Source organism: Acanthopagrus latus, chromosome 19 (genome assembly GCF_904848185.1).
Source record: "Acanthopagrus latus isolate v.2019 chromosome 19, fAcaLat1.1, whole genome shotgun sequence".
In the NCBI taxonomy this organism is placed as follows: Eukaryota; Metazoa; Chordata; class Actinopteri; order Spariformes; family Sparidae; genus Acanthopagrus; species Acanthopagrus latus.
In genome coordinates, this window is record NC_051057.1 from 5,997,312 (window position 1) to 6,229,772 (window position 232,461).

The 232,461-nt window shown below is 42.8% G+C and overlaps 3 protein-coding genes across 13 annotated transcripts; 1 reads left to right on the top strand and 2 right to left on the bottom strand.

Annotated features, from left to right (window-relative positions):
* Nucleotides 1–44,541: 44,541 nt before the first annotated feature.
* Nucleotides 44,542–50,607, bottom strand: bambia (BMP and activin membrane-bound inhibitor (Xenopus laevis) homolog a). Of its 2 annotated transcripts, none has more exons than XM_037079867.1 (3): nucleotides 50,490–50,607; nucleotides 46,453–46,746; nucleotides 44,542–45,658 (listed from the first exon to the last, which is right to left on the bottom strand). In XM_037079867.1, exons 2-3 carry the CDS (start codon nucleotides 46,694–46,696, stop codon nucleotides 45,240–45,242), a joined length of 663 nt encoding a protein of 220 aa, XP_036935762.1. In that variant the 5' UTR covers nucleotides 46,697–46,746; nucleotides 50,490–50,607; the 3' UTR covers nucleotides 44,542–45,239. The 2 variants fall into 2 exon arrangements, with proteins under 2 accessions (XP_036935762.1, XP_036935761.1); XM_037079866.1 differs by lacking the exon at nucleotides 50,490–50,607 and adding an exon at nucleotides 48,605–49,267.
* A 6,185-nt stretch (nucleotides 50,608–56,792) lies between these two features.
* On the bottom strand, nucleotides 56,793–81,668 carry waca (WW domain containing adaptor with coiled-coil a). Of its 2 annotated transcripts, none has more exons than XM_037079282.1 (13): nucleotides 81,409–81,668; nucleotides 81,178–81,208; nucleotides 80,128–80,320; nucleotides 71,514–71,605; nucleotides 70,366–70,481; nucleotides 70,134–70,249; nucleotides 66,505–66,753; nucleotides 63,436–63,558; nucleotides 63,010–63,161; nucleotides 62,638–62,762; nucleotides 58,865–59,060; nucleotides 58,635–58,762; nucleotides 56,793–58,538 (listed from the first exon to the last, which is right to left on the bottom strand). In XM_037079282.1, the coding sequence occupies exons 1-13, from the start codon at nucleotides 81,447–81,449 to the stop codon at nucleotides 58,469–58,471; spliced, it is 1,632 nt and encodes a 543-aa protein (XP_036935177.1). In that variant the 5' UTR covers nucleotides 81,450–81,668; the 3' UTR covers nucleotides 56,793–58,468. The 2 variants fall into 2 exon arrangements, with proteins under 2 accessions (XP_036935177.1, XP_036935179.1); XM_037079284.1 differs by having other exon boundaries at nucleotides 63,010–63,158; nucleotides 81,409–81,667.
* Nucleotides 81,669–83,800: 2,132 nt separating this feature from the next.
* mpp7a (membrane protein, palmitoylated 7a (MAGUK p55 subfamily member 7)) lies at nucleotides 83,801–218,225 on the top strand. Of its 9 annotated transcripts, none has more exons than XM_037078459.1 (17): nucleotides 83,801–84,084; nucleotides 114,631–114,790; nucleotides 129,586–129,704; nucleotides 140,046–140,123; nucleotides 148,629–148,709; nucleotides 156,597–156,728; nucleotides 172,437–172,518; nucleotides 173,045–173,130; nucleotides 173,743–173,817; nucleotides 177,523–177,719; nucleotides 178,391–178,455; nucleotides 194,658–194,828; nucleotides 200,734–200,814; nucleotides 203,784–203,877; nucleotides 206,527–206,635; nucleotides 208,267–208,410; nucleotides 215,282–218,225. In XM_037078459.1, the coding sequence occupies exons 2-17, from the start codon at nucleotides 114,754–114,756 to the stop codon at nucleotides 215,459–215,461; spliced, it is 1,731 nt and encodes a 576-aa protein (XP_036934354.1). In that variant the 5' UTR covers nucleotides 83,801–84,084; nucleotides 114,631–114,753; the 3' UTR covers nucleotides 215,462–218,225. The 9 variants fall into 9 exon arrangements, with proteins under 9 accessions (XP_036934354.1, XP_036934356.1, XP_036934355.1 ...); XM_037078461.1 differs by lacking the exon at nucleotides 83,801–84,084 and adding an exon at nucleotides 106,869–107,048; XM_037078460.1 differs by lacking the exon at nucleotides 83,801–84,084 and adding an exon at nucleotides 107,502–107,682.
* The last annotated feature ends 14,236 nt before the right edge of the window (nucleotides 218,226–232,461 follow it).

Below are 232,461 nucleotides of genomic sequence, written 5' to 3' on the forward strand. Positions count from 1 at the left end.
AAAACAATGACAGAAAGGAACAGACTTGCTGTTTGGGAGATTCAGGTTTGCAAATCGCCCTCCAGTCGTGACGACAAAGATTAATGCGACAACTGTGACACTTTTCTCTTTTTCCTGAATCGGTTCAGTTTAGCGGTGCGTGCAAGTGTGATTTGGCAGCTGTTGTTTAACAAAAATAATCACTTAGTCTGACATCACCATGCTATGGACGCAGCCAGCAAACCAATTGTAACATTTTTTTCCTTTGCAAATGAAGTTACTTCGCATTCATTATTCACATTTCAACACACAGACACACAATCAATTAATTCATTTGACCATTTTAAAAAACAATAAAGCATAGAAGGGATGAGGCCACAGTTGATGGGGATTTGGAGGCCCCAGGCACCAGCCCAGTTGTGGTTAATCTGTGCTTGCCCCTCGCCCGTCCCCTCAAACCTTTCAAACGACTCAAAACCCTCAAACCCCCTTCTCTCAGTGCCAAAACAGTGACACTGAAAAAACACAGACATCACAGGAAAAACCTGTCACTGAAAAAAGACAGACAAGCCAGAAGATTGTAATAATGCATTAAAATACCCCCCAAAAATCAAAATATAATGAAATCACTTTTAATGTCTGCATTTTATTTTTCCATGTAATTCTGTTAGGACCAAATATTTGTTTCACTGCTAACATAACCTTTTCAAAAACAAATGTTTGAGTGCCAGTGTTTCTTTCATCAGTTCAGGTTCTGTTTTTAATGAATTTGATGCACATAAATGTGTGAGCATCCACGTGGGAGTGTGTGAGTGTGAATCCGTCACCGCTTTTCTGACGTACAACACTGAGCAGGGTGGCAGCAGGTCCACAGCCGAGGGCCTTTTGACAACAGCCGCCTTTGTTGGCTCCTCTCTTGACTTTCGAGCTTTTCTCCTTCAGTAACCTGAACAGTGTATTATCCACAGCGGCCATTCAGCTGTACAATGCGGGCGTGAGAGGTGGAGGAGGGCTCTGCGAGTTTGTGTTTGTTTGCTGCTGACATTAAAACAGCTTGACCTCCCGTGAAAAGTACCGTGCTCAAGTTACCCAGAGTGAGCCTCGTCGTTTATGGTCAACAGGGTGTGCGCATATATGTGTGTGTGCGTGTGTGTGTGTGTGGTTAAGTGATCTCTAATCTCACTACAGTAATGCAGGCCCATTAATTACAAGATGGAAACTGCATTATCACCGGGGTAAATCCTATTGTTGCATTTTGCCTGCATTTCGTAGGCTTACACACATATTGTTAAAATTTTCAGCTATGATATTTTGTATTAGTCTCTTGATGAAAGTCCATATGAGTTGCAGTCAACTTATTTTGTAGACATTGGAGCATATTTGTAGTTATTTCAGTGCATTTTTTATTCGATGCAAACTCTTACAGGCTGGCAACACTGGCTGCATGAGCAGCCCCTGTGCAAGGGGTTACGTACTGCTTTTCATTCATGTGAACAGGTCAGAATAGCCACACTGGCTGCATGAGTCGGCCTCTCGTATGCGTGTCAAACAGGGGTGCAGCTACGCTTCATCTAGGGACTGATGTAGGGAGTTTTTGCCCCATTTTTTACCCCGCACGCGGAATTCTCGGCAAAGATAGACGTGTAAATGACCTGAAGGCAGTCATATTGTCATGTCATGTCATTGTCCGAACCGCTTATCCCTTTCCATGGGGTTGCAGGGTGTTGCTGCTGGAGCCAATCCCAGCCTTGTCTCAGGGCGAGGCAGGGTACTCCCTGGATAAGTCGCCAGCTCATCACAGGGCCCTCACTAGTGAGCAACGTGGGGTTCTGTATCTCGCTCAAGGACACTTCGACATGCAGCTCAGCACCACCCGGAGCTGGGATTTGAACCAGATCACTAGTCGACCTGCTCTACCCGCTGAACTACAGCCACCCGACAGTCATATTGTAGGAGTTAAATGTTGCTTAGTGATACTGGATTATGATGATCATGGACTGTGTGTAGTGTTTTTTCGCCTCTGTGTGGTTGAAGTGTGTTTTCAGGCTGGGCGCGGCTTTCCTGCCGACTGGAGCTGACACGCCTGCAGCTCATCCACTCATCAGCTCCACCTTAAGAACACCAGTCCCCCCCCCCACTCGCTGCCAGATTGATTGCACTCGTTCCTGTGTTCCAAGTACCTGTGGTACTTGCCGCAAGTACCACAGGTTAAACCGTTTCTCTTACACCTGAACTCTCCCCATTGTTTCCGGAGGCACCTTCAGCTCAACTGCTGCCCAGCCCCCTCCACTTCAGCCTCAAGACGTACACCTCTGTGGATCCACCTGCGTCGCACTCCCCTGTGCCTTTACTTCAGGCCCAGCTGGATCACTAGACTTGCACCAGCTACCTATTCTCCTGAGCAATTAAATAAATTCCTTTATATCCATTCCCCCTGTCTCAGTGTCCACTTTTGGGTTGTAAATCAACCCCCTAACCGCAGCAACAACAACACAACAGTTAACTGTTTTCCAGTTTGAACATTTTAAAGCAGATGATTGGATTTTGGGGAAAAGGGGACGTTGGTTATACAGGAGATGACCCGGAAACTATGAAAAACACTGAAATAGTCCTTTAAGTGCTAAAATCATGAAAAACAATGTTTTTTATGGTTTGTAAAAATATGGCAGTAAGACCATCTGACTTGGTGGACCAAAATTCCAAATCATGTCACAGTGAAATTTTTCAAACACAAATACACTTTGATCAAATAAATATTAAAATCCTTTTTCATAATCGGCAGCAAAAAAATAGCCGATCCGCTACACGAGCACCTGACTGTCAATGACACGGCGCTAAAGGATGACACATCCTGTATCATTTCTAGGTGATTCGCCTTCCGCTTCCGTCTTCTTTTTTCCAGCGTAACATTATCATGAAGGGATCAACTGAGTCATCTAACCACAAACGCTACCAGAAACTACCACCCACCAAATGATAGGCTCCTGGAGCTCAATAGCAGTGACAGCAGCAGGCTGGAGGGAAACATTAACTGCCATTGTGTTCGCGGAGACGCTGATTTGGAGGGAAACAATGTGAGCGCTGTTTTCATAGACAAACAGGCGTCAAGCTGTCACTCGGACCTGGTGTCACCCAGCCGCCTACTGATCTGCTGCTGGGTGATGCAACGTCTGTGTGTGTGTGCGTGTGTGTGTGTGTGTGTGTGTGTGTGTGTGTGTGTGTTTGTGCTAGTGTGGGTTGTTTGCACTGAGCTTGCCTCACCTTTATCCAATTCTTCCGCGGTCGGCGCTCACCTTGATGTGCTTTGACGACACAGCTCAACAGGTCAAAGGTCTGACATGGCTTCATTAGCGGAGATGCACTATACTGTTTGACAACAGTGAACGTGGTGGCAGCAGAGGGGTTGTGATGATGTACCTGTGCGTGTCTGGGATGTCCACAAAAGCGGCGACAGCGATCGGTAGATGACGGTAGCCATTGAAGACATCACAACTAGTGCACTCTCTCTATTAGCAATTAAAGGGATTAATGAAGATCCAGAATTTTCAGAAGTCTGCTATTGATCAGACTATTGGCTACACTGCCCCCAGCAATGTCCAATGATACTGTTCCATTTTGGTCACATTCATAGGCTTGTAGGAATATGTGGATATTTCCGAAAAGAAAATTACGACCTGACTGTAATAATGGGCATGGACAAATGTTATTTTAATAGTGCACTTTCTGCTGCCACCATCTGCTGGCAAAGTCAAAAAGTAGGACCTCAATTAAAAAAAAACCTCTAAATTGTAGCTATATGTAGTAGTGTAGCTGTATGTTCATGTTATGAGGCGAAAAGCAGTTGTGAACTTGAAAGAAAAGCTTTTTTGTGTCTTTTTTTTAAGTGAAATAATGATGATGTAAATGATGTAACTGAAATACAATAAGAATGTTTAAAGTCATCACGTACCAAAAAGCAGATCAATGCTGTTACTGTATGCTAATAGATAAACCAGTGGTGATAACACAGGGCATGCTTTAAATTCCTTAGATACGCTGTGTTCCAAGCGGACCAGTTGGCGTACAGCAAACAACACAATGCTCACTACAGACTTGACTTAGACTTGAGACTTCGACTTCATCTCTGACATACGTGAGCTCAGTTTCTTGGCATGAGGCAGTACTGAATCACTGTCCTCCAGGTTAGCAGCTCGGTTATAGAAGTAAATCGTCCTCCAGGTCTACTGCCTCCCAATCATCTTACTGGTCCGCCATGACAGCTGAAGTTGGTCTCTGTCACTGATAGAAATGAAATGAAAGTCTTTTGCATAACTTAATTCATGCATTTCGTGCGGACTGTGGACCAGATCTATCCGAGGACAATCTTCTCCAACAGTCTCTGAAAGTCTCCATCGGAGTCAAGTGGCTTCATCGGGCTTTCATCAAAGTCGCTAAGGAACCTCCCCCCTTTTCCTTCTTGTCGCAAAAGACTCCAGTAAGTCGGGGAAATTTACAGACTTTCATGAATCATGTTTGGCCTCCTCAAAAGGGAGGGTTCGATGTGTGTGTGTGTGTGTGTGTGTGTGTGTGTGTGTGTGTGTGTGTGTGTGTGTGTGTGTGTGTGCCATATTCAGCTTCACCAAAAAGGCCCACTCTTCACCTGACCAATCACAACATGACCCTGGAGAGAACTGGTTTTAATCAGCGCGTGTGTGTGTGTGCACAGGTTTTACTTGGAGTATTTATAGTGTGTCCTTGTGTGGGTGCTGTGCGCTCTCTTTCTCTTGCATTCATTCATTAAACATAACTCTGTTTAATTGACATAACATAGCTGTGAGCGACTGAACATAATTTAAGGAATGTGCAGACGGAGAGGTAAAGTGCCCTCAGAAAAAACAGCTAACATCCCTCCAACATTCCCTGACATCTTTGGCTTGGCACGGCAGGCTAAAGGCTACCATTTCATTTCGGTCCAATATGGAGAAATCATTTGCGCGGGGAGCCGTTCTCCCGCCGCAGCCTGATGTGCTGCCTGTTACAAGCTATTTCGGACTGTATTCAAAGACGAGGGGGGGAATGTTCCCTCCCTGCCTCTGTGCCTGGTTCTGGATGTGTGGTGGCATCTTGATGGATGTCCTCAGACTGAATTCAGAAGGAAGGCAGAGGCGCAAATTCTTACAATATGCTCGCCTATGAGAGAAGGTATGGGAGGAATCAGAAAGCGGGTTTAATATCAATCTTTAAGTTATTTTCCTTCTCTCTTCTTATGCTTTTATTACCCAGATGCTTATTAAGTTTGCTGCTGCTCAGTTCTTGCTAACACTCTTGCTGGGAGTGTAACATTAGCTTGTTCCTTCCTGACATCCTCTAGCTAACATAGAGAGTATTAGCCCGTTTATGCTAATACTGTAGTGCAGTGTAGTGAGCTTGTTTATCGCAAACAAAGTGAGTGTTTCTGGGCAATACCTTTCTGCTGACAAAGAGTGTGAGCTAGTTTTTTGCAAATACTTTCTTGCTAACAGCATGAATGTTTCTTGGTAATACCTTATTGCTAGCAGAAAGTGTTAGTTTGTTTATGCTAAGACTTTATTGCTAACAAAGTGAATGTTTCTTGGTAAACCTGTGAATGTTTTGTGACCCACTTGCTGGTCATTTTGTGGAACTGTTACTTTTGGTTTGCTTCTCACAACACTTTTGTTTCTTGCTAACAGAGTGCCAGCTCACCCTTTTTATGTTCACTTTTTCCTTCTGCGTAACTCCCTCCTTCCTCTTATTCTTTTGTGAAACCTCGTCTTAATCAAGGCTTTTGTTTCCCCTCTATCTGTCGGTCCCTCAGCCCCATTCTTGCTCACCCTGCCACGCTCTGTCTCTCTTTACAGAACAGACTGTAATCTTTGCCACGGCTCCGGCATCTCCTCCTACCCTTCAATCTCGCACAGCCATAATTATGGCTGCACCAAAAGAGAGGCTTCTAAATCATTCAGCGATGGTTTGGCTTCCTGACTCCTTTATTTGATTTTTTTTTTTTTCCTCCCCTCCTCTCCCCTCTTCAATAACTCGGGCTCGTGCTGAGGGCTAGATTATAACTGTGCGGACATTTCTCTTCGCCTTTTTATATCATATCTTGCACTTTTTCGAGCAACTTGTAAAAAAAAAAAAAAGATAGGTTGACCAGTATAGGATGGGTTCCAGCTCTCAAGCAGACTTTTTTTTTTAGCTCAGTTTGGAGTCAGTTGGTCGCTGGTTGTGAGCTTGCCTTCTCTAGCCTGTGAAGTGTTTTTTTTTTTTTTTTTTTTAAAGAAAACAAAAAAAAACAAAAAACTTTGCTTTTTAGCCTTGACTTGTAAGACTTTAAGACATCAAACCCACAAACATTCCTTGACTCACAGACAACTCCTTGCCACAAAAGTGTACCAGCTTGTGTGCCCAATCCAGCTCATGAAATCCCGTAAACCCCTTGAGTGCGAATCTGTTTTTGCTTCGCGTTCATTCCCTTCACAGTCCTCACGCCTGGTCACTCCTTGACTTGTCATGTTACAGAATGGTGTTTTTAATGGCAATGTTTTAAAAAAGTAAATTAATTAGGATTCATTTTTTTAACTAATAGGGTTTGTTTTGCCTAAAAGTGCAGGAGATCTGACTGATAGAGGAGTTTGTTTTTTGGGAAATATTCCGTACAATCATGATGCACTGAACAGTGCAGTTGCTCTCAGTTGTACTTTCATTTGTAATGAATAGATTTTGAGATTTCACCACAGGGGATCTCATCAAGCAACAAGAAGTGTGATGAAACATATACATATCGCTGGGTATTTCAAAAGCACTGTAATTACATTTCTGGGCTGTGTGATTGTTGGGAAATGTGTAACTTTTAAGCTTTGAAAGTGAATCATTATGTTAACTAAATTATATATATTAAAAAAACTCAAAAAGTAGAGTATTACAGTAACATGTGTTACTGTGAAAGAGGTACAAAGAGAAGGAGCTAAAGCAGTAAGGCCTCTCGCCTTCCCTTTCTTTTTCTCTGGAGGAACTGTCTGTCCTGTCTCCCAGGGAAAGGCCAGCGCACTCAGTGGCATGCACTTCACTTTGACCTGATAACCTGCAGAGAGGACAGACTGAGAGGGAAAGGGGGGGTGGGGGGGCTGCAAAGCGAGGAAAGATAGAAGACAGGGGGATAGGAGTGTGGTGGTGCTGGTGCTCGAGGGAGGAGAAGAGTTAAAAAAACCAACATGAAAGAGGGGAAGGAAAAGACAAAGGAGGCCGGTGGCGGGTGGGTGACATGAAACAAATCCTCCCCCATTGTCTGTCTGCTGTCCATCAGTTTGGGATCTTCTGAAAATACATTTTCCTTATAAGTTTATTTATCCGGAGGGAATCCATGCGAGGGGAAGAAAAACAAAGTTCAAACGGCACTAATGCGATTAGGGCGAGATCAGAGCGCAGATCCTATCGCTCCCCTCGCTTCGGAAAACACAAGTCGCACCACCAACTCCACAAGCCACCGCTCACATATGACAGCAGTGTATGGAATCCTCAAAGCGAAGAACAAGGGAATCAGTGTGTGTCTGATTCCATCGGAAAAAGATGAAATAAGAGGAGAACAGAGGAATATGGACAGTTGGCTTGAATGATTTTTTTTTTTTTTTTTTTTTTTTTACCCTTTAGTGTTCAGCCCTTTTTAGACATGCAGTCTGCAACATTACTGGCTTGATCAAATTAATGACTTCAGGACAGAGACAAAGGTCCCTCCTACTAATACGCTTCACAATGGCCCTGTTCAAACAGGAAACAGACAGTTCTCAGACTGCATTAGTGATGGATTTTAAAACGTATTTCTGCAGTTGAAGGTTAATCAATGACCACTGTATGAGCAAGTGACCACCAACCCCACTTCCGTATTTTCTTCTAAATGTAATTATGGGGTAGATAATGTGTACTGTAGAGTTTGTGCTACACATTCTGTAACAGCACCCCAAGCAAAAAAAAAAAAGTGACACCACTCGAGGTCGTGACTCCGATTCAGAGGAACAGGAAACTTGATTCAGAATTGCACTTCATCCACACCTGTATGTGTACATGTGATGGTAAGCTGGTAATGATCACATGTTTATTTTAAACTGAATGGATACGGACGTCAGGATGGTACGGACATTTGTAACAGATGCAAACAAAGTCCCCTGCACCGCCACGCACATGCATCCAGTGGAATTCTAGAGTAATGCAGACAACAACCTATTTAACTGGGATATGTCGGTAAGATATCAATTATGACTGTAACATATTTGTGGGTCAAAGTTAATGTTACACATGTCTGTGTTAAAACGCCGGTTCCCTTCTTCACAGGGTTCGTCACAGTGGAAACACTGGCCTCATGCCGAACCAGCTCAGGAGCAGCCGAGGCTGCGTTCATAAAAGCACCGCCATCTGACCAATCGATTCTTTGGAAAATAGGAAATCCCATCTAACAGTCTGCATTAATTCAAGTTGAAAAGTTAAGGGAGGGAGACTGAAGTGAAGCTTCATATTATGCCAGGCAGTACACATGTTGAAGTCAGGCCACCCGTCCACACAGTACTCCCATCATCTTTCCTCATGTTTCTCACGTGTGCCACCCACGGAGTATATATATATGTTTAGAATTTGCCAGCCGATGGTGGATGATAGTAAATTCTCTCGCATGTTAACCGCAGGGACATGCCGCTGATCACACACCTCCTTCCTGCATTACACAACACACACACACACACACACACAGCCACAGTATCCCTGCACAGAGACCCCCATTTACAGTGCCTTCCTGCTCGCTGCGCTTTGAGCCGAGGGGGCATTAACGTCAAAAACGCCGTCAAAGCTTCGAGAAGGGGGGGAGCCAAGAAACGCAGCGTGAAGAAAAGATGGCGGGTGACTGGGAGGGGTGTGTTACGCGGTCTTTATATTATATTAGTGTTCATTCATGAGTTTCGATGGAGGAATGTGCCAAGAGTTTGGGCAGGAAAGTGTTTGACTGGCTTCCATTCACTCCCCTCGCTCCCTCCAGACTGGAGGCGGGCTGTGGCCTCTGTTAGTGATTTAACAGGGTACATAACCTTGGGGAAACTACAGTTTGGAAACAATGCGGGGCAATATGGGAAAAATCAAAACTCCGGTAGAGCAACACCGTAGGTTATGTCAACACATCCTGCTCACACTGTTACTGTAATTTATTGAAGGTCGTGTAATGGCTGTGTGTTGTGTAGGTCGTAGTCTCAGTTGTAAAATAGCTATTGCATGAAATTTGAGCATTAGTGGACTTTATTGTGATTTTTTTTTTTTGTCAAAATGTAGAATAAAAGCAGTTCAAGACACTTTATCTCGTATCCAGACAAACAAATATCACAAAAAAACACTTAGCAAACCTGGTGCACCCGGAGCTGTCCCCCTTTTTTTCAGTCACATCTGGATCCATTCACCAAAACATTTTCAATGCTCGCACTGTTCACGCTGCACACTGCACCCTCCTTTAGGGAGACAGACCGGGGCTTTAATGAATGAACAAATAAAAGCAAGGCCGTGCCAACCTCCGGGTGTATCCTCAGCAGCACACCAGGATAAAGGCTGAGGGGCAGGAGATACCGTTTGGATCTGGCCAAGGCTAGTGATGATGGAACAGTTAGTGAGGGAGTGTTAGTGTGTGTGTGTGTGTGTGTGTGTGTGGACAAAGAGAGTGTGTGCAGCCGGCGCACCACCTGCAGCCGGCAGCTACTTATCGTCTCCCATCTGGCCCCCTGGACAACAGACGGAGGAGGCACCTGACTTGCCCAGATAGCCCAGCGAGGAGCCTGTCAGTGTGACTGGAGAGGGGGGTCACAGGGATGGAGGCTGGAGGCTGGAGGGAGGAGACAGTGGGACTGACTCTAGACACATGGAGCCAGTTTGGCTCACTAAAAGCTGGTGTCATGTCTACAGCATCTCTGCCTTGTCATTATCTGTCCCTGCATGCCCTGATTTCAGCCCCCACGGGTCCCGGGGACACCTATAATGATGGCAGTGCAAAGAGGAGGCCTGGTGCCAGTGGAAGAAGTCCCGGGGCCATAGGCGGCAGTGAGTCACGCCATAACAAGGGCGGACGAGCACACAGCCTAGCCGGACTCTCAGATGCAAGGCACGCTGCGAAAACAGAGGTTGCGTGTGGTGTAAACACGCAAACCACTTCAGGTCCCTTCAGCCCCAGGGACCTGCAGGCCACTCGAGGCCTCTCTGGGGTTACGGAGGTAGGTGTAGAAGAAACGCTTGTGTCTGTGTGCAGTACGAGGTGAAGCCTGTGCAACCGCTGTGTCCACAACTAATTCAAAGCTCCGCAGAGCCCAGCGCCCCGCCAGGCACTGCACTTTAATGTCAATGGGGCAGGGGCGGGGCCTACGGTGCGGCATGCAATTATCAAGCGTGATGGGACACGGAGAGAGGAGAACATCTGGCACTGTCGGACGGGGTTGGGGGGGGGCGGGGCACACCTCCAGCCTCCCTCCCTCCCTGCCCTCCTCTCCTCCTGCACATGACAGGCCACGCTTTGATCTCCACGCCGAAGCCGTCCGCCGTGCCTCTCCAGATCAATCACGCCGGTGTGAGATTAGCTTAGCCGTCAGTACCGTAACGTCGCGCCGCAGTCGGCCGTCCTGTAGCCCAAACTGCACATCAAAGGGTTAACCTTCAGGGGTAGAGGGGGAAGAAAAAAAAATGAGTTGTGTGTGTTCACCTATTAACCTCACTCCTGCTGCTAACAGCCCAGTGTGTCCCCCTCCAGTCGTACCTGTTTTACCCCACTGCAGCGTACAGTCGGCAGCCCGGTCCAGTCTGTCTGTACTTCCCTGCCATCTGCATGACAGACGGGCAGACAGACAGACAGACAGACAGACAGACAGGCAGGCAGGCAGGCAGGCAGACTCCCAGATACTGAGAACACGGTTACTGTTTAACTTCAGAGTGCCCTGCTCTTGTAGCTTCTATTCAACATTTATTACAGGGGGACAATTCACTGTCCAAACGAAAACAAAATGCTCTGTCATTATAACCAGGGGTGCAGTGCAAGGGGGCAATTTTAAAAGGAAGGAGCAGCATTGAAAATGAATTAAAAAATCTTATGCAACCCCCTTACCCTAACCCAGAAGAGACTTTCTCTTCTCTTGACTTTTGCATTGGCCCTGATATGATCCTTCCATGGAAGCCCATTTCTGCCACGTAAAGACAAAGAATTGATTAAAAAAAAAAAACAGCCTTGTCATTTCGTGAAAAGAGAGGTGGTACCGTGGCGCTCTGGCAGCACCACACCTGTGACTATAACAAAGAGCTTCACCAGCTCTTACTGTAATTAATTCAGACCTAATAACAGCACGCGATGCGAGGCGAGTCCGAGAGCATAACATTTACTCAGCATCGCCGTCTGTTTACACGGCTGATCTCTCGTGTCTTCTAGCAATTAGAGCCGTGAAAACAGGCCGAAAGACATACTGTAACAGGCGGGGCACGTCCTCAGCGGACATGTGTTCGCCAGTAGAGAACACCATCTTGTCATGTTTAGGATGTTATAGAGCCATGTGACATCATATTCCTGACTCGCGGGCACACTGTCCTTTCGTCCAATTAGGGATGTTGTGGAGCAAGGTAATGGAAAACTGATGCGTCCTCCAAACAAAACGACAACAAAAAGGAATGGCTTAATTGGAAAGTTCAACAGAATAGTTCAGTGACTCTCTGCGGTCGCTTAGAAAAAAGGGAGGTTTTCGATTGAGACCAGAGGCACTATCAAATTATCAAATGAAACAAAAGTGCACATGAACCGATGGGACAATGCTCAGTTGTCCTTCAAAAGGCAGGAAAGATATATATACAAAGCACATTACCGACGTCATCCTCATGGAAACAAATCCCACAACGTCGAGAGCTGAGGATTTATGTCCTCTTGCCTGGTTGTGTGCAAATTGTATGCATGCATGTCTTCCTTTTCCTCCTCTTGGTTGCCCGGTGCCCACAACTGGAAGGCATTACAAAACAGAAGTTTGCATGAAAGCTGTGTGGAGCACTTTTGTCAAAATAATTGAATCATACGATACATATCTCTTTTTCATTTTATTCAGCGGAGGGGGAAATGATAGGCCTGTGAAATACCAACCGACATTACAGCAGTTATGAAGGTGACACAAACATCTTGATCATTTTTCCTCCATTTCGGTTGCGATTCGGTGTTTTGAGTCCGACTCTTCTTGCACACATGGATTTCCAATAAAGAAGCCGAATGTCCCTCTTTTGATACTTTGGCACTGGTGACTGTGATGAAACGCTGAACTTTTGATTTAAATCCCCCCTTTAAAAACTCAACACTATGGTTACTGGCTCCCAACGTCCACAAATAGCGTCTTCCACTTCTCCCTCTTTCTTCTCTAAATATGGGTTTGGGAGATTCTCAGCTTTCAACGACTAGCTCAAGGCACACTGAAAGGCCGCTCTCTCGCTGCCACTCCCCGCATGGAAATTCACCTCCAAATAACATGCGCAGCAGCTTACGTCATCCTTTTTCGCTGGTGATAGGGACTTGAAAGACTCGCAGGAGAATGCCTCGTAGCCTCGTCCCATCACGACATGGCAGAGAAAAAAAACTATTTAGCCTACTTGTAGCCTACGTGGCTGAAGAGGCCAAAAAGTGATCAATATCAGATGGCATAAAATGAATAAATAATGCAGTAAAAGTCATTGTGTAAAGCACAAAGCAAAGAAGTTTTGAAATCATTCAAGAAATCATTAAGCCTCAAGCTCATTATTTCATCGCTCATAATTGAATTTTCTGTAGTGTAGCTCTTTGTAAAAATGTTTTTCATCATTGCCTTTTTCATTTAATGCCACTTTTCATGGCAGTGGTGTTGTTGTGGTCCAAATTTATCGGATGCTACCCAATTTAGCCATTTAGCGCTAACTAGCTATACCAGCATACATGTTAAAGTAAGTCTCTGTCAACTAGTTGTGTTGTAGGCTTGATAAACAACCTTTTTTCATGATCCATGATGCAACCTCACCAACTGCTAGCAGCTTTAGTCTGTTAGCTCCCGTTAGCTACAACTATAGAACAACAAAGTGATGTAAAGGCTTCTGCTGTTGAAAATATAGGCCAACTCAGCCACAGCGACTAACCCCTCGTTCAGCATCACAATGCTGCACATGCTAATTAGCCAGCTAAGTAGGTAGGCTGGGTTGGGAGATGATATTATTACGCTACAGAGTAAAGAGCCAACATTAGCTGTGTTAGCTACTCCCTCTCTGTATGGCAACAAAGAACAAGGAGAAAGACTCATTGTTTATTTGGCTATTCACACAGAGACTTGTCTGAGGAAACTGTCAAGGAAACTCAGAATGCTAACCTCGGCGTCTGCTGTTAACACTGGGTCTACACTTTTATGCTAAGTAGGCTAATAACCCAAGACCACTACCAGGCCTAACAAGTTAGGAAGTAGGATGACATTTTATTTTTGAACAAGTAAGAGACTGACTTTATATTTTTCACAATTTATTCTTGTAATAATAATAATAATAATGATAATAATAATAATAATAAAAATAATGATCAGATGTTCTCATCAAGATTATGGAAAACTACTGGAAGGATTTCCACAAAACTTGGATGGGGATGCGTAACTTTTGGTGAGGATCCAGATAAAGGGACAATTTTACTTGACATTTAGAATTAGAATTAAATTAAGAATCATAGGGGATTGTTGAGCTGTGTCAGAGGTATACGCTCCACTGAGTGCCGTTGAAGTTTTTCTAACTATGTAGGCCTATATATTTAGGCTCTTCAAGTATGTATAAATATGGCATCCGCACGTGACATTTGCTGAATCTTGAATCTCACACCCCTCCCGAAAATACACCACCCACATTGTTGTGACGCCGCAGCATTCTCGAGGCCTTCTGCCATACATGTAAATTATGTCATTACGCTGCTTTGAACAGGAAGATGTAAGGGCCTAATTACACGCCTGTGGGGCAGCTTGAGGTGAAGAGGCGCCAAGGTGAGCTCCAAGTCTGTTTACGTAACGGAGGAGAATGTGAGGAATGACAGAAGACCTGCGACAGGGACTCGCTGACAGCAGCTTTCACAGCGGTTGAGAGGCAGGTAGGAGGAATCCTCGTCATTCCCTGCATTGCAGTCCGTCAGGCCACGGGGACAGGCTGTGCAAAATTACAGACGCTCTTCTGCGGCATTGTTTGTGCCTGTCACCCAGTCACCAATCAAACAGTGTGGATCCTCCCTCAGGTCAACTGTTCTGCATTCCCTTATCCCCAGCATATTTTTACAGACGCGTGTTCCATGAGTGGAACAACAGAAAGGGGCCATGCATGAGCGTTATGAGTTGTAACATACCTCAACCCTTTAATCTAAGGCCTGTGTAAATAAAGTCTAGGAGCCTGGACCACTGCAAACAGACTTGTATGGTCTTTGAACAAAATTTCACCATTTTTTTCCGATAATAAAGAACAGTTTCATCACTGAAATATCCATGTTTTTCCCTTTTAGTTTCTGGAGATTAGCTCTGAAGGCCTCTCTCAGGACAGATGGTGTCCTTTCAAGGTCCGCTCGAGGTCACACAGAGACAGTCTAAACGATAAGGGGGAAGTGGCACCAGACCAGGAGATATCCTCGGCATACTTGTCTGGAGGCTTCGTTCCTCTCCCAAGGTTCTCTCGGTGAGCAGCAGATAATGAATGAGAGCCTCCAACCACGGATGATTTGTCCCCCCATGTGTTATCATGCAGACAGATAGGGAGAATGGAAAATGATTTGGCTGTTTTTTTTTTGTTTTTTTTTTGCTCTAAGAGTGCTATAGAGTCTGGAGAGGAATATTATCACACTGGAAGTATGTATTTTAGCTGGGGAATATCAAGTGTTAGATATGCACAGACTGCACAGGGTTCTGCTAAAAGTGAAATAAGAGCTAAGCTGCCTATTTGTCTGGTTTAAGACATTTCAAAAACAGAAAGCGTTGAAAATCTGCATCAAAAATAAAAAGTGATATATAGTGATATGGACGATATGGAGGACTTGCACAAAAATGAATTGTCAAGAGTGCAAGAGTTACAACCGCCGAGTCAAATCTATGTCGTTTAATTGCTTTCAAAGCCAGTGAAACTAAAACTATAAGACCACAAGACGTCACCACAGCGCGCATATGACACGGTAAAAAAAGCGGTGATGCAACTGCAGATCAGTTACAGTCATGGCTTCATGGGACTTTCAAATAAAACTCTGTTAACACTGTTATCATCAACACCTGTGCTTTTCCTACTGTGACAAAAAAGTCAAAATGTCTGCTCCCATTCAAATATGTCACATAGCAGGTTATGATGATGGAGATTCGATTTGACCTCATAAATGAAGCAGCAAAAATGTATTGGTGAGATGTGTACCCTAAAACTAATCCCTCAAGTTCCTGGAATAATTTTTGGACATATTGTATTTAATCCTTCAAATGTTTAATTGGAGTTTTAACCCTGTTTTGGTAGATTTTGCACCCAGACAGTAATGAAACTAAGGTGCAATCGCTGCATACTTGTTCCGCTTACTGTCAAGAGTCAGCAACTAAATGTGACCCAACAATGCAGTCATAAAAAACTAATACAGTGCTTCAATTGATTTGACTAAACATCGCGTCTGCAGTTTGTGGCTACCCCTCTGCTCTTTCTCACCGTCCCCACGCTCACCCAAGCCTCTGTCCATCCGAGCACAGCCTGGCCCGGCACAGCTCTGTCCCTCTGAACCCGAGAGAACAGCCTTGGACCCCGGTGCGCAAACAAAGAATTCATTGAAAGGCAAAAAGCGAGGGAAGACAGTTTCTCAGGAGAAGGACAATGGGCGTTCTCCTCCATTTGGCTCACCCTTTCATCCTCGGGCATCCACAAGGGACGCAATTGTTTAGACACTGCGATATGGGGCAAAGCTTCAGAAGACGCATCGCTTTTAATTAACTGTTGGTAATGATCTCATTATTGGGGCCGAGTGGGTTCCCGGGTCCAGTGTTGTGCACAGAGGTGAGTCTGGGGTCAGCGTTCTGAAGGCCCCATGCCGGCCCGACAAAACATGGAGGAATTTGTCATGGTGCATCAACTCAGACACTGTCAGATTTCATTCAGAATAAGGGGAAACTATTTTGTCATATCAGCTAAACAAACAGTTGGAGGTTTCATTCACCACAATGAGCTCTTACGCTGGTCTTTGTGTTTGGAATCCTCAACGCTTGTCGCCATTTTATGCCAAGACGGAGAATTTGAAAAGAAAAAAAAAAAAAGTAGTTAGGAGAAAGCATTTTTGCAATTACTCCAACCCCAATTCCAAAGTCAGGATGCTGTGACAAAAATAAATACAACAGAATAATGTACAGAATAATAAGGCGTCAAAACATTTAAGGTTCTTTTACATTTTTCACAGCATCCCAACATATTTGGAATCTTTTATTTGTTGTTGTTTGACCCCGACAGACCCCCTATAAGGTTTGCATGTGTTATATTGCAAATACATTAAAGATTCGGCACTATTATAAGCTGTAAATTAATGTTACGATGACATTACATAAAGCCTATTGAAAGTAAATTATTGGTGAACACAAGTATTCATCAGAGATTTAAGATACTTGTATATTTTGTACAAGTCAATTAACATGTATATCTGCCTGTGTCTCAGATGACTTCATAATAGATACAATATTAATGCATTTCATTTATAAAGTGATTTTCATGGAGGACACTTTATTTTTCCTGTGGTCAGGTTGGTGCAGTGTCTGATAATTTTGAGGAGGGGGTTCCAGAGGGAGGGGGCAGCTCTGGACAACGTTGCCCCAGGTTCGGTGCTTGGTCCTGAGTGGTGGGGACAGGAGGGTGACATCAGAGAAGCAGAGGCCGTGGTTGGTTGGTGGGGTAGGTGAGGAGAGGGACCTTGAACAGGAGCCAAGCCAGCGGACGTTCTGGAGGACGGGGCGAAGTGGTGTTTGGGTGCAGGGGTGGGCGACCAGCGAGCAGCAGAGTTCTAGATGTACTGGAGTTTAGGACTTTAGATGATGCGCTGAATAGAAAGCTGCTCCGGTAGTCAATTCTCGATGTGATGAAAGCATGGATCACAGTTTCAGCAGCGGAGGAGGAGAGTGATGATATGAGGGGATGCCTGGAGACAGAGGAGCAGTAGTGGAGGTGCAGCTGCTGATAATGATGAACTGATGTCTGTTTGAGAGATATGACCTTAAGCAGGAGAGGGTCGCGCCAGCGATGCTGAGGAAGGGATTCCAGATGGGAAGGGGAGAATGTCGTGGTTGATGGTGGCAGCGGGGTCGAGGATAACGAGAATACTGAGGCGGTGTGAGGAGAGAACTTTGATGATGCATGTGTCTGTGCTGTGTTGTGGGTGGAATCCAAATATTTAAATGGTTCAAACAAGTCAGTGGAGGTGAGGTGGGATTGGTGATTTAAGTGATGAGGGAGGGGACAGCTGGGAGACAGACCTCAACAACAGTGGATGGAATGGTATCAAGAACACAGGTGGAGCTTCTCATCCTCGCTAACCTCTGACAGCTCCATCAGGTTGCTGCAGATGGTGTTGGAGTTGTGTGGAGCTTGTTTATTGTGTAGTCTTGGGGTTGTTGGACCAGGTGAAGTAGGTGGACCGTGCTGCAAAATGCACTCATACCCAAAGTTACATCTCCATCCCCACTGACTGAGTCGCAACTGAAATCTCACTTTCTGCTCCGTTACCTGCCTTTCAGTGTCTGGACAGTGGCATGTGGGTCCCTTTTTGATTAATCCGTGACACAGTTACTAGAAGGGAGAAACAAAACTGGATCGAACCTTCACCTTCAACCTCAGTGGATGAGTAACAGACCGTGTTTGTGTTTACTAAAGTCTTTACTAATCAGTTCCTGCAGAGGTCAGGTAGTTTCCTCAGAGAGAAACAGGCTGCCACTGAGTCTCGTTTTCTTGACCCGTAAAATCTGGCTGTGATGGTCACTGACATCATCTGAGTGAATTAATGAATACATCCCGTCTACAACATTAAAATTAAAGTTCCTACTAGTCATTCCTTACATGTACTCTGGGATTAACTAAAAACATTCAAAACACTACAGTGTTTACACTGTTTAATAAACAGTCCTGACACAATGTGTCTGAGCTAAACCAATTGCTCTGTCACACTTTTGTCATATATACATACTGCTATAGTGTAATATTATATGCTATGGTATTTGTTTTAGTACTCTCATATATTTTTATTGTTATTCTATATTTATGATCTTGACTGTTACATTAATTAGCTTTCATTTTTCATGAACAAACACCAAGGCAAAAAAGGAGTGGCATTGTAATGTTTTGGGTTTTTTCAACATTTGTGTTGACAGTAACAGAAACCAAACGGGTTTTGTGCTTCACTCCAAATGTTCGTTTTCATTTTAACAACTTGCAACAATGAATTTGCCCCCTTTTCGTTTGAAGCAGATGGCTGGGAATTACAAAAAGGGCCTTTAAATGTCAAATATTTCTACGGATATTTACATTTTTATACGAGCATCCTACTTTTGAGACTGTTTTTACTTTTGGTTATTGGTCCCTTTGTGTTTACTACTATTAGTAATGTTCATTTTCAAACACTAAACCTGTCCAATGTACTAACACATTTAATGTCACACATAGAGTCTGGGGATATTGTCATGGAGCACATGCAGGCCATCTGTTATGTGGTCATAGTGATCAGATCTTAAATACATCCTCAATGCGTCTCGAAGGAATTCACAGATCAGATCACTCAGGACCAGGTCTGAGTAGCTTCTAAGATGGCGTAGTCACTTATATTCTTTGTCTAGATGTTTTAAGACAGTAGTGTTAAAGTAGGTTAACTTTCAGTGAATTCCCTGGGTGTGATTCTGAGAGGCGTGACGATTATGTGTTCTGGATTACTGGTAATACTGAGCAGAGGAGGTAATAGAGGGAGACCGAGGGAGGACAGTGTTCAGGGTTCTTATCTCCAGACAGGCCCGAGGAATAGCTGGCTCCCACCGGGACGATCCTCAACCACTCCTTTCTGTCTGCCTCAGTGGCGTGTGTGTGTGTGTGTGTGTGTGTGTGTGTGTGTGTGTGTGTGTGTGTGGAGGACTGAGTGGGTTTGTGTGTGCTCACATGATCCATGCACCGTGAAGAGAGAAAAACAGGGGGATTTTTGCTTTTTTGTTTATGTGTTTTGTGCTTATCTGATGTCGCACAATGTTTATTTCTGTGTCTTCCTCCACGGTCTGTCCTCTTCTCATTGCTCCCTGCAGGAGGCCTTATCTGCCATCGGAGGTTACACTGGTGGGTCTGTGTGCACTCACACACACATAATGTAACCAATGCTCGTTTGCACATAAGTAGCACATCGTCTTTATTCATCATATTGCCAACTGGGGGGGAAAGTCCCTGTATACGACTGCTGCACTGAGAGAGACTCTTTCTTCTGACACTGCATTTCGTTGCAGTGTCAGAAGAGGAGCCACGCATAGAGACAAAGACTTAATTATACCATATGTCATAAAGACCCAGCAACACACCTGAAGGTTTTGATGGGTGTGGTGAAAACACTGAACACCGGCGTGGCTACTCTATACCAGCTCTAATTATGGGATAATAGTGTGCCACATTTGCTAGTCTTTGAGGTTTTGTTCTTGACTGCACGCCCAAATAAACATCCAACAACAATGACAACTTTTTTTTCTTTATGTTGGGGTAGGGAACCTTTAAAATAAAATGGACAGGTTGGAGACATCACAAAAGAGACCTGACTCTATAAAAATAATATATATAATATAATTCAGATTTAATCCTGTGTCTTAGAAATCGCACACATAAACAATGAATATGCTTCAGCAAATTATAGTTATAAAAAAACACAATGCCTCGAGAATTATATTCTTTATCAACATAACATGCACTTAAAAAAATCAAAATAAAAAAATACATCTTCTCCATTGCTAACATAATATTCCTTTCATTTTTGTACACATGAATGTCCAAATTTTGTTCTTTTTTGATACAATAGATTCAGAAACTCTCTGCCTCAGGAACCTAAAGGCATCACTTCCTGTTTCCTTTTCCATGGCAGCTCAAGAACCATGAAAATTAAGTGAATGCACTGATGAACTAACAAAAACAGCTATGTTTGAGTCCTTGAACAACTGAGAGTACTGTTCCTTATAGATTACTGATGTCTGAAAGGGACTTTTGTACCCAGCTGCCAAGGGCGCCAATGGAGGCCAGGATTAATCATGGTCATCCTAAACACAAGCGATGATAACTAGATTTTATGTTGAACAAAAATACTCAGCATTACTTGTTAAACACAAATAAACAATTTATCTGTCAAATTTAGCCTGTTTCATGATGAAAACAGGCTCTAAAATAAATAAATATATCTGGCTGCAGCGTCAAGTCTCACTGTGCCACATGACCTGAGAAGTTCTCATCTAAATCAGCTATTAGCTAATGCTGGAGGTAAATTCACTGACGTTGCCAGTAGGTAAATCAAAATGCCAAAAAAGAAAGATGGAAACAATGGAGCTAGCTGGAGCTTAGGCCAGTGGAACGACTACATTTTTTTCAGTCGGCTCAGATAGCTGCTCCCAGTGAGGATCAAGTGATTAACCACAACCAGGAGGCTAACGTCACGGCTAACGTTACTAGCCAGTGGGTAGTGTCCGTGAAGGTGCCACGGCTACCTGAGAGAAAGAGGATTATGTCGATAAAAGGAGTAAAGCAGATTTGGGGAGGACTTTTTCACTGGACAGTTTGCAACGTGTCATCCTGAATGTTAATATTTTAAAAAAAACCATATAAAATCAAAATCTCCGTTTAAGGTTATTTCATCGACCAACAGACAGTGTTGTATCACCTTGATGTCTGGACTGTTAAATAGCCAACTAGTGAGCATTCCTGTAGCTGACGATGCAGAATAAATCTCTCATCCTCACGATCACGTAGCGCTCGAATAAAAAGCACAGAAACACATTGAAAATGGCTTGTTAAAGACAGCATTCTCCCGCAATCCCACGTAGAATTGGCTGAGGGGGCTACACAGTGAATTAAATCAAGACGCCAACTTATTCTTAAAGTGCCTTCATCACTGTGTCTCGGCGTTGCTGTGTTGATCCATTCAGCAGAGCCGCCTGTGACGGGGATGAGCACACACGCTGTTTGTTTCATTCGTTATTTGGAGGTTTGCCAAGGAGCCTATTACTGCTAATAGACCGTTCTGTGGTGCATTATAATATAAACAGAATGTTTTACATGCCCATAAAGACAAAAAAAAAAAAAAAAAAAAAAAAAAAAAAGACACGAAGGTTTCTATAGCGGAGCCTTAACTGGATCCATAAAGGCCACAGCGGCTCTAAACCCGGAGCAGGGGAGACGCTGGAAGGCATGCTCAGGCTTCTTAGGAGCTTCAAAGGAGGGGCGTTTCCTGGACTTTTTAAGACTAAACACAGGGAGAGCACGCAATATGGTGTGTGTGTGTGTGTGTGTGTGTGTGTGTGTGTGTGTGTGTGTGTGAGTACCTGGGCACTTGGACATTGTGTGTTTTGCTGTGTGAGTAAATCAGCCTGTGGCCCGATGAGTCAGTCCCCTCACTTCTAAGACCTTCTTCTCTAAACACAGCGCGGTGGGCATCCTATGTCTTAAGTGGTACACCAGAGGAGCGAGAGAGCTTTCTGATAAGGCCCAGATAAACGCTTCCAGACTGAGCGAGGGGCCGAGACTCCAGAAGTCTCGGGAAGGCTTTGCACAATCCAAGCAAACCGCAAGAGGAGTCGTTAGCGAGCGCTTGATTAGGCTTGTTCCTCTCGCGTGTCATCCCTTCAAACACTCCCCGCTCCCGTAACTTCCAGGATGTTATTTCTCCCACAGGTTCTGTAACTTAGTCAGAGAGCAGATGTTGTCAATGCATGTGAAAAAGCAGCACGTTTGTGATCCAATGCGTTATTGTAGGAACGGCACGCAACCTGCCGCCACACCCGAAAAAACATCCAGGGAGAAGCATCGATAATATCCATCCATACGCTGAGGAGGAGCTGCCCAAAATCATCCAGATCTCCTCTGGAAGGCAAATAAGATGTAATTATCAATGAATCCCTCTCAAAAGACAAAAGTGAGTGTGAGTGCTGTGACATTTAAAAAAAAAAAGATGTAATCTCCACACATATCTCCTCTTTGTGCTACTGTATCTCATATTTTCAGTTTTTACAATTTAACAATAAAAAAGCTCCATCAATTTAACATGAACATCATATCAAATTATATTTTAGTTTAAGTAATAATTAAAAAAAATCGGATTTAAAAAACAAACTGCATATAGAGCACAGAGTTTTTCCTTTCATTTCTTCAACGCATGTCATCTTAATGAAGTAAACTTCAGGAAGTGGGGAAAATGCTGGAGGCTCCACAGATTTGTGAGAAGGCTGCAAGCCACTGACCACTGTTCAAGCCCGTTCACTTTACCGTTACACAACTGAATCTTTTTTTTAAGTTGGCACATTTTTACAGCCATGTTTGTGGCAACGCGATGTTTGACAAGACATTTCGAAACGTGCTTGTGGCAACTGAAAAAGATACATTAAGCCAAACCTTCCATTCCGTTCCTCACTCTAACCAAGCAGTGTCTGTGCCTAAAACCTAAACAGTTCATAAGCTCAGCGCTGCTGTCACAGCATTTGATTAAAATGCCGACGAAATCTAAAATTGCTAAATAAAGAAGTGTAAAGTTTCAGCATGTCTGTGGTTGGCAGATGAGCGAGTTGTCGACTTCTGTTCTGGCAATCGTTGTTCGCCTTACAATAATCAGCGTTTTGTTTATTTTGTTGCAGCCCTGCTTGGTAGGCATTTTTAGTTGGAAACTCACATGGAAACCAACATCCATTTGTGTAAAGCTGAGCTGTCCTCTAGCTAAGAATATTTACATTTTCCTCCCGTGTCAGAAATACAGGTTTCCAAAAATTGTTGCAACCATGCAGTCCGCCAATCAATCATCTTTTTTTTTATTACCTGCTATTTGGTTCCCTGCACTGCAAAGCACTCCATTTTCATTTACTGCAGTTTGCCTGGACTCTTAACAGTTTATTTGCATTCTATTTATTGTATTTAGACTTTTTTTCTCACAATTTACCCTCACAGTACCATAAAAAAAATTAACCTCCAGCCCTTTTTCTTTTACCTCCCTTCACATCACCAGCGTCCGGTCGTATGCTTCCATCAGAGCGACGCTAACTCGGATCCCGTCTACTTGCAACTGCTGCTGGTCTGATGTGACAGGACAGCAGCCGCAGCTACACGTATAGCAGTTACCAAACAAACAGGGGGAACACAAACAGAACAACTGTCTGAAAGCGCCCCGGGGTAATCGTGTGCTCCCTCCAATCTCTTCACTTCCCCAAAACGTTGGCTCGGGCTCGCTCGTTCGCTGCCAGTTCCAATTAGTCGCTTGCACAGCCGCAGCATTCATTTGATTATGAGATCATACGTGCTATATATTTTTTTGTTGTTGTGCTTTGTGTGAGCATGATTAAGACTGCGTTTAAGGAAATGAGAGCTGGATGCAGGGTTCGCTGACAGATAGAGAGAGTTGGTACTGTGCATGGTGGAAAACTCCCAACCGGATGGTTAGTTTTCAGAATGCATGCAGATATGAGGGTCATCTTGAGTGCGTGTGTGTGTCTGTGTGTGTTTGTGTGTGTGTGTGTGCGTGTCCACCGCTAATGGTGTCAGCATTAGTCAATGAAGGCTTCTGTCTAAACATCCCTCTGGGGGTTCTCAGCCGACAACATAAACACTTTTTACATAATGAAGAGCTGGGAAGAACAGTCAAAGAGCCGATTGTTAAGCTTAAACACATGTCACGCACAGCGACGAACCGGCGGCGCACACACACACACACACACACACACTGTGAACGGAGAGGCTGCACAAACACACACTTCAATTATTTACGTCACAAAGGCACTGATTTATTTTCAGGGACGGGGGTCTTCCTGCAAACGTTTTTTTGTTTTTGAATCCAGGGTTAGGGTTAGGGTTAGGAAAAGGCCGAGCGAGATCGGCCTCTGAGGCTTTGAAATAAAATTACAAATCATTACATTTTTAAAAGATGCTCAGTAGAGCGTAAACCTCCGCCAAGGCCCAAGACTTGATTGTCTCATATGGCTCAAAACCTTAAACCACCCTTAACTGCTTAACCATAACTGCCACAAAGCATAGCAGATCTAGGATCTGTATCTAAGTTCTCCCTTGTCATAGATACCAGCCACCTAAACGTGCCCGATTTTTATTTATTTATTTATTTATTTTTTGAGTCAGACATCGTCCACTGTTTACAGATGCCGATTATGTAATTATGTAATTTAGCGCAAAAAACTCAACTTTGTCGCTTTCCAGGCTGCATACTGGGTCAGTGTCACATCATAACTACAAGATACATGTTTAGATAAACAGGTGGGGAGACACGTTTAAAAAATGGAACTCAGATCTCAACGTCATGATGTGTGCTCTCTTTGCTTCTCGCCTGTTTTGGACCTTGGTGTGAGGACTGTGGAATTCTGGGAAGCGGAGTTCGCTTCGGAGTCCATTTTGAAATCCACATCCTTCGTCTGTGGGTCCCTCCAAATATTTACAAAATAATTACGGAGGTCTGGACCTCGGCATGTCAGTCTGTAAAATGTTATTAATGCGGTGGCACAGCATATGCCAGACTGTGACCACGGCTGGGTTAATAGCAAAAGCTAAGGCAGACAGTAGACGGTGTCCCCGTCCCTTTATGTGGAATGGCCCAAAATCCCATAATGATTTCTAATCTCAAGTAATGGCACTTCTTAAATCTTAAACAAGGCCTCAACAGATGTATTGGTTCAGGACATTTATTACTTTGACGTCACAAAGAGCCTGCAGGCTGCTCTCAGTCTGAAAACTCCTTATACCATTTACCCTGCACCACATGCAAATGTTCCCTGTCTGCTGAGACGTCAGGGATCTATGTTTAGTGACACAGCCATTATGAGTTTGCACAGGAACGTGGCCCTGAGGATAAAATGAATGGGGAAAAGGACAGAAAATTAGTGGTTTGTCGAGGTTGGAACAGCTTAAATGACAGGGCGATGGGACTTACAAAAGCTGTGCCACGCTCAGAGAGTCTGCGAGCAGCGGCAGAGGACAGAGGTTTCTTCACAGAGGGGCTTTTTAATGGTTCGAAAATGTCATGTAGTCTATGTGGTAACGCTGGACGCTCGCTGGGAGTTTGAGGTTTCAGCGGAAAAGGAAATCTCTACTCAAGGCTGGTCGTCCTTCATCTCTCTTTATTAAAGTCAAATTAAAGTTTGCTAAATAAAAAAAGAAAAAAGAAAAGGTATGTATACATAGTTGGTGTTTCTTTTTACATTAAACTCATTGTGTTATAATCTTCAGTTTGGAGGACACATGGGCTGACTCAGACAGCAGTTGCTTGGCCCCATCTGTGATTTCAGATTTACTTTTATTCGTGCTCTTGTGTGATACCAGTTGTTGGTCCAGGCAGTGTATCGAATCACCAGCAACACACAGAATGTGGAGGCTACAGGTCAACTCACTGCTGTTTGATGGTGTCTTATTCCTGAAAGGAATGCCTGTGTTTTGGAATAAAACCGCTCAAAACCATGCGTTTCTCTAAGTTCTAGGTAAGTAGCACACTGTTGTAAACATTCGTAGCAGCATTGGTTCAGGTGACTTCCAATTAAACCAATATGACATGTAAAAAGACACTGCAGTTGACGTTCTTATGATAGAGCATCAAGTATTAGTAATTAACGTATTGGCTGGATAGCACAGCCTCCTCATGCTTAATGTTTTCTGAAAACACCTTTTATTGCCTGTTTTCTGAAAATTGTGAACAAGGTCCCGTATGACTCCTTCAGATGGGATTAGTGGTGGGGATTGGCCAGATTTATTGTGATTTCCACCTTTTTTAACACTCTTTTTTAAACACTATGTGCAAATAATCTGTCAGTCTCTTGATTGACTGGGAAAATCATCTCTTAAATTGCCAAACATCCTATGTGTGGTTTGTGGGACAAATCACGCGGGATCTTTCTCCATTCAATACCATGCAAGGATTTTCCGAGACGAGGTCCAATGGGGTCCACCGGTGTTGGCGTGACTTCAGCTCTCTGTCCCCTTGGACAGCTTTTACTGCGGCCCAAATAATGATTCGATAATGCGGCAGTAACTGAAGGGAAAAATGCAGACGGGGCAGACATAATCTCACCGCGCTCCGATGCCTCCCACATAACCTTTACTGAATTACCGCGGCGGACGGCAGACAATGTAAGCCTTTCATTGAATGTCTATACGTCTGTGGGCTTGTGTACTTGCGAGAGAGTGAGTGTTGTGTTTGCAGGATCTCCATACCATACCCACCCCCAGTCACACACACACACACACACATTCATTTTGCCAACTCACCCACTATGTTAAATGGATCTCGTAAACTCATGCAATTACACTTTGGTTTGGCGTCTGTGGTAACGAATCAGGGCATGGAATTTATACGAATTCGCTAAACGCACAGAGCTGCGCGCAAACACACATGGCAAGAGAAGCCAACCTCCATCTACCCTCCGTGCGTCCCTCGGCGTCTACTCGCTGTGTGGCAAAGCTGCGGCTTTGTCGAGAAAAAAAAAAAAAAAACTTGTTAGATTTTCGGGCCTATCAGCACCTCTGCTAATGGCAAACATAAAGTTGCAACTGTTTTCTGGTGGGGGCAGAAGTAGCTGCCAACGGGATTATGAGTTAATGATGGGGAATGGAGCGATGCTTCAGTGCCGGTGAGTCACTGAGGAAAAACAGAAAACTTGAACTTTCAGAATTAGAAGCCGTCAGTGTATCAATATTTGGGTCTGACTCTGTAACAGGATAAATATGTCTGGTGCTTTTTTTTCCCAGCTCCAATCACAGGGTTGATGCTTTTTCAAAGATCCGAGCGAGATGTCATCTGCGCAGTGATGTCGACGATGCTTGTTTTCACAAGGCAATGCGATCGGTCCCTGCACTGACTCCATTCTTTGAACAGCCATTTTGGAGATGCCCATCATGTCTGGATAACATTTCCTTTTATCATTCAGAGCGGGACGGGGGGAAAGTAAACATCCCTCCTGCTTTCCTAAGGCTCTCTTTTCTCAGCAACAGGAAGCCGAGTGGCGTTTGAAACTGCATCCAAAACCAGCGCCCCCCTCCTCCTCCTCCTCCTCCAGTCTCCATCTTTGATGGGTGTAATTTGGAGTTGGTTCCATGGAAATGAAAAGGTAAGGCAGCCTCAATGATGTATAATCACTGTATGCAATGAAAACTGAGAAGCGTCGCTCGTCAGGAATGGGGGGGGGGGGCGCGCTTGAAGCAGAGAAGAGCGGCTTGCAAAAGGATTTTTTTTTTTTTTTAAAAAAGAGACAAAAGTCTCGTAAGTCATAAAGCAAAGAGCGACTTCTCGACCTCTCTCGTCGTAATTTGCGTGACGGCTTGTCGCTGCAACTGTCAAGTGTGAGACGGAGAGAGACAGAGGGAGAGAGGGGAAGAGATTCTGTAACGTCTGCTAAACTGTAGCTGCTAGGCTGCTCCGGGGTGTAACAGGATATCATAATGAGCCGGCCCTCCCACTGGGAATTTCTTCCTGTCTGTGCTCTGCCTGAGACAGTCCACCTGAAGCCAGCACAGCGCTGACCTTTCTCTCACTTTCTTGACATGTCCTTTCTTTTCTTCATTTGTTTGTCGTTCATTTCACTATTTCTGAGCAATCTTTGCTATATGTGTTTCCAGTGGAAATGTTTCATGTTTCCCCTAAAGCAGGTAAATACATCCATGATCTTAAAGTCACATTAGAAAACTGGTGATTCTGAAACCGGTTCAGCATTCCTGAGCAGCATTAACACCACAAAGTGACAAATTGGGCCAGAAGCTCAGCGAGTAGTGAGTACTTGCTGCAGGGCTGTATCATTCACATTTGAGCAGGAGTTTAGGTTAAAAGTCTGCGTGGTGAGCAAAGGAGGAGAAATCGGACGAGGATTTGGCTGTTTATTAGCCTTGTCTTTACTCTCTGCCATCACATGCAGTTAAATGAAGAGCCGTCTCTCAATTCCACCTCCAATTGTAGCATCTCAAGCTGGTTACCAGACTGTAAACAATGGCCAGGAAACAGGAAGAGGACATCCGCGGCCAAAGGTAGTTGGGATTTTTTCCAGGTGTGTGTGTGTGTGTGTGTGTGTGTGTGTGTGTGTGTGTGTGTGTGTGCATAGCTCTTTGCATTTAGTGAATCTGTGCAAATTCCCTGCCCTGATTTGTTACCACAGACGCCAAACCCAGATGATAAGCCAAAACGTGTTTTTAATACCCCCGTGCGTGTGGACCAGGCCTTGGATGGCGTGCTTGGTAATTATTTCTCAAAGCAGTTTTTCTTGTGATCACAAACTAGTCATAGTGATTACATTATGATGCCGACGTAAATTGCTTCAGGCTACAAATGTTTTACTGTGTCATGACATAATAACTTTGATAGCGATCGCCAGAAAATGTTCCAACACGCTGCTATTCATCCAGCGATCATGAGAAAACGGTGTGACAGCGTGCTACATCGAGGGGGTGGAGGGGGGGAAAGAAAGGCTTTCTTGGGATTGCGAATCAAGCATTTTGTGATTTGAAAAGGAATGGAGCACAAAGGAAATGGAACAACTGGCTGTAATGGTTAAATAATCTTCAGCTTCAGCTTTCATCGATTCACAGTGAGAAAATGACAAACAAAACTCTGACACACGTTATCTTCATTTTCTTTCCAACTGGTTTTTAGGAAATGTAAAAACTGCATGTACAACACTGGATCAAACAGCTTGTCAGGACCTATATTTTGTCAGACTGTGTAATGTGACCTTGGACCGGACCTGTGCCATTTTGTCTGCCAGCCTGGCCCTACCCAGTTTCTCAATCCGTCGGTGCTATCGAAGAAGTACCGGAAACATGTTTTCACAAGCAGTAACTAAACATGACTCCTGAAACAGCTGAAAGCGAGACAGTAAAACACAGCAGCTGTTTGAAAGTACAAACAGGAGCTGACTCCGGAGCAGGTCCATCGCCGGCCTGCCTCGAATCAACTCGAAGCAGTAAAACTCGCGATGGAAAAGCAAATGAGCGAGGCTCGGTTTGACTCGGCGCGGCCAAAAGTGCTGGCGGCAAAAGGGCGTCACTCGTCGACACTGACAACAGCCCTCCTCTCCTCCTGCTGGTGCTTTTTCCTGCGTGCTGTGGGAAAAGAATGGGGCCGTGAGTGCTCCTGTGCTTTATGGGAAGCAGGTAGGGGCTCATGGGAACTGTGATGCCTGTTGAAGCTAGCAGACGTGGAGGAGAGCTGCCTTGGGTGGTGGGGAGTAAAGCTACCGTGGAGACAGACGTGCAGGGGAATGAGTTTCATTAGCGGAGCGCTCAGCGGGCTCCTGTCATTCACCCTGCTGCTGGAGCAGAACAACACTCGACTGTTAAACATGAGGGAGTCTGACCAATGACATGCAATGCATGGCTAGAGAATAGTTCATATATATACATGTATAAATCCATCCTCTAATTAAACCTTGACTCAAAGACTAAATGTTGTTGTCTAATAATTTTTGTCTTATTTTTATATAATCCAACGTGAGTAGTGTGCGCACAGGGCCGGCAGTACTGCAGTAAAAAAAATTCCCCTGCGGCCCAAAAAGCATTTTTCCTACAGAGCACCATTATAAAAGAGCATCTGTGAAACTGTTGACAGGACACTTAAAAATTGCAAACTGCAAACATTATCATGGAGGTTTCGTTTCTGCAAAACTTTTTTTTTTAAGCTGTGAAAAGTCTCTGAAGTTATCAGGATCTGAAGTCTAACCCAGGATTTCCACCGGTTGCATTTACATCGCAGAGCGCTTCGGTTTTGCTCGATGCTCCGTCGTCCGTCAACTCCCACCGGCTCCTTTTTGAGTGCAGCACGGCGCAGCACTGCTGGAGGTGCGAGACGGAGGAGTTCCCGCGATACCGGATGATAACAGGATGTTATGATGTTGTTTCGGCGTGTGACTTCCTGTCAGCTCTGTGCTGAATTCGGCCGTGTTGATGCGCTGTGCTCTGGCAGAAGTCTTGCCTATCTGCCACAGAAGGGTCCCGACTGCCGGAGCTGCTGTGGCGGATCAGACACGGACCGAGAACGGATCTGGTGGAATTTAGGAGTAAGAGTGAAGCAGGAACTCGTGAGCAGTGCCAGTGGGAGAAACAGTAGTGCGAATTTTGGGTGGGCCAGAGATAAACCAAGAAGGAAGAACCTTTTATTCTGCTTATGTGTCAGGCAAGTCATTTTGGACTGAATAGACACCAGACACTGGTGACTTGAGACGACTCAACAGTTAGCCTTTCGGCTACTTCTTAGACGTTGGTTCCGTGTGTCTCGGGCTTTAAATTCCAGACCTTCCATCGCCTGTATAACTGCAAGTCAAGATATCCCGGAGCAAGAGCCAAGGAGCTGCTTTCAGTTGCCTGCTGAGCTTCACTGCCAATTCTGTTACACTTGGGAGCGAAAGCTCGCCGCAGCTCAGCGATGCCAATCACGTCCTCTGCTCTCGGTGGGGTAGGAACCTCCCAAATTTGATTATACATCAGTAGACTGTGTCGCAGAGGAGGACCCTGCAGGTCGTGAGAACCTTCTTATCCTGGTCGTGTCCGTGTTTTCCTCTCAAATCCAATTAATTAATGACTAGCTGCGAAGGAGCTCTTGCTGTCGATGCAGCCCGGGGCCCAGTTGTCTTGGATCGCGCTCCAGCTCTCCTCGGTGAATCGCAACCGTTTTCGACACTCAGGAGGGAGAACAGGAACGCCACCAGAGGGAGGCCATGGGAACGGAGAGAAAATGTGGTAATGCATCCAGAATGTGGTCATGAATTCGTGTTTCATGCTCATAGCCAGTGCCAATTAATGCAGCAGCAGCAGGGGAAAAAAAATTAAAAAAAAGTTCTTGGACCAGCTGGGATCATGCAGACACTCACAAATGAGTGACAAATTGTTCCTGAAACCCGTAACCCAGCTTCCAACGGTTTCATTTATTCACGGGGCAACCTTCTGCGCTCTGTCACATCCTGAATAACATTTTTTTTTTATATATAAAGTTGACCTGGTGCAATTTCACCTTATAATCAACCCATTTCACTAAATATGAGCCTCCCTGGTTGGTTTTTACCAGGACGGGATCTGTGGTCGGGCCAAAAACCTGCTCTCCCAGCGGCGCAGAGAGAGGGGAAGCCTGCCTATCTGCTCGTCAGCACAAATCGCACCTCATCTGGTTCCTGTTTGCAGTTTTATGGGGGGCTGCTGCCATGTCCCAGTCAGCTCGCTCATGATCCCCCCCAACCCCCACCCCCTCCCACCACCACCTTATTAATTTACCTGCACAACTTGTCAAATCAGGCTTTGCTCAGTGACACTCCAACAGATCACAGCAGCACCGTTGTGGAGTTTCCACCGTCCTGCTGCCAAAGCAAACACGGAGACGAGACCCCCTGTGACAATGTGGGCTCCATCGAAATTTAGATGGGACTAGATAAAACTTTAACGATCCCTGCGGTGAGGCTGGATAGCTGCAGCGGCACGTCACTGAACCGAGGAAGGATAAAATGAGATATGAACAGAAGCGAAAACGGGCTGTTAGCATGCTAGCAGCGGCAGCTTCGACATCATTAAAGACGGCAAATGGCGGGCTCCAGTCCAGCCCAGTTTAATTGGATTTTTACGGGACGGTCACATGCGAAAAGGCACCAGAGGGGAACTCGGAGGAGCAAAGCGTGCGGTGTTTGAAATTCGTGGCGATGACATCATGCAGCCTCGGTCACGAAAACAGGGAAACGGATGGTGAAAACTTCCTGGACGCTGCAGTGAGAAGGGAAAAGGTCCTGCCAACAGAGGATATTTCTCCCTCACTTACACACACACACACACACACACACACACTAATCCACTCAGTCGGCCACTCTGTTCTCTCATTCACTCACACACAGCAGACCTTCTGTATGAACGACTAAGAGTCCAAAATGCTGAAACACACACACACACACACACACACACACACACACACACACACACTGCTCACTATTCTGAGGTTATGTAAGTACAACAAAGGGACTGGAGGTTGGGAGGGAAGCTTTAATGACTACAGGTGATGTCTGCAAGTTTTTGTACACTTTAACCTTTAATCTTACCTTGATTTGACAAAACTCACTTTAAATCACACACCGCATTTTGGTACTCGATGATTCAGCTCAAGGAGACCTCACATCCCGGCCTTTCATACGCAGGATGAGGAAGTCCAGACAGTTTGACAAGGTTCTGGGGTTTCTCCCTCTTGTAGTACATTTCCTGTATTTGGGTTCCTTTTAACATCCTTTTATTTGAATTAATTAAATTATCCATATGTTTACAACTGTACATTTTCAGACACATATTTGACAGTATAGAAATGTATTTGATGACTAATTTGTAATTCATATTTGCATATATAATTGCTAACATATAACAGATAGCAAATAACTTAAAATCACACATAGAACCCAAAACATTTATAACCTGACACAGTTATCAGGAGCCCAGCTGTATCAACTAATGTAATGGCAGCACTGCTGTAGCAATTAACAGATTTAGATAATAATAATAATAATAATAATAATAATAATAATAATAATGATAATGTATAACAGCATACAGACAGAATCTCTTGCTGAACACACCTCAACACACCAATACATTTTCTACATGGTAAAGTAATAACAATATAGTATAGTATAATGGCTTTGATGCCCATGCATGGGAGATCTATATGAACATCTAACAATGACCAAGCTCTAGCTGTACCCACAAATCTGTTGTTGGTTTTTTTTATCAAGACTGCTGCGTCTCCAAAGCTGCCAGGCCAGACTGTAGATTCCCTCGACTCGACACAGCTCTACTTTAAAATGCGCCATATTGTTTTAATGGGAGCCGATTCTCTCTGCAACAGCATATTAAAAGCAGAGACAGTTAAATAGGCTTCATTTTCTTTTCCACTGTGCCAGACAGAGACTGTAGCACAGCACCAGTCTGTTAGTCAGCCAGCTCGCAGTGTTTATGGACTTATTAACAGGAACATGGGTGACGGTGTCAATCGGCCAGTATTTCAAAAAGTGGGTTTTCTTTTTTTATGTTAGATGGGGTACATCCATTCAGCCATCTACTATGAGAATAAACTATGAGTGTTAGTGCTGTGCAAAGCCATTGTTGATGCTGTGACTCTGACTTATTAAAGGGAAAGTCCAGCAATTTTATACATTAATGTGTGTCAGCTCTTGGCGAGAACTGCTCAGGTTTAGCTAATTCAGGCCAACCCTAACCCCCTTATAGGTTTCTCTGTCATTGCCCACATGAGCATTGAAGTCCCCCAGAAGAACTACGTAGTCCCCAGATGGAACCTCTTCCAGGATACCACCTAAGGACTCCAAGAAGACCTGGTATTTTGAGCTGCCATTTGGTGTGTAAGGAAAAAAATACTAGTATCTACACACCCACCCACCACCTCTCACCATGGGCAACTCCAACAACATGTGCAATGGTACTCCCCATTATCTGTAGACAGATTTTGATGTTTAAAATTAGTGGACTACAACTTGTGGTTTCACAACATTTCTATGTGGAACAAACGAACAAGGGACACATGGGATAATTAGCTGTGTTTTTTAACATTGGAGAGCTAGACTAGCCGGTTCCCCCTGTTTAAAGTCATTGTTCTAAGCACCTTCTGGATTCAGCTCAATATTCATATTATTCTTTCTTTTTTTTTAATTCTTACTACAAAAAGAATTATTTCTACAAAATGTCGAACTACCTTTAAGCCCCAGAAAGAATGAACCCTAGTTCATTCTTTCAAATCCAACTTCAGAAATGTTTATCTAGCCCTGCACATACATACATCGTCTTAAAAAAAACAAATAGGTAAGAATGTCTTGAGTCTTGTTTGGTCTGTAGCTAAGGCTCGCCCAGGTCCCATCAAAGCCATCCCGTCCCGCGACTGGCCAGGCCTCCTTTCATCTAAATGGGACAGGAGTTAAGCCAGTGCTTCCTGTTAGACTGCGGGGCTCTCAGGTTCCACCTCTGGTCTTAATTATGTCTGTCTGTCCCAGACTGCCACCCCGGCCCTCGCCCTCCGCCCCACACGCCGCCATCATCCCCGTGCCCACATCCTCTCTCCCCCTGTCACTACTCCCCCCGACGCATGGCCTGAAAGATTACCAGATACCTTCGCTCGAGCGGAGGCGCGCTGGAACGCTGCAGACAGTTCGGCTCAGTGGGGGAGAAACTGCAGGGTCAGAATACGCTTAAGGGATAGCTTCTGGCTTTTACACGCCTACACTGATACGATGTTGAAGGAGTAATGGGTTACAGTTCTCAGTCCTCCTCTCTATGGATTTGAACAGATAATTTCAGGAATTTTACAATGAAAAACAAGGGCACAAATTAAGAAAAACGTAACCCTTTTGCTGGTTCGTTGTCTTGAAAATATCGTAAAATCACTAATGCTAACGTCTGAAACATCCTCTTGAGTTGACTTCAACCAATCTCCTAATTCAGAAAAGGTGCGCTGATTAAGTGCGTTACTTCTACCAAGTGTCGAGGAGACGGCCTTAAGCCACTTCTCACTCTTAATGCTCCACAGATGAGGGACGCCACCACCACCTCCACCACACAGGACGTTCCCCGGCTCCTGCGTGGAGCCGGGTGAGGAGCAGTGTGGCGCTGCCGGGCTCGTAAGGAGGAGGAGGGGGGGGGGAGTGGCAGGTAACAAAGAGCCGAGCAGAGAGGTAAGGCCACGGTGAGAGCGTTTTCCTGCACGGTCCACAGGGGAATCCAAGGAGCAAAGGGCAGGGTTGAAGACAGGGATTATCGCAAAGATCTCTTTGGGGGGGGACTTTTAATGTTAAAAAGGTTAGAGTGGTCACATCACCTCCCACACCAAGAGAAAAGTGAGCAAATGAAATCCAGAGCTTGTGCTCCAAGCTCGCGGGGCGATGGAATTTTAAGGGCGGCCGCGGAAAATTTAAGCGTTCGCGTTGTGTTTAATTCAACGTGTCTCATGGCAAATCGAAAGGACAAATAAAAATGAGATGGACATTAAAGTGGAGGAATGAACGCGGGCCGAGAAGGGAAATGACCACAGGAGAGAGATAAACAAGCGTGGCGAATGTCTTCTCCCCAAACTCTAAATGGGTCTTAAATGTCCAAACGTGGGTTGATCTTTGGAATCTGGTTAAAATGGGTTTCTTTTGGCCCCGGGGCACAGGGGCCCTGTTTACCCCTTCTCCTCCACTGGTCAAAAATCCCACTTAAACCCCCTAAAATCAGGCTGTTTTTCTGCAATGGGAATGTGTAAACTCTGCATTTACACCCAGGTCGATTGACCCTGCAGTAGACGCGGGTCTAACGTGTTCTCTTCTGTTACAGCTGTTCTCGGCGGTTCATTTGTGGCGTGAAAGGTGACTTTAGTGGCGCGCAACATGACGGGCTGCCTTCCCCGCAGGAAGTGTGAACGGGGTCAATCGGCGATTTTGAGGTGGAAAAGGTGGGAAAGCGCCGTTAGATACAAACCTTTAGCACGGCCTTTGCATGCACAGGGTGCGCTTTAACAACAACGGCTCATCTGAGAGCGCCCGTAAACATGTGCCTGGGCCCTTGACCCCGGCAGTAAACAGCCTCTCCACCTGATGATGAACAGCAGAGGCCCGGAGGAGAGGCCTGGCACTCTCCCTCCCTCCCTCCCTCTCTGCCTGCTGCCTCTCGCAACACACCGACACGTCACATACAGGTAAAATATAAAAGTCTGCGAATATCAAAAAACGTTTTCTGCCTTTGTGTAAAAGAGCCTGGAATATTTAGGCTTTATACGCATTTCACCATGGAATGTCGATGACCTTTCTGTGCTTTTTGAGGCAAATGTTTATGGCAAGGCACTCTTGAAGACTTTAGTGTAAACATGACAAATACTTTGGTGAAAATGTCAATTGGTACAATTAATGATGGCCAGTGCGGTTTGGTTTTGTGCCTCACGGGTTCTGGTCTCTTAAGCTGTGCCTCGTACTTGTCCAAGTAGAGTCAGAGTTTATTAAATTGACTGACCTATCTGCACAGACATTGTTTAACAAATACAGGTTTCTCTGATAATTGAACCACATGCACGCTATTCCATGATTTTTCCAGGTTTTCCACGACCTCACAACCCCTGAATATTGCATTTTATGTCAATATAAAACGACTAATGCAACAATAATTTGACCCTACTAACAATGATATATCTTATTCTTCTGTGCCACAGGCCTCCACTGTTGCCCTCAAACTATTTCAACACAGCAGTCAGTTTGACATGTTATATCATGACTGTGGGTAACCCACATGGTAGTTTATTTTGATTAAATCTTAGATATGTGTATTAACTGATTTTTACTCTTGCTTGAAATATAGAGCTTGCTGACTTTAGGCCTTTTCTAGTTATATAAAGGTGAAATACAAATCTCGGCCACAGTCACTGCATTCATCACAGCAATGTATGTAGAAACCAGCAGAGGTTTCAGTTTAGGAGCTATTTTTCAGATGATCAGATTAATGTTCAAGATTCCTGTAATCATATTTTTGAGTGAGTTACAGGAGATTATCTTGTCCACATGTGTGTTTAGTAGGCAGGAGCTAAAAATGTTTAATCTCCCTCAGGTTAGAGACCAGATGAGGATCCCTTCAGATGTTTCTTTATTTAGGCTGAAATCTAAATCCTAACGTGAGGCAGCAGAGCAGAGGTGTGATTAACCAGAAAACCAGGCTTGTAGGAGCTTGTAAAGGTGTTACTTACTGTCCAGTAGCGGACACTGGGCATTTTCCCACCTAGATTTTATGCTTTTTGTTTATATTTTCATGTAGGTTGGGCTGGCCTGTAAGGCAATTTACTGCCAGTACTGCTACAAATCGATGGAGCCCTTCTGTAATGTCGGTGGGAAACTTGGGTGCTAGAGCAGCCAGGTCAAATTAATCACACAAAAAAACAAAAGACTGGAATAAAATCAAGTCTAATAATAGTCACTTTACTAAAAATAGTGATTTCTGTCTCAAATGTAAGGAATTTTATTGGTGATGAATTAATAAGGTGTGTTAAAAGCTGTTTCGAGTGTTACAGTTGTCTTTAATGTATTTCATTTCCTTTTTTTGCACTGCATTGTGGGAGATAAAAATTATAACAATACACTGCTACAGTACTTTTTTTTTTGTTACTTTCCGGTGTGAGCCCACTACGTAACTTAGAATTAGTTTGTGGTATAGAAATGGGAGGAGCTCAAAGTAATTTATGAATTTATACGTTTCAGCTGTAACACCAGCTCCGGTGTACAAACGTCTGGAGGGATCCATCTCACCCACCGTGTGTTATTTTACGGCCCTTCCTAAAACGGTGATAGTGTTTTTTAGCCTCGCTCACACACAGATGCGAGGAAGACACGAGCTTTTCCGCTTTCAGCCCGGTAATCCTGGGATCTACGCTCACAATGAGCTCCCATCAGTGCCAGCCGGCGAGCGTCGAGTCCCGAGGCTGTGCTGCCAGCTCCAAGGTGCACATCTCTGTGAGGTGGGGAAGGATGGCCTGACGCCAAGCCGTCGTCTGTCCACAGCATGCACGTAACCTTCAGGAGGCCGCCACACCTCTGGTGGCCCTTTCACCTGCACTGCTAATTAAGTATTCATTCAGGTCACCATGGCAGCTACGACAGGTGAGAGTCCGGAAATACTCCACATGGTTTGGGAGAGCACTGACATGACTGGGCCATACGGAAGCACAAGAGACCAAGCAGGTCACTTTAGATGATGAACAGTTTGAATACTATTGTTCCCACGTTAATTACAAATGGCTGACCCACCCACTCGCTCACTGTGAATTCACCTCGGACAATCGTCGGCTCTAATCTCACCAGATTTAGGAGCAGGGAGCTGGCGGGGGCAAAGTCCGGGCCAAATAATGGCAACAGACAGCTCCTCCGGGTAAACTCTGGATAAATTCAGAGTTACACTGCATATGTGAACGGGGCTTGTTACTCTGTGTAGATTCCGGGGTATGGTAACACATTTTACCCCTTCTAGAACTAAAAAATACAAAAGCAAAATCACAAGAAAGGATTCAGCTGTGTTTGACAGAGGCTAGCATGTCTGGCTTACTACATACTACCTAGTAACTCAGCATTACTTCCATGGCCGGCATTATTTTACACCACCTGATAGTTTGGGGGTTACAGGTAACCTTGTTCGAGATAACATATCTGCTGTGCATATGCTCCCTCACCAGAGTTGCTGTCTGGGAGAACAATGCAAAAAACATTTTCTGTTCAAACTGAAGCACACAACACAGCATGAAAACGGATGTAACCTCCAATGGAATTACAGAGAAATTCTAGTATGATCTTATTTGAATATTCCACCTCTACACTGGAATACAAGAACAATGTTTCTTTGTTTCCTTGTCTTCCAAGCTTCAACTAATCCGGACGCCTGACACAAGTTCAGCTTAAACTGGTGACGGTAATTGTTTTAACTGATCAATCCTGAAGCACACGCTGACTGTGCGACGAAATGGCTGCAGAGAAATCACTGAGATCGGTCTCCAGTTAAGCCTTGCTTCTCAGGTCTGCCACCGGGTTGGATTTTTCCAGAGAAAAACAAAGGTAGAATTACAGAACAAAGGAAGGACGTTTGCCATTGCACAACCGTTAAGAAGAAGAAGAGGCATTGTCTGTTGTTTTTTTTTTTTTTTCCTGGTTGCTATCCCCAGGTGAAAGCGGAACAACTGGAATAACTGTGGAAACTCTACACTCCGAGAAGAGAGGACCCCGGCTGACGGAGGAGGAAAAGACATTGGAGAACGACAGAAGCTGAGCGAAAACGAAAGGGAAACGAGGGACACTTGGTTTGGCTTGGTGGAGAGTGCTGGTGTTGTGTTCCACCACTGAAGTGCAGTTTCAAAACCAGGGTCCTTTCTACTGAATCAACAAGTAACAAAACCTGCCAACGTATTCATACAACCAGGTGCTTAACTTTTGTCATAGCACTGAAATTGGGATTTCAGAGTCAAATTGGGATTTTCTTGCTTTGGATACAATCCCAGGCTGACGTTGCTGAACCTAATGTTTGCAACAGCAGCGTCAACAGTCACACCACACGCAAACTTGAGCAGAATTAGAAATGAGAAGCCTTTTTTTGAAATAACAGTAACTGTAACTCCTCTACTGTTACCGGAAACCTCACACAGTATGTGCCGTGTGAGGACAGAGAGCTTGACAGACGTGGAAACATTATCTGAGGGAGGCCGTCAGAGGAGGGAAATTGAATAAAACATTCAACTTAAAGTAAACACAATCGTCATTAAAGCAGTGGTGTTGATGGAGCGACTTCGATAACAGGCAAACAAAAGAGATTTCTTGTGAGGCGAATGATCCCATTTGTGTCATCGGTGATAGGATGAGCGTTCAGAGGGGCCATCTACCTCTCGTGGCAGGGGACATTGTTCTGCCACCTCTGCTCGGGGGCCCCTCGGCCCTCGGCTGACAGATACGGCTGCTCAAGGAGGACGACATACAACACCATGAACGACACCATCCATGAAGCTCCTGAGAAAGTGGACCGGCACCTGACAGTGACATCTCACCACCAATACCATACCTTAAACTGTGTGTGTGTGTGTGTGTGTGTGTGTGTGTGCGTGTTGCCTACAGGCCTGTAGACCTACATACAAGTGTGTCCATGTGAGCCATTTCTGTTTGGACATTCTTGCTGCAGTTTGCTGGAAAGCCCACTTTAAGGAACATAACAAAACTTTTTTTTTTTTTTTTTTTCCTATTTACAGACGGCGACTTTTAGCTTCAAGAAGCCCGGTCGGCCCTGTAAACATTCCCAACATTATTATTTTTCTTTTGGGGCAGATTTATATCTAAATGTTAACAACACACAGGGGTAAATGTTTAGATGGGGTGGGGGGGGGGTGTATGAAGACATGCACTGGAGCCGTCGTTTCATTCAGTGGAAGGAAATGAACTGACTAAATATTTAGATCACGTCTTATTCCAGCGGATGTCTGTCACCGCAGAGGATGATTTGTCCTCGCAGTCAGGCAGACTCGTCGATTAAAAAAAAAAAATCCTAATTTTTTTTTTTGTTTTTTTGTCTCTCGGATGAAAAGTTGTGTTTATTTTCTGGAATGTCTCTATTTGTTTGTGGTTGGGAGCTGGTAAACAGAATTCAAGTATCAGTGATATGATTTAGACCGTGACAGTTTTTACACTGGGGCTATGGCAGCCTCTGTTGAGGTCAATCAGCTTTAGCGTGCGACCGTTTATAACAAATGAGACACTTTGAGATATCGGCCAGAGGCGCTAGGTTTGTGGCACTTAAAGAAAAACTCGACTTGGTTACTCGGCAAAAGTTTAACGCTTCAGGTTCAAAATCAGTACCTTTTTATCTGAACTAAGTTAGGTGATGCTACAGCTCAACCAAATGATACAGTTGGTGTGTGTAGTCTTGAAGGTCATGATTTCTGGACAGAGACATTGGGGTTTTTCTTTATTTTTCATTGTTTATTTATTGATTTATTTTTGGTACTTCTAGTGCAAAGCGAGGGCCATCTAGTTCCATTTTACTCAGCGAGGGCAGACATCTTTGTGGTTGATATCTCCAAACTTGGCAATCTGGATGGACACATAACTCTTCAAGGAAGATGACAAATGTGACGTTTGGATTTTGGTGTGCACTGTCCCTTTTTTAAACAGAGTAAACACACAAAAGTACAAGCAATTTCATGAATTCAAGATGTTTAAAATAAGAATATTCTCACTTTTTTTTCTGAAGGTGAACGTAAGATGATAAATTACAGAATAATGTTGCAGTTGTGTTGCTCCTCACATGGTCCCGTGTCTTGTGTTGGGGAATCGTTCCCCTGATTTGTATTTTATCGCTGAAAAGCATTTAAGTTTGAGTTTGTTTGAAGCTTCATATTAAGAATTGAATGATGTTTTTCTCCTGGTACTTTCCTTAAAACCACTGAAGTATTCAATTGCTTTATAACTTTTCCAACTAATCTCGGTCACTGTGGACAGCAAACACAGAGTTCTGACCTCTATATTACCATATTACAAATAACGCATGGGCAGAAATTTGATAATGCTAAAGTCGTACATCAACATTTTCCGAAGAGTTTCCGAGTTGCTGTCCCTGCTTGTGGGGATCACACGAATGTTTCAGTTGGGAAGTCATTTGTTCCAATTATTTTGACGCCACATGAACGCACTGTAACTTGCGAGGTCATAAATTAGACTAAAGAGTGCCCACAGAACTGAGGGCTTAAAGCACGCCACCACGCTTAAAGGACACATCGGCCGCGAGGGTTGTTGACGCGCTCATGTGGACTACTTGAACTAGTTTGCAGGCTCCATTTCTTGCCGGGTTGTCTACCAGCATCCTGAAACCTCTCTCCGAACGTAGAGAATTTGGGAGAAGCGCTGATGGTAGGCTAGAAAGTAGAGACAAGGCCTCAGCGTGGCTGGAAGTAGTTCGTACAACATGTTATAGGTGGAGCGAGATGTTCAAGCCAATTCAATTTTAACTTTCTTTTTTTTTTTTAAATGTTGCTTTCTACTGTATCAGTGCATAGCAGTATAGATAGGGTTAGGGTTATGGAAACAACTATTCATGGTTTAATGATCACTTTGATTGACTGAGCCATATATAAACCAGTTATTTCACCACTCTATCAAATAAAAAAAGCAACGTGTGTGTTTTCCGCTATGGGAACAGGAGAGCGAATGTGAGGGGGGTACATACAAGAAAAACATACAAGGATTTAGAGAGGCCTATTACCACCCGGGGGGAGGGGGGGCCCTCCATTACTGTGCTCAGGTGTTAACAGATTCCATGTGTGTTTACACTTCATATATTGTTCCACATGCTGCTGCCGCCACAGCGGGCACGAGGCCCTCTGGACTGTTGCTACATTATTCTGAGGGGCAGCAGGGAGCAACTGGGAGGTGGCATCTTGTGGGTCTAAATTGCTGGGCGTCATTTAACCCTGCTCCGACAGGGCACATCGGCTCCTGCTGCCTGGAGGCGGTGGAGCGGGAGCTGGAGGTGAAGCTGTAAAGGAAAAACAGAAAACAAGACATAAATAATAAAAAAAAATCCACCCAACTGTCGCAGGGGGCAACTTGAAGTGGCTTCAAAACAAATTGGGGCCCTTTTGATCGAGGCCGGTCAGACACCTCATTAAATTTGCATGTGAATACGAGCAGCGTGTCCGCCTAGCGCCGCGCAAAATGGCCGATGCTAATGACCGTGCCGTCGCCGCCGCGCTGTGACTGTCGGAGGCCGGTGAGATGCGAGGCCAAAGAGAAAAAAAGCCCCAGCTCCTTTGTGTCCCCTCGCCAACACAGCAAACGCCACTTTTTTTCGGCTGCGATTCCCTCAACTTCCCGTGGCCACCTGACACCCACGGGTGAGCCGGCAAAGTGGAATCAGGCTAAAGCAAACAGCAGTCACATTAGATAGGCCAGGTGGAGGACACTGTTGTTATTACAAGGGTAATAGTCCTGGGGGAGGCCCCGAGCGCGGGCTGAGCCTCGCTAATGCAAGCTGCCGCTAAGTGGTAAGTTACTAATAGTGTTTTCCTGTCCTCCTAATGGAAAGAAACGAGGGTCAGCGCTCAGCACACAGACAGACACTCTTCAGCCTTAAAATACATACAGGATGTCTTAGTTGTGGTTACCATGGTGAGCCGGGGGGGGGGAACCAAGAGTGTGAACTTTTCAACCCGAGCATCTCCACCTTGCTTCGCGCAACGCACGCGGCAATACAACACACGATGACTGTGACATTTAGGACTTGTAGAAATGTAAATACTCAGCGGGAGTTTAGAAAAATGTGACGAACAAGCACGAGAGCAATCTAACCCCGGCCTCCAAACAAACCGCCAGGATCGAGATTTTTGCTGGTTGCCTCGTTGCTGTTTGTGTACACATTTGGAGACGAATCAGCCAGAAAGCAAGTCCCCTGTAATGGCTGACATGGTCTGTCCCGCTAATTGCTGCTGCTGCATGACCCATGAAGCATAAAAACAGCATTATTCTGCCAAAAAACGCCAAGGTCCCTGTGTTTTTCAATACTTTTTCTTTCTGAAAGGGTCAAGTCACTCAAATAACAACAAACACAGTTTCTTATATGTACCTAGTTAGCTGGATAATTGCCTGAACAGAGTCAACCAGTTTGAGTAAAACTACATATTGCCTGAGAAAAAGCTTGTTCAGTGTGTTCTGATTATTATCCACAGTATGTAGGACACTAATGTTTAAACAAAACTGGACAAATACAATCAAGACTACCTACATGGCTAAATACCACTTTATAATTTGAGTACAAGAACAATAGTACAAGAATATGCGTGTGTGTTCATTGTGACTCGGCCAAAAAATGTAGTTCACTGATGTGTTTTTAATAGCTTTAAGACAAGTATAAAGCTCCACGGCACACAGGAAGAAGACATATCACGCTTTGGCAACACACACTTAGTAAGAACGATGCATTGTTGGGGTTATTTCTTTCATGGGATTGAGAATAACAAATACATATAATTTAATAAGTGAAACGTTTGTCGCTATTTTGGATTAGTGCAACAGGGAATCAATTCCAAACCACTGACTTGGGGAGGACAGGAGGAACAGTGTTATTAAGGATACACAAAGGCAGAATAGAGGAGTGCTTACAGGCATTAAAAAAAATAAAATAAAAATAGCACTCCCACTTCAAGGATAAATCCAAGGAAGCTAAAAAAGAAGGTGGTGTCATTACGTCAGTGAATCTTTGCTTTGTGGCCAGACTGCTGTGCCTGTTGTGATGAAGCGAACTGGAGATGCATAGAGACACACACCACAACATACTGTTTCTACTGTATGTCATATGACTTCTGATGAAGAAATGCCTCCAGAGACTGAAAGAGAGTAGGCGGATTTTATTCGAAGCCTTGTTCTTTCCTCGACTTTCTGTGGGAAAGACTCGTCTTTGCAGTCTAATTAGCAGAAGTCCGTCAAATCTGATGCAATCACAATAAAATCAGCCATTTTTTTTAAGTTCCCCACATAAAACCAACTGTTAAGGAGAGGAAAAAAGCTGATCTCTGGAAAGGGTTCAAGAACGACCGACAGATGTGACAGGTCCACCATAACACCAGGCCTCACTGCACGCCAAGACCACACCAGGGCCTGACTTTGACAAATCACACTGCAAAGGCAGGATGCTACTGTGTCTCTCTCTCCCTCTCTCTCTCTCTCTCACACACACACACACACACACACACACACACACACACACACACACACACTCTCTCTCTTCTCACACTCAAACTCTCTCACACACACACCACCATTTTTAAAAAGGAAAAAACACAAGAATGAATGATTATTTAAATAAAAAGACATTTTAATGGAAGTTTTTCTTTCACACTCACAATCAAGCTTATAGTCTGATCACAGAGAGAGATGCTGGCCATTCACCCAGGACGAGACACACACCAGTCAGTTTTATCAGACAAAAAAAATATATATATATTTTAAATCTTTACAATAAGCTTGAATCATGAAACGTACACAGAGGAGTGTGCACACCTACAGTCAAACACTGAATTTTTCTTTTACTCCTCAACAAGTTTTTTTTTTGTACCCTGGCATCAGTGTAAAATTCTTGTTTTAAGCAACGACAACTCTTTTGTTTGCTTTTTTTTCTGTTTTTTTTTGTTTTTTACAAATGTGCAAATAAGACAGATTTGGAATCCTTCAGCACGCAGTGTAAATGTCCAGGATCCTCAGGAGCAGTGACAGAGCTCTCACTCCACGTCAGTCCTGCCCGCTCAAGTTTAAATACAGCCCCTCGTTGCTTTGCCTTTCATTTTCAAGTAAAGTGCTCCTCTAGCAAAAACCACACGGCATCAGATCAGTCTCGCATTTTTTTTGTCACTGGTTTTTCAAAAAAAACAAAAAACAAAAAAAAACAAACCCAAAAGTCCAAAGGACGAAAAAGATGGGAATGTCTTCTAAAGTGGAAAAGCATAAGCCGCAGTCCTGGCTGTTTGTGGGGAGGTGACAGTCCAGCAGGAATCATACAAACTCCAGCTTGCCGTGGCCGCTGTACATTCCCCAGTGCACCAGAGACAGGATCTTGTCATTGCCCAGGTCCGCCTGCCTCATCTTGTCGCAGGTCAGGCAACAGTTCTCATGGCCCGTCACGGGCACCATGCACTCCAGGTCCAGCTTGGCCACGTGGCCCTTCTTGGTGTGGTGGCCGTGGAAGCTGTAGTGGAGCCGGGACAGCATCTGTTGCCTCTGGTCCTGCAGGCGCTTGTTCTCGCTGCGCAGCATTCGCAGCGCCAGCATAATGAGCAGCACCAGGATGAGGCCGCCGGCGATGGGGACGGCAATCACCGCGGCGCGGAACCAAACCTCCTTGGCCGACGCTAGCTCCTGAACCCGGGTCACGAGGTTCCTGTTGTTGCTGTCCGGCTGGTAACGGCTGAGATCTGCACACAGAATGAACCACAAGTTTAACTGCATGCTCCACGGCCATCTTGGAATGGATGTATGGCTGTTTGTAGCTTAATGAGAAGCTTTCACAGTCATGGCTTTAACCACCAAGAAAATGAGACAAACCAACAAGAGCGAGGAAGTGGAAGAGGGCAGCAGGGGCAAAAACAAATGAGTCACCTTGTCCTGACTGAGAGCCAGATATTAATTTGAGCGAATAAACTATGGTCTGCCCTGGTCAGGGCCACAGAGAATCCCCTGAGGACGGCTCCCCTTCCTCTCCATCTCTCTAAGCACCTTTTCATAACTCTATGAGCTAATACTGCGGCCCAACACGCAGACTTGTCAGGGAATATTCATTCTACAAGGCACATTCCTACTCAGTGGGAAAATTACATGGTGCACACATAATAAAAAAAGAGAATATATCTGATCTCTTTCCAAGTGCTTAAGGTAAACTGGCTGCTCCCTGCCTTCCCAGGCACAGAGCTGGAGCCCATTAAAAAGTCAAATGAAGTCCTGTAGAGCTGAGAAGTAGAGAAACAAGTAGGTGGGGGTAAGGGTGGCCTGCACGTCCATAAAGCAAAGTGTTTGAAGAACCCTACAGTTCAACATATTGCCTCTGGAGCCGGAACAGGAAAGAGCAAAATATTGAATATTTACTGAGGAGGAATCGTAAAATCCCCCCACAGAGTCCAATCGTTTTAAAACCCGCTAAAGAGAATGTTATGTTTCAGTTTCAGTAAAAACAAACAGCGAGTGCTTCAGCTCTGGGAGCTTTCTTCTTTACCTGTCGAGTCCCTGGTGTGCGCCATGTCGTGTAGGCCTCTGTAGTTGCACATGTCTTCGTGGCAGCACTCCAACGTCGACACAGCGGCCCCGCTGAGGGCGTCTGCGCCCCTAGAGGTGCTGCTGCTGCTGCAGACATCCGCTGCGTTTGTGATGGGGTCCAAACACCCGTGGGTGAGCGGAGAGTTTGCATTGAGCGGGTCCAGAACCTTGGTGAAGCAGGCGTTCAGTTCTGATTTGCACATGTATCCTGTGGCTACGCAGTGTGGCGCGTCACAGTAACACCGTATTTCTCCTGGAAATGCAAAAGAGGAAGAGTCAGAGAAACGTATGCCAACATTACATGTATTTATAGCTTCAATGCAAAACTTCATACATTCACTTAGGCTTTAATCAAAACACAGCTTGAACTTATATGAGCAGTGTGTCAGGTCCCTCAAGGCTCCATGTTAAGATTCAATGGGTTGCCAAATACAATTCAGCTTCCAGAAAGTAGCACTTTTTTTTTTCTTTGTCTTGTTTGTTTTTCTCCCTACTTTTCACTCATTTCGTATGAATGGATATCCAATGACAAAACAGCTTCTACTACGAAGACCTAATCCTTTTCAAACGCAGTCTGTGGTCTGCTGTGTTGTTAGTTTCAACGTGTTTGCTCACCTATGCCCTGCAATAAATAAATAGCCAGGTTACTATAAAGACCACAAGGGAGTAGTCACTTTTTTTGCATCAATTCAGCAAATATGCCTTCATTTAAGAGCCTCCCATGCAAAGCGGTCCTTTTTGTGTGTAATATAAAACAGGAACCCTGTAGCTTATAATTAGTGGTTTGTTTGCCAAAGCCATTTTTTTTTCGACCCAATAGGAAACTCGTATATGGGGGCTGGGGCAGCCGTGCAGGAGTCTCCTTTCCCCTAGTTTGCACGCAAAGCTTCAACTTCTGGTCGGGAGCAGCGGCGGCGACGGGACGGGGAGGAGGAGGAGGAGGAGGAGGAGGGGGGCGATGAGGTTCCATCTAAAGAGCTCCCAGGAACCTTATCATTACGGCTGCCCTGCTTTTACACGGGCCCACTCATTACCTCAGCCGTGGCTTCTTCTTATTTTAAGACAGAAATCTGAGGCCAGGGACCTGCCCTTGGACAATACATGTTACAGTTAAAGTTGTGTATTTTTAGCCAAATAATATAGGATATTCTGCATGATGGGGGGGGGGGGGGGAATATGAGCAAGTAGCTCCATAAACAAGGCGGTAAAAAGTGAACCAAAAGTTTTTGCCTTGTGTTTTCCCGTCTGCTGAAATCATAAACTGGGCAAAACTAAAACTAGCGAGAGAGTGTGAAACTTTTGAGAGACAAACTCCTGTCCTGTCAGTGCCACGGCCACTGTGAATGCACCAACTGGCAGTGCAGGAGCACGTTCATCAGATCAGTATTTTCCCTGTGAATGATTGGAGCAGCAGGGCCCTGGCAGGTCATTTGGAGAATATTTCATTAGAAAGGAGAGGCCCCTTTGTGGCTTGAGGGGGAGAGAGAGAGAGAAACAGGCCGAGCACTGCGGCTGCTCTCCTCTGTGCACGGCAGCTTCAAAAACTAAGTTCAACATGAGATGATGTTGTTCTTTTTTTTTTTTTTTTTAACTGAAACATGCCAGCCAAAATGAGAAAGGATTTGTACTGAAGAGTTTGGATGTTGAAGTCAGGAGTTTTAAATGGGGGGAAACTACAGGGAAAGCCTTCAAAAAGGAAAAAAAGAAAAGAAAAAGAAAGAAAGCCATCAATTGCGGTTGGGATCATTTTAGTGTGTTTCCACTGAGGTTATTTCAGGATTTGATTTTAAAGAATAAAAGAACTATGCCGAGAGTAAATTGGATTAAGTCGAAACACTGAATCACTCGATTTAATAAGTTTGTCATGGAAAGAAGTGCGGTTCTCTCCACACACGTCAGGTTGCTGGTTTATTCCTGTTAAATGTTACATTTGTGTTGCTAAAGGTAGTATATTTAGACGATCACTGGCTGGTCGGCTTTAAACGCTCTCAGTCTGGGAGCCTTGAGTGAGCCTGAGTAAGTTCGGTCGTGTTTCGCCGCAGCCGAACACTGCTCATCCTGTTTCCGAACAACTTCACAAACATGCCCGGCCAGGAGACCCGAGCCCGTACCTTTAGTCAGAAGAACAGCCATGGCGCAGAGTTCCATTTGTAGCCAAATGGAAATTATACTGGACTGGCGATCCATTTACACCAGATTGCTGCGCAAAAAAAGGGGAAAAAACCCAGAAAAGAAAAGGGTGTCCTCGTATATCCAGAAACAGCGGCGGCACAGTCCGCTGGGCGAAGAGCTGGACGACAAAAAAGACTTACATGGAGCTAAGGCGAAAAATGAGGCATTCCTGCGCTGCGACGACGGCTCCGACAATCCTTACTGGATCCACAGCGGAACAAAACTCAGCCCGAATTGTTTCCTCTCCCGCATGGAGACGGGAAAAGTCCGCAAATGTGTTTTTAAAAGCGGTCCGACATAACTGGGGATGCGAAACAGCGTCTTCCTCTTCTTCTTCTTTTTCTCCTTCAAGCCGAAGTAGGGGGAAAAGGCGAACCAAAGAGGGGGAGAAAGACCGTGAGAATGGATATAAAGTTGTCACCGCCGGTCCTCCTCTGCCTCTGGAAGCAGCCGGTCACGGTAAAGCATCACTTTTGTAAGTCCTGGACGGAGAAATGTTTGCAACAAAAAAAGGGACGAACGGTTCCGCTGGACCGAGAACTGCACGCATACTCCGGACGGACGAGGTTTAACACAAGAAATAGCTGTGGTCTGTCGGAGCTCCGCCCCCTCGGCTCTGATTGGCCAGACCGCGGAGCGAGAGAGAGAGAGAAAGGCAGTTCAGAAGACGTACCGCTACGCACTGGTGCAGCTTTTCAAAATAAGACGAGGCAAGTTTATTTGTACAGCCAAACTCCGTGTCAGCCGCAGAGGCAGTTTAGGTAACAGAAACATCCGTAAACATCATGAAATAAAATAATTAACAGTAAAATCTAATAAGTTGATAGAAAAAATTATATAAGAGTATGACCAAGAACATAAATGTGATTAGTTGGGGTTTAAAAACAAGGTAGCCCACGTTTTGTATAATAAAATTTAAAAAAAATAAAAAATAAAATATTCAGATGGAAAGTTTTGTTGGTCGTGAGTGCAGGAGTGCAAGTCTCACTCTGTTGAGCCAGTACAGTTACATTGGTTCTGTTTAACCCAGATGACAAATGACAAGATAGTATTATTTGATCTGTTAATTTAGTAGACCTCTGTCGCCACTCAGAGTTATCCAGAATTATAGGCTACCTCTGCTTAATGTGCCCAAGAAAACACAAATATTACCTACTCTGTGATTCTCAGCTGTGTGTTGACTTGATGTATTTGCAAGAATGTCTCCCTCGCAACATTAGGTTCATTGCTCTGGACATTTTTAATCATAAATCATTTTTATTGATGATTTATTTATTGATTGATTATTATTTTATTTTTTTTCCTATTATTTTTTTGTACCCGTGTTCCGGTTTCATTCCCTCTGTCACTCTCCAGCTTGATGGTTCAGATCAGGCCGACGTGAACACAAACCTCAACTCACCGATTCACACTGATAGTGTCACCTGAGTGCACAGACATAGTGGTGATAGTTCAGACTTTGAGATCACTATTACCTCACTGTTTTATTACTGGGATATTATATATGTAGATATTTTAACCTGTGCGCGAGCAGATGCACGGTTTAGATACGTGTTTTAATGTGACATCAACTTTAAAAACGTCCCTGTGGTGAGTGTCTCACTTGTGCATTTACACAGAGCGGTGACGCAATCCGTGGCTTCGTGACAAAAAGCAAGAAAAAGCACAACCCCCCGCAATAATAATAATAATAATAATAATAATAATAATAATAATAATAATAATAATACAGCTCTCATGTGTGTAATGTGTGAGTCCACTCATTACATGTTCATATGAGTGTGTCTGCGCTGAGTGAAGCCAGGCCGGCCGGTGAGCAGCTACCTGCAGTGTCATCCTGCGAGCAGCCACGTTGACGCCGCCGCTCGACCGCTTCCCTTCAGGCTACCAGACTGCTGCTGCTGCCGCCGCCGCTGGGAGGAGGAGGAGGAGGAGGAGGAGGAGGAGGAGGAGGAGCGGACAGCCGCCTGGAGAAATTAGCAATCCAAAAAGGCACATGGCGCCACCGAGACGACACAGACGCGCGCACACTCACAGAGAGACACGCGCACACACAATTGCTTTCTAACAAAGTGGTGCGCGATCTGTGTCAGTGCCATCAGCAAAAATGTATACTCTACAAATGCAGCGTCACTGAAGCCACATATGTATTTCATATTTGTATCATTTTATTTTTATTTCGATCTATTGAGCATGTTGGGGAAGAGTAACAGTGTCATTAGGAGAGATGACCCGGCGTGTCTTCAGAGCTCATACCTGTGTGAAAAGAGTGAAACGCACAGGGCTTCACCGTGCCCAGCAGACAACAGGATGAGGAGGATACTGCTCCAGGGAACACAGAGAGAGAGAAAAAAAACCTGCTCACTACAATTACCGTAATTATCTGCAATTCCACAGCGGCGCCAGGCCACGACTGGTCGTGACATCATTCATGCTGAGGGACAGCATGAAAGGCTGGGAGTCCGATGCAAGTACTGGTTTTACGCAGGATTACTGGTCGTGATCGTGAGCGACGGCCTCTGCTAAAAAAGTCTTCCTCGGTTTCTGTGATACTGGGTGGAACTGTCTCCTCTCACCCACAGGTAGACCGAGGGGCCCCTGGGCCCCCACCTGGCTGCATGGCATCAAGTGAGGCTCTCTGTGAGTGTGGCTGCTAAACGATCTGATAGTAACAGCAGCATTTGACATAAAACGTTAAAAGATAATCAGACTTTACTAATCTGAGGGTGGAACCTTCATCTGTGCTCAGCTCTTCATCAGACTTTCAGTGGATAGTTCAACATCACCATCTGGTGGTCAGAGACGGCCTGGTAGGGGCCAGTCCCTCCAGGAAGGTGCAATGTTTCGATCACACTGATCAATAAATGTTTTGCTATTTCAACTTAATTTTTCTTTTTTTTTAAGTACGGCAAACATCATAGTTTCCTGCGAGTTTTACCAATCGTCGCAGTCCCCCGCCATAGTACCAAGCTCATATTGCCTTGTATCTGGTTGTAAATACAGGGACATTTGGCTTTTACAAATGAAAATTACTGCTAAAAGGCTGTGCAATGCATATCCCTGATGTCCCGTTTCACCATCGATTGACAAAAACGTCAAAAAAAAAAAAAAAAAGAAAATGCACGGATGCCTGAGAAGACAGATCACCATCTTGGAGGCTGTCGCTAAAATGTCAGAATACGGTGTGCGAGCTTTGTTCACAATGCCAAGTTGGGTGTGTGATGGGATCAAAAGGTGGAGAGCGCGCGTGTGTCAGGACACAACAGTAAACGTTTCCATGTTATCTCTACACCTTCAGTTAGGGATTGTGGGTTTTGCGTCAAAAAAGACATCATCGGGGGTTAATTTGTCGTAAGCTCCCTCCAGAGTGACAGGAAGCGTCCTACAACAGACCTCCTCAGGCTGGAGCGGCAAATCCCCGAGATAAGTCAACTCAACTTTGTGTGTTAAATAAACGAAGTGCCCCTTTAAACCCTTGTGTCTGCCCACAGAGGGAGAAGAATGTCCCTCCAACACCCCTGACATGAGCTGATGAAGCGTACCTGCGTCCATCCCAGTAAGAAAACAAAACAGTTGTGTCTGCTTTCAGAAAAGGGTGTGTGTGTGTTTGGGGGGGGGGGTTCATGTAAGTGGCCTTTTAGGGAAGGATTACACCCTGTAGGTTGTGTCTGTTTTCACACATTAGGAGACGCTCGTAGGTGTGACCTGGTGCAGACAGTAGAGGGTTTGCATAACAAAGGGCTCCCCCTTACTGCTGGGTCAACGATGGCTAGAGCTGCTGCTGAAAAATGGTGGGAGGGGAGGGGAGGAAGTGGAGGTCAAGTCTACTCAGAACTGAACCATCAGATACAAGAGGAGCTCTGCAGACGGCCTTCAAAGGCGGTCTGAGTGGTCAGAATGACTCAAACGTTCCCAGTTTGAAGATAAAAAAAACAACATGAAACCGGCTGTGTGGATGCCACGTGAGGACAGACAGGCTGACAGACAGGACTTCCTCCGACACCTCTCAGCTTCCTCTCTTTGATGTGAGAGACGAGCAGGCCGTCTCCATCCGTCCTCCCTGATCCATTCCGCCTCGCGCGAGATAAGCGGAGCGAGTGGCGTTCGCAGCAGAGAGCAGTCGTGCAGATGCGTTTACGGGAGGCGTGCGGGGGGGGGGGGACTGTTCCCAGCAGCCTTTGCATCTCAGATCTGGTGTAAGGGCTCTGCAGTCAAACGGAACCGCGCAGACTTTTTATCTCCAGCGCCAAGAGACAGGAAACTGATGGGCATCCACCTCTGTGTTGCGCTTGTTTCATGTGACAGATGAATTCAGGAGCACTCCTCTCTCCTGTCCCCCCCCCCCCCACACACACACACACACACAAACACACACACACACACAGACCCACACACACACACACACACAGATGACTTTGTAGATAATCTGTGTTTGATCTGCAGGAGTGGATCACTGATCAAGCTCTGTATCTGTGTGCTGCTCGTGTTCATCAGTGCCTGACAACATAGAAGCGTGAACTAATGATACAGCATCCTCTTTTTCCTTATTACACAAGTCTAGTTCATTTCATGCAGCTTCTCGAGCTTTTTCAGTCTCGTAGATGAAACAGTTCTGGAGGAAGGAGCCATTTTTTGGTATACAAATGGTGAAATGTGCATCTTCCATCAGTCACTATGCTAAGAAACAAGCTTTGTCTTGAACATGAGACTGGCCTTGGAACACTGGAGTTTGAGAAAATAATGTTAAAGGGTAACTTCGCCAATTTTTTCAACTTCAAGATAGTATTTTTAAAACGGTTATTAATACCACAAGATGTCAAGCAGAGCATAACGTGCACAGAATATGTAGATATGTAATATGTAATATAACGTCTATGCAGCATTATAGAGATGTAAACTATGATGTTCTCGTCGCCCACTTTCACGTGCTGGCAGTGCATCCTGGTACATGTAGGCGAGGCTGTGCAAGCAGGGAAAACTCTCTAAACTATTAACCCAAGTTTTCTCTCTCTGTCAGGACACCACACACTGGGGGTTTAATCACCTCATTTAACTACCACCATCAACACACACAAAAAAATTGTGAATTTCTCCTTTAGTAAACTTTCTTCTGAATCCTATGATTGAGTGTTCACATAGTAAACAAGGTTAAGTGATTAAAAATGGCATGCTAAGAGGAAAGAAAGGAGAGAGAACATAGAAAAAACAACATGAAAAGAAGAGAAAAATGCAATTTGTCATGCTGTATTTATATATGGAATGAAAATTTGAAATGAATAAATAAGACAGCGATACAAAGTTAAATAAGTTGAAGTAGTATATGACTGCACTGATAGTGAAATATAATTTAATATGTGGGAGCAAAGTGCTTGAATGCTCCACCTAAAGACTCATACTGAAAAAGAAACAAACAGTGGGCATCATGTTATAGATCTATTCCGAGCAGACGTTCTACACTGAACTTCCAGTAATCCTCATAAATCTGAATAGCAAGCATCAACCACATCAGTGTGCCAGCTTGTTTTGGTTAATTTTGGGCATCTTTTTTATACATTTCTTTGTCCATATGCATCATTTTACAAGCACAAATTCAGCTAAACTCTGACCTGTTTTGTCAGTATAACAAAGTGTAAAGATTTCAGGATCACAAAATACATGAAAAATGACTCTGGTGTCTGTAGAAACACAAGTCTCTGTGATGATCGCTCAAGTTATTACTGTAGGACTGTTGAATAAAAGGATGGAAAAAAAAACATTGCTCCACTTTTTATTCACATGTATAACAAAGATTTTATTATTAAAATGTGAGAAATGCATTTATAACAGTCTGTTTACAAGTGAAGTGTTTTTATCTTGGTTTTTTGTTTGTTTGTTTGTTTGTTTACACTTAAAAGTTTGAAATGTCTTCCTGGAAAAGATTTACGGTCTAATTATACCACTATTACTTATATACAATCATATACTACTAAAATTATTGTTGTTGCTTTTTAATTTATTTTTCACATGCTGCCTTTAAAATGTCCTTACTTTGTATATTTTTTGTGGTATAGGCCTATATTTCTCTTTACATTGTTGCCATTCCGTGGACAGCAAAAGGAGGAATTTCACTGGACAGGGAAACACGTTTCTTTACTGTGCTCATGACTTTAAACAGCTTGAATCTTCATTTGACAAAAAAACCCCCAAAAACCAAAAAAAAACCAAAAACAATTATGGTGCTGCCCTCTGTTGGTGTAAGGTGTTATGACCATGGACCGAGACAGGAGAGATAAAGCATTAAACAGCCACCATACATTGAGTCATATCGCTGCACTCCAGATGTTAACCTGAAATCTTGTAAAACACAAAAAATAAAACCAGCTGTTTAAAGTTAGGTCAAACATCACATGATGACATGTTATTATGTGTCATGAAATTGAATATGATTACAGCTACAGTTTTTCAAAACAGCATTTCAAAATAAAATTGTCATCGTCAGTTGGACTGCTCGTTCAATTAAACAAACAGCTATGACAAAATGTGCACTTTATGCAATAGTCTGGCATTTAAGTGATGCAGTTGCATTATTTAAGCATATATATATTTTAGAATGGAGGCTGACTTACAATAAAATCTGTCATTCATACAAATGACACTGATGTGATTATATTCCACTGACTTGCTTTACCTAACTGTTCTATGTCATCCACCGTTTGTTCGCATTAAAGACCCCAAAAAGTTTACATATAACTACAGATGATTACTGTAATGCTAAAAAACATAGTTTACACTTATGTGAAACCAGTCATAACATTTGTGTTCTGATGGTTATCATTGAAAGTCTGATTTAAGAGGCGGGGGTACAGGCATGATTTGTGACTGCACAAGTAGTCTGGAAGCCGATCCAGTCCAATGTTCAGCATATGCAAATATGACGTGGAAACTTGAAGCCACGCCTCCAGTGCACATACACTGTTATCATGATGCTGTTGAATATTATTCCTGAGCTATAAGACTCAACTAAGGTTTTCATAAAATGTTTTTTTCCCCCCCAGTCAGTAATTAAAAAAAAACAAAAAAAACAAAAAAAACCTCCATAAACCTCACATCCATATTGCAATGAATCATGGGTAGATATATCAGTGGAGTGTGCCCTGTGGACTGGGTGCATTGTGGGTTTAGGCAGCACTCAGCACCTGCAGACTTCTCTGGAAAGTGTTTGAGTCTGTACAAACAGTGAAGAAATTAAGACTGAGAATGGGAAAAAACAAACAAACCTTACAGTGCGGTAGGAGACATTTTACATCCAGCAGTTCAACTTTTGAACTTGTTTCATATTTTTTAATTCTGCAATTCTTAATGAGAGAGGAGTGGGCGTCATTTTAAAGCTTTTATTGTGTTAAAAAAAAAAAGCCCAGAAAAAACCATGTTAGATCAGTTATTGAGTGCATAAATAAATGCCCGATCTTTGTGGTCCAAGTTTAGAAAGTCAGTTTGTCCAAATTCATTAATAGTTATCTGAATTAGAGGGGACAAAGCCTAGCTCTCCTCTTAAGCTCTTTAAACACATGACGCATCGATATACTAACAGAAAGCTTCTCTCATAACCATGTGAAATTATTTGCATAGTGATCGTCATTTTCAAAATGTCTGAATGTAAATAAAGTGGCTTTGCATGTCTAGACTGGAGGACATACCTGGAGATGCTTGTCTTTGATCTGATAAAACTAATCTTATGAACAGAGGTCAGACTGTCTGCAGTGCAGCTCTCAATCACCAGCAGGGGGCAGCAGAGGTCACACAGTAACCTGTAGGTCAGTATAGGAGAGCTTGCTCCTTTTTCTTTTTCTCTTTTTAATTAACCAAAGATTTATTCAAATCCAGCAAATGTTGCAATTGATTATGAACACATTAAGAAGTTCTTGCTTTATCTATTCCAATCAAATAAAAAACAGAAGCTTCAGAATCAAGTTTTTTCAAATCTTTTTTCTTTTGATCTGAATTGATTCATTTCTACCCAGAATTACTTTCATTGAAACTGATAAAGACAAGCCAGGCATGTTCTACTTTTAAAAAACAAACAAAACAAAAAAAAACACATCCTTTGAGGCAAAGGGACAAGTACTCGAAACTAAAGGGACCATCAAAAACTGAACAACGTAGCCCTGGAGAGGCATATTTTATTTCATTTCTCAATATACTTCAGGAAACAATATACAAAGCAATGATGTGGTCACCTTTACTGAATGTGTGGTGCAGTTCAGCTACAGACTCAATATGGTGGAAATAAAAACAGACCTTTGCAGCCGAGTACCCTGCTCATCAACAGTGAGGAACAAAACCCAGTCAGAGGGATGGGACGTGCTAGAAAAACCAAACCCGTGTGTGGCACGCCTTGTCAAACATCTTATCTTGGCGTCAAAAAGGACTTTTAGAAAACGGGCGGGAGCTCCGCAGGTGGATGAGGCCGTGACACTTAAGACTTTCAACAAGGCACTAGCGTATGAACCAAACCTAGTAAACTCCAATAAAATAACCAGTGCTCGCTTTAGTTGCACATGTTTATTACAATACATACATTTCACATTTGACCTTGTGACCTCCTGTTTTGCCCTGCTCTGACACAAAAGAGGTGATCCACGTACATCTGCCTCCGATCTGCGGCGAGCTGTAATACGCTGCTCCTTTAACCGGGTGCGAGTTAAAAACGTGTCGACGTCACTGTGATTTACTGCTCGTTACTACAACTCTTATAAATAAAACCTTTCTTACTCTGTGTCCTCTTTCTTAAAACTCCACTGTAATGTTAGTGACTGTACAAAGGAATGAACCAGGAGGGAAAAAAGAGGAACAAAAAAAATTGTTGGAACACAAAGGAAAAAAACAAACAAACAAAAAAAAACCTAACTACGAGGAGGGTGTGAAGTGTTGAGAGTGTGGCAGGGCAGGGCTGAGGCCGGGGTGGGGGGGGGTATGAGGGAGTGGGAATGGTCCAAAGCAGCACGGCGTCACATCTCTTCATTTTATATATTTTTTTTGTTTTGTTTTTTTTAAATCACTCACTCCACCACACCACCAGGCACTGTTTTTTTCAGACTGGGACATGCAGGGCCACCAGAAAGCTGCAAATAGATCACTGAACCATTGTGAGCAGCCATGACAGACCTGCAGAGAGGGGATGTTTGTCACGCCTGAGTCGAGGTTACAGGAAGAGAAAACTAGACAGAGTACTCAGATTACCGATATTTGAGAAAAAAAAAGGAACGACATTGACACCAGTGTGTTATGCTTTATGCTAGGCTTCTGTGTAAATAAATGGCTTCAAACATCCTCCTCTGTTTACATGCAGGTCACACTCGCTCGATGATTCAATTATCTATGACAAAATGAAGCTTGAAGACTGCAGATGAGTTAACATGACGGAAAAGGCTAGCTAATGAATGTAGCCGCCTAGACGTTTGATTAGTTTGGATGTCAAAAGCTTTGATAGGCATGGCTTTCCATGGCTTCAATCTACAAAACATATTTACAACATAGATAATAACATCTACAAGAAATCTACATTTTTATTCCCGCTGTGGGTCTTTACAAAAAACGAATCTTGTAAACCACCCCACCCTTCCGCCTCCTCCCACAACAGCTCTTCATGTGTCCCCCCTTGGTTCTCCCAGCCCAACGGTCCAAAGCCAACCCAACTGCAGCTCCTGTGTGTTGAGACTGGGCTCAAGAGCAACTGATGAACTGCTCTCCCCTTCCAACTATGTGCAATGGGTCTTCCCCTCTTTTCCCCCTCAACGCCCGCTTCGACTCGCGACCAGAAGTTCTCAGACCATGAAAGAATTCTGATTCTTCAACTTTTCAAGTTCTTTGATTTGCTGTCTCAGAAACAGTATCCTGTGGGAAAAACCGACACAACAGTTGCTTTAAGTGTTTGCACTTGGATTGAGGTATTCTTTGAATGCTAGGACTAAACTAAAATATTGTTCTCACCTCTGCTCACGCAATGTTGCTTGTATTTCACAGACTCTGACCAAGGACCGCAGGTTTTTGAGCTCGGTGCAGTTCTCAGACATACAGATGCTCCCCATGGTGTGAGCCTCTTCACGAAGTCTTGATGCCTTGATAACATGCCACACAGATTTTATTTTAATGGCTGTTGCCAAGAATTGTATTTTGTATTGCAACCAAGAGAAACGATGGTCGAGTGTTACCGTACAAACCTGTTTCTCTGCATGTTCAGCAGGCCAACCATGTACATGTTTGATAAGATTCTCATTGAAGTGAGCGGCGAGGGTGGGGGTGAAGGTGCAGGAGGGCCGGGTGGCTGAGGCGGTGGGGGGAGCTGAGGCAGAGTTGGGAGCGTTGCTGCTGCTGGAGGTGACATGGTTGGGACCGGGAGAGGGACTCCTCTGACTTCTGCAATGAACACACAGGGAAAGAGGCATGTAAGCGCTGAGACAAATTATATATGAAGACACTGCTGACCTGTCACAAAGCGGACCAATCAAGCAGCAGCAACGTTAGGATGCCAAATTCCTTTTTTCCGCGACACCATGACCACTGGAGTTTAACTACAGCTGAACACAAAATGCAGGTGTCTGTTACCTGTTTTGATGCAATAGCGTGCAATTGCATGGTTTTATGTTTCCATCAATAACTGAATGTTGTTCGACTCTGCAGGTTGTCTATTCACATGTCCTGGTGCTAGCAGGATCGTACGTGAATCACAGCAACCTTTACACACTGGTATATATACAAACCAACTAGCAACCCCTTGTAACTGCAGCTAACATGTAACTGAGATGACAGCTAACTGCCTGACTGCACTAACAGCTTACACTGGAGCAAAACACAGCAGAACTGAGAGCTTCTGTTCAGAAGAACTTGATGTATTGGACTGAAGTGGAGTTAAATGTAACAACACAACAATTTTCCATTAAATAAATGTATTGAAGCACTTCAGCTGAGTACTGTTGGTAACTGAAAGTACTAGGAGTTTGATCTTACTGGCACTTAGCCCCTGTGTACATTTTACCAGTCTGAAGAAACCAGATACAAGCAATGACCAGGTGGTGGAGCAGTTGCTTCACAGCACAAAGACCTCAGTACAAAGACTAAGACAAGTAAGATGGGGACAGAATTTGTCCTAAATTATCTGTCCCATTTCCTTTTTTTTTTTTAAACCAGTAAGAGGTAACATTCTTATTTAGTTTTGAACCCATTTCTTTTAATCAATGTAAAATGATTAAAATATAATTATTTCCTAAACATTTGATGATTAACATAAACATAATGATGATTTCAGTATGCCACTGAAAAAAACAACTACAGAAAATGAAATGAAAATGAAAAACATCCTTCTGATCAATGATCGTATCGGCTGACATTGCTTCCAGTGATCCACCCTCAACAACATTATACATTTTTCTCTAGCACCACTAGGTCTTGTCATCAGTTTACAGCTTCTTCAGTTCTGAACTATATTATCAAAATAAAATAAGCTCCTAACACATGTTTAGAATGTTCTGCTCTGTTATCTGATGCATCATTGACATGGACTTATTATTGCCCACCTACTGTTGTAACATGCCAGTCTGAGTCTAGAAATAGTTTTCACTTTTTTGTGTTTACACAGATATTATGTAGCACAAAGGCCATGTGGAGCACAGCATTCCACATGGCCTTGATCAGCTCAACTTAAATGTAAGAGTCAATATCACAATGTCATGACCCACGTCTGTGATGTAAAATACGTCTGGTTTAACCTACAGGATTCAACTCAATGAAGGTGAGAGCGTTGTTTTTAAATCAGTCACTCCATGTCACAGTGTTGCGCTTCACAGTGAGATGCAGCCACAACATTTGAACATATACATCATGCTACGACCCACTCATCACAACAGTGCAGCATTGTGTTTGAAGAGACGATAACAGCAAAGTGAATAAATGCTGTTAGCCAATATTGAACCAGTGTTTTTTTTTTATTATTATTTGCCCAGTGGCAAGAAATGTATTAAGTCCAGAGGAGTAATTTTCCTAATTTTTTTCTGCAAAACTCCCCTTAGACTCATAATCTGTCAGTCCTAACTGCTATTATAGAAGGTACGCTGTTTGGGTAAATGAGCAAGGGATCAAGATTCCCAATAAAAGGATGTTTACGCTATCAAGTCTAAGCATTGTCTCATTCAGCTCCAGGTGTTCCACAGACATCACTATTCTAAAACAAAACTTAATAAAATATTCCCAGACATATCCTCTATGCGTTATAAATTGATTATAAAATAAAATCTTTATTCACATTACAGTCCATTGCATTCTTTGCATTTCATATACTACACTCAGAGCAGAGGGATGGGAGGGTGGTTTTAAAAAGGGGATCTCTTAACGTGTGGTAAATATGTTGCACATTTCTGAAATGATGTTTTCCTGTTGGTTTTTCTTATATAAAAAATATAGACTGCGTTCTCATGTCCTATATCTTGAAACTTTTCATTGATACACACAAACATACACTATATTACCAAAAGTATTCACTCACCCATTCAAATGATCAGAATCAGGTGTTCTAATCACTTGGCCTGGCCCCAGGTGTATAAATTCAAGCACTCAGGCATGCAGACTGTGAAACAAGACATTTGTGAAAGAATGGGCCGCTCTCAGGAGCTCAGTGAATTCCAGCGTGGAACTGTCATAGGATGCCACTTGTGCAACAAATCCAGTCGTGAAATTTCCTCGCTCCTAAATATTCCACAGTTAACTGTCAGCTCTATTATAACAAAATGGAAGCGTTTGGGAACAACAGCAACTCAGCCACGAAGTGGTAGGCCACGTAAAGTGACGGAGAGGGGTCAGCGGATGCTGAAGCGCATAGTGCAAAGAGGTCGCCGACTTTCTGCACAGTCAATTGCTAGAGAGCTACAAACTTCATGTGACCTTCAGATTAGCCCAAGTACAGTACGCAGAGAGCTTCATGGAATGGGTTTCCATGGCCGAGCAGCTGCAGCCAAGCCACACATCACCAAGTGCAATGCAAGGCGTCGGATGCAATGGTGTAAAGCACGCCGTCACTGGCCTCTAGAGCAGTGGAGACGCGTTCTCTGGAGTGATGAATCACGCTTTTCCATCTGGCAATCTGATGGACGAGTCTGGGTTTGGAGGTTGCCAGGAGAACGGTACATTTCAGATTGCATTGTGCCAACTGTGAAATTTGGTGGAGGAGGAATTATGGTATGGGGTTGTTTTTCAGGAGCTGGGCATGGCCCCTTAGTTCCAGTGAAAGGAACATTGAATGCTTCAGGATACCAAAACATTTTGGACAATTCCATGCTCCCAACCTTGTGGGAACAGTTTGGAGCGGGCCCCTTCCTCTTCCAACATGACTGTGCACCAGTGCACAAAGCAAGGTCCATAAAGACGTGGATGACAGAGTCTGGTGTGGATGAACTTGACTGGCCTGCACAGAGTCCTGACCTGAACCCGATAGAACACCTTTGGGATGAATTAGAGCGGAGACTGAGAGCCAGGCCTTCTCGACCAACATCAGTGTGTGACCTCACCAATGCGCTTTTGGAAGAATGGTCAAAAATTCCTATAAACACTCTCCTCAACCTTGTGGACAGTCTTCCCAGAAGAGTTGAAGCTGTAATAGCTGCAAAAGGTGGACCGACATCATATTGAATTCTATGAGTTAGGAATGGGATGGCACTTCAGTTCATAGAATGAGTAAAGGCAGGTGAGCGAATACTTTTGGTAATATAGTGTATATTAAACAATGATGACAAAGGTCCTTCACTTATAGTCTAATGCATGCGGTAATTCAGCAGTCCAAGAGCAACAGTTTCATTCCATACAGCAACAATAAATATACTTCATGTATCAGACTTCTCAGGACCCAAATACAAAGAAGCAAATGCTCTCAGTTACTGTCAATGGCTGCCCATTGCGGGATTTCTCGAGCTGCTTATTCTTTTGTAACTTGTGTCGTTGTACTTACCCTTGGCGCTGCAGGGTGCGCGGGGAGGCCGTAGAGGCATCGTGACTGTGCTGCTTATCGCTGGTGAGGGGCTGCTGGGATGTGGGCTGGGGGTGAGACGCCTGCTTCCCCGATGCCGTGCTCACCTAAACACAGCAAGTTAGAAACGCTGCATCAAAAACAGATACTCTCCGCAGATAAAAGCTTTCATGTATTTAAAATATATTCCTTCCAGGCATTCATCAGAGCATCCTTCATTCATGAAACCATGCAATACTGAAAAAATGTTCACTTATAAGAGACAGTCCTGGGGGAAAAATTAATCCAGCTGTCTTCTTTTCCCACCCTACTGGCTAATGCATAAGCTTGTTGAATGCAGTTTTTGTGCCTTACTTTTGGCTGCGAGATAACAGGCTGTGTGCTGAGGAGGGGCTTGTGGGCGCCAGCGTTCGTCTGTGGTGTGCTGATCCGTGGTGAGACATAAGACCTGGGCGACGAGGCGTCTGATGTTAACGACATCGGTGACTGGTTCGATTGCTGAGCTGCTTGAGGTAAACAAACAACAGGAAAGGCAATCTAAGAGGTCAATATCATATACTACATTCAACCCTCAGCAGGAAAACCACTATATTACAGTGCATAGCTGATCAATCAAATATTTCAGACTTTAATTGTCATTTATAGAAATGGATTCTCTGCTAGCTGATACTCTTCACCAAAACTATTTGACACAAAGGAAAAATACAGGAAACGCAGAAGATATAAAACACACACAGACTACATCTGTACAGAGTGGGGGAACAGACATGCTTCATTTACCTTGGTTTGAGAGTTGAGCAGCTTGAGAGAGGATAGTAGTGATATTGAAAGCTGATGGTCCAGCAGTGAGGATCTTATGGAGCATCGACTGTAATGAAGCTTGTGTGACAGCAGCTGTGAGAACTAGAGAAAGACAAACAGACACACCATTAGCTTGTACACTGATACATTGGTTTCTGCTCCACATCACTGAAAACGTCACAGTCAAATTCAATAATGTGTTCTTTATAAACAAATTCTATAAAAATGTAATTTAGTTTGAACAGGCCACGGTCAAAGAAACTGAGTCGGCATGTTTCCACTTAGGACACAACTACTTTGATTTGAATGGTATGGAATGATGGTTATGATAAAGCAACATCAGCATATACAATTCATTTTTTCCACATTGCTTTTTGTCCTGCGCCCTGCACAGACATTATTTATGATTTAAAAAATGTAGATACAATGTCAGCGGCATTGCTTCCCCTATATGCACCTAGCAACGGTGCACCTCAACTGCTGAAATATGACCACCGCTGCTGAATTTTATTTCTCACTTGCAGGAGGGGAGGAGAATGTGGTGGAGGAGAAGGGGGAGCTAGGTCGAGAGGAGAAGAGGAGAGGATATGTGGAGAGGGCTGACTTTTATCTCTAACAAATATATACATGATTTTTGTCGGTGGATGTTTCATATCTACACCTGTGATTGGAGCACATCAGTGGAGAGAATGCCTTTTTATGAATTTAGAAATGTTACGTAATTTTGCACTGGGACTGGCTATAAATTAAACACAGAGAGATAGAGACAAGTACTGCCTCCTAGGCTAACAGGACGGACAGACAGATGTTACTATTACAGGATCAACTGTCTAAACCTGTGGTTTCCAAGTCTGAATGTTTTTACACATATACCTAGTTCCGCCTCACTAAAGTTGTAAACATTGACACACAGCTTTGAGATGAGGGGGAGGCATTGTAATTTGTGAGGCCTCGTGCTGGGGTATGTGTGTGTACAACAGGGGGTTAAAGATACTTTGCTGAAGCAACAGCACAAAATGTCCTTCAACGTTCATCTGTCATAAATCTTCAGCGCTATTTATGACAAGTGAAAAACAGTTCTGAGACTAAGGCGGGCTGCCAGAGTCTCGTTAATTAGTGGGAAACAATGAAAGCATTACCCATATAGTCAAAGGTAAAAAGGTTTACAGGCACTTATAAAAAACATGTATATCACAGCAGTCTAATTATTCTGTGATGAAGTTTGTTTCAATCATGAATTTATTACAGGTCCTCTGTATTTTTAGACCCAGCAGATTTGGTCACATTTTCAAACAGTAATCCTATTATTTGGATAAACATCCCTGGCCATTTTCATCTCATTAAGCACTTTTGATAGCCATCCAGCTGAATTTTTAACCACTCCTCTTGACAGCGTCAGTCAAGTTTAACTACATTTGTTGATGGGGTTCAAGTCTGGATGTTATGAAGGCCGTTCCAAAACCTCAATTCTGGTCTGATTTAGCCATTCCTTTACCAATTTGGATGTGTGTTTGGGATCCTTGTCCTGCTGGAAGATCCAACTGAGACAAAGACCCAATCTTCTAGCTAATGATTTTAGGTTTTCCCAAAGAATTTGGAGATTATCCTTCTTCTTCATGACACAATTTACTTTCTTAAGAGCGGCAGATCCACTGACAAGAAAACAGACCCACAGCATAATACTACCACCACCATGCTGGACAGTAGGTAAACATATTGCTGGTCATTGTGGCCAAACAGCTCAGTCTCAGAGTATTCCTTCCTACATTTTTTTTCCTTTTCCTTGTGAACATGTGCAAACTTTTGTCAAGTTTTAAGGTGCCAGATCTGGAACAAGGGCTTCTTTCTAGCACAGCACTTTATGGAAATGCAAAGCACAATCGATTGTGGACACTGACACCTTTCTTACTGCAGCTTCTAATTCATTGTGGGCTTGCTTTTGGGTGAGAGCAGCAGGTGATAGTTTGTGTTTTCTTCCTGATCAAAGCAGTGACATACACTTTATACTAAAATTGTTTTCACACGATCCGTTTAAATGGGCCCAAAAAGTCAGCCGTCAAATTTGACTGACACAGCTTCTTACAATCACCCAAATTGATTGTTCAATTTGCTAAATGTGTATTTTTGAAGACCTATATCAAATTCAATATTGAACTCCTAGGAGGTGGCCTATGTCCTTAATGACTCTGTAAGTAGTAAGAACTGAAGAGGCCTTGTGAATGAGAAGTGAATCATCTTTAAGAAAGAAGCTGCCTATGATTATAGCATTTAGTATTACAAATTGCCTGCAGCCCCAGATTCCAATGATAGCAAAAGCCTCCAAAATCTGTTTTTGGCATTTTAGATCAGTGCATTCACGGAAAAGTAGTATGGTCCCACTTTCAGATTGAGTATGGCGTGCCCCAACAAACTTTGATCAACCTGTCTGAACTAGGCAGTGCTGATAAAAAAACAAAAACAAAATGCTCTTACTGTACTGCCTTTTTCTTGCCTGAAAATCTTTCACATATTTTAGCATACTGTTTAGCTGAAATAGAGAAAGTATGGGGAACAGAATTGTCATATTGTTCCAACATCTGATCAAACCTTTTCACTGGGGAGTGCTGGTCAAATATAAACCACAACCCTGTTCATGGTGTATTTCTCTCCTAAAATGTTTTCAGTATCATTTAACTGTAATACCATATTGTTTTGTTAACAGCTGGCCACCTTACTGATCCTTGTTTCAAAACTGACTCCAAGGCAAAACCAAGTACTGTCACCATCTGATTTGAGTAGCGCGTGTGCCAGTGTCTCTGCAGTCTTAGACAGCTATGTACAGCTACACCACTTGGACAGACCAGAGATTCAATAAAACAGGCAATCTGATAAATTAGCTTGTGCTTACAATTACTAATGATTACAGTGGATGGCAGAGCCTGTAAGTATGTAAGGCTGCTCCTTGTGTTGGAACATTAAATTAAGACTCAGACAGTCAAGATGCATGAGGTGCCACATCAAAGTTTTTCACTAAAAACCTTTCACCAACTGAAGGTGCATTTTTCTTACCTTCGTTGATTTTCGCCATGTCCACACTAGCATTGTTTAACTGCAGGGCAGTCTGAAGTGCTGGGAGAAGCTGGCGAAGCAGAGTAGGGTCTTGAAGTAGTGGAGGGGTGGGGGACTGCAGAACTGGGGACACGGGCACCGTAGAGGCAGATGATCCAGGGGGCCCTGATGAAGCGTTCAAGCTCCCTGAGCCTGAGGATGATGACTGGGAAGCAAGGGTTGCTGCAGGCTTCTCCACCTGGGCTGACTCTGTAAAGGGAGCAAGAAGGACGAGATCAACAGAGGCACATGAAATTCTGTCACAAGACAATCACTAATTCACTTCAAACAATTTTGAACGTGGACCCAAGGCCAACTTTTTTATGTCATAGTGCAATTTGTGGCAGAACTCAGATGCACATTCAACATTACTGTCAAACCTGTAGATAAAATGTCTGCAGTGTGGAAATAAAGTAGAAAGCGAAAGCAGTCCAACTGCAACATGTATCACCTGCAATATGACCGTTTTGCGAGGGGGTGATAAAAGGGCTGCATTTAATACTACACATTTGGTACGATAAAATATTACAGGGAAGGCAACTAAATTAATTGCTCTGGATAACCAGCTCATCTCCGAGGTAGAGGATCAGGGTTTTCTTCATCTTCTGTAAGGAATATGAAAAAAGCAATGGATGATATGGAGGTACCAAGCATGGGCTACATCTCGCACACACTTCAGCTGGCTGTACACAAGGTTCTGCTGTCACAGCACAGCGTCACAGACTCACCTGCTAACGCAAGGAAAGTGGCAGGCCAATGTAGCGATAGCATATGCAGAATAAGAAAGAGCCATATGAAAGTATATACTTTGTTTCAACAAAATAAAAGGAACAGCTTGGATGCAGGTACATGGAAATCTGTCTTTTTATGGGAATCATGCAGTAATATTGCCATCTGAACTGCAAACGCAAATGAAAGATCAGAGCTAATATTTAGAGCTACTGTATGAGAGCAATAAGTTTTCCTAGTTGGAACTTGTGAAAATGGACAATGAAAAGTCAATGACAATGACGACAATGAATCAGCCTCTGGAGTGTCCCAAAGCAATGACCCACACTGTGTGTATCTATAATGTGCCCTCAAATGTACAGTTTAGTCAGTCTGTTGTGCTGCGCTGCATAAACTGAAACAGACTGCAGTTGTTCAGGCATTACAAACTGTTTAGAGTCGTTATTTGAGGATCACTGACATTGTGTGAATTTATTTATGTCATTTCTTTTTTATCATTGACAATTCACTAGTGTCAGTAAATGTTACAGTACAATTACGGAGCGACAGACAAGTTGGTATGCCATCCATTTCTCCATGACAGACATGTGCTGGCTTGGTTTGTCTCAGCATGTCGCTATTTAAAAAGACTTTTATAATGGAGCCCCAAAATCAATTGTAATGCTGGCTTTTTACTGGCAGTAACTCAACACAGCTCTTAAACAGGGATGGGTATCAAAACCCGGTATTAAAGGGGGCACCGGGACTACATTTAGAAGGACTGTAGTATCAATAAGCTCTGTTATCATTTCTGCTAAGGGTATTGCAAAAAAGTACGGCATTTGTCAATGATGGATTTTCACTATTCCCTATCCTGAACAGAGAACTCTGTGTTGGAGCCTGTTCTGTGCCAGGGGCAGAGTGGGCTCTCACTGCCTGTCTGTCACTTAACACACACACACACACACGCACACCGGCACAGACAGAGACACAGAACCAGCTCTGAGTGGCAATGGTGGAGAAAGCCAAATGTTCACAAGTGTGGTTATACTTGATGCAGAATTCATGAATAGCTAAATATCCAGCGGACTAAAAGTATCAGTTATTTACCCATATGTGTATGTATATATTGCAGACATGCTGCAGTCTGCAACTTGCTCATACGTGTTACTAATGTATTTTCTAAGCTGTTGTATGTAATCATTTTCTTTATTTTACATTTCTTTAACCATAGCATTATAGAGTCACTATTAGGGCTTCAACTAACTTATTCTTTTAATCGATTAATCTATTGTTTACTTTTTTAATTACTCGACAATACTACAAATTTACCCAAAATAACATTTGAGAACATAATTTATCCTTCAATATTTTATCATCATCATCAGCCTCAACTGGTAATCCGTGCAATCCTAATATATATTAAATTTGGGTGGTGACAAAACGTAAACAGGACTAACTAAACTTTTGGAAAAATGCTGCCTGACTTCAAATTGCGGTGACCATTCGTATAAGGTGCCAATCAGGGCATGTTATTTAGCATGGATAAATACTTCAGTGGGAACACAACAGACATTTCCCTGTGTAGCATTAAGTTGACACGTCACACCAGCCCTAGGTTGCATGACATCACTGCAGCCTGCTTGGAGGAAGGCTGAGAGTATTTTGGACCCACTTTCCAGAGAGCACCTACCTTGGGCATGGCTCAACTCAACCCACTAAAACTGGTTAACAGACTGGTGGACTGACAGGTCATCACAAATAAATGAATGTGGAAAAAACACTTGAGTTTTATGTTTATATTTTTGATTTTGTATGTTGTCCGTCTATGATGAAATAATTGTACTAAGTCACCCTCCTCCAAGTATAATGAGTGAAGTTCAGAGGAAGTGGTCAACAGCTACTCAGAAACAGTTTCAAGAAGAGTGGCATGTATTTGGCGTCATCATGTGTAACTCAGTAGAGTAGCATTTCACAATAAAAATATTCTGCATGGCTTTGTTGAAGAGGATGTTAATTTCATTATAACAACAGAAGACAGCTGTACCTAAAGGAATCAGGCTAGGCAACTACTGCATACAATGCTGAGCACTTTTTGTTGGCACTAGGGTTAGAGTCCAATGTAAGTCTGTAAAACTATAACTGGGGAAAAAAACCTTGATGAAGCCTACAAAGACCAGACACTATTCATTTCCTTCAATCCATCTTAAAAACTGAATTTCATGTGCGACTGTGACAAACCAGAAACAAAAGTCCATCAGCAACATTTTGCCTTGTGTATTTATAATGTGGTTAGCAGGTTGACAGGAACTGTGTCTTTGCATTCATACCTCACGAATAGTATTACATTACAACCCATGAACATTGGTCCCAATTCTAGCCACATGCTCAGTTATGTTTTCCTAATGACAACAACAGGCAGCGATTTGATCAGCAGAAAATTGATTAAAATTCACCAACTCACACGCCATCATTTCATCTCCCGACTGTCACCACTTAGTGGCCAAGACTGTAATGGACCTGGTCCAATGTGGTGGTCCATTCAGCTTAATCAACAGATTTGTTTTGGTGCAAGGACACATTATGTTGCTCAAAGCCACATCAGCATGCAATGTTCAGTCGTTTTATAGTCTCAGTCTTTTGGTAAGCATTCCTTAGCATTCATCAGCCAATAGTCAGCTCATCAATAGTCATCATTGACCTAACCAATAATAATGTTCACGCTCAAGGCTTTTAGTTAGACTTGTAGAGAGATGATGAGAAAGATGGATTACACTCAATATTTTGGGCCAGCCAAGCCAAGAAAGAAAGTATGTAGACATGTTGTTCTTTATTAACAGTGGCAGCAGACCAATGAGTACAGTATGTGTTGTTACACTTACTAGCAGCAGTGAAGCCAGGGGCTGCTGATGCCTGCATAGCCTCCCTTCTGTAGTCCCTGTCTTTGGGGAAACTGTTGACAACAGCAGTCTTTGTTGCCTCTTTTTGCCTCTGTTCTCTGTGAAACATGGATACAAGTATGATGCAAACAGATGTTACCTACATATCCAACCTTTATAAGACACTGATAAAGTGAGTGCTGTCAAGTGGTTTGGGTAAAGGGATTATAGCTACCTCTCAAGCCATTCTTTGGGCTTCTCCCACTGGGACACCTCTGTCCTGCAGTTGTAATAGTATTTCTTTCCTGAGGAGCTGATGTGCTCCGACCAGTCATCACCAGGTTCGTAAGGCTGAGATAGAGAGATCATATTAGGTATTTGAGGACAGCCAGACAGAAACCAGTTTCTGTGTGTGTGTGTGTGTGTGTGGGTGTGTGTGTGCGCGCACGCGTAGAGGAGATCTGATGCAAGCGCTTGTAATCTAACCTGAAATGTACAGAGATATTGTGGATGGCAGATTATTATAGCTGCACTGTTTTCACAGAAGCTTTTTGTGTGGGAGGAAAGGCTTATTTCAGGTAACCACAGTGAAACAGTTTGCCATTTAAAAACATAAATTCTAGTGTGACTGTAAGCCAGTGCCTCACATTACAATGTTCCACTTTCATTGTGTTGTTTACATCAATATTGTAAAATGGTAAATATCCATTCCTATCCATTACTGAAGGGGCCGACTGAAAATAACCAAACATAACCAGTATCACTAAGCCTTCTCTGTGGTGATACACACATAGAAACTGTCTCAGTGGATATTAGATTGCAGATAAAGGAATGGCTGTGTCACACAATTTACTCTCATACTGCATCTTGCTTTTTATACAGATTTAATCTGTGTCTCTTTTAACATAAGCATTGTAACATAACCTTGCTTTTCATATCATTAATAAGATCACATTTTTTGACAAACAAATTATGACTTGGGGATTGCTTTTTTGCCTAAAATCTAACAAATGAAGGTAAGGGGAGAACAAAAAAAACAGATTAAATTTCAGCTTAAGCACATTAGAACAGACCTTACATTAAAGGATGGGAAACAAACTTCAATAATGCTAGAGGGGTCATTTTATCTGTTTTAATAATGGAAGTATTTTCATTAATTGAAGAGGAAATGAAAAGACAACAATGTTAACCTATTGACTTTCTGCCATGAAATGATCGCAATTTTCCTTTGACGATATAATATACAATTTTCCTAGCTGTCATGATTGTTGTCAAAGCGGTGGTATGTTTTAAAGGGGTTTTATCTTTGCATCAAGAGTACACAAAAACAATAACGCTGTTGTCCTGGAAAGATGATTAAACCATGATTAAGGCAAAACTTACTGTGTCTGAGTTCTTGCTGGGGTTAGAATGTGAGTTGGAGCTATGAAGGGAACTGTGGTTGTGAGAATTTTCTTGTGGAGAATAACTGGTCCCTGCAACAAAACACAGGGAAAGGGAAAAAGACACCATTAGTAACAGCTGAGAACAAGACACTCCCAAGCCTACAGACGTAGGTGTGAATAGCCTGGATGACACGGACAAGATAATGCACACACTTGCCTGAGATCACAAATGCTCACTGTTGTGTTGCCTCACAAAAATGTAAAGGGGAAAAAAAAGGTGTTCAAACACTGAACTGAGTTTTCACTTTTAAATGTGTGTTCAGCAGAAAATAAATATCCCTCCTAGTAAAATATGGTGAGACAACAAATAATACTGTAACCCCTTTTTTAAAAGTGATGCATAACTTTCTAAAGCTGTATATGGACTGCATGATAACAACCATCTTGCAAGGGATTTTTGTTTCAAACCAAGTCAGACTGTACAATACCAATCTTGAAGCATGTCAGATAGTGCGAAGAATGCCTGATAAATCATAGTGCCACAATGTAAATAGAAAAATAAAAGAAATGCAAGCAGAAACACTTCAACTCACATCAATCTTCTGCTCTGATCTCATTTTATAAATGTAGAAAAAAGATAAACAAGTTTTGGTCATAGCACTGGCACTTTAAACGTGGGAGAAAAGAGCGACATAGTGGCAACCACCATTTTGCCTTGACAACAGATTTTGCCATGTTCTCATAGGAGAAAATTCATAATGCAGTCAACTGTAAGTACGTCGTCAACATTTTGTCCACATGTATGTAAAAAAAAAAAAAAAAAAGCCCATGATATTGGACATTTGGCACTCTAATTTGGAAGAGCTACTTAAAAACATATTTCACAATGTTGAGATGGCCCTTGCAAAAAAATGTCCATGCAGTAGAAGAACATGCATGTTTTCAACCTTTTGAGCCCCTTTTCCCTGCTCTGTCTGGTCAATTTTAAAAAATACAACAACTACAATGCACTGCACTGCACAGGTACAATAAACAAACCAGCTTGATGGGGGATGTACTAGGTTTTGACTCATTGTCTATTTCCAAAAAGAAATCAGTAAGGTGGCCAGCAGGTAACAAACAATATGGTAATACAGCTAAACAGTACAATAACATTTGTTTCTGAAAATGTCAAGTAGACAAACAGGCGACTGCAGCTAATACTAACACGAAAATTATCTCAAAACATTTAAGGCAAAATAGGTAGTGTAGTGACATAAATTTGGTGGATGGTTTATCAGCAATAACTAGTTCAGACAGTTTAAATGGAGACATCTCATGACTGATCCAAGAGAGCAAGAGATGAGTCTTCCTCTCGCAACCTGACTATACTCTTTGTGTTCGTTTTATTTTTTTGTTCCATGCTGTGTCCCAAAATGCAGGACAACACTATGTGGTTACTACAACGGTCCTAATATCAGCCAGATGCCAATGACAAAAGATGTTTTGAAAGGATGCCCCTTTAACACCCACTCATGATATTATTACCATTACATTTACAACTACACCACATTTATCACAACACCACATTCACAGTCTTTTGTTTAAAATAGAAATAGAAAATAATAATTTCTATACAACATCCTAACATTTTTGGAATCTAGGTTGTAATGGTATGAATACCGATTAATAAGCAGCGATAGGACCTTCTACAGACTATTGTTATCAGCTGAACTTCACTCAAACGGTTCCAGATTGCTGCACAGAATCCACCGACCGCAGGGGAGTGCGTCATTATTTTGCATGAAGGATACGCCAAGTCAACCTTATCATTTGTGGGCCACTTCTGATGAAAATATCTTAATGTAGCTGTTTCTCTTAATCTAAAGTGAACTGACACAGACAGGCAACTGCTGTTCAGTAATGTAAGATATAAAGACCAACGTTACATCAGAGATATTTATTCATCATCAAGTAACTCTCCACTCCATGAAATATCTTCCAGGCATTAATTTGGCGATAGGGTAAGTAAATATGGGCTAACCTTAAATCTTTGCAGTCCAGGGGTAACATTAAAGACTGGAACAGCTGGGTTTACCAGAGGCTTACAAGTGTGGCATTCAAGTCATATGTATTATTGCATTGCCAGACCTGTCTCATCTTACGTGTTTACAGTTTATCTGGTCTCGGATATATAACACAACACCATCACCTTGTTCACAATAGCGACAAAGGTACTGAAAGCAGCCAGCCAGGCAAAGAAACCATTCTGTTATTGTCACTTAATACTGTGCTTACCAATGTGGCGTTATCACTGAAAAGACAAAACAAAAAACAGCCACTTATCAATATATTCATATTCATGAAATCGCACACTTTAGGATCTTCCTTGCCCTGGAAATATGCACAAACATTAATGGTTTGTAAGAGTGGCTTTTAACGTAATGTAACGGGATGTGAAACAGAAGTAATCCTGGCCAGTTCAGGCACAGAACTGCTCATCAGTCATTGTAAATAGAACCAATCCCAACAATATAATCCACTAAATCACATGTCTTGATATCAAACAAACAGCTACTGCTAGCTTTTCAACTCAAATTAAAGACTGTGCCTGCAAATCTCTAAAGTTACTCTGTTGAACTAATGTTACAAAGCCTGAATTTAACTGAAACTGTTGACTGAGAGAGAGTGGGAGGGATGGGAAAAAACAACGTCTAAAATATGAACACCTTTGGCTTTTCTAACAGCTTATGATGCATTTTTACTCCAGCAGAATATACAGTGAAAACATTAAACCATTGAACTAAAAGGTGCGTCAAAAGACGTCCAGCGAGTTCTATGTAAGCCTGCATATTGGTGGCATCTTTACGCACGTTACCTCACAATATGCCATAGTCCATATTTTTCCATACATGCTGGCCCTCAAGAAAAGGAGCACTTGTTTCAGAATCTCTGTGGCATATCTAGTACAGAGCCTAAAAAAATTCTACACATCCTTTGATATTTTCCCCTTGAATTACTTTTATAAATGGAGTCAATGTAACTTGGCTTTTTTGACAAAAGTTTAGAATTCAGTAAAATAAGTGATTGCATAAGTATTCACCCCATTCAAGTATTTAGCAGATGCAACTTTGGTCACAACCATAGCACTGTGTCTGTGTGGTTAGGTTTCAATCAGGCTTGCACATCTGGACACTGCAATTTTACACCATTGTTCTTTGCAAGACTGCTCAAGTTCTGTCATGTAGCACAGGGATCTGGCACGAACAGCCTTTTTCCAAGTCCAGCCACAAATTTTCCGATTGGATTGAGGTCTGGGCTTTCACTCGGCCACTCACTATATGCTTTGGGGTCATTGTCTTGCTGGAGTATAAATCTTCTCCCAAGTTGGAAACTGAATCCGTTTGTACTCCAGGACTTCCCTATATTTTGCTGCATTCATGTTATTCTTTATCTTGACAAGCCTTCCGGGGCCTGCTGCAGAGAGACATCCCCATAGCACGATGCTACCGCCACCCTGCGCATCACGGTGGGGATGGCGTGGTGATGTGTAGTGCTTGGTGTCCTCCAAATGTACCATCAAGTCTGATGGACAAAAATCTCCATTTTGGTCTGATCAGATCACAGAACTTTCTTCCAGTGGACCTTGGAGTCTCTCACATGCCTTTGGGTGAACTTTAGTCAAGATTTAATAAGGCTTTCTTCAACAGTGGCTTTCTCTCTGCCATTTTACCATAAAGTTTTGACTGGTATAGAATTTCTCAGCTGCTAAGGGTTTTAGCTCCTTCAGAGTAGTCATAGTTGTCTTGGTGGCCTCCCTCACTTGTCATCTCCTTGCAATAAGTTTGTGAGGATGGTCTGCTCTAGGCAGATTTACACATCATATTCCTTCCATTTCTTAATGATGGATTTTACTGAACTCCACAGGATGTTGAGTGACTTGGAAAGGCTTTGGTTCATCCCTGCTTTTACTTTTCAATAACCTTATCACAGAGTTGCTTGGAGTGTTCTTTTTTCTCCATGGTGTAATTGCAGCCAGTAATACTGATTAACCAGTGAGTGGACCTTCCAGACACAGGTGTCTTTCTGCTACAATCATTTGGGAAACATTCACTCAGGTAATCTCCATTTCCCTAATTGTGAGACAACTAGCAACAATTTGCTGGACCTTTGCTGAATTAGGTCAGTCACCATAAAGGGGGTGAATATCTAAGTAATCACTTATTTTACATTATATATTTTTAACTAATTGCCATTACTTTGTAAAAATCTGTTTCCACTTTGACATAAAAGGGTTCCATTCGTAAATTCTTGTCAAAAAAGCCAAATTACATTGACCGTGATTCCATTTATAAAAGCAATGAAAGGGGAAAACATCCAAGGGGGTGGTGACTTATTTGCTTTTAAAAAAAGTACTGTACACACTGTGAGTATCTACTGACATGCCAAATGATGCAGTGCTATACTACGCAACAGATGTGTGCTGCTCTGTGCTTCATAATGATGTTTCTAATTTCTTTGCAAATCAGTTTCCTTATGTGCTTTAATCGCTTGAAGGTTTGTAACAGGATTCGAAGTAACAATAACCTTTCTCAGAAGAAGTTGAGCATTTGATAATAACCAATACCAGTGTATCTACCTGGTGCTGATGTTTACTCTTCCTGACTATCGTACCACAGGCCCCCTCCAAATGGCTTATTAGACTCCTGGACGGACATGTTCACAGACAGCTGCGGACAAGTAGTTATGCTGTATACACATATTTTTCACATGGAGGATGCATTCCACAATGCACACATGCATTCCATAGGTAGTTTTGGCATGGTGGACGCAACAAATTGGAGGTACACAGAGGCAACCACAATTTGAAACAGTACAGGAAAAACTGCTATGTTGCTATGCTACTAGCATGCCGCTCCTACAAGTAAATGTCCACATTAACTGATAACAACCAGGATACACACCATAACATATTGAGTAAGCATCAGTGAAACACAGTTAAACTAAGAATGGTCTGTTGTGTTCCCCATGATGCTAGCATTTATCCATGCTACTTCTGTGCCTTTTCATCACCTATGTCATCACCATAGTAGTGATCATAATTTAGCATGCTGGTGCTGCAGTGATTGTCAACACTTCAAATAAGTTAAAACAAACGTCACATCCAGTGAATTACAAGGATACAAAGGATTTCATCACGGTGTGTTTTACACTAGTGCAAAAGGCCATACTGAGGAAATAAACGCTAAAAACTGATGTTACACTCCATTGTGATTTTGGTCATCCATGCTGCTGGTCTCATTGCCACATTACGTGATTAGCCACTGCAACATGATTTGCGGGTTGCATTCTTTCCAAAGTTGGTTCGGTTTCAAAGTCTTCCACCGCAGCCAGTTGCATGTTTTTTTTTTCAGCACCCTTGCGGTCGACACTGCCACAGGCACAACACACTATTCCTCTTTAAAACAGATATTTCACTCACCATCTGTGTAAAAGTAATAGAGGCGGAAAGGGGGGACAGTTTCTTTCCACCTCTGACCCGCCACTGGATGTAGAAACTTAGCCACAACAGAGGTGAGACGTGTCTGTGCAAATGGAAATGCTGGCAGCGTGTGGGACAGGAGTGTGTAGGTCTGATAGTGATCACAGTCCAATCAAATCATTTTTATTCATATAGCCCAAAATTACTATCACATTGCCTCAGTGCGCTTTACATTCTGTACATTGTACGACATCCTCTCTCCTTAGACCGTCGATTTGAGTGAGGAAAAACTTAGTCTGACAGTTAAAACAGATCCTTCACTCATCAAATGAAAGAGAAATGTCCCAAACTTCAAACCACAAGGCAAAGTTGCAAGACCAAACAAAATAATATAGAAGCAGGTAGCAGCTGGAGAATCGTATATGGAGGGGAAAAAAAAACACTGCATTTATATGTGGAAAAGGGGCTGTCATCCTGTCTGTCCAAACGACTAGTGGTCACATTTCTGCCCAAAAAACAGCAATCACCGCCATGGTCAGCCCTCACGACAGAGACTTCAGTGAACTTTCCCCCAGAAAAAAGCCTCCCTCCTTGCGAGTGAGAGCCATGCAGGGTCTGCTTTACAGATGGCGATTATGTGATGTAATTTAGAGTGAAAAATGTCACTTTTCACTTTCCATAGTGCATTATGGGTCAACATTTCAATCATAACACACTGTAACAGCATCCATGTGATTATTAACAGTAGACAGATACATGATTAGATTAACAGGTGAGAACCGGGGTAAACACGGTAAGAAAATAAAAAAAAATGAACAGATCTTAATGTTTTGATGTGTACCGTCGATACTCTTTTGGTTTCACAACGACGGTATGCTGTATGAAATTACAATGGTACAGTTTTATGCCGGCACTGCTTCATTCAGTGTGAACTAAGGCGGCGTAAAGGCAAGCCTTTGTTCAGGCGATAATTCTGAATCTTTGTGAAACTGGCTAAGGGGAGGACTAGTGTTTTTGCATCAATGTCTGATTTGGTGGATGAGGCCTATGAGGCCCTCGTATATGGCTCCTAGCTTGTTATGGAGCAGCGATGTGGTTCGATAGCATTTAACAAACCCTTTCAAATGTCATTATAGTTTCCAAATTTGAAAGTAACTGCAGTAATAAACAACTAATATTAGAAAGATTCCATTAATATCTGTAATATAACAGAAATATTCCATTTGGAGTACTAGCTTTAAATGTTAAAAACATAGACATAAACTGAAATGAGGTTAGCAGCAATGCTTGACATCTAGTGATCTGCTGAATCTTTTCGACCTGCAGTATCGCAGAACTCCTAAACAAGATCATCACATGCACACAACTTGTGACGAAGATGTGACGCTTGTCTACCCATCAAGCAGACACAGATCAACATTAGTATTAATTTGGGGATTGTTTTTGTGGACACCTAATATACCTAAATCCTATATTAGTTCTCTTTAATCTTCACCAACTCCTGAAAAATCTTAGCTGGGTCCTCAGCTACAAAATAGTAGGTAGTGTAGAGTGGGTATATCAGAGCTTGGCTTGTGAGAACAGCTGCCTACTGCGGCTTGAAACAGGACTAATGACAGGGGTGAAACTGAATCAACACAGTGAAGCTGAGGGCCAGAAAAACAAAACGATGCGCTGGATGACGCAGAAGCGCTCCATAGAACTGCAGAGTACATTCACCTCTCACCTCACAAGTAGTCATTTTATCTAATGTCTATATTCTTCTTTTCTGCAGATGCCATCGAATAGTTATATTCATCAGGTGTTGAAATTATGTAAGAGAATATTTTGTTGTTTTAACCTTGATAGATTAATTCCAAATGTTGTTTTAGTCTACCCATTATCCCTTCTTGTAAAATAACCTATTGAACTGCACTGTTTTCACACATCTAGCAGACTTCAGAAACTTGGCTTGATGCCGTCTACACGGAAAAGCCTTCAGATTAAGGGTAAATGGCGGGTCTTCCACTTGTTGGATACATATAGCACAGGAAGGCTGCCTAAATGATGATAGCTCTTATTTTGTTATTGTGTCTATTTTTATTTATCAGGGTTTTATGGCTTCGACACCACTGCCATGTCAACCACTTCTGAACAAAATGCAACACCACACCTCCAAAAATGTGGATAAAAAAAATATAGCGACTCTGTGTTCCCTCCAAAGTAACCAACAGCACATCTCTACCCAGCTCCTCTGTCAATGAGGGAGACTCTACAATACTGTATATTCATATATAAATTGTAAAGTCATTTTGCTGGTAGACAGATGTCACACACAAAGCAGTGGTTGCTGCAGTTTAACATAAGTCATACAAACGTTTCAGCAATGTATCACTTTGATAAAGTGATACAAATAATTTTTTTCAAACTTAAACTCAACACACTAACTGTCATGTTTAGCCAAGCTTAGTTTTACATCGCAACAAAGCTTTCTCATCCACCATAATTCTAACAAATGCATGGATCATTCTGTTTGCTTGCCAGTGAATCAAAATGTGAAAGACGGGGGAATGCTTTCTTGTGTGTTTATATTATCATGAAAGAAAATACTACTACTACAAAACGATGTCTGTAATGACCCTGAAACCCTTAAAGCCCCATACTCAACTTGCCAACATTAACAATGTGCTTGAAGGAAAGTACTCCTGACCTATTGTCAGTGACCTCGATCAGCTGCTGAGCAAATGCAAACATAAACCCTTAACAAGGGAAAGAAACACTTTCCTCCTCACAGAATATTTCCTTCAACACCTGAAAGCTTGGTTACTATGCGAGCGCGTGTGTGCGCATGCATTCTCAAACACTGTAGGTCTGTGGTTACCATTACAGAAACTACACTATTCAACTCACTACAGACATCTGGGGTTACTCAACAAAATAAAAATGATTGTGAACGTGGTAGGTTGCTTCTGAAGAGAATCAATACGTCTATGTTATACTTGATTGATCCGAAACTACAGCACTTGAAACACTATGTCACATTAAGAGTATAAAGCAGGCTTTTCTGTACATCAAAGTCTCAATGTTGAAGTGTCTGGTTTTATGTAACCCCATTATCTGTTTTGTATTTAAATCTAACCCCATTCTGTTCTCAAAAACCACTGCGTCTCACCTCCATCCCTGTCCCTGGCCCGGTGTGTGTGCACAGCCTTTGCTCTGCTGTGGCCCGTGCTGTCGATGTGTTTGTTTTCAGGGCTGTCAGACCTCCGGAGCATTTTGCAGGGAGGAGTGACATCTGAGGAGTCGCGCATCTTCTCATGCCTGTGGTCCCCTCCTGGATGGCTCTTGGATGAGTATTTGAGAGTCTGTGGACACAAATTCAACCCCTCATTACTGTCTATTATCTTACGTATGCAATGAGTTCATCCTTCGATCCTCATCAGAAAGTCTGTAAAAGCAGCACTACCGTCTAGTTTGAGATCAAGTTTGACTGTTTGGGGTATGTCAGATTACTTGTGCATCAATATTTCAGGAATTCATTTGCAGAGCTAATCTCTATTCATGGAGCTAATTCTTTATTATCTAAAAGCAGCAGATGTATCTTTGTCAATTCCCTCTCATTCAACATTACCAAGTAGCTATATTAGTCATGTTAGTATGGTGTTTAATTTCTTACTTGGTGGCAATACCTTTTGATGAAAACTGACAAATGTATCATTGCTAAAATGACGAAGTAAACAGCACATTTGCCAGACAAACAAGTATTTACCTTCGTTCGGGTTTAACGCAATGTATTTAATTCAATTGGCCATAGATTGCTTCTACCGTTATATATTTCGAACACTTTGATGTTTCGAGAGCTTAGCTAGCTATATCCTTAAAATGACAGATTGCGGTCAGGCCCTAATCGGACTGCTAGCAAGCGAGCTAACAGTAAGAGGCTACCATTAGCTTGGAGCTGTAATAAAACTCGCCTGTATCTTCTCCGAAGCGGCTGCATTCGACGACTACATTCAGTCTAGGTCGTCCTTATCTGACAATATTTACGTTAACGAACATTTGCAACGCCCAGGCCGCAATTTCTATCAAAATCATGTACTTTTCACGTTATTTTCGGCACTGACTGGGGCCTGTTTTGCTCGTCAGAAGCCTGAACTGGAGTGTCCATTTTAATCTTATTTGCTGCTAGCAAGCTAGCAGACTACGGTTTGCTAACAAGTACCTGATAGGGCTGAGAATCTCTTCGGTCGCACCTGCAAATACAAAGAAAACTGGTGTAAATATCAAGCTTCAAATGTCAATATCGACAAATAGCTGAAAGTGCTGCAACAGCTGAACATGTAAGTTTCCAGACACTTATTTTGGTTTCAATAAAAATGGCGGATTGTCAAAGCGTAGCTGAGAGGAAAAGGAAAAATCTTGAATAAGTAACGTTAAAAAAAAAGATGTTTACCCATCGCCGAGTCTCGGTTGTTTCCTTGCATACATTACCATCAATGCCGTGTTAGTGTGTTTGGAGTGGGATGTGAAAGACTGATAACGACACTGTGTTTTCTTGTTGATTCGGCGACCTGAAATCGTCAATTATTTCGACCTAGCTTGTGGGTAATTTCAATGCTATCGCCAGCACTGGTCGAAAGAGCGCCCTCACTCAGTCCATCTCCCACTCAGACACACAGCGGTGTCTCTATCTGCCGAGAAAAACGTAGCAGCGGAGTTGCGCGCCGGGTTGCCAGATAATTCGACGGTAACCAGTATGGAAAAAGCCAATGGTACTCAGGAAAAGAGCGGTGCAGTTGTATCATATCATGACTAATATGATGTGTTGTTGCTTGTTTTATGACATGCAAGTCTCTATGCATGCATGTATGATTATGAATATCTCAGAATAAGTATTAAGTATTTATTTTTTGCCAACTAAGTTTTCACATGCGAAGGAATTGCAGTGATATGGAAAAAAAATATTAAAAAAGATAAGCTAGGGTGTCAGGAATATTATTATGCGAATGGCGCTTCCACGAAATTGGGTATTGTAGGAACAGACATCACCAACGGTTGATAAATGTGGATTTAGAACAGACCTGGCAACTTTGACTGCAACCCCTATGTGCAACCCCCATTCTCCACCTCCCCCTTCCGATGGCAACATCCGGGACACACTGGAGTCGACCAGTCTCAAGAACTTGTCAACCCCGTTGTTGGTCTTGTAGCATTGCACAATTAGTCATTTGCTACCCACATTATTATTAACTATTAGAATCATTCATCTAGGTAATCCGTTTGCAATCGGTGATTACCGACATCATGTTTTAATAGGCCATTACAGACCAAAATAGAGCAGTGGCTTGTTCTCTGCTGACATCTAGTGGCGATACTTTATCATCGCATGGAGGGGCTTATCTAGATATCACTATAAAAATAAACCCCTGCTATTTCTCCCATGGTATTTCCCGAAAAGGTTTACAATTTTGATGTGAAAACCTTTTAATTAGATAGCATCCAAAATAAAAAAAAATGTAGTTATTTTCTTAAGGGCGCAATTGTTACATTAGCAATGGCACAGCCGTCTTGACACTGTATTTAATCACAGTATTCAGTGTTTAAACTGAAAAAAAAGTTATGCACACAGCCTTCAAACGTAACAGTAATATTGTAGTAAAGACATATCAATGTAACATAATATATAAATATCTAAGAAGAAGCAATACTGTGAAACAATTTAAAAAAAAACTATATTGGCTACAAATCCCTTTGGGAGTATAATGATCATGTATGTGCAGGCCTTTGAAATGAAACTGCTTGTGCATAAGGAGCACTCTCGTCACATTTAATGGCTTTGACCAGGTTGCGTGTGTTGTGTTAATGGCGAAGAGTGAGTAGCTGTCAGAAGAGGGCCGCTCGGTCCCATTGTTCCTAGACAATATATCCCACATTATATCCCAGGATGAGGACAAAAGAAGCTGCGGTTCAGCTTTTTTTTGGCACACAGCACATTTTACCGCGGGGACAAGAGGGCACAAAAGGGGGCGCTTCAATTGTCAGTCCAATTCTGGAACTTGTTCACAGGCAGGGAAAATGCATGGACACATGCACGCACACATACACAGACTTTTAAAATGTTTAATCTTGCAATAAAGTAAAATGCTTTCTGTCTCAAGGTGTCTAACTTGTTTACTACTTTTAATGAAGTCCATATGTGTGGGGTGTCTTGAGATGAGTGGTTAGTAGGATTACACACGACTGACTGTAATTGAAGATAAACACTGGTGTTACTTAGCTATTTTAAGACTAATTCCTTTATTTATTTTGGCAGAGACAGCTCACACCACCGCCTTGTGACTACTTGTTGCGCTCTGTCTCACATGACCTGTAGGGGGTGGTGTCAAACCACTTTTATATCTCTAAGTTTTAAAGCAACAAAACTAAACCAAAGCAAGCACTTGCTGTACTGTACACTCATTTATTTAATATTATGCAATTGTGTGTAAAATGTAAATGTAAAAAGATACAGTAGAAAATGATGGACTTCCAGATCGAATAGAATATGGAAAAATAATAAGAAACCAAACAGGCAATCTTTTAGATTGAACAGATTCAAAATCACCACCCTTTTTGATCTGTAAATCAACCGTTTCCTGTGAATATTTTTGCGTCTATTTACACTATTTCTTAGAGATTTAGCTGATGATTGACAGTGCTAAAAGCCTATAGAGACACACAATGAACTAACTGAGCACGCCCTTATAGCAACACTGACCAGTGAACGAACAGATTTGGGCGGGGCTCTGTGTGAAAGCAGCCCGGCTGGGTGCTGATCTCAGAACAGCGCCGTGATGCCACATAACCATTCGCTCGCGTCGCGTGTAAATAAACAAACCGTCTCCAAATCAGCGCCTTGAGAGCCCACTTTATCGGTCTTGGAGAGTGGCACAGCCGAGGCGTAACATTTTAAAAAGCTGGTGTTCAGTAGCCGCAGAGAGGGGCAGGAGTTTAGGAGGCTTCAAGGAGCAAGTCACGGTCTCGGAAGAGGAAAAATAAATAATCAGCAACGTTTGGTTTTCGAAGGAACCACTGGAGTAGCTGCGCTGTGGCCAACGAGAAATCGCTCAACAACGACCTCCGATGCAAAGTGAGTACCAACACATATCTGGTATCTAACACCAGCTAATGACTTGACTTCACACTGCCAAGCTGATGAAAACAAACATGCAATTATATGGGAAACAACAAAAAAAGTATCATTATGGCTTTATCCATAACAGAGAACACAGGCTAGCTGAAATACAACTGCTCATTTAATCACAGGGCAATGTTGATTGACTTTGTGTAGTACTCAGGGACTGTGAAGTAACTTAAGAACGAATCAACGTTACTGTTGCTGTTAACTTATAAGTTAGGTCGGTGCATGATATGATAAATAAAAAAATAATTTAAAAAAGTAACCTGTTGGGATCTAGTTTGCTAAATCCTGTTAACCGCTTTCGCTCTGCAAGAATTGTTGTCCTTAATAATTTAAGCACACCTAAATGTGCAATTAGTCACTCATAAGACTCGCTATTCCAGTTTGCTTCAATTAAACTTCTCTTGTTTCCGTGGGAAAGTGAATGCAGCTTCAGTGCTGGGCAACCACAATGCCTGGTGATTGCAAAAGATATCTGTTTTATAGTTAACAGTGACAAGTACAAAAGCTAGCACTACTAGCTAGATCCGCTTATTACCGCACAGCTGAGCGTGGAGCACACAAGAATACAGAAGTCAGGGTACGCATTAACATACTCTCTAACGAGAATGACAACAGTTTCCTCGTGACAAAACCACCTACTTCCACAAAAACGCACACAAACACACCCACACCCTACACCACACCTAAACGCACTGGAGTTCCTACTTCCCCGGAAGTACCGTGTGACATGTAACATGGCCGCGGGGAATACAGAGGCTTTGTGCCCCCGCTAAGTCAAGTGTGGTGACAACGGGGCTTGACACCGGCTGACAGCGCCAATGGGCCCACTGGGAGACTCAGCATTTGGCCAGCTTCCATTGAATCCCTACTCAGCCGTTTGTGCTGCCTACTTTTAAAATGTGCATCTTCATGCCCACCCAATGTTGCATGACACCATGTGTTTTGGTCTTACACCATTCTCCCACAGCCATTATTGCGTGAAGCCATGCCATGATATGCATGGGCCCATGTGACAAAGTAAATTTAACATCCTCATGTATTTTTATGATAACATTAAGTAATCTATTAAAAAAAAAAACATGTTTTTCCGCATGTTCATTAATTTCTTCAGAAACTATGCATGGATATTAATGAAAAAAATCAGGCATATTTAGGTGGCTGGTTTCTATTAGTGAGTACATTTCAGTCTGCATCCTAAATGTGGTTAGCCTAATTTATGGTTTAGCAGATCTGTTGGTTCACATTGGATTAGGTGTGATTGAATTAAGGGGACTGTTGGGCCTTGGCGGAGGTTTGCACTCTACCGTGTGCCGTTACAGTCATTGTTCTTGTTGGTCTCCTCATCACTGCCCATGTTCACATGTACTTTGCATGTCTTTTGTCTATGTGCATATGAGGATAAAGAAGGCTACCCTCTGTTCTATAAAAGCATCTTAGTTTGTATTGAGTATTTAATACAGTTGGCAGGTCTCATTTGAAAGATAATACATTTATTTTAAATGAGCAAAATTCTCTATGGAAGATATGGAAGTATGTTTTACGCTTTACTAGAAAAAAAATAATTGAACTTTTGAAGAGTGAGAACTGTTCTTTGTTTTGTGGGCAAAATAAAGCTCAGTCAGCTGTTAGCCCAATCAGCTGTTAGCTCCGTTAGCTGTCAGGTCCCTCCTCCTCCTCCAGGATGACATAGAATGTACTTATTGCAAACAGACCATCCCAAATGATGAATTAAACGGACTGCTACTGACTACAGCAATAGTGATTTCACTCTCCACAGTGTGTCAGCGCTAGTTACAGTCACTGGCAGTACCGGTCCATCTATCCCCTCAGTCGCAATTGGCTTGCTGGCAGGACCTCACAAAAATGTTGTACTGGTGACACCAGGAGAGAACTGAAAGTCTTTATTAATACTGGCAGGAGGGGAGCTAGTGAGCTGTTAGCAACCAGTGAGCTGTGGTGTGTGAGTCTGTGCACAGAGAAAGTATTTAGTGTGTTTATCTGATCGGTTCCTCTGATCGGGGTTTTATAGAGACAGACATTCAAATTATTTACAAGGTATATCGGACGATAACAATCGATGTGCAGTCAACTGGAGCACCCTTATAGGCAGAGCAGGCTAGCAGTTCAAAGCTGTTGCCCGTATGGTCTAACAACAAAATGATAATAAATTTAAGAAACATCAGCTTAAGTGGTGATAGCTATCAGCTGAAACTGCTCAACGGTCATATCCTGGATAGTAGTGGAATTAGCGTGCATGTTATCGTAGTCACTGTTATGGTTGTCTGGCTGTGAGGAAAAAGAGAAAGACAGTTAGAGGATGACCTTTTCTCTTGTATTCGAGTTCCACTGAAGAATCTCTAGAGAGCCACATTTCTCTGTGTAACTCGGAAACCTCACCGGTTGGTCTGCAGTTTTGGCCAGACCCCACGCTCTCTCTGGGAATAACCTAGTTCTTCCTCTTGCCTAAAAAGCTGGGAGGCCTCTGGTCTGTACCAGCTGGGCAGGGAGAGTCTCTCAGGAGATTTGATATTTTAGTACATTTCATTATTCTGGCTTGTGTTTATGAGGTCAACCGCTTTTCTTGGAGACAAGTGTGTGATGGCTTCATTATGCCCTTGCTTTTTTTGGTAAATGGGCTCACAGGCTCTTTAATGCAGGGCATCCTGTAAAGGAAAAGTGTTGGTAAGAGCCGCTAGGACGTGAAAACAAATGTTTGATTCGTGATTCTTTGTGACCACAGTGGCAGTAGAGGTCAGGCTGGGGTCGGACGCAGCATCACAGATGAGGTCCAGCGTAGGAGGCTTTGCCCTGTGTTGGCTGCCTGAACAGGTGTCCAAGCTGCAGCCCTGCATAGCTCACATTCTCAGGGTTTTGTTCCTGGCGTTGAGGGTCACCCGAGTAGGGGGGAGGGAGGTGTGGGAACCAAGAATGCAGTGTGCCCAAGGCTCAACTCCCAGAATTCATCTGAGCAACCTGCTGATTGAGACAAACGCTTCCTTGTCATTACAACAGTGCAGCTTGTTGAGAAACCTGTCAGCAGCCCATTGCGTTGTTCTTGGTGGAGACAAAGCCAACAGTTGGCCTCCATAACTGCTTGTCAGCAGCAAGGCTATTTTCTTGGGGCTTAAGGGTGGGTAGGATACAGTGGTTTAAGACTCTTAATCCAAGCATTAGTTTGGATCACTATCAGCTCACTAAGAATAACAGGAAATTGCCTTGTCTGAGGTTGAAGTTTTGTCATTTTAAACCTCATGCTTGACCTTATCTTTTTACCCGTTTTCTAAAACACCTCTTACTGCATTAACTGGACCGTAAGTCATTGAGGTAAAGTGAAAGATTAATGCTGCCGTGAAAACGGAGGCTTTCGGATAGTTGTGGTGATTTCTCTTCACTGATTGATTTTCTCAGCTCAGGTCTCCAAGCGCTGCCTCCTGACATTTTGAAGTGGACCAGTTTTAGCAAGTATTTCAAAATATGGCAACATATGAAATTTAAATACAAGTATGTTTTTGCTGTAGCCTAATCCATTCATGTAAAGTACGCAACCAGACTGATCAAATCCTTTTTATAGTGCATATGAACTGTATATTTGGCTACGGTCCGAAATGTCATAAATACAGTCTGGCAAAGTGTGGCCAAAGTCATTTTGTGAATATGACAATAGGACATAGGATAGACCTTAACCTATAACCTATAGATGCCTTGCAGTTATCTGACATCAGACGATACCTGTTGTTGTTGTGGTCATGTTGAGTATCATACAGTAGCTGCAAAGTGCTAGTGATGGATTTAGCAGCTTACAGCATATAGATGACAGGAAATGTGTCTGCCCATCCAACCATCCATTAACCCACTTAAACATCTGTCCTTCCTAGTCTTCCCTCTTCATATTCACATATTTTCTCTTTCCTTTATTCCGTTACTTCCCAACCACCTGTTTTTTTTTTCCCTCAGTCCGTGCATCCATCCATTTATTTATCCATCCATCCTGCTGTCCATGCATAATCGCCCACTTTCTTCATGGTATCACTAATCTCCGTTGCAATTCTGCAGTGGACTTGTGAGCCTCTTGCTGCACTGTTGATCCCAGACGGAGAGATTAAAATGATGTACTTGGCGGGGTCACAGTTGGTGAGCATCACCAGTAGTGGTGCTGTGTTGTTTTGTCCCTGCTTGGCCTACAGAGGTGTGGGGCTTCTCTCAGCACACCCCGGGCCTCTGCGTTGTTGCGCAGGAATGAGTCCTCCCAGCAGATGCCAGCCATCAGACACCTGTGTTGGCTCGGTTGTCGTCCAGCTCCGGTGTTGTGCTCACCATCTAGGCATGCTTCCCCTCCTGTCTTCACTGCAGACTGTCTTTTGCTGGAGGAAGCAGAGAGGCTAAGTGAATAGCTGATGCATTAATAAAAGTACTGTGTGTCCTGAATGTCCAGAGATAGTGTTTAGCTATAATGTGGTACTGTACATAGGCCTACACGCAAGTGGCTGGAAAGTCCTGTGGTTTGTTATAGGACACTGTCATTCCTATCTCAAGGCATACGCTACTAAGAGGAGCAAAACCCCTAGTTGGAAAGTACAGTGGTCTTCTTATTTTCTACATGTGTAGCCTATCTCCATAGTTAGCATTTAAAGCTTTGGGCTGATGGGAAGTTGAACCACAAGCTAATTGGATTACTACACAAAATGGTAGGAGTAGGAGTGGTTAGGAATAATTTTATGAATTAGATGATTGCGGGCTTTTGTAAGCCCATTGTTCTGTGACAGCCTGTAACCAATTTGTCACTAGTCAGTGAAGGCTATAGTCTTACATAGCAAAGCAGTTGGCTCACTTGACTGATGTCAAGCTTATTTGTCAAATGTTGTTTTATTTATGAGGGTTTTCCATATATGGCCCCTGCCTAACATTACTACGCCTATTCCCCTTATGGCTGCCCTGTGAATAATTCAACATAGATGAAGTGCGTAGAACCAAAATAGGCCAAATTGTGTATTTGTTTGTGGCTCTGTCTAGTAAATCACGGCAAACAAAGATTGTTTGTGAAGTTGTAGTAAGTGTGTAAGTATTGTAGAGTTAGGGACGGAATGTCAACGATACAACACATGCACGAAATTTGAAGAAAAGGCACTGGATACAAGGTATTAATTTCCATTTTTTCCACTTGACCTCACATCTCTGAGCTTGCACCATCAGCATGAGAGGATCTATGTCACGGTGCTATATTAATGGACTATGAGTTTGCACTATTCATGTAGCCTGTGTTGATATTTGGAGTGCTTTGGGAGCTATGTAACCTTACGCCGGTCCTGTGACATGGTTTCCTTCCTTGCCTTGATCTCTGAAGATGACAGCGTCAGTAACTTGACCATGTGGCATAAGAAACTGACACTGTACTCTAAGGTTAATGAGAACACAGCTATGTTTTTACACACTTTACATGCTGATGTCACGGCCACCTGCTCTTTGCTTGTTGCTGTGGATGAGCTAACAGAAACGTGAGTTTTCTCCCACCCACAGTAAAAAAAAAAAAAAAAAAAAGTTGAACATTGACCATTACAGTTTTATATGTAATGGTCACGTGTTATAAAAGGTAAGGTCATCTTAATGGATGACAGGAGGATATTTGAACTTAATGTTGGATGTAGTTTTGCTTGCTATATCCAGGGAGAGGGCACTCTTCTTTCCTCTGCGGCCGTGTGCATGGTTTTCTGTAAGGAATCAGCACGACTTCATTGTCTTTCTAGCTGCAGTAATGTCGTCATTGATATCAAACGTGATTAGGAGAAAAACACAGATGATCCAGTGCTGCTTACATCGCTGATCAGATTCTCCCTGTAACTCTAACGTCATTTACCCACATTTAGTCCAAATTGAATTTTAGTTCTGCCATGGCTGCAGTATAGCTATTGACTTGATGTCAAGTAGGAGAAAGAAGAATGAAGTGGGGGAGACTGATGGTGGTGATGGGTGGGGTCATTTAGAGGTCCCTTTTAGAATAATGCAGATTAGCCCAAGAAGGTTCTCTTAAGATGCCTGTTTCCTCCTGGCTAAGATCCTTCTTTGTGTGCGAGGCGTCTTGAGTAGTGTCAGCTGTAGGTCTGTGAACTTGTTGCTGTGTATCCTGGCTGCCACCTCCTTCTGGCTACAGGCCCCCTGAGGGTGAATTTTCATTTGCTTGTTAGCATCTCTGCTGATCAGCAAAAAGGAGGGGTGTGTGTGTGTGTGTGTGTGTGTGTGTGTGTGTGTGTGTGTGTGTGTGTGTGTGTGTGTGTGTGTGTGTGTGTGTGTGCGCGCTTTTGTCTCTGAACATGAAAGCATGTTCTCAATCCTCTGTGTGTGTGTGTTGTGTGTATGTTGGGCAGGCATTCATTCTTCTTTACTCCACTTGGCACAGTCTCTTTCTATTACTTTGTCGCTCATTGAAAACAATTTGACAGTGACCTCTTTACAACAGCCTCTTAGAACTATGAACTCAACTTCCCCCTTTCATGACTCAGCCCATGTGATTGTAACTGTTCGATTTGGATGATGACAGACAAGGGGATAGGATTATGTGTTATCTAACCAATAGGGCTTGTGTGTGCTATACTCTGTGGCGTGTGTATGATATTACTTTTGTTCAAAAATTGATCAGTTACCCCAAGCCAACCATTACTTAAATGTCCACTTACAGAAAGCAATTATCAAAGTAATTCATTTGTAAGTCTAGGCATATTTTACAAACATCACATCCTTTTCACATAAAGGTTCTGCAACATCCCTGCAACGGAGGCTCGCCTTTATGCTGCATTTTGATTGTTCACGCTCAAACAAACAACGTTGGCATAAAGCTGCTCCAGTGGGTCATTTCATCAGCATGCCAGTGCTGTGGAACCAAAAGAGGTGCGATGGCACCCATACTCATAACGCTGAGATGTGTGTGTTTGTGTATTTGTTAGTATTTCAGCCTGGTTGCCACCTGTAAATCTGAAAATGTACCTACTAACTGTTTATAATCATATGGATGCTGTTACAATGTGCTGTTACTGAGAGCCCGACCCCCCACTCATCATGGGAAGTGACAAAGATTTTTTTGCTCTAAATTGCATCACATAATTTCCATCAGTAAATAGCAGATCCTGTCTAGCTCTCACTCCCAGAGGGGGAGTGAATGATAACAGAGGCCATATAGCGATCATGCAGTAGTGCGTGTTCAATCATGGTAGCTTAACCATGAAGCAGTTGGTGAGTCATTTCAGATTTGAATAGAATTTGAATAGATGGACTGTGCAGGGTGGAGTTGGGGTTTAGTTTGCAGGTTCAGGAGTTTGTTTATGGTGAACAGTGCAATGCGTTAGGGGACTACTGCTTGTACATTTTACTGGTTAACTTAAAACTCACAGTAGATAAGACGCAATGATTTGTCCTCATTTCAAAAGTGTTTCAATTAGTCAAACCGGGGAGATGTACAATAAAATATATTAAACAACTGTTGAAATAATCAGCTATCAGTGTTTAATGAAATGGGTCGGATCCATGGCATGATAAGTTTAAATGTCACTGATTTCTAAGTTCTCCTTCAAACCCACCCACAGTTGGTTACTATAATGGCTCTAGTGATGCTTTCTCTGGCCACCGGTTTCCTCTCCTACTTCCGAGGTCGTTGGCACCACATGGAAACAAAGCAGCTTTTTCTTTGTCCATTCTGAAGTCGTCCCTTCAACGACTGGATGCTAATCTGACCGACCATTAGTAGATTCTGTCATGGTCAGGGAAAGACGGATACAGAGAGAAAAAGACTGAGACAGATAGCAAAGGAGGGATGGGGAGGGGTGGCATGGAGGGTGATGACTGAAGCGTTTGGCATCCAGCGAACAGAGGAGTATTGTGTGCCAGTGGGCCACTGTGGAACAGACTGCTTCTTTACAGGATGGAGCAGGTATTGGAGCCACAAAAAAAGTTTTTGGAGGAGATCTGTCAGGTATACATGCACCAACCATCCACCTGAGAGCAAAATCCCCCATACCAATGGGCTGCAAATTAAGATTTACAGACAAAGGATATTAACAAACATACTATGTTTAAAAGGTCAGTCCTAAGTTCCTAGCATGTGGGCCATGTTATTTATGTGCCCGTTTGGTGCCCAGTACTTTTTGTTCTGTTGTATCGCTTTTTCCAACAGAAGGTCGAAGACTAAGAGCCGATATTACCTGTACCAGAGAAAAGCAGCAACACAGCATTAGATAAGTGTGCACTCATGAATTCTCACAAATGTCAAAAGCAACCTGGAGGTGTTTCTTAACAGGAAGACGTTATACCTACTATAAAAGTTACACAAAGTTTTTGTGTAGTTGCTGGACCCTGCTGTTGTCCTACCACATGCTTTGAGCTTCTACACCTTATTTTTCCCGATCAGTTGATAGAGGTTAGTTGGGGTCAAAGGTCAAGACGAAAGCAAGGCTTGAATATTCAAGCCATTTTGTTGTGTTTACTTTTTAAATATTGGCTCTCAGCTAGCCTGAATTTCTCAACATAGTGCACATGTTACTAGACACTAGAGTAACTAATTTTTGCTGAGAAGCAAAACTTCAGCCAGGTTGGAGGAGCTAATAAACAGTGAGAGCTGCTCATGAGGTGCTGAGAATGAAAATATACACACAGTGGCTGATTGTTGAGGAACACTGACTGACAGGATTTTTACTTAGCGTGATAAGCTTCATCCTCTGCATGTTTTCGTACCTCAGAAGTTTTTGTCAAGCTTGATCTCAACTTGAAAAGCTCAGTGAGACGTTCTCCCGGAGTCTGTTGGAGCATGGATTCTCTCACAGACGGCAGAATAGAATTGTGTCTGCCTTGATTACTTTATACAATAAATAGAGGGTAATGCCCAACAAGATGTCCATTATCAGGAACTAATGGACAATGTGAAGGCTGGAACTGTATGTCTCCAAATCAATAAAACAATTTCATGAACAAATAGCAAATGATAGGCGCCACTGCGAGTAGCCAAGGAACAATGCCAGGGACGATACTTGTAGTGCACAGGGAAGGATGATGATAAATTGCTGCATCAAAATTTTGCCCCACCCTTAGTAAACAGACAGTTTCACTAGAACTGGAGGGGTTCCAGAGGTGACCATATATCAAACATTAATCCACACCTTCCAGCCAATCAGAATCAAGTATTTACCTGACCATGGTAGGCTATAAGCCAATTCAAACAACATGTCAGCAAGAAGACAGGAAAGATCTCCACCACAGAAGAAACCAGTGTGAGACAGAGATGGTGTAGTGTCCCGTCACGTTGGCCATTGTTAACTTTTAATCTACAGTTTGGTTTAAAACGTCCTTATGATGTGTGCATATTAGTAATATTTGTAACCATACTAAGCAGTGTCAACATTATTATGGCCGGGCGATAAATCGGTAAAAACACCATGGCAGCAAGCCAGGATTCATTCCTAAAAAGGCACTTTCTCTTTAGTAGTTTGTTTTTTTGGCGTCGACAGAAGAAAAGACAGCAAGCACACACCTCATGTCCTTTACATCTACCACACTCTATCAATACCAATATGGAAACTGATCTGTTTTGATAATAGCAAGCAATCTGACATGTTAAAGGTATGTTTACACAAGCATCAAAGGATCTAAAGGATGCACTTTTATGTAGTTTTCCAAGTGAGTTTGGAGGTGCACTGCTTACAATTGCAGGGCAAATTAGTTAAAATTAAAAGCCTTAAAATAAATGCAGCGCTTTTGATCATTTCTAAAAAGTTTGTTTTAGAGAAGGAAAAAAAAATCGTAAATCGAGTTTGTGTGAAAAAATCAGAGATTCAATTTTTAGGCCATATGAAACAGCTGTACCTGTATGAAATAGAAAATCAAGTTTGTTGGCACAAGACAGATGGGAGAACTTTGATAGCGCTTCAAGTTAATGAAGTTAAAGTTAACATAGACACAATGTCACCATTTTTCTTAGTGTGTACTATGGTACAGGAGTGTATGGCACTCATCTTAGTCCCAAAGTTATAGTGACTTAGACATAAAGGCACAAATAAGCCTCAAATGTATTTTTTTTGGTGTGTGGAAACTTCTGTGGTCAATAAACACTACTTGATACTACTAAAGGAGTTTCTCTCTCCCAGGTAGAGCATTAATACAGCAGTCCAGTCTTTGTTTATTTGGGGGTCAGTTTATAACTGTGGAGACATTCATGTCTTTGCATTCTCCAGCAATAAATTTGGCATTCCTGTAAAGGCACGTGAAAGCTTTTTAGTGATTATGTGAAGTATCTTCAACTTGTAGGGCAGTTTGATGTGAAACCTAGTGATCCCTCATACCTGAAGCTGCAGTTGATTGCTAAAGTATTTCACGACAGGGGTTTGATACGTATTAAACGATTTTCGTTCAAGAAAAGATTTAAGAAACTCTACGTGGAATTTTTTTTCTCTTTCTCAAAAAGGCTAAGAAGTATCCACAGGTATGCTTTAAAGATACAATATAAGACTGTGTATTACAGATAGGAACAGTCTGGATATGATTAAAGATGACTTCATGCTACTTGTAACTCACTTGAGATGCCGCAACACTGAACAGCTAGGTTTTCCCAACACAATAGAAGGGGAAGTTGGCAAACATAAAAGTTCTCAATGATGTGTGGATGTGTCTAAGCAACTGTGACAGAAATGCTTGCTGCTTAGCTTTGTGTGTGTGTGTGTGTTTGTGTCTTTTGTGTGTGCCTCTTTGTTCGTGTGTGTCCATGTGGATGCGTGTGAAATGGTTTGTGCACACCTGGATATATTTGCACAGATTGTGTGGCAAGGGTTAGTTTGCTCTGTGCTGTCAGTCTCATTAGTGTAATCCTTGTGTACTGTGTTTTATTGTAAGGCCTTGTTCTGTGTCTTCCTCTGGGGTTGATAAAACACATTACCTGCATGTTTGAGGCCCTGAGCTGCAATGTTGAGAATGCACAATTGAGATATGACATAATGATATACACAAATTCATCCCTGACATTTGTTTGAGATCAATTAAGCCAAAGTAAGGCCTGGAGAGTGTTACGGCAGATCATTGTGGTCTCGACAGCTGCAAATGCAGAAGTGAATGAGTTGTTTCATAATGAGGTTTAACAGTGTTTCCCTGTGGGAACCATTTCACAGAAATAAGGATTATCGCTGGCGGTGCCAGAGTACTGTATGTGTGCACATATTTACACACAAGTATCAGCTGGTGTGTATCACATTTCATTTCTCAAAAGAATAGTTTAGCCAGATTTGTGTGTGTGTTCTCAGAGAAGTCTTGCAGATAGCTTAATTCTTTTCACACTACCAATATCTCATTCTCACTGAAGATGGCGGCCAGGCACTCCTATCTGGGTATCTGAGTATCTGGGCTTCCTCAGCCAGCGATGAGGTAATTTCCAAGAACATGTTATCGAAAAAAGAATTAATAGTGTGTCACAGGGATGGCTACTCCCTATTTTCAGGCTAATGTGGATTTGAAATGTGTTTAAGTGGCTTGAATTTATAGTTTTATACCTGATGCATTTATTGGGTGGCGCAAGGTAATATATTTGTCATTACACAACACAGGGCTGCATGACAAAATTAAAGTTTGAAAACTCCTTATTGCTTCAGAAATGACAGACCATATATTAAGTTATTTGTATACAGATGCAGATGTAAGTATGTAGCGTATGGTTTATGTAAGCAGCAGCAACAAGATGGTTATTATAATGTGGTCGGCGTTTTAATATCAAAAGTCTGACACCTGGGAAACACTGTCCATCAACTTGACTGTGTGTGAGTGCCAAGCATTGATGTTTGTCCACCTCAGCCTATCACACTGTAGTCATGCAATGATTGAAAAGAAGCTGTGGGCTGTGATGGTCTCAAAGTCTGCTGCTGATTTTGACCCAAAAAAGGGTGTAACTGACGTCTTTTTAAATCGGTTTAGGATCTAGGGGTTTGTGGAGACTTGGATCGTCATTCATTTCATTTCAGTTGTTTATTTGCATTTTATGACAAGTCCCCATCCAACTTCAATTGGTTTGGAGAATGCAAGGCTGTTTTGATGAGACGGATGAATTTCCTCTTTATGCTTTAACATTAAACTGTACTGGTGATTTGCACGGGCTGGAATAAAACATGGAACTCTCTAAAAGATAAACAGACTCAACAAACTGCCTCCTCATGTCTCAAATTTCACTGACAAAGCAGCACTGAAATGAAAGGCAGCCTTTGGTAGAAAGTGATACCCCTTCGCTCGGGTGGAGGAGGAAGTGTAGGTTGTACACTATTGTGTGTGTGTGTGTGTGTGTGTGTGTGTGTGTGGAATGTGGAGTAGAGTGGAGATGAGAGCGCTTCAGAGTGAGTGATGAAGAAGATGGGGAGACAGAAAGAATTAATGGAGAGGTGTGTGTGTTCGTGTGTGTGTGTGTGTGTGTGTGTGTGTGTGTGTGTGTGTGTGTGTGTGTGTGTGTGTGTGTGTGTGTGTGTGTGTGTGTGTGTGTGTGTGTGTGTGTGTGGCATTATCAAGCTGCTGACAGGTGCTGTGTAACCACTCGGAGCGCCTGTTGTAGGCCATAGAGAGCATCATCGGCCGGACATGATGTCTTTCACCGTCTGATTGAACACGGAGCTGAAAGGAGCCGTAGGCAATTACCTCGATTACAAGATCAGAGAATAGGCCATCTGAAAAGTTTAATTCAAGCTGAATCGCACACATTAGTGACACATTCATCCACTGTGGTGTAAAGTCCCTTGATGACTCTTTTCAGTGCATTGTTAGGCCGCCACTTTAGGGCTGATGATATTTAAATGAGGTGACTCACATTTAGAGTTCGGGCCGCCCTCTGTGAGGCTCAATCGAGGCTTTGTCCTCCCGCCTCCCCCTACTCATGCCTACTGTCTTCTTCCTAGCAACCAAAAGCCCCTTGCAAAATGATTAGGGGTACCAGGAAACGGGGTTACGCTCACCCTTACATTGTCCGCTTACTGTACAGCGGGGTGGAGGAGTATGTTAATTGGTGGAGCTAACTGAGAGATGAAAGGAGAGGCCCTCGGATACAACGATTCATCAGACAAAGAATCGTCTCATCATCAGTTTCCATACTCGATCGTCCAGTTTTTTTCCCATATTCCGTGCCTCAGGTGCGTTCCACACACACACACATACACACACTTTTTTTCCCAGCAGCAGGAAGCAGTTGATCTACTTGACTGCACATGAACCTCATTAGATCCCCCTGTAAATACTGCCGCCGGTCTTTCTCCGTTTAAACTGTCTGAGAGTCTAACTGCTAAATGCATGTAGTAACACGCCGTGTTGTTGGTTTTTGTTCTCATTCACAGCAACATGTGATTCAGTGCAGACAAGGGGAAGAAAGGCTCAGGATGAAACAACCAGTGATGCTCAGTTGTCGCCCGTGAGATAAATAAAAGCAGTGGTGGTCCACCTATGAGTAATCGGGTTTTACAACTGAAATGCCGGACTTAAAAAACAAATACAAGATTTAACGCACTGCTGGCTGACTGGCCAACCACTCGGCATAGAGGGGAGTAGATAAGATAATGAAAGGCTTTCGTGCAGACCCCGTTCACGGTGTTGCTTAAGTTTGAAAACACAAAGAAAGACAGAGGTAAGAGACAAGAGAGCTTGCAGCGGGAGCTCACACACTGCATACTTTCCCATGTTTGCTCACCTCATCAGGTCAGTTGCTGCCAAAGCATGGAATCTTGTTGGATTGTCAATTTGGGAATGTTACAGGAACTGTCTTGTATGGAGAGGTGCGAGCAGAGGGGTGTTTAACGATCCAACAAGTTGGTTTTTTTTGGGAGCATATGGAACTATTAAGCTATTTTGAGCTCCATTTTATTTATGTTAATTATGTTTTTGCTGTCCCATGCAAATGTTTCGGTGGACAGCTTGTTAGGTCACGGCAAATGATTGGCAGCTGAACTACAGTATGTTAGTCAGTATGGTGGGAAAAGAGGTGGGTTAAGAGTCAAGCCCTGTCAAAGACAGATTTCTGTTTATTCTCTTGAGAATCAGGATACAAAGGATAGTGGTTGACTCCAATGCAATCGAGTGACAGCAATACAGAAATGCAATCAAATAACTTGATAGGGCTGTGAGTGCAGTCAGTTGTTAAATGAATATTTTATAGAGTTGGGCAATTGAACTTATTAATAATTTGATTTATTACATATTTCCAGATTGAAAAACACAGAGAGGGTAGATGGTTTGATCCACTTACAGTCTCCCTGGAGGGGCCAGGCTACTGACCTCTCTTTGTGAGTCAGCAGGAGGAGCAGGTATCTGTGCTGCTGGTGGTCAAACAGAGCAGGTGGGGTTGTGGAAGAGCCGAGGGCACGGTGGCTGACTCCTGGACTCTTGTGTCAGCTGTGTTTCCTCGTCATCACTGCTCCAACCTCGAGTGATCTGGCTCTGAACTGCCTGTAATACTGTTAGATCACAGTGGCTGTGGTTATGTCTGCTTTTCTTGTGGTCTGATGTGGGCTTTAAAAGTGATTGAAATAGTTATTAATTATTAATAATTATCAATATCAAGCAATATGAAACTCTGCGACTGCGATGGACTGCATGACGTTCACTCTGGAATTTGATATATGCCACATAAAATGGTGAAAACAGCCAAATTAAACAAAAAAAAAACCCAATTGATTAAAATGATGAATCTGAATTGAGCACTTCGGTTTACAGGGTTTATTTATAGCTGCGTGTTCCGTGTTCCGTTTTGCTCTGCCGGTCATCGTTCTGGTGGTCCGTTTCCGGCCTCTGCTCTGTCTCAGCCCATGGGTGCTGGCAGCTCTGGTGCCAGTCTGCTGAATGCTGACCAGCAGCCTGGCTAACAGTTGTCTTGTACCCACAAGAGTAGCTTTAGTGCAGCATCTGCGACCGGCCAATATGAACAATTTTGACCTCCTCCATCTGGTGCCGAAAAACACTGCACTGCTCGCTCATTACAGACATGTTTGTTTTGTGGTGTTTCTGTTAACACTTTGTGTCTATTACTGTATATGATGAGCAGGTTCAATGGCACAATTAAGATGAAGACACACGTCCATTAGCATTGCCTGTGACACTGCAGTCTGCAACAGATCATGGCCTCACAATAATATTACAGAAATGTAAACCGTGGTTTCTCTTGCACTGAGTATTTAATTTTGTGGGTGAAGTAACGTAAACAGGTGCTGGAGTCAATATACTGTATTAAAACTCATCTAGTTCTATAAGGATTTGCATCATTGTCGTCATTGCGATGCTTCTCTGTGCTTTACAGAACTCCCGCTGTGCGAGCTGTTACGTAATTGTGTATAATATCTGACTTTTAAGAAAATTAAATGGGCTGACTCGGCTGTGGTGCGTGCTTGATGTTTATGTTTTCATGGCGTGCTGACACATCCGATGTACTGTCTGGTTCCCTCAGTAGGTTTTATGCAATATGTAGTTACCATTTTTGTGACCTCACTGTAACAAACATTTACCGGCACAGTGCTGTAAGGCTCTGAAGTTACTGCTCACTTCACTTCATCACTGAAACTCAGAATTTGTTTACCGGTCGTTCCAGCAGTAATCTCGTAAATGGGCATGTCAGATGTTCCCTCTTTCTCCAGTGTGCGATTGAGTATCTGCCGTGTGATTTTTACCTACAATGCAGGGGCGTGTAGGTTGCATGTATTTACATTTCTTGCTCAGTGTGGGGCTCAGCTGCTGGTTGCTGCAGCCCATCTGTCTTTCTGTCTCGCGGATCTTGGTCAGGGTCAGGTCATGGCACCTAGAGGACTTGCCTCTTTACTCTCTTGGGGATCATATGTCCACACCAAGCACATAATGGACGAGTGAAGAATAGGGGGGGGGGGGGCGGGGGCCGGGGCGGTCGAGGCTTCATGTGCTGGCTGTGAAGGACAAAAGAAAGGTGTTTGTTGACTGGAGATGTTAGGACTTGCACAGAGTCTCACAAAGTATAGCAACCAGCGATAAAATGAAGCGCATAGTTATCCGTGAGTGAATTTCTGGATTTCTCAATGTTAATGTTGGAACACAACTCAACAAAATATATTGTTGCTTTTAGATGTTTTAATGCAGAAATGTTACATATAATGTTTTTGATTCAATAAATAGTTATTGAAAAGTGAGAAGAAAAGAGCTGATAAGAATTCTAAGGGCCCAGCTAGTGTTTTAGCTTATAGGTCCCAAACAGGACAGTAAATCCACACAGATGATTCAAAATAAGCATTTGTCCCATCAACTCCTGTCACATAACGGTCTGTAAACCAACTAAGCTCTGTTCAGGTCCTACAACTGGGAAACTTTTCTGAAAGCTCAAATACAGTGTATGCCACTTAGTGCTAAATAGAAACATTAAAGCCTGAAAACCAAGCAAATATGGACACCTCATGTAGGCAAACTCCTGTTAGCCCATGTTGTGGATCTAGTAACGTATCATCTATGCCCACAATTTTTAACCCTCATCCAATCAATCCTGTGGTCCCACAACAGTATTTTGTTATATGACGAAGTGAAGACTCCCCTCCTCCACTTACATTAAGATGCCTGAACCAGTTCTTCTGCTCCTTTTTGAATTAGTTTTGTGAAGAAGCGGACTGCTTGAATTCACTGGCCGTTTTTCTTTAAGTTGACTATTTTGAACTTTATACCCTTTCAAAGAAATAATGGCTATAATGGTAGCAGACAACTGGATTTTATTTTTCCCGTTTCCCTCCTGTAAAATTGGCTGTTCACAGGCATTATATGCCATGTGATAAAATCTTAGATTTCTTCACCCCAAGTTGAGAATTTTGTTCACAGAAAAGAAAGCAACATATGTGGGAAACGGCTAACCTTGACTTGTAATACAATTTTTACTGATCCTTTTTAAAACTGTAAACAGTAAAAAATACAGTTCGAGTTCACAGTTTGTACAGTGTTTCTGCTGCGAACAGTGCATCTTTGTTTATCCTGAGAAATGTTTCACACCAACTGGTAGGAGTGGAATCTCCCTGGGCCAACATTGGTATTCAATAGAATGGTCTGTTTTTCTTTAACTACTCCCTTATTCACAAGCACAGACATCATTTGAACCTGCTCCTTTCATAACTGCCTCCTCTGAGGCCATGACTTTCTTTGGGCTGTGTGTGGGAGGGTGAGGGAGTGTGATTGAGAACCAGGCATCATTGAGGACGCTCAGTGGTTTGGAATTTTTCCCTGCCAGGATGAGTAACAGTGCGGATGGTGAGCTGTCGCTCTTGCTGATTTACACCTGTGTTTGTGTCCTGGGCATGAGGAAGGAGACAGAGGGCAGGACTGTCTCCTGGATGTGGTGGCCTATATAAAGGAGTTGCCCCAGTGGGTGGCATGGTTGTCCCATGGAGAGACAAAAGTCTCTGGAAAATTGCAGGATTTGAGTGCTGGGTGATAAGTGTGGTTTAAAAATGGCAGTTATTGTGTGGCCGAAACCCATTTCATCCTGTTTTTGAGGTGGAGTTAGGGTTAGTTTTTTTTTTTTTTTCATTGTTTGTTTGTGAGGGAGCCACTTTCCACTGGAAAACCACAGATGTGGCTACATGATAACATCCTTTCCTCTTCCCTCTGATACGTTTGGCTTATTTTGCATAAATGTTTTTTCTGGCATGCACAAATGAAACAAATATTCAGAGTGGCGCAATATGAAACTCTTATGAAGCTGCCTGATACCAAAACTTCCTTTTCTTTACAGTCTAGAATCCATTATCCAATCCATTATTTTACCCTGTTAATGTCCTGTTTTGAATGGAAATGGTCTCTATCCAGTCCCTGGCACAAATGGTGCCACACCACCAGCTGGGTGGCATCTAGTAATTGTTTGTTTTCTGTGATAAGAGGTTTAGCACCAGGATTATCAGGTGCTACAAGTTGTGTTTTCGTGTTACAACAGGAGAGGGCTCACTTGTGTCTGTTTTTTCCAAGACAAAACATGAAGGTTAGGTCCTTTATCCCCCTCAATCCCAGGTCGTATTCATCACTTGGAGAGACATCCTTCTTACTGGTTATGTGTATCAGCTGATACTGCTTCCAGTGATCGGTGGTTGGCCCCAAAAATCCTGATTGAGGCACCCTTAGTTTAAGATATTTTTTGCACTATAGAAGAGTAGGACTCTCGAGATTAACAAAACTACAGGTAGTTTTTCCTGTTCTGTCCTTTGCCAGTTAGAGGGTAGTTTTGTAATATTTAGCTAATGCAGATTAATGGCTACCTGCTCCCCGAGTTAATGAGAAACACATTTTGGCTTTTGACAATCATGAAAAATGCTGCGAAAAGAAAACTTAAAATCCAGCGCACACGTTTGTCCCTTGTTCTCAGTTTTAGTAATGATGTCTCGGTCCTCGGATCTTTATGAGGTCAAATTCATAACGACAAGCTACACTGGTACCAAAACAATGCTTCCAGCCTAGGACGCAAAAGAGCAATCAGAGAGTGCCAGCAGCACCTGCCTGACATCATACAAATTTAGGTCAATGAGCTCTTCTAAATATAAAACAAATGGCCGTCAGGGTGCAGGGTTTTGTGTGTGTGGTTTTTTTTTTTTCTTTTTTAAAATTTTTGCTCATAGTCATAGTCGAGTCCAAATAGCAAAAACTGATGAATGTCCAGTCCGAGTCTTGTTAAAGCCTGAGCTTGCTGATGTAAGCAGGGGTGTGTGTTGGGCAGTAGGTTGTTCTCTGTGCACTGCTCTGCAAGATTGGATGGCTGCAGACTCGTGACTTGTCTGCAAGGATCTCCTGAACTATTTTTCAAACCAATATAAAGCATGTACCGACTCTGCGAGGGGTTATTTACCATTTGAAAAATAAACTTTTCTGTGCTGTCTTTAGGAAAAACTATGCATTGGCACCACTGTTTCTAATTGAGTACAAACTTATGTTAGGCATTTCTGAACTCCAATTTTTTTGTTGTTATTGACCTACATGCAGCCATTTCTGCAGCGAGATAATATCAGAGGATATGATACCTTGTTCTACTCAGGGGGGGCTGTCTCAGCTTGGAAGCTTGCCTGATGTGACCAGTGTCGTTACTCAAGCCTACAATTTCAACAAAAATGCTTGCTGATAGTATAGGGGATTATTTTTAGAGCAGAGATGAGTTATTTTTGTTTCGAAGTGGGCCAAACAGCATTAGTGTGGTCAGACACACAGCTTACAGATGGACCGAGGGCAGTTAGTGATTTGTGACCTCCAGTCTTTCTCTGCAGTTGTTTCTTTCCATCTTAACTTTTCTCCTTTCTCCCTCTTTCACTCTCTATTGGCTCTATCAATTATGAATCTGTCACTGGGCTCACTTCCACCGCCCGCTGCTGCTCTGTTAACTTGTCCTGCAAACACACACAGCAGGTGTGCATGTGTGTCTAAGTGAGGAGTGGAGGCGCTTAGACCGACTTCAGCCTGCTGGCCTCATTGCATCACTGCTTTCTTATCTGCGTTATCTGTCCATCTGTCCGTCCGTCCGTCCAATCCAGCAGTGCCTTTCTCTGTCTACAAGTTCATCCCTGCCCCCCCTGCCTGAGGCCTCCAGGTAGAGTAATTCACACAAGTAATAACTGCAGAGGACGTAGCTTACCCAGCAACACTGGCATTTAGAATGAAGGCCAGATTAGTGAGGTTTATAGCTACCTGCTGTTCACTGTCTGTCTCTCTGGGCCTCTTTTTGCAGGTGCACTGCTATTTATAGATCAAATCAGTAAACACTCACAGTATATTACAGTGTGTGTGTGTGTGTGTGTATATATATATATATATATATATATATATATATATATATATATATATATATATATATATATATATATATATATATATATATATATATATATATATATATATATATATATATATATATATATATATATATATATATATATATATATATATATATATATATATATATATTCCCTACAAATATATACAATTATTGCATTGCTGTAATTCAGGCACAGTGGCCCCTGCAGGGCTTAAGTAAAGCAATAACACTCACATCAGTGATTTGCTTTTGATTAAGCAAAGTGTGTTTTGTCCTCTCTTCCCTCCACTATCGACCTCTGGCAGTCTCGCAATCCCCTGTCTTTGTAACCTTCCATTCAGTAATTCTGCCCGCTCATGTCTAGGATTAATTGATTTGGTCATTAACAGTTCTGTGGTGACCCTGCAGACTGTGTGTGTGTGTGCGTGCGTGTGTGTGACGATGGAATGTGTAAGTGGTGACTGATGGTGACCGTGGCCTCCTCTCCCTGTTAATGGGTCAGAAAGAGACAAAGAGCTGTTGTGTCTGCATGGGAACCAGAGAGCAGTGACATGAGGAGGACAAAGAGGTGGAAGAGGTGCTAAAAAAAGGAAGTAGTTTGGATTCCAATGCTTGTTTAGAATAAATGATTATATTTTTATTTTTTATTATGTATTCGTCATCTTTATGAGGAAGCCTAAGGTAACGCCTTTCAGTTATGGAATTAAAAATTGCAGTTTCCATGGTCCTTTATCACAGCAGCCATTTTGACTTGTCAGTAGGAAATGCATAGGTGTTAATAACACTTCATAAGAGGACTTTGTTCCATGCAACTGTACCAGGAACCAGTGTTATTGTGAGCAAGCGTGTACAAAATCCAGCTAAATTAATTGCAAACCTAACAGAATAGCTTGCTGTCTCCTGTCCGTCACTGGTTCCCTTCCCTCTAAATTCTAGAGGGTCAGCCAGGTGAGAAGAATACTGTCAGAAATTAAATTCATAACTATAGAAAATAGTTGGACTAGTTCCTCTCAAGTGAAAAATCATATACTGCTCAATATTTGTTACTATGAAATGATGGCATATGATGCGAATATGGCGATGTTCAATATTGGCCCAAGCCTCATTCATAATATTATTTCTTATTGTCACATGTCATCATGTTTTCCAATTGTTTTAACTGTGACAATCAAACAAGTAATCGATACGTTTTCAGCGTTTAATCACCAGCTATTCTTCCAAATCGATTAGTCAGTTTAAGTAATTTCTTATCTGCAAAAAGTCAAAATACTCCAATTCCAGCTATTTAAATATTAATATTTTCTGGTTTCTTTCCTCCTGTGTCAACAAACGAAATATCATTAGGTCGTGGACAAAACATTGGACTTCAGGAAAACACGGATCAACAGTTTCCACCATTTTCGGACATTGTAATCGAGAAAATAATTGACCGATCAATAAAATGAAAATAATCGTCAGTTGCGGCTCTAACTAACGATCACTGTGCATGATGCATTTAACCAGTAAGTCTCTCGGGGTGCATTATCATCATGAAGCAGTAAACACAGAGTCACATAAGAACACACGCAGTGATGGTTATAACAACACAAAAACCTATAAGATTGGAGCTGAGAGGCATATTACTGTAGAGACATGCTTGACTAAATACCACACTGTGTGTCACATGTACCTGTGCAATATGTTATTGTTCAGGAGGCTGGTACTGTTTTTTTTATTTCTTATTGCAAGAATCACAAAAGCATCTCTTTAATAATGGATTTTGAAACATGTGGAATCAGTGGATTGATGTGATAGCGGAGATGTGTTGTAACAGGTTATATTTCTCAAACTGTAATGTGTTGCAAAACATTCAGCTGTGTGTACGTTGCAGCCTGCATGCCCCCCTTCTTGGGCTTATTGATACTGGGTCCCTCGCTGGCAGTGGATGAGATTACTGGTGCCCATATTTACGGGCATCCCGAGGCACATCTGAGGTCATGATAAGAACATACGACTACACACTGTACAGTTTAGCGCGCCCGCGTGCACACACACACACAGACACACACAGACACACACACACACACACACACACACACACACACACACTCAAGCAGCATGCAGACTTAAACTTCTACTTTCCATGAATTTTTTCTGCACAATGGGAAGACCAAAGTTATTTAGTAAGTAGTTTACTCCATCTAGTGGTCCTTTATTGTCACTACACTCTTTAAAGCAATATATCTGGCTTGAATGATGTATAAATTAATTTTGTCAATTCTAATTTCTATTCACTATTCAGAGTTTCACCATGTATGGATATTTCTGGAAATACATCACAGAGTGTGTTATATGCACTCTACCATCCTGGGTTTGATCAGGTTTTTTGGAGTATCCTTGATGTTTCCGCCACATATGAATGGGCTTAGGAAACTTACCGTTGTTTAGAGAAATCTGGATATATACCAGAACCACTTCAAGGACACCAGGGTAGTGCACCATGTAGACACCTAACCAAACTTTCTAAATGATGTCATCGTGGTGGAGGATGTAGTGAAAACTCGAGGCACACCTGGAAACAGATGATGTGAAAACCTGGATTCTGTCATGATCATACTTTTCAGGCTCTGTGTGAACTCCACATCTGAAATATAATCAACAACAGGACAAGGCTCATAAACGGGAAACTAATATGCATGTAAACATCCTCTTAGGCATATACCAGAGAGAAAGTCGGTAAAGTCCCCGAGTCGTGGAATATTTGGGAAATGTTGCAGTAAATCATTGAAACATGTATTGTGCAACGTTGTTTGATCAGTTCACTCAAGTACAGTGGGATCAGAAATGGTTTAAAGCAACACTTTATAGCCTTTAGCAATCTTTTACAACCTTTGATTGGTTAATGCTCACTCGTTTTGTTTACTATTGAGCTGGTAGTGTGAGGTTAAAAGGAAAAAAAAAAGGTGGAGCATTGTGAGCCTTTAAGGCAGGAACAGAAACTCGATTTTCAGGTCTGTTCAGGTGAGCTGATAGACCTGGTGGATAGGTGTCTTCCTGTATGGGAGGATCTAGTTTGCGTGCTCTGTACTAGTGTAGTGGGAGTGCCCACAGCTGTGTGTGTGAAGCTGCGTTTCTGTTGCAGGAAGAAAGTGTCCAGGTGAGTCCCTGCACTACATTTGTGCCTTTTTTCTTGATTTTTTAATCATCTGCTTTAATGTGTCTTCTTCATTTGTTAGATCAGGTCGCAAATACTTTACACACTCTTAAATGACTTTGACAAATGATCTTCTTTAGTAGCAGTGCATAGATCTTTCAGACAGGAATACTGTAAGGACAAAATGACTTTGACCCTTGATATCCTATTGGTTGTAACTCTAACATTTGGTCATGTATCAAGTTAGTGCTGTAACTAAAAAACAGTGTTGTAAAAGGCACCCAAAAGTCGCACTTGAGTAATGGTAAAGAGATCAAGTTAAAGGGCTGTGAAGATCTCCATTCTAAGTCGGAAATTGATCGAAATGACGTCACATATCGACCTTCGAGATCAGCGTTGGAATTGAGGATTTAGCCACGCCCCCCGGCGTCACGTTAGGTAGGCGTGCCGCGAGGCGGAAGAAAACAAACATACACACACAGCACGTTGTATTGAAGTTAACGTTACCTCATCTAACCTGAAGCTGCAGCCAGTTAAAAGAAAACATGGCAACTGTTGATAGAGGCGACACGTCAACTGAACTCGAACCCTCCCCGCTTCTGTGAAGTTGCCGGCGTGGACATGTATTGAGTTCCCGGTGAGTTATGACAAGAACACTGCAGTTTGTTAGCCGTGCTGTGTGCGTGTAGCATACGCGTCCACAGGCAAAACAACAAATATGGGAAGTACATCTCCACAGGCATCATGAAGGATAGAAACCACGCCAGCCAACTCTTCCGTCCTCGCTTCCACAGTATTCAGCTCGAGTTAAAGCTATATCCAGCGCTGTAGGGGGATTTCTAGCGTCAGGCATGCGACCTTATCAGTGCTGGGAAACCCTGGCTTTAAAGCATTTAATAAGCAAACCTGAACCGCGCCGCGACATGCCATGCAGGGCACACCCGACCACAGAGGTGTTGATTTCCATGTATGATAATGTGAAGGAAAGTTAACTGGAGGTCAGAGCAGTGCCGACTTAGTGGCTTTAACCCAGAGCGACACAAAGCTACATCAACATCTCAACACACCGCAGCACTCTTCACATCTGCTGTGAAGAGCGCACACTGCAGTTACAACAAACAGCCACTAGATGGCAGGAACCCTCCATGACTTCTCCTCTTTTGTTTGCAGTTAGTTTCCAACAAGTAACTGTTACATTTACATTGTTATTAACGTGATTAAATCTGCCTGTAGGGCCATAATGTGGTGCACTGCAAACAAATGATGGAGATTACGTCACTCACTACACCACGTAGACCATCTTTTGAAATAAGAATTAGAAAATGTAATGCATTGTCATGGCATAAAACCAGCGATGAAAAGAAGAAGTAATTGATCGACAGACCTTAAAATCCAATCGAATCGAGGATTTTGAGAATCGTGTCACCCTTAGTTAAGATATTCAGTAAAAGTGGTGGTCGGCGATATGAATAGTGCCTCAGTAAAAGTCTTAAAGTATCTTTTCTGGCAATAAGTTGATACATTTAAAAAAAATAAATGGCTCTGAGGCATCATGCTACCTGCAAATAATAAGTTACTAAAGTTATCAAATAAATGTAAAAATGTAGACATGTTATTTTCCCCAAGGTTGTACTTCTCATATGCATATGCATGCACCAACTTATTTTACAGCTCAATCCAGTATGACATGACATGACGCCGCCAGCTCATCCCACCAGAGCACTTGAACTAATGCCTTTTAATGTCTGATGTTTGAATCACCACACCTTTTCAGTTAATCCTGTGCACTAGCTTAATATAGATTGAAAAAATGTCCTTGAGCACAGTACTCATCTAAATACACAGTTTTATTCCGTCGGTGCCTCCAATACCACACACACAAAGTAAATGGTGCCAGGGATGAAGTAACTTCTTACAAGTATTAGTCAAGTCTGTATTTAAACTCGTACTTAAGTAAGCATGGTACCATGTAATCCACTCAGTTACTTTAAAATCATAATTGGGTTGTGAGTATAATTTGAATTGATATCTATACCTTCCATCTGCACTTTTGCACCCAATAAGGCTATCCTGTCCGATCTCAAACAGGCCAATTAAAGCCCTGACGCACCAACAGAAAGTCACTAATCTGTGCAGCAGGCCCAGGTTTGGAGAGCTGGTGATGACCACTGAGCAGAACAGAGCAGGAGTTGGGAATAATTTGGTCTGAACATATGGAGAAACAGAAACCCCTTTGACTGAACTCCTGCTATCGATAATGCATTAAACATCAACGGTTAAAAAGTCACTAATGCCCTGAGAAGAAATACTTTGTACTTTTACTTAAGTATATTTTAATACATGTAGTTCATTTACCGTTTGGTAAAATGCCAGTAATGTAACGAGCACAGGTTTCCAGCACTCCTTTCCAGCACTGAATGTTCACACAGTTACCATAGAGGCAGCATGTTTTAACTCATCGACCAGGCGTTATCTGTAGCGTTCTGCATTGAATATCTACCACACTAGAGGCTCCTAGTGTGTCACCTTTGATTTTCTTGGAGTCCCCTGACTCATATTCTTCCATATCAGTGAAACATCTTTCCATTTCTCTTGTAAATGAGATGACTCAGTTTTTGTTTTTTTTTGTACAATGAAACGCTCCAGGTATTTGTGTGTTGAGACAGCTGAAAGGGGAGAGTGACATCATGACTTTGGAAAGACAGCTTGACCTAAACACAGATTTCTATCTCTCTCTTTCTGTGTGTGTGCGCGCTAACAACGCACGTGTACGTACACATAAGCAGATGTATTTTATGTGGAAAGACTGGACGCTTATGAGCAACTCGTGGCAGAGTGCTGGTTCTGAGCTGTCAAAGAAATCCCACCTGAGACCAAGAGAAGAGAGCTCACTTTTCCCATTTCTCTGCTAACTTCTCACATTGAATGAAGCCTTTTTTTTTTTCCTTGATGTGCACTTTTCCTCGTCACGGGGTAATAGTCTTCATTGATATTCCACATTTGCTCCCCTAATCTCTTTCCATATGCTTTTGAGTTGTATTCACATACTTCTTTCTATTGCTCATCGCTATTGCTGCTCTTCCACATTCCAGGGACGTCAGCCTTGCCAGGCACTGCTGAGTCTTAATTTAAGCAGCCCCAATCCCTCGTAAAGCTAACTACTATTAACGAGAAGTCGTATGGCACACGCCTGAAAACACAATCCTGTCCTGCCAGCGTCATACACCTCATGCTTAATAGGAATCGACGTGGTGACATTTTGGCAGTGCTTTGCAGAGGCAGGAGAAAGACATTATTTAACAATGTGTTTTTCCACTGAAGAAACTGAAAAAGGCAAAGGGCGCTGGCATCGGGAGGATTTTCGATTTTCTTTTTCTTTTTTCTGGAAGCTGTATAATTATTTCAAAATGTCATGTGGATGAACATTCCGTTTGACCACGGTTTAATACACTGCAATTATGCACAGCCCATTGAAATGTAGTTCCACCATGTGCCTGTGTGTAAATGAGTGTTCGCCTCTACCGCAGTTGGACACACTGCAATTATACTCTTACGATTGTGTCATGTATGGTTGTGTTCATGTGGCTGTAACTCTATCCACTGCTGTCTGTCCGACCTTGCACTTTGTGATTCCTACAGGCTGATATGATGTAGAGGAGCTGAAATACAAATTGATATTACATCTGTCTTAACAGCTACCCCGTACCAATCACCCAAAGCCGAAGCTCACCAATGGGGCGTGAAGTAAAAGAGCATAGTTTTCCATAAAAGGAACAATTATGTATTTTTTTTCTTTTAAATCCACGTGGTAGCGAATCACTCTTCCTCGGTCTGTTCAGACATGTTACACTATTTTTCTCTCCAAACAGTGACACAGAGCAAATATTTGGAAATGCCTGTCATGAACTGGAAGGTTGTGTGCTACCACTTTACCTTGACCTTTTAATATGAGTGCACAAGAACATGCAATAACAAGATAATGTGCCCTTTATCATGCAGCTGCTTGTCTACACCAAGTGTATTTAATAACTTCAAGTCTGTAGCCTTGGATGCTGTCACTGTGCAGATTTATGAGGTAGAAGTCAGGGGGCAATTTACATGGTAGTTGGAGGTTGGCGGTAGCAAGATGCGGATATTTTTTGTGCAACTGGACCTGTTTTATGAGAATCTCATAATCTAATAGTTATATGAGTGCACTGTATTCTCTGATCTCCTTGATAACATTAAAAACATTTGCCATTTTGAACTATATTCTTTCAGCAAAGTTCTTTAATGGCTCCCTGTGTTAAAATAACACTATTCACTTGGAAACTTTGGCTCCATTCTACTTTAAACACTACCGAATTTCAGGTGTTTTATCAGCTTTAGTTCTGAAATTCTCAAATGATACCAGACCTTACAAAGATTGACCTTTTGAAAGCTTGGGGAAGGCAAAGTAGCTTTTCATCAGGTCAAGATTGGATAGATTTGTGAAGACAAAAGCAGCAGCGAATTGGACAGAAAAACCTGATCTTTGTTTTACAAAAGTCTAAGATAAGTGCAGAACCAAGTGCCCACAATGTTCCAACAGACATAACAAAATTGGTAACCTGAGCAGGTGTCAAACCCGCTGCCAGATAGATCTTCTATCATCTCACTGAGGACTGGTGTAGATAAACTCATCAAATTGGATCGGATCAACAGACCTTTAAGCTGTTATATAGCTTTGGAGCAAACTGGTCCTTTGAGCTGTAACCAGAGCAGGTGTGACAGGGGTGGCTTTGGATGAGACGTAAGTCATGTGATGGGGAGGATCAGTGTCATTCATGGTGGCCCAGTAAAAACCCTTGCCAGTAGCTGGCCTTCATGTTACTTGAAGTGGGATAATCCAGGACAGGAAAACCCAACACCCCAATAGCACCCCGGGAGGTTTCAGTGGTGCTAAATGGCAGAGTTGACCTGCAGCGTCCTGTCGTTGTGCTCCGTTTGCAGGAGCAGATGGAGGCAGCATAATTTCAGAACCATTCCAACACATGAACCCCGTGAATGCTTCAGTGCAGGAAATGTTTTTCTATTAGTTTCCTTTCCTGATGAGGATCTCATTGTCTTTTGGCCAGCTGCTTTAGACGGGGATCTTTCCATAGTCCAGTCTATCCTCGTAGGAAGGGAATAAGCAAATGATTAAGTAGTAAAGCTGATATAAAAAGTTGAAAATGTAGTCATGACAGGTCTTGCAGTGTTTTTCACTGTCAGTCATTCACCTCCTGACTTTTACACCTCTTGCTAACTTCATCAACATCCAGCTGAGAATTGGACGGCTCCACCCGTGCCCCCCGTCGACTGAACGGACAGGCTTGTTTTTGAAAAGGGAAGAAGAATAACAGTCCTTTACACCTACTTGTTTCCGTCTTGCCACAGACCTATCCATCCATCACCGTGAGCTATTTTCTCTTTAAATAGTGATTGTGTTTCACACAAGACTAAGCAGACACGGACAGCGTCCCCTGACGTATTTCTTGGTCCAGGTCTTGGTTAGGCAGAGGGGCTTCAGGCTGTGTCACAGCTGGCTTTTCAGGCTGCAGTCGTGCATGTTCCCACTAGATGGTGCCAGAACCTTTTAAAGACGTCAGCCTTCACAGGGTAATGAACATCTCATTGCAATTAAGCGTATCCAATCTCTTACCCACATGGTAAAGTGTCCCTTCACTCCCTCCCAAGACCATCTGATATTGTGTGATCTGAACAGACACGGTTGGAGCATGTGAGGAATGTTTCTTCAAGTCAGTCTGTTATGATCCTTTTGGGCCATTTAAAAAGTCCCAGGTGTTCCCGGTTGTGCGACATGCTTCCTGGCGCTCAGAAAGATCCTCAAATGGAAAGATGGATCCTTTCTCTGTTTTGGGAATATGTGGTCATTCCCTTTTGGATGCAACAAAAGGAGAACGACTGATATTACAGTGCGGCATACCTTAGGAGTATTCCTGTCCCTTGTCTTTCCCTTAGTCTGTCATTCCAATCACAAAGTGTTATGGCAAAACCGTGCTCTCTGTGAAACAGTGAACTGATTTAGCATGGGTCAGTTCTCTTGGCATGAGCTCAGTGGCTGTTGGGTTCAGTCCCCTGTTCATACCGGCCTGCTGGAGAGATTTTGTGGTCACAGCTCGAGGCGCCGCTGCCCTGCTCTGCTGGCCCTCTTCACCTATTTTATTGAAGCATGCAAAGGGTTGAACAGCACTGAACTCCGATTTCATCAGATTTTTCGTTATGCTCAAGAAAAACGATGGACAAATCTGGTCTACACATTGGTGCTGGCTTGCCATAGTAGCAAGGTTTTGAATTTGTCTCACAGATCTCTTCTTAATGGAAAATCTATCCTTTCTTAAGTGCTTTTTGATGATTGCACCATATTTTGTACATTTCAATCCAGAAGAAAAATATTCTTCTGATATGCTGTCAATGGCTTGCTTACCTGCTCACTCAGGCATCTTCTAGACTTCACTGTATAGATGCTTTTTCCACAAGGCTCATTTGGGGTCTGCAGGGCCCTGAGGTGAGTTCACATCACAGTCTGTCAGACAGGCGTGGTAGCATTTTGCTATGTGGGTTGACATCTTGGCAGGTTTGAGCGTTGACCCTCTGCATCTGTTTGTACACACATGCAGGGAAAAACACCAGGAAATAATCACTCCTGTGCAGCTGTCGGTGCGGGGGCAGAGTGAGAGATTCCTTACAGAGAACATATTTGTTATGGTCATATCTGCTCCACTTTTCGGCCTTCTGAGACGGACATAAATCACAGCATTTCAGACTTGCAGTACGCGTGGCTGACAATACCATAACAATTGACAGGTGGTCTTAATGCACTGGAAGGGCGCAGGCGTCGTTGATGTCCTTGTCTCCGGCCAAGAGTTTCTGAGTCAGCCGTTGCACACTGTGACTCAGAGTTCACCCAAATAACCAATAATTACATACATGTCATGGCCGATAGCGATAAGATAACTGACAATTTGACATTAACGTAAGTTCATGCACACCTGAGGGGAAGAAAGGCCAATATGTAATGAGCAACAGGAGGTGATACCAGGTTCTCTCAGGTGTAAATCGGTGAAGTCTGTGTTAATGCGAGGTGCTGTTGAAGGTTAACTGAAGCACTGCAGGCTTACTTCAGGCACACCTGAACTGAGCCCTGGATGTCGCAGAAACGCCGCTATTGTCAAATGAATAGTCATATACAATTTTTATTAAGGGGATGACCGTATATTTGAGACTTCACTTTTTAGAAAACCTATCATCCACAGTTCTCTGTTGCATTGTGGGTCTTTTCAACCCCAGTATCTTAAAGATAACACTATATAGCACTTTCAAGGGTTGAAAAGGATTTGGGACCTGGACTCTGATGTATATGTGCGGTCCCAATATATGACCAAGGTTTTTTTGGACTGTTCATACAAAAAATAGATATTCCTATATCCATGATTTCCATGTCTGCGGGAAGATATGAGATCCTATAACACGCACTCAACCCAGTAGCTGACTGACATGGCGACATGACATGCGGCCACTCGGCCATTTGACAAGTAGGCTCTAAAATCTTGTTCTCTTGCAGGGCTCCATGGCGTAAAGCCTGTCGGCACATTCAGCTGGTCCTCGGGGAGAGCTGCCGCTACTCTGACACCTCGCTGCCAATTTCCCAAGCCTGAGGGGAACCAGGAAGCAGCCGGCAGGAGCCATGCCTGCCCTGGCCACCGGAGCCGGCCATGAGCCAGGTACCGACCCTTAGGCCAGTAACACAATCCAAAGCACAAAACCAGTAAAATGTTTGTCTTCTAGCAAACATTACAGAAGTATTTTTGACTCCTATTTTCACGTCCATCATAAGTGCACAAACAAAGGGAAAATAATGCAAGGGTCATCCCTGCCTTAAATTTAATATATATTTCTTGAAATGTCAGTAGAGCATGGTCTTATGCCCTCAGCATAAAGCTGTAAGGAAATGTAATTTCAGATTGCAAATGGATTACTCTTAACAGGGGTAGACCGTCTAACAATGTGGTCGGTCCATTTTCACTTTGTTTGTGTCCTGCCAATTGAAGAACACAGCATCGCAAGTAACCATGCCCTGCAAATTTACAGTGAAACAATATAGAACAAAATATGCTCTGTTCAGAGGTGTATGTTTGTGTGTGTATGCATGCGACATCAGAGTGAGGAACGTCAAGCTTGTCAGTGCCGAGAGAGCTGCCAGAAATCTCCACCTCTCCCCTCAGCAACACTATCCTCTTCTTAGTCTGTGTTAATAATCGGCTACATCATCACACACGTACATGCACACACACGGAGAGCTCAACAAGCGCGAGAGAGCAAAAGGACAAAGGGAGAACAGACATTAAGTCCCACTCTGATGGATAAAGAGTGTGTGCCTTTCTGCGTCCAGACCTTTAAAAGAGTTACCGTAGCCCCCGCCGTACTGGAAATTTGTGCAGACAAAGTAGAAAGCCAGACCGTCAATTACGATTAGAGTCATTTCGGGCAATTACCGGCAAAGGCTCAGATTTCCAAATAAAACACGTAAAGACTCCTCCGGCCCATCTCCTCTGCTTCTCCCTTGATGGTCCTGTGAAGCTGGGTGTGTGCAGGTGAAACATGATGAACATTATGGATGAACGTTACGTCACTGATCTCCACGTCTAGTGAAATCACAAATACTTCTGGCTGTCCTGGCATTTGTACTAACAGGCGTTGCACCAGCGTTTGCACAGAACGCTGGTAGTTTCCCTCTTGGTATCATGATAAAGCTGCTGATTTAAGAGATAAAGCTCTGTTAGAATGATGGAAAATTTGCTGCTGTTCTCACTTTGATCGGTTAACACATTTTGTAAGCTCAAGCAACTTTTAGTGGACACACTAATTAAATGTCCGTCTCAACGCTTTCATGTGCTTCCCCAACTCAACATTTCAACACTTGAGGTTCATGATGGCCAAACAGTTGAAGTGTGTGGAACATTTACTCTGGTTTTATGAGGATAATGATTGATAAACAGGTAGGGTCTGTGACATGGGAAGACGTAAAATGACTATAATGTGTTCATATTTGCCAACATTGACCATTTCAAGAGGTGTACTTGATTCAATCAATTCATTGCCTCTGATTTATTTACATTTATCTTATAGAATAGAATCTTATAATGATAAGCAAAGACATCATACACAAGTAAGACTAAAACTTAGAATTGTTTGAGCTTGTGAAATGTAGCAAGTAGAGGGGTGAGGAGTTTTCTCCTCGCTCCATTTCCCAGGACAGGGACACGGTCAAATGATTACTGTACATGTTTTATTTCTGTGTGTAGCAGGGCTGGACCAGGAGGGCTACTCATACTACATACCAGTAAGACCCCCATTTAACGCAATGACCCATGGGATGATTTTTTCCAAATAGTCTATGTATGTATGTTATTGCAGGCCTCTCTGGTGAGTTTGGCGCTCCACAACGTCTCTATTGCAGCAATAAGTTCGTCCTTGTTGCGTGGCTTTGCTTCACGTCTCACAAAGTCCTCCGAGGCATGCCAGACGAGTTCAATCAGGTTCAGATCCGGTGACCTACAGTATTAAATGGAAAAGTTAAACATTAGTGCCTTGACAGAATAAAAACCAGACGCATCCAGCTGTAATTAAAATCATAAGTCACTTACTCTGGCGGGGTTCGAACCCAGTTAATTCCCTGCTGCTCTGTGGAGACACTGGCTGCAGTGTGTTTGCTATTGTTGTCTAAAAGGACAGAAACAAAAGGAGAAATTAGTCATTGTGCATTGTGGAGCCCATGTTAAAAGAAGTGAATGATATGTCGCCTAGCCTACCCTGGAAGGACCAGGCATGGCATGAAGACAGAGTCTCTCAAGTCTCTCAGTTTTTTTTTTTTTTTTTGTTTTTTTATGATATCATCTCATCCTTTTAAAATCGCCTATCCATAATACCTGTTGGTAACATAACATGTTGCAGAGAGGAAGATTTACAAATCTGCCATTTACTCACAACTCACTATCAAAAATCAACAATGGTCCTTGCGTGAAAATCCTCTCCAAACGCAAAGCTTTACTAGAAATTGGACACACAGCTTTCTTCCTGTGGTACTGTAATGTAGTAAAAAGTAAGTAAGCAAGCTGTATTTTTCATTTACTTTGTCACTTTATACAGCTTTGTGTTCCTCCTGATTATGGTTTTTCAGCAACGGCTCCCATGTTCCCAGTTTACATTTAGGGCCTTGAGCAGATGATTTTGTCCAAAGTGATTTCCAGTAATTCATATATAGCTGGCTGCCATGCACGTTGCCATCCAGCACATCAGGAGCAGTTTGGGGTTCAGTATCTTGCCCAAGGACACGTTGTCATGCAGAACAGGGAAATCGAACCAGTGATCTTCCAATAACAAGTTGCTGGCTCGACCGCTGAGCCACAGACGCCTGGGTTTAATGGGACTTGATAGGGAAGTTAAAAGCCCACTTATCCAAAGGTGCTGATCCGATTGCTTCCAGAGGCCCATAGCTGCAGACAGCAAGAAGTTTCCCACAAACGAGTGTTTATATCACGTAGGTGAAGTCAACATTGTGGGAATGAGACCGGGTTAAATACAAGGATTTGGGATTTTTTTTGGTACTACTACTCTTACTACTGTCAGTTGAGTCCTCCACTCAGGCTGTCAACATTCTGTCCCACATACGCAAGTCCTAATCTTTGTTAAAGTTTCAAAGTTTTAATGGCGTTTCTATGTGAATGCCTTCAGCATTCTCAGCCAGTTATGTTTACCTAAAACTCTGAAGAATCTCAGCCACAGACTCAAAATGAGAGTAAAAAAAAAAACGTCAGCCAATTTTGATCCCAAGTCCCTGTGGGACCGTAATTATTAACATTTATCTATTCTGTCGGCTATTCTTTACACACCAGGAATGCTTGAAAGTTGAAGTAACTAGTTTTCAATTTGACAAAGCCAAAATAGGTTTTTATGGGACAGTTGTTGGGACAGCTCTCCCCCAGCTAACAAACCAAAAGCACACAGCGAGAGGTTTTTATTCATGATTACCAATATTGAGTTGCTGACAGCGCCACATCAGTAGATCACAGTGCCTCTTGCCCTCAAAAAATATTAAAGGTATGATCATTTTTGTCATCTTGAAATCTCAGATGTTTGACATAAAGTGTTACAGTCAGCAGTAAATACTTCACTCTTGATAGTGTGGCCTGGTCTGAAAAACTAAAATATCTGGCACCGTTTGTTCTAAGTATTTTAATTTATGGCTGAGGAGTAGAGCTAGAGATGGGTGATGTGTAGTTTCAGTTTAGAGAACACCCACAAGAGCTACAGAACCCTCTCCATAGTTCTTGAGATTTGGCATGTAGGTAGCAACACCTCAGCAGACAAACAATACCTCCTGTATATGCGATGGCTGCCAATAAATACAGAAATTACCATGTCTTGCCAGGACTTTAGCAGTCCTGCCATCTGCAGACCCCTCAACACCAGCCCCACCACACACAAACACAGAGAGAAGATAAAGTACTGCGCTCAGGCTTTTAACATAACAGGAAAAATATTATCATTAATTCAACTATTCTTTAGTAGCAGCTCTCCTATTTCCTCGCCAGATTTTGGCAGGAGACTGTGTGAGTGTGTATGTGTCGATCTTATTAAAGTCCTCATCGTTGGAGTGTTTGGAGAGCAAACACGTGGGCAAATGAATGGAGGGCACATGTAAGATCATACCTTCGCTCTCTCTTTCTACTGCTCTGTCTCAGCCCAAATATACAACAGGGCCTTGTTTGAATTAGATTCTAATAAATGAAACCAAAAAGTGAAAAACAATTAAAATACAAGTTAAAAACAATAAAATGTTGGAAAACTGGCCTTAAAGTACGGCCATGGGGAGTGCTGGAGAGGCTGTCTCAGTGATTGGGTTACTGCGGACTCATTTCACTGTGTGTCTATAAGGTTTTTCATAAATGCTTTGGAAGCAGATTAATGACAGGGCTTTAGTTGATGATGCTGGCCCTGATCTTGGTATTTGAAACCTTTTGTCTCAGTCTGTCCAATCCATGCTCTCTGCAAAACCCTGCCCGGTGCTAGAGGACGCTGTTATGTGACATTTTCTTGGCTGTTATTCTCTGGATTTAGTACACAAACACGCATTAATTCACATTCTAATGAGGCAGCCAATAAGAGACATAAAATTACCTTTTAATTATGCAGACACTTGACAGGACTGATCATGGGGAGCCTGCTCCAAAGAGACTTTCAGGCGATAAATCAAAGCTCAGCTCAGATTAACCTGAACACTCTGCAACCCAACCTCCCCTCCAACAGAGCTCTGCAGCTGCTCTCTGCAGGTCTGTTCTCTCCTCCAGAAAGCTGCTGGTAAGTCATTTCTCCTTCTGTTCAGCCGTGATGGAGTTTTGTTGGGGACAGATAGCTGTTACACCCCCACTCAGTTTGGCTCGGCTCATCTCAAGTTTATTTCAGCTCCCACTCAGGGATCTGCAGACAGACGAACCCAGCCCACTCCTCTGTCTGCTACACGCCATTTATCTTCCTGCTGAACTCCAGTCGCTGCAAGGTTAAGTTTTGCGTATTTTTTTTACATTGTGTGGGTGTTTGTGTTTAGCTGCCATTATATTGTTGGCTCCCAAAAATCTGTACCTACCCCTAGGAGATGTCTAATCGACCTCGATGGAACACTCACCCCCCTGCAAAAAAAAATTAAAAATTATAATAATAATAATAATATGAACAGAGGCATGAGAACAGTAATTTATGAATAAATGTGAATCTTCTTAATACTCAACTAATTGTTGTTCACATGACAATAAAGGAGATCAAGGGTTTAATTCAAAATTTAGAAAACTGAATTGTGAAACAGTTCTCTGTACGCAATGATGTGAAGGACCCGGAGTTGGTTCAGTAATAACTTTCCCCATCACTTGATGAAGGTCGTACAATAATGGCAGCTTCATTGTCTGCAGATGTGGAGCGTTCTCAGCTGCTTCCGTCTCTGCTCTCCCATCAGAGACTCTCAGACTTACAACATCTGGTTTATGCCATTCCTTGGTCCATGGGCCTCCTGTAGTGAGAGTAGGTGTTGGCTCCTTGTAGCCCCATTTCCTCCCTGCTTCTGTACTTATGTGATGCAGTTTTGCGGTGGAATGCGGTGATAGTGGAGACAAACATTAATATTCTTTGGATAATAGAGATAGTAGTAAGTTATTACAAAAGTTAGGTTTGAATAAATTCAAACTAACATATTTTTAAATTGATTAGAACTCCTACTACAATACAATACATATTACAATACAACCCCCACTTTGCGCCTTGAGATTGGGATGATACTTGGAGGTTTATGTCATGTCTCTGGTCCTGTCATTATTGCTGACCTCCTGAAGCAATGTCAATGGACTGCACATCCCTGCACATTAATCTAGCTATCTTACCTGTGGCAGCCTTTTTATAAACTTCTGCAAAGATCCTGAGAATGACTGCTTTTTAAGAATAGTTGAGAAATGTCATGCCCTATTCTCTATCTAATACTTCATTTTAATATCAACATCTGCTAAATTACAAGGAAATCCAACTATATGTTTCTCTAAAGTAAATATAGGTATTTTATCAAGGTTCAGACAAGCCCTAGTCTGCATACAAACGTAATTCAATTCTAACATTAAGTGCCTTTCCCAATCCTTATTTTGGTCACAGATCATGGAAAAACAAGTCTAACAGATCCCTAATTTCACGACCCATTCAATAATTTTAATGTTAAGTATATCTGATTATTTTAACTCTCAGATATCCAAATTGGTGCCAGCCTAAAACATCCAGTATCTTCAACCTATATTATTTTTTAAATTACAGCTGGATGATGATTTTCTAAGATGGTCTATATTCATTTTATTTATCTAAAGTAATAAAAACAGTCCACACACTACATAATGCTCTACGAACATTCATTACACCCAAGTTACCTTATGTGTGGTCTATCTTGTTTGGACGTCCACACTTTAAAAAACTTTTTGTACATACAGAACTGTGGCCATTTCTGCTCTTGCTCCTTTTCCACCTCTGGTCATGGTGTGGAATAAGTTAGGTTTTAACTGACAGTTCTGCCCAAAGCTGCTGCTAATTCAAGTGCTTGCTGACAAGCCCTTCGTGTGTCATTAATGTAACTGCATGGTGCCCCTCAAACCATTCACCAGAGACTAGCCAAAATACTTGCACATACATTCGAGCACGCACTTCTGAAGACCCTGGTGCCCTTTTATTAACCTCATTAAGATTAACTGTGATTCAAAGCCATACCTGTCCTCTCTAGGTTTACAGCCCCCGCACAGCATTTAAAGATAAGGGTGGTTCAGTCATGCACAGCTGTGGAGGAGGTGGGCGACACTCACATGAAAGACTTCACATGGAAATCTTTCGATGGGACAACGCTTTTACCAGATACACTAATAAGTTATTGGCTACACGTGTGCATGTTTGTGCGGAAGCAATAGCTGAGCAGTTCCAGCCGTTTTATTCTCCCTCGCTCCCCTGTCAGAGAAGGTGATGGCTGTGAAATGATACTAAATATGAGATACAGATATTACTGTAGTGAAGCACTTTGTCACTGCATTGATGCGTCCACATACATGTACTCATATGTAGGACAAATGCATATGTTGAAAACTTGAATAATTCAAATTCTATGATATCAATATGGCATTATTGTTTTTTTTTTTTCTTTTTCTCTGTCAAGGTTAACAGCAGTACATTTTTCCATCCTGATGTCAAGAATCCAAAACATCTGGCCTCAGCCGGTCTCAACTCTTGGGAGACATTGGGGATGGTTGGGGGAGGACTTTGGGGAGGACAGGGGGGGATCACTTTCCTCTGGGGGCTTCCAGCCATTTGTCGTGGTCCCTGGCCAATAGCCAGCTCCGTGCCGCAGTGATACAGTACTGAAACACAAGGATTTGTTGCCACTGGAAGAGCTCCCTGTTTCCAGTTACATCAGAACTAAAATTTCCACATCGTTTTAGCAAAAAAAAAAAAAACTGTCAGAGGAAGCAGATGTAAAAGTAAGAAATCAAGGGCGTGACTGGAAGTGGGAAATGATGACCTTTAAATGTTTGAATAGGAAGAATTCTTTTACTTTTAGTTGAGGTGTGATGATGTCTTCGCTCCATCTCCCTGCTCTCCTTCAAAAGCACACAGGGTGCTGTTTGGTTATTGTTGAGCAAGACATGATCACTTGCATTAGAAAGAACCTGAAAAACAGCTTTACGGACCATGTCTCCTGTTTGACATCAAGGCACTAGGATGTTGAGTAATCGCCTGCAAATTTGAGTCACTGAAAGATTTTGAGAGTGAACTTAAAGTGGCACATTTTGCTATAAATGTATGAACAAAATGAAGTCTTTCAGGTGGTGTTGGCACACTTGCCTCTGATATCCCTGGAAGACTTGTTTGAAATAAGAAGCTGGCCAGGGCTTTGGACAGAACATGCAGGCCTTTGCCAGCAAGTCTGCCGCTGCTCCATCGCCACATTAAGCAGAGGTGGCGGGTCATTTGGATCTGGTCGGGTTGTTGTGGCCTCTGTGTTTTGTCTACCGTGTTAGAGCAAATCTAAGCATAGCTGGCTCTGACTTGGCCAACAGTGGCCTTTCATTTCATCTGGGAAAAAAAAGTCCTGGATGACCACTGCCAAACTCAGCCTTGCCACAGACTTCAAGTCATCCAAAAAAACATGAGGCTGGCACTCTGCTTTATTATCCATCCTCAACATCTCATTTTCATCTGGCCTCCATGATACTGTCTCTGTCATCATCTTCGTTTCCCCAGGCATTCCTAACTTTATGTCTTTTCTCCATGTTTTATTCCTCTCACTCTGTCTTTCCTTGTGTTGCACGTCTTTTGAGTTTCCAGGAAGTGTGGCTGGATGGATGCTTGAAACTACTGGGAACAACAAAGTTCTCTATCCAGCTTGCTCCCAGCACCCATGACACCCAGTGAAAATTATGGGTGCGACTTCTGGCACGTTACTTAACCAGCACTGGCCTTTTCCACGGTAACAGGATGCTAATTGGTAGGGCCAATCATTCATTCATGAAGATCTGAGTTAGCGACTTTGGCAACTGAATACTACTGAAAAGATTATTAACGCTTAGCCCACTAGACTAACTCTTCTAAAGCCTTAAAAGTGTGGCCGGCGTGTCAATTATTTTCATACTTTGTTATTCACGCAACGTCTGGTGAGAAACCGAAGTATCACCCATAATTGCCTCCCAAGTAACCCCACTAATAACCTCCCAGGAAACTCGTGGCTAATTCCTGCTGCAGGTGCTTCCACTCAAGCCTCACTTGTCTGCAATGTGATTGTGAAAGCTGTTGTAGCCGAAAACACTGCTGGCTCTTCAGGTTGCTGACAGATCTGGCAGACTATATGCATTCAATTATGTTGATTACACTTGTACTTTTGTCCCGAGCTCTGTTTTCAATGTGCTGACAGCCCTTTGAAGTGTAAAGGTGGGACGAAGCGTGGAGCATAGGACATTTGAGGCATTTCATACATGCTTTTCGATGGCATGTTGAAAATATGATGAAATTAAGTTAATCCTTTTTGACCTTTTCTGGCCTATTTTGGCTCTGAAAATGCAACTTTGATTCTGCAACCATTTTTGTTCCCCCTGAATGCTGTTCTGAGGCAGTGCCAAATAATCTTTGTAAGTACTAATTTGACAGACATCCAGAGAGTCTTTTATATGATCGGAGTGACGGCCCACTGTACTTCCTGAAGTCCCTTTTCCATGCTGTGGAGGCCTATCTAACATCTTGCACAAGCCACTCTCTCGTCTTTTTCTTCCAAACGGTGCTGAGACCATGAGACTGAAATATCATTGAAAATGTCAAAAGACTTTAATGGACACCTGCTGTTCAGTTCATGAGCAGACCTTATACACTGCTCTAAAAAAAAATTAAGGGAACCCTTTAATCACACATAAGATCTGGATGAACAATTTATTGGCTCCATCCAAATCACCACCCTCTGGATTTCTGTACGAGCCCTGCCGGACTTCGGTCATACATATCCATGCCGGGCACAAGGGGCCTGACTAGTACAACCTTTAAGTTATTTATCTTTCAGCTAATCAGTATAGTTTAAAAGTACAGATCAGCGTTTCCTGTAAGTACATTTACGAACAGTTATTTTTCCTGCAAAACTTGTTGCGACTGCATATATGGGCCATCCTGGAGGAGCTGGACTACCTGTGCAACCTTATGCTACCAGTAGTGCCAAGAACACTAGCAGAACACAAAAGTAGAGAAAAAAAATCAGTCAGGAAGGATAGGGAGAGAGCAGTTGTTTGATATCACCACATGCCAGACCATTCCCTTTCTGGGGATTGTCTTGCTTTGGCCTCTCTATTGCACCTGCCGTCACTTTCATTTGCACCAAAGCAAACTGATTCATAATCACTCGTGAAAAATAGATAAATTGTTTTGGGTTTTGACTCTGTGTTTTACTGTGACGATTAAGTGTTCCCATGAGTTTTTTGGGCTGTGTATATTACTCCTCTTTACACTCTTCCATGGTCTACCACTGTTATATCCCAAACGGAATACTGCTTGGCTCTGTGTAAGTTTAAGAATTGCAGCATCTGCTAAGCTAGTACATCTTTTTAATACTGTGTAATCTCATGTCAGGTAGAGGATGCCGTGCCAGTCAAATTGTCAAGTAATCCAGCGAACCAATGTTCCCTCTGCTGGGAGTGGACCTGTAGCGCCAGTTGAAAACTGACAGAGCTTTTACTGGTGGTGGTCTGAAGTGTTTTATTCCTCTCAGCAATTCCTTGTGACCTTGTCTTACAATTGGACCGACAACAACACTGTAAGAGCTAAAACAAAAAACAAAATACAAAGCTATTAGTTCATTAGCTCCTTGACCTTTCTCTATCAGTTTTTTACTGTCATTTAGTTCCTTTTCCGTTTATGAACCCTTTCAAAACTAAATGTACCTGTTTAACCGGAAATGTCCAAATGAAATACCTAAAATAATACATGGTAAATAAAAACCAACATGCACTATGTTGATGTCCTTTACAGGACCGATGACATATTCTGTCCTGTCCTGTGTTGGCTGTGAATAAGGGGACCTAAACACCTCTCCTTTTGTTTGGCACTCTACTCGGGTTGAATCCATCTTCCCACCCACTGTCTGTCTGTCTAGAGTTTCTCCCTTTGGACAAAAATGTGTTTACATTCGTGCTGGAATCATCATCGGGTAATTGTTATTTCTTCCTGTTGCAGAAAGCCATCACTCCACGGCCTTTTCATGGTGTTCCTTCTCACCGTTGTCTTTAGAGTCATCATTCTCTTTCTGTCTGCACACATGTTTTATTCAGATGTTATTTATTTCAGTGTGTGTCTCAGATGTTGTGTTTTCTCACTGATTCTTTCCTTAATTCATTTTCCTCTTTGCTGTCTATCGCTAGCCTCTTTTACACAGCCCTGTTTCAGGAGGGATTATTTTGCCTTTAATCCTGCCTCACTGTTCTGTATAAAAGGTAAAAAGGCAGAATTGGGGGACATTGTTGTTCCTCCTTAAAGCTGATAGTGGAAGTAGTGACCAAGCCCAAAATAGCCGTGCAACCCACAACTGGGAGATCTAGCAGCGGTGAGCAGCTAACTCAACTCGTTTTCGTAAGGCAGTGTTTGAAATACTGACCCACTACATTCCCATCTACCCCCTCATCCTCTCAGCAGTCTGGTCTCATAAACATGTTTTTTTTTTTTCCTATATGTTCCTGAAAGATATATGAGGGAGCTCAATAACTCATTCAGCACCTGGGAGAAAGTGCAGGGGGGAGGAAATTGAGTCGAAACCCAACATTCATTTCCTGTATTCGAACAAGTTAATTTTCACCTGACAGAAAGTTTGTCTTTCTGTATGTAGCTCAGTTACAAGATGGAAGTTGGTTCCATTAGCATCTGTGCTGTACAGTTTGACATGTAAGTTATGAACAAACTGATGAATTTGTCTCATGGCGCCCATTGTGGTGTGTAGGTAAACATTGCCCAGTGAGAAGTTACAATGTCATGGCAAGGGTGATATTTACAACAATGCAAACTGCGTTGTCAGATCAGTCCCTGTTGGTACTTTACCTATTTGACCAGCAATTTGATGCACATCATATTTAATGCATTTCATTGTCTGGGATTTTTTTGTGTTTTACATAAAAGAGTCTGTGAAAAACACTATTATTTTCTTTAACCGCTGTGGCAGTGTGGGCGTGAGAGGGGAAGTGCTGTTTGGCAGTTAAAGTGGTCACTTCCTCCGTACGGGAAGCTTCAGAGGCCCCGGCCTCTCCGCATTCTCTCAAGACTGTTGCGGCCATACTGCGCAACATCACGCTGGTCATCAGGACCTCTGGGCTGGTCCAGCACTGGCCACAACAGAACCTAGTGGTCTACTACAAGACTCTGCCAGGTCTTGCTAGACACAGCTGCCGCACGAGAGGGTCCAGAATAGTCTGGCCAAAACAAATCAAATGAAGCCAGACCAGCCCTGCAAGAAACAAGTCAGTCCACCCTTTAGTGGTGAAGGCCTGGCGGGATCTTGATTCCTTTCTTCCTCTTTCCCCCTCTCTCATTTTGTCTCGTGCTGTCTGTGCTGGACACGGTTTCTGATGTTACATAGATACATGTGTCCATACATCTGGCCCTGTTTTTTTTTTTTCTGTCTCTCTTTCCACTTTTTATAGTGTCCACACGCAGTGATTTTACCACCGCTGCGGTTGTTTTTTGGCTCATTTCCTCTCTCGCTCTCTTTCTGCCTTCATTTCTCCTCCTCGCTTGTCCACCCATACATTCTTATATTTAATTTCAGCTTTGCAGGATCCTTGTTTAACTCTTGGCACCTATACATCTTTCTGTTGTTGTTTGAAACTGGGTTTTCTCGAGTTCACAGGGTTCAGCCTGACATGGTGACCCCAGAAGTCAGGCACAGTGGCAGCTCGCATTTAATCATTTTTTCCCATGATGTTATCATTTCTGATCAGCTAATGGAGTTGATGTGTTTACCATAATGTGTCATTGGCTTGGATAGGGAGGAATTTGTGTCAAAAGGAATAAAACATTTGAATCAGTGAAAGTGAAGACAGAAGGGGAGACTTTGCACCTGGGGGAGCTTAAGGCTTTGGGACTCTCAATCTCCCCTTCCCTCCTGCATCTCCTCCTACCCAGTATCTCAGCACTGCCAATAGTAATGACCTTACCATACCTCCCCCCCCCACTCTCAACACCCTTCCTACACCCTTCACCTCATCCCAATGTCTCTTTAAATCTTTTTTCTAATATATTATGTGAGATGTTCTGTTGGAAGTTCCAACTTTTAAAAGATGCATGCCAGCTGCCCTCAGGCAGGTTTGTGTCAGCTAAAGCACTAGATCGTTTCTGGTGATGAGGACCACAGAACCAGGCAATGGATGATCACGTAACAGGGACGGTATCACAAACCAGGGACATTATGACACACCAAGCTTGAGTTGCTTGAAACCACCGGGGTCGCTGTAATGACTGGTGCACATGTTGTGTGTAAAAGCTCTCTTGTGTTCATTCATCTCTCCGTTGTCATGTCATGTTGGCTTTCTTTAGCACAGAACTTTTGTAGCAGTGCGGTATGAGGTGCTAACATTAAACAGAGTCCATGTTGGGAGCTGAAGAACAGGACAGGATATCGTCTTGATAAATCCTGTGCGTCTACTTAAAGATCTCTTAGTTAGAAACCCCGAATCACCCCCTAATGGAAAGCAGAGTGTTGAGAGTGGCAGATGACACTCCATCTGTCTGACTGCCCAGCAGCAGCAAGTTAGTTAGCCGTAGCTCTCTCGCCAAAAGGTCTGAGCTGCCAACACACACTTGCTCTAACCCAGTTGGAGAGCCGGCCAGTTCAGTCAGTCATTTATCCAGCCAACAACGTCAACCATTGTTTTTAATCAATCATTTTCAGCTACAAGTTACACTGTGGTTGTTTTTCCCCTCTCTTTCACTCTGCTGTGATGAAAGATGCTCTCAGGGAGGTAGCCAAGCCACTAAAGTTTGTTTGGAAGTTTCGATGGCTCTGCTGTGAATGTATTTAAAGTTTCTTCACATGATCACTTGTTACTTCAAACGTTTCCATGCACCGTGTGGTTATGTTGAATGTAGGTTTTTTTTAAAAAAGAATTCTGCTGCATTTGTAAAGGCGGTCTTTGATGCATGTTACCTAGCTACAGTGTACTCTTTCTGGGCCTGACCTTTAATGTTATCCCCTTGATTAGTGCATTACAGCCATGCTGAGGACCAAAGCATCTGCCACCACTATCCATTAGCTGAGCCTCAGGACTGTGTTTGGAAGGAACCATCCTCACTCACTTGTTTGATGCTCTCTCCCCTCTTCTCAGTCTTGAACTATCAGCTCCCCAGTCTGGTTCCCTGTAAACTGAATTGAAAGGTTTAGTCCTTTCATAAGTTGGGTCAGCAAAATCTCAAAAGACCTTACACATTTCAGCATGTGTGATTCTGAAGGGAATCAGATTGCTGCACCCTGTGTCTCTCACCGTCACCAAAAAACTTTGCTCACTCTATGGTGAAGACCTGTATACAGGCCACAAAGGCCTGGATAAATGCAAAATTCCACTGTCATTCTTTGCTCATGAGTTCAGTCCGTATACAGCCAAACCTGTTTGATTCACTTACCTCAAAACCAGTTATTTTAAGTGCTTTAAGGTTTTAAGGTTACTTCAGAACAGTACATTTCCATCTTAGGCTTTGAATATAAAAATAACCATAGCCAGCAAAACAGCCACATAGAAATTATCCTGAGTGCTTCTTCCAAAACTTCTGTTTAGCAAACACACGTGCATTTTACTCCAGACACTGATTGTTTGCAGGCAAGAAAGATGTGTGGATGGAAATCCTCCTGAGGCATGTGTGCCATCTCTTTGCTTGCGAAGACGAAGGTTAACGTCGAACTTTTCAACTAATCAAAAGTGGAATTTCTAGCTGCTTGGCATGAAGTTTTTTGGACTTCTTTCTGATTGGGGACAGCATTGTTCTTCAAACAACAGGAAAGGCTGGGACAACAACGGGAAGCAAAGGCTAGGGGGAAGTGCTTTATTGCCTCTATGTTTCCTTTTCCTTCCAGCGACAAGCAGAAGAGTATAGTAGTTTTTTTTACGTACCTTTTGGTACTTTTGGGTGTGTTTTTATTTTTGTATGGATCTGAGGAAGAGACTGTGAAACAGGGTGTGTGTGTGTGTGTGTGTGTGAGAGAGAGAGAGAGAAACTTAAAATCTTTATATAAGCTTTTGTATAGGTTTTTGTGTATATATTTACAAATGCATGTGTTGTCTTGGTGTATGTGTATTCCTGCACTCATACAGCACTTCTTTTCTTGTATGTGTTATGCATCCTTAGATATATGCATGTTTTTGTGTGTCAGTGTACATGCATTTACTCATACTTCCCACTGCCATACCAACCGCCTGTTTCCTCTTCCTTGTTGCAGGTCTGTATGAGCTGCTGGCAGCTCTGCCGTTGCAGCTGCAGCCCCATGTCAGCTGCCCAGAGGACAACACTTTCCTCCAGGACATGTTTGGAGAGAGAAGCCTCCACTTGCTGATCAAGGTAAATACAAAAAAACCCTTAACCTTTTTCTCACCATTTTCTTTGGAGTTGTGTGTTAAAGTTTTGCCTTGTTCTGTTATTTATGCTAGTTAATATCCATCAAAGTGAAGGCACTTTATTTATAAATGTATGCAGCTACGCAAACAGCCCATATTTATTTTCAGCATTGTTAAAAAAAAAAAAAAAAAAAAATTAGCTATCTCCCAAGGATCCACACCAAAAAATGATGGGGTCTAGTATGGGCGGAGACTCATCCTCCATCAGTTTTTTTTAAGTTTTCATGGAAATCTGTTAAGTAGTTTTTGTGTAATTCTGCTGACAAAACAACCAACAAATGGACACAGGTGAAAAAAGTAACCTCCTTGGTGGAGAAAATATGAAATAGTAAGTAATAGTTAAGTTATTAAGTTATTACAGCCATGGACCAGACGATATTTAATTTAACAACATTTAACAATTTACAAGCTCTTCTGCATGTTTGTGGTGTTGCATGTGTACTGTACCAGACAGTTCTTGCATATCACGCAGACTTTATTGATAATGTTTGTCCTATTAATGTAATACTTAATGTAATTTTCTTAACATTGCTGTCCACCATTATCCTACTGTCAGCTTCCTCGCCTTCTGCCAATTCACTTCCGTGCAAGCTTCCCTCACTCATGTGATAAGTGGCACCACAAGGAGTCATGAAGTAGCGACACTGGGAAGGAAAATTGGCAGGGAAATCAGTTTACAGCACTGTATCAATACTTGTATCCCACGATGAGGGACCACAACATATTGACATATCCATTTTCTGTCTCACCCCTACATACTAGCTGTTGAATACAATATCATTTTGATGCAATACAATTTGGAAGCCAAGTGAAACACGGAGATTGTAATCCAGAGGTTATGTTAGCTAGGAAGTTGTTGAATGCTAATATCAGGAAACTGGAAACATGGAAACTGCTGATATGAGTGAGTTATGTCAACAACCTTTGTGTTGTTTACAAGAATACCAGAGTTTGTAAGCCATGCCATGCTCATTTTACATATGCATCCAAAGTCAAAACAAGAAATTGGCAGAACATCTCCATGGGCATCATAGGGAAGTAGACTTAACTGAGAAAAGTACACCATTAACATAGGCAACTCTGTCGTCCTCATTTAGAGCTAAACTCGCGTTAAAGCAATAACTAGCCCTATAAAGGTATTTGTAGTATCAGCCATGTGACCTCATTCAGTGGCAGAAAACCCTGGATTTAAGCATTCAATTAGAGAACTTGAACCATGCTGTGAAATGCCAAGCAGGTCGCATCTTATCCTTTTAGGTTCACCTATATGCCTGGCTAAATACCACAGAAACATAATGCCACCTTCATTAGCATCATTCCCTCTCCCCAAACCTATGCTGTGTTTTCTTTGGGGCCGGCAAGAATGAGAACCCGTCCATCATTATCCATGTTCAAACTGCCTTATTCTTTGGCCATTCAAAACAATCCGGGCATCAAAGGACAGCCTCCTGGTTTCCTCAAGTCCCGACATCATGGTTTTTACATCTGAAAAAACGTTTTTAGCTTCTGGGATAAAGCATAACTCTTTTTATGCTCACATTAGCTTAACAACCCTGGATCCTAAACAAGCAATCTTGGACAGAAGAGGTTTCTTAAAGGGGAGGGGATACAAATTATGTTGATTTTCCTCGCTCGATCGTCTTTGTGAAATAATGATTCTGGCTGGAGAGAAAGAGAGACCACCAAAGGGGGGAATATATCATGCCAGCAATAGAGACAATGCACAAAGGATACATCTGATGTTGCTTTAACTATTAGACATGTTTTCTTAGTAAATTGAAAAAGAATTCTCAGTAACATCAATGAACCAGAGAAAGAGCTAAAGCAGTTGTTATTTTGTATTTACTGGTTAAAAAGGGACTGGCCAACAATCTGATACACAGTACAAAAAAACCCTGTGTGACAAAAACCCTCCTGTTCCATTTCCAATAGAAAGAGAATCCCAAGTGAAGATGAGTTGAGGAAAGGCAGACAGAGTGTGTTACATTCATTACCTCTGTCTGTCTTCTAACATATAAAGATATCAAGTGTGCTCATCCTCTCCCCAAGTTCTGCAGCCAGTTCATTTAACTGGCAATAACCAGACCACAGGTCCATTCATGCTGGCAGAGAGGGAGTTAGAAGATCTGGTCGGGTAGTCTGACGGAATGACCATAAACTTAGTAATGTATGAATAAGACTGGAAGGAGAGGGGCTGAATGAAGCAGCGTTGAGCAATGGCACAAATGTGTTTTTATGTGAATTGGAGAGGTCAGATTTTAACACAGACAATAAAGTGCCTATGATAAGGGGTGGGACCACCGCCCTGATCTTCTTGATAAGAAAGCAGGAAATGCTCATGTTGTAGGACAACCTGCAGTGGTGAAGGCAGTGTTTGAAGCAAAGCTTCCTTTCTCATCCCAGAGGGCTGACAGTATGACAAGATCATCGCTGGGTTTGATTGCAAGGACCTTGAAAAATAAAGATTTTCGGCAAATACTAAAAACTATACTTGAACCAAGGTATGAAATAGCGAGCAGAAAATATTTCACTGAAAAAATCCATTCCAGCTCTTTACGATGATACCACAGGGGGAAGAGGGGGATACAAGTGTGGGAATTCAGTTGTTTTGACTCTATTTGACTGCTTAATTATCAATATACTATAATCTGGTGTGATGTATTATACTACCCAGATCATACACTGCAGCTTGTATTTCAGCCTTGTTTTTACATGGGGAATATCACAATATATCGCGATACGCATGGTATCACAATGTATTGTGATATAATCAAATCGTGACCCATGTATCGTGATGCGTATTGTGAAGTCCTTGTCAATACCCAACCCGTCTAATATGTGGTTAAATGCTGACATTAGCTGTTGCCTAATAGAGGCAAGTTGGTTATCAAGTTTGTTGTTATACATTTTAAATATGGTTTATATGACTCAAGTACAGCATACATTTGAGCCTTCCACATTTATGCGTGATGTCAGAGGAAAATGGCCGCTGTGTGAATATGGTTTTTGAGGGTCATAGTTTGCATAGTATTTGGTCATCAGTCTTCAGCCTTTTCTTTTCTTTTTTGTGTACAGTTTCCAAATGGAAGTTAAACAAAAACATGTATCTTTTGACTAAATATGTGTATGCATGAAAGATGATGAATGGTAAAGTCATCTTTGTTCATGAGCTTGAAAGAAAGTGAGTAGCTCAGATTTTCATGCCCATGCCAGTGCAATTCAGTGAATATGAGTTAAGGTCTGATCTTATTGGATCAAGTACACAATTGCTACTGTGTTAGAATAAATACTCTCCATACAGCCACAAAATGTAAGAATACGTCAGTACAACATCAAACAGCCTTATTATTTCTTCACCAAAATTAGCCCGTTGTACCTTTTTTCTTATTCTTTCAATGGAGTGAAACTGAGCTGCTCTAAGCGTCTCCTATTATTAATGCAGAGGCATAAGTGGAGACTGCCCTGCTCCAGACAAGCAGAAACTATGTGTTTCCTTTGCTTTGTACTTGGTACTTAGACATGAGCCAAATGGACGGACAAGCAGACTCTAAAACATACAGAAGTACAGAACAAGCATATCGCCTTACAGCGGAGACCAGCACTCAGATGCAACATCCAGGTGAACATGGCTAATGTCAGTGGCACACCATTAATAAAACTCTATTGTCCCCTTCCTCAAAAGCACCAACTCTCTGCAGACTCTCTTCCACCTTCCACAAAGTTGTGTATGGGATACTTTGGGAAGGGCTAAACACTAGAGCAAACACACACACATCACGCTAATCTGACAGGCTCGACAACCCAGGTCACTCATATGGAAACGCTCAGGCTTCACCTGGGTAATTATGGAGCAACAGTTACTGGTCAGTCTGTCGGGGGGGAGAGAGAAGGACCAGAGGAAGAAGTGTCAAAGATTGGAAAGACAGACGAGAAAGAAAAAGAGAAGATTCAGACCTACATGAAGACCAGCGTAAGGCTCTGTCTGTCTCTCCTCACCTGCTCCCATCAGTTGGTTGGAAAAGCTTTCACATCCCTCCTAATCCTATTATGTCAGAGATGAAACAAATATTTTTCTAATATCATCTTTCAGCAGGGACTGAGGCTTGCAAGTTTGCCTCATTTTGCAGACTTTTCAGCCGTGCAGTATCGGAGCTGACATGAAATTTGAGTGCTGGCATGTATAGCTTGCATAGCTTAAATGATGCAGACAGTTCTCCTCTTTTCAATTAAAGGGGGTTATTCAGGTCTGCTTTTTTTAGATTCCACCGCTCTCACTGTTCTGCTGCCAAGTTCCAGCGCCACACAAAGCTACAGGCAATATAATACTATATTCAATTTCCACCTGCCTCAGGTGGAGCTCTCCTTTAAGACCAAGTTTCTGTCAGCAGGCGTTTAGCCAGGTCCTGAGATCCCTCATTTTGTGGTCAGTCAGTTTTCCCTTAAACTCTGCTCCTGTTAGTTGCTAATAGGCTTGGCGCTTGCATCGTTGTTGCACAGCATTATTGATGCTTGCCAGTATGTTCCTCAGTGCTACAGGCCTTTAATGACATGTAAAGGTACTGCAGCTGACACTTGTGGGAAGTTTAAGGTATTTTTTTTGACGAATGAGCTAATTTTCAGACAAACTGGACTGTATTCCTTGAGCACCAGACTTGGTATCCCATGAAAAACCAGATTGAGCTTGAAGTAGCCCTCCCAGTTTTATGAGACACTCTGTAATTTCCATCAACTCTACTTCTTGACAGCAACCCCTTTGGCACCTATCTTATCCTTTACACAGCTTGCTCACAGTCCCTATTACTTTGGAAGATGTATTCATTATTTTAGGCTAACAAGAACCCTCAAGTAGAGTGAAATATATACCTGAATGGTGTAACAGAGCTTCCAACGTTAAAAGGGACGGCCTTCATAATTATTTCTTCTTCCTGAGCAAATGAGTATCACCTCGGTCCAAATCCTTGTATTGATATATTAATGAACTTTGCGCAGATACCGGTCACAGTGCATCGAAATCATCTATTTAGCTGAGGCTACCTTCTTTCATAGCAGTTTAGTGATCACATACTGCAAAAACTCTCAGGATCGTACTCGATGTCCACAAACAAGCACCTCTGAATTGACCCAGAAGAGGTGCATGGATAGAAGAAGGCTGAAGCAAGGTTGTGATAGGGACAGAAGAGAGGAGGAGAGGAGGGCCTTAGAACAGCAGACAGGCTGCAGCATGGCCTGTTACTAAATAACCTTAAATTCTCATTGACTTGAACCATGTCTAAATCACTGGGGCAGGGGGGACAGTGAAAACGAAGACAGGCCTACAGATCCACCAGTCCCCATTCTATCAATCAAATGTCTGTATTGGTAATCAAGGAAAATATCTGGAGTGATCACACAACCATTATTCCAGGTCACTTTAATTGACCCTGATTTGTATTCCCTTGAAAAAAAAAGGACTCAAAATGAAACCAGAAGGTCTCCACAATTTGAAGCCAATCCTTAGAGGACACAGAGTGTAGGAACAACACACAAAATATGGAAAATTAGGTTAATGGGGCCATATTGTGTGTTCTCCCTTGTCGGATGAGAACTGCCTGAAGATATCATGGACTAACCTGGTGCCATTAAAGATAGTCTTCACAAAATTATTACTTGTATTGACTGCCTCAAAAATCCACCAGTCATCACATGCAGTTAATTTCCTTGCTTTATGGTCTCATATGAATAAGTTGCTTGATTAGTACATGCCACTTCCCTTTGTTTTCACTGGTGAGTTTATGAACTGTGCCGTTTAAGGTAGAAACTGAAAGAAAAATGCAAAACTTAGAGATTTTGAACTGTATATCAAGACACTGATTACATGTAAACAAGTGTGAATATGTTCCGCAATGCCAGGGACCACTCTGCTGTGTCTCCTGTCTGAATGATGTGGCCGTAGTGATTAGTAGTAGTTGATTGGGACTGTGATTGAAATTGGCTAAACATTTTTTTGACAAAAGATTGTTGTCCTTGTTTTAATTTTAAAGTCATGTTGACTGGATGCTGTCATATATAATATCTGGTCCTTAATGGCACCAAGTTGAATGTAATTTTGGCCGTCGTAAGGTCAGCAAGCTCGGTCTGTTGCACCCTCAACAGACCAATGGAAACCCGCCCTGTCATCTACCGGATTGTTCCATGAACCACAGCACAATATCCGATGCTTGATGCCATCATGCCAGGGCTAAAGCAAACACTTAGAAAACCGACCCACTGTGACAGAAGAAAAGGCAGATCTCATCGTTTCTCCCTCTGCTCCTTGAGTATACATATCATTTTACAGTTGTTGCAGTTGCGAACCTGTATGGCTGTGATTCCCCCTTCTCGATTCCCTAACTTGGTCTGGTCTACCAAGCCCTGGAGCTTTGACATGGCGTTCCGAATCAGACTAAGAGATCAGACCCGGATGGATTAATTGAGACCTGATACTTGATCTACTCTGGTGGGTAGAAATAGAAGCAGCAGTTGGAGAAAGATCATCAGGCCGAACCAGTCCGACGTTAAGGTTTTTTTAATGACGAGGACATTAACCAGAGGCCTTCTTGCACGACTCAGAAACACTATCCAGCCCTGTGATCTCTATACCTTTCTCTCTCCTTCCATCAGCACACTTCTCCATCCATCAAGCTTTCTGTGCCAGTCTTGGCCTGCTCCAGTGTGTCTGGAGTAGTTTCTGTAAGGTATGCCTTCCCCCTCAGCTATACCTCCCCGTTGAAAACCAAAGCTTGAGACGTTGTTCCTCTAACAGTTTCATACGCTTTGATCATGAAGACGACACCATCACAGTTTGTATTGCTCAATTTTGCATTGCTGCAAGGTCTCTACGGTCTCTGTCACCTTGATCGTGACCTGTAGCAGTGGTTGGAGCTCTTGTCTGGGTAAGAAGAAGAAGATTGATGTAATGTTTTTGTTTCAGTCTGTCGTTGTAGGAATTTGTCATTTTTAATTCTTACCCATATTAGGGTTTTTCTTCGTATGTTTTTACTCCACGTGTTTGATGTGTGTACTTTAAGCCCATCGGGTATTTCTGGAGGCAAACACAGCTTAGTCTGAGGCCTCCGTGGAGACGCGACACACACTGCTCCTTTGTAGCATGCTTTAAAAAAAAAAAAAAAAAAAACTTCTGTGAAGGTACACATTCATTCATCTTTTCTCAGACTCTACTTTCGGGAGCTTTCCTCCTTGACTTTTCAGCATTCTGGTCCTGACTCCTCTGCTTTCTTTTACACAGAAGTAGCACTACATTCCTCATCGGAGAAGCTTCAGAATCCCAGTCTTTGATTCGGCTGTGTGTACAGCAGTCGCCCTTTGGTTTGAGCTAAGCCCTCCTTGGCTGCAGCACACTGTCTCTCACTGTTTTCTTTTTTTTTTGTTATTTTTTTATTCAACCAGGCCACTTCTCCTGTTTGCCAGGAGGCTGGCTGCCTCACCAATAGGACAGAGAATGCGCTATGCAAAAAAGGGGGGTAATGACTTTAAAACACATTACTGCGTCATGGACAGGCACTTGGAAAGTGTCCTGAACTGTAAATAAAAGCATTTCAATCTTGCATTTGCTCGCTGAGCAGAGAAGAAATTCCACAGTAACTAAGTAAGCCAAGGTGGTGGAGCAACAACTACCTAAGCAGATGTCACTAGGACTGCGGTATGTTGGAGCGCTGAAGAACACTGGCAACCTTTCTCATTTATTTCATGAGTTTTCGTACGAAGATGATCAGGGCAGATGAAGTAACGGAAGCTGCCTGCCTGTAGAACAGACAGAGGAGTCAGAGCACTGAGTGGAGTTGGTGGGACTTCATGAACTGTACACCGCAAATTAGTTTGCTTTCCTGCAAAATTGCTAGGAAACCCGTTGCCTTAAACCGTTTCAACTTTTAAACAAATCTAAACATGTCTAGTTGTATTAACTTAGAACCATAATCGTATGTACTAAGTAATCTTGCGCTGTGTTGCATTATCAGTGTGTTGCATATCTCTTTGAATGTGCAAAAAAAAGAATTTGAGCAATGGGGAAACACACCAAAACATGAAATAATGACTGACTGCTTAAAAGCCTAATTAAAACTAAATCTGGGTTTACGGTGTAGTGTAGAGAGTTTGTGTTCAAAAATGACGTGGCTGTGTGAAGTTAAACAGATGAGTAAACGTTTCCAGGAATTGCTCTAGGGTGGCAGTCTTCAATTTGATGCCATAAAACACGGAACACGGTGACAACTTTTTTAAGCCAGTGCCACTTAGACAGTGGACTCAACTCAGGCAAATTCTCTCAGCTCCCGGCTTGTGCACATTTTTTGATTCATCTCCTGCCCTTTCATTTCATGGAAGATTCCTGCGTCTTTAGGCATCGCAACCCTTCCATATTGCCTGCTCTGTCCGGTCACATTCGCCTGTCTTGTTCTGGGTTCTTCAAGTTGCAGTTCTACAGCTGAGCTAAGCAACCATCTGCCTCCCTTAGGCCTTCAACAGATTACCTCCACGACACGCCTAATGCACCATGTTTTATAGCCGAGTAATGTCGGCTTTACACAGGGATTTGAACCTCTAAGCTGACCTTCAAACATGGCTGCTCTGTTGGCTGAGACAATCCTAACAGGTCATGATTTATCACGGGAGACTGTGTGGATAAGTCGAGCTGAAATGGCTGTACCTGTTGAAGGCCAGCACTTCAGTTGGAGTTTCGATGGGCATACACATGCGAAGACGTTTAACACACCAGATAGTCAGAAGAGTTCCACTGGAATGCTGAATTTCTCGTCTTTGTTTTGCGGACTTCTTCCTTCCATTCCTTTTCTGTCTGGTGTTTATCTAAAACAGATGACAACTTGAAAAGATTTAAACAACCTCGTCTACACATGTTGCATGTCATTTTGCTTAACGGAGCTTCCCTAAAATGTTTGCCTGGGGCCAAAATACTGAAGACCATCTTAGAAGGGAATGCCATTAGTGGGGACAGCTCCCATCCTGTGATTGTGTCATGTCACAGCATTCACCTCTCTCCAACTAGCATTCTCAGTATGCATCATGCTGCTACTGTAGAAAGCTGTCTAGTTACAAACGTGGTTTGTATAGTGAGGAGGAAAAATAATGTCTAACAACCTAAAAACAGATGTTTTAATTGCGCACAGCATCTGTAGCTGCTTACAATGTGACAGCAAACAAACTGCTTTTCTTGTCATTTTCTGTCCCAGAGTTATTCTCTGTCGCAAACCGACACAGCTCCATCTGTGTGTGTGTGTGTGTTTGAAATCATCCACATGTGTTTATTTGGCCCTACCAGACACATTAGCCCAGGGGCTCATCTGTCGCGCTCTCCCCAGCCAGAGGGCCTTCTGTTCCACCACCGTGCTGGAATGCTTTCTGGGACATCTAGCTGGAGGCTCCAGGACTGGGGCCCAGCGATCAGTCAGACCCATGGCCTTGCTCCCCTTCGCCATGCTAGGCTGAGTTTGACTCAGGAGTGGCTGCTCGGAGGATAGTCGTCTCTGTCTGTTCTCTGATGGAATGTGACAGCAGCCTATCGGCCGTCAACGCAGTCTTGCGCAGCTGCACTTAAATCACAAACGGGATAGCTGGAGTCTTTTTTTTTTTTTTTTTTTTGCGTGTGTGTCTGTGTTTGCGTAGGCTGGAGCTCAAGTGTTGAACTGTGTGTTTGACTGAATGTGCGTGGGGGCAAGCATCTGTATAAATTATTTCTTCTCTGCTTCACATATCAGTAGCTGAGTGATGAAGTGTTTTTGTGTGTGCAAATGAGTATACGTTAACACATGACGAGTTGGGTCTAGTTTCCATTTTAGCAACTCTCCCAGAGTTACAGCTTTGTCTCTTAACATTGTGCAGTTGCAGAGTTGAGGCTGATAAGGAAATGTAAAGCCAGTTTAACCAGACCGCTGAAGTGATTTGGAGTCCTTATTCGGCCGTTTGGGCATATCATATGTATGGTGGAAAACTGGATTGTTTATACAGTGATTAAGCCAACTGAAATACTTAGAAAGCAGTCTGTTGTGCTCAATTGAAGGAGTCTTGTGTTGAGGAGCCGTGTGCGTGATTGCTGGTAGTTTTAATCAGCTGTGAGTGTGTGCAATTGTAGGATGGTGTGGATGGAGGCTGTGCATGTTTTCATACAGTGATACATGTATTTTTGTGTCCACTTGCATGTGTGTTTGCTTCAGGAGGCCTAGTCATGGCCTCTGCACTCAAACATTGACCTCCTTCCTCTCTCTCGCTCGCTGATGAACACAATCTGTCCTTTCAGATCCATGAACGGCTGCAGCACTATGAAGAGAGCAAACCCGTCCCTGTCCAGGACAACGCTGCATCTCTGGGCCATGAAGTAAGTTTTTTTTTTTAATTTTTTTAATTTTTTTTTTTTTTTTACAAGGAAGACTTGCAATTATTTGATTGCATTTACAGATGGGTGACCAGGGGAAGAAAAAAAAGCATCATAAAATGTCTTATATGTTGCATGGTATTGGGCCACCATGCCACCCGAACTTCACAGCGGAAACAGAGGTGTTTGGGTTAATCAGGGTCCGCAGTCGTACCCCCAACAGATGAAGGGAGTCTGCGTGAATGAGCAAGGTAATCAGTCATAAAGCTCCAGTCACAATCTGGCTATAATACAAGCTTTAACACTAACGTACCGCTTCTGTCAAACTTCCACAACCTGTATGTGTCAATGCTGTGTGTAAAAACTAATTAAACCCAGCAGAAATGACTTGCCAGCTTATGATTTTAAACAGACTCCATGATTGCTTCCATTACTGCCATTTTTGAAATATTTGGAACAGAAAAAATTGCATCTTACCATGCTGGCAAGAGATATGCAGCTCGTCATTGGTCCTGACTCACAAGGTCATGTTTAGCTTGTCTGCCCTTTGTCCACAAGCTCGTGAAGTGATAGAAATATTTTAAGAATTATAAATAATAGAGATTTAAGGAAGTTCAATCGATTCCTTGCAGCAGATAATTGTTGTCGAAACTGACCAATGTTGTGGTGGAATTTGATGCCATTATTGTCAACATGCTGTTTATTTGCTTCTGGAGGATCTCTCAGACAGACTTCTTGGCAACAGCACTTGAGGGGATACTTTTCAATTTCAATTTTCAGCCAGCTTTGTATCATTGCAATTTGGGTTGCATATGCAAATTTCAATGTAATAAAAAAGGAAAAAGGAAATAAAATAAACATTGAAATCAACTTAAGCTTGAGCTCATTTGCCTGCAAAAGTTGAATGTCATCCAACAAACCTTTGACAGCTAATTGGCTGTTTGAATACAGATTATACTTTTTGTATCCCCGCCTCAATGGGAACACAGGGTAGAGGGAGAGCTGCCAACACAGAAACTGAGATCAAATATTTAAAAGTATGCCATGTTGGTCAAATAGAGCCAAGATTATATTACTACACTGCCTGTTTGTTGCCTCAAGTGTTTTCAGAAATACATTTTAGGATACAATTTAACTGTAATGTTAAACATTAGAAAGCTAACATTGCTTGAAAAACAAACCAAAACCAAACAACATTTAGACCTTTTTGGGCCATATCACCCAGCGCTACCAGTAATATTGAGAAATCTGCCCCAAAAATCCTGATCAGAGCACCCTCTGAGGGCTGGGTGATACGGCCCAAAAGTCTCAGATGAGTCTCCGATTTTTTTTACCCTTTTCAAAGCACAAACTTCAAATTAAAATTATTAATGCTTTTGTAAACATACCTTTAACATGTCAGATTGCTTGCTATTATAAAAACAGATCAGTTTCCCCATTGGTATTGATAGTGTGAACATAACTTTCACTGAATACTTTATTTTGCAAAAGTAGCCCTTTGTTTACAAAAAGTATTTTATATCCCTGAAGATGGATAAATAAGACATAATTTAGGTCTGTGTCTGTTACTGAAGTCTTTGTTCCCTGAAGCCACTACTCCACCACCTTGCCATTGCTTCTACCTGGTTACGTCAGATTGATAAAATGTACACAGTTGCAAAATGTCTGTATCTCCACTCAAAGTACGATCACCTAAAAAAAAAAAATCTCACCACATGTGTTTATTGCAAGCTGGTTGTGTTTAATTTAATTTAATTACAATTCACACTTCAGTTTTTAGTGTTTAGCTGCACTGTAAGCTTTTAGCTATGTTAACTGTGTGGTTGCTGTTGGCTCTCAAGCTGCAGAGCGTCTCGAAAATACAAACAGACAATCCCAAAATGAGAATTGTTCTGTGGTACCGGTCCATCGATCCCCTTAGTCACAAACAGTTAGCTGGCGGACTTTGTGAATAGATTGTGCCAGTTAAACCAAGAGAACACTGAAAATCCGTAATTATATTGTTGGAAGGAGAGCCCGTGACCTGTTTGCAGCCAGTGAGCAGCAGAGGCCTGTAGCGTGTGTGGCTGTGGCATTTTAGCGGCGGAAAAGAGAAACCGTCTCATGTTGTTTGTAATCGGCTCATCTGATCACGCTCAACAGAGACCACCGATGATTTTTACAATGCATAAAGGCCGATAATAGTGGGTGCCCAATCAATCGCCGCATGCATAGTTGCCACATCCATTTTTCTGTTTTCTCTGGTCATGCAGCACCAATTAAAAAAAAAAAAAAATTGCCCCTTTCTACTGTAAACACAGGCGAGAATGTGTTATTTACCTCGTGTTCATAACTATCAAACCGTTTTGTGAGTGCTCATGTCCCTGCATTTGTTATGTTTCTCTGCTGATTTATCAATTTTCTCACCTGCCTACACATCGTGTTCTGTGTTTTCTGCCTTAGATACCTTTGCTTACACTTAAATCCCAAGAGACTTAGTGTAAGCAGGTTGGTAATTTGACACGTTTTCTGAATTACAGCATTACCATATTGTGCTATATTGAACTCGAAATTCAGAGTGCAAGTGCCAGGTTCCTTTTTAATCATGTGTCTGTATTGCACATAGTCACACACACACACACACACACACACACACACCCCTCCCAGTAGCATGCAGGAGCCTTGGCAAGTTTGTCCTCTTTCACCTCTTACCCTGAACTCTGAGCTGTCCCCTTTTCAGTTGGGTTTTTCAGACCTACTGTCCCTACTCTACGCACACCACATACGCTCCCGCTTCCTCTCTGCCCAAAAGTCTAGCCATACACCACGAAATCGAAAACCCAGTTCTGCAAAGGGAGACCAATCATTTCCCCTGGGTAGAAAGCGGATAGAAAGGCCACTGGAGATGGAAAGCTGGAGATGAATGGGCACGCTGTGAGAAATGACGGCCGAAGACAAACTGCAGATGAGTGTAGCGAGAATGAGTCATGTCATATAAACAGACGTCGGTGGAAGAGAAAACAGTAAAATTCTCCGATTTGGAGAGGAGGTATCATAGCAGCGTCACCTATGGCGTGCATACCCTCCTCATTAATAAAGCTGTTAATAAGACGTCATCACAGACAATAATAGCATCAACGGAATGCTGATGATGATATTCCTTCGTTTGGCACCACTGCTTTCTTCAAGCTGTGAAACAGATTTAGTGTGATTTATTGAGCAAACGTCCAGTGTCCAGACATTTGTTACTGTATTGTTGGTTTGCACATAAGCATGCGAGCACCAAACTCACATCCACACATGTGCATACACACACACACACACACACACACACACACACACACACACACACACACACACACACACACACACACACACACACACACACACACACCTGTGTAAACCCAAGAACCAGCCTGGCACGGCAAACGGAGAGGAGGAAAAGCCCTTTTACTGGTGTGTGGTTTTGTTTGAAATCCCCAGCTCTGTTTATTGTAATCAAAGTGCCTCCGACTATTCCACCCTTTCTGAAGAACCCACAGCCATACATCATCCTAATTAGTACTGAGTCAAGGGAAAGACGAAAGCAAGAGGGGCTGAGATCTTTACAGTCGGTTGGGGTACAGACCGAGTACAGGGAGGGGAGAGTCGGCCGACTGTCCTGAGACTGTCATGAAAGAAAGGCCGTCTTGTTTTCTAGAGTGGTTTTCCCGACCTTACCAGCCACAAAATGTCGGCGGAGGAGCCAGAACAGCTCTCATGCATCAATACAGATGATAGGAGTCCCAAACCATGCAGGACCTTAACCAAACCAGAATGGCTGAGCCTGAATCTGTTGCGACAATATTCTCAAATAGACATTTTATTGCTCCTTTTCTGTCTGTGTGTTTGTCCTACCCTGCTTTTAGGACACCGCTAACCAGATAACACCAGAACAAGAATTCCACCAGATTCAAGCAGCCAACAGAGTGTGAAGGAATCCTTCTGTTTCTCTTTCCTTTAGTCTTTGCTCTGCCTCTCCAGGTTGTGGCTAGGGGCCATAGAATGTTCAAGAGACCCCCAACTATCAGCCTCCATCTCTCTTCCCCCCCCTTCAGATTTTCTTTCTGCATTTTGTTTTTTTTTTGTCAAATTACAGTCTGTCAAATTTATGCTTCCTGGTAAATGCCCCGCAAAGTGTCTCCCTGGGATTATCAAGTATCAGAATAAAGCCTAGAGATGGTGTATCAAAGCATCTCACAGCACAGCGCAATTCTGAGTCGCCCCTTCTTTGGCTGGTCCAAAAAAAAAAAAAAAGGAAAACTCCTGACCCGGAGCATTGCAGTGTATTTTTAAAGCGGATTGTTTTTCACCCGTGTCACCACTCCAAATGAATGCTATTGAAGTGGTGGCTGAGGACTGAAGGGCAACAAGAGAGATCTACAGTTAGATGAAATTCATTTCGGGCTTGGGTTTCGGGTAATGGAGGCTTAATTTATTGCCTAACATAAAATGACACTTCATCCCCTGTCTGCCCTGGGCTGCACTGTCTAGCACACACAGCAGGTGACTGCCACTGCTAAAACAAACCAATGCCTGCTGTAACACGATCGATACTGGGCCCAGGGAATAGGTGCTCTATTACATACGTATAAAGACATTCGGTGGAGTGACTGCACACACACACACGTCTGGAGCTACATACACGTTTATTTATGCGCACACAGTTTCTCTGCAGCCCTCATTAAGACTGAAATAGAAGCACTCTTGCCTCACTGTGGAATGTGAAATACCACATTACATTAATCAAAAGATACGTGAACCAGATCAATGCAAGTTCCAGTCTGTCCATCTAATCAGTCTCTATCTGTCCTGTTGAAATCCACACACGCCACTTCAACAGCAAGCTGAGTGCCGGTTCCCTGTTCCAGATCAGAGTCTGATTGGTTTGAACTGACACTGTGTGTCCTTTTGGTTCACTCATGTCCTTCTCCCCTCATAGTCTCCTTTTTCTTCTGTGGAACACTGCCCAGCATCTTGATACTCACCCAGTTACCTGCTGTTACTTGGAAAGCCCACTAGGTGCCATCAGGGAGCACTGCTCTGCCATTCCTACCTAGAACTAGTAATTGGAAATAGACAGACAAACAGGCAGGGGAGGGATAATGGCTTCATCAGGTCATATGCAAACATATGGCTCCGATATGGCTTCAGCCTTTGGTAGACAACAAAAAAATTTAGACTAAAACTTACGAGTTAGATAGGTATCGCCTCTAATGCTGAAAAGAAAATGCCTGTATTAATGAGCAGAAAGGCTTCAATTTTTAACTTCTGGACAAAGAATTTACTTGCACTGAACGCCATGGTTATCGTAAGAAAAGGCTCCACGTTATTTGATGTAATTAGCTTAAACTCTTTTTCGGAGCATTAATGATAAAAAAAAGTTCAAGTTCAAGATTTTTTGGAAGAGAGTATATTGGCCTATCAAAGGGCTGGGCTATATGCTCTTAAGAATAATGTGATGACATTTCTACGCTATATATTGATATATGTCTCATTATTTTGAAATCTCCTCAAAAGCACTTAATGAATGCGAGGACTGGACTATGTAATCAAGTATGACAATATTCTGGACCAGACACCTTGATATTGTGGCAATATTGTAGTGGAATCATATTATGAGATACATTACTTTTTTTTTTTAAGACTTCTACAATTGTGAATCGATTAAAAAAATATATAATGTGAAATAGGTGATTGCACGAGTATTCACCTCCTTAGATTAACTTCCCTAATTCAGATTAAAAGTTTTGAATGTGTATGATGAAAAACAAAATGTATTCAGATAAGGTCATTTGATATATTGGCAGCTATGTATCAAAGCAATGAGCCCTTACTGTTCAGGGTCAGGGGAAAGCTATAAACTGACATGCTGGGATCAAACTTATCCAAACACTGCAGCGCATGCCATGACATTTAACAAATGAAAGAAACACAAAGGAGACCAGCATACATTTTTTGCCCCCTCCCTCACGCTCTGTGAAGGTCTGAGGATGGAAAATGTGAGTCCGACATGAAGGTAGAGAGCAGAGCATGTTGTCAAACATGTCCCATTTGTCCTCCACGCTGAGTTATGGGACAGGGTGCTTTAATAGGACAATATGAGGGACTGGAAATTTACAGTCCTCTGTCTGTCTTTGCTTCCCTCCTTCGCTGTAAACAGCCTGGCGATGACATGATGGATGTTGGTGTTTCAGAGAAGGAGATTTCCCCTCACTAAAGACCCTGACCCTGACTCCCCTCTTCCCCTACCTTTCTTTCTTCCACCTCTTTTCTCCCAGTCCCTCTTTTTGCTCCTTTCTTCTCTCATTTGATCATGTGAGCCAACATCTTCTGCTTCTCCCTCTCCACATCCTCTGCCTGCCTCTGACCTTACTCTTTCAGCATCCATTTTTTTTTTTTTTTTGTATATTTGATTAAGTGAAGTAATTCTGGGTTGACTGAGGCTCAGTAAGAGTAACCTTGACCACTGCGACTATTTATAAGCAGGGTCTCTCTCCCATGGGGGGGGGGGGGTCAAAACAAATGGAAACACACATGCGCACACACACACACACACACACACACACACACACACACACACACACACACACTCCTGTCTTTGGGTAAAGTGACATGGAGCCCTCCCTAACCCCAGTCTAACCCTCAGCCTCCTGCCGTTACCTCTGCCTCACCTCGCCGTATTCCTGCACCACAGGGGTCGTTAGTCAAACAAACTGTAGACTTTCCCAACCACTGTCATCATCTGCCTTGAAGGAGCGTGCTGCATTTTGGAGAGATTTCCCTGAGCAGCTGGTTAAAATTTTTTACCAAAGATATAATATGTAACATTTCCGTATTTAAATGTCTAAAATTGACTAGTCCTTTGGTTTACTGAGTCGTATCCATACATGATCCCATATGTAGGAAATCACTAATTTTCCTCACTGTGGTTTATTTGGTCGCCTGTCACAATAACTACCAAGTATTTTTCAGATGATACATCAGAAAGTGAGGAAGAAAGCTGGCGAATACATATTAGAAAAATAAAACTTGAATACACTACCTCCACTGTGAACTTGGTTTCTGCCTGAGTCACGTCAGTTTGATTTCCAAGTTTCTAATTTTTATTTCATTATCATGTCAGGTACATTTATAAAGCTCAAGATTGCAAATATTGTGTGAGACACTTTTACAGTCTGCACGAAATGTGACGCCCTCTGACTCCTTATTTGGATAAGGAAAATAATCCCAGAAAGAGCAAGAGAGTCTCCTCTCCACATTCACACCATGTTCTCGAAGATCACCCAAAAATTGGAGCACAAAGGAAAGAGAGTGACTTGGGTTTTACAAGCTGAGTGACTCTCCTCGGTGCTACCAGACATCCATCGCGAATGTGGTCCAGCTCGGTCCCTTGGCTCTGAGATGTTCTCACTGCCCTCACTGTTTCCAACAGGGAGGGACTGTTGTCTTTTGTCGCTGAGATTTCCATTGAAAAATGACCTCACTGAACAGTAAATAAAGTCAAGAGAAAGGCGGCAACGAGTGCGAATTCTAGGCCCCATGAAGAGGTGTGACCTCGCCTCCCGTTGAGATGCACCTAATTTAGCACGCTTGATATCAAGTTTCCTGTCCAATGGGCCCCTTTTGATTGGGGCTTGAACGTATACAAGTGTGCTTTAACACATGCTTTCGAGGGGTTACTTTATAGTTACATACTCCCTTACTGGGTATAGTAATAGTGATGTATATTAGATAACTGTAGATCTTCAAGCAATAGAATATTTTTTTCTTAACTTAAGTCAATAGTTAAAAAAAGCTTTCACTCGATCGACGGCACCAGATATATGATCAGAGATTTTTGGTAGCATCTGTCAATTTGAACACACAGTCCCATTAGAGTAGTGCTGAAATGAAATATGAATTAAACTTTTTGATAAACTTCAGACAGTCCTGTTAGTTGGATCCCTGGACCCACAGGACTGATCTAGATGCAGAAAGGCCCTGAACCCCCATCTGCTGTATTTATCCTGTCCTGGTTGGACCCTGTTTTCTTCTTCTTTTCAGTAATTCATATCGCAGAAAACAAAATTCCTGAAAACATTCTGCTCAGCGCAATCATTGCTCTCCATCCCAGTGAATGAAGTCTCTTCAAAACTGTGTTTGCTTTGCAGTAGTCGAACCTTCCCACTGCTGCTCATATCCCAAAATAGATGTCAGAATGTAAACATAATAGATAAACCATGAAATTGCCTGATCATGTACGCTACATCTGTGTAACGTTGCGGAGGTGCCATCAGTGGAAAAAAGCCATTGCTCAAACCCTGTTCTCTTCATATTTACAGCAAGTATAGATTAAGTTAAAAAAAAGGAAACTTTCCTCAATTAATGAAGTTTATGAGATACATTACAAAAGATGGTCAAATTTTACATTTCCTCTTGGTGTGTTGAATAGCCTCCCATGATGTATCATATTGTAACAGTATTTTGTCTGTGTCTTCTTCTGTTTAGATGTCTGAGGAGCTGGAAGGGAAATCTGCCAATGGAGAAATCAAAGAGCTTCTACAAATACTGGCCAAACCCCACGTGAAGGTGAGTTTGGCTCTTGTTCTTTATTTCAGTCTTTATTCATCTTGTACTCAGAAAAGGTTAATGAACTACAAAGTCATATCCTCTTTATGGACGACCACTGTATTACCTTAAAAAAAACATCAAATGTCATGAAGTTCTGCCTCTAATAAAGTGTGTGTGTGTGTGTGTGTGTATTCTTACTGGTTACATCACACAACACTGGCAGCATAGTAATCATTGCGCTGTAGACAAAATAATGTGGCAATAAGATCCAGTGCTCCCTCTTGTCTTCTTGGCTGCAGTCGCTGGCCTTGTTATCCAGACACAGACAGCTACAAAGTGAATTTACACATTTTTATTTTCAAATGCATAACTCTGGCCATCCATCAGGCCCCGCAGGTGTCTCAGACGGACCGAGCTGCCTTCACGATGGCGGGATGGAAGAAGAGCTGGACGGGCTCCTTTTTATTTAAAGCACTGTCGTCAAGCTTATCTGGCCCCTGCCAGAAACAACAGCTCAGTATGAAGTCCTCCCCCACGACAATACACAAATGCGCACTCACGCATATACACATACACATAATGCATCCATAAGTTCAACATTGCTCGGTGTCAAGGGGTGTAAAAAGGCAGCAGGCTTCCCAAAAGGATCAGGCTTACCAAGTCAGATAGATGTGTCTATGCTAGCGATGTAATGATTGATTTCTCTAACAAAATACAGTTATATACCTATAGAAACTAATAAAGTGGATATACAGCTTTGAGAAAATTAGGTCACATAAGCATTTTATCACACTTAACAAGCAGTCACCAGCCACAGACATGCGATGAAGGATACACACTCACACAACCACTATCCTGAAGAGAAATGGCTGCAATCTATCACAGCTTTGCTCCCCTGCTTTGCTTTGTGATGACGCTATGATCTCCTTTGTCTCCGTCAAGTGAAATGTGCTGGGAAACGATCACTGCGCCCGCCATCGAGCATGTCTGTGTCAGTAATCTTGCGTTCATTATTTTGATTGCGCTCACAGCAAAGGTATTTGCCGTGGCAAAGGTCAATCAATCAAAGCGCGGAGCTCGCAAAAAGCCATCGATCAGGAAGCTCAGCAGCTTGGACTGATGAGGTGAGGAGAGGTGACGGCAGGAGACGGGACTGAGGACCAGGTGGCACTTCACCAGACAGTTGTGTCCCATCCTCTCTGAATTTATGTGATCCACGGATTCTGATATTTTTAGTTTGGGGTCACATTCACATGTGGGAATAAATCAAATACAAATCAAGTATTGCCAGTTGGCTTTGATCTAAACAAGCAAATGGGGAACTTGTCCCTGCAGCTTCTCTCACTTAAAATCTATGCCACGGTCGGTTTCAGCCTCAGACTCGGTCTCAAAGGCTTTACCCTGAACCTAAACTGACCTTTCAGCTTGAATTAGTGTGCCTGTCTTGTTTGTGTTCTTTGTCGATTGAAGTTCAGCAATACTCATGATTTGAGTGTTGGAGGCATGTAATATAGCCTTATTTAGATTAAAAGGGCAACCCAAAACCCCCTCGAAAATCTTGTTGTGCTGACTGCTAGTGATTCAGTTTCTTACCTTTGCTGCAGTGTAGTAGAGAAGTTAACACCCGTATATGTCAACAGACTTTCGGCTTTCATCCAAAGAAGGTAGAAAAACTTTTCCAATCTTGTAGTTTTCTAAATCATGGCCACATTTCGAGAAAACTGTCTAATGGAAAAGCAGATGCACACTTATTCTCATCTACTGTGACAACTTGGATTTGGTTTTAGTGAGATAAGCAGTAGGTGGCCCCAATTTTCAATTTCCCAAGTTGAGTGTGATTATACTATTCAAGAAGAAGAGGGCACACATGATGATAGAGTTTGGGACACGTCTCTTTTGGAACGCTGGTCTGAGTAGTTCGAAGGGGACATGGGCAAATAGATTTTTTAAAAAAATATATATTGTTTCTCGTGAGCGCAAGAAAAAATATCATGCTTTAATCCTGTGTTTTTCTTCATTGTGGGGGGAAAACTGGAATGAGGACACAAGATGCTTTTTTTGTGATATGCTCAACAGAAATCTTTTTTCTCGTGTCTCCATAGAGTAGTATAGTAGCATTGTGTGCGCCACTGTCAACTCTAATAGAATCAAATAGAGTAGAATAGAATAGAATAGAATTACATTAATGATCCCAGACTAGGAAATTATTTTGTCACAGCAGCAGTGGGTCTGCAAAAAATATATACATTGCAAATATACTATAAACAAGAAAACATTACAAGACATAAGCAATGCACCACCAGTCAGCTGAGCTAAGTGGCTATCCCCAGGCTTCTGCTAACCAGCCACATGCTGCTAGTTCTCTCCACCTGATGGTCACATGACAAATGCTGGATCAGTCAGTTTGCACAATCAAACTGGTTGAAGCTCGGAGATCGGACCAGACACGCAAAAACTGGAAACCTACCCAGCCTTGGAAGATGATGCCATTAAATGAGGGCGAATGATTTTTTTTTTTATGGTGTCAGTTTTAATAGATTAATTTGAGCAATGTTACGGCTTCATTTCTTCACACAGCTCTGATGTTTTGGTCTGCCACTATTTTTCATCTCTTCGATGCAGTGGGAGCTTCAATGGATGTTTAAGGCACATGCTTCATATTTGTCATGTTTGTATGAGCCAAGCTTAAAAACTTTTCAACTCAAGATTTATTTATATTTTCATTTTGAAATTTCTACCTGTGTGACCAACTTCTGGTTTGTCTGCTCAGGAAAAGGCTCACCAATATTAACTTTGTTGTCACTCAGCCGACCACCAGTCCAGTGCAGAACGGGGCCAGCCAAACAATTCCACACCAAACAATGGAAAATATTCGGCTACTGTTTCCCTTACTGCCGGCCAACAGCAGAAGCACAAAAGCAAATGAGGCCAAGAAGGTGACCTACAGTGCATTGGTATTTTAACAATGAACTGGGATAGGATACAGCTTTTTGTCAAACACTTCATGGCTTTGAGATGCCATAACAACCACATTTTATAGAACACAACCGAACGGTATGAGAATCCGTTCATCAAAACATACTGACTATTTTTAATTCACAATTCCTGTTTCATCTGCTACGCTTGTCTTTTTGATATAAAACTGCAGTGTTACCTTGTTTGTCCTTTATGAGGTCATTCAAGTGCTGCAGCATCACCCAGGTCTTGTCAAAGTGAGTGACTGACAGGCTCACACACTTGCGCAAATTTTTCTTCACCCACTTCACGGCCTCTACTCTTCTGTGTTGGTTCGAATCCATCTGCAGCTTCTCAGTGCCGGGGCCTTAAACAGCTGGCCTTAATGCTCCCGCTGTCTTCAGAAGAGGGGACACTGGGTCAGCGATAGATCACTTCCAGCAACTTGGTTTGGAGGGAGGGCTTAGACTGTAACATACTGAGGTATTGGAAGCTCGTGGCATTTTTCCTGTCGTTGTGTCTCAAACTGTAGGCAGCATGTGGGCTTCAAGAATAAAATATTGAACTTTGCTCTCTTTCTGTCTCCATTTGTCCTCCAGGGCACTTGATACCGTACCAGCCAGCCTCAGTGTAAATCACAGGGCCGGGGGTGTAAAACACAAGCAGATGGCTGCTGCCTTTGAATGGCGTCTCTGTGCGATAGTAACTGTATCACTCTTAATTATGGTTGAAATGATCCATTCCTCGGGTGGGGATATAAATCAGGCTCTTTAAAACTCCCCTCTCCTTCACTTCCTTTCTCTCTCTTGCCTTCCCTCTCTGCCTTGGACGTTTTTTTTTGTTTTTTTTTACGATTCTTACAAAAACTACTTTCACCCGTATTAGCCGCCCTCAGCAAGACTAATACTGACAGTGATGAAAGTGCCAATTATGATGGCTGGCTGTTACCACCGGTATGTATGGAGCTAGGTGTGTATACATACTTGCAGGATGTGTTTGACTCCGGGTGGTGCCCGCACAAGTTCAAGGCTTAGAGAGGGTGGGCAAGACGTGTCAAATCCCAGCTGGCCTTCAGCAGTGTCTCCAAGGCTGAACACTCACAGCAGGGTCCTTCCCACCTGTGGAGAGCAAGTTACCCTACATCAAGCCAGCACCGCCGGCTGAAAAACGAGAGGGCTGGTGACAGGGCCGACGGGGCTGTAATGAGAGGCCAATGCCAGGAATGTACAAGCTGGTTTATTTAGTCAAGCTCAGTGATCTGTTTTTTTAGGATCCCTATTATGCCTAATGAACACAAACACACGAACCAAGAAAGGACGACGGAATGCCTGGAAAACAGGGGTGGTTTCGCTTCCCCTCGTTTTCCTCTCTGTCTTCTCACTCTCTCCTCTCCTCCTCAGGCCTTTTTCTGCAAGGCCTATACAAGGATATAACTCTATATTTGATTAGGCGGCTAATCCACAGACACTGAGGCATAACAAGACCCGCTAACTCATATCAGCCCAGGGAGAAAACCTCCACACAGAGACCTCAGTGTCTGCAGCGCAAAACATTTGTACCTGTGTAGTTGTGCTCACATGTCAACGGTCACCAGCCAGGGCATGTACCATGTGCTATCTATTAACATACAGCTGTTATTGCTACTTCCTTGAACGTTTTTACAAGGAATTAGCTGTGGCTCTGTTACGGGTTGTTAGGCATGGCCATGGGGAGAATGCGGTGGTGGGGAGCCATGCCAGATTTAAGCAAGTGCCAGAGATGAGAGGACACTCACAGGTCATGATATTAGGCATGATGGATTGAGTTCAGAGGAAACCACAACTGGCAGGTTACTTGAGTGGAGGATGGATCAGGATAGAGCCAATCAAGTGTTGGTGTGGATCCAGATAATCTTTGATATTTAATATTGGGAGAGTAAAGGGGACTTTGTTGGACCATGAGGGAGGTATGCGCCGCTACTAGTTGTTTGTGTGTTCATCGATCGAACATTGAGCCACACACCATGTCTTAGAAATGCAGTGTTTTTCAGTTTGCCGTGATGTGAAACAGAGAAACTCTGCGAGCCCTCACATTTGACAAACTGGATCTGGCAAGTGCTTGACATTTTAATGACAGGTGTGCTTGATTCATGTCTTGAACAGCTGAGTTAAAGCTGGGGTTCAGTTTTATTTATTTCCATTTATTCTCAGGTTAAAAGCAGACAAGTGATAAACAAATAGCATGGGGAAAGAATGTCTAGGTAAAGGAGAGACATTGAAAGGGCTTCATTAATTGGCAAATCACCGGGTCAGTTCACTATCGCTTTGATTGACAAATTGTTTCGGCACTACTTCAATCTCCCTCTGTTGAAACGAGCACTGCATAACATCGTCAGACATTATAGTGCTTTCTGTAGTATGAGGTGTCCCAACCTGCTGAGAGGCTGATGGGCGCCTGGCTGTCCCACATTTGGTAGTGACCCAGATCACATGTATCTAACCACAAATTAAAAAAAAAAAAAAACCTCTGGGTTTGCTGTCATGGCGCGGGCCGGCTTCCAACAAAGTATGTTTTCAAAAATCTCCTTACTTTGATTGATATAATGCTCATTTACCCAATTATCCCAATTTTACAGCCCCTTTATGAGAACAAATTGAGAGAAAAAAGGTTTACAAAAAAAGGTGGTGGCCAATAAGTGGGAAACATTCTTCTGTAAATATTTGGCCTGTGGTATTTTATAAGTCTGTGAATAGAATGATACACTGACAGTAGCTGCTGCTTCAAAGTCATATATGTTTGCATGTGCTTCTCAAAGTCTTAGAATGCAACATCACCAACCAGATCACAACAGTGTGGAAACTGCAACTGCAAACCTTCGGCCCCTGACTTCACATGGTGCTATCAACGCAATATACTGTCTGTATTGAGCACAGGTTTGGCATCCCTTTCCCATTCAGTTTACTTTTATTGTCCTCATCTGCAAACAGTTTTTTTCTTTCCAGCCTTCCAAAAGAATATTTTTTTAAGACCATAATGACAGCATAACCAGACATACAATACGTAAGAAAGTGTCTGTTTACGTTCGGCGCAGATGAAAGCCAGGAACACAGTGTTTGGCTTTTCTGAGAAAATGAACACATTTTAGGAAGAATTCATAAAAGACAAAACTGAAGAAGAACAAACAACAAGACGAGAGGAGTATCAGTTATGATAGCACTGGTACGTGCAAGATGAGGTCTGGAAACAAATCGATGAGAGACAAAAGCAGTCAGATCATCATAAAACTTGTTAACAAACCAGGATTTTAGTAAGATTATTTTAAACCAGTTAATATAGGGGTCGAACTATGAATGCTCGGGAAAACTATATGCATAATTGCTGTAAAATCGGTTGAACTTGGGCAAGGTTTGATCATTTTAGTGTTTCCTTTTGTTTTCCTTTATAATTGACTTTGACTTACCTGGGACTTGCCTGGGGGAAAAAAAAGTTTCCTGACCACTTAGGGATACATGATAACAGTTGCACAATAAAAGTCTTTAATATGAAATGTCAGCTTTGAGTAGAAAGGAACATTTCTGCCAATGTGACATGCTGATGAGATGATACTTTGATAACGACCCACCGACAGGAACCACTGTCATATTTTGCCCATTGAATGTACATTTTGAAAAGCGTAGTATGTCTGCATCTGCAAGTGTGCAGTCTCAATACAACCACACAGATTATCATGACGGTCATGTTTCTTGCCACAAAAGACTTTTTTTTTAGTGGTGTTGACACACAGTCTCCACGATAAACTTAATAGAATGTCATTTATCATTTTTTGCAAGACAGAACATTGGCCTTTATGACAAATTGGACAGTGAACAGATGACAGGAAATTTGAGAAAAAAAGCGTCTGGAAATGACGCAAGATTCACACTTTGTGATTCATGGCTGGTACCCTTAACTCTTAGGCCACAGGGTTGCTCCACTACTAAAATAGTTGGTAATCCAGATTGGATTTAAAAAAAATTAGACCCAAGTTGGAATGAACCAGAGTCATCTTTTGAGGTTATAGGATACAACTAAGTGAATAAATAGAACTGAGTCCTCATAAGTATACGACACAACACTGTGTGTGTTGCATTTGTATGTGTGTTGGTCAGCTTGTCTCTCGGTGGCTCTCGGCCACAGAGCTCCAGTCGTGTCTCCTCCTCTCATCTGCTCCCAGTTAGCAACATCTTGAACGCTGTACTGCAGCATGCTCCCATGTCATAAAACACACTGCTCCTCTTCTCACCATATCCTTCTCTCTGCCTCTCTCTTTCTCCCCGTCTCTCTCTCTCTCTCTCTCTCTCCCCCCCTCTACTTTTGTCTGGCACACGGGGTGGAAGATGTTTTTCTCACTTCTCTCTCCCCTCCTCGACTACGGAAAAAGCAGCACGCGTCCAGCTGCATCTTGGTCCGGACATGGAGTCGTTAAATAGTTTGAAAAATGAATGTCTCAATGGCATCATTCTTGTCTGCGTCCCCGTCTCTTTTTTGTGTCTGCTCATGAACGTGTGAAATATCTGAGGCGACTGAGAACTTCATTACTTTGAGCCCGCTGCCAGACAGCGCCGGAGCATCGCTTTCTCGGAGTGTTCACCGCCTTGCCCTGGAAAGCATCAACGGTGGCCAAGGTTGCCACAACACCCCCCCACCCTTAAAGCATGTACCTTCCAGTTTTGGCTCTGAAAGCTTTCAAATACATCACCCAGCATTTGAGGGAGACACCCCTATTCATAACCATCCTCCCTGCAGTCTCTGCCTTTTCTCTGCCATGCTCAGAGAAAGAAATGATCGATTCAACTTTTAACAGCATGTATAGTTACACTTTATTTTGCTTATTAGATCGAGGTTAGGCTGAGGCCTTAATGGTTTGACTGATAACCCTTTCCTCTTGTTTCTTTCCTCCAATCCATCCCTCTATGCCTCTCCATCCTCCAGAGCCTGCTGTCGGTCCATGACTCTGTCGCCCAGAAGAGTTACGACCCTGAACTACCTCCACTGCCTGAAGACATTGACGACGACGAGGATTCGGTGAAAATCATAAGACTCGTCAAAAACAAGGAACCTCTCGTGAGTAACCTTGCCCGACATCTTGAGAGATTGTTTATTTGATTTGCACAAAGTGGTTTTCAGCAGCTCCTAAGAAGTTTGAGAGATGACGGTTTTGGCAAGTTAAGTTTGGTGAAAAGGATGTAGTTGTAAAGGCCACAAAATCCCTGGATTGAGTTGCATTTTGAAGCCCATCCCTCTCTTCTACTGTTGGCTTTCATTGAAGGTATAAAAATACCTGAACACATTGTGTCTCCAACATAAATTTATCATCAGGTTAACGTTCTCATTTTATAAAAATCCTTCTATCTAGGCTTTGTTCACTAAAAAAATACCTCCTGTATCAAAGCTGTATCCACACTAGAGGTCAAGCCAATACCATACATGTTTTTGAAGTACTGGCCTGTGGAAATCCAACCCACAACCTTGAAGTTGTAAGCACACCAAAACTAACCACAATTACCCTGCTCTTGGCCGAGAGTATTTTCAGCCAGTCAAGACTCGGCGTCTGCGAATGGCTCTATCATGGTCAGTTTACTCCCTCACTGCGACATGCTTCTCACGTCCACGCTATTCAGACGTCGTCCCAGACGACAACAACCACCCATATGTCTGGATCACGAGCTAGAAACTATTTGGAAGCAACATCTTCTCTTTGGCGTTCTCATTTTCCCTCCAGCCCTCAGCAGGGCGTTTGTATGCTTTGTCTGATGCATGGTGTTCCATGAATTCCCCCGGTTCTGTCAGCTAGTGAGGTACATTTGGGAATTAGCTTCTGTAATCCCACCAAACCTAATTAGTGCTGGTTTTGGTTGCACCACACACCTTTTATGTTTTGAGCTCCGCTGCGTGATTATCTTTGTTTTTCCAATGATGTGATTCCGGAATTCTCTTGACTGACCTTGGGTTTTCTGCAACACATAAACACTCCACTACTCAAGTCCACCATGGCTTGTCAACGACCTCCGTCTGTCATCATAGCACTTTGTTGTGTGCTGAGGCCCCGCCCATCTTTGATCTGTGCTGGACGTGTCCTGGCCCCGGCCGCCTCTATTTTCACTTTTGTGGTTTTCTCCCTGACCACCATCTTGGCTCCAGGCCGGCGCGCTCCTCTCACCACACCCTGAGGGAAGGAGGAACACACCTAAGCCATTTTTGGGTCCCTGCCTGTTGCATGTTCTGTAGAGCTGCTAGACGTAATAATGTGGCTTGGAGGAATTCTCGCTCCCTCTCTCTGCACACGTTGTCGCGGGCGCTTCCTGCTCCGGCACTCCCCCAAGTCTGATGTTGGATCGCATTCCTTGAAACCATGATGTGATTTACACATTTCAGCTTAATCATCTGGCTGGTGTTATTCCATTACACGACTGGATTCTTTTTTTCGTCTCAGTGATTTGGCTCCCGAGAACATCTCTCACACATATTTATGATGTGTGATATTGTGTATGATATACAATATTCAAGGTGTTAATTATGTAGAATATATGTTTTTGTTATGATATAGTGGTTCAGTTTTAGTTTAGAGGTTTGGATGCACACTTTCCAAGAGACTGGATCTAAATAGAGAAGGTGCTGGGCCTCCAGTGTTCTTTTTAGGGTTCAATACAAGGTCAGTTTTATAAATACTGCTCCAATTTAAAAGAGGTTTCATTTCATGTGGCTCTTTGACTACAATATATCATCACTATCACCACAATATTCTTCCAATGGCAGCCAAGTTCTCTACCAGTATATTAATTTATTTTCACTCCCTTCTGGCTTTGATGTGTGCAGAATTATAAAATTCAAGTCATGATGCCTTCCAACTTGCACTTGACAACACATTTTATTCATAAATGCAATATCAACAGCTACTAAATTTCCCTAATTTACTTACACAGCAGTAAAACACCAGGACATATTACACATTTGAGTAATGGGAAGAAAGTTTGAGCCTGTCGTTATAGAGCAGTTCCTTCCATGTTAGCTGCCCTCTGACCACCCTTAGGACCTGCAGGGCTCAACTGCCGCCCATAATCTCTAACGGCTATAATTTAGGCCGGACTGTGGTGTGGACGACAGTACGATTTCTTATGCAGGCCATATTTTCCTCTGTGTGTCCATGAAAGAAAACAGTGAATGCTAAAGTACTGCTAGTGGGGCAGCTGAAAATCTCAAATATGGCATGTGTGGTGGTCTTATATGTGTACGGTAGACACAAAGAGAAGGGCACACTGAATCATTTTGAAAACTGGAAAAGCAAAAATAACTCTTCTTATATGTAACAAACTAAACGCTGAACTTAAACTGGTCTGCGAGGCTAATGTTTGCACCTTCTATCATTCTATTTACATCTGCGCATCTTCGGTCAGAACCTATGACTCTTGTCTGTCTCGTGAGCACTCGAGAATGAATGTGTCCCCGGAGAGTAAGGCTCTCATTTGTCAAACAGCTCCTGCGGGGATTGAAGACGGTCTGCAGCATGCAACAGGACTTCTGCAGTGGCTAAGTATTCTACTGTGGCTAGACTAAAAGCTTTGTCAGAATTTATGTTCTGCAATAATTTTAAAACCCATTAACCTCTCACATTTTGTCAGCTGCAATTTAAAAAAAAAAAAAAAAGATTTGCAGTAAAACGTGAACATACGTACACTCCACAGCCTTCATGTATCTCTGTTCTTGCCATTTAGCATTATGCAGCTCCCTTTTTCTGCAGATACACACTACTTTTTCTTCTCAAACATTTACTGACTCCACCACAAAAGAAAAACTAGAGGTTAAATGGCATCAGCAGCGGTGCACCACCATCATCATACACTCAAATTTTTGTTTTTTGTATTTTTTTTTATTAGCCTTTCTCCATATTTTCACTTCTGAACCTGCATCGCAAACATCAAGTTTTGGATACATGTACATTTGGCTGCTATGTAAATTAGCTCACGTCTTTATTGATCATTAGGTTTTTTAACACAGGAGCAACATAAAAATCCAACTGGCTCTGAATAAAAATATAACGTAGTGTTCCAGCAGAACAGCCCCTTACTCTGTAACACCACGTGCACACACTACCACAACTATACTAAATGTGCTGACATGGCACTAACATCAAAATTTTGCGCTCAGTGTGAAATGACCCCATTAGTCATAAATAACTAATGTTACAGTTTCATTCGTGGAGCTGCAGTTTCTTTGAGTTTACAACCTTCTAATTAGACAGTAAATTTGATGGTTCTGCTTTTACCTCTGGCCCATGACAGTTGCCATCCTGCACATGCTTGAATGGAAACTGACCCTAATGAAGTTAAATCATACATTGAGAAAACCACCTGAGCTTCGGATGCTCATGGTGAAGTCACAGCCGCTCCACTAACCAGCAAAAAAAAAGAAAAGAAAAAAAAAAAAATCTCTCTAATTGTGCATCGTTGCAATTGATTTCGGATGTGCCCTTTATTTGGCAATTTCCTATAATCAGCATGAAATCTCAGCCTTGACATGATTACAATGCAGCAGTACAATATTTGATTTCCTTTTGGTCTCCCCCTCGCTTTCATTTTCCCTTTGGTCCTCTGTCTCTTTGTATGGTTCTAGACATTTTGGGGACCAGACTGCAGTTGGCACACAGGCCCGTTTTCCTGTGACTCATCCCTTAAGTTAATCGTCATTAGTTGAGTGGATTGTATTCAGTAGCTGTGATTAATTGCCATCACTTCTCAGAGTGTGACTTCATGCCACATTTCGGTGAAACTGTGAACACTATCTCCCTTCCCTCGTTCTCTTTTTCCCCCTTCGCTGTCTGTTGTGCTCACAGGCTGGATCTCACGCTGCTCTCCCAATCCGGCTGATTTATTAGCTCAAGTGTTAGGACAATTAAATAATTGGGTCCCGACTAAACATGTGCGTGCAGACAGGAACATCAGCCCGGCCTTCTCTTTTTATTGAAAGAGCGTGTTACTTTGGATAAGGTGTCAGAACAGTTTTGGTGGGGGTCTAAATTTAAATGTTAAGGAGGTTGCGTCAGTGGCTTTTAGCTGATATACGGGTGAAGTTTCAGCCTCCGGTGATAAAGGGCTTGAGTGCAGACTGACTAATAGGAGAACTGTAGACAAAAATTTGGAGGAAACCAGAATGCTCTGGTGTTACACAACTCATGTCCCTCAGCCAGAAAAAAAGACTTGGAGGAGCGAGTGAGGCCTAAAGCGTGAGCTTTGTCCACTTCATAAAGTTATAAAATGTTACACCTATTATTTTGATTAATTAAACTTTTTAATCACCAACTTGTCTATATTTAGGGGTAATTATTAATTAATTATTATTAATAAGAAAATGATTTATTTGTAATCATCCTTGCATAAATTTATGGTTTAAGAACTTGTTAAGTCAGATTTCTTTGCTGTGCAGAAGCCACAGCGTCATCTCAAAGCATTCTAGAAAATCCAAATCCTCGCATACACAAAATGTGTTAAAAAGCAAAAGATGACTTCCAGTGCCCACGGAAGGGTACACCACAACTGCTCGGGGTGACCATCACTATGATGTGAGAACATTAGAGGCTGTGGCTTGCACTGTTCCTGTCATTTGGATGTTCTCGAAATCCAGCCACGCAAATGTAAATAGCAGACTTGGGGATGCTGGACGCGTGTGCCCTTGCTGTTTTCTCGTTCATTTTTTTTTTTTTTTTTTTGCAGTAGTTGCCGGCTTGCTCGCTGCCACTCTGTTGATGTCAGAGAGTACCATTCATTCACCTCTCCCACTCAGTTCATCTTCGTCGTCTTCCAACTGGCATGCCATCTTCCTCTTTGTCAGTCTATTTTGCTTCCACTCTCTTTGATCTGGTTTTGCAATCATACCCATTTCTCTGGTCGTTCTTGTGTATTATTATTATTATTATTATTATTATTATTATTATTAATTTGGCAACACCCTTATTTGAGGTGATGAAAAGGTGCATCTGGATTATAATGCATTTCATTGCCCTTACATTAATTACTCATCCCTTCTCCCTTCTCTGCCGTATCCATATTGCCACCTGTTGTTCAGGGGTACAGATTTCCCTGCACCTATTCACATTCCTGTTGCGCATTTGTGCAAATCTCCCACTGATGCAAAATTGATGCGCTGTCCATCTCTTTCTCCCTCAGTTCTTCCATCACAGCCTGTTAGGCATCATTAGCAGCTATAAAACTCCTGCTGCCAGGAATGTGACAGAATCGGTGTCAGCCTCTATCACTCTGCTGCCTCTCCTCGTTGTTTTTCGTCTTGTTTCTGTGTAATTGTTGCACATATAGGACTGGTTTTCCCACTGTGGATTGGTGTCACTGGAGGCAGCAAAATGGAAACCGTAGACTGCAGCGTCGGTCCCACCCAGTTGTCAGTGCCAGCCTACACAGCATCCTCCCTGGCACCAGCTACCAATACGGCTCAACCACAACTCGAGCAGGGCACCTAGCAGTCCCAGTCGTTGGATACCTGTGGATAGGCTTGACTTTTTATTACAGACCCGCAACTGGAGAGCTATAGCAGTTGCAGCACAGACAAAGATAGATGGCATGTCCAGCATTGTTTTTGTAAAAGTTCCAACTTCATGATTGATGTTGGTGGATTTCCTTGACTTAATAAGGGAGTTGATAATTGCGATGAGACAGGAAAGTCTCATCTCATGTGATCGATTCAGCTCGTGACGACGTTAGTTTTCCATGAATGGCAGTTGCTGGTATGAGCTACTGGCAGTTTGACATGCCATGCTTTTCTCATCTGCAGCAGTTGGACCTCCTCTCCTCTTTGACACAATTAGGACGGTCGGATCACAGCTGCTCTGATTCCAGTTCTCTGGAAGCCTTCACGAACACATTCATCCAGATCGTTGCAGTCAGTTTCTTTCTCAACCTAGTCTGAATACCTTCACATGATTACGTATTTAAACTGTTGTGGTGTGGATATATACAAACACACGTATTTCTGAGAAACTTGGAGAGGAGTTTTTGATTGAGACAGTTATAAAAGGAAGAGACTAAATAGATGTGTGCGTTTTTAAAGGAGGGACTTTTCTTATTGTCTGTTTACTTCAGAATGAGGAAGGCAAGGGGAAAATAATGACACCGGCTGGGAACTAATGGAGCAGCTAATTAGATTAAAGCGGACAGCACATGTGTTTGTGTTTTACAGATAGACGTATATGCTTTAAAAGCAATACATCGTTCACTTGATGGATTAGGCTGCAGTGTCTTGGAAGCGCAGCAGGAAGATGGAGCATCATGCTCGAAAACATATGGACAAGTGGGAGCACTGCTGGTGTTGACTGGCTTCACTGTGTCATGTTGTGTGTGTGCATACATCACTCGAGTCGACTGCCCACTATTTAACATTATTGCATGGACATTAATCACATTTATGTATTTATTGTTTTTGCAAAGTCACTTTTTTTTATCATTATTATGATGTATATCTCCCATGAGCCTATTTTAATATAATGTTTATGAGTAATTCTTTTGTGTTTTTGTCATTTAAAGAATACAAAAACACATTATATATAAACTGATGTTTTTATAGTAATTTGCAATTAGTGTCTTCAGTATGGGTTGGCTTTTTGGGGGGCCAGTTGCTGAATAGTGACAGACGAAATGAAGGAATTATTTTGTGTTATTAAGTTTGTCATTCAAGTTACTTTGTGCTACATTATCTGTTCTATTAGCTCCTTCTGTAGCCAGGCAAACTTCATGAATGTTAATTTTCTGACAAAGTACTATGTGTTCCACTCATTAAATCACAGAACAATGAGAATTGAAGAAATCATTGGAACACAAGAGTTCGTTGTTCTTTTTTTTTTTTTTTTTCCCATATACCCATGTTTATACACCCATGACTGAAGCTGCACTTAGCCCTGCAGACAGCCGGACTACCATGGCTGAGTTTACGTTTACACCACTAGCACAGGAGCTCTGGACTACTGGGAGAAAGAGGTTTTACAGGCCTGGGTCTACCTGGTTCATCAAAACTGTTATATCCTAACATTCTACTGACAATTTTAGTTACTTTTTCGAATGTTTTTAACTTAAGATTCGTGCATATTGCACCTTTAAAGATACAAAAAATATTTATTTGTCTCCAGAGGGGGAATTTGTGACAACAGACTGCGTTATGTATGTGAGTTATGGAATTTAAAACTGCAGAAAGAAAGACATATACTTTCATACGCGTATCCTGTAAATGAATGCGAGTTGTGATTTGAGCTTAATGGGAACGATCCAGAATTTGTCATGCTGAGAAACATAAACACCTAAGAAATACAAAATATTGTATGTAAGTATGCAAATATAGCATGTCTTACCCTAGGTGCTAGTAATATACATCCTAGCCTGCATTTATGAAATTAGTTAAAACATATGTGTGTAGAAAATTTTCAATTCCATGTTGGTTATTGTATTTTTTAAAAAAAACTCTCTAACCTTAAGGCTACTGGCCAGAGACTAGCTATCAAGTCAGAGCCAGAATTGTGTCAAAACCTCAAGCAGGGAGTAGAAAGACTATTTGGCTCCTCACTGACGGAGACACTTGCTGAAAGGGTGATGTAATTTATAAGGCTTTTATTGGGTTTAAGTTATAAGTCACTGAACACCAGTAAAATAACCATTGTAAAATGAGATGCAAAGTAACGGGGTGCATTTTGGCCTTGCCATTAAGACAAAAAATATGTATCCGCAAATAAGCCTTTCCAATCTGGTCGGGGATATCTGTTTCACCCTCTCAACTTCATGAATGAAAACTGCTAAAAAGTATTCTTAAAAGCATCAGTTTTTACATTTTCTCCATCATTCCACCATCTTTATCAAGTCTGTCACAGCTTACCATGGAGCAGCTTTGTGTTGGCATGCTGCAGCTTAATGTGACTGAGCCGCTGAGTGCTATTTTATGTTGCTATGTATAGGACAATATGTAATCATGTATTAATTAAGTTGACATGAATACAATAGTAAGTATATTCATAAATTCAGCAAACTAATTCAGAAACTGAAGGATAAAATAAGCAGATGTGGATTTCGGCTGATCGTCTATATCACAATATCTTGCAAACTAATCCCTCGTTACGCTGATGCAGAAATCATTTAAAGAAACGTCTGATTTGTAGACACGGAAAACCCCTGGTTCTTGTTCATATGCGTGCGCTTGTTCAGCACTCAATCCAGCGGCTGTTACACCACCCTTGCAGCCTGTTGAGTTGTGAATGTGAAAACACACATGGCTTCCAAAGCCACATCTGAGGCATTCCCAGATCTTAATCTCACAGCTCTCTTAAATAAAACGTCTTCCTCCTATCATGTGTAATCATAAACGTGGACACACATCCTGGCACTCCTGCTCTTTTCCTCTTGGCGTTCCAACAGCCAGAGAGCTCGGAGACTGAATGCAGCCATTGTTGCCCATCGGGCCGGGCGCTCCTCAGCGGCCCTGCTTCCCCCGGCGCACTTTGGAAATGAGAAGTGACATGTGAAAGTGCTGTTTTCTTTACTTGGGATAACGACAGGGAAAACACTAAACAATCCCTCAGCGGCGATAGACCTCTCTCTGTGACACAACTGTCTCTTTGTGTGCGCTCGTACAGCTCATGAGGGGCTCTGAGATGACACACACAGACACACACACACATACAGCACAGCACATGATGACTAAATATCTGGCAATGTCCAGCTTATAGCAAGGAGACGGCGATTCCACTCAGTCTGCATGGTGATTCATGTAGACACTATGGAAACAAATACCCACATTTGTAGAGATAGCCTCACAGATTCACACACCCACAATCACCAGCACCTGTCTGAAGGGCTGAGGTGGGCTCTTAAGTGTGTTTTCATAGCAACTGGGTAATGACTTGCTCTAACATTAAGGTTAAAAGAGACAGGGGAGGAAAAGGAAAGAGGGGGTGGAGGAAGAAAAATGAAGGTAAGCCGGTCCGTCACAGGGCCCTCCGCATTACATTACCTGGCAGCTTCCCCTGGAATAGCTCCTGCGCAGCATAATTATCATAATAATGACCTGCAATTTTCCTTTTTCTCAGTGTACTTGTTAATTACGACTTTAGGTCAAGACCGGGGTTAAGGAAATAAAGGGGAAACCAGAGCCTGCTTTAGTGCGAGACGGAGACCAGGTAGGGTGGGGTAGTAGCTTTTATTAGTTGCATTCACAAGTCATTTAATAAAACAGGTGGAAAGGCATGCAACAGGTCACCCAGAGGGTTCGGTCTGCAGCGGGAGTTCTGTTGCATCAGCTAGAAAAATCATTTGACATAAAACCTCGGGCACCTTTCACAACTCTCCAGCGTCTTTCTCTTTTCTCCCTCTGCGCAACGTTAACATAGATTTTCATCTGGGCTCCTGCTAATTCTTTACAGCGCTGTATTAATCTTTATAGGTGCCCGTAACAGTGAATGGATTTTCTGATCATGACTGAGCACGCTAATATTACATGATTTTACTCTTTCTGAGCAGCAGTGGAGTGTTTGGCGTTTGAGGAAGTATGTAAGAACTCATAAATTCGCTGACCTCGGGCATGTGGAACGGTCGTGTGTGTTGTGTGCGCGGGGGGCTCTGTGCCATCTCAGTGAGGTAAGATGAAATGACACACTCCAACACCAGATATGATTGGAGGTAATTGTATTTTAATGTCCAGGAGGCCCATTCCCACTTTGTATTTGGTTTTTCCATGGTCAACATCTGGTGTGAAGAACACCAGCCATGTGTTTCCACTACACTTGTATTTATACCCCTAAACATAGCAGTCAACACAGCAGTCGGCAGGAGTTTATTGTCGTTACACTTTTGCTGTTAAGTGACATCATGTCAAAACACGTTGGCCTCGCTGCCCGGGCCACTCGCGTTTGTTTTCCCTTGTCAATCTCAATTTGGAGGCAGAAATAATGTTTGTCAAATGCTACAGGGTTCGGTTCGCGGGGCGATGTTTTGAGTAGTTGTTACGGGCTGGAGCACCACGCTTGTTTTCCCTGGCGGGATAGGAGGTTTGGTGTGGCTTTAGTTGTGGCCATGGCTAAGGTAAGGTGATCCTTGGACCCTTCTTTTCCACTGTAGACAGGCCACACATAGCCTAACTTAGACGCCCAGACGTGTGATGAGCCAGGCCAACCCCTAGCCAGCCTTCTCATCATCCATACAACCAGTAGAATACAAGCCAGCTTCCATCATGTCATCCATCCATCCATCCATCCAGTCCATCAGCCAGAGGGCACTGTAATTGCCCCATAAAGACTTCACTTGCCAGAAACTCATTGCAGCCGGTCCAAGCCAAGCTACTGTGATGAGACGTCCAACATTCAGCTTGTCTTACTCTTCTTATCTGCTGAAGTTTCGTGGCGCTGCTGTGCGCTGACAGTTCTCTGGACGATCTCGCCTCCATTCCATTCCCTCAAATAAACACACGCTCTCATACATGAGGGGTTCCAAATCTCCCGGGATCCAAATCTCAGTCCATATTGTCTCTTTTTTTTTCTGCACCGTATGAGGTGTGAGCTATTTGTCATCACATACTTAATGTGGCTGCCATTTCAGCGTGTGTGCGCCAGTGCTTGCGCTGGGAGGGGTCATGGCTTGATACAGACGAGCGTTGCTCCAGTTCTCCTCATCACACAGCAGAGACTAAGCCATTGTGTTCTGGCCAGCCCAGCAATAACAATCAGAGGCATATATGTGTTAGAAATGGAGGAACAGAGCTGGGAGCAGCTGCTGCATATGGAGCTGATCACGTAAGGAGTAGAGGCTTCGGATCGCCTTACTGGTGACTAATTGACCACAGCTAGAAGGCCCTCCTCAGTCCAAGATGACCCCCCTCTTGTCTCTGTTGTTGACTTTTGTCCTTCAATGTTACACTTCTAGAGAGACTTGCTCTTTTGGGTCTCTTTCTCTTAAGGAAAAACTGCAGCAATAGTTGACAGCAGTAAGAGATAATCAGTCCCTAACATCCAAGAAACGTGTTCTTCCTGTTTTTCCTCTCTCCATGCTATATGTTTTTGAGCACATAGCATAGTTGAGCCACTCGACTGATGGTTAAGTAGCCCATTCATCAGGCTCAGTGGCTGTCCAGCATCAATCATCCAGTCTTTTCAGGTTTCTCTCGGGCCTGTTTGGCCTGACTTCAGGCAGGAGCCCGTGGCTACACACTCATAGAAGCACACACGCAGACACGCTTGCATGCACACAAAAAACACACGTACATATGCTGCCACTCATGCATGTATGTGCTTTGACAGACGTAGACATTCCCCTTCTGATTTCCTGCGCTGTTTCCGTGCACAAGTCTGACATGGCTTCCATGTGCCAGTGGGAGTTGAGGCGTCGGCGTAAACCTAGCCATCGGTTCGTGCTTAAGCTTAGCTGCTACACCAGGAAGCACATTGTGTGCTTGAGGGTTTTTACCTACCGTGTTTCTCCCCTGTGTACCCTCCCCACACACACACACACACATCATGGAGCTTATTTAGGTTGTAGCCTGACTGTTTATGTATTTGTTTAACAGAGCAGGGACTCCTCATTAGTGGCCATGCATGGCTGGATGCTGATGATAGCACCCATAGGGTATCAAGGCACAGGGGGTGGGTGATGTTGAGTTCAGGAGGTTGGATTTGCGCACCTTGTTCCAGATGCCTCTTAGTGTTTCCAAAGCATTCGTCAGGCCTCCAGGAGAGGCTGATGTACCCCTGGAGGATTGACAGGATCAAGGTTTACTATAGATTGTAAGAAGGTGGAGGGGAAACTGTGGAGCCCTTGTAGATATATAGGATAGGATATATGTTGGGATATGTTGATTGTTGATTATATGGCCTCAGCTGGACAGTGAAGTTACATTGCAGCATTGCTCCCATGCTGAATTGTGGGTGGACATTATGCTAACATTACTAATGGAGGCGGTGTGTCAGAGGGAGGCAGAGATCATCTCCGAGTGATAAAACAAAAACTCACCTCGTATTTTTTTGAAACGGACATCTCAGGTCGCATGTCAGATTTTATGAACTTGCTGGGAAACACCAACTGGACGAGACCTCTGCAATCACAAATCACGCCATTTTCACCTGAAACTAATGTCTGCAGCCAAGACAAATACCTGTAAGGATAAGGAGGCCAGGGGATTCTGCACAAAAACTGTTCATTTTCATTTTTTGCATCTACTTGATATCTTGCTCTTTTGTTTTTCACCTTAAGCTGGTGCTATGACTTAACGCTAATCATTTGTGAACTGACGCAGCAGAAGTTATAGGTAACCATAGGTCGGAGGAGCCAACACACAGATCTCCCAAATCTCAGCTGCGCAGCCTGGAGAAGCATGTTCCAGCCTTCGAAAAGCAAAGCTATCTATGCATAACCAAATAATATCCATTTTTTTGTGTTGTTATGAGAAATACTACTCTTGTATTCTTAAATCTGGCAGTCAGGTAAATATACTACTTGGATGAAATAACATATTGTCTAAGGGACCATTTTATTGCCTTCATTCTTTCCACTGATAAGCCCAGGATGATGAAGTTTTTAACTTGTAGAGGTAAAAAAAAAAAGAAAATCAATTTCAAGGGCTTGTTTAAACAGGAGTTTCTGACGCAACCCATCTCAACAAGGCCACTATGTGTTTTCTATCTCAATCCCTTTCGTTTTCTTTGTTCATCTCAATCCCTCTTCCAGTCTTTATTTCTTTCTATTACCTTAATCTCCCATTTCATCCCTCTGTTATATTTTCTTCTTATTCAGACACTCATTCACACACACTCTTGCATTCAGACACAGACCCACGCTCATTTACCCTCTGTCTATATCCTTCACCTCCCTCCCAGTCAACTCTCTGCTCTTCCACTTACGCTCCAGTCTGGCTCGCTCGTGCTGCCACTGGAGCGTTTTGGCCTCTCTCCACTTTTCTTATCAGACCGGAGCTCATTTGGCTACCGTAGCAGGGCTGAGTTCAGACTGGGGCTGTCCAGATTATGAAGGGAGGCATTTATAAATCCCCAGCTCCCTTGCTGCTGGTTTAGCCGGCCTGTGTAGGCCCATCACGTTGAAGGGCAGTAGGTCAGATGAGAATCACATAGAATAAAGGCTTTAAAATGATTGCAGCGTCAAGTTACCCCTCGTAAAGAGTCAGCGAAGCGTAAAAAGAAAATAAGCACGCGAAAATTTGTCCATTGATGCCTGACTTTGCTTTTCTACTGGTGTGAAAGCACATAAAGAATGCTAGTTTGAATGGGAGTAAAATGGTCTCCTTGCTCCCAAGAGATCTGGGTCCATGATCCCATCCATTCAGATTTACATGCTAAATGTGCTGCTCTATAATCACCATTGCCAATTGCAGTAAAAGTCGTGAAAGCGGTGCCTCTAAATGGTTTCTGTATGTGATTTAAGCCCTTTGTCAAAACAAGTTTTAAGTCTACTCACCATATGTGAGCAAATTCCATAGATATCCATAGACATGCGGCGTAGAGTACTTCTGCCGAGTTTGTGCAGACAACTTATTGTCATTACAGGGTCCAAGGCTGTGTCTCTGCTGTTTGGTTAGCCCTTAGACTGCCACCAAGGACCCTCGGGGACACAATAAAAACATCCATCATTCCACTGGCCATCAGCCAGCCTGAAAAAGAGAGAAGTTAATGACCACATGTCTGAATACTCCTGCGAGATTTCCTGCAGACTCCCCAACTCACCCCATTGTCTGTCGCACTCCGACTCTTTCCCCTCTGCTCTCTATTCTTTCAGACACGCACAAACGTTCTCTCTCTCTCTGTCTGGGGGCCATTGCATCACAGACAGCTGCTTTAAGTCACACTCAGGCACTATATGTGACCCTGACACTGCTGTCTAACAGTGCCTTCCCCTCTCACTGACCTGCTTCACTGAGCCCTCTCCTACTGCAGCCTCTCGGGTTTCCTTAATTAGCCCAATTATTCTATTAGGTCAACTCTTTGTAGACTCTCACACTGTCTTATCTTCATGTCCTTTCCTGTTTCCATCTCACACCCCCAAAGGCCTTGAGGAAACCATTATCTAGGAGGAAAACCATTAGGTGTGAATAGGTCGTGAAAACAACCAAGATGACATGCTAATGGTACGGGCGAAGTGGCACAAACCAGAGCCTTCTTTTGGTCTTTAAGGAGCTGTTTCTTTTTTTTTTTTTTCTTTCTTTTTTTTTTTTGTACTATCTCCTTATTCGCTTCCCATTGATCGTAGTAGCTTGAACTACTTTGGGCCAGTCGGAGAAAGGCAAACAGGAAAATTACACAAACTGGGGTAGCTTGACACATTGAAAGCTCGACCTGCGTGGCAATGGATTAAGACAGCTGAAAAAAAAACACATCTGGGGTGAGGACGGTTTCAGGCCCGAACTGTTTTTTTTTTTGCAACAGAAATGAAATCAGTCGTTAAGGATGATGGGAATACGAGCTAGAAGTGGGTGGAAGGATGAGTTGCAGCCACGACAAACTATGTGTTGACTAGACGGCTCATCTGTATGGTTCGAGCGGGGATGACGCCACACACTGGGTATCAGTTTGCTTTCCTGGTCCATGTTTTATTGTCAAAGGAAATGGCTTTCTGGGTTTACTGGTAAGTGGTTTACTGGTAAATGCATCACAACTGAACTCTGTCTGTATAGACGTGACTATGTGTTAGCTGGGTAGCTGGGTTGCTTAAAGTGCTTCTGCTTTGGCACAGCAATTAAAGCAGAGATGAGAGCTTTTCAATCATTTAGGGTGCTTTCACAGGGTAGTAGACGGACAGATCATTTAAAGACCAGAAGGCAAGGGAAAACAATGATGAAACAAAGTAATAAATCTAATGAATTGTAACTCAGTATGCTGCAGCAGATAAGGGAAGCGGCTGAGCAGGCCTGATTCAGGCCTCTTCATCAGTTTAGATGTGGCCTGGGAGGCAGAGACTAAGTCCCCCCTACTGCAGAACTGTGCAGCAAGGACGATTTTCAACACTGTCGTTTCAAATAAGGAAGTTGAAACACTGTCTTCTGTGTCTTTCTGGCTGAGCACCAAGCCCATAAAAGAGGACTGAGAGGGCTTGTGTGTGTTTGTGTGTGTGTCCTGAGTCCACTACCTCGTGCCTGTCTGGCCCTCACCCTTTTCTGTCTCCTCCAGCTGTTTTTGTTAAGACATTGATCCCTCCTGCCCCCTACTACAGCAGAGGCTACTGCTACAGAATGATTAAAACAGAGCAGGTCTCATAATCGTCTACCCATCCTTTTAGATCAGCAAGTGTGCAGCTGTTGGATCATTTATTTGATATTTGGGATCGACTGATATGGTTGTTGCAGGGCTAATACTGATTATTAGTAATCAGGTTGACCAATAATTGATATCTTGAGCCGATATTCATTTGCAGTAGAAATTGAATCTTAATGTCAGAATTTATGATTTGTTTTAAATGCAAAGTAACTAAGTACTAAATAGTGTGTAAACTGAACCAACTGCTTTGAGCCGCCCCTAAATGTTTGCATTAAACAGCACTTGCAGTACACCTGAAAAACATCCAAGCCCTTGAACAAGGCACCATAGATTTGTTGTATTTGTTGTTAAACAGATGTATGCAGTTTGTCCAGAATGTATAAAAAATAAGCTGTTTTGGTAGCAATGAGCATCCTCTATGCTCTTTTTCGTCACTTGGGGCAATTCACATTTGACATTTCCACAGTGCAACTTTAAAAATAGAGGAAATACAGTGCAGTTTGTCTCATTTTTAACAATCTTCTTTCATTGCTTTATAGGGAGCAACGATAAGGCGTGACGATCACACAGGAGCCATCATCGTGGCCCGGATCATGAGAGGAGGAGCAGCCGACAGAAGCGGTTAGTCTCTCCTCTTTTTCTCTCTCTTCTGCGTCCAACCATGTGTCCATTACATGTAAAGCCACCAAAACATTTGTATTTGACTCTACAGTTTGGAGTTAAGAAATACGAGTTTTGCATTACAACAGGAGTTCACTCAGTTTGAAACAAAGAAGGAATGTTTTCAGGAATTACTTGTATCAGGTCAGGTTGTAAATATGAACGTGAATGACAAGTATACCGGGAAGCTCTGCTTGTTGCCCACATGTTTTCTGTTTGATTTTGTATCCATTGTGTCCAGCCTGTTTTTCAGCCCTGCCACAGTGAAGCCAAAGGCACATTTCCACATGTGTCAGCAATAATGTTTTGATTCTTTCCCAATCGCAAATGCCACCATGACGGTCAACATTAATCTGGTGTACTGTATACATCCTCGGGCTTTGTAAGCACCAGATTTTTACACAGTAGCCCGCTTATATTGTTGCATTAGAATAAAGGAACACCATAGTGATTGTAGATATGCGAACTTTGTGTTTCTGTGTGGTAGGACTGATTCACGTTGGGGATGAACTGAAGGAGGTCAATGGAATCCCTGTGGAAGACAAGAAACCAGAGGAAATCATTCGTATTCTTGTAAGCCTCATCTGTTTGTGTGTTGCTGTATTCTGCTGTGTGTGCGCTGTTCAACGGTTTCCCGTGTGCTCCACTCCCTTGGCGAGAATTACATTCCTTGTTTGTGATGACAGAAACCTCCCCCTAACTCATCCAGGACCCCATGCCTCCCATCGGTGCGCTGAAAATAAAACACTGGCTTTTCTCTACAAGTCTCCCAACCACATGTATTGAGCCGCACGGTCCCCCCTGGATGAGATTGATGCTCAGTAGTCCCTCCAAGCAGGCTACGCCGCAGGCCTCAGATAAGCTCCGTCATGGGCCTGAACCCTGCCAGGGGGGACAACTGGAGAGGAAAGAGAGAGGCCTGGTGGCTGTCTCAGACACAACGGCCTCCTTAGCAGACGACAGCTCTCAACACTCCTCCTTTCTACCCCCCCCACACACATACACCCTATCCCTGCCAAGTAAAGTCATCTAATCCTAATAACCCGTCCTTTGTTGAAAAATCAAATATTGTGCGACTTTTTTGGATGAGGTGCTTTGTGAATTTCTGCAGCACAAATGACTGCTGTTTCCATCCCTGCATTTGTACTAGGCAACTGTAACTATCTTGTTTCTTCCAATATTCAGGCCCAGTCGCAAGGAGCCATTACCTTTAAAGTTATCCCTGGCATCAAGGAGGATGCGCCATCCAAGGAGCCAAAGGTAGGTCTTGTCCTGGCTTTGTCATTAGTTGATGTGGTTACACTCAAAGGACTTAAAAACCGAGAGCTTCTCTGGTCCAGCATGATATCTTTAGTTGGATGCAGAGCATTGTTTTTAAGCCTCAGTTGCTCATGCATCCCTCTGTCTTTTCCGCTAACTGTTTACATTAAATGCATTTTAGCTATGTCAGTGCATAGATAATAAAGCTGTCAGTTGTCCAACATTTTACAGAATTGTAGTACCCAACTCTTGGCTTAATGTGTACACAAGCATCTTCACTCATGCAACCCGAATTGTCATTTTTATAGGATGATGTGAAAAGCAGAGGACTTCAAAAACAGTTCTCCCACCCCCACATACAGCTCACGACAGTCTGGTTCAAAGTTTTTTGAACTGCTAGCATGGCTTAGCTTGGCTAAGCTCGTCTTAGGAAGGCCTTGGCAGATGTAGTAGAGGCAAAAGAGAGCAAGAGAATTAAGGCTGTAAATAGTTGTGAACTTCCATCTAACATCAGAATCTGATGTTGCGTGAATACGGTTTCTCTGCATTGATCGGGGTGTTGATAAAGAGATGAGAGAGATAATTCAGGGGATTCAGATATTTGTTGAAATAAGCTTCTGCGTTGTTCCCTCAGTTTAGTTTCTCTGGGTTGGTATGGTCACATAGCGAGCTATGGTCAAGTAAAAAAGATAAACTCAGAACGCAGCAGCAGAGAGCTTTGCAGCCTCCCTCTCCTTGCAGCCAACCTCAGCCACACCACAGCTGTTATGACATTCTATACCCAAGAGGGCCAAGGTCAAATGCACTGTAACATCATAATATTCCGCTAAAAATCTTCTGCCCATTATTCAATGCTGTAACTCAGGAACAGAAACCTCACTGGTGGGCGAAGGCTTATAACCATGAGGGGGAAATTCTGGTTTCGCATAGTCAAGTTTTAGTTTTAGTTGGCTCAACATCTAAAGATTCTGTCAGTCATAAGTCTTTGTTTGTTGTGCCATTACAAAACAATAGTTATCTCATGACGCTTTCAAATAAAGCCAGTTTAGACCACACTTGCTTGTTTACAGTGACCAAGCAGTTCCCCCAGGAGCAAGTACAATCAAGTAAAGTACAGCACAGTTATGATTTCTTTTATCTTTTATTCCATTTCAAGTTTAGCAAAAAAAACATGCCAGATAAAATAACATTTTTATTTTTTATTTTTTTATTTTTTTTATTACTTTGACATGAATTTTGGGATAACTCATCACCAAAAGTCACTCAAGATTAATTGGGTTTTTACGTTTTTACCGGTGATTGTAGCCCCACATGGTCCAAGGTCTTTTCTCTTTCAAACTTTGGCATTTCTGTGTAATTCATAAGACATGGTGCATGCAAGTTGACATTCCCAGGTGGATCAGTACAGTAAACATCTTCCCAAGCTGGTCCCTCCCATTAAATGGGTTTTTTATTCCTTGGTGAAAGTGCTAATAGAATTTGTCGTAGCTTTTGCCACGCAAAGTTTATGACAAAAAATTACAAACGTATTTTACACTGATTTGGGAGTTATTTGTAAAATGTTATTTGAACTTTTGTTGCTATACAAGAACTCTATAGACTTTTTAAAAAAATAAGTCAAGACTGCAAAAGAAAAGCCCAAAGACACATTTCTTTTGGTACCAAAAAATCTTGCCATACGTAGCACAATATTATCTTCTTTCTTGCGGACATCAGTAGCTTATAGCCATTCATTTTGAGGGTGGTTTAACTGTCATTCCAACCAGCAAGCCATCATTGTTACTCACTGGGTTGTTAATACATCATCTCACATGCTAATCTATCAGTAGCAGACAGAGGCTGGATCCACTCCCTGGTTTTAAACTCCGACTGTCCATCTGTAATAGAGGTGCACAGGACAGGGTGGGCCTGTGCATCCATCCTTTCTCTCCATGTAATTGTTAAACCTGTCCAGTTGTTTAAGAAACATATCTGATAAATAGTCTGTCGGTGCCAAACACTGAGCCAGGCCTTCATGAGAGTAGCCTGCAATCTTACAGGAGGTAGTGTAGATGTATCAAAGGGCAGCTTAGTGGCTGGACATGTGCGGGCCAAAAACACTGAGCCAAAGGAGCAAAAGCGGGAGATCTTAGTTTGTAGATGTATGAGTGTTTTCTGCCGGAGGGTTTCGCAGCCAAAGCAGCTGTTATGACCCAAACAAAACATCTCTGTCTGTAACATAACTTCTCTTCATGGCACAAATCACCCTTTAAATCAATAGGACATCGAAGAATTTAATCTCTCCCCCCATTTCCCTTGTTTTCCCTCTCGTTCACAAATACACACTTTCCTTCCCTCTCATTTCTCTTTCCACATGTACTGAGTGCTAACTCATCATGACAGACCTCAATTTGGATAGAAGACACAGCGAGTTGCTTTAGGTTGTGCTAGTGGGAAAAGACGTCTGAGATTTTTCCACTGTTATGTCCAACCTCCTATGTGTTGATGAGGCATGTCCCACCCCCACTGCCGAACCAAATAAGACCAACCAACCTTAAAGAAAGAAAACAACTATTTTCTATATCCATTTTTTTCCCCTTAAAGGAACAGTTCACCTGAAAACCGGTATCCATATTTTTCTCTTACCTTTAATGTTATTTATCCATTTTGATTGTTTTGTTGTGAGTTAAATAGTTTTGCAGATATCGGCCATAGATATGTCTGCTATAAGGAGTTAGTTTTCAACTAGTGCTCAAAGCACCGAAAAATTATGGCAACTTTGGGCGTTGCTTCAGTTGGTCGGTTTAGGTTCAGCAATATTATGAGGTCAGCTGACTACCTGAATATACTGAATGACCAGATTTCTTTCCTCCCTGATGGCATGGGAATATATTAAATTGAGAATACCACAATTCATCAGGCTCAAGATGTGAAAGAGCGGTTCAGTAAGCGAGAGGGATCTTTTTCACACATGGATTGGCCACTACTTAGTCCAGACTTTAACCCCCATTGAGAATCTTTTGGAGATCTCTTGGAGAAGACGTAACGCAGTGGCCCGAATCTCCCATCACACGATCTTGGTAAAAAAAAAAAAAAAAATGTATGCAAATCTGGACGGAAATAAGCTAAAGGCAGTGCAACAAAATATTAGAGTGTGTGACTTTTTTGGGGGCCGGGCAGTGTGAGAGAGGGGTGTGGCTGATATCTCCAAAACTTTTGTAACTCCCACCAAAATGATCAATATAGATAATTAGCACTATAGGTTTGAGGGGAAGTATGTATTTGTGGGGTGACTTGTCCCTTTAACATGGAAAGATGCCTGATCTTAGTTTGTGTTTACAGTTTGTCAGTGTATGGAGTGGCGCGCTTCCAACTGGAGTCTCTGACTCAGGAGATGTTAAGTCTCACGACATTTAGAAGATGGTAACAGGGCTTAGGCCATTCTAAATCTTGATGGAACAACATGGAGAGACTAACTTGGCCAACAGGGCAGCGTTCAGTTCCTGATTGCAGTGACCTTTCCGGAATAATTTTCCTGAGCAATGGTGAACTAACTTCTGTTTTACTGTAACAGTTTAGCGTTCATACTCTGTGAAATGGAAGGAAAGGTATTTTTATTTTTTTATTTTTTTTTATTTTTTTCACAGTGAACAGTTGCTTTTTCCAGTTGTGCACTCAATCTAGCTTTCTGTTGCCTTCCCTTCCTTTCCTCCGCTGTATGTCCAGGTGTTTATGAAGGCACTCTTTGACTACGATCCTAAGGAGGACAAAGCCATCCCGTGTAAGGAGGCTGGACTGGCCTTTAAGAAAGGCTCCATCCTTCAGATCATGAGCCAAGATGATGCAACCTGGTGGCAGGCCAAAGTCGAGGGGGAAGCCAATCCCCGTGCCGGCCTTATCCCATCCAAACAATTCCAGGAGAGGTAAGGAACCACCCCTGCTAGATCAGCCTGTCATGTCTGCCTTTGCCTCTTAACAAGACTGGCCCAATTGTCTTACTGCTGTCACAGCCGCACACGTTTCTCTCTCTTTCTCCCTCTCTTTTTTCTACCTCTTTTCTTGCTTCACACTGCCAAAATAGTCTGGATTTCCACACAATGTCTGGCCTGAAATGAGTAATGACAGAAAATGATAGCGCTGGTACCGATCCACTTTGGACGGTAAGTGGATGGAAAATCGCACATCAATGTGCGCTCGGACAGCCGCACTTGATGTGCAACACAGAGCTCGGTCAGGCCGGGGTGGTTTCTTGGACAAGAAAGGCAAAAAACAACACACACACACCCACACACACACACACACACACCCTAAAAGAGGGAGGGAGGGGAGCGATAGAGGAGAGGGAACAATTGACAAACATTCAGATCTAACACTGCAATTTTGTCAACAGCAAGTGTGTTTTTCCGTCACCTCGTTTCTCCTTCAACTCTTTCACCAGGTCTCAGCTGACATAATGAAACTGGTGCATATTGGGGAGTGGGTTCTCTGTTGCCTAGCAGGGAGTGTTTATTATTCCCTATGCGGTCATGGAAACTGATGGTTTTATTGTGCCTTTTTCTTTCTCTTTTCTTTATCCTCCTCTATCTCATTCAAGGAGATTTGCACTGCGGCGACCTGTTGCGACGCTCCCGTTCCAGAAGACCTCTAGCCGACGATCATGTAAGCATATATCATCTGCTGTGATAGGCTCTAACAAACCAGAACAGGTGGGTGGGCTGTGAGAGGCTATGCAGAGGAAGGGATACTTGGTAGCTAATGTCTAAAGTTAGGGATACGGGCCATCTCTGCACTGCGAGGCTGCAGCTGAACCTAAGGTACAGTTGCACTGCTTCACGCCTGTCATCAGAGGAAGTGTTGTCTGGATTTACCTCCCTTCCTTTTTTCCTGTCTGCCAGACTCTCTTGCCTCTGTCCCCCTCTCGCCTTCCATGTGTTGATGTGGTATAAGTCATGCAGGAGCTTAAATGCGAAGAAGGCGGAGGTTTGCCCTCTGGAAAACCTCTTTGAGCCTTTACACCTTCCAGCCAAAAACACTCCGTCCTACTCATCCAGCTCACCTCTCCACATCTCACAGATGGTAATGATGGATTAATGAGCTGATACGAATCTACAGATGTGATGGAGGCTAAACACTGCTCTCTGGAGCACTTTTATGTACCTTATGGTGCAAGCCTGGACAGTAAAACTCACCCAGGCCAGTCAGTGCAGCAAAGTCAGGGAGAGTGCATCAGCAGGAGTACTTACTGTTGCAGAAATGTGCTATATGAAGTCTGGATGTATTGTAGGGCGTCAGGAAATGGAGGGATCATGGCTAAATTACCCTTATTAATCAAACATTACTGATTGCTTCATAATGAAGATGGAAGACGTAAACAATGTTACACAAGAAAACGACAGCAGCAGACACAATCAGGGACAGATCCTGCTTTTAGATTTAAGACTAGAACAGAGCCTCAGAACTTCACCAGCTCAACTTTATTTATTTATATGGAACTTTACACACATGATGTTAATCCAACTTTGAGTCAGCTTGCCTGGGCAATTCCAAACAAGGATTGTGATAGTTATGGTATGTATGAACTTTGTTGTCAGGTTTGGCATGACCAAATACAATGTTGTAAGATTTATTGTGCTACTAGGAACAAAATCAGTTTCTAAAGACTGAATAGAAGTGCAGATGAATATGTTTAAAATAGTCCTTTTTTGCCTTGGATTTCCTCATGGCTTTTCGATGTAAAATCTCACTAATATTTAGGATCCAACTACTCAGTCAATGTCCATCACTGTCTCCAAAAAGAAGCCTGTAGCTGCTCCATCAACAAGAAGTCTTTTCCCAAGAAATTATTCCTAAAAACACAGTGACTTTAAGTGTTCAAATTACATGGAAAATGTTCTTCTGATTCTAGTATGCAAGTTCAATCTAAAGCGTCTCATTTAATGCAAATTTATGTCCGTCATGTAGAGTCGATGTAAATAAAGGCAATAACTAGATGTGTCATTTAACCAATATGAAATGCCTTACTTTTATGTGTAATACTGAATCATAATAAACACTTGAAAAACTCTTATGTAAAACTTCTCCTTAACTCTATATGTAATAATTGAATAAACACATAAGGTTTATGTATAGGTCGGCATTAATTGACTCAACATGAAAAGCTTTGTAGTAAATGTGAGCCCTTGCTTGAAATTATTTTCTGCCACTGGAAAGAAACGTGGGCGTGAGACGTGTGTAGTGGAGGTCTGCAGAGCACCGGCGGTTGAAAACCAGTCCACACCTTCTCCGGCTGCTTTTTAAGCCACAGCCGTTTGCGGCCACAGCAGGACTTCTCATCCACACCTGACTGAAAAGCTGTATAACAGACTCCCTGACATGCAGTCTCAAAATGACAAAGACATCAGCAATGATTTACAAACAGTTTCCAAATAGCAATTTGGTTTGTATATGGAGAGCTGCAGTGCATGAACGGAAGGCTGTCCAGCTGGCATCGTGACTGTGCATTACAATATGACTGCATGTGCCTGCCTGTAGCCATAACGGGGGGGGCATGCTGCCAATATCTGCTGTGCATTCTGCAGAGCTTGAGGGCCAGCCCGCTCCACACAGTTTGCATTCGCACTGTGCAATTTATATGATGTTTGTATTTTTGCAACCTTTAAAACTGTAAGTAAAAAGTTGGCCCTTATGCAAGTTAACGCCAAACCTTTCTTTCACACAGCTTTAATACAAAAGTAAACACTAAGATACTATCTCTATTTCATAGCACTTATTACAACTTATCCCAAATAGCTTATTTGCATCAACATAATTTTCGGAAAAAGAAATTTAGGCCGAATGAAAGCACATACGTTGTCGGCTGCAATATACAGTTTTCTTCCTCCTTCCATTCCGCATTTCCAAAAACATACAATCCCTCACAAAGTACACCACACTTATACATGGTTTTATAGGCCTACTCTGGTCTTACAATGACCCCTTTGAACCAAAAGCTGGTTCTTATTGGCCTTAATTTCACTGCAGATTACCACTTTTAGATGGACATGTCCATTTTACTACTTGTTGCTATGACATGGCGGTGAGCCCTTAATGTAATGTGACTCTTTCAATATGTAGCTCTGAAATTACCAACAGAGCTACGCTGACCACCTCCAAACTTAGCATTAGGCTCCTCAGATTCATGGTGAATTATGGATGTTGTCATTTCCTGGTTATGTTCAACCACATACTGGCATACATGGTGCAGGATGGCCAAAAATAGCCTGCTAAAAAGTTAGAGACAGACAGTGCTGTACTGTTCCCTTACTATTTCATTTTAATGGCCCAGTTCCTCCTATGAGTTATGGGATTTATAACCCCAACCCCTCCTCTCTATGCACAGAGGGCAGGTGTAAAATGTAGCAGAGTCTACTGTGGCCCCTACTGAAGGAACATAAGTCCTCTTTTGACTGTAGCAATACTTTCTCCCTAATGTCATACATACTGTAAGGATTAACTGTGTTTGCGGCAGCAGCAGTAGTAGGAAGTCCCTTGACATGGCCCCTTGAGGACTAGATGAATAACTGGGGAGTGATAACAGTTCACTCTCTGTTCTTGCAGAGACATACATGCACATTTATACATGTAAAACACAAAAAAAACTCAATTAGAGAAAAATGTTGGAACGAGTTGGAGAGTAAGCAATGGGTTCAATGAATAAAAGTGAAGGGTGTAAAAGAAAGTCCAAGCTGAAACGCAGAAAAGATGGAGAGAGAAGCGGTTGAGGGGTCACGTTCAGTAGCAGATGTGGCCCCTGTGGAGTGGTGGTGGCTGGGTCAAGAGAGATGGAGGGAGACATAGCTTGGATCCTGGCCCCGGTACATACTGGACCAGCTAGGCCCTGAGGCCATAAACTACAATCTAATTGAAGGATACTTTGGAGACCCCGCTGTTACAGAGCAGAGGACAGAGGTGGTGATTGAGGAGGGGGTCCCTTTCTCTCTCTATTTCCAGCCCGGGAGCTCCGTCGGCTGGAACAATATTGGTCTTGGCGAGGGGCTTCGGCAAGCATCGCTTAACTGTGTTCAACATTTGCAAGATATAAATAATCCCTTTCCTCACTGTTGCGCCTTTGTGGATGCATTCCTCGGTTATGAAACTGGCGTTTAAAATGCCATCAGTTGTCCCGTTTAAGCCAACTATTTAATCGGGTAGAGGGGTTAGATCAACTATTTTACATCCATAGTTGTCAGCCTGACCTGCCTGCATCCATCTTTTTACCACGCATCTCCCTCGATTGATACCTGGCTCCCCTCCAGCTTTCCCATCTGTTCTCTGTGAACATACTACCGTCTCTCTGGGCTTTCATACGGCCTGTCTGTTCCTCCGTCTGACATGCAAACCCTCTCCACTGTCTGATTGTTTAGTTCGGTTCGCAGTCTGCCAAACACGTGGACACACTTATCGCTCACCTTAGGGTCTTTATATATCTCTCTCCATACATTATGGTGCTATCCCTCTCACCATTGCCCCACCTCTCTCCAGTGAGTCACTGAACCATTTAGAATTGGCACCCCAAATAGGTCTGATGTGACCCTGAACCTGGCCCCATGTTCATCCGTCCATTTCATTTTTCAACTTATAAATGCAGCAGTAGATTTAGAAGCGCAATCGGTGCAGGATAAAAGTTCAGTTTTATTCTCAAAGGTTAGCGGAAAATAACTGCCTCGGAGACCACCCTTAAAGTTTTAAAGATCAAGTTTAGATTTTTTTTCCCCTCGCATTAAAATTCCCTGCATTCTGGTTTATTATCAGGGTTCCAGTTCCGAGTTATTTGTCATATTTTGTCAGCTTTTTAAAACAAACCATCCCCTATCTGTCTTCTACTCACTTTCTTATCCTTACTGTGAATTTTGAGCTCTTTATTTTAGCCCCAAATTAAAATTTTGCACAATTTCGTAGTCCTTTTCGTAGTTTCAAAAACATAGAGATGTTGCAAGCAGGACAAAAAAAGTAGCAGCATCCAGTTTGCGCAAGGAGAAGGCCATCTGTATGCTGGCTGGTGGTAAGGATGACATCAGCTCATAACTCAAGGCCATTTACAGGGTGCTGACTAGGGGTCAGTCCTTTGTCTATTCTTCCCTTGTAAAGAGTTAGTTGGAAGATTTTTCTAGCTGCTGTGCAGATTGACGGTGCCAGATATCATCCATTCAGCTCCAAAGCAAACATAATCATGTAAAAGATAATATGACTTATGACGTGCCTCAAGTTGCCAAATTGGATGATCATTAACACTCATGTGGTGTTGATGATGAGGACAGTGAGGGTGGTTTTGATCATGATCTACTATTAAACATTTGCCTAAGGCTCAGTGTTGGAAAGAATTAGATTGTGGACACAGCTGAAATGAGATTCCTCATTGGCTAGGCTTAGATATAAGGTGAGGAGCTAGAATGCCAATTGGAGCTGGCATTAGAGTTGCTGCAACTTTTCTTGAGAAGGACTCGGCTGAGGTGATTCCTTGGCACCTCCCTTTGGCGGTTTTTCCAATCACCAACTTGGTGGATACCAGGCAGCAGACCCAGAGCTCGATGGATTCCCTGTTCAGCTTGGACTCATCATACATACCATAGTTTTACATGCAGTTTTCCTATAAAATGAAGGCTTAGGTAAATGGACTTGATCATTGTTTCAAACTGATCTTTTGGTTCAGTTGTGTTTGTATGTGTGTTACAAGCGTGTTTTCCCAAATTTCATGTTTGCACACAGCACTCTGAGCCTTAGCCAATCACTCGAACCTGTGCAATGTAGACAGTGAGAAAGTAGAAACCACTGCCTCACTTCCTACAGTGCTATATCGCAACTCTTCAAGAAACTGAAACAAGTTCAGTTGCCTAGGATATAGACATTAGTATTACCATGACCTTGATGACTGAGAACCTCAATCAACTTATTACTGTTAGATACTTCCATTATGAGTACAATGTTATTGTAATCAATAAAACAACAAAAATAAGACCTTGTTAATGCACTGGAATGACCCAAACAGTAGTTCCACACGTCACTTTTTTTCCCCTTTATTCCAAGACTACCCTCGTCTCACCCCTTCTGTCACCCTCTGTGGTGAATCTCTGGTATGTGGGTGACATGTGATATACCCGTAAGCCTCTGTCCCTTTCCAGGGGGTGAATGGCACATGAAGCATCAGCAAGGCTGGTTAGCTGACTGGTGGCAGAGTGGACGACTGAACACTAAGAATTCATGCGAAAGTCTGCAGCCGCAATCTAGGCGGCCGTGGCTCCCCTGCATTCAGTAAATAATAGGCTTGGCCTGGCTGTCCACATGTACTCACATCAGATCATGACCTTAGCTCATTCTCACCGCTCTCAAAATGTTTCAGTGGGCTGGCGGCTGATATGCACGCTCAGGAAAGGGAAAAGACAAGGTTTTGCTTCAAGCATTTAAGTTTCATTAGACTAGGAATGTTGGAGTGCTACGAGGCCATTAAGCTATGCAAACCATTCCTGTGGCAGATAGGCACCAGATGAAAGCCTTCCAGAGTGTAATAAGAGCAGCACTTGGAAGGATTTTGAATATCTTCATTTTTCTCACATCGTCCTTGTTTCCTCTTTAAGTTTGCCTCTGTCCTCCCCCCTAGAATTACCTCTCACCCTACTCAAAATGTGGTTTAGGTGCTGGTTCAACTTAAACTGTCACATTACGACGGGAGGAGGGCAACATCAGTAGGAACATTGCCGTGAACGCTAACATGTGAAACAAGATGTCAGATAAAGGCAGACGCATTTGGCTCCACACTTCAAAACAGTCACCGCTCTCAGGCCTGATGTCTCTTGCATGAAACACAACCTTTGCAGTTATCCGTCCTGACTGCTGTTTTGGCTGGTCATTAACTCCAGCCGTGATGCAACATCTAACTGAGCTATGGTGCGCTCTGGGAAATGAGCATGGTGCTGTAAGTAGAGCCCCATGCTGTGGTAGATGGTGTTATGAATGTTTTGATTTAACCTTGTTTGGCCAAAATGGGAACATGTTGAGGGGAGGAAGCATCTCTAAGTGCCTCCAAATGTTCACAGCAGTTTAAACCAAACACACAACCATCATTTTATAGCTGTTTGGATGGCACCCTCAAACGGCTGCAATCATTTATAAACTACCTTACTATATAACACACCCCATTAAAAAAAATTTTTGGTTAGAATGGTCCCTTTTTAATATTTTGGCCTGAACTCCAGAGCGATATATCAATATCACCCTTTAGATGCTTTTGAATCTAAATCTGTTTCTTTCTGTGAAGTCACAGTGGATGCACCACAGACATGTACAACAGACTGTGTCTCACTTGGTAATGATGGATACAAATATCCTCTGTCTAAAATAGCAACAGTAGAAGTGTTCTTTAGTAGAATGTAGACATTCATTCTTATAGTTAAAGGTGCAGAAGGCAATGCTGGAGAAAGATAATCGTTGAGTTCTATTCCCAGGTAATCAAATACAAATGCTTATAACAGTGGTATTTTAGGCACAACAAAAGACCTTTCTACACAATCACTCACTGCACCTTTAATTACAATAAGTGCTAAAGAATATTGGAACTTAGGCCCATTTTCTAGCTTTTTTTGAGATTTCAACTGCATCACGACTTTACTCAGAATGCCATCACATAACCTGGACAGAATTTAGTTTTGGGGTTACACCTGCCTCACATGGCCATCACCTTTCATGGCTTACCTCACCCAGTAATGAACTTGAGTTGCAGTTGAAAGCTTTGGAAAAAGCTAGTTGTCCAAGATAGTTGGCCTTTAAGGGTTTATAGTTTTGTTGTCAAATTAACACAGTAGTTTTACTTATAGATTCAGTAGCAATAACTGCAGATTCATGAAGTAATTATGTATCAGTGGAGCTGAGCATTTTTCACAAAGATTACAAATTGAAATAGAACTGTCAGCTATTTCAAATTTTTGTGAAAAGTGACTCAGCTCAAAGCAATAGTTTAATATGATACGATTCACAGTATCGTGTATTAGTGTACTTTGTAAAGTAGAGAAACAAACCAACTTTACTGTATCTCAAATTAGAGATTCTTACATATGAAATTAAGATTAACTCTTCTCTTTGTCATTTGTTTGTCCTTTTTTTTTTTGCTTTTTCAAGATGATGTGGCTGTAGAGTTTGGTAGGTTTCTTCTTCTTATTCTCTCATCACTACTCTAGTAAACCACACACCAACAAACCATCTTCCCTAACTGAGTCATTTCCCATCCCTTGCTTCTATTGCACTCACAGCCGAGGACATGGAAGGTACTGCTTGCTTGTCTGACATTTCCATTGAATCTGACTTTTGTGTGAGGACACTCACCGATGTGTGGCAACACACACATTGTGAAACCATCTGTAATTGGTCCCCCTTATTCAATTCTGTGTGTTATGAAAGGTCTGTCTCTCACCTCTGCTCCCCGTCCTTCTTGTTTTCATTTGCCCTTTCTTCTTATGTCAAAGCTAATTGCCCTTAAACGGGGAACATCAGACGATACTGTCAATTTCTCCTCTGAATAATTTGGATGGTTTGGCTCTTCCGTTGTGTATAGTATCATATTTTACCAGCTGACTTGTCATTTTCATTGGAGTGGACATCATTTGGAGAATCATTCCTTCATATATACACCTCCAATAATCTTGTGCTGCCAAACTCACCCATAATACAAAATGATTCATAGACTTCCAAAACTTATCCAAAGCAATGGCCAGGGATGTCGTGGAATGTAAACATACATTCATTTTAATAGGATTTATCCCCATTTTGAGATAGCCTATGTTTTGTTGAAGTAATTCAACCTATTGTTTTTGTAGGGAAGAAAAAAAAAGAACATTTTTCTTTATGTTGTTAGTCATTCACTCATTGATTATCAGTGGCTGGGGGTCATAGTTCAACTCCCTTCTTATTTACCACTCCATCAATGGCTATCACTCTGGACATAATTAACCGAAACTCAATTAACATGAATAACCCACAAATTGAATCTGATTTATGTCTTGTTAACTTTACCTGTATATTTTTCTATTGTAGGTGCCTGTTGATTTTAATGTCTGACTTTTCTCTTTAACATGATGTTGTACCTCTCTTTTGGCTTCTCCTTTCTTTCTCCTCTTATCAGCAGAGGTCACTGGCTATAGTAGTGGATTCCACCTAGGTGAGAGATGTTGTCCTCTTCTCTGCCTTTTAGTGAAGACAGTGACCAAGACTGTGTTTGACTGATACGTGTCCCATCCATTATTGCTTCTCTGGTCCTTTAGCCCTTCCTTCATAGATCACACTTTGTAGTCCTTGCCATGCTACGCTGAGAAATTCTTAACTGTTTTTCATAATGTGCTTGACATATTCTTTCAAATCCCAGATTGTTTTTGGTTGAACTGATTCAACTTGGACTCTATGTAAAAACACAAAGAATGGTTCTGTAGTGGTTCACTAGCCTACGATGAGCTATTTCTGCTTCCTTGCTGACAGCATGAGTGCACTGGCAGATCATGTCATGGATTTGCAGAATGTAGTACTTATCCTGTTCTGCCTCTGCTGTGGGTCTGAAGAAATCTCGGAGAATGGTTCTGGATGGATTTGGGTTTTAAAGGACGGCTTGTTTTCCACGCTTTGTACCGGAGGTCCAGCTGAGCACCGGTCTCATTGATGTGGTGCCGGTCAGACTTAATGACAATTACCGTGGCCCGCTTTGTTTCTGCAGCCTTTTCCAGAGAGCTGCTTCCAATTTTCTGTCTTGTACAGAAAATGTTCCCCATCATGTTTTTATTACCACTGTCATTTTCCTGACAAATCATAAGGTATCATTCCTCTTGGGGACCACAGGCCGAAGTAGCTGGCTTGCACACAAATCCTCTGCATCCATCTCCCTTTTTCTTTGATTTCTGCCTCTCTCTTCCTCTCTCTATCCAATTCTGTCTATATTCAGATGTGAAGGTCAAGAGGTGAACTGGCCTCAGAGCTCTCCTTGCACACTACACTGTTTAGACTCCTGATTTCACAGGATATCCAGTACACATGTGAGTTTATAAATACTGAGTTTGAGCCATGTCTGCCAAGCTCAATCAGGGTCACTTCCCAAAGCTGAACTATGCCAAACACCAGTCCGTTTTTTTCCACTCCACTCTGTCCCCTTCAGGCTTGCCCTCACTGTTACCCTGTCTCTTCCATGAGGTCAATGACCTCAGCCTCTCCTCTTCCTCTTTGGTACCCAAACAACATCCAGAAGTCTAGCGGGTTAGCAGCATTTCTTGACTCCAGCAGCCCAGAACGAGGTATAACTGAAATGAGAGAACCTCAGGAGGAGGAGAGGAAGAAAAAAAACTGTGAGTTATAATAACATATTCTCTATGAGAGTACTTGCTGCATGGCTTTTCAGCCTGTTGGATGTGGTTGTATGATTTAGAGTTGGCCCGTCCCTAAAAGTTTGAAATCCTAGAACTCACAGATGCTTTTGCAATGCTACTGAGGTTGCATGGGGAAATAAAGGAGGCGGTGAGAGGGGGCAGGCACATGTTGTCCTTAGTTTTTGCTTTTGTTTTCCCTTCATGCCTCTGTTAATGATGCAATATCTGAAAGTTAATTTGCAAAAAACAATCTTTCTTTAAAGAAGACCTTAAAGGCTTCAACTTCTGCACACCAGGGTTCATTTTATGGTGTATAAGATGCCCCAACAGATTTGTTTTTCAGGTGATCCATAAGTGCACTCAATTTGAGTCACAACCAGAAAATCCATACGCTTACACTGTTAAATAGAAAGGCAAATGAATGGACAGAGGGCGAGCAAAAGCCTCCACATCAGTTGAAGCTGAATAAAGAGGGACTGTCGAGTATGTGATAAACTGAAATTTAAAAACATGCTCCATTTCCAAAATGAGATGAGTTCATCAGAATGTAGGTTCAAGTGATGAGGACATGCCGGAGCCAATGCATCTGGATTAGTAAGTTTTCCCCTAATATGGGTCCAAACACTGAGTACATATCCTTTTTTCGAAAGGATGCTTTTCCATAGATACCCAACAGTTACATACAGTCAGAGCATGTACACCAATGGGCAACATTTAAACCCACTGGCAGGTGAACTGAATATCATCGATCATTTCCTTATATACAATTATCTTTCAGAAAAACCTGGATCCTGGTGGACGTTCTTTGACACATAACACCCATCTAAACACTGCTGCAGACCAATTACACCCTCTCTTAGCTCTGGCTTTAACTGATGGCAGTCGCCCTCTTAAGCAGGACAATGAACCCTGCCACACCACAGAAACGGTTCAGGAATGGACCGAGTAATATGACAAGGAGCTCAAGGCGCGAGTCTGTCCACCAGACTCCCTAGATCCCAATCTGATGAAATGTCCACTTAAACAAGTCAGATCCATGGAGACTCCTACTCACAACCAGTGAGACCCAAATCAACAACAACATTAAAAGAACGTTGTGAGTGGTTTTAATGTTTTGGATGGCCGGTATATATGCACTGGTTGACAGGTGTGGTTTTATCAACATTAGCAACCAACCTCTCTAGTTGTTTTAAAGACTTGTAAAAGAGACATGGAATTTCTTTGGCTGGGGCTTTGTTGTAGAGCATCTTCTCTGTCTGAACATTAGACTGTGACAACAGTAAAAGCCAGTATTTAGCCTCAATACTAATGGCCATCAGAGGCCCCTTTTGGCATGTTGATAGTGGCTTCAAGGACTTTAGCAGAAGCAGAAGTACTTGTGTGTGTGCTTGTGACGTTTTTTTTTTTTTTTTGCCAACACAAAAGGCATCAGGCATCACTTGTGGCAAGACATTCCTGAGACGAAAGAGCTGTGGGATAAGACGGAGGGGAAAAACAAATGGCACTAGACAGAAATGGACCTCTTGCAGCCAAAGGTCTGGAGCCCTATTCCACCATTTAAGCCTGTAACACTTGGGTTGGGTACCACTTTCCAAATGCTCACGCGGGCACTGTGAAAACTACTCCTAGAATGTGTTCTCCACTCTAAAGTTCAGAGCGTTGGGCTGCTACACGCACGTTTTGTGTCACATCAGTCAAGCTTTGCCATTTGCTTTTATTGTATTTATTTGTAAAGCAGTGAAATGCATCAGCTTGTCTGAAGTTTTCACTGACACTTGCTTTGTTAACGTCCCCAAGGTCCAGAAGCTGGATCAAGTATTGTATGTGCATACTTTTGTCCAGAAATAGTCAGACATTTGATACAATCAGATAGACTAAGATTAGCCACAGAGCCCACTTTACTACTGATCACTTTCACAGATGCCTGTTTGCATTTGAAGAACACACACCCATATATGTGGATATGTCCACTTCCCTCTTGCCACCTTCTGATTCATGTTCTGATTCCTTTTCTTTCCGCTCTGCACTCTCTTGATTAATCTCAGTTCCCCCATGGATCTATTAAAAATGCAGCTTGTAAGCGAGTTGATTGTTGAGTCTCATTCCCAACTTCATTTCCTCTCCCAATTCCTCTCTTCTCCACAAAACCATTTTGCATTCTCTCGGGTCATTTAACATTTCGTTATGTTGGCCCAGTGACATGGCTTAACTTGTGTCTTTAACATAATGTAAGATCCTGTCCAGTCCTTTTGTATTTTTGTCATTATGAGCACCAACAGTCCTATTCCTTTTATTTACTGTTGGAGTAATAATGGCTGACAGTGTGGAAAGCTTCCTCCTTCACCTCCCTAGCTGCCTACCATGAGCCTTCCTCATCCCTTCCAACCAAGCCAGTAATGGGCATGCATAATGAGTTGGAGAGAGTCGGTAATGCTTCCCACATTTGGTGCCCACGAACAGGACTAAGTGTTACAGCGTTAAACCGCAGCGTGCGGCCTCGAGCCAAGAGCGTAATATTCACTTAATCCACAGCTGCCAAGCCTGGTTAATTCCATATATGTCATCTCCATTAGTCCAGAGGAGAGAGGGCCCCCTTTGGGAGAGCCAGGATGGCACTGGAGCTTTCAGCGCGTCTCCTGTGTTTAGGCCACAGGCCCTAGAGCCCTCAATGCACCAGGACCTCACAACAGGTGGTTTCACTATGAGCCTCTTCTTCTGAGCTTCACCACACTTTTTCTCTCTCCCACTCTGTCCACTCTTTTCTCTCATCAGAAAATGATTTTTCTCCATGTTGTCATCTCGCTGTTGTGATGTCTAGAAGTCTGGATGCATGTATTGCTCTCAGGCGTCTCTGCTTTCAGACACCCATTGGCATGACTTTTTATGAGCATTTGTCTTTCTACCTTGTACTTCTTTTTTCTTTTAGAGTCGTAGCCATTTATTTTACAGGTGCAGGGTGTTAGCTATTCACAGGATGTTAGTGTCCGAGTGGGCAGTTTGTATTCACAGTTTGCTGAGGCTTCCGGGTGGTTTCTTATATCCTACGTGGCTTTTGGATATTATCACACTGGAAAATGAGCTTGCATGACTGCTAGCATTTCCAAGCATTTGTGTGTGTGTGTGTGTGTGTGTGTGTGTGTGTGTGTCTGTGTCTGTGTCTGTGTGCACAGTCACAGCTTATGTTTACATTGTGTTAAATATACTCATCTTTTGTTTTCTTCCACTTTTTTTCATTTAGTCTCTATTACACTGAAAGACTTTGTCTGTACTGTGTGTGCTTACACGCAAGTGTTCATTTGCAGTTTTGGCCATTACCCAGTCTCAGCCTGGTGCGCACTATTAGGAGGTGCGTGCGTGTGTGTGTGAGACTCAAGCAAGGAAAGTTTAACTCAATACCCCAACACACACCACACGAGGACACTGCCACTCCTCAGCTCTCATTCCAGGGAAATTCAAAACAGAACTATTGTCAACAAATTTGATTTGACCTGTCAAACTGTTGAAAGATCTTGGTACCACACATATCATACATTCCTTTTCAACTAGTAAGCCTTGGATCTTCCTGTGACAAACATGTTGGTGTTCCAACATACTCAAAGCTTTTCATGACAAACGGGCAGGCTCTCTTTATTTGAACGGGACTTGGACCATCCCTTAATTCTGGATAAAATCAAATCCAATCCCCTCCGTCTATTTCAGTCTCCATCAGCACTGAATATGAGAAGATTAGTGGAGGGGTTTTGGTAAGGGACGGGGTGCTACTCACTGCTGCATGAGGCTTTAATGTATTATCCCTTAGGCAGCGCTAGAGGGGAGCTCTGGAGGATTCTGCCCATTGTTTGGATGAAGCTGTCTAGGAAGATTTGAGAGTTCTAGGCACATCAAGTGCAGAGCCTCATTATGAAACCCTGTGCACCTGCCTACCCTGTGGAAAGTAGCAGAGATTGCCCTTGGCCAGAGCTAATGACATGACAGCTTGTCATAGACGGATAGAATTAATGACTTTCGTAGTATCACTAAAGCCTAATTGGTCAGTAGTGTGTTTGCATTGTGATAAATGACTGACCAGAGTTGGTTTTTGGGTTTGAACTTGCAGAAAATTGTTTGTTTTCAAAAGGATATCATTCGCATTATACTTCGACTGTTTATTGTAGTGATGTCAGCCCTTGTGAATATAGGTTTCAGTCTGTTGTCTTTACAGAAGAAATGCAGATGAGCGGTGTGTTTTTTCCACCGTGTGGCAGAGGCTAATACTCGGTGGGTAGGATTGGAGGGGGTGAGGCTGCTGTATGAGTAGATTAACCACAGGAGGAATGGCACAGACAACGCAAGCCACAAGTTGCCCACAGTGGAACTAAGTCTGCCTTAAATGTTCAGTGTAACACTATATTCAGTACTTGGCCACATGTGCACGCTCATACGTATACACAAGCCCATGCAAAAATATTATTATTCTGCTCCGATGACTTACAGTGTGTTTCATTTGTAACTCAGCAGAGGTCCGTAGCTCCATCCCTGATTAAGAGACTGTTTGGAAAAGAACAAGCTGACAGGAATGCAGACTCTTTCTCTTCACTGCTTGTCTGCACAGCCCCACAGGTTTTTTTTTTGAAAATGTTGTGGAAAGTATTAAAGGGCGGGCATCAGGAGCTGTTTCCACTCCTGATTCTTCTTTTAGTAGATCATTTTCATGCTGCCTTAATTGCACCCTGGTATCAAATCTTTGAGTTCATTAATTCCTCATTTAAAAGCTAGAATAATGGAGGAGAAGGCTGAAAACAAGCCAGGACCATATGCAGAAATAAGATATTAGACATCCTGTGTTCTGGAGAATTATCTCCTTCGACTTTCAACCAACATCTGTCATATATATGCAGCCGTGGTCCTCAAATTAGGGCTGAATGTCTCCTTTTGATACTTTCATAGATTATCAGAACAAGGTGTGCATTCTCTTGTATCCGCTTTTGATGGCAGCGTGAGGACGCAGCGCACATCATAAACCAATCAAAGATGACAGCCGTTGTAAAATGACTCTTAGACGCTAAAATATACACACATGCACCGGCACACACGTACTGCACCGCTATCTAGAATTGCAATGTGAATGACTTGCAAATCATAGCCTGACAGTTATGTGATCGACCAATAACTAACTAGCAGTAAATTCACATCCTGTAGCAGTCAATTATACGAAAAAAAAAAACATCAAGTTTCTTCCATGTCACACAATGAATTCTTAGCAGAAATCTGGCATTAACATATAAAATGCAACGTATCTGCTTGAACCTCTTCAACCCGGATCTAACCCTAGGATCATCACTCCAACTCAAATGATGTTCAGACAAAAAAAGTGTTGACAATTAAAAAGAGGGCCATCCTTGACATCGGTATTCTCTAAATAAAAAAGCATTATGCAGCTTAATAGGATTGTGACTATTTAAAGCTATATGCACAATACATATCTGGAGATTTTGAGATATCCTCAAAGCACATACAAATACAAGGAAAATACTAGGTTACACTAGGCAACAAAATCAAAAATCAGGACACTTTTGACCAAATACCTTAATATTGATATTACAGCAATAATGCATATCGGAACATTCACAAAATATTAACACGATGAGACCTTTGATAAGTATTCATCAGTAATGTGTATATAATGACTAAGTGGGTAAAGGCACATATTAGAACAAGTAGAACAGTCACATTACTTTACTGTAATGCAGCCTTTAAAACCAGGAAAAAGACAACACTTGTCTAAAATGATCTAAAATCTAAGAAGATATCGAGTCTCATATCATGATAACAATACAACATATTTTGCCTGTCACTATAACCTCCTGGCGAAAATCAGAGAGTGAGGAAGGAAGTCGGCAAACAAGACTAAACTTAAGGTGAATAAAACTTTAAAACGCTACCCTGTCCATGAACTTTTCTGCCTGAGTCATGTAGACTGTTTTCATCAGCTACTGCCATGAACCCACGCTACTTCCATCTTGAAACCCCACTGAGAAATCTGTAGCAGCAAAATGTATGTACTTTGTGGTATGAGACCATAAGAATCAAGACGTGGAAAAAAAATAAAAATAAGGATGGGTCACTCATAGCTTGATTAAAGACCTCACAGCCTTCTCCGAGAGGTATCTGTATCCTTTCCACAGAATAATAAAATTAAAATGCACTCACCCCTGTCACCAGGGGAAAATGTGAATCAAGCGTTTGAGTGTGATATCCAGGGAAACTGTTTGGCCGAGTGCTACTCTGTTCTGCTTTCACCTACAGCAAAGACAGCTTTCATAAAACCAAGCTGCACAATACAATATGAGGTATTGGACATGGAGCTGTGGAGGTGTTTGCCAAGACACTGAATTGACCATAAATCGAATTGCACAGCTGCAAGTTTAAGTGTGCATACACTCGTGTCTGAATGTAGACACTGACACAAGCCTTTTTTTTTTTTTTTTTTGTCTTTTTGTTCTTGTCCAGCTGGGTTCAGGAGAAGCTTTCGTCTCAGCAGGAGAGACAAAAAGACCAACAAGTCCATGTACGAGTGCAAGAAGAGTGAAATGTATGATATGGCTGACGTGCCGACGTATGAGGAGGTCACATCGTACCGAAGGCAGAGTGGAGCCAAACACAGACTGGTGGTCATCGTAGGTGAGTAGCAGACGGAAACCCTTATCGGGAAATGCCATTGTTGTCAACCTCTGATGTCATTGCTTACCTAAGACTTCATATTTGAATTTTGAGTGGGGCTCTATTTCTGTTAAACTTGGCAATATAAATTTTAATAAAAACCAGCAGGGTGACACATACAGATCTCAAGAACAACTCTGTGACTCAGAGTTCTGCAGTTCCAGAAGCCCCAGGTGGCTCGGCCTTGCCCTCCCCCGACCCCCAACCCAGAAATGAGCATCCTGACGCGGGGACCCGCTGGCAGTCATCCTGGGCCTCATTAATTTTGACTTTTAGCGCTCAGTGGAATCAACGCAGCAGACCTAATATTAATCAGTCACATTTAGTACTTTCATATACAGCACCTCACTCTTGGTGTCCTTATAATTTTTTTTTCGAGCCAATGGAATTGTTAACACTTGCCTGGAGGAGCGCGTGTTACAAAGCCTTGCAAAGACCTTTACAATGTGCCAAGGTCTTGAAATGAATTTAGCGGTTTCTCATTCTGTGTTTGTGGTTAGGAGACGAGCGATGCCAGCAAATGGTGGAACAATATGCTAAGCCAGGTGCAACAGTAAAGACTTAAATCTTGCTTAGGATCAAGCTGTACCATCAGTGAGTGCTAGGTTTTTCCACATGTTTTTCTTGTTAGGTTTGTTGCTTGTAACAAAAATCGACAAGAATGTCCCAGACACTGATGAAACAAAACATTCCCCAACTTCTCAGTGTGATTTCTTCCAACCAGTATTCAGTCATCAAGGAATGGGAACACACAAGTCTGTCCCAGTCTTCGTCTTTTTTGTTTCAGACATCCCAACAGCAGTTTTAAAGCGTTTGTGAAGTTAATCTAAAAAATGAAAACCACTGCCAAGCAATGTCTCAAGGTCTTCTCTCTCTCTCTTTTTTTTTCTCACACATACTTTGTGCAGAGGTATGCTCCTAGTCTGACTGACCAAGCCTTCATTCACTTAAACACACCATACAGAGCATGGACTTCATCAGACGTGTCCCTAATTAGTGAGCCCATTTTCCTGCCAGCGTGACACAGCCTTACACAGAGGATGCTGAACCTCTGCCACCTGTCATGCTAATGTAAATATTTTCAATTAACTTCCATAATTTGGAGGACAACCCATGGACCATTTCACACAAAACAAAGTGGAGGGCCAAGGAAAGATCTGCTTTATGTTTCTTAGCCTCCCTCCTTTTTCCTCTCCCCGGAGTCTCTTGATTTTTCTTATAAGAGAGTCTTTTTCTCTGTGAATTCTCTTGTGCTTTTCTGTTCAGGGGTGCAGCACATGTTTTTCTCAATGTAAGGATGTGTGTTTTCATCACTTTCCACCGAAAGTGTCTGCGCCTAGTCTATAAAAGCAAGAAAAACTCAGTCTTAGTTATGAGTCCATGCTGCAAATATTCACTCAGCTTCCCCGGCTTCAGACCTGCTCTCTGCCCTCTTTCAGTCCCAGCATACGACCCTTCATGCCACATATCTAGTTTACTGTAATACAAATTACCACTCAAAATTCTTAGATTTTGAAACAATGTGTCCTTGATTTCAGGCGTAGGCAAAAGCAGTCTTGACATTTCTAGTCACTGATTATTGATCTTGATGGCTGAAATTGGGACAGTTGTCATCAGCATATCTTATTAGCTGTAGCTAGCTGCTCTGTTAGCATCAAGGATAGCTTCCATGTAGTTGGGAGATAGTACACTGTGGACGTGCTGGTGGTGAAATAAATTTGTCACCCCACATAATGCTATAGCTAGCTAATGATGTCCTGCTAGGCACTATAGAAATAGCCTGGTCACTACAGGAGGGAGAAATCTAGTGCATGCTAATGCAATCAAATGTCTTTTAACATGCTGCATGTGAAGTGACTGAACCGCTGATGGTTTTGAAAGAAACATGGTTATTTAACCTGACAAAATGGGGTTTTGATTTCCACATTTCCTTGCAACGTGACACGCTAAACTTACAGAAAGAATTTGATGAATTGAAAGCTTTTTGTTCAGGGTTAAGCCATGTTATGTTTTAAGTACACTGATGCCTAAATTAATGTTTATGTGGTATCCAAATGTATAATATTAAAGCTCTATTTGAAGACTTTCATCCTGTCGAAAATGTAGTAGCAGTGCATTGTAAATGACCTGTGGTTACCACATTACACCACTGTCATTCTTTAAATTGTGGTAGCAGCACTGCCAGCTTGGTGTGTAGTGCTGTAATACACCATGCCCTGAATGTGGGGGAGACGGGGGAGGTTTGAGGCTGGGTTAAGGCTCTGGAGCCCAGAGCCGGGCCTCGTCGGGCCTGGCCTCGGCCTGTTGGCACAGACCGCATGCGATGTGCTCCGTGCTTGGCCTGGAAGTTATTAAGCTTGCGATATTAAAAGCAACTTCTCTAATGAGTGCGGTAATGAAGTCTGACACTTTTACTAGCGCAGCAATCTGCAAGGCCAGGGGTGCCACAAGAGGGCCAGCGAGAGAGACAAACGGAGGCAGAGAAAATCACACAAACACAATGTAAATACTGCAGCGTAGTCCAAAACATTTAGAAGAGTTGGACTTTTTTTATTGTGGCATTCAGATTTATAATGTTGCTGCTGTATTGGGGCATTGTTTGAAACAAACAATGCACAAAGAAGTGGCACGTTTAAGGTCAGACGGAGGAATAGGACCACAGGGCGCTGCTCCTGCTTGTAAAAGACCTGGTGGTGGGCCTGTTGGGCCCCCTTGGCAGGCTCTGGTGCAGCTGGAATAAGCTTTAATCGCCACCTGAGGTATTCTGATGAAGGCCTGCTGCCATGCATCATTGATATCACAAGTGGCAAGCAAGGGAGCCATGTACAAGGTGAAAATGGTTTTATGGGCATGCAGAAGTGGGGCCGTTAGTCATACTGAGGGTAGCACACATGACTCTGTTGGTCCCCCGTGCCCGGACCTCGATATCCACGTTCAGACTCAAGTAAACACGCTTCTGTGGAGGTTTGTGGCCTGCTGGGAGGACTGTCTGCACCACTGTGATAAGGCTCATAAAAGAGCCTCTATTACCGCCCTCTGCCATCATCAGCACCTACAACAACATTGGTGCACAGCCTTGTTCAAACAGTGCTGCTGCATTCCATACTGCGCTCCCGGACCAAATTCAAAATGAACTCCATTTCCTCATCTTAATAAATCAGCAGCTCTCAACCCCCAGGTTCTCTTGACTTTTTCCTGCTCGCCGAAAAACTCTCCCCAGCTAAGATTGATTGCTGTCTTCATGTCGGCCATGTGCTTGTTTATGCGAAATGGTAACCACAGAATGCCTTGCGCCATCTGTCCAAAGAGGGTCAAGGTATTTTTTATTTTTTATTTTTTTCTTTTTGAATTCATAGTAGAGTGTGTGTGTGTGCTGAGGAAACAGCTTTTATCACTTTCAGGAGTCAGACACAATAGGACCCAAACCATGTGTTGCTGGGCGCAGAAGTAAAGGGAAAACACAGAGTGTGAATTTGTCTCTGTGTGAAGGCTGCCAGTGTTCGGAGATTATGCTTAAAAAAAAAAAGAGCCTTGTTGTCCGCACCTATTTATCAAGTTGTGGATGTCTTGAAAACTTTCCTGCTTCACACCAGATGAAATGTAGAGGAACGGCCCAGATAGCATGTGAGGAAACAGGAGCACTCTTTCTCTCAGGATTACAGAGCTTGTCTTTTTCCACATTTTTTTCTCTCTCTCTCTGACTCTCTTTCCACCTAATCCGCATTGCTGAGTGAACTCATTGTCTGTTTGTTTTAGAGGACTGGCCTGCTAAACACATTTGCCTGGAGAAACGAATTTCCAATAGGGTTTGATGCGATTGTAGTGCCTGCCCAGAACGTCAGGCATGTGAGGAATCTCGAGCCAGGATCAAGCGCCGTCTCTGACTGTCCACACACTGTGGAGCTGTGGCGAAACACTGAAATGTTGAGCCATGCACTTGTAACTCCAAAACTGATTTCTTGTCAAGTTCGTTGGAGACACTGATGCCATTCGCTTCAAATTAGGATGATGTAGTAGCCTGGTAACAAGCACCAAAATACTGGAGAAGTGGGTTTCAGAAATGAATACGAGACGGAGACAAAAACTGTAAAAGACTTCCACCAAACCAAAACCAGTGTAAAAAACAAAATGAAAGGGCATTAGATTTAAACAAAAAGTGAAAAATACACATCCATAACACTATATCTACAGATGCTAACTAATTAGCTAATTTTAGATGAAATTAGGATGCGTTCTACATGCTGCGTGTTGTGGAATCTGTTCAAAATCAGTTTCCGAAGCTGCGTGTGTTCTTTAATATCAGAATTAAATGAATTTGTTTGATCGAACTTTCCCATCTCGATTTGTTGTGGCAGTTGGCTATTATATGCTGGATGGATGCTCAGCTTTTGGAGCCACAGAAGAATTCATAATCAGTATTCCAACAGTCCCTCCTGTCTTCTCTTCTCCAACTCGTTGCCTCAGTTTTCCCTCTTGGGATGGGATGGGGATGCAAAGTCCAGATGACTTGTGACAATACGGGGGAAAAAATGCTTCCTTACCTCTACTGTATACCCACAGTAGACTGGAAGACGAATGTTTTGTCAGACTACAGTGAGGAACCGGTTAAAAAAACGGACTGCGACTGTCGAACTTCTGTTGCACTGTCATATTAAATCAATTGTATTTGCTCGAAAGGCTGGGTTGATTTTGTTTTAATCGAATTGATGAAATTAAATTCACACTGCAGCAAATCGATTTAATGTTACATAAACGAAACACTGACAGAGTTCCCATTTCTTTGAGAATAAACAGTGAGACTGGTCTAGAAGTGCAGTCAGCACAGGCACTATGATAGAAAGCAGAGTTAAGATAAGAGAAGAGAAAACTGATGCCAGTTGGAAAATGTACATTGCACCTGAACAGAGACAGACAAGAGATAAGAAAACAGAGAACTGTTTCATTGAAATGAATAACATGAGAAATGAGAAAACTGTTTTTTGTTTGGTTTTTTTTGTTTTAAAGTCATCACAACTTCCCAGAGTGCAAAAGATTGCTTCTTTTGTCCAACTAACAGTCTAGAACAAAAAAGACTCCTCCCATGAGGTGGAACCAGCAAATGTTAGGCATCTTTTTCCATTATCAGAGTAGCTGACTATTAAAATCTTATTTTAATAGATTAATCCAGTATTGTATTATTTAATTTTGTTTCAAGGGTCACTCACTTTTAATTGCCAAGTTCAATTACCGTAAGACATCATCAGTACTGCTCAACCTGACCAAAAAAAAAAAAAAAAAAAAAAAGTAAATTGTTTGTCATGCTCTGACTGGAGCTTTCAAAAGTCTGAAAAAGCAAACCAGATGATGTTGGGGAGGGTGTAATGAAAGATGCTGGCAAGTAGTAATATTGGAACAGGAGGATCAAGTGTTTTTGGAGCTTGATCCACACTGTAGACTAAAAGTCAGAATATCTCGGCCTCCGCTGCGTCAGTGTAGACTGATGACATTCACCTGTAAAAAGTCTTTCTAATCTGTTTTAGTCCCTCAAGTTTAGGGAAATAAAACCCGATTTCTTTCATATTAAACAAAAACTGTATGTAAAATTGCATATCGTATGATGATGATAAACAATTCAGTTTATTATATGTGATTTATAATTTCCTAAAACAACATCATTTGCAAAAATCGGTTCTGGGATACATCCTTAATTATGTTCCTTTGTATTGTCTTATTCCAGGTAAGACTGTCACATTGGTGTTGACTTTGCCTTTTCTACACTGAATGAAGAGGGGGAACAAAAACATTCTGATTGGTAGCACCTCTCTCTTGTCTGATTCTGTGAATTCTGTCATCGTCATGCTGTGCCTGCTTGTTTTTGTCTGCGCAGGACCGACAGGTGTTGGCTTGAATGAGCTCAAGAGGAAACTGTTGATCGCAGACCCCCAGCACTTCAGTGTAACCATCCCACGTAAGTTCTCTCCTCTGACGTTAGGTCGATCCCTGGCCGTAGTCACATCCAACATTTGTTGAGCATCGTCCAGTAGATTCCATCGGTCTTCCAGTATTTCCTTTCCTCATATTTCTTCTTTTTTTCTTTCTTTCTCAAAGACCATTTTGTCAAATGTCATTGTTTAAACAGCGCATATAGCACAACAGAACAACTTAGGAAAAAAAAAGGTTTTAGATTGCACTGTAAGATGACAGTATGTAAAATGTTTGATAAGGTTTGTGCTCTTATTCTCTGTGTGAACTTAATTAGAGCGAGTTCAAAAGCTGAACATTTTCTAATTTTAGCTTTTGCCTCTTTCACTTTTTAATTTGATAGTGAGTAAATATATGGGCAGGAAACAGGGGAGAGGACCAGGAATGTCTGCATGCATCTTAACAAGCAAAATCTTTTATGAGAAAGCTTTCTTTTTTCTGCTGTATGTGGAGTTTGGTTTGTTCTTGAGGTAAAAGTGAACATGTCTTGCTGTCAGTGAGGTTTCACTATAACTGATGCAACATCTGGGCGACTTACTGTAACAACCAAGATTCCCAGAGAGGTGAAATAGGCAAACAACAAGTAGAAGCTGCTGTTTAGATTGTTCTGGTGCATGGATGCATTGTCACAGTCTTCACTAGTTCAGTTGACAACACATTGTAAAATCACTGTTGGAGAATTGTAAGCGCTCAGGGTGCCAGACCAAATTCCCACTGCACAGCACCCCGGTGCACCCTGTGAGGTTTTCTTTCGTGCGACACATCTAAATAATCACTTTAGGTTAAGGATGTTTAGCTGTCTGAGCCATGAAGGTCCAGTCTGACACACAGCCGCAGGCGGTCTGTATTAGCTCTAAGGCAGCAAGGCCTAGGCACTTGTTTCTCCTCCTCTGTAATTGTCAGCTTTTCACAGTCTGCCCGACAAGCTCCCGATGATTGAAGAAACTGCGTTTTTCTACCTCCTGAAGGCATGCCATTCCACTGCTTCAGCAGTTGGCACCGAGCTACCCAGCCTCCTTTTTTTCTCAGTTTATTTCTCTCTTTCTGTCGGTCTTTTTCTGCCTTTTTCCCTTTCTGTCTCCTCCCTTTTTCTCCCGTATAAGGACCCAGCAACAGCTCGCCATAATTTCGAATGCCTTCCAACTCTGTTGTAAACGGCAAGCTTTTTAATTTTTTTTTTTTTTTTTTTTTGCAGTTCTGATGTCCCAAAGCCAGAATGTTGGGACAAATAAATCTTTTTGATTTATGAATTTAAACAGGGCAGTGGCATTAGCAATTGCATAGTTTACCGTCTGGGTCTTAGAGGGAAACTGCAACACGAGTTTGAGGAAATGTGACGACTGCTGATAATTCTGCTGTGTTTGTTACATGCTGTGTGGCATAATGGATGTGTCCAGGTTGAGTCTGACACTTGAAATGTCCCTGGTATTAAAATCCCATCAGTGGGGCCTTTATTTCCACAAGGCATGTTAATTGTTCTCAAATGTGACCTGTGATGCTGTGTTTTAATAGAGCCCAGACATTCTAATTCTGACCCATATAGAAGACATATGGCACAAGTCTTGGCTCTCATTGAGAGGAAAGAGACTCGGAAAAGTATCTCGTCTCCCTCTTTTTTAATGTTTGATTGCTGCCAATGGACACATGGATGTGTTTAACACTTGCTGTTGTTTCAGATTAAGCCCAAAAATGTTACCCCTTTTTGTTAATTTGAAAACCAGAGCTTTAGAGACCACCGGCTTGTGGCCCTGGTTAAGACTTTTTTTTTCCCCTCTCTCTTTCTCTCCGTGCTTGTCGCCGTAAAATGTAAACCAGCCAAGGAGCATTAAAATAAGCCATTAGAGTAGGGGGTTAAACATTTTGATTCCCGTCCAAGTTTACTGATATTTTCCATGATTTGGGATTGAACGGATGCACATTCTTTTGTTGCACTGTAATTATTTTCTGCGCCACAAAACAGACGCCAAAATAAGGCATGGTGGATGGTGTTGGTCTGACTACCGACAGGCTGTTGGCACTTTCTCTTCCACATGTCTGAATGGGAGGTATAAGTATATGTTATCTTGTGACAAGGCAGTTTTGGCCTTGCCCTCGTGTTTTTCCGACTGTTGTCTGTGGCTGATGACAGAAAGTCATTGATCTTCCTCAGTGTCTTCTTCACCACAGTTGGATTTATGGCCGTCTCTCCTTCTCAAGCGAGTGACACGTTGTATAAATCACACCACTGGTTTTCCATGAACCCTGTAGATCAGCCTGGACCATATAAAGGAAAGGCAGCGGTCCACTACCAGGGCGCAGCATCAACACACACTGACGAAAAGAACAACCCAGAGGAGAGTAGAGCAGAGCTTGGCACTTTTGGTTGCAGGTGATAAAAGTTTAATAGTTTGTTTTGGAGCGGGTCGAAGTGTGTGACGGGCGAACAACTCTCCCCTCTGACCTTTTGAAGCACTCCCGAAATGAGCCGGGGTGTGAGTCGACCCCTTGACCCTTACAAATCCACCGGCGCAGTGTGCTCACGTTCCCTCCACGTGCCGCCCCTACTGCCCGTTTTACAAGGCTTTATGGTTTATGGCCAAGTAAATGTAGAGACTTGATGTTAATGAGAGCTCCCAAACTCAATTACCTTGCAGCGGCTAACGCTGGCGGCTAATGCTCAGGCTTCTGTTTCTACGGGCTTTGCAGCCACATTACAAGAGACAAATTTAATAAGACACAGTAAACCTCTGCTGAATGTCAGTAAAGTGTCTGAGTTTAGTGCTGCAGCACTACAGGTTGTGTATTTTATGGTGCTGTTACACAATAATATATACAAGGGTTGGCACGGCACACATGCTGTGTTTCAGACTTCCAGCGATGTTAATAAGGGGCTCACTTCAGATGCTTTCAGCCCCAGCAGTGAGTCAGACAGTCTGGGTTTGAGGTAATCACAAGCTCTCCTCTCCTCTCTCTCAGACACCAGCCGGGCCAAGAGGAACCAGGAGACTGACGGCGTGGAGTACCACTTCATTTCGAAACACCTCTTTGAGACGGATATCCATAACAACAAGTAGGCACTGCGGGCACCGCCAAGGGAAAATGAAAAAACACCCAACACACTGTTAAACTTTTAGATTAACATTAACTTTAAACAGTGAGCACTGACCACAGACATTGACGACCTGCCTGTGCAGCCTCCTTGAACATGTGTTCATCACTATGCAGTCCCCACTGTGTTCCAGCTGCTGCTTAAAAAAACACACAACTCATACATCACACAAACCCTTTGATTTCATTTCATTTAAACATCCTCAACTCTCTAATAATATGATGGAAAAACACTGAACTTCATGTCACCAATTTTCCATTTGAGCTCAATTGGCATGTAAACTGTTTCCACTGATGGAAATATCTCCTAATTATATTCTGTTAGAATTGTAACTATTTTCAAAATAGTTCTTTTTATCAAAATTCCTTTAACATAACATTTTACATTTTTTAACCGTTGCAGGTGCCCTAACACTAAATCATTCTGGTTTCATGTAGCTGAATAATATTTTAAACAGTATTGTTTTTGTTTTGTTGATAAATTGTTAAACAGGTAAGCAAACTGTCATTTTTGCTATATTAATTAGTTAAACCAATAGTTGATTATCATATATCATACACAAATGATCTAATCAAATGTTCTAATTTGCAGAAATGTCCAGAACAGTAATATAAATGAAAATAAACCTTAAAGTTATTCCTATTTTGGGCACTCTCTTTCCCCTAGTCTTAAGAAGTCATGTTATGGAGTCAAAATAGCCAAAAATCTAAAGAGAAATTAGATTCTCTTCTTTAGAAAAGAGAAAAAAAGAAATGATGTTTGTACCTGTGGTGTCTCACCTTACCAGTTTTATATCTGAGCCCTAATCATAGTTGAAGGAATTTAATCATTCCAGTTATTTATACAATGTTTATAGTAGTTCAAGGTTTAATGAAAATAACTGTGTTATGTGTGAGTATGTGATATTTGAAGCTCCTCGCCCTAATGAAAACAGCAGAATCCTTTTCTATCTGCGCTCTGCTCCGCTGGGAGACGGTGCAGCAGTGAAAGCAGCAGTCTGACTGGTTCGGCACTTGCTGCCACTGCTCAAACACATCCTCCCTGCTGTCGTCTGTGTTTCTCTGTAACTGAGTGTGAGCTGGTGTTGACAGGGCCAGGCCCTGTTTTGGTAACGGATCTCCAGACAGTGGCCCCGAGGTCTCTTGTCTCTGCCTCTGCCTTTCCTCAGGCAGTCTCTCTGAATGCCACACCATGGCCCGCCTTGACATTTGTGGCCGACAAATTGAAATGCAAGTTGTAATAGTCATAAGAATGATTGATGCCTCTCCGCTGGTTTCACACGAGCCGGAAGCGGGGGTGGGGTATACTGTAGGGTGCACATGCAAAACATTTACTCACGCAAACACACACACACATGCTCCCTATGACACAGAGGGAAGCCTGTGGTGGTGAGTGCATATAGAGTGTCAGAGCATGCGGAGAAGAGAAGGCAAAGGGGGGCTGTATATTTAGGCCATGTTGCGGTGGAGGTCGAGGCATGCAATGTTTTTCAGTGAGTCGGAGGGGTGAGTGACGGAGCTGTGATGTGGGATGGATGCGTGGGACACTCCACGCTGAAATTACAAGGCAGGGAAGTAGACAAGGAGTGAGATGATCTTGTTTGTGTTAAGCCTCATTGCATGCAACAGAAACAATGTGCAGAAATAAAAGGGTTCTGAATTGAGGCCACAACAACGTGCGTTTAGCTTGAACAACTTTCCCAAGGGAAGCCTTGTTCTGTGTCAAAATGGCAACAATCCATTATCTCAATATAGCCGGACGTCCACTGGCATGCCTCCCTCTAAATCTATATACCTTCTCCTCTGACAATAAACAGCGGAGATTGCTGCAAGGCGTAAGTTTTTAAACACAGGCTACTGTAAGCTCTTCAATTAATTTCAAAAAAAGTCTCACTTTTCAATAATAAAAAAAGGCTCAGTAAAACTTTCTTTCATGGGCAATTACCATAAAAAGGTCTTTTTACATGGCATCAGTCACACTAAGGCAGTCATTTTGTCCAACACTCATCATGAGCCGACTGGGAGCGTGCCACACAGTCTCATTAGCTGCTCTCTCCTCGCTGCCTTTTTTCCTTCTTGTTTTCAGCTAAAAATACACATACACATTTTTTTTTAAATGTCATAACAGCAGATTGGTGTGAAAGGGGGGAGATTATTGGGTGGAAAAGTGTTTGTTTGCTTGTGTCCGTGCAGCTCAAAATCCTTGTGGATTAACGGAGGGATGGTTTTGGCATTCAGGGGCTTTGTGGTCTTTCTGGAACAAACAGGTGTTACTGATTGAAAGGGTAGCGCAGGAGATTATAAAAAAACACGCTGGGCCAAAACGTCTGGTTTTTCAATCGTGCAGGAGAATACTATCTTCAGATCTGTCAGCGGTTGAAAGAGTAATCCTCCTGTCTCTGTGGATTTGTAAGGTTTTTATATATCATTTTTTCTCAGATGAATCTCTGGAGTGTGCTGACGCAGTGGAGCGGATTAGGACAAGATTCTGATGTTACTCCAAAGGGACATTAGTGTTGCATTAGATACTAATCCCTGCATGAGTATCATTACAAAAGGTGCTCAACAATCTATTTATCTCCTCTCAATCTCTTTCCATCTCACCTGTCAGGTTCATCGAGTATGGCGAGTACAAAGGGAATTACTACGGGACGAGTTTAGACTCGATACGCTCCGTCCTCTCCAAGAACAAAGTGTGCTTATTGGATGTTCAGCCTCATGTGAGTCCTCTCCATCCCATTCTAATGTTACCATCCCTTTCTTCCCTGTATTTTTATCCCTTTCCAGCATTGCACCTACCTATCTAAGAGGTAGATCTCCAAGGTCCTCCTCGGTCTTCACTTAGGTCTTGGCTGCTTAATGGATTACCAAAGCAGGGGCTTTGCTAATTTCCTCTATTTGAAGATTTCCTCTCTGGCTTGTTTCTTGAGTGGTGGCGATCAGATCCTACACAAATGGCTGGTTTGTCTCAGTGCCCGAGTAAATCCCAGAACACTATTCCAATTAATCCAGGGCCAGGCCTGTATCGGTCATCCCCGTCCTCACCAGCTCCTCACACAGGCAAATTATACATTATATATTGATGAAGGTTGAAGACATTTTACCTCTCATCCAAGAGTCTTCTTAACTGGATGGGAGTTGCAGGCTATAAACCCTCTGAAGGAGTGTCTTTACAGAGTTGTTAAGGACTATTGGGAACTCTGAGTTTTAGAGTCATTAGGGGCACTTGTGGGTCATTGACCAAACCGGCCTTCATGTGGGTTTCTAGGTCTAGGTGAGCCATTCACATGTGTCTTCACCTAGCCTTTGCAACCCACAGAAACTGAAATGAGTCCAGTTGCCTATAATGTAGAACTTAGAACAACATTATATAGATTAGCCTAGCATGTTCTCAAACCCTAACCCTTAACCTGGCCTGAGAAGCAATCAAAGTCATTCGTCGGCTAGTGTGTGAGAAAGAGTCTATGGAAGTTCATGTACGTGTATGTATATTTAACTGCGTACTGTATTTGTTTATGTCGTGTTTTGAATTCCACTTACCTTTCTTTATGACTCCAACATGACTCATGGATCAGATCAGTGGCAAAGCATGTTATTGCTCCCATGCTGACTTGGTGAGAGCTCCAATAAATGCTTCTCAGTGGTTCTTCTCCTGCCCCTCCTTTGGGTTTTTATCCATCTTCCTATCAGTTGTGGGTTTTGACCCACTGCCTATTAGCACAGTAAGAATCCCCAATCGCGGTGCCAGAACCAGAGGGAAAGACTGAAGCCTGACGCCACCACTAACCACCTCTGAACTCTCTTCTACCTCTTTGGGAACCAGATTGGTGGTACTGTTTTATGCGTTTGTGACAAGGAAGAAGACACAGGAGAGCCAGGCAGATACAAACAGAAATGTACTCTTCACTGTCTTCTAAAAGAACCACAGGCACTAGATAACTATACGTTAATCCGATATTTTGGCTTGTGATCCCTGAAAAGGTAGCAACCCGTTGTCATAATATATGACCACTAAGCCAAGTTTTTTTCTATCTCAAATTGACATGAATTATCTTTAAAGACCTGAGCCACAGCCGCCCTCTTGGGACTACAAGGTGCCAGATCCTCTTGGCCTGCCACACCTCACCCATCTGAAACACAAGAAACAGATCGGTGGAAGTACATTCGCTACTGTGCGTGAAAATGACAACTCCGCAAAGACACTTGCATGACCCATCATATGTGCGACACCTCCGGAAGCCCCAGCCTACTACTTTAAACATTTTCCTACCCTCTTGTTGCTCAGTGGTATTGTCTTACACTCTTCCTATGCATTTACATGAATTTTTGGTCTCTTTTTTTCTCTGTTCAGACGATAAAGCACCTGCGGACAGCAGAATTTAAACCCTTTGTAGTGTTTGTGAAGCCTCCTACGATCGAGAGATTGAGGGAGACCAGACAAAACGCCAAAATCATATCAGGCAAGGATGACAAGGGATCTGCCAAGCCATTCACGGTAAGAAAGAGTGATGAAAGAGTTTATTTCTCACGCTGAATTAAACATCGATTGACATATGTTGTGTACAGTTTACACTGAAACAGCTTCAAGTACCATATGGGTCGGGTTTGCCTTGATTTAGACAATCACAGGAAGTCAATTTGATGTACTTTTCAGTGTGTAGCTAACACCTCAGCTGATGATCCCAAACTCAGTGGTGTTTGTAAATGTTATTCAGATTAGATTAAGTTAAATGAAGGTTTAAAGACCTCTGTGAGGAAACTGGAACCCTAGAGCAGAGTAGATACAGGATACAGCTAATTGGAAATACATTAAGTAACGATAAAAGGGGATATCAAGTATGTAGCCAGAGAGCAAATTTACAGCAGACACAAACAGTGTTCTAGTGATCTTGTCTGTATAAAATGTCATCTATGCGTTGTCAGATGATCAGTCACAAGAAGGATATAGCTGGTGAAACACACTGAACACACAGTCTAATAAAGTGATGGTGTTCTAGAAACACATTTCAACAGATTACCAGCAGGAGATATAACAGAATGGCTATCTGGACTCTGTGTGTACAGTATGTGTATGTGAGTGATGAGGTCATCCCTTACACACCTTTATCCCAGCCCAGTGGGGACCCACATGAAACCAATTAGCTGGTGTTCGGTACTGCTGTGAAGTTGCAGGGTGGGGGAGCCGGTGGGGGCGGGCAGGCGGGGGGGGATGATGGGTGGATGATGGTTTTCCCAGCCCCATCAGGGCCCGGCGCTCGCTCGCGTGTCTCTCTCGCCACAGGCAGTATTAAGGTCACGATCCCAGTCAGCAACACACCAGACACGGCCTGATGGGACTCCAGGAGGTAAGAAATATGAGGAATTGGGAGGCTGAGAAAGAGAAACGGAGGCTGACTGACCGCAGAATATGCAGCATGAGGAGGAGTGAAGAAAGGCAACAGTGGAGGAGGTGATGGGGTGTGAACTGGGCTCTGCAGGTGTACATCCAACATGGTGGGGTTTCATTTATGTTTCATATGAGTCTTTATTGAAAACATACGCAAATGACATAGACAGACACCTCAAATTTTACGTGTACCATAATGTTTTACTGCTTTTAATATAGCCCAACTCCTGCTAACTTTCCACTGTCCTTCAACCCCTACACTCGGGCTACTTAAAGTTTACAGATGTAGTTGGCATGAAACGCAGATTTCACATGAATTAATTAATGACCTTTATATTTTAAGACTCCTAAAAAGATTTCTTTTTCATCGCTATCAAGATGGTTAGCTTCTCAAAGGCATAATAAAAACACCACATGAATTTCCTCAATTTTCTGATGAATATTGCATCTTCCCTTGTGAAAAAGTCCATCTATGAAAGTCACCACACCTTTTTTAACATTCCTGCCTTTCTTGTCATTCAAGCTGCCATTCACTGCATAACTAAACTTGGTTAACGCCAGCCGGATTGGGCTGTCGGCTCCCGTTGTTTTAGGAAGCAGCAGTCCCCCGCAAGGAGCAGAATGGGGATAGCCTGTGATGTGAGACGGGCAAGCAGTCAGCTAGGCAAAGTTCAATTACATGCACTGTGATCTGGAGGAGGCAGATGGTATTCAACAGCTGATGGTAATCAATCATGCCTGAGATTGACCATGTCATATATGTATTGCAGCTCATTTTCTCCAGAAATAACACTCCAAACAAGATGCAGCTCCAGAGATGCATCGGGTGCTGATACTGATGAGGTTCACTCAACAGCTATCAGAAGGACACAGTTTTAATCAATAATTCGACAGTTGGTCAAAGACATCCAGCAGTCTCCATGCTTTTTGTCTCCCAGAATTCCATGAAGGTGTTGCTTCCAGAGGACCATGAACTTGCAATATTGTGACATGAGACAGCCTTCAACTGCAACAGTTTTTAGATATTTAAGTGTGGGAACAGCTATTTGTATTGGGCAGATATTCAAATTCAGAATCAAATCAGAACTAAAAAAAGGTAGATAGGTAACATTGCAAGCCCTTTAACAATTGAGTAACTTTTTTCTCTTGAGTGACTATAATTGAGTTAACTGCATGGTTCTTTGGGTTTTTACCCATTCTCGGTGAAACACACACCGCACAGTGTGCAGACAGGTCACATTTGAAGGTCAGCTCAGACTCAGAACATCCCCTAGATATTTTACTTCCCTGTCAAACCTTTAAAAGTTTGACACGGACACAAAGTCGGCCTGCATTAGTCACACAGTGAAATATCAGTTTGCCGCCGTCTGCTTCCCAGCAGGGGTCCAGAGAACAATGAGCTTTAGTTGTCAGAAATGGAATGATTGCTCACGATGCATGCCATTGCTGTTATTACTCACCGTCCCTATGTTAGCTTCTGCTGTTCTCTCAAGTAATACAAATACACCTCCATAAAACTGTGAGAGGGAGGCATATTTCAGCCAGGTAGCATACGAGGTTGTGTGTAAATGTTCATGTGCACTGACAGTAAGCCACCTCAGATTGACTATTAAAAGGCTCTGAAAGAGAAGCTGTCATTGGTTGAGTCATCTCAGACATACTCTGTCTACCGCCAGCTGTATTTCTCTGCTAGAGAGACAGGTCTGCTTTAATGATAAAGGTTGAGGAACAGTCGACTCATTGTTCCAGCACAGCGCTCTGACTTTAGGCCCATTGTTTGTGCTGGAGACGGTTCAGAATAGGTTTTTCAAAAGAGGAACTGAAGCGTTGAGCAGAAACAAGCAAAAACAGGCTGATGTAATGCATAAAAATCAGGCTGTAATGCGGTTAGTGCGGAGAATGGCACATTAACCGTAATTACCGCAAACTTTTAAGGCTGATTTGTGATGATTGGTTTGGTTTTTTCAAGGCTTATTTCAGAGAGAGAAGACAGGTTTGTTTTAACGGGATCAATAAAGCAGGCTTCCCGCTGAGGACTGGGTGTGTGTGGTGGTCATAAAAGATGACACCTGAGGCCGACACATGCTGTTTTGTCCCTCTTAGGTGATGAAAAACTTTATGGTGTCATGGTAGGATTTTCCTAAAACGGACCCAATAAAATCCACAAGTATAAAACTTCAACAGAGACAACAATAAAAATACAAGCATTTAAAACATCCCTCCAGTTAAATCTAACACGGAGATCCATCAGGGGTAAAACACAAAACCGAGAGTCAGTAACCTCATTTTGTGCAATTAAAACAGGCATCAGTCTGTGCTAAAACAAAGTGCTTAAACGGGCACAAGACCCTACATCGTTCCATGTGCAAATCTAATGCAATCTAATGGCATTGGGGATGAACTAGTAAAGTAGTGGCATCAGCTCAAACTGCCCTCTGAAGAGAGGGATCGGGCACCGATTTATGGATGCCAAAGAATATCCACCAGCTTTCCATTCGCCTCTTGTGCCCTCATTGTTTTCACCTCTCTGCCCCTTTAACTTCATCCCACATCTATCTCATTATTTTTTCCTCTTCTTTTTTTGATTCTCTTTCCATCTCTTTACCCAGCCGCCCCTTTAGTGGCTTTCCACTGTGATTAATGTTCTTTTTTACCTTAAACGGCCTAACGAGAGACAGACGCAGAGACCCGCTGGTGGACGAGGAAACATCATACAGTGAGAACAGCGAGCAGTTCGGGTTCATTTGTTTCCCCGGACAGATGAGAGGGGTTGTCTTCCTGCCACTGGACTCGGTGGTCATCTGTAAATCTCAGTCCAACAGTGGAAGTCCTGTGGGGGCTTGGGTCCAGATGACAGAGGATAGAGTCCCCTCCCCCCTCTGGAACAGTTTCCTTTTGCAGGCCAGCAAACCATCTCCCTCGCCCCAAGTTGTCTTTTTGTCTCGGTCTGTCCTCTTCCTGTCATCCTTCAAGGCACAGGCTGATAAAACCATCACGCCCTCCTCACCAAAGACGATCGAGCGCAAGGGTTTTTTTTTTTTTTTTTTTTTTTTTTTTGAAAGGTAGACACATGCAAGACAGCCGGGCAAAAAAGGCAGACAGGGCTTTTGCAGAGTGTCACAGCGAGTGAGCGTTTATATTTAGCTGCACAGCTAATCCATTATGAAGCGGAAAACCACCAGAAACATTCTGAAGTAACTCCTGGCTGGAAGGAGCGTCTCTAAAAATTGAGCCGTTTAGGAGTTTTCAGCTTTAACGAGGCCATGTTTATGTGCGTACACGATGTATGCACACACTCGGCTTGATTCTGCCCATTTGTGGGTGTGGAAGCATGTGTGAGTGTGATTGTGTGTGTGTGTGTGTGTTTGAGTTTCTGTGCATGAATGTGCATCTGTGTGTATTTATAATTGTGTGTTTGGCAAATGGGTTAACTATAAAACCATATCTGTGTAGAAATCTAAAGTTGACTGTAAAAACATAGGCTAAATCAGTGGAGCCACTTTGGACCGGCCGGTGCAGTGAGGCCAGGATCGGCCGGGGGCCCACACAGCTGTAACGCAGAGGGACCATTGCGTAGAGATACCTGGGCTCTACGAATACAGGAGCCCCAGATAGGCAGTGTTTACTCCCAACCTCATAGAAATATGTTATTTGGCCATCCCTCGCATTTAGCACGTGGTTTTATTCTTTGCACTGGACAGCTAATTTGCATAATGACTTCGAAAACACTTAGTCCCCCTGGACGACCCCTGCGTAAGCCTCCACGTTAGCAGGCTGGTTCCATCAGTCTGCCTGAATTGGGGGACATTTTTCCACAAAGTAATGTTGCGGGAGTGTTTAAAATTTAGATTTCTTACTGTTTTACTAATTACTGGCAGTACTAATTGATGGCAATTAGAAGACCCTTTTTAGGTTGTCTTCTCTAATCACAGTCATTGTTATTTATACAACTTAGTGATAAGTTTTAAAACATGGATATTATGTATGTTTATGTCACATAAAAAGATACACCAGTCTCAGTTTTGTCCGTACTGATGTCTTCTGACGATCGTCAGGAAATAATTGAATTTGACTCATACAAAAATATTGCCTCCTCCCCATCGGTGTTGCTCTCATTGTGTGTCATCAGACAACTGCTTCTTTGTGAATGTGGCGTAAACAGATTTTCCCCGAGTCTACAAGTAGGAACTCAATCTTTTGAGTGGCATATCATTGAAGGGCAGAAATGTCCAAGTTGTTTGGAATGCAGCATTGCATTACAGAGGGGAAAAAATACTGACATTTGTATTGTTTTACCTCCGAATGGACGAGAGCTCTTTAGCAATGTGAACTTCATGGCATGAAGGATTGCAGTGACAGTTTGTTGGTCCAGATTATCTGTCGTTATTATCCAGCAGTTCGCGTTTCTCGGTTTGGCTGAGCAGTACAGAGTAAAGTCCTTAACTTTGTGTTTTGAGCCCTACGAAAGCCATTACACATAAAATAATGTGTCAAAATATATATTCACTTGACTGTTGTATGTTTTCTATGTTACAGCCCATTTTTCTTTTGACTAATGATGCTAATGACTGTGCTAACTATGGGACAGCCAAATAACTCATTTTTATTAGGTTGGGAGTGAACACTGCCTACCCGGGGCTCCTGTATTCATGCAGGAAACGGAAGTCATACGCCCCAGCTGTTATCAGCTGACAGCCTGCCCATCGAATCTTCATTAGCTAATGTCCCCACAAGGCGGACAATTGAAATATGGCTCCCTCCTAGCTCATAACCTCTCCTACTCAAGTGCTGCTGGGATGCTTGTTGCCACCACCCAGCTTCCACCTTTTTCCTTTCAGGGCCCAAGATTAGAAAACTGTATGACAACAGTATACATATTGTCTTCCTCACGGCTCAATCTGGTGCACCCTGAGGAGTTTTCTGCATTGTGCTCTCTGTTTTGGTTTAGCATGCTGCTTCAGTTCAGGGCGCATCTTAAGGGCGGAGCCGTCATCGCCAAGCATTAATTTATTCCGTCTGTTGCAATAAATGGTTAAACCAATGACGAGAGCGTTCCCGACTGAACTGCAGTCTTTACATCTGAATGCGATAACCCATTGTATCTGCAATGCACAATTTCCCTCCCACTTCTGCCATCTCATGGGCCATTTAATTCAAAGTGCGTCCATTTAAAAAAACAAAAACATAAAAAAACTAGTTGATGATTTCAGCATTTTAAATTGGAATGATTTGAAGTTCAGATGATATCAGGGGTCATCGTTGGTAAAGTTAAGATGCTTTTTGACTGAGTATGAAATCGTCAGATTAATTGTTCCAGTCTGACTCGAATCAGAATTTGCATTCTTGACTCTGCCCCATTTGTAAGATCATTGCCTCCAGAGCTCATGTCCATTTGTAAGCATTTCACATCATTTGGTCGCGCAGAGGGTTCACGCGGTCACAGCTCTCGGATCTGACAGCGGAGCAGTGTTTGCCGCAAGCTGTCATTTCCCCATCGCGCACATATAAAATCCAGACCGGCAATAATGTATGTTTTACGCGTCTGCCTTTTGGAAATTATTGTTATGTTTTGTCCTCTTCCTATTTTGAGGATATTTTATTTTCTTTGTGAATTGGATAACCGTGTGTATTCGTTGCAGGAAATTATGAAAATTCCTTGAGGTCAGGTTGTTGTATGGAGAGCTTTTAGTGCGTGGTCAGTGCCCCGGTTGGTGTGTGTGTGTGTGTACCATGTCTCTGGGAGGTTATAACGGGCTCCGTACGGGCCACTTTGTGTTTATTTGCGTGTTCAAGGCCATGTAATTTGTGTTTACAGTATGTGAATTTATCTCCACTTGTTGACTGTGGCTGGTGTTCCTTCTAAGCAGCAGATAGGCAGCCTAAAATTAACTGGTTGGTCTTTGGTTTTTGCAGAAATTTCTGCTTTTTGTCTTTTTTAATCTGCGTCGTCTTCTCTCCTCTTTTCTCACTCACCCTGCAGGAGGAGGACTTTCAGGAAATGGTGACGACTGGCCAGATGATGGAGACTCAATACGGCCATCTTTTCGAGAAGGTCATCGTCAACGACGACCTTTCGGCCGCCTTCAGCGAGCTGCGGTCGGTGCTGAAGAAGGTGGAGACGGAGGCTCACTGGGTTCCAGTCAGCTGGACTCACTCCTGAGATTCAACAAACTGTATAAAGGGAAAAGGGATTTGAAAGAAAATATGCAGGGTTTATTTTTATCTTTCTATGTCTGCTGTGGTTGGTGTTGGGGAGGGGGGGTAACGGGAATAAAGCAAGGCGGCACCGGACGGCTGTGCCACCATACCTGAACTGCACAGAGCTAAAAATACGCTTTTGCTTGGGATTGGGTTGGATTTCATCCTTAGTGGTTGTCTGGACGTGGTTCTCCGGGTCCGCCCGGATCTGACAGGGGTGAGGCTAAGGACACCTGTCCAGAATAATGAGCCTTGGACATTGATCCAGGTCTGGGTCCCCCATACATTGAGTTTGAGCTCTTTGGTCCAAACCAGAACGTGGAACGAGCCTGGACCATCACAGCCCCAGCAGTCCTGCCAGCACATCATGCCAACTGTCTTGAGTGTACGTGTAACATTAGACCATTAGAAAACAAAGGGATTGACATATTTCTTCTTGGTGCACAACATACATGCATGTGCAGGGAGGGGGAGGACATGTTTGCATTCTGTCTCACTACATTTCTATGCTTCTATGTTGCTTCCATGACTGTTGCTCCAAACAAAACATTGTCGGGTACACGCTCAAGAAAAGTACAGTAAGTGTAATTATATGTAAGAGAAATTTATATATTCTAATATCGTCTGATTGTTTTTTTTTGTTTTTTTTTTTGGTGTAACTTTTTATATACATATCTGGACTTTATGCGCAAACTGATCTCAAGCCACGGTAGACATGGTTTTCACACAGGAGGCGTCTCTTCTTTCAGACAAGTGTTTTGATTTCATCACCCTGGTCTAGTTTTCCCTCTACAAAGCACATAGAGAGCCATTTTAGTTAGGTGTTATATATTCCTTTTAGGAGCATTTTGAAAAAGCCACTCTTCGTATGAAGGTGCCCAGCATAACAGCTTTGCCATTTAAAAGTCCCAGAACTGGACACTTTTGGCTGCTTGCTAGAAGAAAATGTTCACAATTGTGTTTTATTAGGGTGGAGTCTTTATTTTTATTCACATAAAAATGGCTTCAGCAAGGCTGCTAATAGAGGGTCCGCAGCACACTTCCAGGATTTCGAATCAGACAAATGGTAAGTAGCCGCTCCTGACTTTATGAGCATTAGAAGTTTTATTGCTATTTTGAGTCTCCCATTCCCAGTCTATCATGCTCCTTTTTCACTCCGTACTTTTTTTTTTTTTTTTTTTTTTTTTAAGAGATACTCCACAGTATGTTCTGGTACACATAAGATTTTCTGTGTTATTATCATTAACAACGTACAAATAATAGTTTTGATAGATCCTGGTTCATTTGCTGCCAATGTAGCAAAGCCTGATAAATGATTTTTAGGGGGGTTTCTTGCCGAGTGTGAGATGAGAAGATGGACACCGCTTTCAGGTTTATATATTAATGTGTGGAGCCGAGATGAAAGTAGCTTAGCGTACCATAAACAATGGAAACGGGTAGTAGTTATCAGCCTGGCCCTGTCCACATTTTAAAAAAGTATGCTCATTAGCACAAAAGTTTTGGTTTTATGAGGTTGCTGTCAAACTTATTGTTTGTGAACCAGATATTTCTTTATTTGTAGGCATTAAAGGTGCTGCTACGTATATTTCTCAACTTTTAAGTTGTCGTTTCCCCCTGCTTCCAGTCTTAATGCCTATAAGCTAATTACCCTCTGGCTTTTATGTTAGTGTGATTAAAAAAAAAATTAAATCTTTTTAAGTCTTAGCAAGAAAGCCAATAATATTTCGCACAAATCCCAGTTTTTTATGTTTGTTTTGTTTTGTCTTTTTTTTTCTTTTCATTTTTTAACAATTGGCCACCACACTGTGCACATCTTTTTTTGCATTTTGCATATACACTAGCTGTATGTCCAGCTCAGGTGGCATTGCCCAGTGTTCATTTATTTGACCTCTTTTCTGTGGAACCCAAAACAGGCCGTAGGTGGAGTCATTTTTTTCAACGCTGTTATTATTTTGTCATAAAGATACGCCCCTCCTGTGAGAATGAGTTAACTTATTGCTTTATCTCTCTCTATTTTTACAGCCAATTTCCGGTTATAACAAGGTGTATATATTTTAACCTTTATTTATAGATTTTACAAATAATACCAAACGATGCAGGGAAACACTGACAATGGAAACAAAAAAAAAGAATTGAGATTCCCAATCTCGAGATAATGAAGTGCATTAACCCACTGTGAGAAGAAGCAAACTGTCAACCTGGGGAAACCGCAAAACTGAACTTGTGATCTGGAAACAACAGCCTTTTGAAAAATAGCTGCACCTACTGTATGCCAGTTGTCAGCTTGTGTGTTTTCCACCTACTATTGAGTTCCGTCCATTTTTAAAAAGGGTGATGTAAGTGTTTATGCTGGGGCTATAATGATAATACACATTTGAAAGGGATCTTTACACACCTCAACACTTTACATGTTTCAAGCACAGCACGATACAACTAACACCATTTTATGTTTTTAGTTACGTTGCAACTACTTGTTTTAATTGTAACCGTTAAAATAGTGTCAGTTGAATCCTGGTTTTCACTTTTCCATCTACTGTTATTCCTTCACCTCTTCATATCCTCCCCTTCTGTCATTTATTTTGTTGTTCAGAATCAGATTTGTATAGTCTCCAGAAAATATTTTTAATTTCCTGCTGTAAATGAAATGCTGTTTATGAGGCAAGTTGTATGAATTTGCATTATTCTTGATAACTGCTACATTTTATATTAAAGAAAATCCAACTAGACTTTGTGTTTCTGAGGTGTTATTAAAAAAAATATAGATATTCCAGTGATTCTGGGATCTGTGCCATTCACATCCATCGTTGTTCAGTTTCGAGAAAAATATTCCTTTCCTCTCAGCTGCACTATAGGAGTTTGCTGGAGAGTGCAAGCTTGTGTCAACAGACCTTTCATCGTGTACACGAGAGCTCTAGAAAGTAATTCATTCATTTAAATAGTTAATCGGCTACCTGATGGTTTAGTTGGACTGCGTACAATCTTGGCTGACAAACAGACATGAAAAGTCAGAAAACTATGGAAAATTACAACAACTATCAATCTGTGATGGAAGATTGCCATCAAAAAGGATCTTTAGCCAGATTCCATGAACATTTATGACCGATTATAAACTCATTTCCAAAAAATGCAAAAGATAAGTCAATATGAGTTGGGTGTATGTAGATAAACTCAGCGGTGCCAATCATAATAAGATAATAATTTGGTCGTCTACTATTGGGGGGCGCGGGGAGGATCAGAAGGAATGGTAGCAATGGAACTTTAACCGCACTTAAAAGAGCTTCAGTCGAGCCTCAGTTGAAAGTTTCAGTTTCAGACTATGCGTCATGATAAGTTCTATTCCATCCTAGTTCTGTATCGCACTTTGTTGTACTTTGATTTTATCTTTGCACCAATTTTTCCAACTCAGCTGAGCGCAAAAACATTTTTCTGATTCTTTCAGATTTTTGGCTTTTCTACAGTTTTTTTTTTCTTTTCTTTTCTTTTCTTTCTAGATGCGCAATTTAATGCTTCACATAGAAGTAGGCGGAGTATGAGCTCCTAATAGAGACGAGATGTTGGATCAAGATTGAACGAAAGGGGTCTGCTGAAACCACCAGAGCAGCGCAGCCCAATTAAACCCCGATGTCCTGCTACAGATGTGTGCCAAATTGCTAACTCAGATGTCACTGGATCTTTGAAAACAGTGGCTCTGTGAACAGGGATGGGTGGGGGAGTCAGTGGGGGTGGTAACAGGGGGCTCCATCCTCCGTCCAGCAGCCCACTGGAGGATTGTACAGGCCTCCGCTTGATGAAATTCCAAAAAAACATCCCCCACTGGTCCAAATCAGGTCGCCTAACCTTCACATTTCCTCTTTTCCACAGTGCTCACTTTGATGGCTGCGTGCAGCAGGGTTTACAGCCAAGGTGGATAAGGAGGCAGTGGTGAGGAGGAGGAGGAGGAGGAGGAGGAGGAGGAGGAGGAGGAGGTGGCGGTGATGGTGGTGGTAGGGAAAGTCAGGAGGAGTTAACACATTCAGGCCAAAGGGAGTCGCCAGTTATTCCACGTCTTGCTCGCTCCCATGTCTTTCCCTCACTCTGTCCGTCTTCTTAATTAGGATAGCAGAGTGACGGAGATAGACTCAAAGGCTGCTGGCTCCATGCACAGGGACATGGCTCGGGCCCATCGTGCCGTCTGACCTCAGGCAGAGAGTTAAGTGAGTGAGTAGGTGAGTGAGCAAAGTTTTCCCCTGCCAAAAGCCATCATGCTCAGTGATCCCTGTTTAACGCGAGACAAAATGCCACCCCGCATTGTCCCCGGGCAGCTTGGACGGGGACATTGCGGAGGTTCTAAGTGAGTGTAAACTGACCTAACTTCCTCTTGTGTCGCGCTGCAAGAATCTCGTGAAGGAGCCAACGCAGCTTGTGCCATGTCTCCTCTGTCCAGTGTTTCTGAGGTTCTTTGTTTTTTTTTTTTTTCTTTCACTTCAGTGTTCTACCCATTACACTCAAGCTCATGTCCTCATTCACCTACTATTTCATCCCCTGCCGCTTGTTTTTTCATGATGTTCTCAGAGGCGTCAGGGGGTGTTTTGATAGCGCTTCAGTTCCCCTTGCAGGGAGTAACCCTAACCTTTCTCGGTCTCCCAAGAAGTTTTTTTTCTGTGACAAATGATGAGCGACTGATTCAGCGTCAACAAAGGTAGTGATGGACGCGCCGTTTTTCTTTTCTTGACGTGTCATCGGCCTGCAACCTTGAGGATCGCAACCGTTGTCAGAGTGATGGGAGCGCTGCATCAGCCCGGGCACTGTGCCTTATTCTCTTTAAACTCAATACAACGGAATCAAGTGTTTGACCATTAGGCTTCCCCCGAATAACAATAATGAGCGGATAACGAAGGGCCGGGTATCAGCCACATATGTTAAGGTACTTTGGATCAGTCATGATGTAATGCCGAAAAAATACGATGTGTGTTAATTTGGGTCTGTGCGTATGATCAAGAAACGGAACGAGGGTGGATGGCATCGCCCGACAGTCAGTTGCAGCGAAGGAAAGAGAAGCTTCCATAAATCTTCACGTAGTTGCGCAAAAGTCCGCCTGCAGCCCTTGACTGATTTAAGATAACAAATCTCTCTGCATCATCATCCATCTTCCTCCGTCCGAACCCCCCTGATAAGTGAGCTGCCATGTGAGGAAAAAGGTCGACAATGGCTTCCCCAGCTCAGACATTAACGCTGGCCAAATCAAAGACCTGCGCTGCGTCCGTTCCCCCTGTCACTCTGTTGACTGCAATATTTTAACAGAACATATTGGGGAATCTGAGGATTTATAAGTAAGTGAAGCTCGGCTTTTATCTCTGATCCGGGAGATTAATGTTGTGCTGCGGCAAGGTCCCATGAATCGCTCTCTTTCTTGCCCTTTTCGATGTATTTACCTTCATGTCCATAAATCTGTGGACTAGCTGAACCCATTGTTTAGTAGATGAAGGGGGCAAAGCCAGGCGAGCAAGGAGAAGGCAGGAGGAGGAGGGGTGAGCTGTTTAAGCAGATGATGAAATAATGGGGGATGTCAAAAAGCTCATCTCTATGAGGCATTTTAGAAACTATTAGGGCAAAATGTCAACGTTTCATGTCGCGACATGCACCGCAGTTGATTTAAAGCGTTAAAAGCACAGCAGCGGGGCCGGTGTCCTGAACAGACCTCGATGTGATAAGTCCTCCCTTTTGTAGGAGACAAATTGTCCGTCATGAGCATCAGAGGTCGGGGTGAGACGGAGGCGGGCTCAGACTCCTGCCGGGATCTCTCGTCACTTTCGTTAAGCGTTTGGTCCTGAATGAGCCTTTCTTTCTCAGTCCCTCACTTCTCTCTCCTCAGCTTTCCCGCTATCCTGCCTTTGTCCAGCCTTTCATGTGGCAACCCAATCCACTGCCACGGGTTTACTGCAGGAGCCAGCCAGCTATGCCGCTCTGTTTTCCTAATCCCGGAGTAAATGCCCTTGACCATAGGGAGACTGCTCTGTGGACCAGCGGGGCTTTGGGCCAGGAGCTTCTGCCCACTCTGTCTCCTCAGCCTAATGAGCCTCACCATTACCTCATGTCTGTGGGCAAAGGTCTTCGGGGCATTTTACCTTGAGCTGTATCTCTCAATTACAGGACTCCAGGAACCGCAAGGATGGGGACCGAGGAGTGAACAGGGGATGCCCTTTATTCCACCACGGCCCGAAAAACACCTCTTCCTTCCCCCACCTCGATGAGAATGTGTGGAAATCATAACAACGCGCTGGGGTCTAATAGCCATAGCGCAGTCGCTCATTAATGCAGGGTGGTGTATGTATATGCTGCCTTGTGGGGCTGCGCAGCGTAACTCAACTCTGCCTGTGTGTTTTTGAAAATTAGACCGAAGGGTAAAGGTTCATCTGGAGGCTTCCCCCGCTGAAAAATTCCTCCCGACACATGTGGAGCTAAAGCAGGGTACAGGGGGGCCGAGGTCGCACAAAGGCGTTGACTATGTTCAATGGAGGTGGAAGCTGTCCACCTGTATTTTCTTAAACCTTTTTTTTTCTGCAGCCCCCCCCCCATCCCCTAAGTTTTGTTGGCCTAGCAAAGCAGTTTTAATTGAAAGTCCTCTGAACTGTCATCTTTAACGTTAGTGCTCCCAAAGGTCGAGACCTCCCCGTGTGTGCGATGCAAATTTGTCTCAACATTGCCTGATTTCCCCCACGCTGGGGTGAGTCAGAGTGAAACCAAATATCGCCCGTCCTCCAAATGTGCCTATTTCCATTGCATTCTTTTAATAGCCTGCATTGCCCTTTTAGGTTTCCAGCGGCGCTGTCATTTGTGCGACTTGTGCGAAACACATGCAAATGTAAGTAGCAAAACAGTGTTTTACCCCCATCTTCCAAAACCATACACCACTCAAATGGAATGCAGCGGTGCATCCAGCTTGGGCATGAGAGCCCAGCAGCAGTAGCCATGCTGGCCCTGTGTAATGATGGTAAGTGGATTACAAGGAGGCCCTAGTTACTGGTCATTAATATCGAGTCTGCTAGAGTTACCTCCATATGGCAGCAGCTCCACCACAGGGACTGAGCCCAGGACCTCCAAGACACCTGAGAAGCTCACCGCTCTCTGAAATTGAAAGGGTCCTCGGGACGATCAAAAGAGATCAGTGAGGGCAGTTTTTGTTTTTGGATTAATAGTCAATTATTAAGTAGTCTTTTAGTTTAGTGATGACCTCACCGCTGTCGGCTTCATAGGTCTGTGCCGTGTCTGTGTCTGTGAGGAGAGAGGAATTTTGTGTGCGGTGCTCTCAGCGCCGATGAAAGAAACTTTAACAGTAGCATCATTTTCCATACACAGTGCCCTGCTGAGGCCAGGTCACAGCAGTAATTAGAATGGCAAAACCATTTCAGTTCATTCGGACGGCTGTGATGAGTGGATTCGCAAATTACACGTGAACGGTCAAACGTTTGAGGGAACAGAGAGCCCAGGAGACCCAAAATGCCAGGATGCACAATTCATTGTTATTTAACTCTCCTATGTTGTAGTATGAATGGCTCCATAAGAGAGGCAAGGGAACAAATACGTCTTTTGATTTAACTGTGCGAATTTATGGTACCATTAGCGACAACCTTGCTAACATACTAGCTAGCAGAGTTATAGAGTACTGCAGGGATGAGGTATGTTTGTCAGTTAACCTGGAAGTTAGCATCACCCTGGTTCACCTGACACAAAAAGCCGGTCAACCTTTCCATGCATACCTATTGGAAATGCCATGATCCACTTCAGTGTGTAGAATATGCCTCAAGTATGCTGAAAAATGTGAACTTTTGCAGCAGATTTCAGACAGACCATGTGCAAAGTGTACAGTAATAGAGCATTTTCGTTGTTGTGAAAAAAGTTCAGCCGAATGTTTCGCGAACAGATCTGTATGATCTGTATGAGATCATAGCAGCTCTATTTAATCCCACGTTTATGTCTGCCAATCAGTGATAGATAGAGTTAGTTTTATGTGATTTATTCTATATCTTAAATCTGCTCCTGTGTGTAGCCTTTATGGATTTTGCACAGTGGCTTTCATTGTCAAAATACATGAACAATACAATACAATAACATGAAATACACACGTGGTCGTCGCATTTTAGAGGACATACGTGAGCTGAAAGGAGGAAAATGTTGGAATCCCCATGGAAATGTGATGACATGCTTGACTTGACGTACTTTAATTCCAAAAGGCAGCGTATCATTGCACAAGAATTGCTTGTCACATTTGACGAGCTCCGTGTTCATGAACGTAACACGCGTTCCTGCGAAACCCCAGAGGTTGACAAAATGTATATCTTTCCGTTGACGGGGGTTCCCATCGCGCGCAAAAGACCTTGTAACATCAGGTTGCTATTGCCGTGTTCCGAGAAACACGGTGACATGTTAGGAGCTTTTGGCATCTCTGTATCAACACCGTGCGGGGCTGACAGAGGTTCAACCCTAGATCACGACAATCACAGATGCACTGCTCAGCTCGTTCCCAGAGCCTAAAAGCCAAGGCCTGGCCCCTGAACCTACACACTCCACACTCCATGTTTTGACATGTTGTCATCCTTTTTTTTTGGTGGGGGGGGACGGTACGAACAAGAACATAGAGTGGTTGCATACACACTCACTGTGTACTGTTTGCATTTCTGATCGACAGTCAGTAAAAAAAAAAAAAAAAAAAGCCTTGTTGGAATTCCAGCCGACCTGGGAGACGTGATGGGAACCCAGATGATCCAAGAGAAGGATAGCATCAAACAAAAATCTGGCAGACATCGTTTAAACGGGCCGAATGGGAGAGGGGAGCGGGACTCTGTTCTTTGCAGGGGAAGAATAACAAAAAGCAGTGTGATTTTGTAATGGGTCACATCCCTTTACGAGGTGATGTAATTTCCAATAAAGAGCCATCGGTCCGGTGAGGATGCCAATACATCCTGGGTCGAGCAGACGAGAGTCTGGGCTACCAAGTCGTGTCCGGGGCCAGGCCTTTGTGGACGGAGGACGGATCTGTGAGAAGTTCGGCTCTACGCAACACGTTAAACTGTCAAAGCTGGTCGTGACTCACATGAAAGGAACCATATGACAGGCTCTTAGACAAACAAGCCATAAAGCGTTTTCGCCATCGCCAGCTAATAACAGTTTTTAACCTCAAGCGTGACGGCTTTCGGAACCCTGCGATTTTTGCGGGAACGCAGCTTTGAGGCAAATGGCAGCCGACGGGGGGAATCTCAACGAGCGAGGTGTCGGGAAAACGGAGAGGTGCTGGGGCCCTGTTAGTCGGAATCTGGAGGCGAGCGAGAGAGAGCTGGAGGGAGTTCCTCCCAGCGGTCGGCCGGAGCCTGCGTGTCATGTGTTAGCAGGTGTTGATGGCGGGGAGTGGCGCTGCGCCGGCCCAGGGAGCAGTTGAGGTTTTTTGGCCGCGGAACAACAGGCCCTAACGAGTGACGCTCCACAGGGGCCAGTGTGCAGCCAGCCAGAGGTTGAGAGAATAGAGCACAACCCTCCCCCCCCACACACACACACACACACACACACACACACACACACACACACACACACACACCCCTTTAACTGAAGCCATCTGAAAGGAGGAAATGCCCACAGTCCAAAGTCTGGCTGCCTGGCACTCTGACCGCTACGCAGTCCTCCAGAGAGGCTCCCGCCGCGAGGCAGAACCGAACCGAGCCTCACACGCAGGCCACAGACAGACTGATTAGTCCTGCGAGCTTTGTGATTAGACTGCGTTGTTAATATTGGAACGGCGCGGACATTGACTACCTCTCCTCGGCTCGTTGCAAACTTAGAGGCGTATTGTGTTTCTGAACTTTTTTTTTTTTTTTTTTTTTTTAGGCCTCAAAGTGGCCAGTGAGTTGCTCCCTCGGGGCCGCAGCCGTCCTTTTGTCTCCGAGCGCTGGAAAAGGCTGCTATTTTGTGAACAATAGGCGCGAGATGGCGTTACCTGATGCTCGAGCTATGTCTGTTGCATGAAAGGAAAAGTTTACCCAAATATGAAAATTACTTTTAAGTGAGTAAAAATTGTCTACTCAAATCAATTTGAGAAGGCTTCTTTTTTTATTTATTTTTTTTAAATTCCCCAGCTACTCCAGTCGTTTAAGAATGCTGCAACACTGCAAGCTGTGAATTTCCACAGAGTAAAACCTCATCCAGCTCAGCATCATGTGATCCACTGTCCTGTCATCAGCCGGACAGTGAGTAGATAATAAGAGTTTTTTTTATTTTTTTTTTATTTTCAAGTGAACTCATCCTTTAAATACCTTCCACTGACTCCTCCGCACTGTTGTGAAAGGCCTGAAAGAGGACGTCCCAGCCAAGACACTGACTTATAGAGAGCTTTTAATGGACCTGAAAATATACTATCACATATAAATAGTGCTCGAATAACCTTTTCTGAATTTTAGTGTACAATTTTATTACTTTTGCCTGAACTTTATCTACCAGTGCTGCTTGCAACAACTCGAATAAATGAGCGGATGAGCGAAATATTGCTCTCTTGAAATCTGCAACTGATCGGCACGAGCTCAAACAAAACACACATTTCAGCGGACTTGCTGTAGTCTACGTTTGACTCTGATTAATCACACTACAGCAGCTGAATGTGTTTTCACTGTTTGCCAGTGATTCCTTCTTGGTTTTATGTGAAACACACTTCCCGTGAAGAGTTTGCTTTACTTCCACAGAAGTGAAACGCACAGTATTTTTTACCTCTGTGGTCAGCATTTATGTTATCTCTCTGCAGCAGGCTCTTTGTGTAGATAGTGACAGTTTTTTCCTTGTACAGGGCTCTTTTTTTTTTCTTGATGCATTATTAAGCAATAATATTTTTTTTCACCAGTGTCACTAGAGGGGCACCATAGGTATGACCTGCCACTACTGCAGGTGTAACCATGATATGTGGCTGTCCAGCCTTGTGAGAACGTGGTCTCCTTGCTGCAGTAGTGTAAGATGTCTCGTACCAGGAAGCTTTTAGTAGGCCTGTTTACTCTTACAGCATCTCTAGCTCTGATACGCTGTCAGTCGGGCCATTATGGTTGCAGGTTTTTGGCCAAGATGGGCAGAGTACTCCTCTCCCCTGACCACTGCTGCTCTGGGGAGAAGATCTGTAAATCATGAGCGCTGGTAAAGGATCCATTTTTTTCAGTATTTCTTTGGTCGTTCGGACTGTCATTGTGCAGACACATGACCCTGCGGTGGACAGTGTTGTCATCCATGTGGACTGTGACTCCCTCCAGTCTCAGTATCTTCTGTTAGATGTTGTGGAGATGATCAGTCTCTGGGTGTTCTCTCTTTATTGGCAGCTTTATTGTCAGATGTCTTGGCGCTTTCACCCAGTATACTACAATCAGCTCCAGAGTTACTGCAGGTGTTTACTGTCACTGTCCACTCATCCTCACCTTGTGATTTCTTCCTTCACTTCCAGTCACTTCACTCACTTTCATCGTCATTTTTGTGCTTTTGTTTGTGTTTGTCGCTATCCTGTGTGGATTCCACCACCTCCTGCTGGTTAACCTGCTGTTTTAGCTCCTCTGACGGCCTCTTCATTCAGAAAGTGAGGTTCGGGATCAGCTGTGGCTTCTGAGACAGCTTCTTTAGATGGGTCTGCTTGCTGGACAACTCTGCCAGTGCTGCAGCAGCTCATTTCTTTGGCTCGAGGGCTGTGTACTTTGAGCCCAGCACGTCATTGTCTCCGACCAGTGTCCAACTACATAATGGGTTCTATCTTATGCTTGGCACGAGGCGGTGCGCAGCGCAGCACAAGTGTCGCTGCTAGTTTCAGGCCCGATGCAGTTGTCACTTTCACGCCCATGCGATATTTTTTTTTCTCAGGAAAAAAAAACCAGCCAGCCTCAGGTCAGAGTGAGGTTTTCATGTTACCTGACTGCACTGCCCACAGTAACCGAATGTTCGATCAGAATAATAGAGAGATGGACAGAGAGGAAGAGACAAAGATGAACCAGATGAGATTATGGAAAGATAGGGAAGGTTGTTATTATCCAACAAAAAAAAAAAAACACACCCATTTGATCCACAATAAAATGAAATGTGAGAGCTGAGCACTCCTCAAGGTCTGATGCTAGAATCATCCCCGGGGTCAGTGTCCAGCCCAACCTCCCGACCCAAAGTGGTGCTTTCGCTGACCTGGGAACGAGACAGTACTATGTACAATCAACTACCATGCTCCAGAATTGCTTTTCACACCTTTAATATGACAGCCGATAAGCATAGTGTGCTGAGGTGTTTATATGTACACATTAAAGACTCTTCGATTAAACTGAACCCAGCTTAATAGAATTTTGACAATGGCGTTTACATACTACATACTTTTCTGCAAACCACCGATATGTTAAGACATTTAAGTCTGACATTTCATACGCGCCATATCAATATTTATACAATGTGTTGCACATTTGTATCAGATTACATTAATATGGAGAGGACTGAGGTGGCAGGCAAGAGACCGCTGTTCAAGAGCACTTTAACATTAAACCAGGTGTATTTTTCCAGGTGTGTGTGTTTTTTAAAACAGTCATGTTGGTTGGAACTGAACCTGATATTTTTAAGATGTGCGGACAATTTCCAGCTTTAAACTTAATAACGACCTTTTTCCGAAAGTTATTCATGCCTGAACCTGACCCGACCATAAGCACAGCATTTTCATTAGGATAAATTGAGCAACAAGCCCAAAGAAACGTAGAGTTGCAACATAAGGAAACGTTACGTTTCAACATATCTGTGGCCTGCAGAAACATGCGTTGCCAACATTTATTCTGGCAGCCGGGATTTTAAAATACAATTACCGATATAAAAAAGGGGAGAGACGAGAGCTGAAGTTTAAACTCCCTTCAATTGGGTTTCCTAAGAATAACAAAAGGATAACAAGACCATTCAGAGCAAAGAAAGAGGTGCACTGTTCTGTGTTTAAAATAAATGATGTGATGAACAACAGAGTTGTCTCCAGGCAAAGTCCTCTCTGTCTGAAGTCTTTTTTTTTTTCTTTTTCTTTTCATGCCTCTCAAGAGCGTGTGTCATTATTTCCGAGGAGCAGCGTTCGTCTCCGTCTTTTTTCTGATTGGCCTCGCGGCGCCAACGCTGGAGCCGCACCAACACAAAGGTCTCCGGCAGCACCTTCTCTCTTAACGATGGGAGGACAGCGGACCAGCCTCCTCTCTCATTCACCTCTCACTGCACTTAACAAGTGCCCTCTTCGTCTGTCCTCACTCTCGCTTCCCTTCCCCAACCTTTTTCCACTTCCATCCTCCACTCAACGTCCACCTCCATTTTTTATCCATGTTTTCTTCTCACTCTCTTTCCCACTTACTCACCAATCCCCCTCCCTCTTTTGATTTTTATTGCCTCTTGCCTTTGCCCGCTCTCCTGTTTCTTGGCTGCCGCCTTCAGCTCTCCCTTCACCATGAGACAGAGGAGGGAAGGAGCGAAGGGCCCCTGATGTCTTCCTGGAGACGTTCTGAAGCAAAAAGTCAAACCGTGTTACGGCTCTCTCGAGCGTTAGTGACTGAGGACGGCCTCTCCCTACCGCACTTTCAAAATAATAACTGCGCTGTGAGGGATGAAGCGAGCGAGACGGAGAAGCAAGGAGGTGAAGGGAGGAAGGCAGAGAGCGAGGGAGGATCTGTGTGTTTTTTTGGATTCGGTGTGCTAATGTCTTGAAAGAATAGAACCAGCTGCAATCTCCAGGCGAGGAGAAGGGGGGGCGGCGACGCGATCGAGCAGAACAGATTTTTGCCAGCTCAAGGGTGTTTAGATGCCTTTATCCGGTAAACAGGTGAAGATGGGGCCAACATATCCTCACATGAACCGGACAAGACAGATCTTATGGTTGTTTTTGTAATATGATTCCTCGGGCATTGTTGACTTTAGTTTGATAGCAGACAGTAGAGAGATGATAGGAAATTAGAAAAATGACAAGAAAAGGGTCCCTGACTGAAGTTTAGCAGCTCATGTTGCTATTAAAGTACACAGTCAGCATCTAAGGCTGGAGTAATAATCAGGAAAGTGGGCACCTGCCCTGTGGCTTCGGACTGGTAACCGGAAGGTCGCTGGTTTGGATCCCCGGCTCCCCCGGCTGCATGTCAAAGTGTCCTTGAGCAAGATACTGAACCCCAATTTGCTCCCGACGAGCCGCTGGCACCTCGCATGACCGCCTAAACAAGTGCTGTAAAGCGCTTTGAGCGGTGAATAGTCTGAAAAAAGCACTATAGGAATCGCGAGTCCATTTAACATGTTTATTTTCCTATTTTTAAATAAAATGACATTGTGCCCGCGTAAGAAGAACACGCCGTCAGTTGGGAAGATCCAAGTTCATGGTGATACGATTTTTTCTCTAAGGTATGTTTTGTGGTTTGTGTGCGCTCATTCGGCTTTTTCTGGAAATGCATGAAAAAAGGCCCTTGTAAAGTGCCTCGATGATTTCGCAAGAGGATCCAAGTGTCACCAGGCAGGAATCGCAACCAAAAGAAACAAGATGTGTTTTAAGCCTTATAGATATAGACCTTGTCATTGGTTTTCCCCAGAAGTCCTATGGCCATAAATCTTGTGTTACTTCTATATTTGACAAGCGCCCATCCACTCCAAAGAAAGCACTGGCACTAAGCAATCGCCACTTGAAAAGCATGCTGCGCGCAGTGTTGGAAAACCACAATTGCAGGTTTATGTCCATGTAGAGGAGTTTAAGCAGTGATATTGTTGCATAAAAGTATATTCTCAACAGTATCAGGTTTTGTTTGCTGAGACTCATATAGAACAGATTAATATTTATGCTGCTTACATTATGTGTTCAACTTTAAGGACAACTTAAAGCAACATTTTGTAACTTTTTTTGTCTTAAAATAACAGCCTTAAAATAATTTTGATTATACACTGTCTTGTGGACAATTGTGTCACATCCACCCTGCACCTGATCCACCAGGGGCGTTTTGTAATGCTTTACTGCACAATGTCGCACAATTATGGCATATAATGTTGATAAAGGAGAACATTTTTTATTTTGGTATTCCTAACGTTATAAAGCTGCTCTGCCACATTGCTTGGTGATCTATGGTGTCTCTTCATGACAGATAGCTTTACTTGTTGCTAAAGTGCTGCCAGCTACTTAGCTTATCAGACATTCTACCTAATAACATTTGCATTTTAGGGCATTTAGCAGATGCTTTTTTGCAAAGCGACTTACAGTAATTCGTACATGCATTCACACACTGATGGCGGTGGCTGCCATGCAAGGTGCCGACCAGCTCATCAGGAGCAGTTTTTGAGTTTGGTATCTCGCCCAAGGACACTTTGATATGCAGACCAGGGGAACTGAACCAGCAACCTTCGGATGCTGCCTTTACTTCTGGTATCCCTATTTACAGTTTGAGCAAGGCCTAATGCAATTTCCAATCTCCTCTTCCGATAGTGCCTTTTTAAACAGTCAACCAGTCAATGACTTAAAATGACCTCATCGTTGCTGAAAAACAAAGACAACCTCGTTGGAAGTGACCCTCTAGTGTATTAAATGGGTGCCATAAACTGTTCCTATAGGTCTTCAGGCTCCTTGTAGGCTCACATCACACATCACCCATGCTGAATCCCATTTAAAGACACTTGGCCCGTAATCTCTGTGCCTAAAAACACAGAGGATTATGGGAAATAACAGGCTGGGATTTGGACCTTTTTACAACCAGGTGATGCGGTCACAGCCTCTCGCTGGAGTCGCTTTAACTGTTTTTCTATTTCGGAGCCTCGCGTGGATTAGTGACACACATATGTCCCAGGTGCTCGTTACAATGACCAGTGTCACCCCTTCTCTTCCTCCCATGCTCTGACCGCACGGCCGTGAGCCGAGCTGGAGGAGGCGAACCAGACTTGACACGAGGCCTGCACAAACACCAGAGCTCTTCGGAGGATGTGAATCCACGCCTGAGAGCGAGAGCGAGGAAAACAGAGGAGACACGCTCCGTGGCCGCCTTCTCAAAACCCAGGAACAGGAACGGTAGTCGGCAACGCGTCCTCATCATCGCTCTTCCTGTGTGCACGCGCTGCTTTTGTGTACATTTCGGCCTTGGCATTAATGGAGTGCTGTGGAGGTTGAGCGCATGCAGTAATGACGTCCGTGCACAAACAGGCTGGGCCGGTGCGTGTGTTTCCCATGCAGGTTCAATCAGCAACTGAACTCATGCATTTGGAGAAATAGCACGGAGAGCACTTATGTTTATTATGCCGTATTAAGTTTTCAGCGAGGGAACATCCAAGAACGAGCAGGTGCTTCTGAGCCCTGAGTGTATTTGTTTGACCTCAGGCAGGGGTTTCATTTAATCCCTTTTAACTAACGGCAATTAGGCTTGCTAATGAGACCCCGGGTGAGATGTATTAAGACCCTCATTCATCCTGCTTTTCTTCCCACTTGCTTCTCTCAGTCCTCCATCTTTGCTTTGTTTTTTCCCCCCAAACTCAGACGCTCACACAGTTGCACACACTTTTTACATCAGCTCCGTCTGAGCTCACTCGCTCGCCGGCGTGTCTGAGCTCCACCGCCGCCCCAGCAGCACCCCGCTGCACATTCTCAACGGTTCTTAACTTGGACAGCTTTCCCCTTGTTCCAAGTAGAATACCTGGGGGGGGGCAGACTCATAAATCCACATCTTCTAACAACGGCAACATCCAGCATGATCTCTCTTGGTGCTAGATAAGCTACTACTAGGTCTCTGCAGGCACTCCTGGCGGGACAGCGTGCCAAACAAGTCAAGCGCCAGAGACAATCTGTGGTTTCACTGGCTATGAGACACCCCTGGCTGGATAGCCGCCAGACAATAAGGACCCACATTGGTTCTTGATGAGGGAACGGGTTTGATCACACTGAACGGAAACATGTCTGCACCCCATTTATGAATCATGTGTCTGGAGGATATTTGAACTTATACGGGATGACTACCATTTTCGCCC

Bases quoted from the DNA above. Each gene is read 5' to 3' on its own strand.
- waca (XM_037079282.1), bottom strand. From the start codon at position 81,449: ATGGTAATGTATGCAAGGAAACAACCGAGACTCGGCGATGG. The intron at 71,606-80,127 runs GTGAGACGCAGT...GTTTTGTTGCAG, and splicing joins GGCCAGGGACAGGGATGGAG to GGACCAGTTATTCTCCACAA. The intron at 66,754-70,133 runs GTAAGTGTAACA...CTCCCTTTACAG, and splicing joins CCCTGGCTTCACTGCTGCTA to AGTCAGCCCAGGTGGAGAAG.
- bambia (XM_037079866.1), bottom strand. From the start codon at position 48,680: ATGGATCGCCAGTCCAGTATAATTTCCATTTGGCTACAAATGGAACTC. The intron at 46,747-48,604 runs GTACGGGCTCGG...TTGCATTTCCAG, and splicing joins GGCTGTTCTTCTGACTAAAG to GAGAAATACGGTGTTACTGT. The intron at 45,659-46,452 runs GTAAAGAAGAAA...TTCTGTGTGCAG, and splicing joins GCACACCAGGGACTCGACAG to ATCTCAGCCGTTACCAGCCG.
- mpp7a (XM_037078458.1), top strand. From the start codon at position 129,203: ATGTTTCCTTTTCCTTCCAGCGACAAGCAGAAGAGTATAGTAGTTTTT. The intron at 173,818-177,522 runs GTAGGTCTTGTC...CTGTATGTCCAG, and splicing joins CGCCATCCAAGGAGCCAAAG to GTGTTTATGAAGGCACTCTT. The intron at 200,815-203,783 runs GTAAGTTCTCTC...CCTCTCTCTCAG, and splicing joins CTTCAGTGTAACCATCCCAC to ACACCAGCCGGGCCAAGAGG.